Raw genomic sequence first — 288,358 nt, 5'->3', positions numbered from 1 at the left:
ACATACGTTCAGTTGACATCCAAATCATGTCATTCGGATGTGTTTTGAGAAAGTTCGATGTTACCGTTTTTAGTCAAAGCTCGTTAGCGTGGAAGTGAGAAGGGCATATTATTTCGCCGCTACAAAACGCTATTTTTATACCTCTTCTACAGTTCCAAACAACATTGCACTTACGTGGTAGTGAGTAGAGGGTCCCTAAAGCCAAACCGAAGTATCCCGAGGTCTTTATGTGGTCGGATAGAGAGTCCAGAATTAATTCCAATGGGAGTGTCGCCTGTCACTGTTCTCCATCACTCTCTCTGCAGCTAACCTTACTCTTACTCTGTGCATTAACCCAGAGCCGTAGAGAAAAATCTTAATAGCTCTGCACTTACCTATAGACCCAAACATATAAGCATAATGCTTTTGATAATATATGAATGGCTTAATCTTAAAATTATATTCTTAGTCTTAACATGATCATGTTTCATGTTGTGGTCTGGGGGTGACCACTTATCAGAAGTGAGCTAGCTGCTAGGCGAATGCTGAATGGACCATGGCAGACCCTACCACGAAGGTAAAGCTAATGGCTGAATCGGAATTTATAAGCAAAATCACGGTAATCAATAATACAGCCCAGTTGCGATAAAATGAAAATCATGAGACATCTGTCATCACATGAATGATATGGAAAAGAAAACTTAAGTTAGAACCGTTCTAGCCTGTACTTCTGTCCATGCGAACATGAACATAAGCTTTTCCCTCCAAAAATGTAAAACGTATCTAAGTAATATACAGCTTTTTCGTTGTCACCCTGCCTCTCAAAATGCAAAACTGACATTAACAAATATGTAATCATGCAATAACAGCTGAAAAAGTAGTAGGGTGTATGTTTATATATATATTTACCGTTAAATAACGCAATCGCTGCGGTCTGTCCCATAGAAGAACATGACAGCCAGCGTATGTTTTGGAACTATAGTGGTTTACACGAACCACGTGACTGCACTGGCGGTGACATCAAAGAGTGTCACAACTCTTTCTCTCTATGGCTCTGATCCAGGTGGCCTGGCCACCTGGCAGAAGATTCTAATTGCTGTGATGTCATAAAGGGCAATGTTAAGTCAATGGGGAAATTTTGAGTTTTTAATTCATAGTTTAAAAAGTATAAAAGTTACAAAGTTGAAAAGTACAAAGCACCCATGTCCTAAGTAAGACCTACGTGACAATGTTTGAATGAAGTTTCTACGTTAAATGGTTGAAGCTGCATTAAACGCGTTAGAAGAAGAATAATAAGAACTAGAAAAGCATTTCCTGAAGGAAATACAGTGCATGAAAATGCAAAAATATGATGTAAAATATCATACAGAGTAAAAAAACAAACTATATTGGTTGCTAAGTAGATGAGGTTTAATATAGTTGGAATGACTGAACAGTTAAATAGGTGGATAGTTTAAATGGTTAAATTATTTAGGTAGATAGTTGACGATAACTGACAGTTGGAATGGCTCTAATGTTTGCTAGCAGTTATGCTAACTATGTTAACAAAGATAATAATGTTAACAAAGTTACTATGCTAACTAGCATGCTAACATGCTAGCATGCTAACTGCTAACCATGTTACTTAGCTAATCGTTTTTAGTAGTTTTGCTAAAAATGCTAACTAGCATGCTAACTATGCTAACCACGTTACTTAGCTGACTTAGCTAATCGTTTTTAGCAGTTTTGTTAAAAATGCTAACTAACATGCTAACTATGCTAACCATGTTACTTAACTAACTTAGCTAACTAGCTACAGTGGGTAGGAGTCATAGTTGATGACAAGTAACAGTTACAATGGCTGAACAGTTAAAAAGTTAAGTAGTTTAAAGGGTTACATTGTTTAATAGTGAAATATTGTAGTGAGGACTTTTATTTTGAAACAGTTTTTGGCAGAGGAAGCAGTTGAACAGGATGTGTAGTCTTAATAGGGCCAGTTTGTATGCTTAAAGCCTGAGACTGGCAGTTGATCCAGGTGGCCCGAACACCTGCCATAGGATTCTAATTGCTTAACGGCTCTATTGTGATGTCATCAGCCCATGTTAAGTCTATGGGGAAATTTTGACTAGTTTTTAATTAATAGTTTAAAAAGTATAAAAGTTACAAAGCTGAAAAATACATAGCACCCATGTCCTAAGTAAGACCTACGTAACATAGTTTGAATGAAGTTTCTACGTTAAACGGTTGAAGCTGCATTAAACGCGTTAGAAGAAGAACAATAAGAAGAAGCCTAGGAAGAACAGTACAGTGCATTTTCATGCACTGTAACTAGAAAACGCAATTCCAGGGAATTACCAGTGCATGAAAATGCAAAACATATGGTGTGAAATATATTGTTAAAACAGGTGTGCTAATTGGCAACCAACATGATGAGGTTTAATATAGTTCAAATGACTGAACTAGGTAGATGAGGTTTAATATAGTTGGAATGACTGAACTAGGTAGATGAAGTTTAATATAGTTGGACTGACTGAACAGTCAAATAGGTGGATAGTTTAAAAGGTTAGCCTGAGAAACTGATAGGGTGCAGGTGGCCTGGCCACCTGGCCTAGGATTCTAATTGCTAAACGGCAGTCTTAATAGAGCCATATTGTATGCTTAAAGCCTGAGACAGAGTATATAGTTTAAAAGTTAAATGTAGATAGTGTAATGGATGTTGATAGACAGAAAGTTGAATGGATGTTGATAGGCAGATTGTTTAATGGATGTTGATGGATAGTTTAATGGGTGGATGAGTGAATGGTTTGAAGAGGATGAATGGATAGAAAGTTGGATGAAATGTGTCTTATATCCTTGTAGAATGGAGAAACACAGAGAGAGTTGGTCTAGTTCAGTAGAAAGCAGTTGATACAGGTGCAATCAGTTGAACTGATTCTTTGATGGGACCTAGATGAGCAGCTGGAAGATGATACAGGTGCAAATCAAGTAAATTAGTCCATTGTGAGGTCATCAGCCCATGTTAAGTCTATGGGGAAATTGAGTAGTTTTTAATTAATAGTTTAAAAAGTATAAAAGTTACAAAGATGAAAAATACAAAGCCCCCATATCCTAAGTAAGACCTACGCAACGCAGTTTGAATGAAGTTTCTATGTTAACCGGTTAAAGCTGCATTAACTGCGTTAGAAGAAGAAAAATAATAAGAACTAGAAAAGCATTTCCTGAAGGAAATACAGTGCATGAAAATGCAAAAAATATGATGTAAAATATCATACAGAGTAAAAACAAACTATATTGGTTGCTAGGTAGATGAGGTTTAATATAGTTGTTATAGCACATTGTCTTCAGGATCTTCTCCAACACACATCCTCTACATACTTACAGCACACTGCCCCCACCTACACACTACACACACACACACACAGTCACTGCTCCACTCCCCTCCCGCCCACACACACATCTTCACTGTCATCACTCACATACATCATACATACAGTACTCTGCTTGCAATAGTAAGTCCCTGCCCCCCCCCCCCCCCACATAAACAGCACATTATTTCATCAGGAAGCTTCTCCAACACACATATTGCACACTGTGCGTTATCATACATCATAATATAGTTGGAATGACTGAACAGTTAAATAGGTGGATAGTTTATATAGTTAAATGATTTGCTTGGTAGATAAGGTTTAATATAGTTGGAATGATTGAACGGTTAAATAGGTGGATAATTTAAATGGTTAAATTATTTAGGTAGATAGTTGACGATAACTGACAGTTGGAATGGCTCTAATGTTTGCTAGCAGTTATGCTAACTAAGTTATCAAAGATAATAATGTTAACCAAGTTACTTAACTTAGTTAACTTAGCTAATGTTTTCATTTTTAGTAGTTTTGCTAAAAATGTTAACTAGCATGCTAACTATGCTAACCATATTACTTAGCTAACCTAGCTAATCATTTTTAACAGTTATGCTAACTAAGCATGCTAACATGTTAACATGTTAGTTAGCAAACTATACTAACCATGTTACTTAGCAACTTAGCTAATCATTTTTAACAGTTTTGCTAAAAATGCTAACTAGCATGCTAACATGCTAACCATGCTAACTAACTACAGTGGGTAGGAGTCATAGTTGATGACAAGTAACAGTTACAATGGCTGAACAGTTAAAAAGTTCTGTAGTTTAAAGGGTTAAATTGGTTAACAGTGAAATATTGTAGTGAGGACTTATTATATAATAAGTTGTTGTTGTTGTTGTTGCCTAAGAAGAACAGTACAGTGCATTTTCATGCACTGTAATTACACTCTTTTTACATCATAAATATGGTGTGCAACCATACAGAAACAACATTTTTCACATGGTAATATTATACATATTTAAAAAGTGGATAAATGGACTCAAGGTTCAAACAAATTGTATCCTTTGACAAATTCTAGATTGACAAGGGAATGGTAGAGCAATGTATGCTCAGCTTGCATTTAGGAGCACAACTCCTTAAATTTGTAAGGCTTTTGTTTTTAAGTCAGCAAGTTCCATGGCCAGGTCACATCCATAACGTTTTATAGGAAAAGTTTATGCTACACATACAGTGTTGATGCGACAATGTCCATAGTGTCTGTGCAAAGCCGATTTATCAATGTAAAGCGAGATTGGCGTTTTCGCCAGGTATCCACCTATAATCAATTTTTAAAACATCGCGCCTGCCACGCCCAGCAGTCAGCTGGTCCTAAGGCAGCCATTCATCAGTGTTAGCAGAGAATGTCTAATAAGGGGAGAACCGCCACTCTCGGGAAACTTCCGGTTTCTGAACTGGTTGCAGTTCCTGTTCTGGTTCCACATGAGGGCGCTCACGAATAAGTGCAGAATGAATGGAGGTCTATGGTAGCCTGACGAGCCAGACCCACATTAAAATGTAGGGTCTGGGCACTCACCGTTCGCAGTGCTCAGTCCGAGGGGCGGGATAATCAGTTGTATTTCAAAATTCCCTCTGCACGCAATAGGACAGCGGTAGCGCTATGAGTCCCATGCGTAACCAACTGGTACACATTACTTGTTAAAACTATTCCCACAGACATTGTAGGGAATGTGCATTCATGTGAGAATAAATTAAGATGCAACTTATGAGTATGTGGTGTTACGGCAAAAGGCTTAGCTTGCTAAACCGAGCTACACAGTCCGGCCATTGAAAGCAGTTCTACAATGAGTACACTCGAGACAGTTCTGGCCGTTTAACTGGAATTAGCAAAATGAGGAACTTAATGTTACCCTTAACCTCGTTGACACAGAGATAACTCTCAGTTCAAACGGGTTTGTGCCGTTTATTGATGTTTGCTAAAAGATTTAATATTTTTTATAGGTGTTTTCTGTACTCAAGCCGGTGCACCTCCATTAGATTACATGCAATTGAAACTAATATTTTCCCCCTTGGGGGCGTTTCAGCCACGGCAACTGGGGGCGGTAACGATGATTATGACTAGATGCCGACTGTATGAATAGGTGTGACAAAGTACTAATGCAATTTTTTTGCATAAATTGATAGTTTAGGGGGTGTAGATTCAGAATCTGATGGGTGCCGCTCTGGCACCCTTGAGCATTTTTTTTAAATTACATAATTTGCCACGCCCCCTTTTTTTGACCATAAAAAATAACTAGATGCACATTACTGTATAAACCCCATCATGTATGGTATCAAATGAAAGCTCTTAAACAGAAATCAATGATGTCAAATACATTTTTAGCATATTTTTAAGTCCCTCCAGAGAACATAATAACTGTAAAGCCTAGTAAGGTCACACCGCTGAAATGGTAGGCTGAGCAACAACCACAAGAGACATGAATTGTATCAACCCTCAACAATTAATCGAATAGACAAAGTTATAAGGAACAAAGTAGAACTTTCTCAGATTCTGAAAGCAAATATACAGAACATGTTGCCAGGCTGACCTTGTACACATCACAAACATCAAATGTCTCCTCCAAAAAACATTCATTCAATCAGACATTTCTCCCTCGCGGTCATCAGTATCCTCTACTGAAAGTGTAGCCATCTTCGAATTTTTATTTGCACACTGTTCACCACCTTTGCAATGGCAGTTGGTGGTGCATGGTAGTCCATCTGACTGACAGCTGCAAGAGGCCCTGGAGCATGCTGGCACTGCCTTGCATCCACAAGCAACAAGCTGTAGCTGTTTTTAAGCTGTTTTGGGTGCAATGTCAGTGTTGCCTAGCCTAGAAATCTAGACGCACCCCTAGCAGCAGCAAATTACATTTGCTGCCAGGGCTAGTCTAGCAACTCTCCATTGGCTTGTGAGCTCCAGAAATCGAAACTCAATCAGGCCAATGAAATCGTGTATAGAGTCGTTAGGTGGGCTTAACATAATGATTGATGGCAGAGTTGCAACAGTTTGGCTTGAATTCCCTGCTACTTGAAAACAAATAAGATGGATGTTGCTGTTGGCGAACAGTGTGACACGAGTTAAGCTTTTATTAAGTTGGCAAACGTTTGAACTAGCCAACTAGCTCCGCTGGTGGGGAAACGCATGGGACTCATAGCGCTGCCGCTGTCCTATTGCGTGCAGAGGGAATTTGAAAGACAACTGATTATCCTGCCCCTCGGACTGAGCACTGCGAACGGTGAGTGCCCAGACCCTACATTTTAATGTGTGTCTGGCTCGTCAGGTGTTGCCATGAACAGGCACAGGAATTCCATCCTCTATTTTCACACTGGAGGTGTTTTTTTTGTCAGCAGCTCTCCACAGAAGGACTTGCAGCCATGCACGCTTGATGTGTTCCGCTGCATATTCTCTTGTTGGAGGAAGACTCTTTATTTTAGCAGGGTCTCTTTTCTTGGTGAATAGCATGCATCAAATTTCTGAGGCTTTCAACAGTCTTTCCATAGTAGAGGCAAGAAAGGAAATCCATTCCTGCCTTCATGCTCATCAGCTTCTACAGTACATATGTACAATTCTTCAAATCAAGATTCCTCTTGAGCATCAAATTGATTGCTGAGGTTTTCCATTTGCCATATGGATATGACACACTGTCACAACCAAACAATGCATGAACAGCCAACAAATCATAACATTTGTCTAATTTTGCAGCAATAGCATTAATGTCAATTACTTTGGGCATCTATGGCCTACTGGTTAGGGAATCGGACTTGTGACTAAAGGGTGGCCAGTTCGATCCCTGACTGGTAGGAAAAATGTGAGTGGGGGGAGTGACTTTACAGCGCTCTCCCACATCCATGTGAGGTACCCACATCTGGATGAGGTGCCCCTGAGCCCTGCTCCCCGGACGCCGGATCAAGGGCTGCCCACTGCTCCGGGTGTTAATGTATGCTCACTGCTCTAGGGTGTGTGTGTGTGTGTTTGAATGGGTGTACAGTACACTGTTTGTGTGGGTGTGTTGTACACTACCCCCGAATGGGTAAATGTGGGTACATAGGCATGCTCCCGTACTGGTATATGTAAGTATACTTGGGCAGCCATGACCTACTGGTTAGGGCTTCGGGCTGCCGGTTCGATCCTCGACCAGTAGGAGAAATGTGTGTGTGTGTGTGTGTGTGGGGGGGGTATGTGTGCTTGTTGTGTGCTTCATCTCACTGTGTTCACTAATTCACGGATGGAGAGACCAAATTCCTTGTATATGCAAGTATAGACCCTTTCAAGAGAGTTCCATTATCATTTTAATTTATTGTTGAAAGGGTCTATACTTGGGCTATAAACCTGATTTACATTTCTTGTTGTATTTCCAAATGATTCGTGTCATTCCTTGCAATACTGGAAGAAATAATTTTCTTGATTCTGTCCTCTTCTCCTGTAATCAACTTTGCAGTTTTCTCTGTAATTAAGGGGGCAAATTCAAGGACTATTATAGTTAATGTGCTGACTAACTGGCAAGTACCTCATAACTCAGACTAGTTTGTATCAATCCTGGATTGTGTTCTCTGTTTTTAAAGCATTAAAAAAAAAATGTTAGGATGAAAAATATTGTTGTCTGTAATTCTGGGGGGAAATCCAAGGACAGTTATAATTAATGTGCTCACTACCTGGGAAGTACCTCACAACATTGCTGTCTGAAATTCAGCGACTGATTCAAGGGAAATTAAAGCTAACGTGCTAGCTAACCCGCAAGTTGGTGAACTACAGTAGGGTACATCAGACTTGCTATAATTCATATTAAAATTAATTACTATTGAATGATTGTATTCCTGTATGTATTAAGCTACATGGCAGTTCCATCATTTGTTTAATTTAATACCAAACGACACGATTTAGAGGTATAAGCTATTATGCAGCAAAAAGAAACCTAATTTGACCTTAAAGGTCACTTTGCAAAAGGTATTTTGTTCTCTGGAGGGACTTAAAGTAGAAAAAATAGTTTATTGTGGTCAAAGCTGATTTCTGTATGAAAAGAGCTTTAATTTGATACCATACATGATGGGTTTATAGGTTAATGTCTATTTAGATGATTTTCTATGATCAAAAAAGGGGTGTGGCAGGTGATGCCATTTTAAAGAAAATGCTCAAGGGTGCCGGAGCGGCACCCGTCAGATTCTGAAAGGACACCCCCTTACCTATCAATTTATGCAAAAAAATTGCATTAGTACCTTTTGTCACACTTATTCCCAAATTCCACAAAGTGCGTGTGCGTGCGTGCATGTACTTTATGTGTGCAGAAATGAGTAGGTATGGGCTAGGTTGATGCAGGCTCCTGAGACTAACATGCCATAAATATTTTGTCATCTTGGGTGCAGCGGTTCAGGTAGGGCTAATCATTTAACCTAGCGCGGTGGGGGAGCGGCCACCAAGTTCCATGTTCCCTGGGGTTTCAGTAACCCGGGAATCACTGACAAAATTATCACAAAATTGATGATGGTAAAAGAAAAAAAATATTTTTTTTTATATTTTAATTGACTTGTCCTGATTCTTTCTGTGGCTCTTAGTGGGCACTGAGGAAACAATAATTTCATCTCTAGTTTTTCATGATTACTATTTCAATTGTTTCATATCAAAATTCACTACTTAATTATGTGTTTTATGTAGTTTGTTGAGGAGTGGTTCAGACACGTCACATCCATAACGCCAGTTTTCCCTACATAATGCATTACGAAAATGACAGTTTCAAAAACACACTTCTTGTGTTCATTCAAGTCTCCTTCATGCTACATACATCATAGTTTCGGCAGTTTCCTTCAAAATTCACAGTGTTTGTAGAAAACCTGTAATCTCTCACAAAAGTGTGTCTATTTCATGTCACATCCATAACGTTGATAAAATGCCTTGTATTCTTAAGATGAAAATGATATGAAATTTGAGGATTTCTCAGTATTCAGAGGACAGAGGTTACATTAAAAGTTTTGCAAATTAATTCACTAATACTAATTTTGCCCCTACTCTAAGGCATTTTGTTTACCAACATGAGTCCAACGGTCACATCCATAACGCTGGAACTGCCCTTACTTAATGCAATACAACAAGCCAATCAACCACAAACCAGGCACTTTCAATAAATGTGTAAGGAACTAATTCACTCGTTGTCGTTGTCAACTCTTCGTTACGAACTCCCACGTTGCGTCTCTGAGGTATCCAAACAGCGCTCTTCACTCGGTAATCCAGAGCGTACCACGAATCCCCAAACACTAAAAGTCACACGCTTAAAAACACATTCTAGTCCATGGCTGTTAACCAATCACTAAAACCCACACGTTACCGCTGCACACCTGTACACAGTTAACGATAAAAAAAACAGTTAGTGCCAATGACTGCTTTGTTTATGTCCGCCTGGTAATTCTTCCCCCTTATGTCCGCCTGCTAATTCTTCCCCCTTAGGGGGGAAACGAACCCTGGAAGGTTAGTTCCGCCGTGCTACGTGCTGTCACTCGGTGACACTTACCTTCAAGCCGCACAGAATAAAATCCTACGAGGGACCAGCCCTGTTCCAAACTGAACAAATCACCTCGCCCAGTAAACCGCAACTCCTCAGCGCAAAACAGCGATGAGTTGGCCCCACTTGGCTGTACAGCAGCCCATCAGAACGCCAACCAGTCAGCTAACAGTGCATTTCGCCGACAACACCATGATCAGGCAGGAGTGCTCTCACGGGAAGCACCTGTCTGCCAATATATCAGTGAAAGGCTAATACCTGGGCGGGTCTGTCAATCATGGTAATCAGCGAGAGCCAGACAACAGAGAGCAGGACCTGCCTACCCTGCTGCAATGGCTTGCTTGAGAAGTCCTGATATTTTTATGAAGGTATATTTGGTGCAAAAGTGGCGAGCACATTTAGCCTAACTGCAGATTTTACATGCGCACTACAGTCATAAATGTAGGGGCTACGGTTTCACAAATCCTTGTTACAGATACACAAATCCTATCCTGTGAGTCACAACTTTCAAGAGTCATGCACTCGACACTTTTGCTCCAATCGTTGCAGCGCAATTGGTGCGAAACACATTTGCACATCTGTGTTTCATAATCTGAGAACATGCACAACATTCGTGCATTTGTAAACCCATGTGAACTAATGCATCCGAAGTTGTGCATCTGTGAAATAATTTGTCATTAATGAAATTCTACAGATCGCTTTGATTTTCTTGCACGACTACAAGAGCTCGAATCTGCTTCTACGAGTGACGGATACTTTTGCACCTCGCTAGGTGATATAATTGGGGCAAAAAGTGTGCACGTTGAGCGAATCGATCGAGAAAACAAGGCGGCCGGATCTGGATCCTGGATTGCTCTCAGACTACCATTGCCTGCTCATAAGTAAGTAACCTCAGCTTGTTTCGTTATCAATGAAGGACGCACGATTTATAGTTTTTCTTTGCACAAAGTGAGGAAAAAAAAGATTTGTTGCGGTGTTAAGTTTTACGACCTTATTATTCATAATGTCTGCAGATAGATACTGATGTCTGCACAGCAAACAATTGCTAACTTGCCTAACACTATCCAATAGTCTTTGTGCAAGATACAAGTCAGCTGTTCGAAAATTGCAGAACGTTGTGTCAGATTATGCGTCCTAACGATTTTGGACGGGCAGTGTTATATTTCTGTACAGTATGTCTTCTAAAAAAGCATCAAATTAAAACGGTGTCCTAAATCAGAGAAGATGAGTCCGCATCTTCTCACACAGCAAACAAAGGTTTAACCTGGAAGCAGGCTTCACAACAATGGAATTAACCCTAAACAAGCTACCCACAGTGTACACAGTGCCAACTGGAGAATAAGTGAGATGGCGGCCTTCAAGGTGTCCCAATATACAGAATTAATGGACTCGGTGGAGGAAACTCCACTCTACTGGGCGTCATGGAGCTCTGCCTCTGCCTTGTCCATTACTTCTTTAAAGGGGAACTTGGCAACTATTTCAATATAATAAACCCGTTTAGAAATCATTTGGATGGTTAAATGACCTGTTCCGGTGAAAATGGTGATTTTCCCCGCTGCGCCTTGCGTCCCCAGGCGGAAAACCAACCTTGCAACATTGAGACTACCGTCCCGGAAAGAGAAGTGAGAAACAAGAAACTCGTTTTAAATCGTGTTTCTTACCTTGTAACTCCACATAGTTCTGCCAAACTTATGCTAACCGTTCGCTAGCTTGTAAACAAATCCATGTGCTTCATCGTTACCTTTTCCCACAGTTTGAAATAGCATAATGCACAATTTCTCCAGCAGAGGGGGAAATCCGGCCAAGTTTCCATTTAAATTGGGACACATCAATTCGTTTAACAAAATATAAGTCAGAAGAGTAGAAACACTACAACTTCACTGCTTGGCCCCCAGTAAGAGAAGGCAATAACACAATGGGTGCATTCACACCTGCTTGGCCCCCAGACAAAAGGTGATGAAATTAACTAAAGGTAGAAAGACAATGATATCCTGTGCAGTAATCAACTTTGCATAGAGAGTCTGGGACTTGTCCCTATAAACAGTCCTTGTCCCTATACTACATTTAAAAACTGTTTACTATACGGTTCTTGGGCTGCTACAAACTGCAATTATGGCATTTATCTAAGTGAAATAATAACTAAATATAACCACAAGTGGTGATTGTCGGGGTCCAAGCAAAGTGGCAAGAAGTGCGCTTTAGTAGAATGAAGGTGGGGGCTATAGTGCCCCCTATTGACCGAAATTGTTTGAAATTTGGTGTGCATCCAGAAGATGTAGTATTTTATTATGTGTACTAAGTTTGAAAAGGATTGGACCTTTACAAGATACAATATAGGTAATAGAATCATTATAGGCCATGTCCCAAAACTGGATTGATGTGTAACTTTCAGATGTAGTGACGAATCAAAAATCGAAAAACACCAACCTATTCTGCTTGTTCTGAAGATGATGTGTACCGAATTTCGTAGGAATTGGATCAACTGTCAATGAGGAGATAGATTAATTTCAGAAGAGTTTTCGGAAAATGGCGGGAAAATGTGAAGGATAGAAATGAGGGTGAGTTGGGTGCCGGAGATCTGAAGGAACAAATGGAAAGAAGAATTTGTCATAAATTCCATACGGTTCTGAGAGATATGAGCAAAAATGTAAATTTGCTTATTATAGTGCCCCCTATGGAAAGAAATGGGTCATTTTTGGAGAATAAGTGAGAATATGCACCCTAGCGGCAGCAAATGTAATTTGCTGCCCTGGCTAGTCTAGCAACTCTCCGTTGACTTGCGAGCTGAAAAAAATTAAACTTTGATAGGGCCAATCACATCGTGTATAGAGATGTTAGGCGGGCTTAACATAATGATTGATGGCAGAGTTGCAACGGTTCGGCTTGAATTGCCAGCTACTTGAAAACAAAGAAGATGGATGTTGCTGTTGGCGAACAGCGTTACACGAGTTAAGCTTTTTTTAAGTTGGCAAAAGTTTGAACTAGCCAATTAGCTCCGCTGGTGGGAAAATGCATGGGACTCATGAGTTTTAGCGCTGTCCTATTGTGTGCAGAGGGAATTTGAAAGACGACCGATTATCCTGCCCCTCGAACTGAGCACTGCCAACGGTGAGTCCCCAAACCCTACATTTTAGGGCTATGTCGTCAGGCTATGTCGTGTTGATTATGTGTACGAAGTTTGAATATTATTCAACCTTTACAAGATACATTATAGGTAATAGAATCATTATAAGCCATGTCCTATTGATTGACTTTCAAATGGAGCGATGAATCAAAAATCGGAAAAAGCCAATAGGCTTTGTCTGTAGATGACATACACGGAATTCCGTAGGAATCGGAACAACGGTCTAGGAGGAGATAGAATAGTTTCTCACTTGAGATTTTTGAAAATGTGGAGCCAGGTGTGTTTGAACCTGCCGCTATTCTGAATGTAATTAGTGTCTACATGGACCCGGTTGGGTGTGGCACCAACTGAATCAGCACGTTATGATAAAGAAGGACGTGTGAACCATAGATATATATAGAATGGCTAGATGTCTCGTCCGCGCTGCTGGCCAATGGAGGTCGACGTCCGCACCGGGCGGCCATCTTGCCACACTCAGCTCGCTAACTAATAACATTGTGTTTCAATGGTGCACTGTAATGACAGATAGTGACCTGAAGGTGTCATTGTTATAGCCTGGGGGCATTGTTAAAGGGAAACTTGGCAGGATTTCCCCCTCTGATGGAGAAATTGTGCATTATGCTATTTCAAACTGTGGAAAAAGGTCATGATAAAGCACATGGATTTGTTTACAAGCTAGCGAAACGGTTAGCATAAGTGCAGCTGAACAATGTGAATGTTACAAGGTAAGAAACACGATTTAAAACGAGTTTCTTGTTTCTTACTTCTCTTTCCGGGACGGCAGTCTCAATGTTGCAAGGTTGGTTTTCCGCCTGGGGACGCTAGGGGCAGCGGGGAAAGTCACCATTTTCACCGGAACAGGTCATTTAACCATCCAAATGATTTCTAAACGGGTTTATTACCTTGAAATAGTTGCCAAGTCCCCTTTTCTGCCTTTAGTAGAAGAAGAGCCATCAGGTACCACAGAGCCCATCAGATAGCTTGTCTGTGACAAGATGGCCGCCGGTGATGCCGTTGGAGACTCCGCCATAAGACATTTAGCAATTCTATATATATCTATGGTGTGAACAACTAGTCCATTGTCCATTCCATATGGTTCCTGAAATACGAGCAAAAACGTAAATTTGCTTATTATAGCACCCCCTATGGACGGAGTTTGGCCATTTCTTCTTTGTGAGATCATGCACTGATTTTTTATTTTTCAATTTCAGGAATGGGTTAAAAATCAGAACTAAAACAATAGGAGTCCCGCAGCTTCTCTACTTGGAACCCTAAAAAACATGGCATGAGATGGTTTACATGGTGACAATTGTTGACAACTATACACTTACAACTGATAAAACAGATATAATATCACTAGACAGAGATAATATCAGTGATTTATTACATTGGTGGGAAGTTAATGTAATAACTTTTTAAACTTCCCACCTACGTAATAACTTCCTGCAAACGATGGGAAATTTGGTTATCACGTTGGCAGTAGGCAAAAGTTATTACGTTGGTGGGAAATTATTACGTTGGCAAGATTATTACTTTTGAAATGTGCAGATTTTGTGAAGATTTTTATTGCGTTAGTGGTTTATTACGTTGGTGGGTGTTACAGTCCCCCCATTATACCATCTCTACTTGTGACTAAAATATTTTGCATTTAACATTTCTGACATGTTTTTTCTCCCATCATTACAGGTCTCCACAAAGGTCTCACCACATGCCACTCCTGACCCAGTCCCCAGTCACCTTATTCTGTCCCTCACTCCAACCCTCTTTTCTTTATCATCCACATTATGCTCGGCCCTCCTCGGTTTCTTCCTCAACATCTCAGCCAGCCAGAGGCAGATGACCCCCCCCCCCCCCCCCCCCCCCAAGATCTTTGGTATAAACATTGAATTACCCTAAATCAAGAAACAGTATTTACTTTTTACTGTTATATATGTGTACTGTTTAAAGGATGTGTAGCTTAAGGTGAAATACTGCCAGCTGTGGTTGCCAGAACTTCACCGTCAGGTAACAATGTATGAGACATTGAATGGCAACAGTAATACATCATTCCAACACACCATTTGAGATCCCGTGAGTAACCTTTCTTCATGCAAATCCCAAAAGGTTTTGTAGAAATTATGCAGTGTGCATGCAGCGATCATAAACTCAAGATTCTTTATATCTTCTCGGCATATAACCTTAACATGTATACTGCACTTTCAGTATCATCTGCTTGCTCAGTAAGGGTCTGACTTTCACAGATGCTCAAATAGCTGTCTGTGCAGTACATGGTGCAATATGATCACTTGTCATAGAGTAAGCAAAGAACAAGCTGATCTAGTGTTGCCTTACAATGCCAAATAAAGGCTCAGATAATAATCTATCACCTCACACAATCCTTTCAGAGATCCCCCAAGTCTTGGTGAGTCTTGGAAAGTAATATGTCTTAGACATCGTTTAGTCCTCCAGTCAGTCACTACTCTTACACTGAATTGCACTGACGGATTTCGAATGAAAGAGTGGGTTGAAATTGAGAAATTGAGCTCAGGCTACTTCTGTTTACACCACTTGTTCAGCTCATACACCCTCAGACAGTTCCTCTGCTTCCCACATTCTTCAGCCCTTGTGGTCTAGTCATTTATCACAGACAAGGCAGTGAGTAAGTCTGTCATGTGCTGAAGTCCTTAAATAATCTACAATTCAAACAGCAAACACTGCTGCAAACATATTTTTTGACATTTTAAATGTTTCATGCTTAACTCAAACGTAATATTACGTTTTTAGCTTCTTTTTTTTAATTACGAAACTAGACACTCTAACACACCTTATATGTGATTTTGGGAACTCTTGTGATGAATGGAAATGAAATATATGACGATCGAAAACTCATGAAAACGCACAATCTGGACATTTTATCATAACTCGGTTGCCGCTTTCGGTCGAATCAGTGACGCATGCATGTCCGGTCAAAACCAGGCCATTTTCGTAGGTCTATCACTGGGTGGCAGTCTCGCCAGGTCTCGCTGATCACTTCCCGGAATGTTTACACAAGTAAGTAACAGGCAACACTTAATATTTCATGAAAGACGTTATATCTCCATTTCTAGAAAAAAAACAGCGATTTTGATGAAAACTAGTCACTGTTTAGCTTGGGATTTCTCAGGAACAGAGGCGTGTAGAAATATAAATTTTGTATGCTGTGGCTGTACAAAAATCATCATCAATGGTCTAGATTGCTGGCACTCTAGGACAAAGCTCCCGAAAACAGCTTGGCATTCAATGAGTTAATACCACCATCACACAAATTACTTTCCAAATTATTTGTAATCTGCATTGAGCAATTATTATTCTCTTGAAACGTGACAAGTTATGAACAGTGTCATGTCATTATGACGGGGAGTGAAAATTGTGCAAAGACTTGAATCACTCTTTAGCTGTGGTTTCTGAAACACTCCAAAACATAAAACAATCCAGAAGACTTCAGTTATGTCTGACTATATGTAAATAGCAAAGTGCTACTCATTGGACAAGGAAAATAGGCCTACCTTTTAGCTTACCTTTTAGAGAAGCAAAGTCCTTTTAAGTCCCTCCACTTGGTAGCCATATTGCAACGCATTTTGGGCACTTATCAGGCATCTATTTCGGGCAAAGCTGCGTGTGTACAAGGCTTCACGACACTAATCTCGCTCCTGCTGTGAGATCACAACACATCATTGGCATGATGTATTCACAAGGGGTGTAATATTTGTGTAGACAACTGCCATGTTTGCGTTACAAACTAACCCCATTCTATGGGAGATTCTTTGAGTGCTGTGTCTGTTTCTATTAAAAAGTCACTAGAAGTTTGGAATCGGTGAGGGGGTTAATAGTGTCTCTGGTCCAAATAATGCAGCGTTGGCCAAAGGAAAATTTCTCCTCTCAAAAATGTATTTTCTTTGTCTCAGCTCTTATTAAGATCTCACCTATTCCTCCTAAGGGCAACTTAATAGAAATAAGAATACACAGAGAAGAAACATATCACAATATTTTGAGATTTTAAGTTGAATTTAAATTGGACTTTGGTTGAAACAAGAGGGCTTTTTCTCAGCTACAAAATGGCTCTTTTGTCACAGCCCAGTATAACTGCTATATGTAAAAACGACCACTAGTGCTTAAAATGGGCATTGCAGTCCAAAAAAGAGCATTAAGTCAGAGAGGGAGGGCTGAGGGTAGTGCAGCAGGCCAAAACATAAACTCAAAACATAAACAGATATGCAGGCTACAAATTAAAGTTTGAATTGTGAATATCCTGACTGTACTATTGTTGTCAATGAAGCCAGTATTTGAAAATAACATGTTTCTTTAATATCTAATGGCATATTATGGTCATTTTATGATTTATTACAATAAGTGTCTAACATATGGCACCTTTAAGTTAATTTAAGGAGAAACAGGTGAGAGAATCAAATTTGTCTGACTTAGAGTGATGTCTGACTAGACTTTTCACTGAATGGACAGACAGACTAATAACAATACATAATAATACACAACACTACACCACACATTACACAACACACTAGTCTGATTAAAAAAAGGTGTGGACTTTCATCAATCTGGAAATTATGTCTGATGCTGACAAACCGTACACAACGTCATGTTATGAATGACTAGTTTCAAACCAGTCAAGTCTGGAATTCATTCCTGTTCTGTAAACCTAAGGTAAACAATTTTGGGGCCACATTTCCCCTTTAAAAGGTACAAATTGTGTACCCTTGAGGGTACTGCCCAGCGACGAGCCTTTACCTCTAAAAATACAATTCTGTGCTTTCTTTTCTGAGAATGAGGTCTACCATGGATTTCTATACCACCTGACACATCTGGATAAATGACCCATAGCATTATGGATGTGACTGACTGCTGGATTCTTAGCACTCAGTTTCTCAGTATTTACCAGCTCTGAAAACCATACTTTGACATCATGATTCAGTGTTTCCCTGTATAACCATGGCATTTTCCAAGAAATTACTTATTTTGCCACCAATAAATGTGATTCAGAAAGAATGTGTGTAACTGTGTAAATTTTAGTCTAACTAAACCATTACTGTGAGCTGTCCCCTGGGGGGCAAGTTTAAACCCCTGTGGACATGAAGTCTGTCATAACCCAACAAGTCTGAACCTGGTTATGGCCAAGTAGACCAAACACTGTTTGCCTGACTCACACCTCATAGAAGTCCCTACTGGGGAATTTCCCCTTCCCTATTTCCCCTTTCCTCAGCAAGATTTTTGTTTTAGGGAATGCTGGTTAGAGAGAGAGAGAGAGAGAGAGCACTTCTTCCAAAGTAATGGAAGAGTCTGGGGTCTGTAAGCTGACATTGATTTTCTTGGGTACACCATCCATATCTCCATTCCTTGCATTTTTAGCAATTTTTAACAGATCATGTACAAAATTCACACTCTTGCATCATGGGCCTCTGTCTGTCAAATATCCAAGGTTACTTATTCTTCACCTATGTGCTTAAATTTTTTTCTAGTATGTAGATCAGGACAGAGTAGCCAATGTAAATTGAAAAGCTGGACCAAAAATGTTTTTGGCTGCAAAAGAGGCATTCAGATTTCTCTCTCTACCACTGTCCATACTGCTCCTCAAATTTCCTTGATATGATCTTATTCAAACCATATTCCATAGCACTGAATCTTATTTGGATTGTTTCACCCTAAAATTTTTAAAGCTAACCACTTTTCTTTTACTGCGAGGCATCCGTCTTCACCATTAACTGTATGATACCCTAATTGCTCTCAAACCAGCTTGTTAAACAGCGCCTGTTTATGTCTTGCACATTGTTTTTGGCGTGTGGTTAGTCACACACCACAACCTGGCCTGCCTCTGCAGTTTATTTCTCTCTCTCTCTCTCTCTCTCTGGACGGGTGGATAGTGCTTTTGTTGAGCGAGCAGAAATGCATCAGCATGGCTCATCAACTGTAACAGGGAGGAAATTTCTTTTATGTGTCGTCGAGCTGAGTTGACCACAGGAGCCAGGTATTCTCCGCAGCTGGTGCTGAGGCCAACGTTGTGGTTCTTCTGGGAATGCACTGCTGTATGGCACTTCTGCCGCATTTGGTTCTGACACCATGGTTTGGCAGCAGTGCCTGGCTCCTCCTTTCTTTCTGCTTCCTCCAACGCTAATAGGCCTTGTTTTACTGCTATACTCGTAATGAGATTTCTTAGCCTTTGGATAGATGTCACTTGGCACATCTGTTGAGAAACAAAGATGTCTTGCTGAGAGTTTAACCTAAAAACATTATTTGAAATTGTGAGCTTGTGCCTCCTGCTTTCCTCCTGTGCCTCCCGCTTTGCTCCTGCTTTGACTTCAGTGTAAAGTCAAAAATGCTACCTGAGTATTCCGAATTCTAGCTGCGCCCACCTGTCCTGTGTGACTCACTGCAGGGCTGAGCTCAACCAGAGTACTCAAGCGGAACTCATGGCAGACATTACAGTCACCACCAGTGCAATCAACATGAGGGCCACTGACTCATGTATCCCAGGCAGACAGAAATAGTGGGGGTATTTTGGAGATTGTCATTCTCATATTTGTTGCCATTCAGACTAATAATCCAATGTGTCATGTGCTGCCTCGGGATGTAGTACATGGCTCAGAAAAATCTCATCACAATGGGTTCTTCAGGAAGTACAGATTGTATTCTATTCTATTCTATTCTGTATTTCATTCTATTTGTGCAATTCAGTGGAAATGCTAATCTAATCTGCCACTAATGCCCAGATAGATAGATATGTGATCCGTGATACTAAAGGTGTGTGTGTGTGTGTGTGTGTGTTTGTGCGTGCGTGTCCTAGCAAGCAAGATTAAAAATGCTGCTAAGCAACTTTTATCCCTAAGTTTGGAAAATCCAACCCACATCCTGATAGATTTCTTTTGAAGAGTAGTCTAATGACCTTCTGCACTCACTGACAAGGTGAAGAGAAACAGCATGGCCTTGCTTGTTGTTGCACATTCAGCGCTCTCTTACTCATGCACAGGCTCCTTACCACAGTGTGATGATAATATCTTGGGAAAAACGGGGAGTGCGTTGAGCTGTGACCACATATCCCGGAAGACAGAAGTTTAGATGACGAAACTGTGCAGTGGCATATCATCCTTTTCTTGGAGAGGCCATTTATATAACTTGTGCCCACACAACAACACCACAAATATGCCCCTTACCGTTTTTATCTGCGTTTTATCTTTATAAGTGGAAGCAAACAACATCAAAAACACCCAAGGCCATTAATAAAGTTGTGGGAGCAGAGTGTCTGATTCATGCATTTGTATTTATATTGTACTCATCAGAACATAGGTTTAGTGTTCAAAATGATTCCACATCCAATGTCTTTGCGTTGTGCCTGCCTTCATTCCAACTGATTTACATTACATCTGAAGACATGAAATTAAGGTCCATGCTCCAGTTGTCATTACAATATATACACACTCCCCTTTGCATTTTCCAAAACCTATACATAACCCTTGCCTTGACTCCTCCTTTGGGAAGCTCCTCTCTGTGACCCAGGTCTCCCTCTAACCGCATAAAGTCCCAGGGTGCTGACTCAAAGACCGTTGCCATAACTCATTCCTGTGATCAAATCATCAAACACAGCATCAATCATCAAGACCACACCGATTAAGACACATTTTTAGTCACCATTTAAGCTGAAAGGATGATGATGTCTCCAAAAAAGTCCAAAAGTTCCACTGAAGAAGTCAAAATAAATGTACTATTTTGTACTATTATAAACGCACTACATTTATGTAGAGTAACTTAAAAAAAAACTTTGTATACTGCATAACTTAACAAATTACATGAAGTATTATTAGTCTGACACATTTCCCCCTAAAATAGTTTTCCAATCAAAATGCATACTGATTTTAAAACACATGACCATGACAGTTAAAACCATGTATATTGCAGATGTCTTAACAACCAACATTAGAATGTTGTTGACAACATTGCCAACATTAGAAGTCTGGCCTCAAGATGAAATGATGCTGAATATTGTATTCCTTAAAGGCAAACTGTTTTGTGTTAAAGTCAGAGCCATATGTGGGGGCTGAGAGGGTTTGGCTGTTGGTGATGGGCAGGGCTGACTGCGGAGCTGTGGTTGTTTTACAGTCACCCATCTCGGCCTGCGACATTTAAAGGGTAATTATTTTCAGGCATTAAACAATGTCTTGTGAGGAAACAAACAATATGGCAGTTGGCATTTCTTATATGTTTTTCCAAAGCATTTTCATTCTGGAGGCTATGGGGCATGTTATTAAAAAAGCTAGAATGATGTGATGCAGTCCCAATTAAACATTCTAATGCTGTCAGTGAATGACTGTTTCAAACCAAATTGTGCTTATCTAGTTTCACGCTCCAATCCAAATGGGCCACTGAACATTGGAACCTATAATCACCTTCACCTTCCTAAGAGATGAAAGGAATGTTCAACTCTTCGGCTTCTCCTGCCATACTGCATGTTGCTTCCAAATAAGTGGGTGTCATAACATGATGGAAAAAGCAATGTGACGTCTTGTGTTTTCTGTGGTACCAGAGTGCCATGTGCCAGGCTATGTGGATGAGAGGCAGCATAAATAATCCGTGGGCCCTCACAGTCGCTGAGCCACATTCATTAAACGTTCGACGCCGTGCTTAATTAGTGTCAGATGTTTGGAGTGAAAGCATGAGGATTTAGCAAAGTGTTAAATATAAAGAAAAGTAAGCATATGCTCGGGTCAAAAATAGTGACAATGTCTGCATCCAATTTTGTTGCAGCATGAGGTCGCATGGATGAGAAGAACATGACCTTTGAGACCAAATTTAGTCCTTAAATGGCTTCTATTTAGAGAAAAAATGTACTCACTTTCTATAACATATGGGCTGGCAAAGAAGGTCTGGTCCTAGTCAACATTTAGGCCAACAAATGGGTGTGCACACTGTTGCGCAACAAATAAAAATTGTGTTTTTGAGGCCTATGTTTTCTTTAATGTATATTTGTCTTCAAAGAGATTTGTTGCTATAAATGTCCTTGAAATTGCGACAAACTCTTTTCCACTTCAAAGATTGAACGCCTCAAGAAGGCCAAAATCCAAAAACGTAAACAAAAGCTGAGCCCTGATTTGTCTGCATGTTACAGACAATGGGATGTCTCCTCTCCTCTTACTTTCACAAGGGATGTTAATGTTTTACATTTCCGCCAAAACATTAGCAATAAGTTAGAGTCCTTTATGGGAAGCATGCAGGAAGAGTCTGTGGAACTTAAATATCTGTTTGAACATTTAGCCATAAAATGTAAGCCATGAGCAATATACTGAAAAAGTTTAAGAAGAATTATTGTGTTATTATATCAGTATTAGAAGTTATTATAACATGTTAGAACTGAGGGATTTGTGAAAAAGAGCTCTGTGCATTGGCCTATCTATTTTGCCAGTGAAACAAGTAGATAGATAGATAGATAGATAGATAGATAGATACTTTATTGATCCCCAAGGGGAAATTCAGGAAAGGGGAAATTAAGGTGTTGCAAGGGTGTCCGACCATGTTGATGTAATAAGTTTCATAATCAATGAAACAGGAAATCCCTACGGCTTGAAATAGTTGTGATTCGGTCTGGCTGCCGTGCCAATTAAATTGTGCGTAGGTTCACATGAGTTGGCCGACGGCTTGTCTTGGCACCATAAGGATTTGGCATATGTTCCTTAGGCGACAACGAGACATTCCAGCTTCTCAGAAACGGAGTTTGGAATGTTTGGGTTAGGGACTGAAAAGCCCCTGTGATGATGAGGCTTGGTTTTGTGTGCAGTCATCATCCTACACAATGCTGCTTTAGCAGGAAACTGACCACTCACACCACAGTCTCACACAAGGCCCTTGCACAACACACAACTCACAACACAGCCTTTCTTGCCTTACCTGATCATTGATTGAGCTAGTTCCCCATTGTGCTATTACTTGGCATAAGATGTGGTAATGCCCACAAGACATAAATAATGCAGCAACAGGATGTCCGTCACTGACACTGAGGTGAGGTGTTACTGACACTGAGGTTTTTAATATCCTAATCTCCTATGTATTCACAGTTCAGACTAAAATCACAGGCCTCCAAAACCCACACACATATTCTTACACTATAGGAACAATGAAAAAAAAAAAAAAACATTTTGAGATATTGTGTAGGATGCAAAATTTACAGCATTCACATTATATCCTGTGATATTTTGCTTTTATCACCTTTTATGAACAAACTGAGAGATAGAACACATTCAGTGGTAAATAATCTTTAGATAAAACTTTTGCATAATTTAAAATATTCTCAGTTCATCCCAGACTGCAGGTAATTAAACTGTAATTTGTCATTGATCTATTGGGGAAAATCAACACCAGGGGTGAAATGGTAAAGGTGGACTGTGCCGTGCGTTATTGGATTTCATTCAGAGCATGTTTGATGATGGTGGATGTTATTGTCCAATGTTTATAATAATACCAGTGGTGTACCAGGGATTGATAATGACTGACTGACTATTATTGTGTTACATGCTTCAAATGTAAAGCATAATAATATAATAATAATAATTATTATTATTACAGTGGTATTAAATTATTCCTGGAGTGTTCATGGGTGTACATATTGTGAATGTGGTTAATACAGTGTGATCTTTGAATGTGAAAAGTTGCAATTGGTGAATAAACTTTCGAGAGGTGGATAAAATCTAATAAGAGGTGGATAAACTCTATTTCTGAAATTTCAGTGGTGGATAACCTATGTTTACCCGCGTTTAGCCTCCACTACAACCCTGATCTACACCGAGTAACTCTTCAGTGTTGAATGGAACTAGACACATTCTAACTAAGAATATTCAGGTGTTCTATCTGTATTGGGGGGATGCTTCCAACCAACCCATTTTTTAGATTACATATTTTTTCTATGAGGGGGGGGGGGGGGTTGTTTGTTTCACATCTTAATAGTTGTGAAACAAACATTTACTGTTCTCAGAACTTTTAAGATGTAAAAGGAAGATGTAAAAGGAACTATTAACACTTCCTTTTAGCAATTGTTCTTTGTACACAACTACAGTGTGACACATATCCAAAATTACAAAATGCAAGACATAATGTCTATTTGTTTACTCAAGATGAATTGTGTCAGCAGCAGAGACAGAATTGTATTAATCCTGTTAAAAAGTAGGCAAAATCTCAAGACCCCTTTTTACAACTAGTAAACTACAATCTAAAACCACAGCTATGTCTAAGTTGTGAATCCAGTGCATTAGTTTAACTCTTAGATAGTACAGTCACACCTTATAACTTAAGATCATTTTATTCCTTTCCAAAAGATGTTGAATCTCTGTCAATTTGCCCTTGTATGGCCTTAGAAAATTGTGGAAACCCCCCTCTTTCTTAACATACAAAAATAATAACATGACCATATGAGGTACACCTCCGGAGGAGAGAGGGTGGAGTCAAAGGAGTAAGAAACGGCATAAATACAGAGTGCACTACACCAGTAACAAAAAGAGAAGCATCAGTCACCCAGAGACACAAAAACATCTGGTGACATCCCTTCAACTGGTCTACACAGAAATTTTTCATTTGCCTCTGTTTTCAGGGAGGCAGAGGAGAGTCTGAGCTTTTGAATACATTGAAAATCCTAACAATGAAAGTCGGACTATTTGTTGTCCTCTTTGTGGGGACATTCAGTCTGGGTGTATGGTCTGTCCCCCTTAAGTCAGTCTTTGTTGAATTTCCTGGAGACACCATCAGAAATTTGACCAATACAGAGCTTGCAGAGGTAAGTCATACTTTACTGAAACTGTAATATCCTTATTTTAACAGTAAGGTTTATGTAGTAATAGTAATAATAGTATATGTCTTTAAAGTTTATATTCCAGAATTCATATTGACATTGATTAGCAATTTAAAAACACTGTACATCTTGCGGAAGTGAATGTTCTGCTCATGCAATATTACACTATTATGTGTTCATAGAAATACCTGGAGCGTTATGGCTACATGAATGTCCTGCACAAGAGTGGGCTGCAACCCGCGGTGTCTGCCTCGAAAGCTCTAATAAGGATGCAGAGGCAGATGGGTCTTGAGGAGACCGGCAGACTGGATGAGTCCACCATTAACGCCATGAAACAGCCACGATGTGGCGTCGTTGACGTTCGTAACTACCAGACCTTTGAAGGCGACCTCAAATGGAACAACAAGGACGTCACTTACAGGTGTGTGAGTCTGTGCTTTCAGAAGGGGAGAAGACACTGTAAAAGAGATCACCCCTTTTGAAAAACTGGAAAAATAGTATTTTCTTGATGTGGCGTTAACTGTCTACCTTTCCTCTCACAGGGTCCTGAACTACTCCCCTGATATGGATTCTTCTTTGATTGATGATGCATTTGCCCGAGCTTTTAAGGTGTGGAGTGACGTCACACCTCTGACTTTCACACGGCTCTATGATGGCACTGCAGACATCATGGTTTCTTTTGGAAAGCTTGGTACGTTACAGACTTAGAAAGGTCTGATGCATTTCACTGTGTAGATTTATGCTGTCTCCCAATTTGTCTCTCAAATACTGATGAAGTGGTAGGACTCAAACCCATGTGTAACAGAACTAAATATCATTGTTTTCATATTTTAGATCATGGAGATCCCTACCCATTTGATGGAAAAGATGGTCTTTTGGCACATGCCTATCCACCGGGCGAGGGTATGCAGGGTGACGCCCACTTTGATGATGATGAATTCTGGACTCTTGGAGCTGGACCAGGTAAAACATATCTTGTCATTTTAAAACTGTATTTTGAAGTACTAACTATACATTCTCTCAACTGCTTGGTGGGGAAACATCTCCCTCTAGAGCTTTGTTGTGTACTAGTCTTTTCAGCTATACTCAAATCCAACATATTTGTCTCTGTTTCAGCGGTGAAGACCCTATATGGCAACTCAGATGGTGCCATGTGCCATTTCCCCTTCACATTTGAGGGTCAAACCTACACCAGCTGCACCACTGAAGGGCGCACTGATGACCTGCCCTGGTGTTCAACGACAGCTGACTACGACAAAGACAAGAAGTTTGGCTTCTGCCCAAGTGAACGTAAGTTTCTCTACAAGAATGTACAATGGCTTATGGTCAAGTTTATGTCACAACCTTTGAATGAGGTTTTATATTCCCCTCTCTTTTTTCCACAGTGCTCTACACATTTGATGGGAACAGCAATGGAGCAGCGTGTGTTTTCCCCTTCGTGTTTCAGGGAGAGACATACAATGGATGCACCACAGATGGCCGCAGTGATGGGTACCGCTGGTGCGCCACAACAAATGACTTTGACAAAGACAAGAAGTACGGTTTCTGTCCCAGCCGAGGTAAGCCACCAGTGGGTAACCATGTCTCTTTGCCCATGATCTCCTTGGAATACATGACCTCATTGCTTGTGTCCTTGTCATCCCAGATACAGCCGTGATTGGGGGGAACTCCGAGGGAGAGCCCTGCCACTTCCCCTTTACCTTCTTGGAGAAAACATATACTTCTTGCACCAGCGAAGGTCGCTCAGATGGCAAGCTGTGGTGCGCAACTACAAGCAGCTATGACAATGACAAGAAATGGGGATTTTGCCCAGACAGAGGTAGGAGAACTAAGGGATTCTACTTGTGCAACTGCTAAGTGAGGAGTGGAAGCATGCAAGTTCTGCATGCTGCACAGTCATCCAATGCATTAACCTGTTCATTTTCTGTTGCATTTTTAGGATACAGTCTCTTCCTGGTTGCAGCACATGAGTTTGGACATGCCCTTGGACTGGATCACTCCAATATTCAAGATGCCCTGATGTACCCTATGTACAAATACGTTGAGACATTCTCCCTGCATAAGGATGACATTGAAGGCATTCAGTATCTCTATGGTACATCACTGTTCTTGATATTAAAGCTAAAAATACAGCAGAAATCACCAATCACCATCACAATGACTTTGTTTCAATCTCATATTCCTTTCTTTTTGAAGGACCAAATACTGACACCAACCCTACCAAGCCTCCCAAGCCCACAACCACATCCCCACCTAGGCCTACTGAGACAGAACCCACTAGGACAACCACAAGCCCAACCACCCCACACCCTGTAGATCCCTCAGCAGACCCATGCCAAGTGGATATGTTTGATGCCATTACTGACATCCAAGGACAGCTCCACTTCTTTAAGGATGGGTAAGCTGAGCTCTGTCTTTTTACCTGTCATGATGACAATAACCCACAAACATTTGTTGTGAAATGGTTAAATGGTTAACATGTATTCAATTGGTTTGTTTGTACAGGCAATACTGGAAGATGTCAGGCAAAGACCACAAAGACCTCAAGGGACCTTACCCAATGGCTGATATGTGGCCTGCCGTGCCGGCTGTTATTGACACTGTCTTTGAGGATCACCTCACCAAGAAAATCTACTTCTTCTCAGGTACCAGAATTGTACAAAAAGTTTACTTATTTTTCATAAAATGCTTTGGTTTACTTAATTTACAAGTTTGTTTGCTCGCACACAGGCACTAGGTTTTGGGTCTACACCGGACAGAATGTTCTAGGTCCACGCAACATTGAAAAGCTGGGCCTTCCTAGTAGCCTGAGCCGAGTTGAAGGGGCTGTTCAGAGGGGCAAAGGAAAGGTTCTGCTCTTCAGTGGGGAAAACTACTGGAGGTGAGTCTAAAGAGACTGAATAAGCTGAAAATCATAGTTTTGTATGGAGCTGAAAACCTACACAAACCACTGACAGCTAATAATAGATCTGGTGTGTACGTTCTGTACCTGTGCTTGCATTACTCAAAATACATGTTATCTTCTCAGATTGGATGTCAAAGCTCAGATTATTGACAAAGGATACCCCCGTTTCACTGACCAAGTCTTTGGTGGAGTCCCTACAGATGCTCATGACGTATTTATCTACAAAGGTATGAGTAAACAGATTAGACTTTGTTGTTTAGCAATTATTAGAAATGGTGCACAAAATGAAACACCATACCAGATGAATAATCTTTTATAACCTTCCAGAAAATGTTTTGATTTTAAACATAAAATGTTTCATTGCAGGCCATACTTACTTCTGCCGTGGCCGTTTCTACTGGAGGGTGAATTCTCGCCGGCAAGTGGACAGAGTGGGCTATGTGAAGTATGACGTCCTGAAATGCCACACTGAGTACCGCTACTGAGAGACGTGTGCCCCCCTTTACAATTGAGCCACTCAGGTTTCAGTCTTATCTGTGATCTGCTGGTGAAGATTTCCAGCCCTTGGGAACTCTTGTCAACTTTGTCATAGGAAAACATGGCAAGAGCAAAAGCTCCGACCCGTTTGAGTGTCTCTCTGGTTTGAAATTGAGAGATTATTGATCATGACCTTCTGTCTCATGAATGATACAAATCAACAAATAACTGCCTTCCAAGGTCACTATAGCATAGGATATTTGTACAAGTTTGGAAGGCCTACTCATCTTAAGAATATGGAAGAATGCATTGTGGGTATCAGTGTTGTTTTATTTTTAAAGAAGTATTGTTAAGACTAAGGATTTCCCAAGATGTCCTAGCTGAAACCAACTGGATACATTTGAACCTCTGTTGGTTCTCTATTTAAAGTTTGCCTGGTGCAAATTGACCTCTCGAGTTCTGATGTGAAGTTATGTGGACTTAAATTATCTGATTATATTATTGTTTGTGTTGTTTTATTTGATGTTTGCACTTGTGAATCTAATGTTAAGACGCAATATTTATATAAATCATCATGTTTTCATTTTTCTAAGAGATGAACCCAATAAATTAAAACATTTGTTATCATATATTCACCTCGTGTTTTATTACAAATGTCAGCCTATATTATTACAAGCATGAAGCCCACAAATACACGTGCTTTGCGAAAAACACATTAACACCACTGTTATGAATTATGAACCACAGAACTTCACATAGGTTAATTAAGCCTACCAGTCAGCCTGTTGAAGTGACAGGACACTAGATCTAGATCCACTAACGTTAGCATTTACCAACTAGAGTTAACGTAAAGCAGACTTCAAGAATTACGATTATAAACGAGTTAAATTACTTACTAATTACATTTTTCATCAGAGATGTTAAACCATAGACTACTCTCTAATACAGTCTATGAGTTAAACGATTCGGCAATAAAGCTAATCCACACATATTAGTCCGCGCTGCTGAGACAGGAACTGTGGTACGCCCTCCCCTGAAAGTAATAGTTCTCTACATTGATATCAGATGCCTCCATCTATATCTAGATATTGCTTAAATGCTCAATTGTTGTGATATTTCGCTCGGTAATAAGACAGAATATACATCAAAACATGACATTACAAACAAGGTGAGCCTGTTTCATAGTTACGCGCACGAGCCGATAAATGAGATCCGGTTTGAGTCCAACAGGAAACCAGGAGATGTTGATGGCGCCCGACTAGAATGCCGACGAAATAATCGGTTACACAAATACATGTTTATTTCCCCGTGAGTACAACGAAGAAGAGACAGGCGTCCGGAATTCAAGGTAAGAAAAACGAACTGTATTACACTTTAAACTCGATTATCTATTTACATTTTCATCCTGGGCAAACGTTGGGCGCTCTGTCGATTGTAGGCCCTTAAGGTCCCTCGTTCAGATAGTTGTTTTGGAACTGCCTGAGTGGAAAGGAAGGGCCTGGAAAATGGCGGTGCGCAGCAGGCAGAAGGGAGGGCAGCTTGACTCGTTTAAACTATAAAGAGAGGGGCCGTGGTAATACAAGTAGACATACTTAATGTCAGTGTCAATGGGTTTGGTCTCGATAAGTTGTGTAGTTAGATGAAAGTAGGGTTATCGCTTTATGTTGTAAGGCAACTGCGTACACATGAGGCGGCCATGCCAGTTAGCTGGTGATCGTATGTTAGCTTATTGTAGATCCTTTAATAAGCCTTTATAAGTGCGACTTCGCTACCATTTTAGTTGTGGTGGTTTGGCAACCTTGGATAGCTGTTTACGTTAGCATTTGCCGGTAGACATGCGTTCATCCAGTTTCATGTCCGCTAACTTTATTCTGCTTAAATGAACTCTGCTACCTCCATTTGCTGTAACGTTAGACATTCTCGGGTTATTATAACAATCAATCAGTAAATGTTTTGAACGGGCTGTATACACTATTCCAAATAGCAGTACGTACGCTATCTTCCTGCGTCCATGTGTTCAGTTATGCGCTCAGTTAGCCAGCTAACTTAAATTAATAATTGCAATTCGGTAACGTTAATGTTTGGTTGTTTCTGTTACAAGCCAAACGTTTGGTCGTTACAGGCATAGTTTTCATGTATTAACTTTTCACTTGTTTCTCTACGTCTTTTTTGACAGTATGTCAGTGGTCATTAGTTGTCCAAAGTTCATCGAGTATTAAGCAACGAACAGTCCACTTAAGCACACAATAGATCACTTCCCATATTTTGATAGATTATGTCAACATATGATACATGAAAATAAACGAGCTATTTAATTTTCAATTCATTTCATGTTTTCCAAGTAGCCTATTGATTATCTCTGATCAGACATTTAATGTTACCTAAGGTCCTAAGTTACCATGGATAATTTGTGAGGTTCAAATCGCTTGGTGTACAACATGCATCACATTGTGTCTTTAATCTCAATTCGTGAAAATAAATCAATGATTGGCCATTCAAACAAATAAAGTCAAAGTACTGTGGTGGTAAAGAACATATCACCTGATGTCAAGTAATAAACATTAAGGAAACACTGCTACCACACCCTTTCTCTCATGTTACATGAAATGCAAAAAACAAACAAACAAAGAACAGGAACAAGATTTTGTCCCAGGATGTTAATACACCTTTTTTCAACTTCAGCCAATTTCTCACAGTACTACAGCAGTTTTCTGTGAGTGTGCACTGGTGTTTGTGTACTTAAATGGAAAACATACAAAGGGGCTTGGACTGAGACACACTATAGCAAACTATTCAGCAAGTTACGTTAAGAGGAGGAATTAGTATTGTTTGATTGGCTGTTGAGCTCAAATATCAACAACTATACCCCAATAATTGTAGACAATACCTTTTAATAGCTGATCAGTTTCATATGTTCACAATAGTAGTAGACTTAACAGGGTAGAGAAATACTACAAATACAAAAAACAACCCAATGAACAAATTTCCCAATAATGGTGGTGCAAAATGCTTCCTGAATCATGTTGATGCATGCATTCACACTTTCTTTGGGGGTACATTTTCCCCTTGAAGCTCAGATGGATTCCGAGGAGATCGAGGTGGAAAGCAGCAGTGATGTGGGCCCTTCTGGAATGGAAGAGCCGTCCGAGAGTGGCATGGGCGTGGAGTCATCAGAAGCCATGTCTGCTGACAGCAGCGACGCTGCTGCCCCACCGCTCATGGCCCCAGAGTCAGACTGCCACGTGGGACAGAGCTCAGAGGGCATTGTGGTGAGCATATCTGCTGAGCATTAAGGAGCAATACACATGCATTTATAGCACAAGTACAAGGAGTTATCGACTTTTCACAATATGTACCTATAGGAAGAACAGTAGGGTGAATGTTCTTGTTTTGGTCCCACTCTCAAAGGGCGTTTGTGTATTTCAGGTGTTCATTCCAGAGACGAGCTCGAGCACAGATGTGCACGGTGTTCACCTGCCTGACTCGTCCTCTGTTGCCCAGTCCACCAGCGTGTCCAGTGTCTCGACAGTGACGCAGTCTATCATTGTGTCGGAATCGGCCCAGGTGGTGGTGCACTCCAGTGCAGTATCAGAGGGAGGGATGATGGTGTCCGACTCCACTGCCTCCACGTCCTCCGACTTGGGCTCTGCCATTGACAAAATTATCGAGTCCACAATTGGCCCTGATATTATGAATGGTTAGATTTAAATATTGTACTGTGCCGCCAGAGAGGAATACAACTTGCATGTTTTATTTTACTGCAAATACACAGTAAAAAATGCTTGTTTTTTGTTCAGGGTGTATTGCTGTAACAAGTGCAGAGGATGGCAGTGCTGAGACAACACAGTACTTGATCCTACAAGGACCAGATGATGGTAAAAATCACCTGTAGAAACACCCAATCACTGTTATTACCCCTATATGAGCAAGACCCATAAATGACTTCCTGTGTCTTGTTTGGCTTTGCAGGAGCTCCCATGGTGGCTCAGATGTCCTCCTCCGCCCTGTCCAGCCGCATTGCCATCGAAGCTCTGGCAGATGGACCCACTTCCACCTGCCTGGATCAAGTGGACATGGCAGAGGGCATTCAGGGCAGCCTGGAACCGGATCAGCCAGACCAGCCGGGACACTCCGGCTACCCAGAGCATGAGGCTGGCAGCAGCAGCAGTAGTAGTAGCAGTCGCCGCAGCAGCCGACCGGACCAGACAGGGGAGGTGCAGTACATAGAGTGCAGCAGCGAGCAGCCTGATGGCTCAGGCCAGTCGTCTCGCTTCCCCGACTACAGCGCGGATAACTCTGACGGGCCACTGCAGGGCTATGCCGAGTGCAGCGGCACCGATTCCTCCTCGCCCCCGCGCCACACCCGCTACGTGGTCGAGTGCAGCGATGGCGGCTACCTGGAGTGCAGCACCGTAGAGAGTGGGTCCGAGCGGCCGCAGCACTCGCACTACATCGACAGCAGCGTGGTCCCACAACGGAGCTCGCGATACGCCGATTGCGTGACCGCGGGGCCCGAGCAGCCCGGCTGCTCGCACTACCAGGAGCGGGAGAGCACTCAGCCGGATCAGCCCCGGTGCTCCCAGGACGGACCGGAGCACTCCGGCTACATGGAGTGCAGCACGGGCCAGGGTTCGCTGTACGCGGATGAGGGCACGTCGTCGCAGGGCTCCCTGGCCGACACAGCGGGGAGCAGCGGCCTGCCCGTGCAGATGGACTGCAGCGAGAGCCAGTCAGGGACCTACATCAGCAGCAGCGGGACCTACTCCGCGCAGCCCGAGACAGAGGTGGTCCAGGAGTGGTCCCCTGATGCCGAAGCTGGACAGCAGGCTGATGACATGGTGGCCGAGTCGGGTGTGGAGGTGGGACCTGGGGACCGGGCACCCAACCTGGCCGAACTGGAGGAGATGATGGAGGTGGTGATCGTACAGCAGTTCAAGTGCAAAATGTGCCCCTACAAAAGTGTCTCAAAAGACACACTGATTAACCACATGAGGGACAGACATTTCAAGCCTGCTGGTATGAAACCATCTTAAGAGTCTGGATCATAAACATTACGTTTTGAAGGCAAACCCTATCATAAAGTTCTGTATTTAGATTGTGATGATGTTTTGAACAAAGTTCATAGAAATTGGAGTTATCAGAGTCTATACAATTTGGAATTGTATATTGTTACCATTGTATGTGCTGATTCTGATTCTGATTCTGATTTGACACTTTTTGTGATGCATGGTGTGTGTACATGTGCAACATTAAAGATACAGAAAGTTGGGATAAAGGATGACTCATTGGATGATTTCACTAGGCTAGGTTGATTAATTATCATTTAAATTTCAGGTCCTCCACCAAAAAAGCGGGGTCGAGGTAGACCTCGGCGGTCAGACTCAGTGGTTCGCCAGGTGGTGGAGGTGAAGGTGGAGGAGCCAGCGGAGGAAGAAGATGATGACATTGTGGACGCTGGCGCAATAGATGACCCTGAAGGTCAGTGAAATTCTTGGCACTTGGCAGATTCCGTATTCTGTGGCAACCTGACATTATATCACGCATGGTATGTGGCAACTGTTAGGGATCCTGGGTACAACTTTGGGCCTGTTTGCGACTGCCGCTAGTCCACTGTGCATTATCGTTGTAACCTGCGTCATGTTGTGTAGTGTTAAAAATTCTGTAGTGTTAAATAGGCTTGGTTGTTCATTGGCCACTGTGGAATGGAACAAGGAATTTAACACCGCTCCTATATATTTTAAATCATTCATTCATTCATTCATTCATTCATTTCCCCTTCTCAATGATCACCTGTCTGCAGAGGACAGCGACTACAGCCCAGCAGATAAAGAGTACCGCAGCAGACCGTCTGTATCTCAACGCCAGGCCCCCTCCTCCTGCCCATCCTCCTCCCAGGACAGACCTCGACGTAGGGTTGGGAGACCAAAGAAATTCAGCTACTTCTATGGCAATCAGGGTAGGCCTGAAGGTAGGTCAGGGTAGGTCTTTATTATTATAGCTCAACCGGCTGGTAAATACGTATTGATGGTAAATAACATATTAATGACATATCATTGGCATGTGATGTTTCAATATCTCATTATTTCACTCAAACAGAGGCAGAGGGTTCATCTAAAACTAATGGGAGTGTGGACGCTCGGCCATCTGAAGAAGCTAGTTCCTCTGGGCTGGGGAATGGAACCCCCTCATTGGCCAATGGGAGCCAAGCTGAACCAGGGGTCAGCCAATCAGATTCTGAGAACAAAGACCCATCATCAAACACTGGGCCCGATGAGACAGAGTTTTATCCAAGGAAACGTGGCCGGCCCTCCAAGAGGTTTCTGCGGAAGAAATATAAAAAGTATATGAATCGCAAGTAAGTAATCTGCTCTCTTTTTAGTCCAAAGACCAAAGTAACTGAAATGACCATTGCAGTAATCCTGTGTATTTATCGTCCTGTTTCTCATTTCTCAGCAGGTATTATAAATCACTGAAACCCCTCCTGAGACCTCATAACTGCTGGATCTGTGGCTCTCGCTTTCTCTCTCAAGACGACCTCAGATTCCACATTGAATCACATGAAGGCAACGACCCAGAGTGCTTCAAATGCCTTCAGTGCAACTATCGATGCAAGCGCTGGTCTTCACTAAAGGCAAGTATTAATATTGCTCTGTGTCAACGTAAAGAGAGCTGTGACCAGTGAAGTTCTCTTTTTCATTTACATATCCATTGAGGCTGTGTTTATGCATATGCATTTTGCCCTGTCATGGTTGGCAGCCCTTTGTCCTTTGGCCATATGTAGTTATGCAGGGCTTGGGTCTAGTGTGCTGCAGTTATTCAGTGTAGCTCTTCTTGTATGTGAACCTGTGATTTCTTTAAACAGGAGCACATGTTCAACCATGAGGGAACCAAGCCTTATAAATGTGAGGAGTGTGACTACACAAGTGTTTACAAGAAAGATGTGATCCGGCACTCAGCTGTTCATAACAAAGACAAGTAAGAAGACACTTCTCTCAAACAGCAGATTAGAGCTACCGCTTTCAGTCAGCCTATAGAACAATCTATAACAATTATTTTGCTTATTTCAGAAAAAAGAAGCCAGATTTGGTAAGATCACTTTTTCACTTGCTGTTTACTCTTATTTACTATTTAAAATTAAACATGTCTGAAGCATACTCAGATCCTTTTGAAATTGGCTTGTTTTTGTGTCTGCTGTTCATCTTGTGTTGTCTCTGCTCAGGTGCCTAAGATCTCCCAGTTCCCTTGCCCAATATGCCACAGAGTCTACCCCATGCAAAAGCGCCTCACCCAGCACATGAAAACCCACAGCAATGAGAAGCCACACGTCTGTGACAAGGTGAGCAGCAGCCTAGTGTTTTATCCTCTGCCCCTCGTGATGGTCTTATAGGACACTTAGAAATACTCATTTTCCTTGAGTTGTTACTACATTGGAAATATACAATGAAAGTGTAAGTGATTGCCATTCCTTTTCAGTGTGGGAAGTCCTTTAAGAAGCGCTACACTTTTAAAATGCACCTTTTAACTCATATCCAGAGTTGTGGAAACAGCAGGTATGAGAAGACAGGGTGAGGAGTCTTCTCATTTACATCAAATATGTATCTGATTTATATTTTATCAAATGCATACAGTATATATATCTTGTTTTTTTTTACATTTTATTTAATAAGGTTTAAGTGTGAGTTTTGTGAGTACACGTGTGACAACAAGAAGCTCCTGCTGAATCACCAGCTGTCTCATACCAGTGACAAGCCCTTCAAATGTGACTACTGCAAATACTCCACCACCAAAGAGGACTTCCTTGTGTCTCATATGGCCATAAAGCACACGGGTGAGTCTGCTTGGTCAGGAGATATCACTGGAACTAATGAAGGTAAAATGAGGTAACTCTGTTGGTTGAATTTTATTCACTTACTGTATGTAGCGCCATTAACAGTTTGCATCGCCTCAAGGCACTTTACAGTGCCCAAATTTAGATGCCCCAGAGCAAGTATGTACAGTGCCTATAAAAAAAGTATTCACCCCCATCTTAGCTGCTGAAGCTTTTAACCTCTTCAGAGTTGACATAGGTGCTTTAGTGGCCTCCCCCACCATTATTCTTCTTGAATGGTCACTGTGTTTGTGGTGACGGCCTGCTCTAGGCAGATTTGCACATTTGCCATTTTCTTTATATTCCTTGATTAATGATGGAAAAAAAAAAAAAAATCAAGTCACTGAACATCCCCTGGAGTTCGGTGAAATCCATCCCATCGCTTATTCTTTTTGATAACCCTTTCTTTGAGTTGTTTGGAGTGCTCTATTGTCTTCATAGTGGAATTATAGCCAAGAATACTGATTGACCAGTGACGACCTTCCAGACCCAGGTGTCTTTATATTGCTATACTATATACATTCACTGCACTCAGGCAATCTCCCTTTCAGTAATTGTGAGACTATATTAGCACCAATTGGCTGGACTGCTCTTGATTTACGTCAGTCACTTTAAGGGGGGCTGAATATTTATGCAATTGCTTGTGTTGCATTATATATTTTCAATTAATTAACATAAATTACAATCATTGTAAATGATTGTCAATTTAATTTGGCCCTTTTTACAAAGATTCCATTTATTAAAGCAATAAAAGGGGAAACATCCAAGGGGGGTGAATATTTTTTATAGGCACTGTAGGTAATATAGATCAGTGTTTCCCAAACTTTTTTTCTGGGGACCCACTTTTTAAAAATGACAGACCATCGCGACCCATTTCACTTCAGATCTAACATGCAACCACCAATATTGTTTTAGGCCACAGGTTCTCAAACTTTTATATGCCCCCCCCCCCCCAACCATTCTACAGTGCCATATGTACTGTATACGTAATAGCGCCTAGGTCTGGCCTACTACCACTACTATTACAGGGATTGGTGATGCACTGACTCAGTTTCCCACAACTCTGCAATCTCAATTACACATGAAACCATGTTAAATATTTTCAAAGCTATAAAATTCTCGCTCAGTTTTGTACAAACACACAACCTCAGGTTTTCCTCATCCTGCTTTAAACACAGTTGTGTTGCATTTTGAGCACCATCAGCGTGGAAAGTTACCTAAAAGATAAAGTTTTAATGCGCATCCGAGAGTTTGGGGATATTCTTGCATTCTACGCAATCGTCACTCTTCAACATAGTAAGCTGTTCCTGTAAATCTAAAGAGAGATGTTGTAGGCTACGTTGCGTTGCAGACAAATGGATCTCAGTCCTGGTTTCGGCTCATCCAGTGCTCCTTATCTCCCCGCCACAGGAGAGAAGCCTTTCTCATGCGAGCTGTGCCACTTCATGACCAAGCACCGGAAGAACCTGCGGCTGCACGTGCAGTGCCGCCACCCGGAGGCGTTTGAGGAGTGGAGCCAGGCGCACCCAGAGGAGCCAGTGCGCCGCCGGCGCCGGCCCTTCTTCACCCTGCAGCAGATCGAGGACCTCAAGCAGCAGCACGAGGCCCAGGGGCTCCAGAACACCATTGTGAGCAGACCAAGAGAACGTGGGGAGAGAGGGGACACGGCCACCTGCCTGAGTTCCGATGGGAAAGAGATTGGGGGGGGGAGAATGCTGTTTGTTTACTTTACTGATGGCTCTTTTGCTCGGTTTTTGGTTTAGGTGTCGGTGGATCCCGTCACCCTTCAGGCTATGCACGGCATTGACAATGCCTCTGTGGCCCAAGACGCACAGGGAAACACGACCATCATCTATGAGCAAGGTCTGTGATCATCTCCACATAATGTCCACGTAAAAAGAGTATTTTTTTTGTTGTTTTTTTTTACTAGAAAAGTCATGATTATATTGACATAGTTAAAAAAAAAAAAAAAAAAAAAACTTAAATTGCTAATGATGAAAAATATTCATGCTGATGTTCTGTATGTTTCTGAAACAGGCTCCTCAGACCTATCAGCCCAGAATGCCCTTGATCTGCTTCTGAACATGAGCAATGCCCGTGAGCTTGTGGGAAACTCACTACAGGTAACCCCCCACTTATTAAAAAGGTGTATTTCCCATAAACTGCAGTTACAGTTAATAAAGTAACACTTTAGTGCTCAACCTGAACCCCAGGAGTGAAGCGATATAATGATGTACTGTAGTCATTGTGCTACTTTACAACTGGCTATTTTAAGTGCTTTGCCAAAGCAACCCTCTGTCATTGTGGAGGTGGATTTTAGAGCTTCATGTTCTTCTGGGGGTATGTTCCATTCCTCAGGTTGCGGTGCTGAAGTCAGACGGTAAGACGCTGGAGCCTGGCACGTGGGTGGAGGCCGAGGAGGGCACTCAGTCCACCTCACTGCAGTCCCAGAAGGTGGTGACATTTCACGTGGCGGAGAACGGGGAGACACTGGTGCAGGAGGCCTTCGAGTCCAGCATGGGGGAGGCGGGCGGGGAGATCACTCAGATCGCCATCAGCGCCTACGAGGGCTCGGGTGACTTCAGTGTGGTGGAGCAGGCCGCCGAGGAGATCCACAGCACAGACCCATCATACAGGTACCACTGACCAGTCTCCCGGGCACACTCCTCAGTGTATTAATAAATAGTACTAATTCATTTCAGTGTCCTTACCAAACGTTGGTGCCAGATTATAGGTGTTGATTTACTTTTTAGTGCATTGTAGGTCAGCTTTTAGCGAAAATGTCAATCATTTTCAGATTTGGGCTGTAATGGACTGTACATGTGTAAGAGTTCCAAAGCGTTGGTAGTGAAAGCAGTTTTCTCTCTCTCTCTCTCTCTGTCTCCTTTCTTTCTTTCTTTCTTTCTTTCTTTCTTTCTTTCTTTCTTTCTTTCTTTCTTTCTTTGCAGCAGTGCGGAGGATGTCCCCACAGACGCTCAGCCCATGGAGGTGAGCAGTGACGGCGCGTCTGACTCCGGAACGCTCCGCGAGCACAAAGACAAGTTCTACCTGAGCTCCGGCCTGACCGAAGGGGTCATGCAGCAGGTGGAGGTAGGCCAGACCACTCACCACCGCTCACCACTGCCTTTTCTCTCTGGTCTAGGTGCAACACTTTGATGTACCTTATACTGGCTGAATGTTTGTGCCTATTAAAGAGACGCATGTCACTTTGTCCCTTAGCTGAGCAGCGAGGCCTCAGGCTCTCCTTCCTCCCGACAGCAGCTCAACACCAAAAGGTTCTCCTGCCGCATCTGCATGGAGTCTTTCCACGGCCGCTCCGACATGGAGAACCACAAGAGGGCGCACATTGACCCCAGCACCTTCAAGTGCCCTGACTGCGAATTCACCGCCGCCTCCTGGCCTGAAGTTAAGGTAAGGCCCATGCCATGGCAATGAATTGTTCACGCGCAAAACATGAAACCCATCCACTATTGAGCTGACCATCCAGTAACAGAGCTCAACAGAAGCATGTTAAACTATCGTTAGGCTGCAAATGTTCGAAATGTGAAAGTTCAAAAAGGTAGAGTAGTTCCTTCACTCAGATATTAAAATGTATACATTCTTGTACCTTTGCCTTTTTTAAATTATTCTGTTAGTTTTTTGCTGGACGTGAAATGTTGTTTGATTACGAGTCACGTCATAGCTGGTCAGCCTAAGTCGGGGTCTAAAACTCTTTACAGTGTATATATGGATTTTTCCAGACATCAATTGGAGAAATAAATGGGAAACTTACTCCCCAGCTAAACTCTCGGAAGAGGGGCGGGTACTGTTGAGCTCTGTTAACTGCCATCGCTCTCTCTGTTGGGCAGACTCACATGGCGCTGCATTCCTACCTGCGGCCGCACAAATGCACCAGCTGCAGTTTCGCCTCCAAGAACAAGAAGGACCTCCGGCGCCATATGATGACCCACACCAATGAGAAGCCGTTTGCCTGTGAGATCTGTGGGCAGAGGTACGTGTAGTAGGAACACGTAGCATCATTAAGACATCTGCCCGGGCCAAATGATAACCTAGGGGACCAGTTTCCCTTAATATTATTTAATTAAAGTATAGTGTTTTGAAGCCTAATGGCTGCTGTAAAGACATGTTTACTTTCAGAAATGGAAAAGAGTATTAATTCTCTAGAGAATAATAATAGATAATAAAAATGTAAATAGGTTCAATGACTATTTACTTCCATCTTTTGGTTTGTATTTGACTGGAATTTTCTCCATGTTGTGACTCGTCTTTCTCTGTGTCTTTCCAGGTTTAACCGCAACGGTCACCTGAAGTTCCACATGGAGAGGCTGCACAGCCAGGACCCTCCAGTCCGCAAGCCCCGACCGGGCACGTCTCAGCAGACAATCATCGTCAACAGCGACGAGGAGGCCCTGGCCACCCTGCAGTGTGAGTACACGTGTTTTGTCCCTTCCTGGCTACCGTTGCTATTGGCTCACAAAGTATGCACACACACAGACAGACTGTTGCGCAGACGCACACTGTGGGGTGTGCGGGCTTCTACTGTGCCGTGTACGGGTTGTGTAAGTGTGTTTTGTATTGTATGCAGCAGCCCTGCAGGCCGGCCAAACGGTCATCAGCCCCGAGCAGTTGCAGCAGGCCCTGGGCCAGGAGCACATCATTGTCGCTCAGGAGCAAACACTCTCTGACCAGGTACACACACACACACACGCACCTAGAAATGCATGTTTCTGGTTACCTTTTTTACATCTGCTGCTATGTGGATAACCCAAAATAGAAATGGAACACCCAGACTTTTTGGCATGTTTCCACAAGTCATTATAACACAGACGACCTTTTCTTAATATGGTGGGATAATAAGTTATTGACCAGGAGAAATCATTTTCAGGAGGAGGCAACATATATCCAGCAGATCACCACTGTGGACGGGCAGACAGTCCAGCACCTTATGACTGCTGATAACCAGGTGACTGTGCTTGTTATACTTCTCTTTATTTCCTGTGCCAGTGTATGATCTTATACCCTTAGCATCAGCAGTTTGCCCTTTAGTACTCTAGTGCCCTCTAGCTGATCTTTTTAGAGGTTCATCTTTTCAACTGAGCTTCACTGAGGATTGGGAGGACACTTCATTTAGGATGTGGAGGATCATGCAGGGTTATAATAAGTTTAGTGTCCCCCCCTAATGAGCCATTTGTCTCTCATACAGGTTCAGTACATCATCTCCCAGGACGGAGTCCAGCACTTAATCCCCCAGGAGTATGTGGTAGTGTCTGATGGCAACCACATTCAGGTGAGGCAAAGAGACTAAAAGTGGAATTGACCGCTATTGTTGCGTTCAATACTGTTTGATTCATGCCCGACACATGTGAGGACGTCATCACAGTCCAAGTGACTGACATAAGCCATATTAAAAAGTCAAGTAACATACTAATCTGATAACCTTGTGCTGTTCCCTTTTGTGTGCTCATAGATGCCAGATGGCCAGATAGCCCAGATCCAGTATGAGCACGACGGCACATTTCTGCAGGAGCAGCAGGTCAGACACCAAAAATAGGTTACAGGCACACAGACTTTGTGACGCCGCTACTTAAAAAAACACTCATTTGTCTGTGTCTGCATAAACAATAGCCTGCCACATTATCACACCATGCTGAGACTATAACTCACCTGATCACCTGTGTCCAGATTGCACTGACGCACGATGGGCAGATTCAGTATGTGCCTCTCAACTCCGAGCAGCAGATCGTCAGCCACGAGGACCTGGAGGCTGCGGCCCATTCAGCGGTGACGGGTACGCCCCCCCCCCCAATGCTGAAAATTTTTAAATACTCAAATAAACAAACTTGATCAACTTAGTGGCTTACTCATTTACTTTATAAGAATTATAAAACATTGTACTGTAGTGTGTTTGTAGTGTGGAAATATGCAGATCTGAAGGTGCTCTCGTGTGTGTGTGTGTGTGTGTGTGTGTGTCTGTCTGTCTGTGTAGCCGTTGCAGATGCAGCCATGGCGCAAGTACAGACCGTCTACACCACCGAGGCCACGCCTGAACAGCTGGAGCAGATGCAGCAGCAGGGCATCCACTACGATGTCATCACATTCTCTGAAGACTAGAAACACGCACACACGCGCACACACACACACACACACACACACACACACTGCTTACTGATGGACTTTCTGTACATACTGAAGCAATGTGGGCCTGCAGATATATAAGCACTCCACTAGAGTGCTGCAGAGTGGACCAGAAGAGGCTGCCGACATTCATTTGACGGATTGTTTGTAATATAGATAGAGCTTTTTATTCCCTTAAATAATAAATCCACCACTTGCTTTTGGCTCTTATCTGCTGGGTGCTCTGCTATAAGAAGCTGAATACTTTATGGGAGGATGAGTAACTTTGTAATTATTTAAAATTATTAATTTATCGACAAACATGTGCCTGAGCTGCTCTTACTTCATGGACTCAGAGGAAGTTCTATTAGCTGACATACTTTGTGATCAACATTTTTTGTTGTATGTTATTTTAGATGATTGAATGGAATACAGTGGTACTATGTACTATTTTTCTGTGTAACTCCGGAGTCACAGAGGTTCTGAGATGCTTTTGTTGTCTACACCTTTGGGCAGTATGGTTTTGTTTTGTTGTATGTGTTAATCTGTTGCAATCATGTTTCTTACTCGAAGAGGCTTTGCTCATGGGCGCTAGAGATGAAAGAAAACAGAGTGGACTTCAACCTGAAACCAAATAAATCACTTTACATTGTAAGACTGCTCACACTTGAACGCATATGTGTTTGCTTCAAAGGCCCCACGTCAGAGACTGCTCAGTGGCAACTTGAATTATTCTACTTAATGGCTGCTGTATTTGTTCTGCATTAGCTTTATGTCCCGACACTGCACTGTGAGTCTCCACCCAGAGTCACCTTGAGAACAGAAAAGTCAGCACTGGGTTGGCCTGGACCAGTCTGTGAGCTGTCTGACTGATCTTGCAGTCGCAGAGTACAGGGAGGGAGGGAGGTTATTTGCTTGGCTCGTTGTGAGCTGTTCCTGGAATCTTTATGGGAGTTGTTCTCCCACCCTGCTACTGGTACCGAGGCTCTTGAGGAAACCCTTGTCATCCTTGAGTGACTCCACCCAGGTAGTACAGAGAGCTGGAATGAATAATTGGTTGGGTGCTGCCAGCTTAACAATATCTAGTTTTTGGCGGAAAACTAGCCAACACCAACTATCTACATCTAAATATCTACACTGATTAATACATATAAATATTCATAAATCCATAAATGAATGAATCTAAACATTTGACAGAATATAAAACATTAGAAATCATGTATATTTTATCAGAAAAAAATGACTAGAGAAATCAATGACCAGCATGTTCATATTTCAGCAGGCTGGGAAAGAGCCTGTTTGAAAGAAGATATCTGCTGAAGTTTCTTTTCACTAAACAAATGGATTTGTAAATCCATGTGAAGCTCCATACTAAAACATGCATATACAGGTGGGTCTAAAGAAATTAGAATATCTCTCATTTTGCCCTCCTATATAATTTATTTTGAAAAGCAAATCTTTCATATATTCTAGATTCATTAGATATAAAGAACATTTTTATTTTAATCTGGATGATTACAGTTTACAGCTCATGAAAACCAAAAATTAGTATCTGAAAATATTAGGATAAAGAGGTTTTAATACAGAAATGTTGACCTTTTAAAAAAAGAAATGAACTAATCTGACTAATCTGAAATAGTTAAAGCTGCAGTAGGCAAGATTTGTTTGATCATATACACTGAAACCGACACTATGCTCCAACAGAACAACATAAATCAGCCGGTTTTAGAAAAAACCCCACACTTCTACCTCCACCTAGAGCCTGTTATTTGTTTTGCAAAATTCCACAGCTCCCGGTTCTTCTGGTCAATCGCAGTCTGGTGCGCACTGACGAGCCAGACTAGATGGAGGGGATGCTCAGTGGTAGTGGGGTTAGGGTGAAGAGTTTTAACATTCAACATTTTGGCTAAGTCCCCTCAATCTGTCAGACTTGCCTACTGCAGCTTTAATTTATACATTCAATACTTGGTCAGGCTGCTTTTACACAAATTACTGCATCAATGTGGTGCGGTATGGAAGCAATCAGCTGTGGCACTGCTGAGGTGTCATGGAAGCCCAGGTTGCTTTGATAGCGGCCATAAGGTCGCCTGCATTGTTGGGTCTGGGGCCTCATTTATAAAGCGTTCTTACGCACAGATTTGATCTTAGACCGTGCGTACGCTCAAATCCATGCCAACGCTCAGATTTATAAAAGCCGTCTTTGACGTGGAAAAATGCTTATCTCCACGTCAGGTTCAAACTTGACGTAGGCCTACGACCATTTCCTTGTGGTAATGCCGGGGTACTGCAAGTAATCAGGTCTAAGTGCGATCAAAATTCCAAGACCAACGATCTCATGTCTTTCTTTGCCCTATGCATGATCAATATCAGACGATTTTTAAAGACGTTTTTGGATGCAGCTTCATGTTTCATGGTTTGGCATAAAACTGCTAATGAGAACTATAGCACTTAAGAAAGTGAAAAACGTATAGCTTACTTATTTCATAATATCTATTAAACAAAACACCAAGACCTACGATAGAATGATTGAAACATTCTTACAGGTGATCTAGTATATTTAGTGTTCTCACCAATCTAATATTGACCATAAAATATCCAATTGCCCTCGTTTAGGAGAGGAAAAGTACATTCGTGCCAGGGATGTAGTGGGAAAATAAGAGGTGGGTGAACTATGAATTCTGCAATCTCGGTGAGGTGGACTGCGCCATGCGGTATCGGATTTTTAAAAAAGGCATTCGAACATGTTTGATAATGGTGGAGGTTATTATGCAGTATTGGGAATAGGCCTATGGAATAGTAGGCCTATTGGATAATACAGTTTTGAATGTTAAAAGTGAATAAACTCTTGAGTGGTGGATAAACTCTAATAATCGCGTTTAGCCTCCACTACATCCTAATTTGCGCTCATAGCGCTTCGTAACAGAAAGGTAATATTTTAATGTAAGCTATACAATGTAGGCTATAGATATTTTATATCATATATAGCCTACACAACAAAGAAACATAAGTTATCCTCTGAAAGCAGGGCATCTTCATATTTAGTGTTGCGTCGGAGTTGCGTAAGAGGTGCAGCTACGCGCACCTGTTTGCTTTTTTTGACTGGCAGTGCCCAAGATCAGATGACAATACGTGAGTTAAATAATGTAGGCTAAAATATAAAGCTAGGCCTAAAGCAACAATAAAGGACAATGTTTAAGCCATTGGACATTATTGAAAGAAAACGATAGCAAAGATATGCAGAATGAATGAATAATGACCGGCGAACTACTGTTTCAGCAAAACAGCTTATCCTAAAAGAAACGTTAAGCCTACATGACATATCACGCTTATAATTTAGTCCTCTGTTTTGTAGGCTTAATCAGCATATTACCCTGGGTCATATTGGAAACGTACAGTAGCCTACTGTACCATAACGTACATGATTATGTTGTAGGCCTAGAGGTCTTTCCTTCATAAGCTAGGCCTACCCATTTTCTTCTACAAAGTAGGCCTAAACATACTAAATGTTGATTATTCACATTACTGCAAGCAAAAGGAATGAAAGCGAGCAGAATACAATGGACATGGATGACGATCTCTTTCCAGAAAGCTTTGCTGGAAAAAACATAATTAGTTAAGCTATTCTAACTGACGCATATAGGCCTAGGCCTCATTTATAAAAGTGTTGCGTAGAAACCATCCTTCATTTGATCTTAGATCATTTCTGAAATGATCGTACATGTGATTCAGAGAACACGAACGTACGCACTAGTGATGGGGACGAGACCGTCTATGCCGAGTCCGAGTCAAGACCGAGTCTTTGAAGGGTCGAGACCGAGTCGAGACCAAGTCTGTTGGTTTTCAAATACAGTCGAGTCCGAGTCAAGACCGAGTCTTTGAAGAAGCAAGTCCGAGTCGAGACCGAGTCCTTTAGGAGTCGAGACCGAGTCGAGACCAAGACCATAAAAAAATGTCAGTTTTAATATTCATAATTTAATATCACCCCAGTTAATAATCAACAGTTAGGCCTACAGACTAAGCTAGATTGGGAATTTTTTAGAGGAGCAGTCTTAACGTCTTAATATGGACTATGCTGACCTACAGACACTCACCGGCAGCAGAGCCATAGAGATAAATAAACGGCTCTGACGGCAGTATCTTTGCATTGCACCATGGGATGTCATTTTCAAATAATGCCAGTCAACATTGCATTTTATTATTATTGTTGTTATGTGTTTTTTATGAACATAAAAAATGCGTTGGTCTCGAGTCCTTCTCCTCCCACTGTGGTCCGAGACCGAGTCAAGACCGAGTCTTTGAAGGAACGAGTCCAAGACGAGACCGAGAAAGCAGAAATTGGTCTCGAGACCGGACTCGAGTCCGAGACCGGACTCGAGTACTACATCACTAGTACGCACAAAAAAACGTGCGTACACCACCCTTCCAGATGTGCCCATTATAAATCACAAATGAACGTCAACTTGTGCGCAGCCGGATGGTTTTAGTTCTCCGCCTTGTAAACGCCCCCTCATCAATATCATTAGCATATGTTTTAATGAAATCAATGGCCTAAAAGCTGTAGCCTATGTCAAATTATATATTGAAAACATTGTATAGGCCTAGCCTTTGCCATCTGATGTTAACTAGCCTATATGCTTCAGTTCGAATAGCTTAACTAATTATGTTTTTTCCAGCAAAGCTTTCTGGAAAGAGATCGTATGCATCCATGTCCATTGTCCTCTGCTCGCTTTCATTCCTTTTGCTTGCAGTAATGTGAATAATCAACATTTAGTAGCCTATGTTTAGGCCTACTTTGTTGAAAAAAGAAAAAAATTGGGTAGGCCTACCTTATGAAGGAAAGACCTAGGCCTACTGCATAATCTTGTACGTTATGGTACAGTAGGCTACTGTACGTTTCCAATATGACCCAGGGTAATATGCTGATTTAGTCTACAAAACAGAGGACTCAATTAAGCGTGATATGTCTATGTTGTATGGCTATGTTTTTGCTGAAAAAGTAGCCTAGTTCGCCGGTCATTATTCATTCATTCTGCATATCTTTGCTATCATTTTCTTTCAATAATGTCCAATGGCTTAAACATTGTCCTTTATTGTTTGCTTTAAGCCTACCTTTATATTTTAGCCTACATTATCCAACTCACGTATTGTCATCTGATCTTGGGCACTGCCAGTCAAAAAAAGCAAACAGGTGCGCGCTCTGCACCTCTTTACGCAACTCCGACGCAACACTAAATATGAAGATGCCAGAGGATAACTTCCGTCCCTTGGTTGTGTAGGCTATATTGTATATGATATAAAATATCTATAGCCTACATTGTATAGCTTACATTCAAATATTACCTTTCTGTTACGGAGCTGGGAATAGGCGTATGCTATGAGCGCAAATTAGGATGTAGTGCTCAGTCCGCTGCTCAGTGCTCAGTCCGCTGCTCTTCACCCTGCTGACGCATGACTGCACTGCAACCTACAGCAACAATCACATAGTGAAATTTGCTGACGACACAACTCTGGTGGGTCTCATCACCAAGGGCGACGAGACCCAATACAGGTTGGAGGTCGACCATCTGACCACGTGGTGCAGGGACAACAACCTCCTGCTGAACGTCAGCAAGACCAAAGAGATTGTTGTTGACTTCCGGAGAGGTCACACCCAACACCTGCCACTGACCATCGACGGTGCTGTGGTGGAGAGAGCGAGCAGCACCAAATTCCTGGGGGTGCACATCAGCGAAGACCTCTCCTGGACCACCAACACTGCATCACTGGCGAAGAGAGCTCAGCGCCGCCTGTACTTCCTGCGGAAACTCAGGCGAGCAAGTGCTCCACCAGCCATCATGACCACATTCTACCGAGGCACCATTGAGAGCATCCTCTCCAGCTGTATCGCTGTGTGGGGCGGAAGCTGCACTGAATACAACAGGAAAGCCCTGCAGCGCATAGTGAACACAGCTGGAAGGATTATTGGTGCTTCACTCCCCTCCCTGAAGGACATTTACACCACCCACCTCACCCGCAAGGCGACCAAAATTGTGAGTGATGCAAGTCACCCCGCTCACAATCTGTTCGATCTACTGCCCTCTGGGAAGAGGTACAGAAGCCTGCGCTCCCGCACTACCAGACTCACCAACAGCTTCATACACCAAGCTGTAAGGATGCTGAACTCTCTCCCTCCTCTCCCCCCTCCACCCTCAGCTACATAACATCCTGGACATTGGACCCACAATGGCCGCGTGCACTACTCCACTTGCACACTTGCACACTTGTACACTTTACAACTTGTTGTTGTTGTCCTGAAAACACAACACATCTGCTGCTCTTACATAACTTGCACCACTATGTCACTTTCTTTCTTACTTAGGTCAAACAGAACTACACAAGCCTTTTATTGGCCTGACTTTGCACTAGTATTTTATTGACTGTCTATGCACAATTTTCAACCAAATTTTGCTGCTCTTATTTTTTTCATTATTATATGTGCCCTCTTATTTACTTACTTTTTTGTTTACTTGAATGTTATGTTTGTCTGTGGACTTAAATTGGTAAAATATGTCTTGTCTTCACCGTGGGATAGTGAGAAACGTAATTTCGATCTCTTTGTATGTCTGGAACATGTGAAGAAATTGACAATAAAGCTGACTTTGACTTTGACTTTGACTAGTGGAGGCTAAACGCGAGAAAACGCAGTTTATCCACCTCTGCAATTTCAGAAATAGAGTTTAGGTCTACCCACCTCTTATTAGAGTTTATCCACCTCTCAAAAGAGTTTATTCACTTTTAACATTCAAAACTGTATAATCCAATACTGTACATTAACCTCCACCATTATCAAACATGTTCTGAATGCCTTTTTTAAAAATCCGATACCGCATGGCGCAGTCCACCTCACCGAGATCGCAGAATTCATAGTTCACCCACCTCTTATTTTACCACTACATCCCTGGCACAAATGTACTTTTCCTCTCCTAAACGAGGGCAATTGGACATTTTATGGTCAATATTAGATTGGTGAGAACACCAAATATACTAGATCACCTGTAAAAATGTTTCAATCATTCCATCGTAGGTCTTGCTGTTTTTTAGATATTATGAAATAAGTAAGCTATACGTTTTTTCACTTTCTTAAGTGGGCTATAGTTCTCATTAGCAGTTTTATGCCAAACCATGAAACATTAAGCTGCGTCCAAAAACGTCTTTAAAAATCTTCTGATATTGATCATGCATATGGCAAAGAAAGACATGAGATCGTTGGTCTTGGAATTTTGAAAATGCATCGCACTTAGACCTCAGATTACTTGCAGTACCCCGGTATTACCACAAGGAAATGGTCGTACGTCAAGTTTGAACCTGACGTGGAGATAACTTTTCCACGTCAAAGACGGTTTTTATAATCTGAGCGTTGGCATGGATTTGAGCGTACGCACGGTCTAAGATCAAATCTGTGCGTAAGAACGCTTTATAAATGAGGCCCCTGGTGTCTCTTAGTTTCCTCTTGACAAGTTGTCTGGACAATCAATCAAGCACAGAAATACTATGGTAAGCAAACCAGTTACTCATAGTTCTGGCACCGTGGGCAGGTGCCAAGTCCTGCTGGAAAAAGGAAATCGGCATCTCCATTAAGGTTGTCAGCAGATGGAAGCGTGACGTTCTCTAGAATGTCCTGGTAGAAGGCTGCATTGACTCTGACTTTGATAAAACACAGTAGACCAACACCAGCAGATGACATTGCACCCCAAATCAATCACTAACTGTGGAAACATCAAACTGGACTTCAAGCAACTTGGATTCTGTGCCTCTCCACTCTTCCTCCAGACTCTTGGGACTTTGATTGGACCCTGATATCCAAATGAAATGCAAAATTAGTTTTTATGTGAAAAGAGGAGTTTGGACTACTGAGCAATGGTTCAGTTTTGTCTCTCCTTAGCCCAAGTAAGATGCTCTAACCTTTACTCTGATTCAGGAATGGCTTGACAATAGGCACGTGCCACTTGTAGCCCATTTCCTGGACATGTCTGCGTGGTGGCTCTTGATGCAGAATCCAGCCTTAGTCCAGTCATTGTGAAGTTCCCCCAAGGTCTTAAATCAACTTTGCTTGACAATTCTTCCAAAGCTGCTGTCATCCTTGTTGCTTGCACACCTTTTCCTACTACACTTTTCCCTTCCAGTCAACTTTCCATGAATATGCTTTCATATAAAGTAGCACTCTGTGAACACCCTGCCCACTTTCTATGGCTACCCTCTTTGTGGAGGGTGTCAATGAGTGTCTTCTGGACAACTATCAAGTCATGGAGTGCTGAATCAGAAAAACAATTTTTACTCTGTATTACAACCTCTTTATTGTAATATTTTTTGATACTCAATTTTGGTTTTCATGAGCTGTAAGCCATAATCATCAAGACATAAACATCAAACAAAAAATGGCTTGAAATATTTCACTTTATATCTAATGAATCTAGAATATATGAAGGATCCACTTGTTGAAATAAATTAGGGATAGAAATATAACTTTTCCATGATATTCAAATTGTTTGAGGCCCACCTGTAGATGGAGTAAGTATGGAAAGAGTGAAGAGTGTGTGTGTGTGTGTGGGGGGGGGGGGGGGGGGGGGGGCTGTCGTTGTCAACAAATAGACTAGTTCCTCATTTTTGGTGCATTCACTTTGTAAGCACATTGCTTTGGAACAACAGCGCTCTGGACATCTTCTGTTCTGTTCTGAAAGATGAGAGTCCTGCTCACTCTGCTTTTCTGTCTGAAATATGGTAAGATTCCTATTCAGTCCATGACTGGAATTACAAGTCCATTGCTTGTAGGTGATGCTCACTGTTTTACAGGTGTTTACTCAACAAGAGGCCAGCAGAGGACTGATGTGTCTGGACAAGTGCTCCTGCAGCTGCATTTTGATCCTTTCTACAATCAGCTTGGAAAAGCCTGCTGCAAGTCTTACTCGAGTGGATGCCGTGTGTTTTTGAATAACAGAGGATATGTCGATAATTTCTACAAGGATAGAATATCCCTGAGAGAGTTTGATGGGGGGATGGAGGTGAGGATATGGAATTTACAGAGAGGTGATGCTGGTTATTATAGATGCACCGTCCTTGGAGCCACAGGGACCCTCGTCTACAAGGACACTTATGTTGAGATTTTTGGTAAGAATATGTTCTTTAATGCATCAATGCTATACTGCTGTCATTTTATAAAATGCAATGAAACAATTAAAATTCTGAATTGATTAAGTGCTATTCTCTTGAAATGTTACTTGCACTGATGGGCAGGTAAAGACTATGATGTCCTTGTGACCTGAAAGGTTGATATAAAAGAAGGAAAGAGAAATGACTAACTTTTGTCTGACTCACATGGGGTTTCAGATGTCCAACTTGTTTTAATTGCTGCTGTGTTTGCTTGTATGTTGTGATTTACGTATTCCTCTTCAGACACAGTGGCCTGGCTAAGCCCACTTCCGCCTTCTCAACAGCCCCCCAGCCAGCTCACAACTGCCAGAACTTATCTCACCTCTGCTGTAGAGACTTCAGCTGTTCTCTCTAAGATTCATGAAAAGCCTCGGTAATCTTTTACATCACAAATACAACAATGCAATGTGCAATGATCTCAACAAAGTCAATGTCTTGAAAGTTTCATTGAAAATTAAATGCCAGCATTGGATTTTTTTTCAAAGCCTCCGGAATTGTTGTGATTTACATCTACTGATCTGAGAGTACAGCACTATAAGAGGAAATAATGTGACAAAAATGTTTTTGTGTTGTTTCATTTTCTAGACTGACATGGAGAGAGGTTTTGTTAGTTGGTGCAGGATGCAGTTTGGTCCTGATGACTGTTATCTCTGTTGTAGTAGTAATGGCTGTCCTTCACCACAGAAAGAGACTGAAAGGTGACATATTTCACTTTGTGTATAACAGTTCGCAGCATCATAATGATAGTGTTGCTGTTCATCATGAGCATTTGTGTTCCTCCCAGGTCTGGATTAATTTCTTGTTAAATTGCTGTTGTTGTTGCCCATAATATGGCCTGTGTCACTATATAGTGTTCCTTAAATCTAGTTAATAATACAAAGTTTTCAGTGGTGCAATTTCCCTTTTCACAGACAAATATAGCGGAAAGCAAGATGACTCCACCGATCCCATGCTGTCTGTAAGTAACTATATTTGAATCTTCCCTGTCTGACTCATTCACATGTCTAGTGTGGAGTTATCATAAACAATGCAGACTAAATATTCTCATAGTTTCCATAGTTATCGCTTTAGTCAGCTGTCTCTGTATTGTTTAGGTGCAATGGTCAACTGTTTGAGATGGAATGCAGGAATGTAGTGAACCCTGAATGCTTTTCAATAAACCTAATTTGTTCATATTAAGAATCCTTTCTACCCTCACATACAGTACTTATAAAAAAGTAATCACCCCCCTGGGATATTTCCACTTTTACTGCTTTTATAAATCGATTCTTGATCAATTTAATTTGCCCTTTTTCACAATAATTTACAAAACGTCCCTCTTTAATGTCAAAGTGAACGCCGATTTCTACAAAGTAGAATTGTGTGAACAGCCCTTTTTATGTCCAGCCACAGATTGTATAGGATTGAGGTCTGGGCTTTGACTCCGCCACTCCAGAACATTCACTTTGTTGTCTTGAAACCATTTCTGTGTAGTTTTCGCTGTAGCCTCAGCTCATTGTCTTGCTGGAGAGTAAATCTTCTCCTAAGTCGAAGTTTTCTTGCAGACTGAATCAGATTGTCCTCCAGGATTTCCATATATTTTGCTTAATTCATTTTACTTTTAACTTAACAAGCCTTCCAGGGCCTGCTGTTAAGAAGTATCCACACAGCATGATGCTACCCCCACCATGCTTCAAATAAGGGATGGTGCATTTTTGGTGATGTGCAGTGTGCAGTGAAGAACTTGGGTAAAAGTTGCTGTAGTTTCTCCCATCTCAGCTGCTGAAGCTTTTAACTTCTTCAGAGTTTTGCCTTGTGTCTTCTTCATAGGTGCCTTGGTGCCCCCCCACCACCAACACCACCATTCTTCTTCTTGAATGGTCACTCAGTTTGTGGTGACAGCCTGCTATAGGCAGATTTGCACATTTGCCATATTCCTAATGATGGATTTCACTGAACTCAGGGCCGGCAGAAGGCATGGCCAATCCCGGCAATTGCCCAGAGCGCCAAACCACCAGGGGCACCGCAGCGTGGCGAACTATAGGCTACTAACATTGAAAACACATTGATTGTCAAATAATATGTCACAATTAATTTTCAGTGATATTGGTAAAATACCCGTCATGAATGAGACGTTCAAAGCCTAGTGCCTCAGAATAAAGAAAAGTGCACAGTTTGAAAAGTTGGTCCAAAAACTTTTCTCCCACATTTGATGAGGGTGCTGATCTTCAGCCTGAATCGCCAGGGTTGCAAGCAGTGGGAGGCGACCATGTAATTGTAAGGTAAAAACATCTCACGATGTCACCAAATCAGTGGGAGCCCTGAGCTCGTTTCCCCGCAATAAGATGCGGGGGTGATATGAGACAGCGACACCCGAAGTGCGTTCCTATGTCATGTTTAAATGCACACAGACGGCATCATATTCAATAGGTAGCCTGATTTCTGTATAGCCTGCAATAATAATATGTTTATGTAACTAAAAAGCCTAATTGCTTAATTGTAGGCTACAGTTTTTTTTTCTGTGAGCCCAGATGCAATTGTCCCACATTTTATTATTTTCCTGCACGGTCCAGGTAGCGCTGGAAAGTAGCAACATTGAGCGCAGCCCCAATCTGCACGCTGTAGCCAGGGGCTTCTGCGAAGGTAGCACGCAGTCGAAAACTGACACTCAGTGAACATGGGGGCGACATATTCCTATTATGCCTAGGGCGCAGGATTGTCTTGTGCCAGCCCTGCCTGAACGCCAGGGGAAGTTCAGTGACTTGAACATTTTGTTGTATCCATCCCCTCACTTATGCTTTTTAATAACCTTTTCTTTGAGTTGTTTGGAGTGTTCTTTTGTCTCCATGGTGGAATTATAACCAAGAACATTGATTGACCAGTAACTGGACCTTCCAGACGCAGGTGTCTGTATATTACTATACTATACACATTCACTGCACTCAGGCGATCTCCATTTCAGAAACTGTGAGACTATTAGCACCAGTTGGCTAGATGACTGTTGATTTAGGTCAGGGCGGAATATTTATGCAATCGCTTGTTTTGCATTACCGGTATATATATTTTTTTTTATTAATTAACATTACTTTTTAGAATTTTGCTTTCACTTTGACATTAAAGAGGGGATTTTTGTAAATTAATGTAAAAAGGTAAAGCAATAAAAGGGGAAATATTCAAGGCGGGTGAATACTTTTTATAGGCACTGTAGCCTATGTTACATGTATATATGGTATAATGGTGCATTTCTTGAAAAAATGTCCTTTAAAGCACACCAGTGAAGAAGTGACCCCAATCATCTACACTGTGGTTGACTTCAAGCCTTATGAAGAAACCAGTGAGCTCTATGCAAATGTATGTATGCATAGCCCAAGAACAACCAGGACGAAAACACCACTGGAACCCCTGGATATGGTTGAATATTCCACTGTAGCAAGAAGTCTTTGACAGACTCTTCAATTCACTATAGAGATTAATGCTTGGTACCATGCTTCTTTGACAGATGACTGTTGTGACATTGTGAACGGATGGTTCATTTGTGTTGCAACATTGGATTTTACCTGAATATTGTGCTCTAATCTAACTGTATACTGTGTATATTAAACACTGGATCACAGTTTTTTCCCATTGTTGTATTTATTTTTATTTTTTTATTTTGGACATTTCATTATGCTCACAGTTCTTACAAATTCATTATGTTTCATTTTACAGTACGATAGCATTTATGCAACTGAAGCAAAAGCCACCATATTGTTATGTCTGTCAAAGATAGTGTAAAACTGTCTGATGAAAACGTCTCCCAGGATCCAGAGCTGTTGAGTACCACCATTACCAAAGCCAGCAGTACAGCCACTGTTTCTCTGTAAAAACATATCATGGTGCTCATTTAAACATTGAGTGAAAATTTGGGATGACATTTATTCCACCACTAGCTATAATATGCTCATAGCATTGTGTGCACCTACCTGAAACACATAGGCAGAAGCTGGGAGAGTGAAAGCATGTCCGTTGATATTGAAGGTGACCTCAGGCATGTTCTCGATGTTTTCACAGGACACAAGAGCCTGTTGGAAGGACAACACACACAAGTTAGTACTGTTAAGAAATGTTTTTGAAAATGTAGACAAATTTGGGAATGTAATTTGTTTACATTCCACCAAACCTTGTTTTTTCCACCAGTCATTAACACAGTCAAAGTCATATTGCGTAATACTTACATCACCATATTGGTCAGTGGTGGCTCCAACCCAGGCATTCATGTTGCTGATGTCACTGGAAGGTCCAACAATGAGGGAGGTTCCAGTGTCAACAATGGCCTGACATCCATCAGCACAAGCCACATTTCCATTGATGGTGATACTGTAATGGCGCAACAAGATGATGTCATATGGGAAAAGCAGATCAATACATGTCTCAGTGTGTGCATCTGGTTGTGGGTTGGACTTACCTGTCCAGCTCGATCTGCCAGTAGGTCTCTGAGGTCAGAGGAACCCAGGTGAAGCTGCCTGTGTAGAACTGAGAGTCAATCTCACCAAAGAGCACCACGCTACCTGACTCGCTGTCCCTGGAACAACAACAGATAAGGAAAGTTAGTTCAACATACAAGAAATTAAGTTAATTCATTTTGGACTTTTGAGGGTTGTACATGGTCGACTCACCCACTCAGGTAGACAGAGAAGAGGTCCTGGGAGACCAGGCCTTGTCTCATCATGTTGTCGAAGACAGGGGTGGCTCCAGCGGAAGCAATTGAAGGGAAGGCAAGACCCAGGATTCCATCAGGCTCCATGTGTTCCATGAACTGGGCCTCACTTTCACTCAGGCCAAAGATCTGGTTGCTCACAGTGATTCCACCCACCTTGAATATCAATCAAATAGCCATAGTACTGATTTTTCTACCACAATTCTGGCTGCTCAATCAAAACAGTTCAATTGATTCATAATGACCTCCAGAGTGTCGTAACCCAGAATTCCAGTCATGCTGCCAGTCCCATACCGGATCCGAAGACTCTGTTGAGTGCCCTGGTAGGTGCTGGAAATGTCAGGGTTGAACTGGCGATGGTTATCTGAATAAGTGGGGCATTTTTGTGCCAATTAAAAGAGACAGTGATCAAGCCATTTTAATGAAGAGTATGTTGGACATAGTTTAAGGCCTAAACGGGTAGCAGTGGCACAACCCCCCATCAGCCATACTCACTGCAAGCGGCACTGTTGCAGTACACAGAGGGCACCCACAGGTTGGAGGAGCCAGTGTCAAAGACAACACTGAAGGACTGGGGGGGAGTTCCCAGGGAGATGACACCGTAGTAAGACAGCTGAAATTAATAAAAAGACCAGAGTTGTAAATTATAATGAAATTGACCAGAACTTGATGACATTATTGACCGTCTGTTGTGTCGCCATAAACACTAGGTCAGATTCAAGACTCCTATCCTCAGTGGTTCCTCCGTGGTGGAATGAGTGGCCCAGTGCTCTGCGTTCCTGCGATAGTTTTGGGTCTTTCAAGAGGGGTCTAAAGACGTATCTGTTCAGCTTACACTTAATTAATTAAAGGGATATTCCACCATTTGGGGAATTACACTCATTTTCAACCTCCCCTTGAGTTAAACAATTGATTTTTACCTTTCTCGAGTTCATCCAGCCGTTCTCTGAGTCTGGTGATAACACTTTTAGCTCCAGCCTAGCATAGATAATTGAATCGGATTATACCATTAGCATCTTGCCTGCTAGCATCACGTTTAAAAGTGACTAAGATTTCCTATTTAAAACTTGTCTCGTCTCAATTTAGAAAGTGTAATAAGACTAAATAGATTTTCTAGGCTGATTTGACATGGAACTATACTCTCATTCAGGCGTAATAATCCAGTCACTAACCAATTAGTCTGCTGCAGCTCAACCTTGTTGCTGGAATTTAGCTTACGGGACTATTTTCAGGTGCTGCATGATATCATTGTGCTGCTGTGCCCTTGGTGTTTAGTGAGAGTAGTTCCATGTCAAATCAGCCTAGAAAATCGCCACATTTCATTTTCCGTTTGTCTTATTACACTTTCTGACTTGAGAGGAGACAAGTTTTAAATAGGAAAATTGCCGGAAATCTTAGTCACTTTTAAACGTGATGCTAGCAGGTGAGAATCTAATGGTCTAATCAGACTCAAGAACTTCACACAGACAGACTTCAAATCCTTCATTTGTTCCTGTTCTAATAAGAAAAATATGGATCCAACGAGCTAGCTGGACTGGCAGTATATTCGTCTTGTTAGCGCTCTACTACCTAGAGTCCTTCACTTACATCGGCATCATTGGTCATGCTCTGAACACCATCCTGCTGCTGCTGGAACTTGACCATGGGCTGGTATGGGAACTTTTTCCTGTACTCCTCCCATAGACCCTTTTCCTGCAGTTTCTGCCGGGCTGTCTTATGCTTGATCATGGGCACCCTGAAACACACACATCCATACAGACACACACCCACACCCACACATAAACACATACAGTAAACACACACACACACACACACACAGACACACACACACACACACACACACAAACACACACACACACACACACACACACACACACACACACAAACACACACACACACACACACAAAGGAATTAGGTATGACCACACCTATTTGTGGAGTCCAAAGGAGAAGACCCAATAGGGTTCTATGTATGAAACTCACCGAATACACTCGGAGAAAGCCACCAGGGCACACAGAGCCAAAGCCCACTGCATCATGCTCACTCAGGTGACTTGGACCCAGCGAAGAAACTCTAACATGTGTGAAGATACTCCAACTCTGCCATTTATACCCAGGAAGAAAGATTAAGAAAAAAAAGTAAACCTATGAATAACATGCTAATGACTTATGATTATTTGTGTCAATATTGACCATAACCCACTCCTTTGTTTTTTTCAACTTATTGAGACTTTTCAAAATCTTCACTTAGGGGCACTTAGTTATTTTGGATGCACATGTAGTAATGTATCAATAGCTTCTACTTAGAAAATAGAAATAGAATCGTAATCCTACAAAGGGTTTCAACTGGTTTCACACCTTACAACAAGCATTTACCAAATGAAAGAATGAACCTTTGTGTGTCTTCCTGCTTGATCGAATGCTGTTGTTTGCTAATGGTTCAGTCAAATGATTAATTTTTCTGTGACTCACATGGGAGTTCAGACAAACTTCTGCTGATTACAGCTTTGAGTTTGTTTGCTTGCTTGCTAGTTTTCCAGACATAGTGGCCCATACCAGTGACAAAGTGCCCATTGAAGCAGATTTGTAATATCTGCAATATTATTATTTAATAATAATAATAATAATAATAATAATAATAATAATAATAAAATAATAATAAAAAAGATTACTGTACTGTTATCTCTGTATTATGTCATTGTGGTCATTTTAGTCAAACATTGATCTCATAAAGTCACACACCCTCTTCCCTACAATATTGGTTTCTTCCCAATTTTGCAGGGTCACGCTGTCTGATCAAATTTTCTTTGGTCACTGCTAGTCAGAATCCAAATGGCCGTACCATTACACTCATATCTGTGCATATGCACTGTTGATAAATGAGGATTCTGGTGCGTCTGAGGTTTTGGGCGTAGCTGTAATTGGGTATTTTTAAAGTGAAATGGTTAAGCATAAGTATAAGTATATAAGTATAAGTATATATACTTTTTTGATCCTGTGAGGGAAATTTGGTCTCTGCATTTAACCCAATCGGTGAATTAGTGAAACACAAACAGCACACAGTGAACAAACAGTGAGGTGAAGCACACACTAATCCCGGCGCAGTGAGCTGCCTGCTTCAACGGCGGCGCTCGGGGAGCAGTGAGGGGTTAGGTTAGGTGCCTTGCTCAAGGGCACTTCAGCCGCGGCCCACTGGTCGGGGCTCGAACCGGCAACCCTCCGGTTACAAGTCCGGAGTTTAAATACTCAATTGTCAGAAAAATGTCAAACATTACTAGCAGTGCCAGAAACCAAAGAAAATATTGTCAGAGTGTTACGCCGGTGATATATTATTTAGTAAATAACAGTAGGCAAATGCACAGAGAACTCTGTTGATCACCAATGTATGGGGAATTAGCGCCAACAAAGACTTTTCTTGGAACTAAACTCCTGTGTACAGGAATGGATTACTGAATGGGCACACCGGGCCAAGGCTCAGGGGGGCCTGAACTGGACAAATAGTAATTCATAAATTCTGCCAGTTTTTTTTTTTAGTTATGAGAATAACTGTAAATAACTGAGAATCTGTAAATAAGTTTACAGTATAGCTATTTACCCTAATCGAAAGTGAGAGATTACTACTAAAACTGATTATATAAAGTTGAATATTTTCCCCAAAGTCTTTGAATTATGTCAAATTTAAAATAATTGCATGAGTATTAGTATTTATGCCCCCAGACCCCCACCCCTCAGCTCCGTGTCCACCGGCAATGTGGTTTGCACCCTCTCACCAGCCCTTCAACCAGCTTACAATCATCAGAACTTTTCCCACCTCTGCTGTAAGGACTTAGCTGATCTCTCTGACATTGACGTGTGCAGATGTTTTGTGTCATTTTATTTCTTAGACTCACATGAGAAGTAGCTTTGTAGTAGGATCAGGATTCAGTTTGGTCCTGGTTACTGTCATCTCTGTTGTAGTAGTAATGGTTTCACCACAGAAACAAGACTGAAAGGTAACATATTTAATTTTGTGTGCAACAGTTTGCAGCATCATAATGATGCTTGTTGTTCATGAGAATTTGTTGTGTTACATAAGTCTGTTGGGCTTTCTGCCTCTCTTTGCACTGTATTGTATTTATTTTATCTTTTTCATCTAACATAGTCTACATTTCTGCAAGATAATACAAATCCTAAAATCGAAGTCAAGGTTGAGCTTAGTGTACTCTTTAAGGTCATTATGATGGTGATACATCTGGCAGTATAAATTGTTAATTTCTTGTTAAATTGTTGAAAGAATGGCCTGTAATTGTGCCTATGTCACCTTGTGTTCCTTAAAACAAGTTAATAATATGTGTTTAGTGGTGTTGCATTCCTTTTCCTTTTAATAGACAAATGTAGAAGCCAGATGACTCTACTGATCGCATGCTGTCTGTAAGTAACTATATTTGAATCTTCCCTGTCTGACTCAGAGTCACATGTCTTGTGTGGAACAATCATAAAATAATGCAGACTAAATATTCTCATTTTGTTTCCATAGTTGAATCTTTATTCATCCATGTCTATGTTGTTCAGGTGTACTGGTAAAATGTTTTGATATTATACAGAACTAGAAAATGTAATTTCGAGGAAATTACCAGTGCATGAAAATATAAACATACTGTATATTAACATAAAATGCCAAACAAACTTTTATTTGGAAACAGTTGGCAGGAGTCATAGTTGATAACAACTGACAGTTGAAATGGCTGAACAGTTAAATAGTTGAGTAGTTTAAATAGTTAAATTATTTAATAGTGAATTATTGTAGTGAGGACATTTATTTTGAAACAGTTGTGGGCAGAGGAAATAGTAGTCTTAAGAGAGCCAGATTGTATGCTTAAAGCCTGAGACAGAGTATATAGTTTAAAAGTTAAATGTAGATAGTGTAATGGATGTTGATAGACAGAAAGTTGAATGGATGTTGATAGGCAGATTGTTTAATGGATGTTGATGGATAGTTTAATGGGTGGATGAGTGAATGGTTTGAAGAGGATGAATGGATAGAAAGTTGGATGGAATGTGCCTTATATCCTTGTAGAATGGAGAGACACAGAGAGAGTTGGCCTAGTTAAGCAGAAAGCAGTTGATACAGGTGCAATCAGTTTAACTGGCCCTTTGATGGGTCCTAATAGTGAGCAGCTGGAAGTTGATACAGGTGCAAATCAAGTTAATTAGTCCATTGTGATGTCATAGTGCTAATGCAAAGTCTATAGGGAAAAATAAGCTTGTTTTTTATTAATATCTCAAAAAGTATAAAGTTTACAAAAGTGAAAAATACATTCCCCACGTGTCCTTTTCAAGACCTACATTACGAAGTTTGAACGAAGTTTATACGTTAAACGGTTAAAGCTGAATTAGACGCAGAAATTTGGTGGGAAGAAGAAGAAGAAGAAGAAGAAGAAGAAGAAGAAGAAGACTTTGGATAACAGAACAGTGCATTTTCATGCACTGTAATAATAATAAGAAGAATACTTCGGATAACAGAACAGTGCATTTTCATGCACTGTAATAAACTGTGGAAAATCTCTTGCCTACAGCACAAGGAATTTAAACCTCTTCAGTCAGACTCTTAACTTGTAATTGTTTGGTCTCTTTGTCCCCCTCTACCGGAACCGATGTTGTTGGCCTGTTGAGTCTCCACCCTTTCTCTGTCTGAGTCTCCACCCTTCCTCTGTCTGCTCCTGGTCCCTGCCTCTCTCTACCAATTTCCTGGCTCCTCATGTCAGTCACCCCTTCAATTTACTTCAGCTGGAAGTTTTAACACGCAACTGTGGACTTGATTAGTTCTCAACTGTGGACTTGATTAGTTCGTAACTTTCGTTCAGCTGACGCTGGTGCTGCCATCTGACTGGGATCATCCAGAACCGTACAATAATACAATTATTCCACCTATGAGCCTATTAGTAACAAAGTTCAATCTAGTCATAGACACAGTAAAAATGTTTTAATGTAACCTAGGCCTAGTATCCTAGTAATGTTATGTGGGAATTGCAAGAGAATGAGTGAAACGAGGTACTTTAACCACGGAAGTGCGTACATGTCATTTATTAAAATGGTAGGAGCATTCTAAATCAAAGACGGCGCTGTCCATCATAAAAACAGCATGGAGTTAAACCATAATATAGTCCCAGAAATGTAAAGGGACAGCGATCACTCAAGACAGGCCTACACCACAACTGAGTGATGAATGTGCTTTTGAATAGCCTACAAAACACTGCATTTGGATGACAACTGCGTGTAGAACCATGCTAATCTAGTTAATGGTGAATTAAGTATATAACTTTCATATTTAAAGCATTCAATGGCCTAATGAAAGCTTGATCACTCAGTTAAAGTGTTCTCATAAAAGGAACAGCAGGCCTACAGAATATTCCAAATAGGTTAGTTTCCTTTCACAGTGACAGAAATGTCACTTCTACTGCAACATATGAGTTTAAACCATGTTAAATTTGAAAGCATCTAGCTAATGACAGGAGGTTTCAGGGGGGAAAAGAGCACAAACTCTTTAACCTAACTGATTCAAGAGTCAATGTTCAGTATTTGGCCTATAACTAGATGTACCGCAGAGCGGTACAAAATATGACCGCCGCTCAGTCCTGTACATCCATTCCGCGAAAATAAATCATATTAATGAATTTGTCTACATCTTCTACTCCATCCCCCACTCTTGAAACTTTTGTGTATGCTTGTTTGGAATGTGTGTTTGCGGGCCGCACACAAAGTAGCCTACTGGCGCTGCAAAGGTGAATAGATTTGTAGCACTTGCCAAAAAATTTGTAGCATTGTTATAAAACCTTTAAAATGTCTAAACAATCACAAGTAGGGCAGTTCATCACAGTCCATCCATTGCAACTGGACTGATGAAAGGTACACCTGTAGGCTACATTGTATTTGGGAAAAGCAGAAGGTAGCAGCATAATGTATTTATTTATTTATTATTAAACAAAACAATCCCTGTCAGTTCCATGCAGTTTTCAACAGCTATCAAGAAGAGAGGTCATGTCATGGATTTTTGTGAATGTTTCTTCTTCTACATATGCATAAGTTTAGTCATCTAGTTCATATGATATTCAGCTTTATTGTCAATGCACAAATTAAATACCAGTAGTCTAAAACAAAATGCCGTTTTACCCAGTGGTGCAAATAACTGACATGTCCAAAAGGGCCTTCATGAAATGCGTTGCTAGACTGTTCATACCCATTTTAACGGGCCAAATTGAAGAGCTACTGTCCGTCATTGTTTGTGCAAATAATATGCTGATTCATGTTCCCTTGCATTTTGCAACTATGAGGTCCATGGTTAGTCTGGCTTTCGCCAGACCAAGCTCAATCTTTTAAGAAATCGAAAAGGAATTGCCGGCAGATCAGGCTGAATTCACCCAGCCTAGTCCATGGTAGGCGCCCGATAGAAATATTGTTTAATTTTGCGATTGAGATATCCATCCACGTCAGCGTAAGCGTCAGCCCTCGTTTCAGCCGTACTCGTGTAAGACGGACGCGGTCAAGACGAGCAAGTTTACCTGTGCAAGTTCACCGAGCACAGGCGCCGACAAAGGCAAAAATGTGCCATTCCACCATATCTGTTATCACCGGCCATCGCAGAAAACGGCATCATGCCAAAAGGGGCAGAAATCGCCTTAACCTCCAGCAACTTAAACGGTCCTTACCTACAGAAACCTCCTTCTCCATGGGCTTGTGGAACTGTCAATCCGCAGTCAACAAAACGGACTTCATAGCTGGCTATGCCAACCACCTTTCATTGGAACTCCTTGCTCTCACTGAGACTTGGATCAAACCAGAGAACACTGCCACCCCGGCTGCACTCTCCACTAACCTTACACTATCCCACACCCCTCGCCTATCTGGACGAGGAGGCGAGACGGGCCTGCTGATCTCCAACAAATGGAAATTCACCCCGCTACTGCCTTCAAACAAATATGTCTCATTCGAATTCCATGCCATCACAGTGATCGCCCCAGCAAAACTCTACGTGCTGGTCATCTACCGCCCTCCAGGCCAACTAGGTGACTTTATGGACGAACTTGACACTCTGCTGTCCTCTATCCCTGAGCATGACTGTCCGCTTCTTGTTCTCGGTGATATGAACATCCACTTAGATGCCCCAGGCTCAGCTGACTTTTTGGCCCTGATCCACTCCTTTGACCTCAAACTGGTTCAAAGCCCACTGACTCACAAAGCTGGCAAAGAGCTTGACTTGATCTTCACTCGGAACTGCAGCACAGACACCCTCATGGTGACGCCTCTCCATCTTTCTGACCACTTCTTCATCCAGTTCAACGTCAGCCTGACAGAACAGCCTCCGGCTCCTCAGCCGATGGTCACGCAACATCCGGAACCTGTCTCCAACGCACTTCTCCTCTGTAGTTGCCTCTGGTCTACCTCCACTCAACACCTTCTCCTCTCTGGAGGTTAATGAGGCCACAGACTCGCTCTGCTCCACACTGACCTCGTGTCTAGACGAGCTGTGTCCTCTTACCACAAGGCCAGCTCGATCCATGGCTAAATGATACCCTCCGATCGTAGCGCACCAAACTCAGAGCCGCGGAGAGGAAATGGCACAAATCCAAACTAACTGATGACCTCAAAAACTACCAGACACTCCTGACCTCCTTCTCAGCCAGCATCACTGCTGCTAAGACGTCTTTCTGCAATGACAAAATCAACAGCGCTACAGACACTCGAAAACTTTTCTCAACCTTCAAATCGCTACTCAACCCTCAGCTGCCTCCTCCTCCATCCAGCCTTACTGCAGATACCCTCGCCTCAATTTTTACAAACAAAGTGGCGGCAATCAGCAGTCAATTCTCTACATGCCCACTCAACGCATCTGACTCAGATACCGCACTCCTACAACCTCTAGGGACTGCTGGAACATCTTTTTCAGCATTCACGCCTCTCTCCGAGAGTGAAGTATCTAGACTCCTGACATGCAGCCGTCCTACCACATGCTCGCTGGACCCTATACCTACGAGCCTACTTCAGTCCATCAGCCCGACCATCGCTCCAGCTATCACACATGTGATCAATGCCTCGCTAACCTCCGGCACATTTCCAACAGCGTTCAAAATGGCCCGGGTAACACCGTTACTTAAGAAAGCTTCTCTCAACCCTGCTCAAGTCGAGAACTACCGCCCTGTCTCACTCCTGCCTTTCCTATCCAAAGGCATTGAACGAGCAGTCTCCAAACAGGTCTCTGACTTCCTTTCACAGAACAACCTTCTGGATCCAAATCAGTCTGGGTTCAAAAGCGGCCACTCTACCGAAACGGCTCTGCTGTCTGTAACAGAAGCCTTAAAAGAAGCCAGGGCGACCGCTCGGTCATCACTACTCATTCTGCTTGACTTATCAGCTTCCTTTGACACGGTTAATCACCGCATCCTTCTCTCTATACTCGCTAACATGGGAATCTCCGGTTCTGCTCTCTCCTGGTTTGAATCCTACCTCACAGGACGCTTGTTTAACGTATCATGGCTTGGTCAGCTATCTGCACCTCACCATCTCACCACAGGGGTCCCCCAGGGCTCAGTGCTGGGCCCCCTTCTCTTTGCTATCTACACCACCTCCTTGGGACAGATTATCCGTTCGCATGGCTTCTCATACCACTGCTATGCAGACGACACACAGCTCTATCTGTCCTTTCCACCTGATGACCCCTTGGTTTCAGCACGGATCTCGGATTGCCTCTCAGACATAGCTACATGGATGAAGGCACACCACCTCTAGCTGAACCTCTCAAAGACTGAACTGCTCCTCCCAGCTAAACCTACCATACACCACGACATCAACATCAAATTTGACTCCCTGTCTGTTTCACCTACCAGGACTGCAAGAAATCTAGGAGTTGTTCTCGACAACCAACTAAACTTCTCAGATCATGTTGCCTCAGTCGCCCGGTCATGCCGTTTCGCACTCTACAACATACGGAAAATCAGGACTTACTTGACTCAAGATGCTACCCAACTTCTGGTTCAGGCAATAGTCATCTCACGACTCGACTACTGCAATGCCCTCCTGACAGGTCTCCCAGCCTGCGCAGTGAAACCACTTCAGATGATCCAGAACGCGGCGGCGCACCTGGTCTACAACCAACCCAAAAGGGCACATGTTACCCCGCTGCTCATCCAGCTACACTGGCTACCTATGGCGGCCCGCATCAAATTCAAGGCTCTAACGCTTGCCTACAAAGTAGTCCCTCATACAGACATACGCTACCTCCAGACCGCTGCGCTCCTCAGACGAACGACTTCTAGCTCTACCACCGGTACGCTCAAGCCAATCCAAACTTTTCTCATCTGTTGTTACTCGTTGGTGGAACACACTGCCAGTTCCTACAAGGGCAGGGACATCCTTCTCCATTTTCAAAAAACTCCTGAAGACCCAGCTCTTTAGAGAACATCTCCTCTCATAGCAACACTCACAACAAGTCTTACTGATCCTAGCACTCACCAGCCGTCTTAAACTGACAAGTAACTGTTAAAAACAGCACTCACTGATGTCCTAAAATTGTTGAGAATTGCTCTAAAACTTAAACTGTTTACCATGTTGTTAGTCGCTTTGGCTAAAAAAGCGTCAGCCAAATGTAATGTAATCTCCTGCTTTGTTTCGTCCTTTCTCCTTCCCTCCGGTTTAACTTTTTATTTTCGTGCAGTTGTTTAGGGTCCGGTTTACTCGTCGCCAATTCGTTGTGTCTTTTACTCCAACATAGTATATTAAAATAAAGGATTCAACTCGGAGGTAAAATGAACGTGACTTTACTTAGCTTCATCTGTAGACAATGTCACATATCAATGCACTGGCGGATAACCTATAGGTAAACTCAGTAGCTAGGGAAGTGGTTCCGCTGAAGTAAATAGATCCACTTTATATACTACAACATTTACTTCGTAACAGGCTGAACAGGGTAAAAGGCTAATAGCCAAGACTAATTTGGCATGTACTGTAGGAGAGATAGCAAATACAGTAAGCAAATACAGTTAACAAACCATTTAGAAACTGCTTGCAGCATTCGTGAAGGTGTTTCTGCAGGTGGCTCCTCTTCTCATCTTGATCTGGGTCCGACTCTGGGTCGAAAATGTTGGGCTAGAGTGCGCCTCTGTATTCCGCATAGACAGTAAAAGAAATGGACGAACAGACTCCGTCGTTTTCAATGGGAGGGCACAGAGTCAAATAGAACGATTTTTCAGTTGGTCCCCCCAGTACTGCGCAGACTCACACTTATATTCGTGACGTTAGCCATCAAACTGAATCTTGTAACTCATATGATAGATACACAGAAATTCTTCTCACACTTCCTTCGCCTTCAAAGTCATCAAAGTTAAACATTTATTTATGTATTATTATTAATATCATCCTCACAAGTGATACCAAGTCGTGTTAATGTTGAAGCTACCACACATGATCATCTTCAAAAACAGTGATGGTAAAACAAAACAAAAAAGTTATAGCCTTGAAGCTAATCTTCTTTCCACTTTTCCGACCTACAATCAATCCATCGAAAACCTCTGAAATGATTATCGTTAGTGCCGTTTTTCATTAGGTTTACTTGCCTCTATGCAAGGCTTTACTTCAACATACAATGCTATAGGCTACATAGCTTTGTTCACGAGTTTCCGTGCTGGCTGGACTGAGCTTCTTATCCAAACAATACGGTTATCCCCCTACGGTGCGTTAGCTTCACTACAACCGGACATGCTAAACATTCTTCTTACGGGAACCTAACGTTACGTACGAGGTAGTCGAGTCTTGTTTTGCCTTTTATTGTTTATATAGATTACACAGAAGCTACAATATTGGCACAGGATATATGTTATATGAAGTTATGGTATTTCAAAAAAATCCTAAAATGAATGGGCTTCTATGGGGTTAGCAGAGAAGTGGTCCCTCCAGCTTACATTGATTCTTCTACTTCCGGGAATTCGCCTGCCCCCTTGGTATTCCGTCATTTTCACCCAAGCAGTGGAGGTTTTCACGTGAAGAAAACGAACAGCGTAAACATCTGACAGGTGGGGCGTGGCCAGCAGTAGCTTATTTGCATAAAAGTGACAGAGTCCTTAAACGGCTCATTCTGAAAGGGACTGAAGCTGGCAAGAATAGAGGCTGCAGAGATCTCTTTATGTGAGATTGATTTTGTGCAAAAAACTTGTTTTGTATAGCCCATAGACCTATTTTAACTTGTTTAAAAAGAGGTATAATATGTCTCCTTTAAGTCCACTTGATACTGTAAGCCATTGGTTCCCAAAGGAGATTTTATTTGGGTCGCCAGCATAGCCTAGTGCATACCTGTCAACACTCCCGTTTTTCCCGGGTTCTCCCGTATTTCAAGGTCATCTCCCAGCACCCTCCCGTTTTGTTATTTCTCCCGGAAAACTCCCGTAATTTGCATGGCCATCAAACTTCATTTTAAAATCATTGATCCATTCATTTTTTCTATTAGTCTGACATTTCAACCATTTTGTCATAGGCTAAAACCAGGCAACCCAAAACCCAAAAAAGCGGGTGCCGACTGCGCAGCCTGAGTCTCGTCGTGCAAGCGGGCTAGTTGAATGGCCTAGGCCTACTCCAGAACTAGCTGTTGTGAAATTGTTGGGAATTTAATTGATTAACACATCACATAAATTGTTATTGAGTGTTGTTGATACACTGAACTTGTGCCCTCTGAACCAAATCTGACAGCTGCAGCTTTGGAGTTTTGGAAGTAGGCTGTAGCAAAGTCCTTTTAGGCAAGTCCCTCCACTCAGCGGCCATATACCAACGTTTTATGGGCACTCATCGGGCACAGTCTTTGGGTCGAACGGCGCGTGCGCAAGGCTTCACAACACCAATCTTGCTCCAGCGGCGAGATCACAACACATGATTGGCACGATGTCTTCACAACACACCATATGATTGGCTCAATGTATTCACATGTCGACGTTTTGCTGAGGAAGGGGTGGGATATGTGTAGACAACGGCCATATTGGCGTGACAAACTAGCCCCATGCATTTCTATGGAGTGCTGTGTCTCCACATTAGAAAGTCTCTGGCTGTAGGCAGGCAGCAACGACCAAAATGCAGTGTTGAAACACGTGTATGAAACATATTAAATATGCAAACACAGATCCGGTATAAACACTGACCCCCCCCGCCAAAAAAAAAAATCTCCCGTTTTTGGAAAGCTAAATGTTGACAGGTATGGCCTATTGACCATTTATGTTGTGTAATAAGCCTAGCATAGGGCCTACCTTATATAGTTTGTTAACAGTCACGGTTTTGTCATAACTCCTCTATGCATTTTTGCATTTAGAATAGCTCTGAAACCGGGGGGCGAACACGTCGCAGGGGGGGCGCCAGTGCGTGGATATCTCAATCGCAAAATTAAATAATATCTCTATCGGGTGCCTACCATGGACTATAGGCTGGGTGAACTCAGCCTGATCTGCCGGCTATTTCTTTTTCGATTTCTTAAAAGATTGAGCTTGGTCTGGTGAAAGCCAGACTAACCATGGACCTCATAGTTGCAAAATGCAAGGGAACATGAATCAGCCTATTATTTGCACGAACAATAACGGACGGTAGCTCTTCAACTTGGCCCGTTAAAATGGGTATGAACAGTCTAGCAACGCATTTCATGAAGGCCCTTTTTGACATGTCAGTTATTTGCACCACTGGGTAAAACGGCATTTTGTTTTAGACTACTGGTATTTAATTTGTGCATTGACAATAAAGCTGAATATCATATGAACTAGATGACTAAACTTATGCATATGTAGAAGAAAAAACATTCACAAAAATCCATGACATGACCTCTCTTCTTGATAGCTGTTGAAAACTGCATGGAACTGACAGGGATTGTTTTGTTTAATAATAAATAAATAAATACATTATGCTGCTACCGTCTGCTTTTCCCAAATACAATGTAGCCTACAGGTGTACCTTTCATCAGTCCAGTTGCAATGAATGGACTGTGATGAATTGCCCTACTTGTGATTGTTTAGAGATTTTAAAAGTTTTATAACAATGCTACAAATTTTTGGCAAGTGCTACAAATCTATTCACCTTTGCAGCGCCGGTAGGCGACTTTGTGTGCGGCCCGCACACACACATTCCAAACAAGCATACACAAAAGTTTCAAGAGTGGGGGATGGAGTAGAAGATGGAGACAAATTCATTAATATGATTTATTTTCGCGGAATGGATGTACAGGACTGAGCGGCGGTACATCTAGTTTAGCCTATGATATTTGTCATTTTTGAATCCATGAAAATTAACCAAAATCTATAATTTCCTATCGACAACAGGCCCCAGTATCGCAGTGAATCGCATCACTACAAATTTTGAAGCATCAAAAAGAATCAAATTGTTGGCTTAAAGTATCAATATTTGTGATTTACACCCCTAAATGGCATCCTTATATTTACTGTTGTTTTGGGCAAATAATACATAAAAATAACCGTCTCGTTATGAGTGTTGTTATTATAAAAAGTTATTATATATATAAAAAGTGGCTATAACAGTGAAGAGACTGCTTTCATCAAGCAGAAAGCTCCGAATGCAATTTTTACACACTGTATGCTCCATCGCAAAGTGCTTGTGGCTAAACAGATAGACGGAGGATGAGCTTAATTTATTTTTATTATTGTTTATTAAGGGGGGCCTTGCCATGGAAAAGTTTGGGAACCCCTGCTCTAATCCAGCTATATGCTGTGAATGTTAAATACTGGATGACAGTTTGTTTTTTGCATTGGTTTTATTGACAAATTATTTTTCATTGTGCACGTCATGATCACAGTTCTGTCTAAATTGGCCAGATAGATGTTTTTACAGTACGATGGCATTTATGCAATTGGGGCAAAAGCCACCATATTGTACTGCCTGTCAAAGACAGTGTAAAACTGTCTGATGAAAACGTCACCCAGGATCCAGAGCTGGTCAGTACCTCCATTACCAAAGCCAGTGGTACAGCTGCTGGATTCCTGTAAAAATACATATGGTGCTCACATTAGTGAAAGCTTAGGATGACATTTATTCCACCACTAGCTATAATATGCTCATAGCGTTGTGTGCACCTACCTGAGACACATAGGCAGAAGCTGGGAGAGTGAAAGCCTGTCCGTTGATATTGAAGGTGACCTCGGGCATGTTCTCGATGTTTTCACAGGATACTGCTGCCTATAAGGAAGACACACCTGAGGTAAAACAATCTTTTTTTTTATTATTATTATTATTCCGCCAGTCATTGACAAAGTCAGATTTCTTAAATACTTACATCACCAATTTGGTTGGTGGTGGCACCAAACCAGGAATTCATGTTGCTGATGTCACTGGAAGGTCCAACAATGAGGGAGGTTCCGGTGTCAACAATGGCCTGACATCCACCAGCACAAGCGACAATATTTCCATTGATGGTGACACTGTAATGGCGCAACAAGATGATGTCATACATGGGAAAAGCAGATCGATACATGTCTCAGTGTGTGCATCTGGTTGTGGGTTGGACTTGTGCATTACCTGTCCATCTCGATTTGCCAGTAGGTCTCGGAGGACAGAGGAACCCAGCTCAAGCTGCCGGTGTAGTATGAAGAGTCAATCTCACCAAACAGCACCGCGCTGCCTGACTCACTGTCCCTGGAACAACAACAGATAAGAAGGTTAGTTCATCCATAAGTCACTTGCACCTTTACGAAACTGCCATTGGTTAAAAAAGAAAATGTTGGACTTGGGTCCAAGGGTTGACTCACCCAGTCAGATAGACAGAGAAGAGGTCCTGGGAGACCAGACCCTGACTCATCATGTTGTCGAAGACAGGGGTGGCTCCAGAGGCAGAAAGAGAGGGGAAGGCAAGACCCAGGATACCGTCCCACGTCATGTACTCCAAGAACGTGTCCTCGATTTCACTCAGACCAAAGATCTGATTGTTCACAGTGATTCCACCCACCTTGAAGAATAGCAGTCACAAGGTTAGTGAGGAGAACCATACAAACGTGTATGATATTAAGGGAGGGACTGCTGTCTAATGACGGCATCTCATTTAGGTGAAATAACTACTATTTACATGGGTGCTCAGGGTGAAATGCCAAAGAAAAAGACATGTGGGCTATCAGTACTGATTTTTCTACCACAATTCTGAATCTCCATCAGAATAGTTAATTGATCCATTAAGACCTCCAGGGTATCGTAACCCAGAATTCCAGTCATGCTGCCAGTCCCGTACGCGATCTGAACACTCTGTTGAGTGGCTTGGTAGGTGCTGGAACTCTGAGGGTTGAACTTCTGATGGTTATCTGAAAAGAGAAGGCCATTTTAGTGCCATTTCAGACCGAGGGTGATCAAGACATTTTAATGAAGAGAATGTTGGACATACTTTAAAGGTCAGTAATATTGCGCAGACAGTCAGTAATGTTGCGCAGAACGTCACATTATATTTATATTTCAATTTAATATTGAATTGATTGTTGTTTATATTATATTATTAGCAGACACTAATAATATAATAATATAATGTTTTTATATTATATTATTAGCAGACACTTCTGTCCAAAACAATGTACATTATGTTTTAACCAAGGACCAAGTGAAACACACGCTCACCCTTCCCTTCAGTATTCCTAGAGAAACTCCATGCATGGTTTTGCTTTTGTTTGGGGGACAGGCTACCCCCACTTTGTTTGTTTCCAGTTTTCAGCATTCAACATTCACTAGCACTTAAATTATATTTTTATAGACTCTTGAATGATGCACTGACGGGAAAGCGCTTTCAATTTCGTTGTATCTGTCACAATGACAATAAAAACCTATTCTATTCAGAGCCTGGGCTGCCTACTGAGACCATTTGTTTTACAGTGGACTCACAGAATGAGCAGATAGCCGTCATAAGGAGATGGTTGCTGAATGTGACAAAAAATGTTATGGGCTTGAAATTGCATACAATTGCTGACTACACCTGTAACCCCTCCGTCAGCCATACTCACTGCAAGCGGCACTGTTGCAGTACACAGAGGGCACCCACAGGTTGGAGGAGCCAGTGTCAAAGATAACTCCGAAGGACTGGGGGGGAGTTCCCAGGGAGATGACACCGTAGTAAGACAGCTGAAATTAAGAAAAAGACCACAGTTGTAAATTATAATTAAATGATAATGAAATTGACCGGAACTTAATGACATTACAAATGCAAAAAAGCATTGAATTTGCAGGGAGAACTTCATACAGACTTCATTTTCTCCAGTGCTGACAAGAAAAATATGGATCCAACGAGCTAGCTGGACTGGCAGTATATTTGTCTTGTTAGCGCTCTACTACCTAGAGTCCTTCACTTACATCGGCATCATTGGTCATGCTCTCAGCGCCATTCTGCTGCTGCTGGAACTTGACCATGGGCTGGTATGGGAACTTTTTCCTGTACTCCTCCCAAAGACCCTTTTCCTGCAGTTTCTGCCGGGCTGTCTTACCCTTGATCAGGGGCACCCTGAAACACACACACACACACACACACACACACACACACACACACACACACACACATACACACACACACATACAAGGTATCAGGTATAAACACACATTATTTGTGGATTCAAGAGAAGAAGACCCAATAGGGATCTATGTGAGACTCACCGAAAACATTCAGAGAAAGCCACCAGGGCACAAAGAACAAAAGCCCACTTCATCATGCTTACTCAGGTGACTTGGACTCAGTGAAGAAGCATACTCCAACACTGCTTTTTATATTCTGGAAGAAAGCATAGAAAACAACATGATAAGCAATGTGATAAGAAGCTGATGGAATGATAATAATGCATTGGAGCAATGTCAGTGAGCATGCACATGATTTGAACTGATTTGATTTCTTTTGTGTAAATATTGACCATGGGAGAACTTCTTCGGCTCTTACACAGTACCTAATGGAGACGTTTCGAAATGAGGTCTAGTTATTTAGGTGTGCTGTCCCCTACTTAACTAGGCTTAGCCTAGTTATTTAAGCGTATTAAGTTATTTTGAATATACGTGCAATCGTGAATCAATAGAACAGGTTCTTTATGCTATTTATGTGCACATGAAAAGACAAATAACTTAATAAAAATTAAGTCTGAAAAAATATATGGTTATGCATTCACAACTCGGTCGCCAAACTTTAGATCTAGGTCTTATCACTGTTACCATTGACATACAAAAGGGCCAAGACACAATATGATTGCTTGGTAGTTATCATGAAAATTGGTTGACACACAAAGAGAGATTTTCTTATCTAGGTCAATATACAAACCAGCACATAAATTTCATAATTATATAAATAAAATGATCTTAAATAAAATAACCTAATAATAATTTTCAAAGATGGAGATAACATGTGCATATAATAACCTTATCATAATTTTCCAAGATGGTGATAACATGTACAGTAGTTCCCAAGGTTGCCAGCATGAAATACATCAACAGCAAGTAAACATATGATATCAAAATATGCTGACTAAAAGTACCAGCTACAGAACACCTGCTACGGAGAGGTGCTCTGAAGGGTATTGTCAGGTGGGGGTCATTACTAGCCTGGAAGCCAGCCAAACTTAGCCCCGCCCACAATATTTTAGGTCTCGTTTATATAAGATTAAATTAGATTCAACTTCATTGTCATTGTGCAGAGTACGGGGGAGAGGGGTGCTGTTGATGGGAATAAGTCTGCACAATGTTAGCCTCTTTGTTGTCCCTGTCAAGGTTGCCATGGTCGTGGACACCTCAACAGGCAGGGAAGAAGCTTCCTCTGAACCTGCTGTTTATGTGCGGAGAGACCAGTAACGCCTCCCGGAGGGGAGTGGGGTGAACAGTCTGTGGTTGGGGTGAGAACAGTCTTTGATGATGCTGCCTTATGCAAGCATCGCTTGCCCTGGATGGCCTCGATGGAGGGGAGTGGGGAACCGGTGATGCGTTGGGCAGTTATCACCACCCTCTGCAGTGCTTTACGGTCAGAGGCAGATTATTTGCCATACCAAACTGTGACACATTTGGTGAAGATGCTCACGATGGTGCAGCGGTAGCAGTTCACCAGGATCTGAGGAGACAGGTGGACCTTCTTTAGTCTTCTCAGGTAGAAGAGACGCTGGTGAGACAGGGCAGAGTGAGGTGACCTGACACTTTCCAGATGAATTTCGTTCCGCCTAACTCCACTCATCCATCTGGGATCGATCCATTGGAGTGGTGCTTCAGAAGGCACTTTGGGCAGCCGTGGCCTACTGGTTAGCGCTTCGGACTTGCCGGTTCGAACCCCGACCAGTAGGAAGCGGCTGAAGTGCCCTTGAGCAAGGCACCTAACCCCTCACTGCCCCCCGAGCGCCGCTGTTGTTGCAGGCAGCTCACTGCGCCGGGATTAGTGTGTGTTCACTGTGTGCTGAGTGTGTTTCACTAATTCACGGATTGGGATAAATGCAGAGACCAAATTTCCCTCACGGGATCAATAGAGTATATATACTTATACTTATACTTATACTTAGAAGGCTGGTCCTTATTAAAAAATCCTTGCATAAGATCGGATAAGCCACTTGTCCGTTGGAGGTCGACCTTCTGACCATGTGGTGCAGGGACAACAACCTTCTGCTGAACGTCAGCAAGACCAAGGAGATTGTTGTTGACTTCCGGAGAGGTCACACCCAACACCTGCCACTGACCATCGACGGTGCTGTGGTGGAGAGAGTGAGCAGCACCAAATTCCTGGGGGTGCACATCAGTGAAGACCTCTCCTGGACCACTAACACTGCATCACTGGCAAAGAAAGCTCAGCGCCGCCTGTACTTCCTGCGGAAACTCAGGCGAGCAAGTGCTCCACCAGCCATCATGACCACATTCTACCGAGGCACCATTAATAATAATAATAATAATAATAATAAAGCTTTATTTGTATAGCACCTTTCATACACAGAATGCAGCTCAAAGTGCTTTACATTTGAAGCATGTAACACAATAGTAGTCAGTCAGTCATTATCAATCACTTTTCTTTGCTGTTTATGATATGCTCAGCAACATATCAAAAATATAGAAAATGACGTCATAAGACTGGCAGCCTTAACCCTCTTACCCCCCACAAGCACGCCATATGGCAACTGTGGCAAGGAAAAACTCCCATATTCCAGGAAGAAACCTTGAGCAGAACCTGACTTAATAGGGGGAGCCCATCTGCTTCTGGCTGGCTGCGCCCTCCAATAGTAGCAGATGTAGAATAATCTGAAAATGTAGTCTACAGGATAAGATGAGTTAACTAAAAGCTTTCCTGTACAGGTATGTTTTCAGATCTTTTTTAAAAATATTTACTGAACTCGCCTGCTTGATGTACAGAGGCAGGGTGTTCCATAGTTTGGGGGCATAATGGATAAACGCAGCTTCTCCACTTTGTTTGTGGAGCACTTTGGGTACGATTAAAAGATTAGAATTGGATGATCTAAGTTTCCTTTGTGGTTGATAAGATATTAAAAGCTCAGAGATATATGAAGGTGCTATGCAATTCAGAGCTTTGTAAGTAATTAACATAACCTTAAAATCAATTCTATAGGAAATAGGGAGCCAGTGCAGTTCAGCCAACACAGGGGTGATGTGTTCTCTCTTCTTAGTCTTAGTTAAAAGTCTAGCCGCAGAGTTCTGTATGAGTGCCAATTTCTTTAGATGTTTTTTGGGAAGACCAGTGAAAAGTGCATTGCAGTAGTCTAACCTGCTAGTGATAAAGGCGTGAATTAGTTTTTCTGCATCTTGTTGAGTTAAAAAGGGCCGCACTTTGGCAATGTTTCTCAAGTGGAAATAGGCTGTCTGAGTAACTTTACTGATATGGGGCTTAAAACTTAACTCTGCATCTAAGATGACACCGAGGCTTGTTACTTTTGGTTTGACCTGGTGTGCCAAGTTCCCCAGATTACTAAGAATAATATCTCGCTTTAGTTTTGGTCCAACCAGAAGTACCTCTGTTTTGTCATCATTTAGTTTCAAAAAGTTTTTGCTCATCCACTGATTAATGGAGGTTAGGCATGCAGTGAGGGAGCAAAGGCCATCTGGGTTAGTTGGCTCAACAGAAAGATACAATTGGGTATCATCTGCGTAGCTGTGGAAGTTTACATTATGTTGACTTATGACGTTTCCCAATGGAAGCATATATAGAGAAAATAGCAGGGGACCAAGGCAGCTCCCCTGGGCCACACCAAAAGGCAAGTCATGTTTTTCAGATACATGATCTCCTAGACTGATATAAAAATCTCTGCCAGTAATGTAGGTTTGGAACCAGTTTAGAGCATTATCAGAGAGACCCACCCACTTCGCAAGGCGGTGAATTAGGATGCTATGATCAATGGTGTCAAATGCCGCACTCAAATCCAGAAGAATAAGGATTGAGACTTTGTTTGAGTCGGTAGCTAGTCTGAGATCATTGACTATTTTTACTAGAGCCGTTTCTGTGCTGTGATTTGATCTAAAACCTGATTGGAATTTTTCAAGGATACTGTTTTCGTTGAGGAAGGTATTTAACTGATTACAAACAACTTTTTCAAGTACTTTGCTCAAAAACGATAGATTTGATATAGGCCTGTAGTTGCTCAGATTGGTATGGTCAAGATTTGACTTTTTAAGTAAAGGTTTCACAACAGCGGTTTTAAAAGCAGTTGGAAATATACCTGTTTCTAATGAGAGCATCCTAATATACCTGTTTCCATTGAGAGCATCCTCTCCAGCTGCATCGCTGTGTGGGGCGGAAGCTGCACTGAATACAACAGGAAAGCCCTGCAGCGCATAGTGAACACAGCTGGAAGGATTATTGGTGCTTCACTCCCCTCCCTGAAGGACATTTACACCTCCCACCTCACCCGCAAGGCGACCACAATTGTGAGTGATGCAAGTCACCCCGCTCACAATTTGTTTGATCTACTGCCCTCTGGGAAGAGGTACAGAAGCCTGCACTCCCACACCACCAGACTCACCAACAGCTTCATACACCAGGCTGTTAGGATGCTGAACTCTCTCCCCCCTCCACCCTCAGCTACATAACATCCTGGACTTTTTGGACCCACAATGGCTGCCTTGCACTACTTCGATCTCTTTGTATGTCTTGACATGTAAAGAAATTGACAATAAAGCAGACTTTGACTTTGACTTTGATCTATTGACGTGCTACTTCAACCACTCACATCGAAGCCAACCCGTGACGCTGAGAACAGCCTCACAGTCGCTTCTACGCTACGTCACATCTATGAAACTCCCGCCCTGCGTCCTGATTGGCTCTACCATACAGTACAATCTCATGCCGAAATTACTCTCAACGGAACCGATCCCAGATGGATGTGAGTGGAGCTAGGCGGAACGAAATTCATCTGGCGAGAGTCAGATTAAGAGTGAAGTGCCGTAGAGATGGAATCCTGTTCTGATGGTAGGCGAATTGGAAGGGGTCCAGTGAGGGTGGTAAGCAGGTCTTGAGGTGGGCCAGGACCAGCCTCTTGAAGAACCTCATGATGATGGGGGTGAGTGCAACTGGACTGAAGTCATTAAGGCTTGTTGCAGTGGAGTGTTTTGGCACCGGCACGATGGAGGTGGTTTTAAAACACGTGGGGACAGCTGCCTGGGCTAGTGACAAATTAAATATGTCAGTCCAAACCTCCTTTGGGTGGGGTGGAGTTAGTAGTTTTGTAATCTGTGATGGCCTGTATACCTTGCCACATGTGCCGGGGGTCAGAGTTGTTCTTGAAGTGATCCTCAATCCTTAGCTTGTGGTTGTGCTTGGCCTTTTTGATGCCCCTTTTCAGGTTAGCCCTGGATGAGCTATAGGCTTGAACATCACCTGATATTAATGTGATTTCTCGTGCCTTCAGCAGGAGTCTGACCTCACTGTTCATCCATGGCTTCTGATTAGGGAAAGTGGTAATCTGTTTAAGGGTGGTGACACTGTTCCGTTGTGGAGCAACTATGCCCGAACCAGAGCGGTTCGGACCAGAACAACTCCTTAGCGGTTTTGTTTAGAGCTGAAAATGCAACTGTGTTTGACAGAGGACAGAGGTTGCTACTGGCAAAATATTAGCTTTCAGTATGGTACGATGTCTTTGTAAATGACGTTTAACAGGCCCGGAGTGGGTAATCAGGAGAATTTCCGGTGGGCCGCTTCACTTTTGGGCCGGTCGAGGGAAAAATATTGGCATTTGTCACGTTAATCTATCTTCTCTTAAAGTTCGCTACACACGTTCGCATTCTATGCCTAACACCGCAGCCTCTGCATGGGTTGTTCTCCCCTCCCAAGAAAAGTTAAAGGAGAATTCCGGTGTGATATTGACCTAAAGTGTGTTGAAACATGATACCGAGTGTGAACGTATGTCTCATAGCCCATCTCGGCTTGTCCCCTGCACTCCAAAATCTGGCGCTAGTTAGCCGATGCTACCAACAGCTTTTTCAATGGTGGTGCTTCGGCATCGGGCTAGCCATGCAAATAAATCACTGTTTTACACCATTTACGAGGCTCAATGTATCTCCACACTTCATTGGTAGACTTCCGAGGGCCCTGACATTTAAAACAAGACATTGAGAACTTTGAAAAAGCACTGGTACTTTACTTACAAGACGATTTATGCAGACAGTATCAAATCTTCTTCACAAAGTTTAGCGTTTGCAGCCATCTTGAATTTAGTCACGATAAGTCGAGCGACGAGTAAGAATGAACAGGTATGATAAGGGATCAGATTCGAAAAATAATTCTGTGGAAATGCATGGATTCCAGTTGCTGCTACTGGAAGAAACTGGAATCCATGCATTTCCACAGAATTATTTTTCTTTTCCTTTAATTGGTTGGGTCCATATAGCCCGTCTTTCCTAAAAAGTTTTCTCAGATACCAGCCGGGCCGGCCCTACCGTAGTGATAAGCGTCAGGGAGGATGGATGGTAGAAAGATGCCATGAGGGACTGAAAAGGCCAGGTAAAAAAGACGAAAAGTATTGGAGGGAAATGCTGCCAAATGTGCCATGCTTCCAATTTTTTTTGAAGAGGACAGACATAAGTGGCAACTGGTAAAGAGAGATAGCCATGATTATAACGGCGTAATTGGGCTAATAACCTACTGGACGTTGTAGCGTTGTCAACCTATTCGCAAGTAACATATTAAATGAATTAAAATATTAGCATTTTGGTATCATCCAATATGGCTATTCATAGACTTTGCAAATATTATGCAAATATTGATAACAAAACTCAAGCTTGATCTGTGTATAGGCCTAAAAACAAAAGTAGCCTGAGCAGCAGATCAGCCAGTCCCCCGCTGAAAATGATGAGCCCGAAATTAACTATGACTATAGGGACAAGTAGAAAGGATAATAGAGTTAACCATATGAATTAAAGTTATTTTATGGAAGAAAGAACAGTAGGCTATGACAGCAGTAGGCTACATGATCAACCTATATGGCTTGTTTGCTCAGAAGTGGATGTAGTAAAGGAGCAAATAAACAACAACATGATAGCTGACCCATGAAGAAAAAAACATGTAAACAATACAGTAGTTCAATATGCCTCTTAGTGGAATTGTGGGATACATTTCAAATGCTTTATTTCTTCCTTCCTGTTTTTATTAACTTATCAACCTATCCTTGTGGAATAGTGGAATATTAGCCTATAATAAAAACTACAGGATAGTAAGAGCTGAAATGTTGCCTTATTTATCCAATTTCCACCACCACTAAAAAGTGGGCCGGTCTTGGGCCTGAAACTCCCGGGCTGAAAAGTGGCCCCACTCCGGTCCTGACGTTTAACTACAAAGTGTTTCATTCATCCCGGTTTTCCCTAACAAAAACGCTGTTGCTAGAAGGTAAATATTTAGATTTCGCCATCACGTCTGTTGTAGAAGATATTGACAGTGCAATAACTAAAAAAAAAAAACGACCAGAAAGCAATGGCTATTGTGGAGAAGAAGGATGGTTTGGGTTCTTCCAGGACATTATAGGCCTATGCATGGAGGACAGCTATTTTCCTCTATTCACCACCCTGTAAATGCATGTGGTAAATAAAATACTCATGTTCAGACACTCAGGGCCAGATGTACTAACGCTTTTTCGCCCACTTCAGGCGTATTTGTCTCGCAATGAGCGTGTAAAATCATTGCGAGGTATGTACAAACAGGCCGCAATGATGTAAAAGCGCAAACTGCCTGTCGCGGGAGCTGAACATGGCTACAAGTAATTGCGTTTTTCGTGTCATGCATATGCATTCATGGGAGGATCCAGGGGAAAGTGGGAGTTTAGCGTAAAAAGATGGGAGGGGAAGAGTAAAGAGCGCCTATGTATTCCGCGGTATGTACAAAGACTGCTCCTGAAAGCGCACGTCTATTCTGCGCGTAAATACTTCCGCCTTGTAAAAGCAGGTGTTCCAAATTGCAGTTCAATGCGTCAATAAGATAACCTTTCAAAGACAACAGAATCGCTATTTAGAGCACCAGTTTTTGTGGTGAAAGTATTTGTACTACCAAAAGCAACCTTAACTTTTGTTGGCCTTTCGAATGTCTTACTTTCACTTTCACGTCATTCACTTAAACTTTCCTACTTGCTAGATTTGACCAATCTTCCATAGCCTACGTGCATAAGTAGTTTGAGTAGAATACTGATCTTCATTATCTCCCTGCTTGTTTACATCTTATCATGTATGGTATTATTTCATGATCGCTAAACGTTTGATTCTTTTTAATGTTGTCATCAGTTAACTTCATTTAACTGCGCTTGTATGTAGGCGCTGCTATTCAGTTGTGGACGTTCGTAAATTGCGTTTATGGGCGGAGAAAGGCAGAGAAAGGCGCAGTTTACATTAAGGATTGAACGATTGATAAATAGCCTACACGGATACTTGGGTCTGACAGGGTTTGCAATCTGCGGTGTGTCCATGACGCTGATCACGTTCGCAAATGTAAGTCTGACCCTTAATATCCAGGTCAGTCACAGAACATGTCATGTACATTTACTGTATGAACCATTGCCAACTTGCCTTTCGTGAGCAAATACACACGTGAGTCACCTCTAGCATTCATTTCCCCCAGTGTTTATCAACATGCCTGGCTACATTTTTTTTTTTTATAACAGTTTTTTCATGTTATAAAACATTGATCTCTCCAAGGAAAGTTTTGTGGAAAGCAGATTCCGGACTTTGACGCAATTGGATAATACTACGACCAATGGTTACTGACTGATTCCGGACTTCACGTTGCAGGTCGCCTCTGGCCCGCCTATATCAGATACACCGATGTGATTGGTTTCCCAATGATAAGGGACATACTGTAAGCATTATATGACAAACACCTTTAATGAGCATCATTACTCTTTACCAGAGTGACTCGCTGAGCAAATTCAAATTGTGCTCCCACGAGAAGTCTGGATTTACAGGGTACAAAACCATATCATTCAGCATTAATTGTGCTTTTCCCAATGTGCAAGCTGCCCATGCTATAGGCACTAATAAACCATGCCATCATAGATTTGAACTGTGCACTAATTACATGTTGGATGTCCTCTTTAGTCCGGAGGAGTCCATTTTCCAAAAAGAATGACACATTTTTCATGCAGTGGCATCTTAGGCCCTAGAGATGCCCATCCAATATTATGTTTCAGAGATTTCTTTGGATTCTCTGAATATTTTAATGATATGTACTGTACTACAGATGATGAAATGCCCACATTCTTCACAATTTCACATCAAAGAGCATTATTCTTATATTTATTTTCCAACACAGACGTCTGCTGGCTATCAGACAGCAGGGGGACCCACACCCTGTCGTCAGATGGACTGTCGGACAGCAGGAAGGGGGCACCATCTTTCCATCACACAAGTGAAATGACACACACATACAGTAACATATCACACACACAGCAGATATCACTGTAACATCAAGTGACTCTTCTGAAGATGACCGCAGAGTCAGCAGTCGAAACGGTCAAGGACATATGCATTAGTACATCTGGCCCTGAGTGTCTGAACATGAGTATTTTATTTACCACATGCATATCTAAGTAAAATAGTAGGCAAAATTAACTTATAGGAGTTAACGTTTGTGTGTTTTCCTGCTTGATAGAATGCCTGTTGATTGCTAATGGTTTAGTTAAATGACTGTGTGACTGAACGTGGGTGTGTTTGCTTGTATGTTCCCCATTATTGATGTGACTTCCGTATTCCTCCTCAGACACAGTGGCTTGACTAAGCACTTCCTTCTCAACAGCCCTCCAACCAGCTCACAACTGCCAGAACTTATCCCACCTCTGCTGTAGAGACTTCAGCTGTTCTTTCTGACATTCACAAAAAGCCTAGGCAATCTTTCACATCACATATACATTTGAAAAATCAGTCTCATTTCACACATGAAAAAATTATTCCACTGAGGGCCAGATGTACGTACATTTGCGAATGTAGCGTTATCAGCGTCATGGACACACCGCAGATTGCGAACGCTGTCAGACCCAAGTTTCCGTCGTATTTATCAATCGTTCAATCCTTAGTGTAAACTGCGCTTTTCTCTGCCTTTCTACGCAATTTACGAACGTCCACAACTGAATGGCAGCGCCTACATACAAGCGCAGTTGAATGAGGGACCCTCTACTCACTACCACGTAAGTGTAATGTTGTTTGGAACTGTAGAAGAGGTATAAAAATAGCGTTTTGTAGCGGCGAAATAATATGCCCTTCTCACTTCCACGCTAACAAGTTTTGACTAAAAACGGTAAAATCGAACTTTCTCAAAACACATCCGAATTACATGATTTTGATGTCAACTCAACATGTGTACTCCCAATCATCCGTAAATTGATCTAAAGTGCATTTTACTCCGGATAATTCCTTTAACTGATGACAACATTAAAAAGAATCAAACGTTTAGCGATCATGAAATAATACCATACATGATAAGATGTAAACAAGCAGGGAGATAATGAAGATCAGTAGTTCTACTCAAACTACTTGTGCACGTAGGCTATGGAAGATTGGTCAAATCTAGCAAGTAGGAAAGTTTAAGTGAATGACGTGAAAGTGAAAGTAAGACATTCGAAAGGCCAACAAAAGTTAAGGTTGCTTTTGGTAGTACAAATACTTTCACCACAAAAACTGGTGCTCGAAATAGCGATTCTGTTGTCTTTGAAAGGTTCTCTTATTGACGCATTGAACTGCAATTTGGATTAACACCTGCTTTTACAAGGCGGAAGTATTTAGGCGCAGAATAGATTTGCGCTTTTAGGAGCAGTCTTTGTACATACAGCGGAATACATAACTAGGCGCTCTTTACTCTTCCCCTCCCATCTTTTTACGCTAAACTCCCACTTTCCCCTGGATCCTCCCATGAATGCATATGCATGACATGACAATCGCAATCTGCCACTTTCAGCTCCCGCAACAGGCAGTTTGCGCTTTTACATCATTGCGGCCTGTTTGTACATACCTCGCAATGATTTTACATGCACATTGCGAAACAAATACGCCTGAAATGGGCGCAAACGCGTTAGTACATCTGGCCCTGAGTGTAAATGCCAGCCTAGATTTTATTTTGCATTAAGCCTTTGGAACTGTTGTGATTTGCAACTATACTGAATAAGAAGGAAACATTTTAGTAGGTTCATTTTGTGTGTAACAGTTTGCAGCATCATAATGATACTCTTGCTCTTCATCATGAGCATTTGTTGTGATCCCTCCCAAGTCAGGATTAAGCTCAATGAAATCTTGAAGGTCATAAAGGGGTGAACCACATCATGCAATATAAATTGGTATTTTTTATAGGGCTGTCAAAATAACTGATTCATTTTGATTAATTAATTTGAGAAAAAATAACTGATTAAAAAAATAGTGCAGATTAATCGATTCTGTATGACCTTTGACCCCGAGCCGTCAGTAACCATTAGACTGTAAAATTAAGGAGAGAGAAGAAAATGTGCTGCCTAGATCATTGATTGGAACATTTACTTTTAAAAAACGGCCTGATGGTGTTGATAAAAATAAAGTGTTGATTAAAATAAAGTCCTATGCAATGTCTGCAGCAAGTAATTTGCATATTCCCGAGTTCATCAACTCTAATGTTGCACATCAATGCAAAGAAATAGTGTTGACAGGGTTATATCTGAAATGCCTTGTATGTGAAAAAAAAAATTCTTCCCGAAGCACTTTTGAATTTATTTCCTCAGCATATTAGGTCATATCATAGATTATTATGGCCATTATTTGAACAGTGAAAATAATAATAAAAGAGTTTTTGAACTTTAATGTCACTAATGCTGATAATTCACTGATTCATTTGAATTTAAATATTTAAAATACTTTCACAGCAAAAATTATATATGTGATTAATTTAGATTAATTAATCATAGAGTATGTAATTCATTCGATTACATTTTTTAATCGATTGACAGACCTAATTTTTTATTGACAAAACAATGCAGAACCTTTGATTGTGTTTGTGTTACATTATTTTGTCCCCATAAAACAAGTTGATAATACTATACATTTTGAGTGGTAATGTTTTTTTTCATAGACAAAGGAAAGCCAGATGACTCTACTGATTGCATGCTGTCTGTGGCCATGTCTACACAAAAACGATTTTTTCTTACAGTTTTCACAACTTTAATGACACCGGTGAAAAAAAATCTTGGGTCCTTATGAAGAGGTGAAAACTAGTGCATATGCCAGGCAGTAGATTTTGTCGTGGCGGTGCAGATGCTTCACGATTCACTATTTTATAGAGAATTCTCTATTTTATACAGCCTATGCATTCTCCGAAGTGGTCATGTGAGTAGGCCTAAAGCATGAGCACAATTCAGTTTTCAACTGTAAAACTAAAGTTCATTTTTACGGTTTATGAAGGATGCAGTCCAGTCCTTTATTTGGTGAACGCAGGTGGAATTAATCTTCTTTAGGCTACTTTCTTTCATTATAGTCCGCGATTCACACTAGGCCTTTGTTGGCTATCAATGCAAGTGCATAGGCTAAATGCTAGTAGTTTGTTTGCAATGGATGTAAAACAGCCTATTCATGGGTTTCATCAGGTCACTTTCCACAGGTGTATTGATCAAGCACCATACGCTGGATTTTATATGCCTGTGGAAAGGGACCTGATAAAACCCATGAATAGGCCTAATGCTAAATGTCTATGGCGGTACGAATTAAACAGCATTTGCAGTAAACCCCATGTATTCTAAGTAATTGCGCACAGATCTGTGTTTGTGCTATTGTAGGCTATGCGCCGTGTTCGTGTGGAAGCAAGGCCACAACGATAACAAACGTTAACAGTCAATGGTCTTCGTATGGACATGGCCTGTAAGTAACTACCGGTATATTTGAATCTTACCTGTCTAACTCAGAGTCACGTCTTGCATGGAGCAATTCTAAATAATGCAGACTAAATATTCTCATTTTGTTGGTGATTAAATAGTTTCCATAGTTAAATATTTAGTTATGTTTGGATATGTTCAGCAAAATGGCTGTGTGAGATGGAATGCAGGAATGTGGTGAATCCAGACAGCTTATCGATGAATCTAATATGTATATATTGAGACTCCTTTCTCCCCTTACATAGCCTATGTTATAAATGGTGTCATTCACTGCAAATAAAAAATTATTTACAGTTTTTGCCCATTGCTTGAACACTTTTTTGCAAAACTGGGCTCATTGTGTTAAAACTTTACACACAAGCACACAAGACACTGGGAAATAAACCTCTCATCTATGTTGAATTGAAACACTGCTATCAAAACCTAACAATCCTTTGTCAAAATGTCACTCTGATGAAAAAATGATACACACTTGCATCATATGAATACACTTTCAGATTAGCAGCAACACACTAGTGTACTTTATTTAAAACACTGTAGTCTTTAATTTTCACTGCTTTCATTCAGTTTATCATTTAGCATTCTGTGAAGCTCAATGCAACACTTACAGTTTTTGTTATGTTTTTACAACAAAGGTTTTGACAAAAAACAAAAATGAAAGTACTGAAAGGTTACAAATGGCATCAACTCAATAATGTACATGACAGTACTATACTTTACAGTACAGTACAGTAAATGCAGTAACACACACACACACAAAACATACTGTAAAACAGGCTTAGATGTGGTGGACTCTCTGCCCAGCTTCCCTTATTGTCAGGCCATGATTTATCACATGATCCACCAAAGTTTCTCTAATATCATCTGAAATATTGTTCCGTGCATAACCTCTTCGACCACCTCCTACTCCTCTCTCTCGTTGTCTTCCTCTTCCTCTTCATTTTGCTCTCCCTGCCTCCATGCTTGCAATGTTCTCAAAATGGCTCAACTGAGGCCTATTTGTGGCTGGCAGATTGGTGTTCAGTTTTGTAAATAAGTATTTTCAGATGTGTGTCTAAGTGTTTTCAATCACCCGACGTGTTTTGTATTTTGAATAGATGTGTTGTCCCAATGGTACCCATGAGATTTAATTTATGAACGAAGTGTCTTATGTATGAAATAGTGTGTAGTGTGCAGGAGCAAGTGTGTTGCAGAAAGGTGCAAGTGTGTTGCAGAATTGCAACTGAAGTGCAAAGCAGCGCTTTTGTTTAAGGTATGGTTACACTGTGTTTAAGGTATTGTAATAAAAGCTTCAAGTTTTGCTACTTTGGTTTAAGCATGTGTCTATAGTGTTCAAGCAATGGGCAAAAATTGTAAAGCACGTCAGTGGTCTCTTCACTTTTTTCTTCAGGCCTCATGAAGAAACCAGTGAGCTTAATACAAATGTGTACATGCAGAGCCCAAGAAAAACCTGAGTAAAAACACCACTGGAATTCCTTGATACTGTTGAGCATTCTACCGTTGCCAGAAGTGTGTTGACAGACTCTCATTTCACAGAAACTATGAGTTGTTTGCTTTCTAAGGCTGTTTTCTGACGGATGACTGTTATAACACATAAGTGGGTGGCACACTCTTGTAGTAATGTTGGGGTTGGAGATGGGGTTTTGTTGTACTTTCGGTTGAATAATGTTCACTGTGCCATTTCATGTTATTCAAACAGATGTGGGATGGATTGTTTTGTTTCTAAATTTGTCAGTCAAAATAAATATTAAACCAAGCATTGGTTGTGTACAGTATTGTGTATATAGCTTTTAGATGAGAAAGAAGACTGATTTTAAAGATGTATTAGAATCTTCCAAATGTTTATATGGATTCACTGTGCACATTTCATCATGCTCATAATTCTTACTAAAAAAATAAGGTAAAGTATTATAAAATATTTCATTTTACAATAAGATGGTATTTACACAGCTGGAGCAAAACCAACCATTTGTAACTTCCTGTCAAAGACAGTGTAAAACTCTCTGATGAAAACGTCACCCAGGATCCAGGCTGTGCCACCTCCATTATAAAAACCAGTGGTACAGCTGTTGTGTCCCTGTAAAAACAAAAATCATGGTGCTCACATATACATGAGTGAAAGCAATGAAATTTATTCCACCACCAGATATAATCTGCTCATAGCGTTGTGTGCACCCACCTGAGACACATAGGCAGACGCTGGTAGAGTCAAAGCTTGTCCGTTAATATGGAAGACGACCTCGGGCATGCTCAGGATGTTTCCACACGACACAACAGCCTGTTGGAAGGAAGACACACACAAGTTAGTGCGGTTTTTGTTTTCTTCATCATTGAAAAATAGACATATTTTAGATTATAGGGGAAAAAAGCAGACTTACATCCCCATAGTTGTTGGTGTAGGCACCCACCCAACCGTTGATGTTCTGAATGTCATTGTAAGGTCCAATAACGAGGGAGGTTCCGGTGTCAACAATGGCTTGACATCCACCAGCACAACCGACAACATTTCCATTGATGGTGACACTGTAATGGCGCAACAAGATGTTGTCATACGGGGAAAGCAGATCAATATGTATCTCAAGGTGTGCATCTGGTTGTGTGTTGGACTCAGTGATGGGCAAACTAAATAAATGTATATATATAAATGGGCAAGCTAAATAAAAATATATTTCTTTTCGCTGATCTCGACTAAAGTGACGTACTTTTGAAGGTATGGCCACGGTGTAACATGTTCATGCTCTTCAACGGATCTTGGGCTCTCTGCCATTCTGTCTTTGACTCTTTTCCCTTTCCCTCCCAGTGTCTGTATGTGTGTCGCTCAGCCTACTGTCTGTGTGTCATCACCGTGAACATTAGTCAGTAGGCCTACGCATGCGCTTGTACCCGGCGTGTTATCGTCGACACAGAAACATCCTGTTTTCCTAATGTGTTTGATGACTGCAGGGAAACGCTATTATGTGTCTATCTATCTATCTATCTATCTATGTGTGAAATGTCAGAAATGTCCAGGAGATATTAGCTTTCGAGGACGCTACTGCGCTGATCAATAAAAGAGCTTAGCTACTGAAAAGTTAGGCCTACTTGGTTTTGTAAATAGCGATGTTACTGCCAAGCTACTGACAAATGTAGTTAAACTAGTAACTGCCCATCACTTGTGCAATACCTGTCCATCTGGATCTGCCAGTAGGTCGTTGCAGTCAGAGGAATCCAGCTGAAGGTGCCGGTGTAGTACTGAGAGTCAATCTCACCAAATATCACCACGCTGCCCGGTTTAGTTTCCCTGGAACAGCAATAGAAGTTGAGTTCATTCTTAAGTAATGTACAACTTTCAGGTACATAAAAAAAAATGGGAAAATAGAAGTGCAGTACGTGGCAGACTCTCTGCTGAGGTATACAGAGAAGAGGTCCTGGGAGACCAGGCCCTGACTCATCATGTTATCAAATACGGGAGTGGCTCCAGCGGCAGAAATGGAGGGGAAGGCAAGACCCAGGATACCGTCCCACGTCATGTACTGCATGAACTGACCCTCAGTTTCAGTCAGGCCAAAGATCTGGTTGTTCACAGTGATTCCGCCCACCTTGAAGAATATCAATCAAATAATTGTCATTCGGAAGGTGAAGAGAAGCATGCATATTGTGTATTGTAGTACGCGGGGGGGCGTACTGTCTAATGAGGACACCACATTCAGGTGAAATAACTGAGGATATGTTGACATGAGGGCTTTGGCTAAAATACCAAATAGAAATACTTCTAAGATATCAGTTCTGATGTTTCTACCACAATTCTGGCTGCTCAATCAAAACAGAAAAACATTGATCTGTAATGACCTCCAGGGTTTCGTAACCCAGAATTCCAGTCATGCTGCCAGTTCCATACTGAATCTGGACAGGCTCTGTAGTGCTCTTGAAAGTGCTGGAAACATCAGGGTTGAACTTCCGATGGTTTTCTGAAAGAGTGGGGCATTTTAGTACAATTTCAAACAGAGGATGATCAAGCCATTTTAATGAAGAGTATGTTGGACACGGTTTCAGGCCTAAATGGGTAAGACCTCCACCACCAAGCCAAGCCATACTTACTGCAAGCGGAGCTGCTGGTGCAGTACACAGAGGGCACCCACAGGTTGGAGGAGCCAGTGTCAAAGATAACTCTGAAGGACTGGGGGGGAGTTCCCAGGGAGATTATGCCATAGTAATCTATCTAAAATTAAGGAAAAAAAGGAAATTATCCTGTAAATGAACATGCCATTTTTCATTAAAAACCATGGTACAATATGGTAACAGCATATTAACAGAACTAGATGTACCGAAAAGTGGTACAAAATACCTGCACATTCTCTCCACAAAAATAAATCACGCTTGTCAATTTGTCTCCATCTCCTACTTCATCCCCTACTCTAGCAACTTTTGTGTATGTAAATGAGTGTGTGAATGTGTGCGTTTGCTTTTGTGTATGTGTGCTTCTCTGTGTGTGTGTTTTCGCTTGTGAGTGTGTGTGTGTGGGGGTAATGGAGTGTGTGTGTGTGTGTGTGCGTGTGTCTGCTTGACTGTGTGTGTGTTTTATGTGTTTGTTCGCTTGTGAGTGGGTGTGTGGGGGTAATGGTGTGTGTGTGTGTTTATGTGTGTGTGTGTGTGTGTGTGTGTGTGTGTGTGTGTGAGTATGTGTGTGTTTGTGCATGTGTGCGTGTACGTGTTTGTGTTTATGTGTGTGTGTGCGTGCATGTGCTTGTGTGCGTGCCTGTGTTTGTGCGTGCATGTGCGTGTGTACGTATGCCTGCATATGTGCTGTGTGTGTGTGTGTTCATGAGTGCATGTGTGTGTGCATGCGTAGTGTACAGTCACTAAATGTACACATACAGGTGCTGGTCATATAATTAGAATATCATGAAAAAGTTGAGTTATTTCAGTAATTCCCTTCAAAAAGTGAAACTTCCACACAGACTGATATATTTCAAGTGTTTATTTCTTTTAATTTTGATGATTATAACTGACAACTAATGATACCCCAAATTCAGTATCTCAGAAAATTAGAATTAGAATTAGAAAAGGTTCAATATTGAAGACACCTGGTGCCACACTCTAATCAGCTAATTAACTCAAAACACCTGCACAGGCCTTTAAATTGTCTCTCAGTCTAGTTCAGTAGGCTACACAATCATGGGGAAGACTGCTGACTCAACCAAAAGACAACCATGACACCTTGCACAAGGAGGGCAAGACACAAAAGTGCATTGCTAAAGAGGCTGGCTGTTCACAGAGCTCTGTGTTCAAGCACATTAATAGAGAGGCGAAGGAAAGGAAAAGATGTGGTAGAAAAAAGTGTACAAGCAATAGGGATAACCGCACCCTGGAGAGGATTGTGAAACAAAACCCATACAAAAATGTGGGGGAGATTCACAAAGAATGGACTGCAGCTGGAGTCAGTGCTTCAAGAACCACCACGCACAGACATATGCAAGACATGGGTTTCAGCTGTCGCATTCCTTGTGTCAAGTCACTCTTGAACAATAGACAGTGTCAGAAGCATCTCGCCTGGGCTAAAGACAAAAAGGACTGGACTGCTGCTGAGTAGTCCAAAGTTATGTTCTCTGATGAAAGTGAATTTTGCATTTTCTTTGGAAATAAAGGTCCCAGATGGAGGAAGAGAGGAGAGGCACAGAATCCACGTTGCTTGAAGTCCAGTGTAAAGTTTCCACAGTCAGTGATGGTTTGGGGTGCCATGTCATCTGCTGGTGTTGGTCCACTGTGTTTTCTGAGGTCCAGGCTCAACGTAGCCGTCTACCAGGAAGTTGTAGAGCACTTCATGCTTCCTGCTGCTGACCAACTTTATGGAGAAGCAGATTTCATGTTCCAACAGGACTGGTGCCAAAGCTACCAGTACCTGGTTTAAGGACCATGGTATCCCCGTTCTTAATTGGCCAGCAAACTCGCCTGACCTTAACCCCATAGAAAATCTATGGGGTATTGTGAAGAGGAAGATGCGATACGCCAGACCCAACAATGCAGAAAAGCTGAAGGCCTATCAGAGCAACCTGGGGTCTCATAACACCTGAGCAGTGCCACAGACTGATCGACTCCATGCCACGCCGCATTGCTGCAGTAATTCAGGCAAAAGGAGCCCCAACTAATTACAGTGCATGAAAATGTTATCCGAAGTCTTCTCCTTCTTCTTCTTCTAGCCAAATTTTCTGCGTCTAATTTAGCTTCAACCGTTTAACGTAGAAACTTCGTTCAAACGTTGTAACAGGTCTTGAAAATGACCCCTGTGCATTGGCACTATGCCATCACAATGGGCTAATTAAATTGATTTGCACTTGTATCAACTGCCAGCTGCTCAACTAGGCCCCCAAAAAGAGTCAATTAAGCTGACTGCACCTGTATCAACTGCTTTCTGCTCAACTAGGCCTGTCTCTGTGCCTCTCCATTCTACAGGGATATAAAGGCACATTCCATCCAACTTTTTATCCATCCATCTTCTTCAAACCATTCACTCATCCACCCATTAAACTATGTATCAACATCCATTAAACAATCTGCCTATCAACATCCAATAAACTTTCTGTCTACATTTAGAACACAGCTGATCAACCGTCTGCTTTCACTTTTAAATTAAGTTCTAGTCGTTGCGTAGTGATATGAAAGATGTGAATTAGAAGCACAAAACCCATTTTCCTTGACAGCGGTCTGTTATACTTAGCAACGGTCTGTTATCGAGAAATAGCAGACCACCGAATGTTGGGAAGGCCCATTCAAGTGAATGGAGCATTCTTCAGCATTATGAAGAGCCATGTAATAATTTATTTTAGCACCGGGAGAGAAGAAATAGGCTACTATTTTCTGATTTGCTGGTGGGGTGGCTATTAATTCTGAATAACATGACACCTATGAAATAGATCTGGTAAAAAAAAAGTTTAATCACCGTTCCATATTAATTCTTCAATCAACTCTATTGCAACCATAACAACCATAGTAGGACGACGGTTGAGCCTGAAAGCAGACTTCGCAACAATGAAATCAACTGTAAACAAGCTAACTGTCCATGCTATTGCTGTTATAGGGCCAAATAAAGTTGTACAAAAAGTCGGCTTCTTTTTAAACGGAACTGCATGTCTCCTTTGCGTGCTATAAAGGCATGACTATTGCCTATAGTGGCAACTGGGTGATAAGCGGGATAACGGCCTTTGAGGTATCCTGTTATACGGAATTAATGGACTTAGGCGGAGGCAACTCCGCTGCGCATCGGGGAGTTCTTTGCCTTCTGCCCTCGTCCATTAATTCCGTATAACAGGACACCTCGGCGGCCGTTATTCCTTACGTATGATCCCCCATGAACGGAATGTATTTAAAGGGTGTCATAATGATCCTACACTTCAAATTCTGTGCAATTTTGAACCCGTCAGCCAAAGTTACCTGCGATTACAATGCCTCGTTTTTGCTTTTTCCTTTTTAACTAGGTGGCACTATACATCAAATGAGTGGATATGGGATGGGTTGACATGACCCCTTGAGACCAACATACAAAAAAAAATTGGTCCTCCTAGGCCCTACAGTTCTTGAGATATTCAAAGAAAACTGTGTCTGTCCAATGTTTCTGTGTCATATTTGTGGGGCTACATGCCCACCATGTTTCGTGCACCCTGGTCTTTCAGAGTCCCGGGAATTGTTGCCACAAAATTAGTGATTTTTTTTTTTTTAATCCGAAAAAAAAAAACTCTGACTAAACCTATATGACCAGTGTGGGATTGTTACATTACATTACATTACATTACATTACATTTGGCTGACGCTTTTTAACCAAAGCGACTAACAACATGGTAAACAGTAAGTTTTAGAACAATTCTCACAATTTTAGGACAGTTTAAAAAAAAACATTAGAGTACAGTAAGAGTAAGTGCGTCGGTAAGTGCTGTTTTTAACAGTTACTTGTCAGTTTAAAAAGGCTGGTGAGTGCTAGGATCAGTAAGACTTGTTGTAAGTGTTGCTATGAGAGTAGATGTTCTCTAAAGAGCTGGGTCTTCAGGAGTTTTTTGAAAGTGGAAAAGGATGTCCCTGCCCTTGTAGGAACTGGCAGTGTGTTCCACCAACGAGGAACAACAGATGAGAAAAGTTTGGATTGGCTTGAGCGTACCGGTGGTAGAGCTAGGCGTCGTTCGTCAGAGGAGCGCAGCGGTCTGGAGGTAGTGTAAGTCTGTATGAGGGCATTCAAGTAGGTGGGAGCAGAACCGGAGACTACTTTGTAGGCAAGTGTTAGAGACTTGAATTTGATGCGGGCCGCCATAGGTAGCCAGTGTAGCTGGATGAGCAGCGGGGTAACATGTGCCCTTTTGGGTTGGTTGTAGACCAGGCGCGCCGCCGCGTTCTGGATCATCTGAAGTGGTTTCACTGCGCAGGCTGGGAGACCTGTCAGGAGGGCATTGCAGTAGTCGAGTCGTGAGATGACTATTGCCTGAACCAGGAGTTGGGTAGCATCTTGAGTCAAGTAAGTCCTGATTTTCCGTATGTTGTAGAGTGCAAAACGGCATGACCGGGCGACTGAGGCAACATGATCCGAGAAGTTTAGTTGGTTGTCAAGAACAACTCCTAGATTTCTTGCAGTCCTGGTCGGTGAAACAGACAGGGAGTCAAATTTGATGTTGATGTCGTGGTGTATGGTAGGTTTAGCTGGGATGACCAGCAGTTCAGTCTTTGAGAGGTTCAGCTGGAGGTGGTGTGCCTTCATCCATGTAGCTATGTCTGAAAGGCAATCCGAGATCCGTGCTGAAACCAGGGGGTCGTCAGGTGGAAAGGACAGATAGAGCTGTGTGTCGTCTGCATAGCAGTGGTATGAGAAGCCGTGCGAACGGATAATCTGTCCCAAGGAGGTGGTGTAGATAGCAAAGAGGAGGGGGCCCAGCACTGAGCCCTGGGGGACCCCTGTGGTGAGATGGTGAGGTGCGGATAGCTGACCAAGCCATGATACGTTAAATGAGCGTCCTGTGAGGTAGGATTCAAACCAGGAGAGAGCAGAACCGGAGATTCCCATGTCAGCGAGTGTAGAGAGAAGGATACGGTGATTAACCGTGTCAAAGGCAGCCGATAAGTCAAGCAGAATGAGTACTGATGACCGAGCGGTCGCCCTGGCTTCTTTTAAGGCTTCTGTTACAGACAGCAGAGCCGTTTCGGTAGAGTGGCCGCTTTTGAACCCAGACTGATTTGGATCCAGAAGGTTGTTCTGTGAAAGGAAGTCAGAGACCTGTTTGGAGACTGCTCGTTCAATGCCTTTGGATAGGAAAGGCAGTAGTGAGACAGGGCGGTAGTTCTCGACTTGAGCAGGGTTGAGAGAAGCTTTCTTAAGTAACGGTGTTACCCGGGCCATTTTGAACGCTGTTGGAAATGTGCCGGAGGTTAGCGAGGCATTGATCACATGTGTGATAGCTGGAGCGATGGTCGGGCTGATGGACTGAAGTAGGCTCGTAGGTATAGGGTCCAGCGAGCATGTGGTAGGACGGCTGCATGTCAGGAGTCTGGACACTTCACTCTCGGAGAGAGGCGTGAATGCTGAAAAAGTTGTTCCAGCAGTCCCTAGAGGTTGTAGGAGTGCGGTATCTGAGTCAGATGCGTTGAGTGGGCATGTAGAGAATTGACTGCTGATTGCCGCCACTTTGTTTGTAAAAAATGAGGCGAGGGTATCTGCAGTAAGGCTGGATGGAGGAGGAGGCAGCTGAGGGTTGAGTAGCGATTTGAAGGTTGAGAAAAGTTTTCGAGTGTCTGTAGCGCTGTTGATTTTGTCATGGTAGAAAGCAGTCTTAGCAGCAGTGATGCTGGCTGAGAAGGAGGTCAGGAGTGTCTGGTAGTTTTTGAGGTCGTCAGCTAGTTTGGATTTGTGCCATTTCCTCTCCGCGGCTCTGAGTTTGGTGCGCTGCGATCGGAGGGTATCATTTAGCCATGGATGAGAATGTTTGGATCGAGCTGGCCTTGTGGTAAGAGGGCACAGCTCGTCTAGACACGAGGTCAGTGTGGAGCAGAGCGAGTCAGTGGCTTCATTAACCTCCAGAGAGGAGAAGGTGTTGAGTGGAGGTAGACCGGAGGCAACCACAGAGGAGAAGTGCGTTGGAGACAGGTTCCGGATGTTGCGGCGGAACGTGACCATCGGCTGAGGAGCCGGAGGCTGTTCTGACAGGCTGACGTTGAACTGGATGAAGAAGTGGTCAGAAAGATGGAGAGGCGTCACCATGAGGGTGTCTGTGCTGCAGTTCCGAGTGAAGATCAAGTCAAGCTCTTTGCCAGCTTTGTGAGTCGGTGGGCTTTGAACCAGTTTGAGGTCAAAGGAGTGGACCAGGGCCAAAAAGTCCGCTGAGCCTGGGGCATCTAAGTGGATGTTCATATCACCGAGAACAAGAAGCGGACAGTCATGCTCAGGGATGGAGGATAGCAGAGTGTCAAGTTCGTCAATAAAGTCGCCTAGTTGGCCTGGAGGGCGGTAGATGACCAGCACGTAGAGTTTTGCTGGGGCGATCACTGTGATGGCATGGAATTCAACATGGATTGTCACTATTAACTACAGACAATAACTGAAACAGATTTATGATAAAGAATGTCTATAAAAATTTAAATACTTGAAATAGAAAATAGTGTAATAAGCAAATCTAAGCCAGTTGGCATGTTTATCCAGAAATTATCTTTGTGTGCCAGATGTTCAAGTTGTCAGACTAGAGCTGAGCCGAGCATTTTGTGTTATACAAGGACAAAAAAGACATAGATAGAGAAAAAAAACTGAACATTTGCAGAGAGGACCATATCAATTAAAAAATAAACTTCAAACAGCTACTATCTCACTTTCAATTATTCATTTGGCAGACGCGTTTATCCAAAGTGACTTACACCAACAGAATAACATTTAAGCTATTAACATTTAAGGATTTTAACATTTCAGGTACAGACCTACAGTTGCAGCATTAGAATAGCATTTAAGTTATTACTGTAGCTATCTGCATGTGATTATGCCCTGGATTCAATTCCTTCAATAATGCATGCGCTGATAAAAATATCCCCTTTCTCTAAATCTCAACATGGTGAAGCAATGAGACAAATAAGGCCATTAAAGATGAAAAAAATCACATATGAATTCATTAACCAAGCGAGGCAGACATTATATTCTTAAGAAGATCCTTCAACAGTCCTTCACTTACATCGGCATCATTGGTCATGCTCTCAACACCATTCTGCTGCTGCTGGAACTTGACCATGGGCTGGTATGGGAACTTTTTCCTGTACTCCTCCCAAAGACCCTTTTCCAGCAGTGTCTGCCGGGGTGTCTTACCCCTGATCAGGGGCACCCTGAAACACACACACACACACACACACACACACACATACACAAGGAATTAGATATGATCACACCTATCTGTGGAAAATAGAGAAGAAGACCCAATAATGGACTATATGAGACTCACCGTAAACACTCGGAGAAAGCCACCAGGGCCCCAAGAACAAAAATCCACTTCATCATGCTCATTCAGGTGAGGTTGTAGCCTACCCAGCGACTGACGGAATGTGCTTCAACCCGGCAATATATATCCTAGAAGAAAGCGTAAGATAAGAGATTCCAGATAAGCTGTGGGAACAATGTCATTGCGCATGCAAGTGACTATGTGACTTTGAACTGCTTTCATAGCATAATATGTGCTAGTATTGACAATGAGGGAACGCCTTTGACTCAATGTGTTCATGCATGAACTAAAATTATTGTGCAGTGTGTGGAAACATTGATCTGACTCAACGGTGTTTTTGTTCTAAGACTTTTCAGAAATTGCATACCCTGACTGAGATAATCTCTCAAATGGTCATCTTATCAAGATAATAAACAAACATTTTTATATAAGGGTTGGTTTTCAGCAATGATTAATTAGGTTTTTATTTTATTTAAATGCATTATTGCTCTGGAGCGTCATCCCTTGAGTGAAGCCCTCCTTGTGTCAAGACAAGCAAGTCTACCTGCGCAAGTATGCTATACACCGAGCAAGGACAAGAGTAAGGCATTTTTCAGGCAGCAAAAGTCTCATTCTTGTCTTACCTAGTTCTGTGCTTGGCTACTCATTTGAGCTAGCTTTTATTTTGCAGTGATGCACTTTCCCTGTTATGCAGTATGCAACCAAGTGAAATGGTGCCCTTATGTTAAAACGCAGTGCAACCTAATTAATCGGTCCAGCATCTTCAAGGTCTTGTCCTCTCCATTGGGTTGTGGAGTTGTCAATCTGCAGTTAATAAGGAAGAATTCATTCTTGCTCTGGCCTCACAGTTTTAACTTGTCACTCGCTCTTAGTGATATGTGGCTTAGGCCAGGAACACAGCCACACTTGCAGCACTGTCAACTAATTATGCCTTTTGCCATAGCAGTTGATTTTCTGGTAAAGAAGGTGGGACTGGATTTTTTGACTCTAATGACTGAAAGTTCACACATTTGCTGCTTGCACACAGCTATGACTCATTTGGTTGTCATCTATTGTCCTCCAATACAACTTGGTTGCTTTGTACATGAATTGATCATTCGACTGTCTCCAATTCCAATAGATAATTGCTCATTTTAAATTTTGACTTCTTGTCTGTACTTGGCTCATTTAATCTCACACATGTTCACAGTTCTCCTACTTACAAAGTTTGGTAAGGACCTTGATGTCATTATGCTACGTAACTGCACTACAGAGAATATGGTTAATCCATTACAGTACATGTATCTGATGTGCGGCTTCTGGAACGTCCTGGTTTTCTCAGAAACCTCTCAAACAATAATTTTGCCTCCATGGTGGAATTTGCTTTACCTACTTCAAGGTTATTCTTGAGACTAGAGATAAAGGCTGCCACAGACACTCCTTGCAGAACATATGCAGTATAGCTTCCGCGTTTCTTTTAAAAATACAAAATAGCCTTGACAAATATCTAATGACTGCCTGCTCAGGAACATGAAGTTGGTTTATAACACATAGGCACACACAGAGAAAACAAAGAGCTTCTCTTACCTATGTCAAGCACTATAGACCTGCAAACATGTAATTTTTATATATTTTGGGCTTTTGCCTTTAATCAGATAAGACAGTGAAGTAATTGGAAGAGAAAGATGGCATCAAGAAATGACCACAGGTAGTGAGCTTTTGGCTCTAAATGGTGTGGATGCTGCCAGTTGCACCAAAGCTTTCCCGCTCCTCATCATTTTCCAAAATGGAGCTAACATCTCTACTAGTATATTCCAGTATACTCAAATATGTAAAATCCTGAAAAGGAAATCATCAGATAAGGGACATGAGCTAGTTTGGAGGTAAAGTAGTCCCAATTGTGTTCATTTCAGCTTATCTGCATGGCCTTCACAGTTTAACTACAGTATAGAATGACAGGGCCAATTTTCTTCCTTTAGCCTCCACTGTGTGACTGCATCTCCTTACTGTATGCATGCCCACACAGCCAGAGACTGTACATCCAGTTCTCAACATTTCAACATTTACAGGGAAGGACTGAACCCCTTCCTACATTTTCAGTTTCCTGTCTACCCTCCTGGAGATCTGGAGGTATACAGTCAAAAGCAGATTATGGTTCAATAGACTTTCATGAGGAAATAAATACATGGTCACGTCCAGCATTCATTCTCTTGGTATTTATCAACTTGTCTGACAAGTCAACAAAACTTATTGTAGGTTAAGCATTGCATTATCATTCATTTTAATTATCTGGAGTGAATAAAGCAGCTCATATTTAAGTTTCACAAATGTTTATTTACATATTACTTACTGTTTGAACAGTATTGTCCTTTTTGGATTCTGTGACGTAGATGAGAACACTCAGAGGACTGCACATCAAATAAATAACCAAAAAACAAAAAATACTTTTATCCCCTGACCTTACACACTGAAAATATTGGTCATATATATATATATTTGGGAAAATGCATTATAAATTCATAATTAATAGTGCTGAAATTCATTACATTTGTCATTAAATCAGGAATGATTTACAGTGTTGACTTGGATGTTTTATGCTGCAGTGGACTGTTTATGAGATGTACTGTAATGAGAAGACAGGTGGTCATGATGGTTGTCTCTCGTTTTTCCCAGTGTCTCTCCTTCAAGTATTTCCACAGCTGTGTATTGATTTGATTCTTCTGCTTTTGGTCTGAGTCCTTTCTGTCAAAAGTCTAGATTTTTGAAGTCGCTGGTACACCTGTATCTGGTGTCTGTATACCTTGTGCACGCCAGGTGAGGGTGACACGGGCATGTGTGGTGCAGTCTCTTCCCAGCAAAAGGAACCTGTTCAAACAAAGTGTGATTTGAATGTTGAATGAATTGTGCCCCCTTGTGGAAGTAAAGACATCATGTGAGGGAGATGACATTGTCATTTTGAACTGTTGAACTGTTGTTACACACACGTTACACACAAATGTTTTTCACTAGAACAGTCCATCTCATTTTAAACTCATTAAGGCAGAATCCTCTACAGATTATACATTCATATGGAAATAGTCAACGCACAATATGAGTCTGAATTGAGACAAGCAAAAGTTCTTTAGCTTTGGCATGTTTGACATTATGACAGTCTCTGAGGATAAGGATCTTGTCTGAATGTGTCTGAGCGATCTTACGATGTCTGGCTCCAAGAGATACATCACCACAAGTGCTGACCCTTTCTATAGCATCACTGACAGGGAGAATGATATACGATTCAGATCTACTGAGGATCGATATCTCCTAGATCTTGTTCCAGAGAAGCTCCGGCTTGACATAGTATCTAAATTCTGCGTCTCCTGATGCTTTAAGCAGTGAAGTGTGGCTGAGCTGTCACTCTATCAGTGTGTAAAGAGGTGAGATGTTTAGACCACCATAGTCTTCAACTTCATTATTTGATTGATAATACATTGAAAACATTTATTTAGCAATAATTAAAGCCATTTCTAAATTACATGGATTTAATTTAAATCCTCATAATTGTTTTCTGAGGCACGGACATGACCATTATTCCGTGCAATTATACACTCATAAGACCCACATAATCATACCTTATAGCACTGGAGGTAACACTCATAGGTCCCACACGATCATTACCTTATGGCTGTAGGGGTGACACTCATAGGTCCCACATAATCACTACTTTATGACTATAGGGGTGACACTCGTAGGACCCACATAATCACTACCTTATGGCTGTAGGGGTGACACTCGTAGGTTCCACATAATGACTACTTTATGACTATAGGGGTGACACTCGTAGGACCCACATAATCACTACCTTATGGCTGTAAGGGATGACACTCGTAGGTCCAACATAATCACTACCTTATGGCTGTAGGGATGACACTCGTAGGTCCCACCTGTAGGGGTGACACTTGTAGGTCCCACATAATCACTACCTTATGGCTGTAGGGGTGACACTCGTAGGTCCCACATAATCACTACCTTATGGCTATAGGGGTGACACTCGTAGGTCCCACATAATCATACCTTATGGCTGTAGGGGTGACACTCATCGCCCTCATCACCCCGCGGCGTGCACATGCGTAGTCCTCGCAGCCACAGGCTCACAGCGCAGCACAAACCAAGACCACACTGCATATCCTTATCGCACGCCTGACACACACACACACACACAGAGAGAGAGAGAGAGAGAGAATTCGGTCCTAATGTCACAGTTGCATTATTACATCCTACAGAACCCGGGTGGTGTCACTGCAAGATTTTTTGGGTGTCGAGAGAATGTGTGCTCGTTTTACTAAATTGTGTGCTTGTTTGACTAAATCGTGCGCTCATTTTACTAGATTGTGTCCACTCATTTGAGTAAATTGTGTGCTAGTTCTACTAAATGGTGTGCTTTTTTTACTAAATCGTGCACTCATTTTACTAAATTGTGCACTCGTAAACGAGAGAGATGAGGGCACAATTTAGCATAACGAGCCCACGATTTTTAAAAATGAGCACACAATTTACTAAAATAGGCGTCCGATTTTATAAAATGAGCACATCATTTTGTAAAATGAGTGCACATTTTCTCACATACAACAAATAAAACATCTCTCAATGAGACCTCCCGGGCTCTGTAACGTCCCTCTACACTGACCTCCCTGGTTTGATTATGCTAGTATGGACTATCAGTTTCTCTGGCTGCCCAGTGCCTGTGGGAGAAGTACTTCAAATACACGATAATGCCATGACAATACAACACAAATCACTCGCAAAGGACATGCATGGAGTTGCTTCAAAATTATCTTAGCCTCAGGTTGCTGTAGTCCACTCAACTGTGACACATCCCTGAAAACTGAATTATAATGATAAGACTCAAGAACAACAACAAATGAGGAAAATTCCCATTCCCATTTAGGTGGTCAAGCAACAAGTCTGGTCCATCTATGTAATGAGTGCCCATGATAAGCCTTAGCAAACCTAGTCAAATTACAGTGCAAATGCAAAACACCCCCATGACTAAAACAACTCACCCCTGTGATAACAGCCCCTCTAGACCAGTTCAGAGACAGCAGCAGGACCAGCACTACCGATAAAGGCACAAGCTTGGTCATAGCAGCAAACCCAGAAGTTTTGTGCGACAGAAGATTGAAATGTCTGGAAGATGGTCCTCAGTTGTCTCCCCCTACTCTTCTTCTTCTTCTTCTTCTTCTTCAAGGCAAGCCTCTGGAGCAATGATTCCTTCTTTATGTATCACTCTCCTCCCCTCCCTCTCTTTAGTCTGGACTCTCGTCATCTCATTTTGTGTGACGCTGAGCGTGGTGAAAGGAGTCTTCCTTACATGGCTTGAATGGCTGTTTGATGCCAGTCCTATGTTCAGGCACAGTCTATATAAAGTATATATTTGGAAGATGGTCTTTAACAATGACATGTTTGTAAGCATCAGCCCCACATTGTATCTTTGCCAAAGCGAAAGAGTCTATCACTGACAAATTTCGGTCAAGGCATCGCTGCTTTTTTTTTTTTCATCTGCCATAAAGTATGTCACTTGTGGATGTCGGCAGATGATTAGGCCCACATATTAGTGCATACATTTTTAATATCTAGAATGAAAAGTTTGCTTCAAATTCTAAATGACATTTAGGAGGTAAACCACTGATATATACGGATAATTCAATCACATTGTAATACAATACATTTACTATTTCTGAAATTTGAGGGTTTGTTTTTGAGAACATTCTAAAAATGCCTATCCTATCTATCAGAAAGTTTATAGGCAAAAATCATTCTAACATGTCTGACCCAGTGGTGAGAGCAGATAAAAAGTAAAAGATAGTGATGAACTTTACTAATACTTTAGCTGAACATGCATTTCCTATTCTTTAAAAGTTTCTGGTTAAAATCATTTAAATCTGTGACGTTGCCAAAGTCTCTGTTCTATCAATTTATGAATTAGTCATATAATGCTGAGCTCCTCCAGCTCTCTGCGTGCATATGTCCACAGGTCTTCTCCATGATGACGAGCACGGAGGTGTCAGACAAGGCCTGTTAGAATGAGATTTAAAGCCCAGGGAGGGTGTGGAAATGCTATAGGTTAGTCAGCAGAGCATTACTTGGCCTCTGTACAGGTGATTCTTCACTGAAATCCTTGTCTGGCCATGGCACATAATTACATTTCACATTTTGGCCCTGTCAGCACGAATGCCTGGCCAGTCCCCTCTCTGCAGACAGGAGAGAAATCATTCTGACAGTGCCCGAACGATACCAGAGGAGTATAGGCAAATGTTGAGAGCCAGTATCAGTAGACAGCACACTGATACCGGCACATACAGCCATGTACACTTCATGTCAAAACCAACATAACAAATTTATTAGACTACTATATAAAGATGACTAGAGTGATCTGATGCCCAAGTTATATCCAGAGGTGATTTGATCTATGGATTTTCCACAAACTCTGGGCCTATAAATGAACAAAGATACCATATCATTTCAACTAGACCTATTCAAAACTTAGCTAAATGTGTGCATCAGAAATGCCACAAAATAGAAAGAGAAAAGCTAACTGTTCTCTCTCATCAGATATGTTGAGCTCCCTTCATGCATGAATAGTACAGGGACCTCTCTTAGAAGTGTCTCTCCAACTTGGAAAAGAAAATAATACTTCCTCTACTCTCCAATTTGTCTCTGGTCCAAACCCTACTGGTGCTGCTCTTCACACCACAACATTAATGCTAGGCATAATGAAGACAAACTGGACAATATTTTTTTTTATCTCACTTGTCACACTGATTCACTCTATATGGTCGCATATTAAAGCTGCCAAGCGTACCATTGGTTTATTAAACATATATATCAAAATATGTATAGAAGGGAATATGGAGCATAACAACACATAAGCATCCACATAGACCATTGATGTATTTTCATTAAATTACTCTAGAATAGCTTATACCTCAAATCACGGGCAGTGGGGTCATCTATAGCAGGGCTTATGCTGATTGAATGCAAATTCTATATTTAAATTTGCATACATATTGTCTTTCAAAGAAATTACTGCAACACACAGTTCAGGACTGTAGACAGGCAAAACTAATTCACCAGTCATCCTTTCTGTGCTTTGTCAAAAAAAAAAAAAGATTTTAAAAGTTAGCCGCAAGCGGTGATGACGGACCGAGCACCATTGGTTGTGGGTGTTATAACGTACACACTTTTGCTGGAACACGATTCTATCCCCCACACTTTTTGTCAGATTAAAATGAAAGTAAAATATGGAAATAAGCACTACCGTAAAGAGTTGGAACCGTATCTACCATAACGCACACACAGAGAGACACAAATAGGTCTGTTGATTTGATTGAACGGTCATCCAGCCAATCACATCAAGTTAGCCAGTGAAGAACCAGAGCCGCTCTGATAAAATTCAAAGTGTGCGTCTTTCAAGGCTGTGCTGCTGCTTGGGTCTGCATTATAACTTCTGCAGTGAGCAGATTTCAGGTAGAATTGAAATGATAATTGTTACCGCATTAAGCTAATTTAGTAAACCAAAATTCACTGTCTGACTGACAGTTTTTGTCACAATGTGGAAATGCAGGGAGTCAAAGTGAAAGCGGGAGTGCGCGCACCAAGGAACGTGTTGTTTCTGCAGAAAGACCTTTGGCTACTGTTCTCAGAGCATTATGCTTTCTCTGTCATTATGCTTTTCTATGATCTGCAGCTTTTCTCAAACTATGGCCTCCTCAACAATTAACCTACTGGTCCACGTAGCCGCAAAATTAAGTTATGCCAGGTGCTTCACACTTGTTTACGGGGGAGAAACTCCCGGACACCAATATAGTCCGCACCCCTCTTAAAAAATACAACGTCCCTGTAGGGAGTTATTTATAATTTGGCCAGATTGTTTCATTTTCCTATCCCACAACCCCCACACTTTTAAAAAGCTTGATACGCTTCTGCGTTTAGTCATCCAAAAATGCACTCACAGGTGATGTGTGCATTGTACACATTGGGCATTGGAGGCCCTACTTTCTGTGTTCCTGATGGTGGTGCTGTAACATAGAGTTACAGATGGCATTAAGATAGCCTAAGTGTGTAAATAATTCTGTGTGGTTTTAATATCATGCATAACTAAGACTTTTAAATTGTGGACCTTGCTTGCATCATGTAGGCTATGGGATCAAATTGTCATAATCTCTTTCCCGCTTACGACACCAATGTGTCAAAACCAGAACCAGTCGGTTCAACAGCAGCGTAACCCTCCTCTAGAATGGGATAAACGTTTGTAAATAATATATATATATGTGGTGGGTGGATTACTTGTGGCTCACTTCTTGTCACTCTCTCTACTGTCCTGTCCGGCGTAAAAAGCCAAACGTAGCCTACTTAGCTTTTTCTTTGTTTTAATTATTTCCTACATTTCAGGATATGTAAGACACACACACACACACACACAAGCACAGACCCACACACACACAGGTACGCACACACTCACACACACGCACGCACGCACGCACACATAAAACACATACACACGCACATGCACACACACAGCCAGGCATGCACAGACTCACATGCACGCACACACACAGTCACAGTCACGCACACACACACACATTAAAACACAAACATGTACACGCACACACGCGCACACACACACACACACACACACACACACATAAACGCAATGCCCCCCCCACACACACACATGCACACACACACACACACACACATAAAAACACACATGCAGGCAAACAGACACACATACACATAAACACACACGCACACACACACACACACACAAGCACAGACCCACACACACACAGGTACGCACACACTCACACACACGCACGCACGCACGCACACATAAAACACATACACACGCACATGCACACACACAGTCAGGCATGCACAGACTCACATGCACGCACACACACAGTCACAGTCACGCACACACACACACATTAAAACACAAACATGTACACGCACACACGCGCACACACACACACACATAAACACAATCCCCCCCCCACACACACACATGCACACACACACACACACACACACACACACATAAAAACACACATGCAGGCAAACAGACACACATACACATAAACACACACGCACACACACACACACACACACACACACACACACACACACACACACATGTACTGTACACACACATACCATGACACACACCCCATTACCCCCACACACACTCAAACAAGTGTATAAACACACACAGAGAAGCACACATATACACAAAAACTTGAATTTCCCCTTGGGGATCAATAAAGTATCTATCTATCTATCTAAAAGCAAACACACACATGCACACACTCATTTACATACACAAACGTTGCAAGAGTAGGGGATGGAGTAGGAGATGGACACAAATTGACCAGGGTGATTTATTTTTGCAAAGACAATGTGCAGGACTGAGTGGCGGTCGTATTTTGTAGTTTTAGTTCAATTACGAGCATGCAAATGCTGCTGACACTTGATTTTTTTACTGGAAAAAGAGAGAGAACAGTGAGTCACCCATGCCTTTGGACTGGGAGATGTTCCCTTGTCAGACACAATTCAAACCAACACAATAGAGAGCCAGTTACAATATTATCCCTCTGCGTCAAAGCGTTCCTTGCCTCGCCTTGAGCTGATTTCTGATAAGGATTCCCACCTATGGAAGGACAGGATCAGGACCACTCCGCTACACTGAAAAGAATTGTTCTTTTAATAGCACCATTATCAAACCGCGAGGATTGACTCAACTGATATCCACATTCTCACCACCCAGACCTTTAAAATCCCTGTCCTAACAATGGCTGAAAATGTGAATTTAACATCCTGAAAAAAAAAAAGGTTAGTCCTACCAGAGGTGTCAGAGATATTTTTCTGGTGGTATTTTAATTTTCTGTCCATTCGAAAAATAGAAAAGAAAAAGTTTTAGCTTGACAAACTGTGACAGTGCTTCTTCTCCAGCAGGAAATGTAAATAGAAATAGAAAAAAGAATGGATGGAAACATTAGTGAAAAGACAGTAGTGTAGTAGTAGAAAGTGACAGTAGCGTAAAATATTTATTTTAAGGTAGGCCTATTTAAAGTAGGCTAGCCTCATCGTAGTATGGCATAAACAGACAAACATAGGAATATAGGGATCAAATGTAATGATTATTTCCAAATACATCAAAATGTATTTGGAAATAAAATACAAAATACCCGACTCATAAATATATCAAAATAAACTTCAAAATACAGTAGTCATGCCATGTATCAAAATAAAATACTGTATTTTGTATTTTGAAAATACTTGAAAATCTTGAGTATTTAATCTATCTTGAGTATGAAATCAGTACACTGAGTTAGTTGATTAAAGGGGAACTATGCAGTTTTTTAGCTGAATTTACCTTAAAGCGATAGTTCGGAGTAATTTCACCCTAGGGTACTTTGCACCATGACCCCGAGCCAAACACCCTCCCAGAACCTGTTTTCCCTTGGTCGAACCCTGGTCGAGTAGCGCTGTCAGAAACGAATGACTTTCTGCAGGCGCTTATGGAACCTCTAGAGCAGTGGTCTCCAACACGGTGCCTGCGGGCACCAGGTAGCCCGCGGAACGGCTATGAGGCGCCCCCAGCGCACTTTCTAAAAATAGCCATCAGGTCGCCTGCAGATCACGCTCCATTGTGAAGTTTTCAATATATATTTAAGTCTAGACTAGAACCATTTTAAGAATGTATGTAGCCATACATCTGTAACATTAAATTTATATTGGTGATACCTTACAAATTGTAGCTGTGTTAAATTTTAGCCTTTGGCTCCAATCCGTTTCCCATTCAATCTTTTAACAACAACGGAAGTGGAGCGAATACATGCTGCTCGCACGCATACACAGTAAAGGGGAAAAAACTTGCTCGTCTGGTGTAGCCAGTGGAAGCATATCTTTGCAAATGTTCTGTGGCCATTCTATGTTCGTCAAATACGGTTCTTGCATGATTGTTCAAGGACTGAAAAACAATTGCTTTTAGCTCACAGGCCTTTTCTCCTCCGTAGGCTACTGCCGTATAATAGCGCTTTTGTGGCATGCATGACTGAGCAGGACTGTGCATTACCTTTTTTGTCAGATCATGGAGAGATTTCAGGTGTGCAATAACTTTAAAAGGAGTCTTCATATGTTAGGGTGGTGTGGGTGATTACTATTGAAATGTAAAAACCGAATTGTCCACTGAAATCAGAACTTAAACAACCCCTGAATTCATAATGGTGGGTGGGTATAAATTGGGTACACATTGTAACCCAAATTATTAATTGCACAAAAATATTGTTTTTTTGTTAAAAAAATAAGATTAGATTCCCCATGCAAACTTTGAAATGAACAAACTGAACAAATATGTTGGTAGTGTTGCATATTGATATTAAAGTATTTAAGAATCAGATGAACAGTTGCTTAATATATAAAGACTTATAGGCCTACAGAATATTGATAATTTAAAAGTTAAAAAAAAAAAAATCACATAGGCCTATTATTTAGGAGGGCTATCCTCGCAAAAAAGGGGTGAGGGTCTGTTTGTTTCAAATGAGTAGCCCTCCATATGATTTCGGGTCTTCAGGTAGCCCTATTCCCAAAAAGGTTGGAGACCCCTGCTCTAGAGTATCTCGTAAATTACCACTAATAATGCCCTGAATGGTACGAAACTTCTACAGTATTACAACTATGTTCTGTACTCATAAAATGAGGCATTGAAACGTTTGTAAGTACACCAGGAGTTTATTTAAATAACATTTGCCTGATGGATTCTACTCTCTGCTGCTATCTACCGCTGCGCCGACATTACTTCCGTGATTTGGGAAAAGCCCGTAAAAGTCCTGGCAGGAAGCATGCATAAGGATGTAGATCCAGGAATGCACTAATATTTTTTTCGTAGTACCAGTTTGCAACAATTATTAGTTAACACTGAGTTGTAAACACTTCGGAAAAAATATTAAAAACTGGATATACCAAAAAACTTTGATGTAATCGCTTCCTGCCAGGACTTTTACGGGCATTTCACAAATCACGGAAGTAACGTCGACGCAGAGGTACATAGCAGCAGAGTAGAAGCCATCAGGCAAGTGTTATTTAAATAAACTCCTGGTGTACTTACAAAATTTCCCCGTTTGGCTCGGGATCATGGTGCAAAGGACCCAAGGGTGAAATTACTCCGAACCATCATCAGCTTTAACTTAACAGTTTCAGAGTCATTGGAATGGTTATAAGACTTTTTCTGGGGTGAATGGTGGCCATCTCGCTTCTCCCTAGCGTCTGTGAATGGAAAAACCAGCCTTGCAACTTTGAGCCGGCGGGCCGCCGGCCACAGAGTCAGAAAATCTTGTGGTCTCGCGATGTAATGAATTGCTTTACTGCACTACACACATACAAGCCAGGCACGGGCTACAACAAAGTAGCATGGAGTTTCCAATCATTAAACCGTTGTTTCCTAACCTAATTTTAATTGATTTATGGTAAAATATGTAAGTGTATTAGTTGTTAGTTTCTGTTTTCTATCCTTTTCCACCTAATAAAATCCATATTTGTCGGCCCAGGGACCACAAAGGTGTCTACGATTCTAAATCTGATTGGATCCCCTCTATCAAATTTGCTTTTATCATAAGTGGCGTAACTATCGGTAAGCAGGGTATGCAATTGCTTACGGGCCCGGACCAATCAGAGGCCCGCAATACATTGACAGAAATTAATTCGTGGCCCAGTGAAACAGCTGCATCACAGCGAGTTTTGGAGAGGTTTGCGCTGTTTTAATGCTTTTTATTACCATCCCATGAAACTGATAAAGCTACCTGTGGAGCTTAATGGGACAGAGTCATCTCTGTATTTGCCATACTGTCGATTGGTTGGAAAATGTCTGAAAATGCAGCTAGTCGATGATGTAAGTGAGCATATTTTCACCTATTTGGGCCTAGGCCTAGTGTAGTAACAATGAGTTACAGTGTGTTATGGTGCCTCGTATTCAGTGTTTTTTCATGTGGTATGGTGCGCCGTCACAAGTAGTGTTTTTTTTTGCTATGGTGCGTGTAGGCCTACTCCCGATTTTGTCAATCATCTCATCTCTTACATGCGTGCTGTAATATAGGCAGTTTCCTATCCTGTCCTATTTATAGGCTTACTCGTGGACGTTGCATTATCATGTGTTGTAGTAGGGGGGCCCGTCTTGATAATCCTGCATAAGGGCCCGGTGTTGGCTCGTTATGCCACTGACCAATTGTTAGGAACATTTGAGCTTAACCACTCCACTAGTATTGCAACATCAATGTTAAAAGAAGATAACTTATGAAGTCTTAAAATGAAACATGTTGAATGTTGGATTCTTGAATTATGTACAACGTGGTGCCCCTACACATGCCCCCCCAGAATTCACAAAGACAGACATCATCCGGTGAGGTGGGCGCAGTGCTCAGCCAAACTTGCTCTGGCCATCAGGCACTGGGCCGCAGGAACAGGAAGTTCAGGGTTCGTTGACTGTGGAAGCGCGGTAGATGGAGGACGGCCCCGCCGTGGGGGCTGGGCAACCACCACTGGAGAGTCCAAGTCCAAGTGAGCGGGTTTAAGCGGGTCCACTGACACCCGGTCTTGCTTGCCCCGATGTCGAGGACAAAAAATTTGTCCCCCGTTTCCAGCACCCGGAACGGGCCATCATAGGGTGGACGCAAGCGGCTGCGGTGAACATAATGACGAATAAACACATATGCCGCGTCCTGCAATCCTGGCAAGAGCTGTGAACGTGGCATGCCGTGCTGAGAGGTGGGCACTGGCGCAAAAACCTGAGCACCGTGGAGGTGCGCCTGAAGAAATCACCGTGGAGGTGCGCAAGAAATCACCAGGCACCCGCAGAGGCTGTCCATAGACCAACTCCGTGGATGAAGAGAGATCCTCTTTGGGAGCAGCACGCAGACCTAACATCACCCAAGGCAAACGATCCACCCTGTTGACGTCACGCGCGACATCTGCAGTGGAGATGGACTGCAGTGGAATGGCCTCAGGCCAACGAGTGGTGCGGTCAACCACGGTGAGCAGGTAAGTGAAACCGTGGGAGGGCGGCAAAGGTCCCACTAGGTCCACATGCACGTGGTCGAAACGTTTCTCAGAGACGTGAAAAGTTTCCAGAGGGGCTTTGGAGTGACAGTGCATCTTGGCCCGCTGACATTCAAGGCAGGCAGCGGCCCAGTCACCGACATCTTTTTTGAGGCCATGCCAAACAAATTTTGCTGCCACCAGCTTCTGTGACGCTCTCCTGCCGGGGTGTGAAAGGCCATGAACAGCATCAAAGACCTGCTTGCGCCAACTGCTAGGGACAATGGGCCGGCCCTGACCTGTGGAAACATCACACAGCAGAGAGACACCCGCGCCGCTGAAAGGAAAGTCCGCCAAACGCAGTCCACTGAGTCCACGCAGTCCTGTACGCCTGAACGTCAGCGTCATGGACCTGGTCCGCCGCCATACGTGCATAATCCACTCCAAGACGCACTGCCCCCGCAAAACGACGAGAAAGACAGTCTGCCACATGATTGTCCTTTCCTGCCACATGACGAATATCCGTTGTGAACCCGTTGTGAAAGCTGACGCTGCTGCCGGGCAGACCATGGCTCCGAAATCTTGGCCATGGCAAAGGTTAAAGGCTTGTTTTCCACAAAGGCAGTGAATGATCAGCCTTCCAGCAGGAAACGGAAGTGTCTTATGGTCAGGAAAAGGCCTAGCAGCTCTCAGTCAAGCGTGCTGTACTTCCTCTCCGTTGGGCACAACTGCCGGCTGAAAAAGGCCAGCGGCTGCCAAGCACCATCAACCAGCTGCACGTGGACGGCACCTACCGCATAGTCAGAGACGTCAGTTGTGATGGCGATAGGTGCATCTGAAGATGGGTGGGTAAGCATGGTGGCATTGCCCAAGGCCGTTTTGGTGTCCATGAATGCCTCCATGAGTCCTTTCCCCTGTCCAGTCGATGGTGTGTTTAGCAGCCTTACCCTTAAGCGCCTCGTAGAGGGGACGCATGAGGTGAGCTGCACGTGGAACGAAGCGGTGTTAGAAAGTCACCATGCCTAAAAATTCCTGTAGGGCTCTGACCGTGGCTAGTCGCGGGAACTGGCCAATGGCCTCCACCTTAGCTGCTAGCGGAGCCGCCCCCTCGGTCGTGACATGGTGGCCAAGGAAGTCAATGGCAGACAAACCGAAATGGCACTTCGCTGTATTGATGATCAGTCCGTGATCGTCCAGACGCTGAAACAGAACCCTGAGGTGCGCCAGGTGTTCAACTTTGGAAGTACTAGCAACGAGGACGTCGTCCAAGTACACAAAAACGAACAGCAAGTCACGCAGAACACTGTCCATGAGTCGCTGGAATGTCTGGGCGGCGTTTTTTAATCCAAATGGCATGCGGAGGAACTCGAACAAGCCAAAAGGAGTGATGACAGCAGTCTTGTGCACGTCCTGTGGATGCAGCGGCACCTGGTGATAACCGCGGATGAGGTCCACCTTTGAAAAAAGGACCTTACCAGTCAAGCGAGCAGAAAAGTCCTGAATATGGGGAACAGGGTAGTGGTCAGGTGTAGTGGCCTCATTCAAGCGAGGGTAGTCACCGCATGGACGCCAGCCACCGCCAGGCTTCTGAACCATATGTAGTGGTGAAGCCCAAGGGCTGTTAGAACGCTGCACAATGCCGAAGTGCACCAGCGTCTCGAACTCTGCCTTGGCAATGGCGAGCTTTGCAGGATACAAATGCCTAGCGCGTGCATAAACCAGAGGACCCACTGTTGCGATGTGATGCTCCACACCATGTCTGACCACGCCGGATGAGAAAGTGGGTTGGGTGAGGGCAGGGAATTCGGCCAGGAGGGGTGAAAACTCATCAGCCGCAAAAGTGCTACACAGATGGGACGAACTGGAACTGCTGCGCATGCAAGGGAGTGAGGTAAAGGTCTCGGCGTTGACCAGGCGTTGGTTTTTGACAGAGGAAACAACGTCCGGAAACAGCATCGATGACGAACAGCAAACCGCCTGTATGGCCAACACTCATTGCTGTAAATGAGCGCCGGCCCTCCCGTTTCCCGATGCTTTGAAACAGCAGGGCGGGCGGCACTTCGTAGCCTTAGGTCTGAAACGAGCATGGTAGAAACACAGGCCATTCCTTCCTCTGCTGTGCTGCAGCGACGAGAGCTCCCTCTGGTGGCGATGATTCAGCAGTGCAGTGGTGCACTGCTGCCCTGCAGTGCTGCATGACAGAAAAAAACTTATCTGCCTCTTTAGCCAGGTCGCGGGAGTCCTTGATGTTAGAACCAGCAAGAGCAGACCTCCCTGGCAGCTGCTGAAGAAAGAGCTCTCTGAAGATGAAACACGGCCTATGGTCGCCGAGGAGAAACAGCATGTGGTCCATTAATTAGTTCCGATGATTTTGCGTCACCTAAGCCGCTCAATGAAAGCAAACGGCTGATCCTGATCTGATCGCGAATTGAGCCTGATAGTATATTTTTACTACCATATTTCTCTTAAGACTCAGTCAGGACGAAGGAAAATCAGGATCCAGGCTTTATTCTTTTCAATGAGGGTGCCCCTCAAGGGAGAGATGGCATGTTTGTGTCACCCCATCATGGGTTCCACCAGTATTCTCGGACTATACAGAAACAGTCTACTAACTTTATGTTACAAACAAAAGAAGGAGTGACCTCTAGGTCCAACCCAAGTTTGAAATATGCAACAGAAAGGGGATCAGGATTAGGCCTTCATCAGGTCTGGTCAGCTTCTATTGTCTTTTAATTAAAACTACCCCCTTTCCTGGGAAGTTCCTCAGAGGCCTGACCCCTCACTGTGTCTACAAACATTAACATTTCACACCTGGTGATAGGCAAAAGGCCTCTAGACAGGCTTTCATTGAATTCAAGGATAAACAAAGGATGGTTGCATAGGACAAGAACAGGAGAAATACAGTAGACTATAAAGCTTATTCACAATTCTTTCAAGCCTCTGCCTGAGCAAACCACATTGCCGCATGTCCTTCCCAAAACTCCGGTAGCTTAAGTGCAACGGTGTTAGTAGTCATGTTGAAAACTCTCAGGATTACCGTCCAAAGAGTCGTCGGGGTCACCAATGTAAAGGAGTCGACACTATGGGGAGATACAGACGCAGCGAATAGGTTTAAAAGCCCGAACTCGGGGAAACTTAGCTTGCATGTCAGTTTAAAGATACACACAAGTCGCGCCACTGAACGTCATCAGAACACAACACAATAAACAGTACACAACAACTCAACAGATAAAAGCGCAGACTGTTGTGACTGCAACAATACCATACAAGTGAACAGAGCCGGACAGTAACGGAGTACATTTACTTGAGTACAGTAATTTATCAATTTGAAGAACACAGTATCATACCAACTCCAATGTCTTACTTTAAATGGTGGAAAACGTCATTCGACGCCCAACTATTAATATTACGCTTTGAGTTCAACATCTTTATAGGCTACTTCAAACTGTGATCTTAGTTACACAATCTAAAGATGGTTTCATACATCTGTTATGACCAGCAACACTCTTTTGCAATTTCATTTTCAGGTGAGAGATACTTAGGCAACTCAACAAATAAAAGCGCAGACTGTTGTGACTGCAACAATACCATACAAGTGAACAGAGCCGGATAGTAACGGAGTACATTTACTTGAGTACAGTAATTTATCAATTTGAAGAACACAGTATCATACCAACTCCAATGTCTTACTTTAAACGGTGGAAAATGTCATTCGACGCCCAACTATTAATATTACGCTTTCAGTTCAACATCTTTATAGGCTATAATCCAAGAGTGAAAGATCAAGACCTGATCTTTCACTCTTGGATTATACTTACCTGCCTCACCTGCACCTGTTCAACTGAAGGTTTGTGCACAGGGACACCTATGGACTTTGATCTTTATAGGCTACTTCAAACTGTGATCTTAGTTACACAATCTAAAGATGGTTTCATACATCTGTTATGACCAGCAACACTCTTATGCAATTTCATTTTCAGGTGAGAGATACTTAGGCAAACAGTCCCCCCCAAATGTAGCCGTCTAAAGTGCGGAATGGCCAAATCCCCGGCTACCCTGAAAAGCTTAATCCGATAAGCTCCAGATTGTGTCCATAGGACCGAATATGTTTTTGTCTGAAACATACATGGCTATTTATCAATTTGACAGTAACGGAGTACATTTACTTGAGTACAATACTTGAGTACAATTTTGAGGGATCTGTACTTTACTCGAGTATCATTATTGGGGAGTACTCATGACTTTACTCAAGTACATTTGAGAGGCAAATATTGTACTCTTTACTCCACTACATTTCTATCCATAACCGTGAGTACCCAAAAGAAAAATCTCGGAAACCCTCAATTTGTTGTTTCCCTCTCAAACGTGATTGGATTGTGCAGGCGCCACTGATTGGGACAGCCTTTCAGCACCTTCAGCTTTCCGCCAAAGTCAACTCCATGGTCAGATTTAGATAAGAGACGAAACCATGGACGAAATAATGGATGAAGACGCAGCAGGTCCATCCCGGGAATGTGCCAACCTGTGGCCCCACCTCGCCAGACTATTTCAATTTAATGATAGTTTTCGCTTCAAATGTTTCAATTACAAAATAATATTTTGTATTTGAAATACATATTTTAAATACATATATTAGAAATACAGCCCATCCCTGGCAACATGGTAAAAAGATGAAAATGACTTGATTTTAGTTTCAATTCCTTTTACAGAATGTAAAAGGAGGTATTAACATTTTTCATAACTCCATGTAGGACGTTTCTGTACATAAATGTAAGCACTGTGGCAGTAGTAATGCAATATTTAGAAAATGTAGGCTACTCTTGTACTCTTGATAGTCAAGTACTTTTAAAACTCTAGTACTTTTTACTTAAGTAGACATCTGACTGCCCCACCACCACCATATATGCTTACCTTACATGATTAAATTAGAAAAATGGATTGGTCAATTAAAATGACTATTTGAACCAGGGTTTCTGTTGTCCGGTAATTACCGGACATTGGCCGAAAAAAAAAATGAAATGTCCGACAAAATTAAATCTCTCCGGTCAAATTGTCCGATTGAAATGGGCTAATAATCCCGTCCCCTAACGCAATCTGAATTTGAGAATAAGCCTTAATATGTAAGCCTATATTATACGTCCTCTGGCTATGTTTTTTAATGAACAGGCTCTACCGTTTGAAAAGTATGCTATTAAACAACACGCATAGCCTATGCTGCATTTCAAATATGAAGCGCACGCTTAAAATGTCCATGTTAAACAACGAACAAATGAGTGAGGCGGTTCAAACATGGCCAGGCCCAGGCAGACTAGCCTTAAAAGTTTTTTCAGAGGCCAGACGCGATGGATGATGATAAATTGGTAACGTCTGAAGCCTGTCCAGTCAACTCCACCACCCCCAGCTAAAAAGCAGAAGTGTCGGGCGTAGGCCTATCTGTCGGAATCAGTGACGTTGGAAGTGGAGTTCCGGGGGTGCGGCCGCTCCAAGACACTGTCATTCTCCGTGTAGCTACACTGGACATGCAACTGTGTTCTTTACCCAAAGCATACAGTAGGCCTATATGCTTTCTCTGTCTATAATCTGCAGAGTTAGGGCCTCCTCGACGAGGAGATTGCTGGTCCGCTGATAATTTCAGGCACAATTAAACTGTATCATTGAACCGCGGGCCGAAAGAAAAAGAAACTAAACATTTCTCAGAATAAGCAACATTTCTTAATTTATTGTTATCAAATAAAGAGGCATAGCTTAGGGGGTAGTGGTGTGAGCTCTCATTCTTGTGTGCGCGCATCTGTGCAAGTTAAACAGTCACCACTGGAGATAACGTGGGTAGCAGCAACAACGCCTTTTTAAAACAACGAACGAAGCGGACTCTTGCTGTCCATGAAAACATAGATACTGGCTAGATCTTGTTAGGCATGTTTAAGTTAGGCTAATGAACACGTTGCATTCTATACAGCCTGATTATGTCATTCTTTAAGCTACATATCCTGTCTCCAGTTTTCCTCAATTCGACTAATTAAGAAGCGATAATAGGATATTTGACCAGCATATCATCAAAATGTCCGGAAAAAGAAACCTCTGCCGGTCACTTTGACCGGCACCATTTTTTTCTAGCGGAAACTCTGATTTGAACATAAGGGACTGTTCGTTATTTATTCAAGGGGCCACCGGAGGAAAATAGGGGAGGGTCATGTATTTTCATTCTTTGTTTGTTGAGGGGAGGGTCACCCAATTTTTTTTTTGTCTGGGGGGGTCACCCAACTTTTGTATTCATAAAAACAGCAAAAAATCAAAGTGGCTTGTTTGATTGTTGATTTCTGTCGCATATGTAGCCGGGTGAACTTGTCACAGCTGCCAGGCGGATTGTGTGCATATGGGGGCGGGACTGATAATGAGCAACAAATGTCTACCTGTTTAAAACACGTCTTCCGGCGTCATTTGTCTGTAACGTGTTGCCGGCGTCGGAAGGCTGGAACTGTTAAGGCTCTGGCATGCTCCTGCGTCACATTTGCGCGTGTCCAAGACGTGCGTCATTTTTGCCGTGGACGTGAAGCATACTCCAATTTCTGCTGTCCTGAATGCGCGTTAAATTGTTAAGGTTAGCGCCTGCGCACTACGGATTAACTGTGATACTCTGCCCCACCAACTGGGGGCGGTACGTCGAGCCTGAAAGTAGGACACAACCACCAAAGAAGCCTGAAACGCCTGAAGAAAAGAAGAACTTGGGATGTGCGAGCACTAAACGAAGGAAGAGCTGATGAAGGAAAAAGCACCACGAGTACGTTCGCCTGTCTGCTGGGAAGTTTGATAAGCTGGCCCATCGCATCGCTCCATTTATCATCCACCAGAACACACACAGCACACCTGTTGGTATAGCTGAGAGACTAGCTTAGCCTACTTGCTTATTAGGCTACTCATGTAGCTAAGTGACTCGGTGCCTCGAGGGCAGCAATATTGGTGCGATACAAAGTAAAGACATTTTTCTGAACACATGCAGCAGTGTCATGGTAAGAAAGAGTTGTGCGTACAGATGTCCTCAATTAAATTTGTATTGAGTCTTCACACCTGCCTCATACCAAAAAGTATGAACCAAAAACCTGTAAATATGACGTGTCAATAAAAGTTTTGAAGTAACTATTTGTGTTCATAATGTATGTCTCACTGTGATAATGGGTGTATTTAGAGCGAGCGGTAGCCTAGGCTATTCCTTCAATTATTATGATAACATTATCCGGTGTTGACAGGCGAGTTTCGAGATTGAGTTCAGCATTGTTCAGGAGTAGGCTAGGTAATAATGATTGCACCTGGGAGAGGTAGGCTACATTCCCTTTATTATTATAATCACTATTGATAACGCATTATATAAGGAACAGGCGAGAATGCATCTCGATCAGCAAGTGTTACATGGGTTTCGCCTGAGCGTTGTAGATAGATACCTTTAATTGGCTCTGGGTTTTGCGATTTGATTTCAGCATACGCTCATTTTTAAAAGATGCGTTTAATCCGAAGTCATGTCAGCTCTCTATGCAGGGAGTAGGGCTGTCACTTTTATTCGAACATGACGTGAAATATCCGTAGTCGAACTATAAATAAACTATTCGGTTTTTAGTGCTGTGTAGCGCATTTCCCGGTGTTGACAGGCGAGTTTCGAGATTTGAGTTCAGCATTGTTCAGGAGTAGGCTAGGTGATAATGATTGCACCTGGGAGAGGTAGGCTACATTCCCTTTATTATTATAATCACTATTGATAACGCATTATATAAGGAACAGGCGAGAATGCATCTCGATCAGCAACTGTTACATGGGTTTCGCCTGAGCGTTGTAGATAGATACCTTTAATTGGCTCTGGGTTTTGCGATTTGATTTCAGCATACGCTCATTTTTAAAAGATGCATTTAATCCGAAGTCATGTCAGCTCTCCATGCATGGAGTAAAGGCTGTCACTGTCTATGATTAGTTTTATTTTATTGTTTACCATCTCATTCAGTGCTATATGATCCAGGGCTCATGACCAAATCAAGCCAATATAATAGCCAGTAGCCACAATGAGCCCATGCAGCCACCCTGTTTCGACAATCAAAGGTAACGCACAGAACGGCCAGCAGACAGATAATTACGTCCCCAACTCATCTAAAATGTGGTGTCTTGAAATACTTTGGGTTCTACACCATAGATGGTAAAGTGACCATTAAATATAATGTTAAAGAATGTATCTGTGGATTGTGGCTTTACATCGGTCGAAGTTGACTCCATGTCGTGGTGTCTCACGTAACTCAAAGCCAGGCAAGCTGAGGACAGGCGCTCTGTTCCATCGTCGTTATGGTAACCAAACAAGTCTTCTTCTGTCTAGGTTTGTTTCTACGTTTAAGTGTTGTTCTTCTATGTGGTCCACCTACTGGAGGGGAGTGTTTACAGCAGTTCCGTTTCACACATGCGCAGTCTACGCGTCACTTTGACGCGCGGTCTTAAATTTCGGTCGACTCAAAGACGCGACGCATGCTGTAAAAATGACGCAATTCTCGTCACACGCTCACCAGTGCCGCGTGCGCGGGACGCAGACGCGGGACAATACTATACAATGTTAATACTATACTAATAATTAGGCTTTAGCGGTACATCGTTCGTTGAGCGTGAATCACTTCAGACAAACCCTGGGTGGCAGCCAGTAGTGTTACCGTTCATCACCAGCTGTGCAAGGCCTTCGAATTGTGGGCAAGGGGTACTGACCACTGTTTTCTCCGTGTTTTGTTTGAGTTTTAGCATCGTAGCCAGTCATGTTTTTGCTTTAGTTTGGGGTTGTTGATATCGTTTGTCTGTGTGTGTGTGTGCGCGCGTGCGTCTTCGTACGGGCAGGCGCTTTGTCTGTTTGTTGGTTTGTTTTGGTTTTTCTTAATTTCTCATATATTTTGCCCCTTTCTCCTCTCTTTGTCCATCTATAGTGGACAAAGAGAGGAGAATAGTGGCTGCTGCTGAAGCGGCAGCATAAGCGGCAGCCCTCGGTGTAGCCAGCCTCGTTTAAGACGGACACGGTCAAGACAAGCAAGTTTACCTGTGCAAGTTCACCGAGCACAGGCACCGACAAAGGCAAAATGTGCCGTTCTACCATCTCTGTTATCACCGGCCATCGCAGAAAACGGCATCATGCCAAAAGGAGCAGAAATCGCCTTCACCTCCAGGAACTTAAACGGTCCTCACCGACAGAAACCTCCTTCTCCATGGGCTTGTGGAACTGTCAATCCGCAGTCAACAAAACCGACTTCATAGCTGGCTATGCCAACCACCTTTCATTGGAACTCCTTGCTCTCACTGAGACTTGGATCAAACCAGAGAACACTGCCACCCCGGCTGCACTCTCCACTAACCTTACACTATCCCACACCCCTCGCCTATCTGGACGAGGAGGCGGGACGGGCCTGCTGATCTCCAACAAATGGAAATTCACCCCGCTACTGCCTTCAAACAAATATGTCTCATTCGAATTCCATGCCATCACAGTGATCGCCCCAGCAAAACTCTACGTGCTGGTCATCTACCGCCCTCCAGGCCAACTAGGCGACTTTATTGACGAACTTGACACTCTGCTATCCTCCATCCCTGAGCATGACTGTCCGCTTCTTGTTCTCGGTGATATGAACATCCACTTAGATGCCCCAGGCTCAGCGGACTTTTTGGCCCTGGTCCACTCCTTTGACCTCGAACTGGTTCAAAGCCCACCGACTCACAAAGCTGGCAAAGAGCTTGACTTGATCTTCACTCGGAACTGCAGCACAGACACCCTCATGGTGACGCCTCTCCATCTTTCTGACCACTTCTTCATCCAGTTCAACGTCAGCCTGTCAGAACAGCCTCCGGCTCCTCAGCCAATGGTCACGTTCCGCCGCAACATCCGGAACCTGTCTCCAACACACTTCTCCTCTGTGGTTGCCTCCGGTCTACCTCCATTCAACACCTTCTCCTCTCTGGAGGTTAATGAAGCCACTGACTCGCTCTGCTCCACACTGACCTCGTGTCTAGACGAGCTGTGCCCTCTTACCACAAGGCCAGCTCGATCCAAACATTCTCATCCATGGCTAAATGATACCCTCCGATCGCAGCGCACCAAACTCAGAGCCGCGGAGAGGAAATGGCACAAATCCAAACTAGCTGACGACCTCAAAAACGACCAGACACTCCTGACCTCCTTCTCAGCCAGCATCACTGCTGCTAAGACTGCTTTCTACCATGACAAAATCAACAGCGCTACAGACACTCGAAAACTTTTCTCAACCTTCAAATCGCTACTCAACCCTCAGCTGCCTCCTCCATCCAACCTTACTGCAGATACCCTCGCCTCATTTTTTACAAACAAAGTGGCGGCAATCAGCAGTCAATTCTCTACATGCCCACTCAACGCATCTGACTCAGATACCGCACTCCTACAACCTCTAGGGACTGCTGGAACATCTTTTTCAGCATTCACGCCTCTCTCCGAGAGTGAAGTGTCCAGACTCCTGACATGCAGCCGTCCTACCACATGCTCGCTGGACCCTATACCTACGAGCCTACTTCAGTCCATCAGCCCGACCATCGCTCCAGCTATCACACATGTGATCAATGCCTCGCTAACCTCCGGCACATTTCCAACAGCGTTCAAAATGGCCCGGGTAACACCGTTACTTAAGAAAGCTTCTCTCAACCCTGCTCAAGTCGAGAACTACCGCCCTGTCTCACTACTGCCTTTCCTATCCAAAGGCATTGAACGAGCAGTCTCCAAACAGGTCTCTGACTTCCTTTCACAGAACAACCTTCTGGATCCAAATCAGTCTGGGTTCAAAAGCGGCCACTCTACCGAAACGGCTCTGCTGTCTGTAACAGAAGCCTTAAAAGAAGCCAGGGCGACCGCTCGGTCATCAGTACTCATTCTGCTTGACTTATCGGCTGCCTTTGACACGGTTAATCACCGTATCCTTCTCTCTACACTCGCTGACATGGGAATCTCCGGTTCTGCTCTCTCCTGGTTTGAATCCTACCTCACAGGACGCTCGTTTAACGTATCATGGCTTGGTCAGCTATCCGCACCTCACCATCTCACCACAGGGGTCCCCCAGGGCTCAGTGCTGGGCCCCCTCCTCTTTGCTATCTACACCACCTCCTTGGGACAGATTATCCGCTCGCACGGCTTCTCATACCACTGCTATGCAGACGACACACAGCTCTATCTGTCCTTTCCACCTGACGACCCCCTGGTTTCAGCACGGATCTCGGATTGCCTTTCAGACATAGCTACATGGATGAAGGCACACCACCTCCAGCTGAACCTCTCAAAGACTGAACTGCTGGTCATCCCAGCTAAACCTACCATACACCACGACATCAACATCAAATTTGACTCCCTGTCTGTTTCACCGACCAGGACTGCAAGAAATCTAGGAGTTGTTCTTGACAACCAACTAAACTTCTCGGATCATGTTGCCTCAGTCGCCCGGTCATGCCGTTTTGCACTCTACAACATACGGAAAATCAGGACTTACTTGACTCAAGATGCTACCCAACTTCTGGTTCAGGCAATAGTCATCTCACGACTCGACTACTGCAATGCCCTCCTGACAGGTCTCCCAGCCTGCGCAGTGAAACCACTTCAGATGATCCAGAACGCGGCGACACGCCTGGTCTACAACCAACCCAAAAGGGCACATGTTACCCCGCTGCTCATCCAGCTACACTGGCTACCTATGGCGGCCCGCATCAAATTCAAGTCTCTAACGCTTGCCTACAAAGTAGTCTCCGGTTCTGCTCCCACCTACTTGAATGCCCTCATACAGACTTACACTACCTCCAGACCGCTGCGCTCCTCTGACGAACGACGTCTAGCTCTACCACCGGTGCGCTCAAACCAATCCAAACTTTTCTCATCTGTTGTTCCTCGTTGGTGGAACACACTGCCAGTTCCTACAAGGGCAGGGACATCCTTTTCCACTTTCAAAAAACTCCTGAAGACCCAGCTCTTTAGAGAACATCTACTCTCATAGCAACACTTACAACAAGTCTTACTGATCCTAGCACTCACCAGCCGTTTTAAACTGACAAGTAAATGTTAAAAACAGCACTCACCGACGCACTTATTCTTACTGTACTCTAATGTTTTTTTTTTAAACTGTCCTAAAATTGTGAGAATTGTTCTAAAACTTACTGTTTACCATGTTGTTAGTCGCTTTGGTTAAAAAGCGTCAGCCAAATGTAATGTAATGTAATGTAATGTAATCTATGGCCTGCGGCCTACTGAAATTCACCTAGTCAGCCAAACCTGTGTAGTAGCCTGCTTTGTGTGAGCACTTGTTAGTGTGGGTTGACAATTGCTGTGTATCCTCGTGTGATGAAATTACTTCCTTAGGTAGAATGGTGTGTATTTCGAAGTAACTTTGTGTGAATTATAGCTTAGTCCATCTCTTCCCAGTATGATTCTATAGAGGTTGCGGTCTGACTGAGATGTGGTGGGTGTGGGCCCATATTACTTAAGAGTTGGGGGCATTTGTGTCTGTTTATGGTATTTTGTCTTTATTTTGGTTGTGTGTATTTTCCTTTGTTATGTGTATCATGTACCCTTTCCCCTTTTAAAGAAAACTAAGAAACTTTCTAAGAAAATTATAAGACAAGGACTAAAAAACAAATAAACTATTTATTGACTGAGACAGCCTCTATGTTCATTTACTTGAATAGCCTGCTCTGGTAGTTTATATACTGCAACCAAACACTTTGCTACACATATAACGTTCTCTTTTGTTCCATAGCTGTCAACATTGAACAATGAAAATAAGGGAGATTTCCCGGGTTTCTCACCCAAAATATGGGAAAATGTCAACATTCGTCCCCATTGTTGGAAGGGTTGGAGCAACAAAGTAGTCTACTTTATTCACGCCTAACAGCCTATATTCATTTGGTCAACTTTATATAGCCCTAAAAAGGCTAAATTTGCCTTTGGTTTACTTTTAGTTTACCGTGTAGCCTAACTTTAAACCCTGTTTTGACAAACGTTTTGATAAGCATTTCTACCAATTGACCTTGTTCCTGCCCATATCTAGCTTTGCTGTCTCCATCCTTTCTGTTTTTGTAGTTTGCAAAAAAAATATATAGTATTTATTGGTAACCAGCAACAAGTGCAATTTGTTAATCGCTGTCTTTCTCTCTCCTGCGCAAACAAAAATGTGTTACGTTCCGATTAGCAGTGCGTAATTCAGCTTCATAAAGTTGAACAAATTTGGTTATTTCATATACATAGCCAGTTTATGGTCTACAGTGTAGAGTTGGTAAGTTATGGTAGGCCAACTTGGAGTGAATATAGGGGAAATTATTTATATACTCGTAGCTGAGTAGCAATTGGTACAGGCAGGTGCGCACGTAGACATACAGCCGAACACTGCAAGTGCCAATGAATCGTGCTCTCACGACAACCACGCAGTTAACTTAAATAGGTTAACATCACTCTAAGTTCGCATTCAAGCAAGCAAAACGATGATTTGAAGACATCTATTTCGCTGGAAGGGCAAGGGGGTAACAACAGGACAACACAGAGACAGGCCAGATGGCAGGACTAATGTTATATGAGAGTATATGGGATAGCCTATTCTACGGGAAAATATTAAAACGGCAAGGCAGCGGGGGAAAAGTTAAAATACGTGATAAACCTGGAAAAAGTTGGCACGTTAGGTATGTTTCGATTCGGTCCCTGTGATTATTTGTGAAATTGTGCAGACTTTTTTTGAGTCTGAAGTCTTTTGAGAAGGAAGGAGTGGCATGCAAGCTCCCAAATTGACGCTCGTCTGAGAAATTGAGTTTTGGATAATGTTCAGCTTCGGCAGCTTTACAATGACTGAGGAAGCCTAGAGACAGTCGATAGCAACCAGTTCATGTGTTGGATTTGTTATTACCCAGTGTGCTTTGTTGAATGGTCTCAATGTTTTATTGTTTTTTTTCATGTGAATACTATTTACTAGAGGAGTAATTATTTCAAGTAGGCTAATGCAGTTATGCAGGAAGTGTGCATTTAGTTTCCATGCTTATTGTGTTTCCACAACAATGTTAGTGAGTAAATCTACTGAAATGGCACCGTCTTGGTGGAGTGTGATGTGTAACCCAGCTAACATAGTTTTTGGTTCCCAAACATTCCCCGAAGGTTAGGTTTTGAGTAAGTTTTGGTTCCCATGGAAAGTTTGCTGAATGTTCCAGGAACGTTAGTTCTGGGTTATATAACGTAACGTCCCCTAACGTTATCTAAAGGTTGCAACCTTTAGAGAACCTTCCCCTAACGTTTCCTAACCGTTGCAACCTTCATAGACCTTCCCCTAACGTTCCTTGCAACATTTACGGAACGTTCCCTTCCCTAAACGTTGCAACCTTTAGGAAACCTTCCCCTAACATTGCAACCTTTGCATACCAATTTTATTATTACTTTAAACTACTTTAAACTGCATGAGCAGGAATGCATTATATATTTGCAAGAATTAATGAACAGGCAAAATTGATGGGATTTATAACTTTATTATAAAATAATCAAAATACAAAAGGTCTAAAAATATATATAAACATCAGACTCCATGTTACCCAAGTATACTAACACAAGGAATTTGACTTTGGTAGGTGCTCTATACATTCAACAAATAGACAGACATACTGTACAATAGAGACAACAATATACATTGTGGCAGATACCAACACAATATACAAAACAACTATAGAAATAAGACATAATACCAATATAAGTACACATGGAGTGTGATGTTGAGTGCAAAGTAATAGTGCAAATGTAGTGTGCAAGACACATATTGGAATGATAAAGTATGTAATGTGCAGGTGAATGGTCAAAGTGGGGATGACCCCACTTATCTGCAGTTCAGGAGAGTGACGGCAGTGGGAAAAGAGTTGTTCTTGTGTCTGGTTGTTTTTGTATGCAGGGATCTGTAGCGCCTGCCAGAGGGGAGGAAGTTAAAGAGTGTGTGTGCAGGATATGTGGAGTCTTTGGTGATGGTCTCTGCCCGCTTAGGTCCCAGAGTACAAGTCCTGGAGGGAGGGCGTTTTGTTCCTCCTCTCCTGCAGCTCAGTGACTGTCGAGCAGGACGACAGCAATATGTCATCGACTAGAGCAGAGGGAGGTGACTGGGAGCTCCTTAAGAGCATGAGCAGCTCATCCATCTTCTCCTCAAATGCGTCCATTCGCTGTGTCATGCGGTAATGGTTGTCCTTATTGCTATGGAAAAACGGATGGTGTTAGTTTTAGTTGTTAAATACATTATATACTTGCATATGTGAACAAATTAAGCGAGTCTTCTTATCTCCATGGCCAAGCCACCTCCCTCTGTGTGATGAGTCACTTGTGCTGTTTACAACAAAAAAAAAAGTTAGTTACTCTCAAGTTCCTTGTCATGAAATTGTATTTACTTGGAAATGGAAAATTCAAAGACACTGTACCTTCAACTGGGTCCCAAGATGAAGTGGCAGGCATTATAATAGATAGACCCATCCAGCTCTGGGCAATGAGCTGGTTGCCTGTGTGGTGTTGACTCATCTAAAAAGAAAGTAAATATGAATATTGGTCAGTTCATTTATGGTAGGTTTCTTGCACATGACATTTGCAAAAGATAAACTTATGCTGTTACATTAAACAATCGCTAAAAAGAAAAACTCACATGCAGGTGGTGGAGGCAGTGACATCTGCTGACCTAAAAAAAGGCAGGAAGAGACAAATACATCAGAACAGCCACATGATATGCACCAGGTTAATAAACATGAATGTCAGTAGTTCCATGGTAGGAAATATGACTCAACTGGTTTCTTAAATACATTTATAAATGTTAACTTACAGACAGGGCTTCCAGGCACACGCACCATCCTGGAATGCTTTCTTGCTTGCAGAACGGATTCAACTGAAATAAAAGACCATACAATCTGCACTGATTGCAAAAAGAATATTTGAATTGTGTAAATAATGTAGTCTGTATTTAAGAGGTCTTACCATCACGTGACCCTGCACTGCCTTTTGTGGACACTCGCATCTTCTTCCACCTCAATGCTAGAAGTGTCCATCAGCTGCTGACATTTTTCCATAGCTTTGGGTGTATGAATCTACGTTAAGAGAACACAGTTTTTGTGAGCCAGTAGTAGAACAAAGCAGTATTTCCATACAGAGAAAACTATTATTGATAGTATTGCAGCAATCAGTCACCTGTACACAACCAGATTTTCTTGACTGGATATTTGGCCCAGCTTTTGACTTGATTTTTGTATTGTAGCCCAGAGAATTTCTAATGGGGAGACACAGCATCCATAGAAATGCATGGGCTTAGTTTGTAAAGCCAGTATGGCAGCTGTGTATAGCCTACTACCAGAGCCCGTCTACGGAGAGCCTGGCCACTCCGTATTAAGTCCCATTGTACCGATTTTGGTTGCAGTTCCACCAGATTTCCACTGGGGGCGATCGCCATGAGTGCAGAATGAATTGGAGTCAATGGAGCTAGACGGCTAAATTTGTCTCTTTCACCTGATTGTCGTTGACAAATCTCAGATTTGATTGTAGTTTGTATAACTTCAACATGGGTTATAGGTCAAAAGTTGAATGAACGAGTACTTTTGTCCTTTTGATCTCTTACAGGTTGGGTCGTTGTTGCCCCAAACACGCTAGCATTGTGCTAATGAATGACATCATTGACACGTTTGAAAGGCTTTTTAAAACAATTAAGTGACTTTAAAAAATATAATACTCAACCAAGTGTATTTTCTTTGCCTCCCCTTTCGAATACAATTTTCAAATTACTCGAAAAAAAATTATAACCCAAGAAAATTTTTGAGGGGTACAGCTCCATAGACCTCCATGCATTCTGCACTCGTGGACGAGCGCCCTCATGTGGAACCACAGAAGGAACTGCAACCAGTTCAGAAACCGGAAGTTTTCCGAGAGTGGCAGTTCTCCCCTTATTAGACATTTTCTGCTACTACACACATTCCGCCCCCTTCCTGTATGCTTCCCAACAGACCTCTGAAGTTCGCCTAAAAAAAGGAACCAAAACTGTCATCTTTGCCTATAAGGAGATCAGGGTGTTAATTTAACCTAACTACCTCTGACAAGTTACATTGCAAGTTAGGTCTGGGGTAGCAAAAATCTAAGTTGCTGTCTTAACGTAGGCCTACTGAAGATCACAGTTAGCCTACCACTCGAAGGCAGAGGACAAAAGTGTGTTGAGCAAAATGTCTGCATTTCAGACTTCTTCGTCCCCGGGAGAGTGCAATAATTCTCTCCCCATGTTATTTTCCCATAGCAAAAATCGCAAGATAGGCTGCCGGATCTCAGTTTTTGAAGGCAAAATTCAGGTCTATTCACTTGAATCGTCTATCTGATAAACTGTGTTACAAGATGGCCGCCGACAGTGTATACATTATCTATAGCCATCTGGCTCTAGTGTAGCCTACATATGCAGGACTGTTGAGTAGGTTATACCCACTTAAAAAGCATCACCATCTCAGTATACCCACTTAAAATAGACTAGGATACATTTGGGGTTGATCACAGTACAGCCTACCCACTACAGCTAACTACTAGCCTTTCATCACAGTATCACATGATATCACCATCACAGTAGCCTATATCCAGCTACATACAGTATATCCACTAGCCTACAAGACTACACCACTGCTGCCGAGTGACTTGCCTAAAAGGACTGACTGTACACTAAAACTAATTAAAAGAAACGGCAGCCTAGTGCTATTATTTGTAACATCAAGGCGAGCAGGTTAACACGATGACAAAACATACAATGCTGCAAAACATAACACGTTGAGAACAGCAGCAAACAAAGACGAACGAGCAATGTGCTCTGGTAAATTACAAACTTGGCAGAATCGGAATATAACAAAGCCCTACAAGTGAAAAGACTTAAGGTTAAACCTCAAACCTTTGCATTACAACCACTAGGCCTACATCATGAAACTGTAACATATTTCACTTACTTTCGTGAGATCGAATTCAAGACGAGTGTAATCCATTCCAAGACTTCTTCCAGCGGTGTTCAAGAATCACGGAAGTCAGGACAAGACTTCAATCGATCACCTGAAAGCAGAGGCGCTGTCTTCCCCCTACTAGCGTGGGGGTAGGCCTACGTGTAAGGGAGAGCCTGTCTGATTGAACTGAAGTGAAATGTGAAATGAAAGAAGTGAATTTTCTTAGTTGTGAAAAGTGTTCTATTGATAGATTCTTGTTTAAAGTTCATTCACCTAATATGGTAAAAAAAGCACAAAAGTATATATTTTTTATTTAGTAAAATGGATATTAGCCTAAAATAAATATTATCTTGATATGATGTTTACCTTACTTAGATTTTATAAGACCACTCATTTGAGTGGATCTAAATCAAGTGACTGCAAACATTTTGTATGTTACTTCAAAAACTGAAATGGAGCTTGTTTAAATAAACATTTCAAAACCGCACTCAGAACAACCAAAAAAACAACCAAAGACAACCAAACGGGAACGTTGTGTGAAGGTACTGTGCAACCACAGGAGAACGATTTAGTTGGTTGGTTCTCTTAACGTTTAGGGAACGTTACCCTTAGGGAACGTTCCCTAACCGTTAATTTTTGGCTTGGTTCGAACTAACCTTTAGGGAACCATACACTAACGTTCCCAAACGTTCCCTTAACGTTTTGTGTTAGTGGGGAAGATCAGAAAGCAGAGGTTGAATCATGAACGTTATCTTATGTCAGCGTGTTTTCATAGCGCAAAGTGGTGCGGGTGGAAGACTGTTGGAGGGTCTATGAAAAATTTCTTGCAGGCATTGTAGGGTCATGCGACTTTTGACAGAAGCACTGAAAATCCCTCCGGTGGTCCCTTTTATCGTAATGTATTATGTATTACTTATTACTGTCATTTCAAAGTATATTGTTACATTATAATATTACTGTCTCTGAATTATAAGGCATTACACTACTATTGTATTACTTTTAAGTTACTTTTACCAAAATATCTAGAAATATGGATTTGGAATTCTAAATGCAGTTTATTATGCTCAATGCAGCTCATTGCACTTCTAATGGAGGGTGATGTGGTATAACATAATGACTGAGCTAGGCTTAAGGCTAACAACAGTAGAATGCAATAGGCGCAGTGATGGCTCATGATGCAATACAAGGAACAATCATAGCCAGAATTTTGTTAAAAGCAGACAAAAGGTCGAAGTCTGGTCAATTGTGATAGAAATGCTGTAACTTTAGGCTTAGGCCTACTCATTAAAATCAACAGAGCACCCACTACCTGTATATTGTAACCCAAAACTTGTCAAGATAGGCTACACAGTGCCGCTGCTGGCCATTTTGGTGCCCTAACGGGTGAAATACAGTATTAACCTAAGTATGTCATCATATGCCAACTATAAAGATGTAATCTGCCTGTTCCCAGGGATGGGTAGTATTTCTGAAACATGTAATATGTATATGTATTTCAAATACAAAATAGTATTTTGTCATTTGTATTTTATTGGGTTGAAGGAAATGGCTCTGTATTTTGTATCAAAATACTTTATTGGTGTGTATTTTTGTATTTTAGAAATACTGCAAAATACTATGTATTATTATTATTAATAATGATGATATTATTAATAATGTGAAAAACACAAAAAAAGTAGATACTACACACAGGTATAATGAATAATTGGTAATTAGGCAACAATGGTTTATTTTTATCGCAATCAGCTAATGTGAGAACAGCTGTGTTCACAGACACTCACAGCTTTTCAGTGATGGCTATTGTTGAAGCATCAGCTCTGGTCTGAAGCTCTGGTGTGAAGTCGTACGCAAGTAAAGATGAGCAAGTTTACCTGTGCAAGTTCACATAAGTACAAAGGCAACCATGTCCTATTGTCTCCATGCCAATCTTTAACAGAAAAAATGTCAGATATCTCAATGAACCACAATGACATCAATAGATGGTAAGGTGTTGAGTATGTTTGAATTCCCTTCCTTGTAGCATCCATTTCTGCATTCTACAGTAGGGACAAGTTCACCTTGTTTAATTAAATAACAATTCTATTTCCTTATTAGCTGCATACTTGAGGTTGAAGATATTAAGGCATATCAAGTTTCTCACATACTGGAACTTCAAGCCTTATGATTTTCTTATTCAGTTCTGCACTGGACTTGAATTACAAAATTCGGCACAGATACACAACTATGATTTTGGCCTATTGATTGTAATGTGGTTAATTGAAAGCTCTGTCTAGCCTGGCTAGTACCACCACTTCTCAATGAGACATGGTCTGGGAACCAAACGTTCATTTTCTCGTATTTGAAAAAAATGCCCTGATCCGTTTATTGGGTGCCACGGATGTCTATCAAATGCGTCTGCATAGCTCATCATCGTCTTGCTTTCCCCCCTGTTCTGTGATTGGTTCCCTATCTCAGGCGAAAATTTGCTCCATGGTCTCCAGCCTTAGCAGCGTGAATCAAATCGCGCGCAAGGCAGCATGGGAACCCAGGCTAAGCTCTGTCAGTCGTTTTGGATAAACATCAGCTACAGTAGATGACTAAATGTAAATGTAAATTCTTGAATTATTCTTCTGATCACACTACATGAACTTGCATATGGTATAGTATTTGGTATGACGGGCCAAATTGTATTGTTTTTTACTATATAGTTTTAATAGGCTAAATGTTTGGGATATTAAAAAGCTTTTTTTGCAGTGCTTCCATACTTCCTTGAAAAAAGTATTTTGAGTATTTGAGCATTTTCTAAATACAAAAATACAGTATTTTATTTTGATACATAATATACTTACTGTATTTTGTAGTTTATTTTAATACATTAAAAATGAGGGTATTAGGTATTTTATTTTGAAATACATTCACATTCTGATGTATTTTTGCCCATCCCTGCCTGTTCCCAGCATTAGAACAACACTTTGCGATGGTTAGCTTGTCACCTGTGACGATATATGCTAGGCCTAAGTGACTGAGCTATCGGGGTGCGTTTGGAGATGCCTGATGAAATCAGACGTTGTTGAATAGGCATCATTTATCCTGGTGCCACACACCTTGCATGTAGCTGTTCGCTTATTTCCTCTGTGCAGTTTTTGTAACCGAAAGTAATGATAAAAGGCACAACTCCTGGAGGAAGTCTTGTCGCCATGGTCAATGCATTTATATCTGTGAGTGTGCGCACATAGCGCATGCGTTACATTTCACATTATAGTAAAGGGGCCATGTCGCTCGTTATACGTTTCACAAACTATATGTAGCAGTAAAATAAAATAGAAAAACATGAATAAATTTAGATTAAAAAAGCAATAATTGCATGAAATACAGCTTGTATAGGAGTCTCGAAGCTCGAGTCCGAGTCAAGTCTGAAGTCTTTTGAGTGGAGTCGCAAGTCAAGTCTGAAGTCACTGTTTTTGCGACCTAAGTTAAGTCCCCATCTTTTTTACAATTCTATCCCTTCATTCTCTTTAATTCAAGTTCACAGCACGAAGCTGACATGAAGAGCATTTATGCTTTATCAAGAATCAAAAAGATTAGCGTGGCACCGCTAGATGTGTCATTCAATTAATTTTGCTATTTCGCGAGGTAGGCCTATAGGCCTAGAGATCTTTCGGTTTCACACACAAAGTGCACTTAACTGTTCTTAGTTGTCTCTGATAAATTGAAAATAATGAGCGTAGGCTTATGTCCATCGAGTCAGTTGCAGCCAGCCACAGTCATCTTCAACCAGTAACAGGAGATACGTTCTGCTATTTGCGCAGTTGTTTGCGAATATGTAAACATAACACCACTTAATTCCAGGTTAAAATGCATTGTAATGCGCGTTACTGAAGTTTGTACCGAGTAAAATATTACCCAATAGTTTTTTGTAATGCCTTACATTACCGTGTTACAGCAAAAAGCAATATATTACAGTAATTACATTACTTTTGTAACTTGTTACTCCCAACACTGTTTATAAGTAGCCTAACGAACAGTCCCTAATATGGTGTTTCATTAAAAACTTGCCTATTTTATGTAGTAGCCTATAACCAGAGGTGGAAAGTAACTAAATACATTTACTCACGTTACTGTATTGAGTAGTTTTTCTGTGTATTTTGTATTTTTTAAGTAGTTTATAAAATCGGTATTTTAAATTTTACTTGATTACATTTTGAGTGAAGTATTGTACTTTGCTACATCAAAAATCCCATCCGTTAAGAAAAAAAAGTTAAGACTAACGAAAACAGAAAGGGAGAGAAAAAATCGCGCCCTAAACCACTAGCCTGATTATGATCAGCATGTAGCCTACAAAAGGACATGAATCAAGCTGGCGCCATGCAGTCTTGTGATGGAGATGGATCACGAGATGCATTATTACATGTGCCTAACCTATACAAGTATTTCAGTGGGTTGTCTCAGTTCGTTTTAGCACTGATGATTGCGTAGATATTCAAGCGAAATTTTCGTGTTTTGACGTTTGTGCTCACCTTTCTTTGGAAAGAGGTTTATTAGCAGTTGTTTCCCCTCATTTGGATGTCTCTCTTTTTCCTGTTTTGGCCTTTGTTTTTGGTAACCTGACTTGGCTTTCTTGGAGAAAGACAATGCACCAGCAGCACAACAATTAGCGGTCCACAACTAGCGATGCTCAACTAAATAAACAAAAGATAGACTAACTTATGAATTGTGCAGGCGGACTAAACCATTTAGCTCTTTAGCAAGGGAGAGTGAGAGTGACCTTAGACCGTTTTCACTATGTTTTGTACAAAAAATATTCAGGTAAAATATATGGTGGAAATAAGTATTGAATGCTTTTTTTCTTTTTCTTCAGTAATTAGCCTAAACTTCCAGTGAGTCTATTCAACATTTTCACCACACATTATATTAACACACATATAAAAAATCCAAACATAAGAGTTATGTGTAATAAAGTGGAATGACACAGGAAAAAGTATTAAACGTGCATACTGAAATTTCTTCAATACTTTGTGGAAAAGCCTTTGTTTGTAATGACACCTTCAAGACATTTCCTGTATGACAAAACTTATTAGTCGCACTATCAGGTGTGATTTTGGCCCATTGTTCTAAACAGATTCCAGGGGTCCCTCTTGTGAATCCTGATCTTTAGTTACTTCCAGAACTATTGAATTTAATTGGCTGCCTTCAAGTCTTTCTGGAGCTTTCTCCGAGTGGTCCTTGGCTCTTGGAATTGGCTATCCTTCTGACTCCCTGTCAGAAATATTGCGAGGAGATCCTGTGCATGGCCGGTTGATGATGCTGTGATGTTCCTCCCACTTGCAGATGGCTCCCATGCTGCTTACTGGAAGATTCTGAAGTTTTGAAATGCATCTGTAACCAGTTTCATTGATATGTTTTGCAACAATAAGGTTGCAAAGGTCTTGGGAGAGCTTTTTGCTTTTATCCGTCATTAAATGTTTCTTGTGTGACACCTTGGTAATGAAAAACCTTTTTTATAGCCCATCAATATGTAGGCTACTAACCAAGCTTATTGGTTATTATATTAATTTGCACAGATAGAAAGGATAACTACTCTCTAACTACTAGATTCCAGCTCGTTCCTTCCCTTTCCTTGCCTAAGTGCTTTTTTTTAGCATGTTCAATACTTTTCCCCTGTGTTATTCCACTTCATTACAGATGACTCTACTTATGGAGTTGTTTGGATTTTTTATGTGTGGATTACCTTAGTTATTACTAATGCCTGGTGAAAATGTTGTGCCCCCCGTTTCCACTTTTCAAGGGTCCTCTCCTCCATTGGGGCCCTATACTTCCCACTCCCCCCCCCAGTTCTACGCCCTTTAATCTGCTGAACCTTCTGCTCGTTTCAAATATAAAAAAACTCTCTGCAACTCAACATTGGCCTGCCTTCCTCAGCTGCCTGTGAGGGGCTTTTCAGTTGTGCATGATTACTTCACTGCAAAGCGACCAAGGATGAGTGCAACTAACTTTGAAAATCAACTACTGCTCAAACTTAAAGGAGAACTCTGGTGATTTTTCACATAGATCTCCATTTCTCATCGTCACCGAGTACTGTCGGAATGAACAAAACTGAAACAATCGGTTTTACCTAGCTCGAGTTGCTGCAGCTACAGCGCTACACACTGGGAGCATGAACATGGCTGCCTAGCTGCTAGCTGCAGCAACTCGAGCTAGGACCAAAGTCCTTTTAGACAAGTACCTCCACTCGGCGGCCATATTGCAATGCTTTTTGGGCACTTATCGGGCATCTATTTCGGCAGAAATGCGTGTGTGTAAGGCTTCACGACACCAATCTTGCTCCAGCGGCGAGATCACAACAGATGACTGGCACGATGTATTCACAACACACCACGTGTTTGCCGCGGAAGGGTTGTGATATGTGTAGACAACGCCATATGGCGTTACAAACTAACCCCATGCATTACTATGGAGGATTTTTTGAGCGCTGTATCTCCTCATTAGAAAGTGTCTGGTAAAACTGGTTGTTCTGGTACCCCCCCCCCCCCAAAAAAAAGTAACTAAGTAACTTTTACTTAAAGTACATTTTAAATGAACTACTTTTTACTTTAACTTGAGTACATTTTCAGATCGGTATTTTAACATGTACTTGAGTAATATTGGTACTTTTACTTGAGTACAATATTTTCGTACTTTTTCCACCTCTGAGTATAACATGGTTTGATAGCCCTGACTTTTAATTTTTTACAGTATGATTTCATTACGCTATGTCTCGGAAAGTATTTTCCAGTATTTTAAATAGGCCTACATGTTCCCCGCTTTGTATGGGACCGGGGGAACATAGGACCTTTTTTTTTTTTTTTTTTTTTTTTTTTTTTTTAAACCAATCATAACCTTAACCCCTAGCGGGTAACATAGGACCCGGGGAACATAGCGATGATGAGAGTTGCTTTAAAACTTAAACTGTTTACCATGTTGTTAGTCACTTTCTAAAAATGCGTCAGCCAAATCTAATGTAATGTAATGATCCCACAGGCTATAAGAAATTCTGCCCATCCGCACATGTACAGAAAAGTTGGCTACCACTACAGGCCCGTCAAGAAAACAACATTTTGTCGCATATTTTATTTGATAATCTAATCGAATAAACTTGTACGTTACAAGCCAGATCAAAAACGTTTCCCCGCTTACGATCGATCAAATGTTCATCCAAATACGAAATTGCGTTTGGATACTTTTGGGCCTCGTAGGTAGCCGTACAAAACTGAGCACATGATCAACTTCACGTAGCAGCACTGGAAACGTATTCAGATAGCTTACCAGCTGTTTTAATCAAGAACACAACCTTCCAAGCTTTGGCCTTATTATTTTGACATGGAGTCTACACTTGAACAGCATCTTGACGACACGTGAGTTAATAGCGGCACATATTTCTTCTGAAAGACAACAGATCTTGATTAATCTAGCTATCCTATCAGCATTGAGCTGTGCCAGCACCTTGTTGGTTGGGCTAGCTAGTTATTGTTTTCATGTTAATTTGTCCAGCATGAAAAATCCGGCCATTGTTGGCGTTCTCTGCACTGATCAACAAGGACACAATCTAGGGTGTAAGTATGACGCACTTCTACGGTGACATTGCTACACTTTGCCAACATTCACTTTAGCTGTCATTAGTTAGGTTGCTAACTGTGATTAACCAGTTTGCAAGTGTGTCCATTAAGTACCTATGTAATATGTGGTTTTCTGTTCGCTGTCTGATATGTAACGAATATCGTAATGTGTGCAATTCAGGCAGAGGTTCATTATCAGATGAGCATGGCGGCGTGGTTTCTGTGTTGGCACGGCAAGCAGCCACACTCACACGAGACCCAACTGACCTGACCCCCACTGTGTGTCTTGAGTCTGACTCGGGGTAAGACATCCCTCCTAGTTATTATTGGTGATGAAAAATCTGTGTTTTGTGCGTCATAGTTTTTCCCCCACAGAGCTGCCACAGAGAGTCACCGAGAGCTCAGCTGTCAGAATTCAGGGAGATAAGTCGGACAGGGCTGGCCTGTAAAGACCAGCAACTGTAAGACCTTTACTTAGGTTAGTTACAGTAGCTAATATTTTAGACTCAGAGTTGCAGTAGGCTAACTGCAGTTTATTTGACACTTACATTACTTAAATTCAAAGTTGTTAGTTGGTTATCATTAGCGTAGTTAGCAGGCAGACCTTCCCAATTCTAATCGAGAATGGGCCTGGAAACGGTTAATTGACCTACGACTTCCAACAGGGGCGTAACTATCAATGATATTAAATTGGTGCATTAAACTTTGTTTGAGTGATTTGCTATTTCCAAAAAGTTGGTTAATTAAAACCTGCGATGAAGAAAACCGTGATCAATTGAGGATTGGTCTGGACCCTCCTGGTTCACCTTCGATTTACAAGAAGCGTAAAATTGCACTTAAGTTGGTGCATTAAACATCTACATATCCTTTCGGGAGTACAGCAAACTCGCTATTTTCTTGTGGATGAAGGTTTGCCTAAAAAAAACACAGTAGGCAAGCATAGCAAATAGGTATGGTAATTGAGTTTTCATTAAGAATTTTGATAAGAATTTTGAGTGGTGGCAGGTGACCAATTTCTATGGTTAAATAAGTAACCCATAGAAAGGGGGGTTCAAAGTTGTCAGACAAGTACAATAACAATAACACACACACACACACATTTATACACCATCTTGTGAGGAGAAAGTCAGTACAAGTTGATTACAAAATGCTGCACAAGCTACTGTCAATGGATGCGAAAGCAGGAGAGTTCCGTAATCGACTTGTACAGACTTTCTCCAGTCAGATGGCAGCAACCTGAAGAAGAGCAAGGTAGTGCGCAAACTAATTTCTATACCCTTTCTTTGCACTTACAAAGGTAAACACACTTCAATTTGTCTGCAGAAACCCTCTCCAGTCGTTATCATCCAAAAATGGACTAGGCTGTTGTAAGACCAGAGTTTCCCTTCTAATATGGCTACACCTCAACTGACTGTCTCTCCCTCTCTTATCCTTAAATTTATCAGTCTTTGAACAACTCTCCATTTTCTCCTGAACTTTCTTCTCCGTTACCTGCCACTTGAGAATGTTAATATATTTAACAGCAGCATTGCTCAATAAGTTGCCCCATGCATCATCAACAGGGGGGCTACACGGGGCGTGTAACTGAAGCGTTCCATATGTGAAGCGTATGCTGCAGCACTAGCTTCCACTATTATCAAAGGAGGTAGCTACACCAGACTCGATGGTGGCGCATACGTAGAGTTTAGTCTTCTAAAATGTTGTTTATGTGTTGCAAATGGAACGCTTCAGTTGCACGCTCAGTCAGGGGCGCCTGCAGGAATTAATGCTATGGTACGCACACCATTCACTACCAGCCCTATACAGGCTAAAGTTACCTTTAGTTTTGTTCTAGCTTACCGAGACGTCTGGCTTTAAACAGCTGTCTAATGCAGTCTAACGTTCTGACAAGCAATTGCCTACCTTGTTCTTGCCCATCTGGAATAACTCCTCTAGCTTTGCTGCATCCATCCTTTCTGTTTTCGTTGTTTAAACTTGTGATATCCATGATGAGTATTTAGTTAGTGAATTAGCTCACATTGTGTGCTGATAACCATTTAGATAGCCGAGTAAAAGAAAATAAGTAGCCTAGTTGCATGCCTGCGTGCGTATTCTCTCTCTCCTGCTCAAACAAAATGTGTGCGCGTTAATTTTGATAACGTGTTCACTAACTTCAATAGAAAATTGTAAATTGTAGCCTGATGGCATGTAGCTAATGGGATACTGTCCATAGTTAGGAAGTATGGTGGGCCAATTTGGTGTGAAAACACACACACATGGGGAAATTTTCTCTTGTTGTTGAGTAGCCTGATGGTACGCACAGTGCGTACGGACGTACACCTGCAGGCGCGCCTGCACTCAGTGTAACCCCCCTGTTACTATTGGAAGAGGAACAGCACACAGCATTGCACAATACAAGTCATGATTCCATTTCAGTTTGGCTAAGAGAGAGAGACTGTATGTCTTTGACCACGATAAGGAAAATATGCAAGGCCGTAAATATAATACCCCCCCCCCATATTCAACTATGATCAAAATGTCCCTGCGATATAAAGACATAAATTGTTGTGTGCTACAGAAGCCTGTCACTCATTGCAATATGAAGTATTCAAATTAAATAAAAAATATGTTTAGCTATTAGTTATTATGTAGATCATAAATTATTTCAATGATGTGCATCAAGGGAGACACACAAGCTTCACCAGTAGGTATCTCCAATAATAATATTTCTTTAATTGAAAACTCTCCCTTGCCTGGGATGCTTCTCAGAGGTCTGGCCCCATACCGATTCTACAAACGTTAGTGTTTCTCACACCTCACTTTGCTTCCTGGCTCCAGATGGTCTGAGTGCCAGAGCAGGAACAATAAGAAATACACACAGGAATTATTCTGATTCACAACTCTTACAAATGTAAAACTGATGGTAATTTTCCTAGTACCAAAGTTATCTGGAAACTTAGTCAGGATGATGGTCGTGGTTCATTCTTTGAACCCTGGTGCTATCTAGTGAACCAGCCCATATTTCCACCAGTTTGAACCAAACCAAAGGTGCATCATCACAAAGGTGCATGCAAAACAAAAGTTAATGAGATACACAAACGGGAGAATGATATGAACAGTTGTCCTGTAAAAACAGCAGAAATTAGCTGTTTAAAATGCTAGTCAACGTCTGCAGTGTAATGCTAGTTGATTAGTTTTGTTTACCCATAGCAACAGTTCAAGTTGATATGGACATCAAAACTTATGCTTTTAGCCTTCTCCCCTCTGAACGGTCAAGTGACACGCCCACTCCGGTTCGCAGGAAAAAACAACTATTTTCTGGTTCAATCTCCAAGCCAAAGTGCCACGTTCCGAACCGTGGTTTGTTTGGTCGAAATGCTCCGACCGGTTCAAATGTTGGTTTGTGAACGGGAACGGAGCCAGTTTTCTGTCGGTGGAAAAGACCTATCACAGGCCTGGCCGGCCCCATACCGATTCTAGGATTCTACAAACGTTAAGTGTTTCTCACACCTCACTTCCTGGTTCCAGGTGGTCTCACCTAGCGTTCATGGGCTTTGGAAAAACCTTTTTCCGAGTGAAAACATCGTCATTCCGCGTCATTCACGTCACGTAATGTGTTGAGTGAGAGGTCGGAAACTGGGGCTAGATTTTGCTAACAGAGTTGCCCAGTTAGGGGCTCGTCATCACTTTTGTCGTCACATTGTAGTTCGTTTGTAGTCCATGTGGCCTTTCATGTCCAACAGGTTTAATGTGAACTTAGGAATTTGCCGTTTTTGTCACTTGAAAGCTGCATACCTTTCTTTCACAAGCGTCTTAAACTATATTTTAAGCAAATGCAGTTGTTTATTTAGGATTAGTGAGTGTATGTTTTAACCTTTGTTGTGGCATCCGTGTTTGTCACACATTCCGACGGCAAAGCACATGAACACTTGCTGTGGGAAAAACAAAGTAGCCACAGGGGCGGTCCTTGTCATTCCGAAGTGCCATGAATGCACCATCAGTGCCAGAGCAGGAACAATAAGAAATACACACAGGGATTATGCTGATTCACAACTCTTACAGGGTTGAGCAGAGTCTAGGATCGCCACTGGTGTGAATTTTCACAAAATATTCAATAGCCTAAGCCTACTAGGCTACTGATGGCGTCAAGGTGGTGGGGGCTAGCCTGTAAAAATCTCGAGTCTGATAGGGTAACCCATGACTTGGATTCGTTTCCAACACTTGCACTGCGACAAGTAGGCTACTAATTTTGATCAATGTGATTGGTAAGGCTGGACCAATGATTTCAGAGTTTCTTAAAATTACTTCCTACTTCGTCTAAACTTTGCAAACTGACATCAAACAGTAGGCATATCGACAGTCAGGAAACGATGTATGTGGGTCTACCTTTGCTGTAATGGAGGTGTTGGATGTCTGTTGTATGTTTGGAGGTGTTGCTGCTTCTGTTTACCACAATGTTTCAGTTCTTCTTCCCCTCTCATCGCTTGTTCTTCCCCTCTCATTAGCCTGACATTTTTCTTGTCTTAGGTAAACAGTTATGAACTATGATGTTCCAGACTAGATCTCCCTAAAATAAGATGTAGGTGGCTGGGCCAGGCTAGGAGGGTATCCCCTAAATCAAATCAAATTTAAAGGCACACTATGCAGGTTTTTTAGCTTAATTTACCTTCATTTAACAGCTTCAGAGTCATTGGAATGGTTATATGTTTTTCGGGTTGAATGGTGGCCGTGTCGCTTCCCCCTAGCGCCTGTGAGCGGAAAAATCACCCTTGCAACTGTGGGCGGGCGGGTGTCAGGAAGTATACCGAGTGTAACAAATTGCTTTACTGCATTCAAATACACATACACGCCAGGCACCGGCTAGAAAAAGGTAGCGATGGTTGTTTCTCAGACATTCGTCATGACAGAGCCAGCGAAAAAGAAGCAAAAACCAAGAAAACAGTAAGGAAATTGCCAATACTGCATAGTTTACCTTTAAAAAGTATTGAACTTGGAAATTCTTGATTTGGTATTGGTATCGAAAAAATAATTTTGGTATTGTGACAACCAGTGGTGTAGTCTACATCATACGTAGGACTACGCAGTATACCCACTCTTAAAAAGCATCACCATCTCCATTCATAAGGAAAGCCATATTCATTTAAAAAAAAAAAAAAAAAAAAAATTGGTTTATTCCACTTTATGATTCTGGTTACCGGTTCCGGTTTAGTTCTTTCTTATCGATTCTAATATTTTGGTTCCCAACCCTATTGGTGAGTTTTGCTCACACCTCAGTTTGCTTCCCCCTACCCCAGCTGTCTGACTAGAGGACCTTTCTTTGTTACCATAAGATTATTATTTGCAGATTATGGGAACCACATGTTGAGATTGGCTGCTTTTGAATATCATTTTCAAAACCAGAAATTTCTTAAAAATGTCAAAAGTGGTTTTATTACAATGTGACTTTTTTTTTTTTTTTTTTTTTACTTTACTCTACTCTATCAGCACTATGTTTATTTATATGTTTTTGTCTTATTTTCACAGAAATATATTGATACGGCCACATGGAACAATCACAGTAGCTGTACACAAGATTGCATCCTGAAGCAACTGCCTTCGATTCCTTATTTATTGTTTCCCCATCATTTCCAGGCTGCATTGCAAGAGTCATCGTAGTCTAATGGTTTAATGGCATCCTAAAATCCCAGTATGCAATATGAGGATGACATGGGAACACACTGTAGAAAAAGAATGATTGAGAAAAATAAATTTTTTAGCAACTCAACATCAGTATCACAAAGCTGAGAATAATGATTAGCCTAGTGCTACTATTTAACATGGGCTGAAGTTTATTTTAAATGAATATACTAATAATGCTTTAAGGCCTAAACTGCCGTGGAAGACATTTACTTTTATGCTTACTTTTTATTAAACCCTTTTTTCATAATATATTTCCTGGTTGGTCATAACTCTCTGTTGCTATATATTCAAAATTCAAAAATATTCAGCCAATAAAATGGATTTTAACCAACAATTGCAGAGTCACTGAAATGTTTTTGATTGTTTTATAACATTTTGCCATCCATTTTTGGAATTTCCCTAGCCCACTGCAATAACACATCTGTTCCACTAGAGGGACTGCAGTGTGATGATGCTGTGCATAGACTGTATATATAGAACTGCACAGTGTGGTTGCATAGACATTCTCTGGTTGCATTCAGCAGTGTTCTATGGAATTGAAGCCGCCAACGCCATCTTGGAAAATTTGCAACCAATTTGAAGTGCGGCTGCGCAGCAGAAGTTGAAGCATGCGCAGTTAAGAGGAGTCGCGGTCAGGGTCAGGCACGCTAATTTTTTTTTGTAGGGTGGCAGCGGAAGACAGACTCTGTCTGTGATTGGCTGGGGTTATGCATGCAGTTGCTGCCTCTCTGGCTAAATCGGACGAGAACGTTAAAAAATAAAAAGACAAAACTGATGGGCTTCTATCACTAGTATCAGCCATGGGGAATTATAAAATATCCCACCTAAATGTATGACTATGACATGTTTTAAGCCTGCAGCAAATATACAGTCCTAAACTCCTGTTAATAAATTATGTCAGTTCAATTTTATATTACCCTGATAACCTAGTTACCTTAATGCTATCCCTGCTATCTAGCACTACAGGTTGCTATGCTAGTTGTCAGTTAGACCAGAGAATGTCTAATAGAAAGAGAATTGGCACTGTCTGGTTACTTTGGTTTCTGGACTGGTTGCAGTTCCTCCTCAGATTCCACTTGAGGGCGCTCGCAGGCGAGTGCAGAATGCATTGAGGTCTATGGAGCTTTACCCCTCAATATCCACTTTTCTCTGGATATAATTTTTTGAGTAGTAATTTGAATGTTGCATTCGCTAGGAGAGGCAAAGAAAATACACACTGTTGATTGTTATATTTTTTGAAGTCACGTAAGTCTTCTAAAAAGCCTTTCAAATATGTCAATGACGTCATTCATTAGCACAATGCTAGCGTGATGGGGGCAACAACGACCCAACCTGTAAGAAATGAAAAGGACATAAGTACTCGTTCATTCAACTTTAGATCTAAAATCTATATTGAACTTGCATAAACTACAATAAAATCTACGATTCTTCCACGACAAGCAGGTGAAAGATATATTTAGCCATCTAGCTCTATAGACCCCCATTCAACCTGCACTCGCCCGCGATCACGCCCAGTGGAATTCTAATGGAACTGCAACCAATGTCGATACAATGAGGCTTAATAGGAAGTGCCAAGGCTCTCCGTAGACGGGCTCTGGTTAGACTCACGAAGTTTAGATAGCAGTACTACTACCAGTGTTGGGCAAGTTACTTCAAAATCGTAATGTATTATGCATTACTTATTACGGTCATTTCAAAGTAAGTTGTTACATTATAATATTACTGTCTCTGAATTGTAAGGCATTACACTACTATTGCATTACTTTTAAGTTACTTTCACCAAAATATCTAGAAATATGGATTTGCCATTCTAAATGCAGTTTATTACGCTCAATGCAGCTCATTGCTCTTCCAATGGATGGAGATGTGGTATAGAGTGTCCCAGTGACTTCCGTTTTACTTCCGCTACAAGGGACATTGTCTTTAAAAAAAATATGAACGGGAGTTAAAGGTGCGATTTGTAGGATTGTTACCGAACGTTCTGCAGGCCAAAATCAAAACACTGGTGAACGTTCTCAAGACTACCAGACGCGAGCCTCTTCTGGGTTGCCAGATGTAATGAAGACTTAGCTAATGTTAGTTTGACCTGCAGCTGCTTTAACGTTTCTCCAACCATGACCCAGCTACACATTACGGAAACAGTGAAAACAAAACATACCTCTCTAACCAACGTAACATATTTAGATGAAGTTTAGCCTAGGCTACCTGTTGTGGAGAAATATGGCCAGCTCTGCGCGTCAGATTTGATATTCTTTGTTTGGCGAAGACGTCACCATCTCAGAAAGCTCCTCCGATGTCCACTTAATTTGTTTCTTGTTTTAATTTTGGAAATTTGCCTGCCTCTCGTAGGCGTTCCTGACTACAACTGACAGCTGTTGACAGTTGGCCTTTGCTAATTTGACAACCCAAATAGGAGGACGCGCTAGCCCATTATTAATACGCTATTCTAGAATTAATCGTTCAAAACGAAAATTCCAAGAGATTCCACCCCGTAACTCATTTTTTTTTCATGGGTTTTACGGGTTAGAGTAATGTTGTCAAATAAGCCATTACTTCAATTCGTTGTGTTTCCTTACTCTCTGACAACATATGGTGATCATTTTTGGAATGGTTACAGTTGATTTTCTATTATTTCCTACATACTGGACCTTTAATGGAGAGATAACAATTATTTTTTGGTCCAGTTTGAATTGTGCCACGAATTTCACATATGATGTGTGTGAATTTAAAAGATAATTTTTCACGTCAAGAAAGTACTGTTGTTCGATAGACTTCAAAAGTTATGTTGGTTTTGTGCGAATCCCCTCAGTGGACTACATCTCTCGTCACGAACGATGTACGTCACCAACGTAATGAAACGATAAGATTAGCATGCTAGCTGTTATGCTAGTTAACGGATGCATCAGAGAGGGTTCAAGCGGAGCTAGTAATCAAGGATCTTTGGTTGCATCTTGGTCACTGACCGAAGTATAATTCATGTTCACGATTCATATTGAACAATGGGAAAACCCATTTTCGGGGTGTTTCGTTATATCATTGTTCAAATACGTGAAATGAAATTGAGAGCACTTAAGTAGGCTTAATCTCCTTTTATGATCTCATTCAAGAAAGATTTCTTTGACTTGTTATTTTTTTGAACATTTATTTTATCTAATGACATAGCAAACATGATGAATTGAATCCACATATCCTTGCACTATGCGAAACTATTTTCCACTAGCCTAAAACCGTGAGTTTGAAAGCTAATTGCGTTCACATTCTCCTTAAAGTGACAGGCACACAATTAAACTTGCACACCACAAATGTGATGATATTGAAGACAAGTGTAGACTAATAATTTAAACATCATTATGATGTATTCAAATGACCAAATATGTTTAGCTATTAGTAATTATGCAGATCATAAAATGCTATACATAATTAACAATATACAGTATATAAAGTTTATATGAATACCAAAATATGAAATAGAAACCTATGACAACCATCACTTTCTGTGTGTGTGTGTGTGTGTGTGGTGGGGGGGGGGTGTGGAGGGTCAATTAAATTCTATGATTGCCACTGATGTGAATGATCACATCACTGATTACATTACTGATGCCGTCAAGGTGGTGGGGGCCCCCAAACCAAATCAAAATAAAAAAAATCGCAAAGTTATCGAAATCGATGAAACAATAATGTTGGTATCGTGACAGCAGGAGTTGGGGATGTGTCCCCACCAAAGCTGAGACCAAACCTACGCCCTTGGATGAGTGTGTGAGCAACCTACATGTTACTTATCTGCCTGAATCTCAATATTCTGATCACAACTGTGGGCAAATTACAAGTCAGCACCAGTGCTGCATTCATTGTTTTTCACTTTTATAATCACATCACCAAAAGTAGGTTATTGGTTTTACCAAAAGTATTTGGCAGTATTTTTAAACTACAAACCTATAAAGTATTTTGATACAAAATACGATGCCATTTTTTTCCAACTAAATTTGTATTTTAAATATATCAGACATGCCTATCCCTGGCTGTTGGCTGCAGTAACTCAAGCTAAGTAGCACTTATTGTTTTGTGTTTATGTTACCCAAAATTTCTACCAGCCCACCCAAATACAGTAGCCTAGCCTAGGTTAGAACCAGCCCTGCCCTGCATGGAGACATATTTTACGATAATAATGGAGAAAATGTTAGCAAAACTTTAGGTTTTTGTTAACGGAATCTCCCTCCCTCATTCATCTATTTGCGCAACAGCCCACATTCTGCGTTCAATCCAGCGAGACAAGTGAAATAAATGTTTTTGGTTTTTTTTAAGCGCACATCGCCATTGGCACGATATTTAGGCTACCTCTGTTAGGCCTACAAAAAGTTGCGAATTAAGGAGTATTTCCTGATTGGGGAAACCTTTCGGTTGTTTCATTTATCCCTCCTGATCGGGACGAATAAAACAGGTATTGGGGACGAAATAAGCATACAGTTTAGCCTAAGCTATGTAAACTTCCAATAATTTCAATATTTTACAACAAATGCTTGACTGGTTGAATGGTCATACATGTCATCAGAATATCGCTACCTGTAGCCTAGATGCAACGAGTGTTTAGTGAGTAGGCCTAAGCTTGATGAACCATAAATGAAAAGTTTTCTTAACATTAGGACATTATTACCATTAAACACTTTTACAAAAGTATAGGCCTAGCCTACAGTTAACACTTAATGACCTATCAAATGTCGGCGACTTAAGTGTGTGATTAGATAAATAGGCACTGGCAGATGCAATAGGTAAATAGATATCTTTGTGTGTTAGCACAAGCAGTAGCCTGTAGGCCAATAAAGGCAAGCGTGTTTGCCACTTACATTTCTGACATCTGATACTTCAAACTGCTGCAAGTGCATCAAGAAAGGTCCTGCCTTAGACCATGTTAATGGCCAATTGTAGACTAAGATTTGGGGGTGGCACCTGGGGTGGCCAATCGAATCTCAAGGGTGGCCTGTGCCACCCGGAGCCACCCCTCTGACTCCGCCCCTGGGTGGCATTTCGGTGCCCTAAGTGAGTGGCTTTGAGTGAGTGACATTTAAATGATAACTCAAACACCTAAAGTAAAATAAAAGGCCTATTATTTACAGACCATTAGTGTCTGTTTTTAAACATTAATTTCTGAAGAAATGCTGTTTTCTTATAAATGGTGCACTATCACTTTAAGAGCATTGATCTTTACATTCTCATAATGCCCTTTTGCCAGCTCTTGTTTACAAGCCTTGTTTGTTGAGTTACATTGATAGCACAATATTAACAATAATATGCACAAGCAGCCTTCATTGCTTTGGAAAGTATGCAATGAAATGTTAACCTGGCAATAGCCAGATGAATTTCGCTCCGCCTAGCTCCACTCATCCATCTGGAACCGATCCATTGAAGTGTTGCTTCAGAAGGCTGGGCCTAATCAAAAAATGCTTGCATATGATTGAATAAGCCACTTGTCCGTCATCTATTGACGTGCTACTTCAACCACTCACATCGAAGCCAACCCGTGACGCTAATAACAGACTCACAGTCGCTTCTACGCTATGTCACATCTATGAAACTCCCGCCCTGCGTCCTGATTGGCTAAACCATAAAGTTGGTTGGAGAAATCACTCTCAATGGAAAAGGTCCCAGATGGATGTGAGTGAAGCTAGGCGGAGCTAAGCGGAACGACATTCATCTGGCTAGGGTCAGGTTAATGAAATGTTGCTTCACATTTCGTTTTGCAAATAAAAGTGTATCATGAGCCTGGTAGCCTATCCACCTAGCTATCTGAATGGATTTCTTTTGTCGACTCGGCATATCATGTGCTTCATGTAAATGCTTGGAAAACGAATTATCGAAGACCCACCAATTCCATTCTACTAGTACTACGTGGTGGAGATTGAGAGAACCCAAAAAGTATCAAACTTGCATGTACCATGGTGTTAGTGCATTCTGACATTGTAAACCAGTGGTCCCCAAACTTTTTCTTCCGAGGGCCAGCTCACTATGCCTGGCTCTAAGAGAGGGCCAGAGACTCTGAGTATATCAGTAACCATAAATAGCTTAGCGCTGTGAACAAAGGCAGTCTACCTTTTTAAATTCCATTACATTTAATCTTTAGGCTATTGCAATTTAATACCATTGTTATCTGTGTTTATATTGCCATCATGCCATATCAGTGTAAAATGTAGCTCAAATGAAATAATAATAATAATAATAGCATTCTCAAAACTATAAGCAGGGAGTCCCAAAAGTATATTTTGAACTCTGAACTTTGCATAGGCTACACAGCTCAAGTTGTGAACAAGCAATATCCTACAAATAATTTAAAGTTCTCAAACTATGAGTTTTATGAAGTGGTGGCAGAAACATCTGAAATGACCACCATTCTAACTTTCACTCACCTGATGAGAACTTTGTGAACTCTGTATGAACATTTGAACGAGTGAATAAAAAATATAAATAATTATACCAGAAAGATCCAGAATTATGACTTGAATAGAAGTTAGTTAGTTAGTTATTAACAATTAATTGATAATTTTTTTGAATACTTTGAGCACTGATGCAGTCAGCAGAGGCCTCTTACGTTGTTTGCAGGTAGGCCTATACATTTCATTCTGTTTTTGATGGCAAACGCGAAACAGCGCCAAAATAACCACCAGTGGACAAAAAGAGTATTACATGTGTACTGTTAAGACCCGCCATAGAGAATGAATGGGGGAAATTACGGAGGTTATAGTTTGACGATGTCGTACTCCCGTGCGGGCCGGATCCTATATACCACGGACATGTTTTGGGGGGCCACCTAAAATGAGGCCATAGTTTGGGGACCACTGTTGTAAACGTTATTGATGAAGAATGAAACGCAGTTTGCAGTAAAGCTACTATTCATTGGTTACATTTGGGTGCCTCCTCTGTCCTTTGCCCTACGCAAAGTGCGTGATGCACTTTGGGAGCAGTGGCACTGCCAGGCTACACGAGCTTTTTCTGCATTTCTATCCCTTTTTTCTCTTTCATTCAAGTTCACAGCTCAAAGCTGACATGCACTATAAGAGCATAGTTTGTGTTTTATCAAGAATCAAAAAGATTAGCGTGGCGCCACTTTAGATGTTTCATTAAATGACTTGTGCTATTTCGCGAGGCATAGTGAGATCTTTCGGTTTCGCACACAAAGTGCACTAACTATTATGTTCTTCATATCCTTGTCTCTGACAAGCTGAAAATAACTAGATGTACCGCATAGCGGTACAAAATATGACCGCCGCTCAGTCCTGTACATCCATTCCGCGAAAATAAATTACACTTCAATTTGTCTCCATATTTTACTCCATCCCCCACTCTTGAAACTTTTGTGTATGCTTGTTTGGCATGCCTGAGTGTGTGTGTGCGGCTGCACAGAAAGTAGCCTACTAGTGCTGAAAAGGTGAATAGATTGTAGAATAGCCAAAGAAGATGTAGCATTGTTATAAAACCTTTAAAATCTCTAAACAATCTCAAGTAGGGCAGTTCATCACAGTTCATCCATTGCAACTGGATTGATGAAAGGTCACTTACACCTGTAGGCTACATTGTATTTGGGAAAAGCAAAAGGTCTCAGCATAATGTTATTTTTTTTTTATGTATTTATAAACAAAAACATCTCTGTCAGTTCCATGCCGTTTTCAACAGCTATCAAAAACAAAGGTCATTTTTGGATGGATGGATTTTTTGTGAATGTTTCTTCTTCTACATAAGATTTTAGTCATCTTTAGTTCATGTAATACTTTATTGTCAATGCACAAATTAAGTAACAGTAGTCTGAAACGAAATGCTGTTTTACATCTAACCAGTGGTGCAAATAACTGACATGTCCAAATGGGCCTTGATGAAATGCGTCGCTAGACTGTTCATACACATTTTAACGGGCCAAAGTTGAAGAGCTTTTGTCCGTTATTGTTCGTGCAAATATAGGCTGATTCATGTTCCCTTGCATTGTGTAACTGAGGTCCATGGCTAGTCTGGCTTTCATCAGACCAAGCTCAATCTTTTAAGAAATCAAAAAATAAATAGCGGGCAGATCAGGCTAGTCCATAGGCACCCGATATTGTTTAATTTTCAGATTGAGATATACACGCTCTGGCTATTCTAAATGCAAAAATGCATTAGGGAGTTATGACAAAACTGTAACTAACAAACTAGATCCTAATAGAAAGCTGTTAGCTTCCCTAAGCTACAGGTAGGATTATAAGGTAGGCCTATTTACAACATAAATTGTCAATAGGCTATGCTGGCGACACAAATAAAATCTCCTTTGGAAACCAATGGCTTACGACTTACAGTATCAAGCGGACTTAAACTGCCATATCGTGGCGAAAAGTTGTAATAACATTCACGCAGCTCCATGAGTCAAGGAAAGCGCGAATGAAGTAGCCACTTCTAAATGGGACCCACTACACAGTAGCTTAATGTGTGTTGCTAACGCAGCCAAAATGAAATGAAGGTGTCATTGTTTGGATACTTCACACACACGTGCTTTTTAATTTCACAGACTACAACTACCAAGCTGGAATCAAAGCACATCGATTCCCCTCTCACACCCTGCACGCACTTAAAACAAAATAAACAGGCGTCTCAGTCTCACGCATGTATAGGCAAAACTGTATCAGACCGGTGAAACGTTGGTAAATCTTCCATTGCACAGAATGATTTTGTAGCACGTGCAATAAATGAGTCAAAAGATACAAACAGTGCTGCTATAAATTTGCTTGGTATAACCGCATTTATAGTTTTCTACAAATACAATCAATCAAATGGGCCTCCATCACTCAACCAACGCTAACGGTAACATTAGGTCCTTATTGATATTACAAGATTAACGTACCTGCAGTAAAAACCAAGCATGTCCGATAAACATCCTCAGATTTATTTCGGCTTCAAGAAGAAATGGGAATTACACTTCATGTGAACATCATCCTGTCCTTATTAGATGTTCGCTGCGGTAAATTACAGTCCTTGTAGGAAGTGTCCATTGTTTTTCCAACCCACTTTTAACTTCCAACAAAATTACGTATCACTGCAACGATGCGCCATCTAGTGGACAAACGACTACTTTTCGCCAATACTGAAAATGCAGCCATGATGATGATGATGAATATTTATTTTGGCTTTCTTTTGATCCTACTGAATTTGTAATTATGTATCAGCCGTTCTAATACCGATAGTATGTGGGTGCCTGTGTGTGTGCATGTTTATATGTGTGCACCGCCATTTACAGGCCAATGAGTGTACAGTCACTAAATGTACACATAACCTAATTTTTTTAGACCCCCCCATGGATGAAATTCTACGAAACTTGGCATACCCCCAGAGAATGCCAGGTCAATCATACACATAAAATTTGGTGCAGTTCTGAACATCTTAACTGAAGATAGGGGCGATTAAAGCAGAATAATATTGCATTTTCATTTTTTACCGGGGGGGGGAGGGGGGTGCAAATCACAAATGAGTGATTATGAGCCAGGTTGATGTGGGCCCTTGAGACCAACATACCATAAAAGATTCACAGAGAACTGTGTCTGCCCTACCCTCCTTTCGGGGGGGCCAGTCCAGCGGGGGGGCTGCAGATCAAAACGAAAAATGACGGTTCCATGCTATCCATGCCCACCAAGTTTTGTGTACCCCGGTCTTTCAGTGTCCCGGGAATCCTTGTTGGTGTACGTCACTAAATGTACACATAAATTATTTTATTGTAAGGCCCCCCATGACCGAAAGTACACAAAACTTGGCATGCATTCGGAGGGTGTCATAATGATCCTACACTTCCAATTTCGTGCAGTTTTGACTATGTTAGGTCACAGATACCTTCAATTACACCACCTCATTTTTACTTTTTTGTGTTTAACTAGGTGGCGCTATACATGAAATGAGTGGTTATGGAATGGGTTGACATGGCCCCTTGAGATCAACATACAAAAAAAAAAATGGTCCTCCTAAACCCTACGGTTTTCGAGGGGGTCCAATTCAGCGGGGGGGCTACAGATCAAAACGAAAAACGATGGTTCCATGCTATCCATGTGGGGTTCCACCAAGTTTCGTGTACCCCGGTCTTTCAGTGTCCCAGGAATCATTGACGGAAATTTGGGCATGCGAAAAAAAAAAAAAAAAAAATCTGACTAAACCTATATGACCGCCGCTTCGCTGCGCGGCGGTCATAATGAGCGTAGGCTTATGTCCATCCCGCAAATAGAGTCCAACTTCGAGTCTGCTGCAGCCACAGTCTTCTTCAACCAGTATCAGGAGATAACATTCTACTATTTGGCTCGGATTTTTTCTCCTGTTGTTCTCGCGGTGGTGTTTGTGAATATGTATCAAAACAAAACACCGCTTAATTTTGGGTTAAAATGCATTGTAACGCGCGTTACTGAAGTTTGTACCGAGTAAAATATTACCCAATTTTTTTTTGTAATGCCTTACATTACCGCGTTACCGCAAACAGCAATATATTACAGTAATTACATTACTTTTGTAACGCATTACTCCCAACACTGACTACTACCTATATATATATATATATATATATATAGAACACCTATCAGTAGGGAATTTAAAAAAATAAGTTGGGGGGTAACAAACCCCACTAATACAAACAACCTATTTTACAGTCTTTGACAACTTCAACTATCAGTTGCGTTAAAATTGCTTCAACATCCACCACCAGAATGATGATTTGATTACTACCCATCTCCATAGAAACGGACGCGGTAGTAGCCTTCTAGCCTCAGCTGGCCAATCACAGGGCGAGTAGGGCGGGACTCTTCCCCTACCACCAAAGATCCTTGCTTTAACCCTCTCTGCTACCACCATACAAAAAAAAAAATTGCGTCAGACACGCCCACTCAGCAAGTTAAACTCGCCCCTTGTCGAGTGAAACCTGCCCCCTTCTCCTTTCCACAACACAGGTCGATGAAGGCTAGCTGGCTGGATGAATTTAGCGGCTGTGAGTTAGCTAAACAGCACAAACAACAGTCTTCGGTTTGTTCTTGTCTGGTAAGTGTTGTGTATCAACTGAAAAGTTTTTTTGTCTATTGTTGTTCTTAAATACGTCTAAGAGAGCTTATTAATGTTGATTACAGACTGTGAGAAATTAGTATGGTGAATACTAATCAGCTAACAACAGAAATACGGACAGCGAATTACATGCTAACGTTAGCAGCTACATTAACGTTACTGTAAACGGTAGGTTAAGTTAGTCGTTGAGGTGAAGATTAGCAAACAGCTCCCGTAATAGTCGATGCATGTTTAGTCGGTTTTTATTAGTTTTTGCTGTTTTCAAATATCTCAATCTGAATGTATGCCATCTCAACATGGAGTAACCATTGACTGTACATGGAGATTACACAGTCAGTACAGTTTTTGATAAAGCAACGTAAGTTAACGTTATATCAAGCATGGCAGACCTCTCAAGTCTCACGCATTGAGCGTGAGACATACGCATTTCAATGACTTCACACGATCACACGCCACACATGGCATTTCTCACTCCGAGAAATTATTAACTTGCCCGCACAGAAATTTCTTAGGGCTATATTTTACAAACGTGTCACAACGTTGCTGTCTGTGCGCTCATTCAGCTCAGAGAGCTGCTGTTCAGTTACTAACCAATGGGAAATAGGAAATAGTTTTATTTTGATGTGGGTCCGCAACGTGGAGACTGTTGGTCCTCGGAGTCGTGGAGTGAAATTAGGCCCGGTGCTTCGTCTGATCATTTGCTGCGCAGTTGTTCAAGATACCGCGGACCGACAAAAAAAGAAAACAAACGTTTTTGCTATCGATGTCATTAAACATGGAGCCATATAATAAAGTGGTGGTATGAGTGTTCATTCAATGCAGGCGTCTGCGCGAGAGAAACTGAAACTAATCGATAACGTTGGTATCAAAGCTCCGCTTCAACCTGTTGAATGCTATTTAATTGTTTAACGACACTTAATAGAACAATGTTGATTTTTGGAACTTCCATAGAAACAGAGCAGCGACTGTATAATACACTGTATAGCACTGAGTATTGTATAGTCAAATTTAAATTGACGTGGCCAAAAGCTATTGTAGCCTTCTTTCAGATCAGTGATTTACGCCTATCTGCTCGCCAAAAAAGCTGGTATTGTGTTTCCTGAATCCTTACATTCAGACATTCAAATTTTCATTAAAAGTTTTTCATTAAAAAAACATGTATTTTTTTTCTCCTTTTCCTACCAATGTATGATGGTTGCATGAGGGAAACATCCCAAAACAATAGCACCCATATAATTGTTGCTGTTTTGAGAAGTATTATGCAAGCATCATGCAACCATGCAAAAGCAATGAAACTAATTATATCTTACATTAGTAAAGCAGTCCTCTGATGTGCATGTCACAAAACATTTAAGTGAAAGTGCATGTATAACAATATAGGCATAATAATGATTGTGATAATGATAATGACAATTTGATTTGGAGGGAGTGGGGTTGGGTACGTGTAGATGAGCCCTATGACCCCAAAGTCTGCCATGACTGGGCCTCAGGTCAAAGAAGTTTGAGAAAGGCTGGTCTACATAACCTGCATCAGATTGAGGTTGTGATGCGCCTGAAGGCACGGGTTGAGGACCCAGTCAGTTACGTCACAATATGCACATTTGTTTAAATTCATACCTACGTAATCACCCTGACCAAAACTGTACTTTTTTTTACGTTGCGCCACGAGTAGTTCAAGCAGACGTAGGACTTTCATGTACTTCTCCCCACTTTTGATATAATGTATCCATGTGTCATGAAATGTAAATGTATTCATGTTCGGTATCATTGTGATAGTCTCAGTACAAGGATTGTAATGATTTGATTGTGAGAATGTTTGGAACATTCTATAAGTGATATTTCTGATATATAAGATATCTCTCCTCATGCTATTCAGATAGGTGTGAAGTGGGTGTGAGTAGGTGTGTCTGATGCCAAGTGGAGAGCCAACCAAGTGGGCTTGTTTTGGCGACAAAATTCTCCTTTGTTTAACCCTTACAAAAGTAACTAAACTGCAATGTTTGTCAGATTTAGACTTGTACTTAGACTAAGACTAAGGATGTAGAATGGAAGAGAGGAGAAGTTGGCTACAGGCCAACCTAGGCCTTCCAGGCCTGGGCTAGGCCTACATAGACCATAGACCTTTTTTTTGTACCCTCTCTGCTTGTAACAGAATAAACTTTTTTTTTATATATATATATATATTTTTTGGCCTTTTTTATGCCTTTAATGTGACAGGATAGTGGAGAGTGACAGGAAATAAGTGGGAGAGAGAGTCGGGTGGGATCCGGAAGGGACCACAGGGCGGGAATCGAACCCGGGTCGCCGGCGTACCGTGCAGGTGCCCCAGCCAGTTGCGCCACAGCTGGGGCCTAACAGAATAAACTTGATTCCTGAGTTTTTCCTGAAGTTCACCAGTCTAAGATTAATATAAGTAATTATTCACCACAATTACTTTCATGGAGGTTCCAACCGTGAGATTAAAATTTTGGATTTAATTGGATTCAAATTTTGCTAAGATCTTCATCATCCTGGTTGACAGCACTCTTTAAACGTCCCACATACTCGACACGCCCGACCAGTAGCGCAACAATGTGACGTCACAGAAGCGCCGTAACCATTTATACTCGCGCGTGGTGGTCGCAACACTAGTTGCAATATTCTCCTGAACAGAGGTGTCGCTGTTGTGAAAAGACTAACATCAACTACTTACACAGCAGAAGAAGCTGCAGTAAGAAACACCAGTAGCTAGCCTCTGTGATGGTACTTCAGACTTTGGTTGCTACTATTCACAACTACCATCATCATTATCATGTAGTTTCCAAGGTGTGTGCACAGGTAGATAGATAGATGGATATATAGATAGGTACTTTAGTCATCCCGAGGGAAATTTTAATAATTTAAACAGTTTAGTTAGCTGGCTAGCTAGCTAGCAGCTGGCTGAGTTTGTGTAACTTCCTGAAGTGGAAAGAGATTTTGTTCAGGCCTTAATAGATATCCTTTGTTTGAAAAGAAATCGTTTCTATTCTTTCCTCTTAATTCCATGTGTTGCAACTCTCACTGGTAACTTTGTTAACTTATTCAGCAAACTATTAAAAATTCACGACTGTAACAAAACACTGCAACTCGCTTGCCCTCGAACTAGTCCATCTTCCTGTTTCCGCCTTGTCGCGCTCGTCTGAAAAAAAATGATTGGTGCACTACCTCGCGCTACACGGCCAAAACCCTGGCGCGCCAGAGAGATATACGTCATTTTCACGTCACATTGTCGCGCTACCGGTCGGGTGCGTCAGGTATGTAGAAGCCATTAAGGTGAGCATTTGTGTTTTCTGGTGGTGAGATTCTGGTAAGTAAGTCCCATAGTCATCCTGACAAGTGGTCTCAGTGAGATCTAGTTGGGCTTCTCTGAAGCCATATTTTGTGTAGTTGGAGAAAAGGGCCACTCTCCTGTAAATGCTACTATATTGGGGACTGCTTGCCTGGGGTCTCTCACCTGAAACAATAGGATAAGAATGTGTTGCTGGTCATAATGGATGTATGAAAAGGATCTTAAGATTACAAATTTATATATATATATATATATATATATATATATATATATATATATATATATATATATATATATATATAATTTTTTTTTAATTTTTTTTTTAAAGATCACAGTTTGAAGTAGCCTATAAAGATGTTGAACTTAAAGCGTAATATTAATAGTTGGGCATCGAATGACGTTTTCCACCGTTTAAAGTAAAGACATTGGCGTGGATATGATACTTCTTCAAATTGATAAATTACAACTAGTTTGAAATTGGATTGACAATTTTTTTTAAATTATGGAGAATTATGATGGATAATGAAACCAGGATTCATGTTGTAATAACCTTTTTCAAGTGTGCAAACAGCATAAGCTCAAACAGCATAAGCTCAGAAGAGCATGGTTAGGCCTCTTTTAAGTACGCCTGAGCTAACTAGCTGCCGCTAGGGGCGTCTAGATGTCTTTGTCTATGAGCTAACATGAGTACATGATGAAAAGGCTTGACTAAACTTCTTTTGTTTTTTAAGCAGGAAAATCTTCCTGCTGCCCGTTTAAGTTGTCCTCCAGCTCCATGGAGCTGTGTGTGTCCAGTATGAATGAATGCGCGTGTGGGCCGGCCCTGTGTGTGTGAATTTTTTTTTTTTTTAATCTTTTTTTTTTTATATATGTGTCTTTCCATTTTTTGTTTCAAGTCCTTCTGTTTTGAAATGTATGGGTGAGGAATTGTTGCAAGTTTATAATTTTATCAGGATCAAGGACTTCAATACCTTTATTTTATGTCCCATAGTATCAAGTAGTTTTTTTCTTTTCCTGTAACTTTTATTTCCCAGCTGAAATGAATCGCTGTTTAAGATGTTTTAGGCCTACTTGATGAGATACAATTTATTTTAAGTCTGATCTACTGATTCTTATTTTTTTTTCTTTTCTCTCTCTTCAGAAACAACATTTATTTTGTCTTTCATTCTTTTAAATCTTTTATTTTATGCTTTTCTTGCCTTTAAGTTTCACCCAACTATGAAACAGGATTATCTGAACTGTTGAATGTTGAAATGATGTTGTCTTTGTTTTCTTGGGTCAAAAGTTTTCAAACCTTTTGCTATCTTATCTCACTGCCTTTGTTTTTATCATCACTGTATTCTATAACCAACCCCCCCAGCCTCTCCCCCATGGACACAAAAGAGCTTCACTGGGGAGAGATATGAACCTATGAGGAGTGTTAATGGCAGACCATTGTTGATTTCAACCATTTTTCTTTCTTTTATTTATTTTATCTTTTGAGGGACACCTTTTGGGGTTTAACATGTTAAGACATATTTTTATTTTTGCTTGTATGCCAATGGGAAATGTTTGCTACATGTTTACGCCTTGTTTGATGTGGGCAAATGTTCAATTGAGTGGATTCATACCCAAAACTTCAGTTCTTTATGTTTGAAATTACCTCTTATTTGTTTTGTATTTTCTTTTTCTTCATTCATATTGGGATAAGAATTTGTTATAGTTAAGAAACTATAAAAAGGGGGAGATAGATGGTATTGACTTGAAATACTTTCTTCTCTAAGTTTACTGGTTTTATTGCTCAAATGGTCATTTTTGAATGCTTTTTCTTTTAAACATCTAAACTTAACCAAAAGTTTATTTATTTTCTTTATATTGGCCTTTGCCAATAGATGCAAACCTATTCACTAATTTGTTTTATTTGCTGTTGATCCGATGCAAATGTATCTGTTTGGAGATAAATAGCCCTGCTATGTTAGAAGACCCATAGTCTCCAATTGAGAAACTGAATACATTAGCATACTTTTGTTGACTTTTGTTGACTGCATTCACAAGACACTGCTCGACTCTGTTTACACTCATGCTAATGTCTCTCCAAGTTGTCCAACCACTCTCCAGTCTCTCCAGGGGCCTGTACTACGAAGCGGGGTTACTGGCTTATCTGGGTAACTTTGAGAGTAACTTGATCACGTGTGGCATAACTTCCCGATTAACCCGTACTACGAAAGGTGGATAGGTTTTAACCGAGGTATGCTGCCATGGCAATTTACGCTGCATCTCAAACCTGCTCCGACCAGGTTATGTTCTTGGTTAACCCGAGGTTTCCGTTAACCACACCCTTTATAAGTACCACCCCTCCACTAACAATTTCTCCCGAGACATGTCGGCGTACCTGGATGATCCATACGACATTGGAGCGCAAATCGTGAGGGACTCTCTTCACAGGGCGAGGGGTTTTAGAGACCGCCAGAAAATATATATAGCTTACCCGGACAATATTCTCTATGAAGATATATATTGTCAGTCAAGGGAATTCGTTATCTTTGTCAGATGATCTAGGAAGACGTCTAATAGCAATGCCCGTACGTGAACGTTCATGTATTCCATCGGTGATGCAAGAATACTGTATGTCCGAAAATAAATCGGACATAGGCCTACAGTATGCTGAAAATCTGAGCAAGAATAGCCTAAAATAAATCGGACATAGCCTACAGTAGGCCTAATAAATTAAAATCACAATTTTAACAAACTTGTTGAATTGAATGTCATACTGTACCCTGCACATAAAGGCTACACATTTCCACAGCACCAGAATCCGACCGAATGCCTCCCTCAACCCCCTCCATAATCGGCCTTCCACTATTATTTGCGATGGCCAACTCTTCTGCTACTGTAAAACACGCCTTTCCTGGTGCCTTTCCTCCTACAGTAGTGTTCAAAGGCACCTTTTTCTTGTTAGCTGTAAAACAGAGGCCAAGTGAAGGCTATAAGCTAGGCCTACATGTTTTCATAATTAAGAAATATTAATGCAAGCTATAACTATATAAACCTACTATTCTGAATAATGTTTTTGTGTTTCATTTTCACCTGCTGCCATGTGCGTTTGGCAATGGTGTTGCTTCTGAAATGTTCACAGGATTAGGCATACACTAAACCAGTCAATGGGGGCTACTTAAACATTCAATTATCCTTATTACTGTAATCTATATGCCCACTTCTGAATTGGGTTGCATCTGTAGGCCTTTCTATGAACTCAAAATAGGCTATTTAATTATTTCAACTCATTTCAGACATTCCGCAAGCTACTAATCTTCCGTAACACATATTTGAAGAACATGTGGGAATAAAACTTTACTTTTAGGCATTTAGGCTACCCGATCTGCAATACGTTGCCAACAGCCTTGCTTTGTTCACTGCCGACGTATTTGATTTTTGTCGTAGAGTGGGTTTTAATTCCTCATAACTTGTCATAATAATTCATCCGTAAAATAAGGTGATCGCGTCATCATTGAAAGTGGTGACTTGCGCTGCAACCCGCCCCTTTTATGTGAACGCGCACAAACTCCAATTAGGTTAACCCTGGCTCAACAAATCAACTTCATAATCAGCGTCGTAGCACCGATTAACACCACTTAAGATAACCAGGTTTTGTCAACCCTGGTTTAACAAAGTAACCCTGGGTTACATCTGGGTAGGTTAAGCTCCCTTCGTAGTACAGGCCCCAGGTCTCTTTCATGCCAGAAGGGACAAAGGGAGGTGCGACATGCCTTTGTCCTCGACAGACCACTAAGCAAACATCTCAGAAGATCCTTTCAAGGTGGCGGATGGCTCCACCAACCAGGCTCAGCTTCCACGCCAGGTACAGCCCAGAGCAGCAGCAGTGGGGACCAGGCCATGCCATTGGACGAGACTGGACGATACTCAGGAACCACAGGTCCGACGGAACCTGTGGCAGAACCAACTGCCCTGACTCTGGAAGTAACAAAACTGGACTGACTGAAAGCAACGAAAGGGGGTGCCGAAAGCAGCCTTGCACTCCCGCATCATCAAAGACACTAGTGGCACATTGTTCACTGCCCGCAATACATGTGGACATATTAGGACTGACACAAGGGTGCACGCCGAATGCGGCCTGCCATGCACACCCTTTGCACTCGCATACACTTACACTGAAACAATGCAGACACATTCAAGTTTTATAAGAGGACCCTTCTTCAACGGAAGAGAAACACAAGAAGGGGTGTATGCTGAACGCTGCATTTTTTTTTCTCTTGTCACGCTATTCTTGCTCACGCACACACTTACATTGATTATGGACTATATAAAAACAAAAATGTAAAATTGTTCAAGAATGCTCATGTTTATGGAATCTTATGTTAAAATTCAAGTCATTCAGACTTGAAAAGGGGGAATTGATAGCAATAATTTTACGGTTAAAATTAATAATAATTTAATTTCTAGACTTTCCGTTATCCATGTGGCCCTTCTTGGTTTAAAACAAACACCCTCCCCTCCCCCAATGGAATGCTAATGTAGTGGTTCAAGGGCTATCAGGTACACAGGACAAAGGATGTTACCTTGATATAATGTATCCATGTGTCATGAAATGTAAATGTATTCACGTTCAGTATCATTGTGATAGTCTCAGTACAAGGATTGTAATGATTTGATTGTGAGAATGTTTGGAACATTCTATAAGTGATATTTCTGATATATAAGATATCTCTCCTCATGCTATTCAGATAGGTGTGAAGTGGGTGTGAGTAGGTGTGTCTGATGCCAAGTGGAGAGCCAACCAAGTGGGCTTGTTTTGGCGACAAAATTCTCCTTTGTTTAACCCTTACAAAAGTAACTACACTGCAATGTTTGTCAGATTTATACTTGGACTTAGACTAAGGATGTAGAATGGAAGAGAGGAGAAGTTGGCTACAAGCCAATCTAGGCCTTCCGGGCCTGGGCTAGGCCTACATAGAACATAGACCTTTTTTTGTACCCTCTCTGCTTGTAACAGAATAAACTTGATTCCTGAGTTTTTCCTGAAGTTCGCCAGTCTAAGATTAATATTAAGTAATTATTCACCACAATTACTTTCAGTAGGCAGTGAAATTTATTGCACACATATATTTAATTAATTGGTATTACTAGTGGTGTTGAGTGCCTCATTATATGCTTTGTAATGTTGTAAAATTGTCTGACTAACTTAATTGTAACTTTACTTTTTGCAGACAAGGTATGGTGATGGCTGAATGTACTGGAGGTGGCGGCAAGGTGGTCTCCGTTAGTCTGCATGGGAATGCCTACGTGAAGTGGTTTGGCTGGGGTGGTCTGAGGTGGCATGTCCTCCCCCTTTCTCCAAGTTCCCAGACATTCATCTCCCTGACACCACCCACTGTCACTGGATCAACCTGAAGCCCCTTATACATGGGACATGGCACAGCACCACTACGTTCTGAAACACATGACTTTCAATAACTTGCGTGGCACCAAGATAGGTCTGCCGCTGCTCTGAACCTTCTGTTAACGTGACATCATTCATACTTGAGGCTGTACACATCACTTTGTTTCTATTTTCTTTATTGATGACACCAAAACTTCAACTTTCTGTATGCCCCTGAACTCACACACATTGTAAATTGCAATGCGCCATTTACCAGTGGTGTAGTCTAGTTAGCTGTAGTGGTGGGTATACTGTGAGCAATCCTTGCCTATTTTAAATGGGTATACTGAGATTGTGATGCTTTTTTAAGTGGGTTTACTGTGTAGTCCTGTGTATCACATAGACTACCACTGCATTTAACTGCCTTTTTTGGGTATAGAGGTTAAGGAGTTGACCGAGACGTCAACTCCTTAACCTATTTCCTCAAGCTATCCACCTCAGACGTCACCGGAGTCAAAGACACTTGGGGGACAGCAACAGCAGCAGTCACAGGGACCCGGGGAACAACAGCAGTGGCAGTCACAGGAACCTTTGCACTCTCTCTCACACCTACCCAGTGCTCCTCCTCTCTCACTGCTCGCATCAGCTGAGAAAAGGAAGGTGGATCTCTCAAACTGTACGTCACTCGCATGCGCAGAGCCATATCATTTGTGAGTGCACCTTTGAATAGCTGCTCAATGCGTGCATGATTCAAGTCCGCAGCATCAATGCCTCCCCTTGAAAGAGCACGATGGAGAAGCTTGTCCAAGCGATACAAGAACGCAGAAAGTTTCTCCCCATCTTTCTGAAAAGTATGGCGAAACGAGGCTATGAGATCTACCCCACTCTCTGTGGACCCATAAGCAGTGTCAAGAGCGGCTAAATACTCAGTAGCTGTGGCAAAAGGATTACTGACCTTCAAGAACCGTATAATGTCTGCAGCAGGCCCACGCAAACTCTCAACAATGCGTTGCCTCTTTGCGGTATCACCGCACTGCCATTCAGTAATCATCTGCGTAGCTTGCTCCATCCAGATATCATACTCTTCCTCGCCAGGGGGTACAGGTCTAAATCCTGAGAACAGCCTCAATGTCCTATAGCCAGGCGCATCAGCAGAGGTATGGTTACAGCGGTCAACTAGCTTGCCTATGGCGTTCACCAAATCAAGACTGACATCAGGTTTACAGGGCTCTACAGTGCGCCCATTACCGTGGTAAAGTTGGTTTTATATTGGACGTTGGATATTCGACACAAAATCTATTTAGCACTGACTATGAGGGTCGAGTTTGTGTCAAACCAACTTTAATGTGTTTGAACAATGCCTGCCTATAATACACAAAGCTTCTTTTGTCCAAAAACCCATGTTTTGATTTTATAAATTTTTTATGCTGATAAAAAATTTCAATCTATTATGCGGCTTCACCTTTTGACTTACCCATAGTAAAACACATCTCCTGAACTCGGCTTACTGCCCTTTCTAGTACACAAAGCTTCTTTTTCCTTAAAACCTACCCTTTGATTTTATACAATTTTTAATGTTAAATGTTTCAAATCTATTATGCGGCTTGCCCTTTTGACCTACCCATGTCAAAACACATCTGTTGTGCTCAGCTAACTGCCCTTCATAGTGCACAAAGCTTCTTTTTCCCAAAAACTCACTCTTTGATTTTATATTAATATTTTACTATTCAAAAATGCTATAAATCTATTATGCGGCTTGACCTTTTGACCTACCCAAGTCAAAACACATCTATTGCACTCAGGTAACTGCCCTACATAGTACACAAAGCTTTTTTTTTTATAAAAAAAACCTCATTCTTTGATTTTATATAATTTTTTTACTATTAAAAATGCTATAAATCTATTATGCGACTTCACCTTTTGACCTACTCATGTCAAAAAACATCTGCTGCACTCAGCTAACTGCCCTTCATAGTACACAAAGCTTCTTTTTTCCAAAAACTCCCTCTTTGATTTTTTGGGATGGCACATAATAGATTTATAGCATTTTTGAATAGTAAAAAATATATATAAAATCAAAGAGTGATTTTTTGGAAAAAAGAAGCTTTGTGTACTAGTGCAGTTAGATGAGTGCAGCAGATGTGTTTTGAGATGGGTGGGTCAAAAGGGGATGGCACATAATAGATTTATAAAAATGTTTACAGTAAAAAAATAATATAAAATCAAAGAGGGAGTTTTTGGAAAAAAGAAGATTTGTGTACTATGAAGGGCGGTTAGCTGAGTGTAACAGATATGTTTTAACATGGGTAGGTCGAAAGTGGAAGTCACATAATAGATTTATAGCATTTTTGAATAGTAAAAAATGAATATAAAATCAAAGAATGAGTTTTTGAAGAAAAAAAGCTTTGTGTACTATGTAGGGCAGTTAGATGTGTGAAGCAGATGCGTTTTGACATGGGTAGGTCAAAAGGTCAAGCCACATAATAGATTTATAGCATTTTTAAATAGTAAAATATTCATATAAAATGAATATCCAACGTCCAATATAAAGCCAACTTTACCACGGTGCGCCCATTTCACTCGCACATGCGAGTAAAAATGATGCCGTGCGAGTGCAAAAAAATATTTAGGCGCACTGGTGCGAATGACTTCTAACCATGTCAATGTTTGTCTACAAAATACACCGCAACATCGACAAACATTACTGGTGCAAACCATAGAATCACGTCGCGAATGCAGCATAAAAACTACACCTCCCATCAACGTTAGCAGTTTCGCGTTGTGACTCGCTAGTAGTCGCTTCTATCAAATCCAAGAGCGCGCAGAAAAAGTGGAAAGTTAGACTAGCCAACCAAGATGCAAAGATTGAAGAAATTAGTTCTTCTATCCACCGAATTCATTGGATATAGGAGGAACAGGATGAGATTCTGAGAATGCAGTGAGAGAAGGAAAGGTAACCTAACATGCCTTTCAGCCCAGTTGACGTATTGGCTGCAATATGCAAAATATAGCTGTAGCGAACCGGCACAAAAGTAGCCTCCCGTAATACTCCCATTTTATTCAAAGGTAGAACGCTACTGACAACTCGGGCTTCCACGCATGCTTGTTTGTTTACACCGAATACGAGCTGAAGTGCAAAACGAAAGTAGACCTAACGTTTGCCTACTGCCCCTATCAATGCAGATATTTCAAATAAAAACTAAAAGTATAAAACATATCCTTGATTAGCCTATGTTGGTAGCCCTGGCAGCAAATGTAATTTGCTTCCGCTAGGGGCGCGTCTAGATTTCTAGGCTATGTTGGGTTTTGTGGAAGAGAAAATGGACTGTTTTAGTTGTAATATTAGGCAGTATGCAGTCAGATAGGTCACCATGGGCATATTTGGTTTAGCTATAGATGGATTCACAAATAAATAAATTAGCCTACATTTGGTAGGATACTTGATATACAGGCTAAATGCAAATATGGCAATGTATTATATTATTTTACATAACAAAATGTAGGAAAATAGAACAGACTGAAAATAAAGTAGGCACTGATCTTTAAAATCCTGTTTCCTGTAGCCTAAATGTTGTCAGTCATTCTTAATGTGACTTAACTGACTGTGCGCCCAAATTTTTGTCTGTGCTCCTACATTTTTTAACTTGGGCGCTCCTGAAAGTGCCTCCTGAAAAAAAATGTTAGTGTAGAGCCCTGGGTTTAGAAGGCTGAGGGCCCATAAGAACAGCCTTCATGTCACCCATTGACTTACCCTCCTGCTGTAACAACGCCAACAGTTTGGCCTCAAAATTATCCCCTTCAGGCACAGGGTTAGTATGCTAGTCATCGCTTGAACAGCCCACGGCCCTGCCTCACCTAGAATGTACATGAGCCTACCGGTCTATACACTAAAATGTACATGAGCCTACCGGTCTCGTCGCCACGGCGACCACGTATCCGTGTGGGACCCAGGACCTTGACTGTATCAAAGATCCTTAATATACAGCTTTATCAACCGTCTCTGACTGTATCAAGCACATGACTCACAAGATCGTCGGTGACATCCAATGGCACTCTGCTAAGTAAAATAGCATGAGACAACTCCACATTCTGCTCACAGCTCCACTCAACAGCCTGGCTAAGGTCCATGTTGAGTGCCTCAGGTAGGATAACAATAGCTAAAACAAAAACTACTAATAATTTACAAACAACCTACTTGTTTAGGTAAAACAGGAAAATCCCAGCGGTGCCTCCAAAATGTAACCCCTCCTTAACGGGTGTGTGCACAGGCACTAGTTACAATACATAAAACAATTAATTAAATGGCGCAAACAGGATCCTGAAGGTCTCAGCGGTGGAATGGTGAGCTGGCTGAGATTCCTATACCAGAGTAGGCTAATAATTAAAGACAATCAAAGAATTAAATAGCGCGGTGCCTCCACTGTAAAAATACTACACTTACCGTATAGCTCGTGTATAGTGTATTCCTACAGAATTTAAATAATCGATGTGAAAATAATAAGACTTGTGGTGAATGCATACAAATGAATTGCCAATACACCCAGAAGTATAGTGAAATATAACAATACAACATTTATTCACTAATAATAATAAAAGGAATGACCTTTATAAGAAACTTCAATGAGAAGCAACAAGGAATCAACACCCTGACAAATAGACAAACGTTAGCGAGTGAACAATTCACTCTGAGTGGAACAGGGTGAAACCCGAACGTTAACGTTCAAAGGCTAAATACACTGTTAGCTTAAGCTAAACAGTTCCCAGTGTGAAAGACAGACAACAATACAATATACCTATCATTCAATCACAACAATATACAAATCACAAAATAGTATCATATATCATATGATGCAATAACCCAACCCAAGCGCTGGCCCGTTGGAGCTCGTTGGTGCACCGAAGCGAAGTCAGCTCTATGAGCTGAAGGCAGGGTAGCGACCGCTACAATGCCCGTCCGACTCGCCGGTCGCTCGTGGCGAAGACCAGTGTGTGTGTGTCAGTGTAAAGGCTTCTACATACCTGACGCACCCGACCGGTAGCGCGACAATGTGACGTCAAAATGACGTAGATCTCTCTGGCGCGCCAGGGTTTTGGCCGTGTAGCGCGAGGTAGCGCACCACTCATTTTTTTTCAGACGAGCGCGACAAGGCGGAAACAGGAAGATGGACTAGTTCGAGGGCAAGCGAGTTGCAGTGTTTTGTTACAGTCGTGAATTTTTAATAGTTTGCTGGATAAGTTGACAAAGTTACCAGTGAGAGTTGCAACACATGGAATTAAGAGGAAAGAATAGAAACTATTTATTTTCAAACAAAGGATATCTATTAAGGCCTGAACAAAATCTCTTTCCACTTCAGGAAATTACACAAACTCAGCCAGCTGCTAGCTAGCTAGCTAGCTAACTAAACTGTTTAAATTATTAAAATTTCCCTCGGGATGACTAAAGTACCTATCTATATATCCATCTATCTATCTATCTATCTATCTATCTATCTATCTATCTACCTGTGCACACACCTTGGAAACTACATGATAATGATGATGGTAGTTGTGAATAGTAGCAACCAAAGTCTGAAGTACCATCACAGAGGCTAGCTACTGGTGTTTCTTACTGCAGCTTCTTCTGCTGTGTAAGTAGTTAATGTTAAGTCTTTTCACAACAGCGACACCTCTGTTCAGGAGAATATTGCAACTAGTGTTGCGACCACCACGCGCGAGTATAAATGGTTACGGCGCTTCTGTGACGTCACATTGTCGCGCTACTGGTCGGGTGCGTCGAGTATGTGGGACGTTTAAGTGTACTCACGAACGAACAGTTTCACTACACTCAGCCAAACCGACGACCGTTGTCCAGGCGCTGTGGCTTTTCGCGATTTGACTGATTCTTGAGGTTTCAGCGCAGTGTTGACTTGCATATGCGAGTCTTTTTAAGATGGTGAGCGTAAACGAAGGAAAGCCCTCTAATCGGACGGGCAAGACTGACAAGTAGACCGTGCCGTCCGTGGCTACGCGTAGGTCTATGTCAAACAGATGCTTTCTCTTCGATCTCCACAAATTAAGCTACAGTTAATTCCTTAGCCGTTTGAATAAATTTGCGTTTGCGATTAACAACGCGACAGACAACGTTGTATTAAATAGGGTAATACTAACTTTGTTCAAAATTGATACATTCAAGTTGACTTTGCAAAGTTGTGTAGGCTACCGCGCCAGTTGAAGTCTGCATGAACAGTTATTGCACAAGCCACCGTTTTGATTTGCTTATGGGAGATGCAGGCTGAACCCGTTTGAGGGAGAGATGCGCAGGGAGAGAATGCGTGCTGTAGCCTACACTACGCACATCTCTATGAAATAATGTAGCCTGTCAAGGCTAATCCATATTTTAAATAAGCAATCATGGAGACAAAAATAGGCTATATGAATAGGCCTAGGCCTAATGCAGGAATGGACGTTACAGTTATTCAGTAGGCTAACAGTAACGAATTAATGAAATTTAAATGTAGGCTAGGCTACCTTTAGACTACTTCGTTTCCCAACAAAGTAACGAAATTACATACGACGCTATATCCCAAACATAGGCATATTGAACTTAGTTTTGGTGGATGATGGACAGATGTCAGTGCCTTAGCCTAATTTACCCTCGGAAATAATTCCTACTGTATTGATAAAACAATTAGGATAATTGGACTCATAACCTTACTGACTGAGAAAGCCATGGTCTTTTATCTAAAATCTTTCGTTGTGATTTAGCAAGAGGACTTAGGTTGCAGTGTGTGGAATTTGAACGAATGTGCCGTTATTGAGGTGCAAAATGGCATCATATAATTCCAACGTATGATTGACATTTTAAATTCTATTGTGATAAATGTACTAGGCCTGAAGCAATAGAGAAAATTAAGTTGCCAAATCATAATATTTTTAGCTTAACAGTATTAATTAGGTCTCTGGAGAAATAATTTAAATGAACATTTAATGTGATAAACTTAATCAGCTGTTTTAGTTAAACATGGCCAATAGATGCATATTGATAATAATTTTGCCCTCTTTTTCTTTTTGCAGTTGGAAAACTGAAAATGCAGAGCAATGAACTGGACATGTAAGTTGTGCTTGTTTGGATGTGAAGTCAGAGGTCAGTTGCTCAAACACTACTGATTGAAACATGGAGGTTACACCAGAATACGACTAAAAAAAACTGCAGAGGGTGGTGAAAACTGGCCAACGCATCACCGGTTCCTCACTCCCCACCATCAAGGCCATCCAGGGCAAGTGATGCTTGCGTAAGGCGCGCAGCATCATCAAAGACTGTTCTCACCTCAACCACAGACTGTTCACCCCACTCCCCTCTGGGAGGCGTTACAGGTCTCTCTGCACCCAAACCAGCAGGTTCAGAGGAAGCTCCTTCCCTGCGGCTGTCACCCTACTGAACTCTAGCTGTGCATCCCGGTGACAACCAACCAACTAAGCCCCCGCCCGATGCCTCCTTGCCTGTGCCTGTTGAGGTGTCCACCATGACCACGGAAACCTTGACGGGGGACACCCACCCCCCGTGGACAATTGCACTACCCTATCCCACCCATAGTGTTCTATTTATTTACAAATGTACATACTGTAATTACACATATAGCCATTCCATTTTCTACTGCTCTTCATACTATTCATCCTGCACATACACGTATTCTTACTACTGTTATAATGTTACTGTTTCTGCACTACAGTACTGTTACCACACTGCACATAGCTGTATACTGTACATATATGTCTATATGGTTCATACCAAATATATCCATATTTATTCTGCTAATACACTGCACATATTTAAACCTAATTTATATTACTCTAAACCACCTTCTGTAAACCAACTGTATACTACTGTTTACACCGCATATTTCCTATCCTGTCTATGCACCACCTGTCTTTGTATATCACATTGCATTTTTCTGCTTTTTTTGCACTTCTAGTTAGATGCAAACTGCATTTTGTTGTCTTTGTACTTGTACTCTGCAAAATGACAATAAAGTTATCTAATCTAATAGTGCCAACTATTTGTGTATATTCTGCAAGTAAACTTTACTATCCAACATAAAGTACCCTTTACAACTCAAAGTAAGAGTAACTCATTTAACAGTAGTAAATACAACTTTGTTTCAAGTAAGCTTTACTTGAGGGCATGAAGTAAACTTTACTAGTTGGAAGTAAGTAACCAGAACTTTAAAGCAAAGATCCTTGATTACTAGCAAGATAGAGCAACGTAATTCGTTACTATGGGTGCAAAACGGGACAGTTCCGGTCTGCATAAGTGGGAGTGTCACCCTACGTCACTAAATAAACGTTCTCTCTTAATAAGCAATAAGAACAGATAAACATAATTGTGTTCACAGTATTATTGTCTATAATCATGTATGATACCAATGAATCATTCTTTAGGACATGATATGAATAATTGAATTAGTCATGTGAACCGAGCTAGCTAGCTAGCTAACGCTAGCTTAAAATGCTATACAAGTGGATGGGAGTAGCTATGGCAATACAGCTATGCGCTAACAAGTGACTAGTAGTTGAAGGACTTCGCTTAAACTTAATATACTGTTGCAAATTCACTTGAGTATAAACTATCGTAATGTTATTCAGCTAGTTGTCATTTCAAAGAAATTACACTTCTCCGTTTAAAATTTTACCTTAGCTAAGAGGATAGCTAGCATGCTAACAACCAGACAGTAACTGGCAGCAGCATGGTCTGATATTAAGTTATTTTATTACAAATCCGAACGCTAAAAAATTACACTTTTAGGCTTGAAATGATCCCAAACACTTACAGATTATGACAAAATTTTCCAAAAAACCCTCAACAAATCCAGAAAGGCATAATGACCAATTTATTGGTAAAATTCCACAAGTCTCCATTGACATTAGTGCAGCGAGGGTTTACTCTGGTCTGCATAAAGGGGGATTTCCCCCCTCCCCCTTCCAATAATCGAACAGGGAAATTGTCGAACGTTTGCGCCTCTCGCTCCGCTTTAACCCTCTCTGTTTAAAGTCTTAAGTAAGGATAACTTCTTCTAAGTAAGCATTACTTGTAGACATCAAGTAAACATAACTTGAAAGAGAAAAGTTTTGTTTACTTAACTTATTTAAGGCAACGAGTTTCCACCCTTTTTTCAAGTAACCATTACTTATTATTTTTTACAGTGTACAGCTTTAAAGAACAAATATTGATAACATTTTAGGATCAGCGCCATAGGATTCCCACGGTAGCCAGCATCTGTGACGACACCTGAGCTTATTAAAATGGCGCCCATAGAGTCATAGAATGTACTTCAACATATCCAACGTTTTTAAAAAAAAAAAAAAATTATTGCAAAAATACCCGTTACATGTTATAGCAAACCATCACTTCATATACTGTTCAACATGTATATTCAATAACATACCATTCATACACGAAACATACAAAACACACAGTAAAACCTATTGCCAGGGGGTAAATATCTAATTAAAAACATCACAAACAGTAATAGTTTTAAAAGCTTTTGCTTTCGTAGAAAATCTAATTGAACATATGTATTGTTTAAACTCGTTTCTGAAAGCAATGAAGCATGGTGTTTTCCCTAGGAATTTATGTTTGTGAATATAAAACTTTGCCATAATAATTAGCAAATCAATTAAAAAAAGGCTGTTCGAGTTACGTTCATCAACTGCAAGTCCAAATAGCAAATTTTTCCAGAATAATTCAAAGTTTTTGTCAATGTTATTCACTATAAAAAGGCACAGATCACGCCAGAACTCTTTAACAATGGGGCATTCCCAGAACAAGTGTACCATAGTTTCAGGACATCTTCCACAGAAGCTGCAATTCACATCTATATATTTTTTGAATCTCTAAACTCCATGAATAATCTTAAAGGACACTTCTTTAACCTTGTTTGTTATTAGATAGCGATTAGGTAGGAGCCAGACTTTCTTCCATGCAACATCATCTACAAAATTACACCAGAAAGCAATTACATATGGTATTGAGGTAACCTCTCTCTGAAGAAGAGCTCTTATACATCTGTTGTTACCAGAGAAACATATTTTACCTACAGACATACGTGATGGAGATAACAAGGACATTCGTACAGGATCTACTCTTGGTTGTGCTTTAAAAAGCATACAGACTCCGGAAGGTATGGCACCAAATACTTTGGCATAGTCTCCTGGCGTCACAGGGATACCATATTCTGAAAGAAATTCTTTATAGGAAAAGAGGATACCTTCTCTATTAAATAACTGATCTATACCCATATTATATTATTATCAAACCAATGTTTTAGGAAGAGAGATTTATGCTTGTATAGAATGTCCTTGTTATTCCATAAGTAATAGCTGTGAGGAGAAAAATTGTGTTTGTAGATGAGAGACCATGCTAGGAAAGCCTGGCGATGGAAAGCAGATAATTTCACAGGGACTTTATTAATGTTATAGTTACAAACCAGGAAAAATCTTAAACCACCCATTTGAGATAGCAAATGTTGCGGAATGATATTCCATATAGAGGAGGGATTTCTAAAAAAATGTTTCAGCCAATTCAGCTTAAACGTATTATTCAGGGTATAAAAATCCAAAAAATTAAGTCCTCCGTTTTCATATGAATTCATAACAACCGTTTTCTTTAAATAATGAGTCCTATTTTTCCATAAAAAATTGAAGAGCATATTGTCAATCTCTTTTAAAAGTTTGTCGTCAAGATGTAAAGCTAAGGCTGCATAAGTCAGTCTGGAGAGCCCTTCTGCCTTAGTAAGCAGTACCCTACCTCTTAATGAGAGGTCTCTTAGGAACCAAAAATTAAAACGTTTTTGAGCTTTAAATAGGATAGGCTTGAAGTTCAAAGATGACCTCCTTTGCTGGTTCTTTGTTATTACTATTCCTAAATAAGATACTTCGCTTTTTATCGGAATGCCGTGTAGGGTAGATTCGGAACACTCCTTGATTGCCATAAGCTCACACTTATTTATGTTCAAGTATAGGCCTGATGCTTTAGAAAATAGTTTGATTGCCTCAAGCGCAACAGAGATTTGGGCATCATCCTGTAGGAAAAGTGTAGTGTCATCTGCTAGTTGGGTGATAACCAGTTCCCTATTAATCAAAGATATTCCCTTTACTGGGCTAGTTTTAATGTGGTCTGCAAGAAGCTGAGCCACGATCAAGAAGAGATTTGTACTGGCCGGGCAACCCTGTCGCAAGCCTCTGGATATATTAAACCTCGGAGAGGTACCACTCGCCAATTTAATGGAGCTGTTACTGTTTTTATAGAGGGTTTTTATTGCAGTGGTAAAATAGTTGCCAAAACCAAATTTCTGAAGAGACTGAAAAATAAACGGGTGCTCTATCGTATCAAACGCCTTACGAAAGTCTAGAAAGAGTATAAATCCATTATCATCAATCAGCTCGGGGTAATCAATAATGTCTAGGACTAATCTAATGTTATTTGTTATGTGCCTATTTGGCATGTACCCAGATTGTGTTTCCTCAATAATTGAATTCAAAACACTCTAGCAAGTCTTCTAGCAAGTAAAAGAGCAAATATCTTGTAATCATTATTGAGTAAGCAAATCGGTCACCAATTTTCAATACACAAACAATCTTTGTTGGGCTTTAGAATTAGGGTGATTAGACCTTGAGTCATAGTAGTTGGGAGATGTTCTTTTTTAATACACTCTACCAGAACCTCGTACAAAAAGGGAGCTAGGTCGTCGCTAAATTCTTTGTAGAATTCAGAAACAAGCCCATCCGTTCCTGGCGATTTATTATTCTTCAGTAGAGTGATCATTGTTTTAATCTCCTCTAAGGTGATTGGTGCGTCACAAAATTCCATATTACTATGATCAATAGGATTGACTGTTAAGGAGTTCAAAAAAGTATCAGCTGACTCTTGACAAAAGTCAGATGTATATAGCTTTTTATAAAAATTGCTGCAGTAACTGGCGATCATGTTATGGTCATCAGTAGTAGTCCCATTAATTTTAAGTTTATTAATTGTGTTATTATTTGAACAATGTTTTTCTAGATTAAAAAAATAGTGTGAATTCTGTTCCCCTTCTTCGAGCCACTTTGTTCTAGATCTAATGAATGCACCTTTTGCTTTTCTGCTGTATAACTCATCTAGTTTTGTTTGCAAGTTATTTAAGTTCAATTTGTCCTGTTCTGTCAGTTCACTCGGGCTTTTCTGCAATAACTGAGTGATTCCTGATATTATATCAGTTTCTTCAGCTCTCCTAGATTTGGCTTGTAGTGCACCAAACTTTCTGAAATATTTGCCTAATAATTCCCAGTTATTTCCAAATGATTTTTCATCTTTTGCTTTGGCCCATGAGTGTGATATTAATCTAGAGACTTCATTTCTCACATCTTCATTTTCTAGCAGTGAACTATTTAGTTTCCAATATGTTGACTTTTCATGAGGCCCATTGTTTGATGATGACAACTTGAACTTAATAAGTATGGCTTTATGATCTGTAAGTGGAGTAGGTAGAATGTCTACATCAATATCATCTTTATCAATACTACTTGAGATCAGCCAGAAGTCTATCCTTGACTGACTTGAACCAGTTTTATTGCTTCAAGTGAAAGACCTACTATTAGGGTGTTTCGCTCTCCAGATATCAATTAGACCAAATCTATCCATAAAGGCTTGGAAATTAGCATTGGGCCTATATGACTGACTAGGAGGCCATTTATCTATACTACCATCTAAAATATTATTAAAATCTCCACCAAGACACAGGCTGGCATTTGGAAATTGCATTAGCCATCCTGACAATATGCTCTCAATAGTTAAAAAAAGATTATCATTTTCCATTTTAGTATTATAACCATAAATGTTACCTATAATGATAATTGCATCGTTATATCTAATAATTTGGCAAATAAAGTGTCCATCTTCATCACATTCCGTAAGTAATATATCTCCATTAAACCTATTCTTCAAAGTAGCTACCCCAGCTCATCGTTCTGTACCATGAGCGAGCCATATAGTGTCTCCCCATTGAGCTTTCCAAAAGTTAGTGTTGTTAGTAATCGAGTGAGATTCTTGTGCAAAAAAAAAATCGGACCTAAACTGCTTGGCAAAAAGAAATAGAGCTTTACGTTTTACATTGTTACGTAACCCCCTGGCATTAAGAGAAACAAAAGATAAATCTGACAGATTAAGGAACAAATAATATTAAACGAGTAACCGTTAAGGTTGGTTTGTACACAAAACTGAGATTAACTTAAGTGCAAACACATCAGCGAGATCAGCACAAACTTGAAATGTCAATTCTGCATATATGACTGAACCTTTTAAGACATTAACGCTAGTCAGCATGACTAATTTGACATAAAAACGATGTTTAACCAAATATGAACAAATACATTATAACCGAGACTGGGGTCTCTTCTACTCGGGTGTGTCGTGTTCCACACTCCCGCATGTAGGCTAAGCTAGTACCTGTAGCGAAATGAGCGCCAAAATTGGTCTTCTATTCTCTGGGGCAGTGGATCGTCTGATGAAAAATTAAGAAAAAGTTAAAAGTCAACCTGAGAGAAAATAATAACTCATTAACGTTAATCCCCTCCCGAGCAGTCACTCCGGAGCGATTTCCACCCCATTGATGAATCCTCTTCCACCTACAAAGTAGGCTATTTTGTTCTCCTCGCGCGCCTTCTTGATTCTTGGCCATAGCTTGTCTCTGTTTTCACGGTCTTCCTTTGACAAGTCCTCCGTGAAGCGCAGACTCTTGCTCTGAAGATAAGCGTTGTTCTTTGCAGCCTTCCAAACCGCCTCTCTGTGTCGCCGATTGACAAATCTGAAGATGATACCACGGGGGTTCTGGTCGTTATTGCGCCGTTTGCCCAGACGATGAGTGACATCAATGACAGCGGGGAACACATCCTTCTCGGTCGGCAGTACCTCCTGGCACACAGCAATCACCACTGCACGTACATCCTCGTTCACATCTTCTGGCACTCCATGAAGCTTTAAATTCCATCGTCGCCTGTAGGTCTCCAGGTCAGACACACTTCGGCTGCAGATCGCCACACTCTCCTCACTTTTGTCTATTCTTTTCTCAATGCAGTTCATCTTTAGCTTCATGCCTTTCACCTCAGTCTGGATATCCTTCACCATACTCTCCAGTGCATCACTTCTGGTGTTGATTAGGTTGGCCAGTATTTGGACAGCACCATCAGTCGGCAGAGCTGCAGCTGCACTAACTTCGTGGTCCATAGAAACGTTTGTTTTTTTAGACAGCGGAGGCTTGGATGGCGACATACCGTTAACAGGCAGACTGGGAAACTCCTCATTGCTAACGAACGTTCTAGTTAGCGTGTAGTTAGCATGGTCGCTAGCTTTACCGTCGTGGTTATTATCGTTCTTTCTTTTTGGTTTTACGTCTGTCATTCTTCACAAATGGAGTTAGTTTGTTTTTTTCCAACACTTCACCGACTAATTACTGACTAAACATCTCAATTTAAGTCGTCAATATGCGTTCTGTGGTAATTAGTGCTGAGAGCTCGATGACTTTCCAACTTATCACGCCGCCATCTTGCCGGCTTCCTATCCAACGTATTTTCCAGCCAGTAATCCATCTTGCGTGTAGCGCTCTAGAATCTTTGCTCACGAACGAACAGTTTCACTCCACTCAGCCAAACCGACGACCGTTGTCCAGGCGCAGACGGGAGGCAAGCAGCTGCCTTGAGCTAGCCAACGTAGCAGCAACACCAGCAGTAACGTTAGCAGGGCGGTTGGTCCTCCGGTGGGCTCAGCACCGGAGGTACCAGTCGTCCTTCAGAGGGTCGGGTAGCTCCGGTGGGTCCAGCACCGGAGGTATAAACGAGTTCGTCTCTGAAGGAAAACTGTAACAAGAGCTAGAGTAGCTAGTAGCTAAACAGTAAGCTCTGAGGCAAGTTGAAGTTGAAAACCCGACGAGAGACACGAAGCCGGTCCACACCAAACCGATCACCATAAACGTGACCCACTAGTTCAGTTCACCGTTCGTGGGCCGGGGTACATAAAAGCACCGTTAAGTCGCCAACAGCACTGAGGCGGAGCAGATGAAAACAGTGACCTCTCTCTTCTCAGGGCCAACTCGGACTCACAAGCCTTCTCCTCACTGAGGTGATGGAACCTTCAGTTTCACCGCAATTTCGCGGGCATAAACAAATAACAGATAATGATTGGCTGCTTAAACAATTCAAATAAAAGCAAAACAAACAAAGACATTTGATTGGTGCACATGTATAGAATGTCGTAAATCACAGAAGCAAGTAAATTACAAAGCATTCTGGTACATGGAGTAAATTCATACAGTAACAAAAGGGTAGTACAAGGTTATTAAGCATACTGAAAAACGTCAATTTTACAGGTGCTTACACTGAGATGGTGATGCTTTTTAAGTGGGTTTACTGTGTAGTCCTGTGTATCACATAGACTATACCACTGCATTTAACTGCCTTGGTATTTAACAGTAGCCTACACACAGATGTAGAAGTTAGAAGAACATTAATATCAGAATAATTATTGGTTGATACTAAATCAATTTTGAATGTTTTTATTTCTTTTGTTTGAAGTATCATTCAGAATGCCGCAGCACGCCTGATCTTCAATCAGCCTAAGGACACATGTAAGCCCTCTCCTAGTTACTCTCTGTTGGCTCCCTATAGTAGCCAGAATTAAATTTAAATCTCTCACTTTGGCCTATAGGACACTGACTGGATCTGCTACTTGTTATTTTGATTCAACGATCAAGATGTACATCCCCAACCGCCCACTGCAGTCTTGAACGTCTGTTGTGTCGACCAGTCTTGAACGCTAGGTCAAATTCAAGACTCTTTCCCTCAGTGATTCCATGAATGAGTTGCCCAGTGCTCTCCATTCCTGGGTTTTTGGTCTTTTAAGAGGGGTCTAAAGGCATATCTGTTCAACATGCACTTAGTTCATTAAGCGCTTCTTAAGTGTTATGGTTTGTATAGTACTGTGTTATTTTCATTAGGCTGTTGATTAATTTGACATTGTTTTTTTTATTGATATTCTCCTTAATGTAGTGTTACCATGTTATTGTTATTATATTATTGATTGAATGGGCATTGTTATTTATTATTGCCCCCCCCCCCCCCATTTTCATTGTTTATTTCATTAGACTATTGAAGTATACAAAAGTGTAACCTAGCCATCATCATAATGTGGTATTTTCTTATGCACTTGAAGCAAAAAAAAAAAATATGTTTCTTTAAATGTAGTACCACTTTAAACACATGACTCACTGAACAGCAAAGTAGCTTCCTGATTATGTGTAAAATGTCTACAGAGTATCCTGATGTAGTAGGTCCATGTTCTCATATTTTTACAGCTGACATGAAGGCTGCAATATTAAATTTTTGATTTATAATGGAGCACCCTCTCTGGTGAAAGATTAGCAAGCCTGTGGTAGAGGCATACGATTACAGACATATTGAGAGAGCCTATCAATGAGTTGTCACAGTTTTCAATGTAGACATATTAGTAGTATTACGACCTAGAAGGCTAGGTGACGTTTGTTGCCATTCGTGCAAAACTAAGCAAGAGTTAACTTTAACAGAGAATGTCTGTAGACGGGCTCTGACTTTAATACAACTTAAAGGGAAACTTGGCAGGATTTCCCCCTCTGCTGGAGAAATTGTGCATTATGCTATTTCAAACTGTGGGAAAAGGTAATGATAAAGCACATGGATTTGTTTACAAGCTAGCGAATGGTTAGCATAAGTTTGGCAGAACTATGTGGATGTTACAAGGTAAGAAACACGATTTAAAACGAGTTTCTTGTTTCTCACTTCTCTTTCCGGGACGGTAAGTCTCAATGTTGCAAGGTTGGTTTTCCGCCTGGGGACGCTAGGCGCAGCGGGGGAAAGTCACCATTTTCACCGGAACAGGTCATTTAACCATCCGAATGATTTCTAAACGGGTTTATTACGTTGAAATAGTTGCCAAGTTCTCCTTTAACATCGCCTTCTCCCAATGACTTAAGTGTATTCAAATGAAGTTGCAACGATGATGGCGGCAATCACTGGTTACGTTAAACCATTTGAAACAAGTAGCCCAGATAGCAAGGTGACATTGATATGATGTTGATTTTCCATCCAAATCATCATTTTGGTTGAGATTGAAATCTCAATGGTAAATAGACATTGAATCAGCATTACAATCCTGACAAAACCCCGACAGTGCATGAGCATAGATAGAGAGACATCGAAACAACATTGGTTTATAGTTTATATTGCCATAATCGATAGAGCATCGATACATAGTTCAGTAAAAGATATTGAAAAGTCATGGATGTATGGTTTACTGGGAAATTTTGACGTGGTGATTGAAAAGTAGTGGATTTTTAGTTGACAGCGCGACGACGTTTGAACTGTCCGGCGGGAGATCATTTTGAGCAACGGTTCAGTCAGACCAACCGTACGTGTTCAGCTCTCTGTCAAGTTCGCCGCTCCACCTTAATGGTAAGCAAGCATTTATTTATCTAACGATAATGTTTCAATGTGAAATTGTACTACATTAAATTCGGGCATGTTTACAGTCTATGTACATCGTAGCCTACTGTCTAACTTACAAACTCATTCATGCTTGAGTCAACTTAGGCTAGCTACGTTATCGTTGCTGGTCAAATTAATGTTTTACGTTAACGTTAGCAGTTCATCATATTGTTATGTTAACGTTAACGTTACTCGGCAGTGATTTATAATTAGGCCTTCCTTAACGTTAGTTGTTGTAAGTTAGAGTTTATTATATTCATATGATTTACATAAAATGTTTGTTGAGTTTAAACTTTTACTGTCAAAATGATAGTCTGAAGATGATGTGCTGCTGGCTAACGTGAACCATTACTTACCAGCTAGCTAGCCTAAGTTGACTCAACCACAGGCTCGGACTGGTAATCTGTACAACCGGGCAAATGCCCGGTGGGCCGGTCCATATGTGGGCCGGTGACCTCCGGGAATTTTTTTTTTTTTTTTTTTTTTTTTTCAAAGTTATTTAGCCTATTTGCGGCCCGTCATGTAGACGTAGGCTTAGCCTATAAATGCAGTTGCATCCATTTGGATTGGGGGGGTGACAGGTCAATCATTTTGGCCTCTTCATGACAGGTTCAGTGTGTGTTACGATCGCGCCCCCCTGCCCCACCCCTCAAGTGGATTTGTCCAAGCAGCCGCTTGGTTTGTGGGGAAATATAGCCTACGAGTCCATGCATGGTAGCCTAGGCTATATAAGTGCCCTCCGCTGGCTGGTGTTCACATCATCGCAGTTTAACTCTTTAACTGCCACGGAATTCTAGAATACTGCACCCCCTCACTGCCAGAACAACATTCTAAATCCCCCAAAAATCTGCTGGATATTGTCAAACTGTGTATAAAGCATAGACTGTAAAAAATGGTATAAAGTATCTGTTTTCTGGTTTTACACTACTTTTTGATAGCTACAGTCAAATAACAAAGGATGTTACACCATTGCCTCTATTTAGGGCTCCAAAAAACATTGTGTATGTCATTGTGGTCATTACAAACAGCAGTTGCACAATACAATTTGTAATATGTACTAATGAATTATCACCTCAAAAACACACACAATAGATAATATTCATAGGAAGATATGTAATTGAATCAATTAATAATATATTATTACATACTCTAAATATTCACACATCTCATTACATCATTACAAAATGATTGAAAATGATTTAGTAGCAAACTTATAACATACAACGTGACAAACGGTAGGCGGTTTCAATTCAGATAAATCAGGTAGTCTAACAAACAGTGACATGTTAATCATGTAGTACCATGCATGTCATTATTTATGCTGTTCTTTTGCAATTAAATTCAGGTCCAGAAAGGTTTAGAATGACTAAACATAAACACCCCTGTAGTAAAATTGAACAATAAATATAAATAATAAGTTCTTTTTGGTAATTGAGGGGCAGCCGTGGCCTACTGGTTAGCGCTTTGAACTAACGGGAGGGTTGCCCGTTCGAATCCCGACCAGTAGGAACGGCTGAAGTGCCCTTGAGCAAGGTGTGTGCTTCACCTCACTGTATGTTCACTGTGTGCTGAGTGTGTTTCACTAATTCACGGATTGGGATAAATGCAGAGACCAAATTTCCCTCACGGGATCAAAAGAGTATATATACTATTGTATTGGTGACAAACCAAGATACTTTGCACATGACAATTTGCAGATCATAAAAGAAAAAATGTCCACCTGCTGGGGTGTTTTTTTAACATCTGCAAACAGTAAAGGACTGACATAGGTTAAGTTCTTGTGAGCACACTAACAGCAGAGACCAGTGTTGTGCCCGGGGAGCAACCTATATGTGGCCACAATACTCATGTTCTCTGTGATTCATTTCCTATTTTGCCTTTGAAAACACATGTTTCATTTGAGTATACAGCTACATGTAATAACTGTTGAAGTGAACAAAAAAGAACTCTGAACATCTTTTGGAAACTAGTGTACTACTAGCCAGCTCCTTGCTAGCCAGCTACTATAGCCAGTTCAAGTTTTGTATAGATTTCTAAAAATGAACAGTAAAACCTCTACACTGGTAGAGATTTGAACAAACAATAAATATCAGTTCAAGTTTTGTATGAATTTCTGAAAATGAACAGTAAAACCTCTACACTGGTAGAGATTTGAACAAATAAACAATATCAGTTCAAGTTTTGTATAGATTTCTAAAAATGAACAGTAAAACCTCTGCACTGGTAGAGATTTAAACAAACAATATCAGTTCAAGTTTTGTATAGATTTCTAAAAACGAACAGCAAGACCTCTACACTGGTAGAGATTTGAACAAACAAACAATAAATATCAGTTCAAGTTTTGTATAGATTTCTAAAAACGAACAGTAAAACCTCCACACTGGTAGAGATTTGAACAAACAAACAGTAAATATCAGTTCAAGTTTTGTATAGATTTCTAAAAATGAACAGTAAAACCTCCACACTGGTAGAGATTTGAACAAACTAACAGTAAATATCAGTTCAAGTTTTGTATAGATTTCTAAAAATGAACAGTAACTGATTGGAAGAACTAATCATTTGAACTGATTGAAAGAACTGATCATTTGAACTGATTGAAAGAACTGATAATTTGAACTGATTGAAATAACTGATCCTTTGAACTGATTGAAAGAAGGCTGATTTAACTGATTGAAAGTGCTCCTAGACAACCTAGGCTGGTAGTGGTGGATGCCTGAGATGGAAGATTCTGGAAAAAAAAGGAAAAAAAAAAATATTATATTCTATATTTAGAGAAGAAAATTCAAACAAAATGGAATATTTTGGCAAATGTCTACATTTATAGTTATTAGCAGTGTAATTTAACGTGCATAAATAACTTTTATATAATCAATAGTAGTAATTATTACATTGTATGAAACAAGGAAAATGCATATCAACATGTGCATATTAAAATTAATGTAATTTACCAGATACTAGCAGATACGCATACTAGATAGCCTACTATAATAAGCAAACAACATCTCACCAGTGTTTGTACACAAGCTTTGTATGGTACATCTCAAAGCAGTCAGTGGGGCACAGTGCAGGGTGGTCTGGACAGGTCTTGCAGAAGAAAGGTGTCTGCTTCCTCCCTCTATGTGCGTCATCTGGACTGCGCTTCCGCGTGGAACAGACTTTGCAGTCCGGACGCGATTTCTCGTGTTGTCCGAGAAAGTGTCGACCAGTGAGACGCACGGGCACTAACGGTGTGCTGATTGGCCTGGGAGGAGGAGTGAGCTCAATTTGCCTCCGTCTCAGTAGCCCCTTCACCACAAGCTCGCGGAATCCAGCCGACTGCATTGTATTGCCACTTTCTTTGTGCAAGATGTAGGCATTCACAAGTGCGACCTCTCGGATATGATGGAACAACCGATGGTACCACTTCATTGCACGGTGTTGGTAGCTGGTCTCCGCGATCTACCCCTCCCATGAAGCGGTTGTAGTCCTCCACGCTCTTTGGCTTGCGCAAAGTTCTGTAGCCATCAGGCCCCTTGCTACGCACTCGTTTGGTGATAACGAGATTGTCGTGCACTGTGGAGAGGACGGTGACTGTGCCAGCATCACGAAAAGACGCAGTTAAAAGTGGACGTTTTTCAAAAAACACAGGGGGATCTGAAGGCCGCCGTTTCAGACCATGGAGTTGAGGGGGCATGCCTTTCCTGTTCACACGAACAGTTCCACACGCGCCGGTGTTTTGCCGGTGGAGCTCTTGGAAAAGAGCGGGTGAGGTGTAGTAGCTGTCAGTATAGAGACTGTGTCCCTTCCCCAAAAGCTTGGCTTCCCTTAGCAAGCCAACAACTGAACTATGGCCAATACCCAGACAGCGATCATAGTTGAAGGCCCCTCCAGTGTATACGTGCCACAGGTACGTGTAATTACTTGTCGCGTCTGATAGGACAAAATTCTTCAGACCAAACCGGTGTCTTTTATTTGGCACGTACTGACGAAAAAACACCCTTCCACGAAATGAAACCATGGATTCATCAATGGAGAGGTGTTCGTGGGGGTAGTACTCGCTCTGAAAACTCTTCAGGACTAGATCCATAAGTGGGCGGATTTTAAAAAGTGGATCATAACCCGGCTGACCTCTCTCCAACCTCAGAGAGTTGTCATTGAAGTGGATGCAGGAGGACAAGAGCTGAAAGCGGTTGCGTGTCATTACACGGGCGAAATTTGGTGTCAAGCCCAGTGAACTTTGGGTGCTCCAGTAATCAGCGATTTGAGGCTTTCTAGTCAGACCCATGCTGATCTGAATGGCCAAAAACGCCTCCATCTCAGAGCGATCAGTGGGTTTATAGTCACGTAAACGAGAGTGACTCGCTAGCTCGGTGGAAGCTAACGCCTCAGCATAGCGGTTTGTCTCAGCCACCATGAGATCAATGACACAATCGCTAAAAAAGGCTTTAAAAAAAGGTATGGATCACTACAATCCCAAACTCTCTGCGGACCAGGTCGTGGGTTGGTGTGTACAAAAGGGATCCTCCCATCAGATCGCTTCCTCTCCCCCTCAGTGGCCACCGTCTTGCCTGTCACATCTAGCCACTCCCGCGGGGCGTCTCCCTCACCACAGCCAGTGAAGTCGCCGGCCTCGGTGAAGTTGCCGGCCGCTCCTCCTTCTTCGACTCCCTCCTCGTCCTCCCCTGGACCACACAGGACCCCCTCCAAGTCCTCCTCTCCAAATCCGAAAAACTCCTCATCGCTGTCACTGTCCCAGTTGAAATTAAAACTCTCCTCCATGGTCGTAAATTCACGGTACCGCAATCGCAAACTCTCTCTGTGTGCTAGCTAGATAGCTTGATATTTAGCTGATGCTAATTTGTTTTTTGAAGTTTGTGAATGACGTAATTAGCATATTTGTGAAATATTAACCAATCGTGATCTGTCTAGAACATGTTTACTATCATATCAACATAGCAACAGCACAGTAACGATGTTTTAATTGGCTACATGTTAGCGCGGCAATGATGATGCTCCTTGGGCGCACATATGCACCCTTGGCATTCTAGAACACACTCATTGTGGGCGCATATATGCACCGTTGGCAGTAAACGGGTTAACCGTAAACAGCAATCAGAGGTGTCTAATTTTATTCCATAAATATATTGTTTTCATAGACGTAAGTTGCACGCGCTACGAAGAGCTTCCATTTACTGCACCATGTAGGCTACTGTAGTGCGGTTTGTCTGTCAACATAAAAAAATCTCCGGGTACCTACAATTTTCGCACAACTTGGTGGAAAAGTGTAGCACAGGTTAAAGAAAACCTATTCATGTTTGGACTCAAAAGGAACTTCAAAGTATTTCCCATATAGTAGCCTTTTAGCTCACAACGACAATGAAAGTGGAACTTGGAAAGTGGAAGTCTCTCCACCGAGTGTTACATTAGATGCACAATCAATCTCGATGCACGTAAAAAGTATCAACTGATAGGTTAGTAACGAAGGTAGCCTAATTTTGCAAAATGTGATGACGGAACACAAACTTGGGCAAAAACGTTTAGTATACACTTGTGGTGATAGCCTACAGTTAATGTGAATCGCTGACTATAACCAATGTAGAAGATTTGCACCAAATAGACCTAAAGGCTGTGGTTGTGTTTCTACAACATGTTGGCACAAATCGTAATTTCTGTCAACTATGACGATCTCCATGCATGTTCAGTAGCCTATATTTTTCATTTAGTCAAACAGTGACATGTGGTTTAATCAGTGTTGGGCAAGTTACTTCAAAATCGTAATATATTATGTATTACTTATTCAAAGTAATTCATTACATTATAATATTACTGTCTCTGAATTGTAAGGCATTACACTATTGTATTACTTTTAAGTTACTTTTACCAAAATATCTGGAAATATGGATTTGGAATTCTAAATGCAGTTTATTATGCTCAATGCAGCTCATTGCACTTCTAATGGAGGGTGATGTGGTACAACATAATGACTGAGCTAGGCTTAAGGCTACAGTAGAATGCAATAGGTGCAGTGATGGCTCATGATGCAATACAAGGAACAATCATAGCCAGAATTTTGTTTAAAGAAGACAAAAGGTCAAAGTCTGGTCAATTGTGATAGAAATGCTGTAACTTTAGGCTTAGGCCTACTCATTAAAATCAACAGAGAGCCCTAACCCAAAACTTAAATACATGTCAAGATAGGCTACACAGTGCAGCTACTGGCCATTTTTGTGCCCTAACTGGTGAAATACAGTATTAACCTAAGTATGTCATCATATGCCCAGAGGAAACTTTTGCTTCTCATTTGTATCCCTTCTGTTGCTAAGGAGGCAAAATGGTGATTCTCTTTTAAGGATCATTTAAGTATTACTTTTGTCACAATTATTTCTCCTAATTTTGCCTTAGAAGAAATAAAACAAGCAAAAGATGAGACACATAGCAATAAGACAAGTAGGAGTCACATAAGAGATATTAGTTTGAGAAGCAGGAGAAATACAGGAGATCTCTTATATGTTTGAGTGTAGTCTCACTTACAACTTGTTTCTCCTTAGGAGAAATAATAGAGCAGATGGAGTCACATAAGAGATATTAGTTTGAGAAGCAGGAGAAATACGAGAGATCTCTTATATGTTTGAGTGTAGTCTCATTTACAACTTGTTTCTCCTTAGGAGAAATAATAGAGCAAATGAGGAGACATTGCAATGAGAAACTGTTGAGAAGTAGGAGTTACAATTGAGATATCAGTTTGAGGGTCAAAAAATAGGGCACTCCATAGCATTTCAAACTTTTATTTTATAAAACAAAGCAAAACAGTTGTACTTTAAAAATGGACTTTAAGCAATGGAAGCATGTTAATGCCTTGATATGTTCTTTTTATAATGTGTATTCTTATTTTTTATTTTTTTGTGTGTGTGAGTGTGTATGTGAGTATTATTTTTAAAAGCTGCACAAGCAAATTGCATTGTACGGACCAACTGCACAATGGCAATTTAAGTCTATCTATAAATCATACAACATGGAGAAATGAACTAATAAACAATAACATAAACAAACTGAACTTGTGCCAAAGCGTGCCATATTGTGTACAATGGTGGATGAAAGCGTGGGCTGGTCAATCTGCGTCTTTTATCCTGGTGGTGGAACCAACCAAAGGGAGGAGGGAGAGAAGAGCAGAAAATAGAACATTGTTAGTTTGTGAGCCACTCAAAAATACAAAGTAAGACATTTGTTTGACCGTCTGCTTTCATAACTGTGGGAATTTTGATACAGCACAAAGATCAGACACACCTTATTAATCACTTAAACAAAGAATGGGGGATGTGATAGCTACCACTCACATTTGCTATATGTTGCCCAATTGAAAAACAGATTGTATTGATATATTTGTCAAGCTTAAACAAGTTTGTTGAATTCCCTCACCTCATCTAGTGAGTAAACTGTATTGTCAGGCTAGGATTAACCCCTATCCAGTTTACCACTAGGCAAAACCTTGTTTTGGTTGGACTAAGCCTATTCATTGTAAAAAAAGAAATGGGCATCTGAAAATAGTTTAGTTCAGAGTCCTGATGTCAAAAAAGTAATTTGGGCAATTTTTTTTGTCATCTGGGAGCTGGCTCCATAGTCAGAACGCATAACAACTAAATGCAGCGTTGCCTTGTTTAGTTCTGATAGTGGGTTTCAACAGGAACATTTCTCCTGTGATCAGTGAGGTTTAACCCTTAGAACCCTAAGCTGTTTTTAGGGCATTTTCATTACCTTTATTCATAAGGATTTATTCTAAGTGCCACACACACATATTATATATTGTTTCTTTCAGCAGAGTCTAGGCTATCCAGATCTGTCATTAGGCTATCCCCATTTCATGTATTAGTACTAGCATTGATTTTATTTTGATTTTTAAAGAATTAAAATATAAAAATCATATTATAAAAATTCTTACTATTTTGACCTGTATCTCACCACAGCAAGCTCATAGCTCTACATGCATTTCATGTGTGTGTAGGGCAGACTGTCCTGAATCGGGCAATATAATTCCCATGTTGGAGGGATACTCTGGGGCTGAGCAATTTACAGAAATATGTAGTGTGTGATTTACGGAAATAAATGACATTTTTTTTATTTAGCGATGAAAAATGACCTTTCTGCGCTCCATATCTGTGACATGAACTGATCTGACCTGACTTGACCCAAGTTTGCGTGTTAGTATGTGTTACTATGGTGTATGCACTCATGATGATTCTCAACTTTTTACTGCATTGCCATGAACAAAGTAAAGGCAAAAAAGGTGTTTCTTTGTTGAACAAATTGGGATGCAATGTGAGCCTTGAATTGGATGCCATGCAGGAATTTGCTAGGATCTCAAAACCGGATTATGAACATGCTTTGCCATAGAGAAACACACGATAGCGTTGGATTATAAACATGCTTTGCCACAAAAACAGGGGTAAATCCAGCTATATGAAGTTATTATTTTGCCGTCACTTCGTCTGTTTTATAACCCAGAAGGATGTACTTGGTATCAAATGATAGCTCTGTGTCTCCTCTTTCATCTGACATACGTGGCATATCTATCCGATCACGGGTCCGCGAGTAATCCAAACGAGAGTAATGGGTGTGCAGCGTTGGTTTGTGTACAAAACTTTAATATTTTGCAGTCACTTCGTCTGTTTTTATAAGCAAGAAGGATCGATATCCATGGTACCAATGGATAGCCCTGTGTCTCCTCTTTCATCTGATATGCTTGCCATATCTATGCGATCACGGGTTCGCGAGTAATTCAAACGAGAGTAATGGGTGCGCAGATGAACGCAGAGAAGTATAGACTGTAAATATGATGCAATTTGATTTAATTTCATGATTTTTTTTTTTATTTTCATACTTGATCGTACAGACAAGTGCGTAGTCTCTTTGGAAAGCTCCACTTCTTCTCTGTCATGCAATAAAGGTTTCATCTCGCTGCGATGAACAGTCGCGGAGCAATGTAACAGAGAAGAAAGGGTGTGTTAGATAGATAGATAGATACTTTATTGATCCCCAAGGGGAAATTCAAGAAGATTGTAGGCCTAAGCCTAATGTTTAATGTGAAATAAAATAAGTAGCCTAAAAGGCAACATTCGAAATGAGGAGAAATAAAGCAAGATAAGAGTGATTGGGGAGAAAAACTGAGTAGCCTTGGCTATTTTAAAGATCTTAATGTGAACTTAAAATAAAATTCGAGCTGAGACAAGGCTGGTTCCTTGAACCCATTAATCAGCAAGTTTAATTTCATTTTTTTTATGTTGACCCGAAATCCTGGAAACCCAGGAACATCACGTTGTTGGGCAGTGAATGCATGTCGGCTTAACTAGATTGTGGTGGATCAATCATATTGCCTTCTTAAATCGTAAAATATTCTGTGGTCTCAGTTCACTGTTGAATGGGCCTAGCCTACCCTATGCTTGCTCAATATGCTTTGTCTAGTAGAGGTGCTTCAAATTGGCGCTTTTAAAATCGCCTGTCTCAGAATAGAAGAGGTCCAGGGCAATTCTGCGCAAAACTGTCACATCCATATTTAGCCTAGTTGGCGTTACGGACGTGACAGTTTTGCGTGGTATTCCCCCCGTATCGTTATATAAAGCTCTGTTCTCGCTGTCTAGCTTCCTCCTCTTTGAGCAATCGATGATTTGAAAATAACTTACTTATCGTTAACTTAGAAATCCATCTGATTGTTTCTCGTCCCGTCTCCTCTCCTCGCTCGTTTCAGGCTATCAGTCTCTTCCCCATAGTAGGCTACTTTACTCACTGACTCGACTTTATCAGAATTCACATATTTCACTGGCTGAGTAGCAGCAAGCGAAATGATGGTTCCTGAAGCTCCTGAAGTAAATGCTGTTATCCTAACCAACGAAACATTTAGTGCAGCTTTGAAATCTTACATGAAAATCTAAATTAGGCTATTATGGTCTGGGTCCAGATAGGATCACTTCACGGTCCGGACTCGGACCGCCATTTGGTGATCCCTGGTATACACCATACAACAAATATTGTTGGTGAGTTAATCATTTTGGCCATGTCATTTTTTTTACTTTTGATGTATGTTCAGCCCATCTGTAAAATATCTTTCGCCTCCATCATTTCTATGACAATGTGATTTTGTAGCTTTCGTAACTACACAGTTTGATGTTAACTGTATAAAGGTTGAATAATTTTAGTGCAATAGAGGCCAACCCTTTATAAAAAGCCCACCAATAATGCTCACCACAATTGGAAATAATTTAAAATAAGAGAAAATTACCCCAGCTTCATGGATGTTTTGGAACCTCCAGCCCTCGTAACAAAAGCCTTCTTGACCTTTGCGGATTCCACAGCTGTCCATCCGCAGAGCGTTCCACAGTGCATAACGTAGGCTGCAAATAAAAAGCAAAATCAATCTATCAGTGTGGTAATAATAGCTCTGAAACTGACAGTTCCAGTCAAGAAATTCCAGTTTCTTCCAGTAGCAGCAACTGGAATCCATGTATTTCCACTGAATTATTTTTGGAATCTGATCCCTTATCATACCTGTTCATTCTTACTCGTCGCTCGACTTATCGTGACTAAATTCAAGATGGCTGCAAACGCTAAACTTCGTAAAGATACTGTCTGTATAAATCGTCTTGTAAGTAAACTACCAGTGCTTTTTCAAAGTTCTCAATGTCTCGTTTTAAATGTCAGGGCCCTCGGAAGTCTACCAATGAAGTGTGGAGATACATTGAGCCTCGTAAATGGGTGTAAAACAGTGATTTATTTGCATGGCTAGCCCGATGCCGAAGCACCACTATTGAAAAAGCTGTTGGTAGCATCGGCTAACTAGCGCCAGATTTTGGAGTGCAGGGGACAAGCCCAGATGGGCTATGAGACATACGTTCACACTCGGTATCATGTTTCAATACACTTTAGGTCAATATCACACCGGAATTCTCCTTTAACACCATTCAAAACATACAGACTAAAGCTGTATAAGGCAAAGTAAGCTAGCAACGTTAAATTGTCTAACGTTAGCTTTATATACAAGCGGCACAGCCAGTGATGTAACTTACAAGTAGCTAACATTAACTAGCTAGCTAACTTTATGTGCTGCTTCGTCAGGTTGTTCAATGACATATTGAGTCTAAAAATATGCAAGAACGTTAGCAAATTACCAAAATGTTAATGTACCTTCTCTGAGTTTTCGTGGTGGCAAGTTCTGCACAATCCTTCATACCCACACACCGTTTCACTTGGTTTCACTGGGCGCCAAATCTAGACTGCATTGTCTGGTAGGAGTCTTCTGCACGCGAGTTTGTCACGTCCAACCATCATAGACCTCTGAAGTCTAACTTGATTTCTCTAACTTGCTAACAAGTCGCAAGTTAGCTCTGGGGTAGCAAAAATCAAATTGTGCCGCCTTCACGTACCATTGATTATAATATCTACTCGAAGGTTGAAGACAAAAGTGCGTTCAGGAAAGCGTCTGCGTCTCCGATTTCGTCGTCTCCCTGCGCGAGAATTTAACAGGTGATCTCCTTATATGGGCATAGATGGTAGCTTTTTTGTAGGCGAACTTCAGAGGTCTGTCAGAGCATCATCATGTGTGGTGGTCACATCACATGGTTAGGCCTACTGTTTGCAAATGTGAACTTATGTGCAATTAAAACAAATAAGCCAATGAAAATCATTTGAGAATTGTTGTACAACAGCTTATAAAACAAATAGGTCTGGATGAGCATTACATTAGTTCACTTAGAGAGCTCTCTGATGGATAAGCCTGAGTAAAATATGAGATATATAAATTGAGCAAGTCTGAGTATTGTATAAGCCTTTGCTGAGATCTCTTTTGTAAATCAAAAAAGGACTAAACTGAGATGACTAGAATGAGAACGGTTCAAGCTTGTGAAGAGATCTCTTTTACAGAACTGATGGAGCCTAATCTGAGATTTACCAAAAAGATCTGAAATGAGAATTGCATGAGTTTACAGAGAGAGCTCTCTGGTGGATCAGCCTGAGTAAAATATGTCAAAGTCTGGTCAATTGTGATAGAAATGCTGTAACTTTAGGCTTAGGCCTACTCATTAAAATCAACAGAGAGCCCACTACCTGTATATTGTAACCCAAAACTTAAAGACATGTCAAGATAGGCTACACAGTGCAGCTACTGGCCATTTTTGTGCCCTAACTGGTGAAATACAGTATTAACCTAAGTATATCATAAATTAGACAACACTGAGCATTTAAAATATTGATGAGATCTCATTAGTAGATTAAAGGGAGTCTACACTGAGAACTTAACTCTTTTGCTCCAGAGACAAACCTGAGAAGCGGGAGACAAAAGCAATAATCTCATTTTTATATCACTGTGATCTCATTATTGTCTAGGAGAAACAATTGAGAAAGAGAGGAGCTCTCATTTTAACATTTTCTTTCCTCTGGGTGGCCAACTATAAAGGTGTAATCTGCCTGTTCCCAGGGATGGGTAGTATTTCTGAAACATGTAATATGTGTTTCAAATGCAAAATAGTATTTTGTCATTTGTATTTTATTGGGTTGAAGGAAATGGCTCTGTATTTTGTATCAAAATACTTTATTGGTGTGTATTTTTTTATTTTAAAAATACTGCAAAATACTAAATGTGAAAAACACAAAAAAAGTAGATACTACACACAGGTGTAATGAATAATTGGTAATTAGGCAACAATGGTTTATGTTTATCGCAATCAGCTAATGTGAGAACAGCTGTGTTCAACAACACTTACAGCTTTTCAGTGACGGCTATTGCTGAAGCATCAGCACTGGTGTGAAGTGGTACGCAAGTAAAGATGAGCAAGTTGACCTGTGCAAGTTCACATAAGGACACTCACAAAGGCAACCATGTCCCATCTTGAACAGAAAAATGTCAGATATCTCAACCACAATGACATCAATAGATGGTAAGGTGTTGAGTATGTTTGAATTCCCTTCCTTGTAGCATCCTTTTCTGCATTCCACAGTGGGGAGAAGTTCACCTTGTTTAATTAAATAACAATTCTATTTCCTTATTAGCTGCATACTTGAGGTTGGAGATATTAAGGCACGTCAAGTCTCTCACATACTGGAACTTCAAGATACATAGCCGTATGATTTTCTTATTCAGTTCTGCACTGGACTTGAATTACGAATTTTGGCACAGATACACAATTATGATTTTGGCCTATTGATTATAATGTGGTTAATTGAAAGCTCTGTCAGTCATTTGGATAAGCATCAGCTAGATGACTAAATGTAAATGTAAATTCTTGAATTATTCTTATTGTATTGTATTGTTTTTTACTATATAGTTTTAATAGGCTAAATGTTTGGGATAAAGAAAAAGCTTTTTTGCAGTGCTTCCATACTTCCTTGAAAAAAGTATTTTGAGTATTTTCTAAATACAAAAATACAATATTTTATTTTGATACATACGTAATATGGTTAGGCCTACTGTATTTTGTAGTTTATTTTGATACATTAAAAATGAGGGTATTAGGTATTTTATTTAGAAATACATTCTGATGTATTTTTGCCCATCCCTGCCTGTTCCCAGCATTAGCACAACACTTTGCGATGATTAGCTTGTCACCTGTGACGATATATGGTAGGCCTAAGTGACTGACCTATCTGGGTACACTCAACACCTTACCATCTATTGATGTCATTGTGGTTGAGATATCTGACATTTTTCTGTTAAAGATTGGCATGGAGACAATGGGACATGGTTGCCTTTGTCAGTGTCCTTATGTGAACTTGCACAGGTCAACTTGCTCATCTTTACTTGCGTACCACTTCACACCAGTGCTTCAGACCAGAGCTGATGCTTCAGCAATAGCCGTCACTGAAAAGTTGTAAGTGTTGTTGAACACAGCTGTTCTCACATTAGCTTATTGCGATAAACATAAACCATTGTTGCCTAATTACCAATTATTCATTACACCTGTCTGTAGTATCTACTTTTTTTGTGTTTTTCACATATAGTAATTTGCAGTATTTTTAAAATTACTATTTTGCATTTGAAACACATATTACATGTTTCAGAAATACTACCCATCCCTGGGAACAGGCAGATTACACCTTTATAGTTGGCCACCCAGAGGAAAGAAAATGTTAAAATGAGAGCTCCTCTCTTTCTCAATTGTTTCTCCTAGACAATAATGAGATCACAGTGATATAAAAATGAGATTATTGCTTTTGTCTCCCGCTTCTCAGGTTTGTCTCTGGAGCAAAAGAGTTAAGTTCTCAGTGTAGACTCCCTTTAATCTACAAATGAGATCTCATCAATATTTTAAATGCTCAGTGTTGTCTAATTTATGACATACTTAGGTTAATACTGTATTTCACCAGTTAGGGCACAAAAATGGCCAGTAGCTGCACTGTGTAGCCTATCTTGACATGTCTTTAAGTTTTGGGTTACAATATACAGGTAGTGGGCTCTCTGTTGATTTTAATGAGTAGGCCTAAGCCTAAAGTTACAGCATTTCTATCACAATTGACCAGACTTTGACCTTTTGTCTTCTTTTAACAAAATTCTGGCTATGATTGTTCCTTGTATTGCATCATGAGCCATCACTGCACCTATTGCATTCTACTGTAGCCTTAAGCCTAGCTCAGTCATTATGTTGTACCACATCACCCTCCATTAGAAGTGCAATGAGCTGCATTGAGCATAATAAACTGCATTTAGAATTCCAAATCCATATTTCCAGATATTTTGGTAAAAGTAACTTAAAAGTAATACAATAGTAGTGTAATGCCTTACAATTCAGAGACAGTAATATTATAATGTAATGAATTACTTTGAATAAGTAATACATAATATATTACGATTTTGAAGTAACTTGCCCAACACTAATTAAACCACATGTCACTGCTTGACTAAATGAAAAATATAGGCTACTGAACATGCATGGAGATCGTCATAGTTGACAGAAATTACGATACTGATTATATAATAACCTATAGGTCCAAATCTAAATGTTTGGGTTCAGTTTATGAAGTGTTGCTACAGCATGATACTGTGTGTTTTGTTATTTATGGGGGGGAATCAGGGGGGGATTTTGGTATCGGTGGGCTTGTGTGTGTGTGTGTGGGGGGGGGGGGGGGGGGTCGTCGGTCCAGTAGTGGGCCGGTCCAGGAGAAAATTGCCAGGGCCGAATTTTGTTCCCAGTCCGACCCTGCTCAAGCATGAATGAGTTTGTAAGTTAGGCTACGATGTACATAGACGGAATATGATTATTCTAAAGTTTCACTTGTAAGTAGCCTTCAGTTTAACATATTTATCTAACACTGTATATCTTTCTTCTATTTCTGTTAGGTGCCGCTTCACTCAACTGGATGGTCAGGCTGACTGCAACCGTAGGCCTACTGAATAGATGGCAGGGAAGATGCCCGATGCCGAAGCACCACTATTGAAAAAGCTGTTGGTAGCATCGGCTAACTAGCGCCAGATTTTGGAGTGCAGGGGACAAGCCCAGATGGGCTATGAGACATACGTTCACACTCGGTATCATGTTTCAATACACTTTAGGTCAATATCACACCGGAATTCTCCTTTAACACCATTCAAAACATACAGACTAAAGCTGTATAAGGCAAAGTAAGCTAGCAACGTTAAATTGTCTAACGTTAGCTTTATATACAAGCGGCACAGCCAGTGATGTAACTTACAAGTAGCTAACATTAACTAGCTAGCTAACTTTATGTGCTGCTTCGTCAGGTTGTTCAATGACATATTGAGTCTAAAAATATGCAAGAACGTTAGCAAATTACCAAAATGTTAATGTACCTTCTCTGAGTTTTCGTGGTGGCAAGTTCTGCACAATCCTTCATACCCACACACCGTTTCACTTGGTTTCACTGGGCGCCAAATCTAGACTGCATTGTCTGGTAGGAGTCTTCTGCACGCGAGTTTGTCACGTCCAACCATCATAGACCTCTGAAGTCTAACTTGATTTCTCTAACTTGCTAACAAGTCGCAAGTTAGCTCTGGGGTAGCAAAAATCAAATTGTGCCGCCTTCACGTACCATTGATTATAATATCTACTCGAAGGTTGAAGACAAAAGTGCGTTCAGGAAAGCGTCTGCGTCTCCGATTTCGTCGTCTCCCTGCGCGAGAATTTAACAGGTGATCTCCTTATATGGGCATAGATGGTAGCTTTTTTGTAGGCGAACTTCAGAGGTCTGTCAGAGCATCGTCATGTGTGGTGGTCACATCACATGGTTAGGCCTACTGTTTGCAAATGTGAACTTATGTGCAATTAAAACAAATAAGCCAATGAAAATCATTTGAGAATTGTTGTACAACAGCTAGAGCTCTTACAGATCAGACTAATTTATAAAACAAATAGGTCTGGATGAGCATTACATTAGTTCACTTAGAGAGCTCTCTGATGGATAAGCCTGAGTAAAATATGAGATATATAAATTGAGCAAGTCTGAGTATTGTATAAGCCTTTGCTGAGATCTCTTTTGTAAATCAAAAAAGGACTAAACTGAGATGACTAGAATGAGAACGGTTCAAGCTTGTGAAGAGATCTCTTTTACAGAACTGATGGAGCCTAATCTGAGATTTACCAAAAAGATCTGAAATGAGAATTGCATGAGTTTACAGAGAGAGCTCTCTGGTGGATCAGCCTGAGTAAAATATGTCAAAGTCCGGTCAATTGTGATAGAAATGCTGTAACTTTAGGCTTAGGCCTACTCATTAAAATCAACAGAGAGCCCACTACCTGTATATTGTAACCCAAAACTTAAAGACATGTCAAGATAGGCTACACAGTGCAGCTACTGGCCATTTTTGTGCCCTAACTGGTGAAATACAGTATTAACCTAAGTATATCATAAATTAGACAACACTGAGCATTTAAAATATTGATGAGATCTCATTAGTAGATTAAAGGGAGTCTACACTGAGAACTTAACTCTTTTGCTCCAGAGACAAACCTGAGAAGCGGGAGACAAAAGCAATAATCTCATTTTTATATCACTGTGATCTCATTATTGTCTAGGAGAAACAATTGAGAAAGAGAGGAGCTCTCATTTTAACATTTTCTTTCCTCTGGGTGGCCAACTATAAAGGTGTAATCTGCCTGTTCCCAGGGATGGGTAGTATTTCTGAAACATGTAATATGTGTTTCAAATGCAAAATAGTATTTTGTCATTTGTATTTTATTGGGTTGAAGGAAATGGCTCTGTATTTTGTATCAAAATACTTTATTGGTGTGTATTTTTTTATTTTAAAAATACTGCAAAATACTAAATGTGAAAAACACAAAAAAAGTAGATACTACACACAGGTGTAATGAATAATTGGTAATTAGGCAACAATGGTTTATGTTTATCGCAATCAGCTAATGTGAGAACAGCTGTGTTCAACAACACTTACAGCTTTTCAGTGACGGCTATTGCTGAAGCATCAGCCCTGGTCTGAAGCACTGGTGTGAAGTGGTACGCAAGTAAAGATGAGCAAGTTGACCTGTGCAAGTTCACATAAGGACACTCACAAAGGCAACCATGTCCCATCTTGAACAGAAAAATGTCAGATATCTCAACCACAATGACATCAATAGATGGTAAGGTGTTGAGTATGTTTGAATTCCCTTCCTTGTAGCATCCTTTTCTGCATTCCACAGTGGGGAGAAGTTCACCTTGTTTAATTACATAACACTTCTATTTCCTTATTAGCTGCATACTTGAGGTTGGAGATATTAAGGCACGTCAAGTCTCTCACATACTGGAACTTCAAGATACATAGCCGTATGATTTTCTTATTCAGTTCTGCACTGGACTTGAATTACGAATTTTGGCACAGATACACAATTATGATTTTGGCCTATTGATTATAATGTGGTTAATTGAAAGCTCTGTCAGTCATTTGGATAAGCATCAGCTAGATGACTAAATGTAAATGTAAATTCTTGAATTATTCTTATTGTATTGTATTGTTTTTTACTATATAGTTTTAATAGGCTAAATGTTTGGGATAAAGAAAAAGCTTTTTTTGCAGTGCTTCCATACTTCCTTGAAAAAAGTATTTTGAGTATTTTCTAAATACAAAAATACAATATTTTATTTTGATACATACGTAATATGGTTAGGCCTACTGTATTTTGTAGTTTATTTTGATATATTAAAAATGAGGGTATTAGGTATTTTATTTAGAAATACATTCTGATGTATTTTTGCCCATCCCTGCCTGTTCCCAGCATTAGCACAACACTTTGCGATGATTAGCTTGTCACCTGTGACGATATATGGTAGGCCTAAGTGACTGACCTATCTGGGTACACTCAACACCTTACCATCTATTGATGTCATTGTGGTTGAGATATCTGACATTTTTCTGTTAAAGATTGGCATGGAGACAATGGGACATGGTTGCCTTTGTCAGTGTCCTTATGTGAACTTGCACAGGTCAACTTGCTCATCTTTACTTGCGTACCACTTCACACCAGTGCTTCAGACCAGAGCTGATGCTTCAGCAATAGCCGTCACTGAAAAGCTGTAAGTGTTGTTGAACACAGCTGTTCTCACATTAGCTTATTGCGATAAACATAAACCATTGTTGCCTAATTACCAATTATTCATTACACCTGTCTGTAGTATCTACTTTTTTTGTGTTTTTCACATATAGTAATTTGCAGTATTTTTAAAATTACTATTTTGCATTTGAAACACATATTACATGTTTCAGAAATACTACCCATCCCTGGGAACAGGCAGATTACACCTTTATAGTTGGCCACCCAGAGGAAAGAAAATGTTAAAATGAGAGCTCCTCTCTTTCTCAATTGTTTCTCCTAGACAATAATGAGATCACAGTGATATAAAAATGAGATTATTGCTTTTGTCTCCCGCTTCTCAGGTTTGTCTCTGGAGCAAAAGAGTTAAGTTCTCAGTGTAGACTCCCTTTAATCTACAAATGAGATCTCATCAATATTTTAAATGCTCAGTGTTGTCTAATTTATGACATACTTAGGTTAATACTGTATTTCACCAGTTAGGGCACAAAAATGGCCAGTAGCTGCACTGTGTAGCCTATCTTGACATGTCTTTAAGTTTTGGGTTACAATATACAGGTAGTGGGCTCTCTGTTGATTTTAATGAGTAGGCCTAAGCCTAAAGTTACAGCATTTCTATCACAATTGACCAGACTTTGACCTTTTGTCTTCTTTTAACAAAATTCTGGCTATGATTGTTCCTTGTATTGCATCATGAGCCATCACTGCACCTATTGCATTCTACTGTAGCCTTAAGCCTAGCTCAGTCATTATGTTGTACCACATCACCCTCCCTTAGAAGTGCAATGAGCTGCATTGAGCATAATAAACTGCATTTAGAATTCCAAATCCATATTTCCAGATATTTTGGTAAAAGTAACTTAAAAGTAATACAATAGTAGTGTAATGCCTTACAATTCAGAGACAGTAATATTATAATGTAATGAATTACTTTGAATAAGTAATACATAATATATTATGATTTTGAAGTAACTTGCCCAACACTAATTAAACCACATGTCACTGCTTGACTAAATGAAAAATATAGGCTACTGAACATGCATGGAGATCGTCATAGTTGACAGAAATTACGATACTGATTATATAATAACCTATAGGTCCAAATCTAAATGTTTGGGTTCAGTTTATGAAGTGTTGCTACAGCATGATACTGTGTGTTTTGTTATTTATGGGGGGGAATCAGGGGGGGATTTTGGTATCGGTGGGCTTGTGTGTGTGTGTGTGGGGGGGGGTTGGGGGTCGTCGGTCCAGTAGTGGGCCGGTCCAGGAGAAAATTGCCAGGGCCGAATTTTGTTCCCAGTCCGACCCTGCTCAAGCATGAATGAGTTTGTAAGTTAGGCTACGATGTACATAGACGGAATATGATTATTCTAAAGTTTCACTTGTAAGTAGCCTTCAGTTTAACATATTTATCTAACACTGTATATCTTTCTTCTATTTCTGTTAGGTGCCGCTTCACTCAACTGGATGGTCAGGCTGACTGCAACCGTAGGCCTACTGAATAGATGGCAGGGAAGCACAGCACACGGGAATTTATAAATGAAGAAGAGTGAATAAATGCACTTGCTTTTCAAACTGATAACAAATTGTCAATGGTTATTTATGCAAGCTTGTGTAGCCTAAACCAGACATACCTAGGCCTAGCCAAATGTATCCTGGCTGTAGATAAAGCAGGGTATGAATTTCCCAATATTTTGCCAGATTTATAGTGGTTTACTGTGGTTTAATATGAATTGAAATACCATTGAAACCGCATTGATCTTTAGTTTGGTTGTAATTTCAACATTGTTTCAATATTTATTTTAATTGAAATACAATTGAAATTCCGCTGGTCTATAGTTAATAAATCAACATTGTTTCAATATTAACTGAGGGTGCAAACTGATGTTAAATCAACATCGAAATCCGACATTGATTCAATGATTTATGGTTGACAATGTAATGTTGATTCTACAGTACATAGTTTCAATGCCCGTCTGCTATCTGGGAGGACTGTGAATGATGGTGACTATGGCTAACGAAACTTCGGATCAGAGCCCTTTTACTTTACCTATCAACTGGCTAATGCTAGCATGATTTAGCATGCTATCATAGATATACTGACAGTATATATATCTATGGCATGCTATGAGCTGATATACTTAGCATCTACGAAAGTACAGCACATATCTTTTTTTCACAAAGAATCGGTCACAACTAACAACGATGTCTTACAAACAACTACACAATGTATGACTATCAATATGTATTTAGTCAGACTGATAAGATATAGCCTAATGATAATAACAGCAACACTTATTTAGGTTAGATTATATGTCGAAATCTGGTGTCGTTAAAATAAGGGAGCGATGACGTGGTCGTGTCTGCATAATGGACAAAGCGTTGTGTCTGCAGTCAGCCAGCTGTCAATCATAGGTGTAAACACGCCCTTTTTAGATTTGCTAATATAACATTTAAAAAAATAATTTCAGCGAGAAAAGAAAAATTGTATGTATTGAAGCATCTTGAAAACTATTTTTTCGAATAAAAAGTTGTAGATACAAAAATAGTTTTAGGTGAGAAAAGTGACACGGAAAGTTGGCTACTTGGCCATTGAAATACATGAGGATGGGCGGAGTTACACATTGTACTGCAGCCAGCCACCAGGGGGCTCTGGACTAACGCTCGCATCACTCTTAACAGACGGCACACTGTCCAGTTCTATATACAGTCTATGATGCTGTGCACTGATCCAATCCCTAAACATACCACTGTTGGTTCTGTGGGACAGGTTTGCTTTTCATGAAAGAAAAAAAAATAACAGAGAGATACGAGCATTATTCCAAAATGATATTGTTTCAACACCATATGTCATTTCCTACTGGGCCGGGTTATTTGGGGAAATTCCTTCCCAAAAATTCCCAAAAAGTTTGGACATTACCTCTAAAATATCTTCTCACAAATAAAGTGCGTGAAATCTCATACAAACTTATTCATCGATATTATCCCTCTAAGAGTTTTATTGTGAGAATGAAAAAGGACTTGGATGATGCATGTACTTTCTGTGAAGGATCCCCAGAAACAAATGCACATTTATTTTGGTTATGTAATTTTTCTGCTAAATTCTGGAAAGACCTGTTGTCATTATTACGTGCAAATATCTGTACAAACCTTGAATTTTCTTTTAAACATGTTTTATTTGGTTTCCATGAGAGGGCAGTAGGACAGAGGACAGTAGCATGTTTTACATCATAAATCTTATTTTTCTACTTGCTAAATACTTTATACACAAATGTAAATACAGCTCTTCTATCCGTTTTTCTGAATGAGTTAAGAATATACAACAACTCCTTAGTTTTTTCAACCAACCCCAAAGCCATAAAGACTGCACTCCTCCTGGGCTCTTTCCACCTTTTAGATTAAGTTTTGTTTAATTTATTTTCATTTTCATTTTATTATTATTCCTTTTATTATCTTTTTTACTTTTTACATTTTTACATTGTTGACTATTCTTTTGTATTGTCTTACTCGTCACTGTGTTTATGTGTCTTTATCTGATTGTACCCTGGATATACTTCTAATAAAAAAAAAAATAAAAAAAAAAAATACCACTGTTGGTTTTTAAAGTGAGAATGTCAACAGCATGCAAAAAGTATGATTGTTATGAATACTAACAACAAGTGTAGGCATTTATTTATATCTTCAGTAGCCTATATTAGGCTTATAATGTGAATTTCACAACACTGGGTATAATAGGGGGAAACGGGTTAATATGCAGCCATGGTTCATTCGGGGAAAAAAAGTCCTCCAAAAAAATCTCCAGACATGCACATGGGAAGTGGCCGTTCATTATATGCTTGAAATTTGAACAGTCACATGACTTGTGCATCTTTTCACAGGGTGTTCATTTAGGTACGAGGTCTGGAGAAACTTTAACTGGAATTGAGATGATTAAGTTGACCCCTGTGGTCTCAATGATTCATTATTTTCTCCTTTCTTTTGTCACCCTTCACTGTAATGCTAAACCGTTACAGTTGGTTAGTAACTGTCTCCACTGAAGGGTTGATATTCAGGCACATGACATGATTGGCACTTGTAAACATTATATTTCCATAATGATCACCATAATCTAGAGCATGATCACCGTAATCTTGAGCAAGCAGATGTACCTATAATAGAATTACGAAAAGCATACAAAATCTGAAATATAGCTGCAAGCAGCAATGTGGGGGCCTATCAGTACACTAGCAGGATTGGCATTGCCATGGCATGAGCAACCACTCACAGCAACTTTCATGGCAATTGGGTTAAAAAAATGGCTGAGATATCAGCTCATTTACTTTGTTAAGGTGCCCCTATAGGCCAAATTACACCAATGTCCTTATGCAATGCGATCTCACAATCAGCTACTGTATCATTAAGTAGACGTAAGAAACCTGGGGAGTTTTGCTGCACCCACTGTGAATTTGCAGCTTGTTAAACCTATGCTACATTTGCAGGCCGACGAAATGAAGCCAACGCAAATTAAACTTACTGATAGAAGCGCACATCTCTCGGGTATTGTGGTTCGAGCAGGCATTTCGAGAGTCTGCAACTGTTGTTGGATATTTGGCTTTTGCCTCGACTGGCAGCCTGACCATTTAAATCAAATGTATATCCTAATCATGTCAATGTTGCAAGAAAGCAAACTAAATAAGTCATTGACATTTGTTTTGTTTTAAATAGCCTACTTGGGGAGACATAGGTTACATGATCCTAACGTTGCGTTGTCATGGACTACAGGTAGGAACTACAGCCTGTGCGTTTTAAAATAGTTTTCATACACAATGCAATGAGTAGGCTAATAATTGGATATAGGTCATTGCTATGCATCTGCTAAAATGTATTGACATAGTCAGTTAACTTGTCAACCCACAAATAAGGCAAATAATATTAGCCTAATATCACAACATTTCGTTTTTTCTTTTATTTATTTATTTATTTATTTAAGTGTCAGTAGCTTAATCCAAGTAGGCAGTTGTTTTATTTGTCATCTTCCAGAAATATGCTTAATCAACATGGATGCGCGAGGACGCTCGTGCCCTACACTACACTCGTGCATGAGCTGTCATCTACCAATCAGCACATAAAAACTGGTGCCGAAAGTTGCAACCATGTAACGCCATTTTTTCAAAAATGTCGGCAGCCAAATGCCATGCTAATTGGATGAAGCTAACACTTATACATCAAAGCGTTGCTGAGATACAATCTGACTTCCTATTGCAGCGCCCCCTATAGAGGCCAAATGATGGCAATTTCCTAGTGCATCATCACAATCAGGTAACCTTCCTACATCAAAGCTTTGCTGAGATATGAGCGGCTCTGCCACCAAATTTGATTGGCTGTATTGCTTTCGAATATTGAAACGCCTATAGGTATCTTTTGTGAGACTTCGTCTGAAGATCATCTGTGCCAAGCTTCGTGAAAATCGGACCAAGTTTATGACCTGTGAAAACTTTTTAGTGTTTTGATCAAATCCAATATGGCGGCCGAATCAATTATGTTGATGTCACAAATTGGCATGTGTCGGCCTTAGGACCTCCCACAGTATTAACAGACACCAATAGTAAGTTTTAATTCCGAACACATCAACTGTTATAGACCAAAACGTAATTTTGCTAATTACAGCGCCCCCTTTAGGTCTAAGGTCACCAAATGAGCCTCTTCTTGAGCCTCTTCCTAACTATGTACTGCTTGGTGTTGATAGGTGGAAAAGTTGCTGAGATATGAGCTCACTTCCTGTTTGGCGACTTCGCCGTCAAATTTGATTGGCTGTATTCAGTGAACGCTTTCCAATATCGGAACACCTATAGGTAACTTTTGTGACTGAGGCTTGGTCTGAATGTGCCAATTTTCGTGAAAATCGGAGAAAAGTTGCGACCTCTGAAAATTTAGTTTCACTTTCAATAAAATCCAATATGGCGGATGGTCCAATATGGCGGAAAATGATGTCACGGGGTGCGTTGGACTCGGCATCATCCAAGGATTCCAAATATACCTCGATTTTAAAATGTTGGTATACGGTTCAAAGGTTAAGTGCATGGATGTAATGCCAACTTTGACCCATTGGTGGCGCTAGAGCACTTGAGGTGCAGACATGAAACTTGCTGAAATGAATCATGGGACTGTCCCCAATCAGTGTGCAAAATGTCACAACTTTTTACCAGACGGTTCTATGGGCTGCAATAGACTCCCATGGCTGAAGAAAAATAAAAAAACATAGAAACACCAGCTTCACTGCACCGAGGTGAAGTTAGTTTGATATTTGATATTCGGATATTGGACAGATATTCATTTTTTTTTAATGCGGCCGGTTTCACCCCGTGTTTGCAGACAATGTACAAACAGATGACCTGTCTACTTGCTCCCAGCCGACCTACTTAGGGACCGTCTATAAAGTACCTTCTGAATTGCCTTCATAGTCTTTTTTGTCAATAGCTTTGACATCATGTGACCTAGTGACTCCAATGCAGACAAACCCATGCAGAATAGTAATCCTATATGGGACTCATCAGACACACCTCTTTTCATAGTCACTGTATGCACACTGTATTTTATATGAATATTTTAAAGAAAATACATTATTTCCCATAAGGAATGGTCTCCTTTTTTTCAATACCTCCCAAGTCATGTGACCTAGGGACTCCAAACCAATGCAGAATAGTTATCCTATATGGGACTCATCAGACACACCTCTTTTTATAGCGACTATGTGCACGCTGTATTTTATATGATTTTTTTAAAGAAAATGCATTATTTCATATAAGAAACAGACTCCTTTTTTTCAATACCTCCACATGGTGCAACTTCTTGCAGGGCAACCACATAACCGGTTCCATGTGTTTGAATTGGATGACTAAAGTTCTCAAGAAACTTATCTGCCTGAATAAAATAAAAATGACAACATACTATTTTGTATTTTACATACATGTATCAGACATACTGCCTATCCCTGGCTGTTGGCTGCAGCAACTCAAGCTAGCCCTTTCGTGCCCGTGCTGAACATTCCATTTTTGGTGCTGGATGACCTCCTCACACAAAAAAACTTATTTCTTGAGTATAATACATACCATCAATGGGATATACATACCATTTTAATCAGAAGGATCAGTTCTATGAAATGATGTAAAATACATATGGTAATGTTGATATAGTAATGAACAGTATTTGAAAATCCTCTCCAAATGTATATCTGAAATTTGTCAAAATTTAATTTCATTCACATAAAAATGAATTTTCATCATATTTCTCTACAAGATAGAGAAAAATATAGAGTGTATGAAATGTTCAGCAAGTTATGGGCTATTTAACAAAAAAGACTGTATTGGAATATCATCAACCTTTCAAAAGTTATGATCATTTTAGTGATGCAGGAAACGGGATTTAGAATGTTGACAGAATTCACATTCACTTTCTCACCAACAACATAAAAGTATGCATAAAAAATGATAATCAAGTCAGAAACAATGGTTTAAATTTATTTGGTCCATTTATTTGTAGATAAGCAAATGCTACAGTCAATAAGAATGACATAAAAAACATACTGTACCTTACCACTAATACAGGAAGTAAGTATACTGTATTCATTGAAGACCATTTCGCAAAAAAGACATAAAATACATTTGATATATTTTATATATAAAATGTATATTATTTATGAAAAGCTAGGAATACAATCAACATCACTCAAAACTCAATGTGTTCTAAACATTTGAAAGTGGATTACATACTTAGAACAAGCTTGTGGAGAATAAACACATACACACAAACTCATACCCACACACACACACTTACAGAGTAGGATAGGGAAAGGTGGGGTGGGGAACCTGAAGGTTGAACACAGAAGAGCTATGACATTACTAAACGCATCCCCTTTTGCAGAATGCCAAATCTGACAGCAATTTGTTTATCAATAAAACAAATTTGCCTGCCGTTACACTCCAGGGCCATACAAGCTACTTTAGTTTTATTATGTACGTTTTTTATAACAAGCTCCTGCTGTACAGGAATATGTACTTGATGGAAAGACGACAGAGTAGTAGTTGGAGCAGCTGAAGGTGAGGCTGAAATTTCAACGGAAATGCCTGCCGGCTGTGACAGATTTCCTCTAAAGTCTTTCTGGCTGTAGCTACCAAACCTAGGTTCAACACCAGATTCTGCATTGCATTGTCAAACTTGAAATAACAAGAAGCTACTGACAACGGCAATGTCAATGGAGACCTTCCGGTTGGTAAAACCACATATGCCTGGGACAACAATGTGAGTAAAAAAGAACATAACTAGTCTATTTCATACAGTGTTTTAGTGGAAGCCTGCACCATCCTACGCACAGCACATAAATCTATACCTTCTTCCTCCATCCCCTCATTGTCTTCAGTATTGTGAGCACAAACTCATGAGCAGTCAGCTACCTCTTCAGGCTTGCGAGAAGGTCTGTGTAGGTCTTGTCATCCTCTATCTGAAACAACAGCAAAATCATACAAATACCTTTATTACTGTAATGTAAAAAATAAAATCACAAAACTACAGATTTGTGCATGTATGCACACAAAAGAAGAGGTAGCCTAAACCAAAGTCCTTTTAGGCAAGTCCCTCCACTCGGCGGCCATTTGACAACGCTTTTTGGGCACTCGTCGGGCATCCATTTCGGCAGAAATGCACGTGCGCAAGGCTTCACGACACCAATCTTGCTCCAGCGGCGAGATCACAACACATGATTGGCACGATGTCTTCACAACACACCATATTATTGGCTCAATGTATTCACATCACACCACATGATTGGCTCAACGTATTCACATGTCGACGTTTTGCCGAGGAAGGGGTGGGATATGTGTAGACAACGGCCATATTGGCGTGACAAACTAGCCCTATGCATTTCTATGGAGTATTTTTTGAGTGCTGTGTCTCCACATTAGAAAGTCTCTGCCTAAACTATTGAAGTATAATCGAAATATTTCTAAGTATGACGTCATTTTATTACACATGGGTTTAGCTACCCTAAATCTGATTGCCTGGCTGGCATCAAGATAAAGACAGATTACATTTCACCTAATAACAAACTGCTGAAATGCAATAATGACATTTCTGACAGAATATGTGATTGCACATCATGTTTTCTATAACTACATATTGAGGAGTTGTGCTTCATCTATTTCAAGTCATGCCATCTTAGAAAATGTCGAGACAAGCACGTCTGATGTTTGTCATTTAGAAGTTAGCAAGCTAAAATAGTTCACGCTACAGACTGCACTACAGGTAACAACCTTAGGAAAGTCAATAAGTTAATTACATTTCTGACAGAATATGTAATTTCACATCTTATTTTCTACAACTACATATTGAGAGGAGTAAAAATATTGCTCAACTTATTTCATGTCAGAACATAGCTAAAGCAACTTGAAACGCAGCGCCCATTGATTTATTCAGCTTTGGTTTGCTATACGGTCTTGCCAATATAATGCTTACCTAACAAGCAAATTGGTACTAGAAAACAAACTTACCCACAGGTTATATACAGGTTTTTAAATGAAACTCAAATGAAAATAACTGACATCAAAAGCTAACGAGAATATTGCAAGCAGTTCAGAATTATACAGCTAGCTAAAGTTACGTGACGATGCACTAGCCCCCCGCTAAGCCATAATGTTGATGCTGATGAGAAAGCATATTACATGTGAAATAACATGATTTAAGGACTGTAAATTAAGATAAACCATAACTAGAACTGATGTAAAAACAATATTACCTCAGTTTATCCAGCTGTGTGGTTTCCAGTCGAGGTAAGCTCCAACTTAAGTGCAGGTGGCATCCGGCTGTCCACGTCAAATGCACCGACTCAAGTGAAAATATTTTTTCAAGACTCATCTTCAAGTATCCAAAACATTTCGCGCCATAAACCCCTTAACCAATCATATCAAATTGAAGCTTAGCTTTGTTTTGTGTTTATGTTAGTTTTGATCCAATTTGACAGCTTTGCTATGTTGCCCACCCACAATTTCTAACAGCCCACCCAAATATAGTAGCCTAGCCTAGGTTAGAACCAGCCCTGCATGGAGACATATTTTACGATAATAATGGAGAAAATGTTGGCAAAACTTTAGGTTTTTGTTAACGGAATCTCCCGATCCTCATTCATCTATTTGCGCAACAGCCCACATTCTGCCTTCAATCCAGAGAGACAAGTGAAATATATATATATTTTTTTTTAAAGCTGTCATCGTCATAGGCACGATATTTAGGCTACCTCTGTTAAGCCTACACAAAGTTGCGTATTAAGGAGTATTTCCTGATCGGGGAAACCTTTTCGTTCCGCAGTTCAATTGTGCCGCAGGCCCATAAAGGCAAGCGTGTTTGCCACTTACATTTCTGACGTCTGACACTTCACACTGCTGCAAGTGCATCAAGAAAGGTCCCGCCTTACACCATGTTAATGGCCAATCGTAGACTAGGATTTGGGGTGGCACCTGGGGTGGCCAATCGAATCTCAAGGGTGGCCTGTGCCACCCGGAGCCACCCCTCTGGCTCCGCCCCTGCGTATTTTCATTAAAATATTCAGATAAAATATAGTGTGCATACAGTCGCTATAAAAAGAGGTGTGTCTGATGAGTCCCATATAGGATAACTATTCTGCATTGGTTTGGAGTCACTATGACATATGGCTTGGGAGGTATTGAAAAAAAGGAATCTGTTTCTTATATGAAATAATGTATTTTCTTTAAAAAAATCATATAAAATACAGCGTGCATACAGTTGCTATAAAAAGAGGTGTGTCTGATGAGTCCCATATAGGATAACCATTCTGCATTGGTTTGGAGTCACTAGGTCATATGGCTTGGGAGGTATTGAAAAAAGGAGTCTGTTTCTTTCAATGAAATAATGTATTTTCTTTAAAAAATTCATATAAAATACAGCGTGCATACAGTCGCTATAAAAAGAGGTGTGTCTGATGAGTCCCATATAGCATAACTATTCTGCATTGGTTTGGAGTCACTAGGTCACATGATGTCAAAGCTATTGACAAAAAAGACTATGAAGGTAATTCACAAGGTACTTTATAGACAGTCCCTAAGGTCGGCTGGGAGCAAGTAGACAGGTCATCTGTTTGTAGGCATTGTCTGCAAACACGGGGTGAAACCGGCTGCATTAAAAAAAACTGAATATCTGTCGAATATCAGAATATCAAATATCAAACTAACTTCACCTCGGTCTTCGCTGCTAGGCCCCCAACTAGTTATACAGTACCAATAGTTCTCATGTCTTGAAACGTTCATGCATATAACACGTGGGCTTACGTTTACATCACGTGGCTGTGAAATTTCACTGTCGTTGCTCCTTTTCGCTAGTAGGCAAACTTTGTCTTGAACACTTAAATACCTGAGGACCGTCGACTTGTTTCCATTTGTCTGAAAACGTCCACTCGAACCTGACTATCGGAAAGGGGTTTTCCTGCTCCCGTGCGTTCTTTGGTTTTGATGGTGCGCTCATCAGGCGCACCAGCCCTAATGATAGGCTGTAAGCTGCAAAGTGGACTTCAGCTCTGATGGACAGGAAAATCGCAAAATATGGTAAGGAGACTGTATCAATGCCATGCTTTTTGGTCAAAATATTTATCTCATGTCATAGTAGAAACATTATATGGACCATATTGTTCTTCCAGACTTATATTACAAGCATTTTTGTGCAATGAATCATGTAACTTCGTTCTAGCCTACGATACACAAATTCCCCGTGACCATTAACAGCTTGCTTTGTTGCAGTTAGAAATTGCAGACCCCATTCAGTGACATACTAAATTAATTAAGTAGCATATATTTTTAATGTTCTTGCCTCTAAATTAAATAAAAACAAAAACGCACCGTGTAAAAAAAACGAGTCCACTTGACTCACGTTTTTACTCACGAGTTCAACATAAATATAGCCTACTGTTCTGTTCTGTTTTTGTCCAACTGATTTGAAACTAACTGGGACTGAATGACACTGACAATATTCACTTTGGCGTAACAATGTTAGGCGGGGATCGCACTGGAAATAACGCAGCGGTAAGCGTATCGCAACGCCCAGACCATAATAAGTTCCATCTCATAACACAAACGGTTTGCCTAAACTGACAATTGCATACTCTTGGATTGCGCTTTAAAAGTTGAACAAGTTCAACGCTCAGCCGAACCATAGAGAACAATAGGAAAACTGCCGCTTGTAGCTGGCCAGTGTGATGATCCCTGCCTTATGGTTAACAATTGCTAATCTATCTTCTCCGTGCAGAGCTGTCGCACGAGAATCATTATGATACCGGGGACCAAACACACGTGCAGCGATTGTACTTGTATAGTTGGTAAGTGCAACTTCCACTTCCACTAACTGTAGGCTGTTTGGTGCATTGCCGTTCGTTACACACAAGGTCTAATAAATTAAGCCATGCTTTAGACTTCAACTTCATTACACAATTGTAGTGCTACTGTGGCCTTGTATGTGTGGTTGTAGCCTATTATAAAAGATGTAATGATCAGATGTGTAAGCTCCTAGTTAGAAACTACAGCCTATATAATGCATAGACAGGTGTCATATTTCTATTCCCTTTTTATCTGCAGTCAGTCTTTTCTTCTGGCAGCTCTTTGATTAGATCAAGCATGAGTTTCAAAGCACTTCAGACATGGTATGTACTGGCTTGTAGGTAGAACTGTAAGGTGTCAAAGAATCATGATCATCACATTTGTTATTTTTTAAATCTTAAATAGTTGGATAAATTCCTTGTTCATCGGCACAAGCAAAATGCACTTCTGCAGATGTACATTACATATGTCTAACAAACATTAGACTTTGAGCATGAAAGCCTTCACTCAGTGGATCAACAGGGGCATGTCAGTGATTAATTCATTGTTTTTCCCCTTTAACGAATAGCATATACAACAAACTTTTGCTTTAGGTGTTTACTGTAGCAATGATACCAGAACTAGTCAGAGAGAGACATTTTATCTTAGCCTACAGAATTGACTTAAACTGGGTTTAGTTTCATTCACAGCAAGTATCACATCTCAGTGTCTGACTCATCCGGAAAGGGCAATTTCTTTCTTTTTGTAGTCAATACAGCAGCCTCTCAATTTCAGCCAGAAATAGCCTTAGTACACTGAAACAGACATACTGTATGATGCTGTGGCGCTGAGCCAATGGACCACCTTTGCCCTGGGATGACTTGACAGACACAAGGAGGCAGAACCTCCTAGGCCGCTGTTAGTCACACGACTCCGGCCCCACCCCCTCTCCACTTCTTTTGCCTTCACTCCTCTCAGCTAGACTCTTCCCTCTCCTAGGCCTGATGGCTGCAGAATGAATGACTGTGAGCAGTTCTCTACAAGAGATGACACACAGCTGGTCAGGTTCAAACTCATCCTCTTTTTACCTCAAAGGCCTGAAGTGGAACTAGACACCAGTTATAACTGACGTTAATTGGCTTACCTACCTCATACCATACTCTACCTTAGCCAATGTACTGTTGTACAGTTCAGGGTTTCCCGCAGGAAATGTGTTAGTTAAGGTGGTAGGTCGTAGGTCCGACCGGGGTGGGTGCTGGCGTCTTGTTTGTGCGATACACTACAAACTCTGTAATTTAACAATTATTTATTAAACACTACATATTAAATAAATAACCAGCTTCTCAAAATAACAGTTAACAAAGTAATAACACCTAACAAACTATACAACAGTATTTAAATATTTCAAAATATTTGTGTAACCTGTGCAATTTTAACAAAGACTATTACAAACTATAGAACAAGTGCAAAAGAAAGTGCAAAACAACAAAATGTGCAAATGTGATCAGTCACTACTTATGGCAGAGCTGACAACTATAGCATCGTTACAAGTAGGGATGTAACGGTATTAGCTAGGATGCAATTCATGAACTTCTGGCACTTCTGGATAAGTTTTTGATTTTTGGCAGGGTGTTAGGTATAGGCCTAAGGTTTTCAAAAATCCATGGATACAAGTTGGGGTGGCCCCCCTAGTGGCAGTTATCCATAAAATCCAAAATGGCCCCCACCGAAAAGAGAAAAGGTTATATCTCAGCTTCCTTTAGTCTTAAATTGTTGTATAATGTATTTTCTCTACTTTGTTTGATACAAGGAATCCAATTTTGATATGTTCTTCTTATTTTAAGTCCATTTCCATGTAGTATCAGTCATATTTAGCTCATAAACTGTCAATATCTCTGAAAAAGTCACATTGAAATACTCAGGTCCCTAGACCCATATTTTTACCTCCAAGGTACAGTATGCTTTTCTTTGTTGATTGGACAGGTCACTATCACTATAGTGTCAAAAATCACATGTTGTAACCAAAAGGACCATTGTTGAGGCCTTAAATAAACACAACTTCCGAACTATGCCACAGTGAAACGTTATATTAGGCTTTTCACCATGTTAAGGATCAATGTTACATTTTAGTAGCCTAGAAATCTAGACGCAACCAAGCGGCTAGTCTAACAACTCTCCGTTGGCTTGTGAGCTCAAAAAATTAAACTTCTATCAGGCCAATTAAATCGTGTATAGAGTCGTTAGGCGGGCTTAACATAATGATTGATGGCAGAGTTGCAACGGTTTGGCTTGAATTCCCTGCTACTTGAAAACAAATAAGATGGATGTTGCTGTTGGCGGACAGTGTGACACGAGTTAAGCTTTTTTTAATTTGGCAAAAGTTTGAACTAGCCAACTAGCTCCGCTAGTGGGAAAACGCATGGGACTCAGCGCTGTCCTATTGCGTGCAGAGGGAATTTGAAAGACAACCAATTATCCCGCCCCTCGGACTGAGCACTGCGAACGGTGAGTGCCCAGACCCTACATTTTAATGTGGGTCTGGCTCGTTAGGCTAACATTTTAGTAACACAAAAAAACAATTCATACTTAAACATCATGTATTATTCAAAGATTTTTGGTTTCACTCTTCATCATTACAGCCTCCCTCACACTTGCACAATGTGGTACAGCAAAGTCCAGCTCAGTGGCACTTACAGTTGCCCATACAGGCAACCACACAGCCACAGTTGAGGAGGAGTGAGCATCCCTTGCTGGCATCTTCCAGATCTGTCCAATATGGCACCCAGACTTTGATTCTGTCATTCCATTCCCAGCCTCACTCGCTGGGGTCTGGAAACTGATCACCAATACCCAACCAGCCATACACTGGAGTCAGTGCACATGCAAGTTCTCAAACGCTGGATTGTACTCATGTATAGTAAGAACTGCAGTGTCGAGTCAGTCAATGAAACCCGGAAGCTTCTTTTCACTCATGGCCTCAAGTCCCTGGATTCAATCCCCCTGACCCATCATGCCTTATTCCAGCATGGAAAGCGTGCCCTGCACACTGCAGCTTTTGTCTGGAAGCAGTCCCTCTCCAAAACTCCAGAGATTCCAGACCCCAGTGAGCGGGGCTGGGAATGGAATGACAGAACAAAAGTCTGGGTGCCATATTGGACAGATCTGGAAGATGCCAGCAAGGGATGCTCACTCCTCCTCAACTGTGGCTGTGTGGTTGCCTGTATGGGCAACTGTAAGTGCCACCGAGCTGGACTTTGCTGTACCACATTGTGCAAGTGTGAGGGAGGCTGTACTAATAATGATGAAGAGTGAAACCAAAAATCTTTGAATAAATACATAATGTTTAAGTTCTTGAATTAAGTTAAATTCTTGAATTTCCTCTGGGGATCAATAAAGTATCTATCTATCTATCTATCTATCTAAGCAAAGTCCTTTTAGGCAAGTCCCTCCACTCGGCGGCCATATTGCAACGCTTTTTGGGCACTCATCGGGCATCCATTTCGGCAGAAATGTGCGCGCGCAAGGCTTCACAACACCAATCTTGCTCCAGCGGTGAGATCACAACACATGATTGGCACGATGTCTTCACAACACACCACATTATTGGCTAATGTATTCACAACACAGCACATGATTAGCTCAATGCATTCACATGTCAACATTTTGCCGCGGAAGGGGTGTGATTTGCGTAGACAACAACCATATTGCCGTTACAAACTAAGCTCATGCATTTCTATGGAGGATTTTTTGAGTGCTGTGTCTCCTCATTAGAAAGTCTCTGGTTTAAGTATGAATTGTTTTTTTGTGTTATTTGACTAAAATATAATATTGATCCTTAACATGGTGAAAAGCCTAATATACTGTAACTTTTCACTGTGGCATAGTTCTGAATTTGTGTTTATTTAAGGCCTCAACAATGGTCCTTTTGGTCACAATATGTTATTTTTGACACTATAGTGATAGTGGCCTGTCCAATCAACAAAGAAAAGCATACCTTGGAGGTAAAATATGGGTCTAGGGGCCTGAGTAATATTTCAATGTGACTTTTTCAGAGATATTAACAGTTTATGAGCTAAATATGACTATGATACTAGATTTAACATGGAAATGGACTTACAATAAGAAGAACATATCAAAATTGGATTCCTTGTATCAAACAAAGTAGAGAAAATACATTATACAACAATTTAAGACTCTTTTCGGCGGGGGCCATTTTGGTTTTTATGGATAACTGCCACTAGGGGGGCCACCCCAACTTGTATCCATGGATTTTTGAAAACCTTAGGCCTATACCTAACACCCTGCCAAAAATCAAAAACTTATCCAGAAATACCCCATCTTCATGATTTTTCACATATTTCTTCCCAGCTATATGAAAATTTAACCTCATGGTTATAGTGACCAAAATTATCACGGTTTTCGGTATTATCACGGTATTTCTAAAAGTGTGTTCAATATGTTCAGAAAGCACTGATAGGCCTACACAAGCTGAAATAGTTTCAAAAAGTGTCTTGTAACTACTATCTTCATGCAGGCTGTCAGACTGTTGCCCTGCAGCCTGTTCCGCAAGTCTGTCCTGTCCTATACAACGAGAGTGAATGAAGTTTAGATTATTTTATAGTTTTGTGTACTATGGATGGAATTTGAGAGCGGAGCGTTTTTTAATTTAGAGGCCGCGCTGTTCCGCTCCGATACCGCTCACACCACGAGACTGAGGCATGCCCAACTGTCTTCCTAATAAAACCAAGACCGTTAAATTTCAAAGATATTGGCCATATAGCCTAAGTTCGTTGATGGGGATGGAGTTAGCTAAATAATTTAGAAAGCATACGCGTAGGCACGGATGGGCCTGGACGGGCCTAGGCCCGTCTATTGTCAGTCTTGCCCGTCCGATTAGAGGGCTTTCCTTTACGTTTACGCTCACCATCTTAAAAAGACACGCAAGTCAACACTGTGCTGAGAGCAGGTGGCTGTTTACTCGGCCGCTCCTCCGGTCAAATTCGCGTCAGGTCAATTTCGCTCCCCGGTCCCAAAGAACTAAGAGCAATGGCAATATATTTCACTCAGAACATTTATTTTAAAAGACTGTAACACTGATAGTGCAACAACAAACAAGCTTGGCAACGTTAATACATAAGCCTAAAACTAAAGGGATCAGTCTGGATTAATTGCCAAAAGAATACAGGCTTAGCATCCAAGTTTTACTTTAGCCTTCTACTTGATATGAAGCATATTCAAATTGCTCATGTTTTTCTTTGCTCTCCGTAGCACACCCTCATGTTTCCGCGAAATGTGTCCTCTTAGATTCCAAAATGAATCTTTACTCACTGGAACAGTGTCACCACCAAATGGTTATTTTTGCTCTACATTGTTAGTATCTAGTTATTTTGTAGGAATAGTACACTGACTTATCAGTTTCCTTTCTAACAGTAGCGTAGCCAGAAATGTTCAAATGGGTGGGCACAGAAAAAACGGGTGGGCAAAGCGAATTTGATTGAACATAAGAGAGGCCTAGATTAGATACACCATAGAAGAATTAATCATAGGCATGTTATATTTATAACATAAAACAGGAATTTATTGAACGCATTTGATCACAGCTGACAAATTACGCAGAAACATTTTCAACTGGAGCAAAACAATGCATGAATGTAGCTTCTGCGTGTCATATGAAACACAATTGAGACAATATATTGACCATATTGGACAACTGCAAAGCCTTATCATAGGCATGTTACATTCATGACATGAAAAGTGGAACTTATAGAACGAAAATGACAAATTACGCAGTCGGCTAAACATTTTAAACTTACATTTCATAACACCAAAGACATCACGACACAAAGGCTGATATGTGACATGTATAGTCTGCCTTCGGTTGTGCCCCATGTGTTTATTCCCTTGTTGATGTATGTGATATGTATGTGTATATGTACCCTTATTGTGTGTTGTGTGTGCTAGTGACACTATCTTGTGTTGCCCTACATCGTTGGATGTGTGTAAGCCTTCATTGCTACTCCAAATAATGGCCATACTGATTTGACTAAGTCATTGTAGTAGGCTGACAATTGCATTGGTAGACCTAGGTCAGTTCATTGTCAAATTTCTGCGGAGAACAAGTGTTTGCCGTGAAAGAAGTGATATTTCCAGCCGAGGCTACTTGTGATTGCACACGAAGGGCCCCATTTTGGCGATCAGAAACGAACAGGGGCGGATCTAGAGATTTTTTCCTGGGGTGGCGAAGGGGTGGCATGAGGTTCCAGGAGGGGGGCCATGGACATTATTCAAAACTTAAAATTCAACGGATTTCATTGCATATGTTTTGTTCTCTACACCACATTACACGAGGTGGGAGGCAAATCGGAGATGTAGCTGGCGTTTTGGATGGTGTGGGTCTTAATATGTGATTTTCTTTCTCGATTGTTAGATTTTAGTGGTTTTCTGTATGTCATTCTTTTGGTTCTTTGTTTAATACTGCAGAAATTGCAGGCACAGGACGTTTATTGTAAGCAGACAGAATGTTGTTACCTTACAATAGCAAATGGTGTACCTAACTAATTGTTCCCCCACAAGAGACGTCTGAATTGCATAAGGCTATATCACTGCCTGTTTCCCCCCCCTCCAATTTGACCCCAGACGTGAATGTATATTCTGCTATTATAATTAGCCAGAAGTTTCCCAGATCTTGGCTTCAGTTCATTACATTGGCTTCACCTTGCAACACTGTGCTGTGCTGTGCATACAACAGGGTTACCAGAACTCTGTTGTTACATCCAGAATAAAGAACTATTCTTTCGCAAGCCAGCCTCAAGTTTTTACCTGCTCTTAACTACACTGGAATCTACTCGGTCAACTGTGTCTCCATTTAGAATTAAGGAGCCAATTTTAATAGCATTCTTCACTGTGTAATCAATATAGTCTGTGTAGTCTGTACTTAGATTTGTTTACAAGCTAGCGAACAGTTAGCATAAGTTTGGTGGCAGCTGCCACCCTTTGCCACCCCGTAGAACCGCGCATGGAAACGGATAATCAGAGGCGCAAAGTTTATAGGCATTAAAGGGGGACTTGGCAACTATTTCAACGTAATAAACCGTTTAGAAATCATTTGGAGGTTTAAATGACCTGTTCCGGTGAAAATGGTGACTTTCCCCGCTGCGCCTAGCGTCCCCAGGCGGAAAACCAACCTTGCAACATTGAGACTACCGTCCCGGAAAGAGTGAGAAACAAGAAACTTGTTTTAAATCGTGTTTCTTACCTTGTAACATCCACATAGTTCTGCCAAACTTATGCTAACTGTTCGCTAGCTTGTAAACAAATCCATGTGCTTTATCGTTACCTTTTCCCACAGTTTGAAACAGCATAATGCACAATTTCTCCAGCAGAGGGGGAAATCCTTAAAGTTTCCCTTTAAAGGCGTGGCCAGTCCACAATCACTTATTTAATGACGTGATTTTGTGATCGAATGCTGGGGGCTGGGCGCAAAAGGGTTGTTCTTATGTCATGGGTGTGTTTTGGGCGTAACATCCTTTAAACCAGTGAGAATGACATCTGTCATTACCTTTAACAGAAAGCAACACAACTTCAAACAGGGCATGTGTTGGCTACTACTGTCATCCCCTGTCATTGCTGATGTGCCTGCCAGACTAGCCAGAGAACCCTGGCAGGTTGTGCTGGTAGAGAGGAAACACTTCTTTACTGGAAGGCAGTGACATTATCTGTGTCTGCAATGAAGTTGTTTTCAGGAGATATTGACTATTGTTGCCTTTCTGTCTGTCTGTTTCAGATATAAGTGTGACTTCAATGAGTCCATAGAGACCGTCCACAAACTGCTTGTGCACAGGATGACACAGGGAGATTAAAAGATTCTTGCTGTCTAGTTTCTTCAAGGCTTCCCTCACCCCACATTGCATCAGCTATGCTACCAAAAGAACACAACAGGTAAAATAAAATAATGAAAAAAAACTGCCTTAAAAAACAGGAGAATTTTTTTCAGTGTTGTGCGTGCGACAAGCAGGACGAGCTTGAAGATCAGGGAGCATGTGTGTCTCTACTGTCAATAACCACATTCAGTCATTTCATATAGCCTAGCTCACATCTTAAATAAACTGAATAATTTAAATAAAATGACTGTAGTCATGAAGTTTGAATAGTCAGTTTGAGAAGAGTGGGAAGTTAACTTGGCTATAGGCTACCAGCGAGAGTTGCAGTTCGGAGGACTGATTTGTTACAGTCGTGAATTTTTAATAGTTTGTTGGATAAGTTAACAAAGTTACCAGTGAGAGTTGCAACACGGGGAAGAGGGAAGAACTAGGAACCAGGGACATAATAATCCAGCAAAAGGTAACAAAGAGATTTATTTTCAACCAAAAAATATCTGCTAAGACTAGCCAGCTACCTGCACACACCTTGGAAACTAGATGGTAATGTCCCCTAGTTGTGAAGAGCAGCAACCGAAGTCTGAAGTAGCCTATCATTACAGAGGCTAGTCACTACTGCCATTGACGCCAATATTTACATTTCTTCTTCTACAGTCTAAGCGATAGCCTTTTCACAACAGCGACACCTCAGGAGAATACTGCAACTAGTGTCACGACCACCACGCGCGAGTATAAATAGTTATGCCGTTCCTGTGACGGCACATTGTCGCATGACAGGTCGGGAACGGCGAGTATACTGAAGCCTTTACTCTCCATGTATTATAAATAGGACAGGCTCCTTACTACTCTAATCACCAGCACCGTGTGGGGCCGTTTTAATTAACTTTGAATTTTGCTGTGGTGACCTACATATTTCACTACGTGTTATATTGCATTTTTTATATTGATAACACAGAATGTTAATAACCAAAGGCAAATACACTTGCAGTATATGCAAATGTCTTGAGAGAACTGACAGTTTACTAACTGATAGTATATTTTTACTACCATATTTCTCTTAAGACTCAATCAGGACGATGCAAGATCAGGATCCAGGCATTTATTCTTTTCAATGAGGGGCCAGTGGCCCTCAAGGGAGAGAAGTACATGTTTGTTTCACCCCATCATGGATTTCACCAGATTCTCAGTATTCTCTGACTTCTCTGACTATACAGAAAGGTGCAAACCATCAACCATCCCCCTTCGGATCGGTGGCACATCAGATCCGCCTCCGAAACTGATAACAAAACAAACTACATTGTATGAAATAACATGGTACGGTTCTGCTTGTAGACATCAAATATCATCCGGTGATTGGTGGCTAGGAGCAAAGCTTGTAAATGTATGAAATAAATCATTACAAAACAAACAAACAAACAACATAAAAAATGAAACTTCAACCCGCTTTCTAATGAAATTAAAATATATCAGCAGTTAAAGCAAGCAAACAGACCATCAGAAATTAAACCAATGAGAACAAGGAAAAAATAAAATAAAAATAAAATAGCAACACAGCCAGAAAAGGCTCAGATGGGGATTATATAAAAAATATCCTCCTGTTATCTTGGCACCTATAATGGAATTGGGAAATCTGTAACCATATCATCTGAGCAACAAGTATTCCTAGTCAGGACAAACTGAGAAGGAAATCAAATGAAATAAACCGTAATATAAAGAAATAAAGGTGCAACAGAATAACAAATATAAAATTAAAAGTCAAAGAAAATCAAATCAAAGAACTAGAAATGTTGTTACTACCAGCATCTGTATAGCCTAGGTGCTTTAAAGCAACAAAAAAACTTACAGAGTCTATGCTCTTAGACCGGAGCATACAACAAAAAACAGTACATAACTTATTATCTTCAGCTTTAAGTGACTAGAGTAAAAATAAACTAAGTAATCATGAGTCAAACTTAGTATTACAGAGGGGAAAAGGAAGTGTGTAAAGGAACAGACAATAACACTAGATACATGCTCATTGCAAATGTTTACCATTGTGTTCCCCATATAAACCATAGAAATAAAATACAGTAAGATAAGGAAAGTAACAGTAATCTGGCCTTGCCCTGGTCAGAATGCCAGACATGAAAGGAAAGAAATAAAAATAAAACAAAACAACAACAACAAAAATAGAACAACAAAAATAACAACAATTGTCAGTCTTGATTGCATTAAACATTGGCTCACCATTAAATGAATCACCAGCCAACCTGGAAATCAATTTGTCTTATAAGCATATTATAAGAAATCAAAGAGTAAGAGACTTGCAATCATGTAGTATGGAAGACAAATGTAAAAAAAAAAAGCAAACAACAAAGCCACTCATGCTTGAAATTCATAAAACAATATTCAAAACATTATAAAAACAGGACCGTGATTGTAGATCACCAAAGAAATTAAATCTGTGTTATATTTATAAGAAGTTCCCTTTGGTACAAAGCTATTACCATTGGAATTAAGTTTCCACATTCACACATGCTGGCCAGCACATACACTCACACATTCATTCATTCATTCAGGGCCCATGTTGACAATAGCAGTGACAAGACAGACAAGACAAGACAAGACAAACTCATCATGTTAGTTACACTGAACATAGAAAACTCCATCTTTGCAGATGGGGCAAATATTACTTGGATCCTGATCATCCATCATAAGTCTCCATCATCAGTTGCATTATCAATCCAATTTCTAACTAGTTGTACTTTTATCAATTTGAAGAACACAGTATCATATACCAACTCCAATGTCTTTACTTTAAACGGTGGAAAACGTCATTCGACGCCCAACTATTAATATTACGCTTTCAGTTCAACATCTTTATAAGCTACTTCAAACTGTGATCTTAGTTACGCACATACACCACTAAATAGACCACTATATATGTTAGTTCAAGCACTCGATCTTTTTAGCTAGCTGACAGGCGAAATGCTAGTATTTTAGGACATTGGATTGCATTGTAAACCTAGCTAGACAGCTAGGCTACGTGCTGCAACACAGGTATGAAATATATTATGACCTTGTTGTTTCTATGAACATGAATTGTTGTTTATAGGCAACATCAACTTAGTCGAGGCATAAAGACCCCTGGATATCTTCATTAAGTACTTAAACGTTTGAATTAGCTGATTAGCCTAATTAGCTCGCTTGCCACTACTGGCTAGACACTGCAGTCAAAAAGTTAGCGGTTTCGCCGTCACGCCCCCAAGGCGAAATTTCACTGGCCGAAAATCGCGAGGTGTTTCGCTGTGTGGAAACCCACCGTTATGCAATTTCATTTTCAGGTGAGAGATTCTTAGGCAAGCAGTCCCCCCAAATGTAGCCGTAAAGCTTAATCCGATAAGCTCCAGATTGTGTCCATAGGACCGAATATGTTTCTGTCTAAAACATACATGGCTATTTCCAGAACTATTGTTCTAACGCCAGTCTCATAGAGACGAAAGTATTTTCAATAATACTTACGGGCCATTTACAGGAACAAAACAAGCTTGTTACTAACGCCCAACAGAGCTCCCTGCTGGAGCCCGATAGTCTGACAAGGACTATTTAGGACAACTCCCTAATATCTCTAACCTGACCCTAGCCAGATGAATGTCGTTCCGCTTAGCTCCGCCTAGCTTCACTTACATCCATCTGGGACCTCTTCCATTGAGAGTGATTTCTCCAACCAACTTTATGGTTTAGCCAATCAGGACGCAGGGCGGGAGTTTCATAGATGTGACATAGCGTAGAAGCGACTGTGAGTCTGTTATTAGCGTCACGGGTTGGCTTCGATGTGAGTGGTTGAAGTAGCACGTCAATAGATGACGGACAAGTGGCTTATTCAATCATATGCAAGCATTTTTTGATTAGGCCCAGCCTTCTGAAGCAACACTTCAATGGATCGGTTCCAGATGGATGAGTGGAGCTAGGCGGAGCGAAATTCATCTGGCTATTGCCAGGTTATAATATCTCACCACCAGAAAATATCAATTACCTTACCTTAAGAGTGTGCCGTCAAACACGATGTTGAAGATCTCTCAGCAATATCTGAATCCAATTTAAATCCAAAATTTTAATCTCGGTGGAACCTCCATAACTGATAGTATATTTTTACTACCATATTTCTCTTAAGACTCAATCAGGACGATGCAAGATCAGGATCCAGGCATTTATTCTCTTCAATGAGGGGCCAGTGGCCCTCAAGGGAGAGAAGTACATGTTTGTTTCACCCCATCATGGATTTCACCAGATTCACAGTCTACCATATTTAAAGTTACACACAAAAGAAGGAGTGACCTACTAGTATGAATATGCAAGGTAAAGGTGTGGTGTGTGGGGGATGTGGCCTTTGGCCAGCTTCTATTGTCTTTTAATTAAAACTACCCCCTTTCCTGGGAAGTTCCTCAGAGGCCTGGACACATGCTGTTCTACAAACATTAACATTTCACACCTGGTGATAGGCAAAAGGCCTCTCAGGCTTTCATTGACTTCAAGGATAAACAAAGGATGCTTGCATACAGACCAAAGACACACACAGGGTACACACTGGTACAAAAATCACAGATGACCATAAGAAGTATGCAGTATGTACATTAACAGAAATGAGGCTGATTCACAACACTTTCACATCCCAGTTTGCCAATACTGGTTAGTCAGATTGACAGTAGTGTTTTTAATGGTACCACAATGATACCACAAACACTATAGTGCCTGAAAGGGACTTGTCTCTCTTTTGTTATGTTATTGTTGTTCCTAGTCCCTAGGCATATCATTAAGACCAGCTGGTTTTGTTGGAGTTCCCTTATTGCTTTGAATTAAGTTTGTCCCCTTAAGAGGGGCCGTGAGACGCACTTACTGTTTGGAATGAAGGCAATGCCATCTTTCTGGTATGAGCACGTAATTATTAGCATAGTTTGGCTGACAAAGAGTTCAAACAAAAGGAGGTCAGGATATAATTGAAACCAAGGTGTCATAGGCTCTATAATTGAAAAGAGTAACGTACACCTTGTGAAGTATGTTTGTTAAGACACCATCACCCCAATTAGCTCAGAAGAGGTATTTGGTGGTGGTGGTATGGTGAGGTATCAGGCAGGCCCAAGATTGCAATATAACCATTCCACACAACAACTTAACCAGCCTCTCCCCTTAATCCACGCGGGCACGCGTGCGCACACATACACACACACACAGGAACAGTCTGTGAAAAGCACGCAGAAAATGCTTTCCTGCAGTACACTGGCCCGATTCATTCACGTTTAATCTGTTAAGCAGTTTCTGCCTAATTTGGGCATGTCTCTTTCATCTGAATTGGAAGACCTGCATCAGAGAACTAAGTAAAAGATGCAGTTTATCTGTAGTTCTGCATCTGTACAATTCATTTAACAAATACATTACTTCAGCCCATAACCTTAACATTCAGACGATATATGTCTTGACTGGTGTGGCTGATTAGATTAGATATGAAGTCTGTTCTTTTGCTTAAAGGTAGAACTGGTTGAAACCAGATTACATACAAGATTCACCTGGAATATGTAATGTATGCAAATGTAGTCTATTCATACCAAGTAGTGGTGATTGATCTAAAACTTTAGAGGACACCTGTTGTATGCTAAAATTCAAAACATATCGAACTCAAGCACAGACTCTAGTGACTAGTAAATGGTTTAACCACCTAGGATGTGGTCAGTGCTTGGTTATCCCCAGGCCGGGTGTTAATTTGAATGGACTCACTGGCCTTGGAATGCCTTCCATTGATGTCTGTAGAGGCTCCAGACGCTCCAGTTGTGCAGGAACGCTGTGTTTACCATAGAGCCCTGTTGCTCGAGGTCACCGAGTACTGTCGTTAGGAAAAAAATGCAGTCAGGGGGCATCACTTAAACTGTGCCTTTGTGCCTCATAACCCTTGTAAGGTGTTCATATTTTTGTTCCCGAGTCTGGTCTACCCACCACATTATTAGGCTTTACAGACATAACAATTGATGTAAAATTACTTATCAGATGTTTACTTCGTTTTTGTGACAAACAATTATAAACAAGGTATTATTAATTATTATTAAGGTATAAACAAGATAATTTAACAATTTTGTAACTTTTTGTGGGAATAGTAGGTGCAGAAAAACAACATTCCCGCACACAAACACCTACACGTACACACACACACACACACACACACACACAAGCAGGCCCGGTTAGGAAGAGGACACAGTTAAGGTATACATAGCACCTACAATTATTACACTCGGATCCAGTAGACCCGAACACCACATATGTAATAGTTATGTGTAGGGGGGTGTACCGTGTGCAATCATTGAAAATAAGGTTTTTTATGTTCTTCACAGAAAATGAGCCAAGGCCACTGAGTCTGAGTTTGAAGAAATAATAAATAGGATATTTTTCCTTTAAGCAAACTTTGAAAAAGAGCCCCACAGACCCGAACACCTTACAAGGGTTAAAAGACTCAAAATGTAATTGCAAGTGCTGTGCAACATGAACATGGTCTTTATGAGACATCATTATGCATGTTTAAGTCAGTTATTATGAAGAATCAGTATAAATCCAGTTTACAGGTAGTCACATATCTCTGTTTCCATCAGTCACTTCCTGTAAAGTCTGTACAAAAGTCAAACTCAGGCCTTTTCCCATTTCCACAGAGACTAAAGCATTTAAATGTTTATTTCCAAAAAAATGACGATTGAGCATTGCAATGGTTAATATTAATGACTATGTAACAACATGGGAATGGTCCATATGACAGCTGAATTGGTGCACATCACTAACACTACTGAAAGCTATATAGGACCAAAAATTACTTTAGGATTAATTAATAAATGCAGAAATAGATTATGAAATGTATTCATAAATAAATGGATCTTTACAGTTTGGTCATGAAAACTGGTCATTATTATTAATTTATCTCTGTATTTCTTCATTTATCTTTCTACTTTTTTTCATTCATTTATTTATGTATTTACACATTGTTTCATTTATTTACTTGTATTTTCTTAACTGTACGTAAATGAGATAGCAATTAGCTAATTGCATAAATGAACTACCAGATTGACTAACTGTATTCCTGTATCTGTACGTACAGCACTTTATTAGCACCCTATTCTTTGAATGTTCAGTAATCTCCTTTACACTTGATGAAGGTACACATCACTAAAATGTGTAAGAAACACAGCTGATGTTTAACCATCATAAAATAATGGAAAACAACACTGTCCAAAGCTCAGTCACGAAGCTAGCAGAAACATACACAGGATTCTAAGAAATGACTCTTAGCTGGACTTAAGGCTGCAGAGCAGAGAGGTCATTTCCGAGGGAAACATACTGTCCTCTAGACGCATAATCAATTTGAACTCCTCAATAATTCAAGATTTCCCCTGGACAAGATGGCACATGGTACATGCAGATTTACAAGGCTATAATTGTATGTCTTTAAGGTGCAGTCATCCATCTACCTTTGCCTTGAATTTCCCCTGGGGATCAATAAAGTATCTATCTATCTATCTATCTATCTATCTGTTTTCTATGAAAAAAAGTTGGTAGTAAATTGTATGTCATTACTTGCTTACGCATGCTGGAGGAGCAGTACAGACTTGAACATTGAATGTTATTGCGGTAACGCAGTGAACTGTTCTCTTTTGTGGGTATATCATCCAGTTTTTTTTTTTAATTATTATTTCGTTTTTAGTCTGATCAAAATTTAACCATGTTCTCTGAAAAAATATCCAATTTGCTGACAGTGTTATGGTTCAATGCCTCTTGAGACTTGAATCATTAAAAATTTACAAATACTGCAGCTTGCTGACAGGTTCAGGCACACTCTGGTGGTCAAGCGATTCCGCAACAATTGTAATAAGTTCAAAACATCTAGAAGACTAGCCAGAAGTGATTAACTTGTAACAAATATGTTACCTGGTTGACAGGAAGAAAGTGTTCCATTTTGGCTATTGGTTGTTTGTTTGGGTAACAGAACAATTGTTATAATTTCAGTGATGGCAAGTTAGCCAAAATGTTCCAGTATGAAAAGAATGTGAACCATGAAGCCACCAAGAAAGAGAAAGAAGTTCAATATGTGGACCCACCAGATGGAGGATGGGGCTGGATGGTGGTTCTGCACTGTTTTTTGGTATTTTATTTTTACCCTAAGCTAAAATGCTTTTAAACATTTATTTCAAACTCACTGAATAGTAAAAGTTAATTTAAGTTCAAATTGAATACTGCTTGTTCCAGGCAACTAGGCAGCTTGTTAATGATTCCGTTTCAGTACAAACCTTGTTTTCATTTGTTGGGACAGGTGAATGTTTTGGTCATGGGAACCCTGAAGAGCTTCGGCATCTTTTTTGTGGCATTCCAAGACGAGTTTGGAGGCTCGGCTGAAAGCATCAGTTGGATTGGCTCAATCATGTCGAGCCTCAGACTATCTGGAGGTCAGCCATTTTTCCTATTGTCATACCTCACACATCACATCTGGCCTCGGCTGATTTCTGAACCAATATCGCTGAACCTGCTTCTCTAGGTCCCATTGCCTCGGTGGCATGTGCCAAGCTGGGAAACCGCATCACCTCCATCATGGGAGCACTGTTCGTTACTGTAGGCTTCCTCATCAGCATATTTGCTACAAATGTTGTCTTCTTATATATCAGCATGGGATTGATTGTGGGTAAGTGCCCAATCTGAAACTATATAGCATAAAACAGTGCAACTCAGCATGTCTGAATGTTGTGTCTATTAAAACAAACATTCATGTTCCATGTAGGTATAGGTTTTGCTTTCCTGTACCAAGCCAGCTCTGTTGTTACGGCAACATATTTCCGGAAGAGGCTGGCCACTGCATATTCCATTGGCCGCTCAGGAATGGGCTTGACTTTTGCTCTCGCTCCTTTCACACAGCTTCTTCTGGACCACTATGCTTGGCAAGGTAAATATTACATCACTCAAACATTCTGCTATAACACGGACATCGAAGACACTGTTTCTTAGAACTAACATGTCTAAATGATTAGCATTCATCACAGAACAGAGAGCAACCATCTTAAACTTCATAATTAAGAAATGCTGATATTAACTTCCAATTTACAAAGTATCTATTTTCAATGAATGAATTTAAATTTATCATCCCAATTATCTGACATGAAATGACCTTGGTGAACAGTATGTGAACCCCTTTTTCAGCAACTGGTGTGAACCCAATGCCTTTAAAGAAATATTTCTGTTCCTGTCCAAACCATGATCTTATCATCACCCTGTTGCAATATTTGAGATGACTTATTATGTTTGAAGGTCATTTTTAATACCTCTCATCTAAGCCAAGTTTTTGACTCATCTGTCCACAAAACCATTAGTTCTCTGGGCCATTGAACCATTAGCCCAAAACTTTAAATCGGCATAGGTGAAACCAAACACCCACCTTCCCCAAGGCTTGTGACTGATCCACAGGTACCAGGCACCAGGTCATCAGTTATTGGAAGGTTCACAATTTCACTTACATTTTTTGACCAGAGAATATTGTATCAGATTCTCTTCTGAAATAGTATAGCTTGATGATCTGTTTAGATTTGTTAAAATTTTCATTTAGAACGTTATAGGTGATGGGACATGGGACAACTTTTCTTGCAATGTTGCAGGGCAACCTCACAACCAGTTCCATGGGATTTGATTGGATGATTATGAAAATGTGCTTACTGATAATTGTAACTGTCCACCAGTATGATCTTCTTAGCATCCTTTATATTCAGAAACATGTTTGACGGCACAGCTGATCTGGGGCAAATCTCTTCCTGCACAGGAGCTCTGCTGATCCTGGGGGGTCTCATGCTGAACCTGGTGGCTTCAGGAATGCTTCTGAGACCGATCAACGTCAGGCCCTCCTCCTCTCCATCTCCCCCCACCTCTTCGTCTCCCTCCTCGCCTTCAATCCAAAAAGGCCAGCATGGTGTTCTCAATAGACAAGAAAAGGAGCCACTTAAGAACGGCGTAAATGGGTCTACACCGGTGGCCAATGGAATTGCCAAAGCAGACTCTTCTCCATCCACAACATGGGCCGCGTCTAGCCCAGAGATAATAGGCAAGGGGCAGAATGATCTCACAAGTGTGGAAGTCACACAGCTAGTCCATAATGGAGTGAATGGGCTAGAGAGCAATTGCACCATGACAGGGGATCCTCCTCTGGAACGCAACGGAGCCTCTTCTCTAGCAAATGCTTCATTGCATGAGAAGGCCTCTTGTGAAAACCAAAAAAACAAAGCTCTGGACTTCTCTCTCCTGAAGAACCCTTTCTTCTGCATTTACACCTGGTCTCTTGTCTTCAGCCAACTAGCTTACTTCATCCCCTACTTCCACCTGTCTGCACGAGCTCGGAATCTTGGTATCGATGCCATGGACGCCTCGTTCATCATCTCCTTGGCTGGTGAGTTTTTCCATTTCTGCTTTTCAGTTTTCTAGCACATGTTGCAGACATTAAAAAATAAAAATAAAAATCAACCATTTAATATCCACTAACCAGATCTCATTTGGAGTATTGCGCTTACCTCAAGGATTATCAGATCATGAGGCAGCTGCGGTAGTGTTTAATTTGAGGATTACTAGCCTGTGGAGCATGTGGTGTTTTCAGGGTGTCAAATAAGCATTTTAAGCACGTAAATACAGGAAACAGTGCATGGTGCTTGTCTAAAAGTTGAATTTCAGAGAAAAAAATAGTTGTTGAGTCAGCAAAAATCTTACAGTCCTATAGTCTTAATCCAAACCAGCCATTTCGCTACTGATGACTGTGGATATTAATATTATGGTATCAATTATTAAGGGCAATTAAGGTTCATTATTTTCTATTGTAGCTGAAAATACCATAGCATGCATTTCACTGAGCTTTTGAGGGTGATACAAAAAGTCCCCAGTCAACTTTTGTGCATTAATTATTTGTGAGCTGCTCAGAATCTGCAGTCTTATGTAATGAACGTTCTTACATAAAAGCTGAACTTTAGCCCACTGGCCGAGGCAGTTGAGTTCAGAAGTATCCCATTGATGAAACCACATTATATGAAAACAAGAGAAGAAGAAAAAAACTTGACAACATGCATGAGGTCCGTGCTGGCAGAGGAAATGAGACTGCTCCATGGATGGAGGGGTTAAATGTGATTGAGGTTAAATCTATGAAGCATGGCACAGTGATGAGTGTTACACTACTCTGACAAACAGAATAAGGAGGTTGGACGTGTATCACTCTATACTTGTTGTCAGTCTGCTCCTAAATTCTGGGAAATGTGTTTATCCATCCCATAAAAGTACTTGGATAAAGAAGTGAAGCTTGAGTACTAACCTTGCGCTTTACATCGACAGTGACACATAATGCACAGCGCAGTTATGCAGACATATTACTTTTACTCCTACCCCCACAGAGAGGGATTACTGTCCCATGTCATATTGATATGTCGACTAAGTCCAACCAACCCCAACTCATTTCTAGCCCCCTTTGCCAACCCCCCAATTCAAAAGACTCTTTTCAGTTGAAACAGAGAGACTGGCCCCCAGAGTCCCAGGCCTCTACAAATGTGTTCCCGTGACAGACCAGTGCTGGCGAGCCAGGGAGTCGCTAAGCAACGGCTTACAGAGTAGAGTCGCTGCTGTGGTGACAGGGGGGCTTCCCAATTTTGCCCAAAGTTTGAAGTGGCTGAGATTGTGCCGAGACTCAATGAGGCAGCAAAGCCACACAAAGGGGTGGCCAGGCAGGCCAAACACGCTTGTATTTTAATGAGTGGGCAGGAAAATTGGACGTGGACTTAATATTGTGAGAGCATTGTTTTGCACTGACGCAGTGGACATTGCATGTCCTTCCAACCTTTTTGAGTCTTTGGTCAGACACGTCTGTCAAGATGCAATTAAAGGAAGCTTGAGGATACTGGTTATTCTCTGTGTGACTGACGGGAGAGGTCCATGCTACAGAACGTCAAAGAGCTTACCTTTCAAAGCCCAACTAGCTTTCTGCAGAGAGACTGCCTTAGGCACAGTATGGAGTGCTCAATGGGACCAGCTGCAAACGTTGACTAACCTGCTGAGATTAAAACACACAAACAAGCTCCCAGTGTCTCTGTGCTCAAGAGGGAGCACACCAGGAGATACCCTCTGGTTGTCAGCAGAGGATACATAAACAATAGACAGCTGTTTCAATTCATTCTGCACCACCACTAAGCATCCTGTGGCACATACTTTTGAAGGGGTGTCACATCGGAGGATTCACTCGGTTCAATTTCTCTGCAGATTGCATTCAATTAGAAAATGAAAGGAGTGCACTGCAGTTTTGGGGCAACTAACGTTCTCCAAACATCTCTGCAACAGCTGTTGGTTGTTAGCACTAGCTCGCACAGAAAGGTGATTGGAAACACATGGCTCTCGTGTCACTGCAGTGGGCTATAGCCATGTGGCAAGTCCACTGCAAACTCAAGGAGTTGAGGTTGAAATGCCTCATCACCAGCATTCTCTATAATGCGGCTGCAGCTGAAATGGGACCCATTGATCGGTCCTCGTTTGGGAGCTGTTTTTTTTCCATTGATCTGCTGGATAGTGCTGCCAGCAGCTTTTTCCTGAAGTGATCAATATCCAACTTCTTTCCAAACAGTTGGACTGCAGTGATATAGAATTACCATATCTTATGAGAGACTCCAGGCACTGAAAGACTTGCAAGGGCATGCTAAAAGAATTCCTTTTTTCTGTAGTAGCCATTTTTTTGTTTATGTCGTTTTGGGGTTTATGCCAGGGAGCAATTTTGACTAGTGCAAGAAGAATGTGCTACTATCTCTAGTAGCCTATGTCTGGGTTTGTAATGGTGGGCTATTTGTCTTCACAGCCTGTCTTCAACATTAAACTACACACTTTAGGCAAGGTGCAGAGCACAGAGCATGTGAGGTTCCTCAGTGCCATGATATGGAGTTTGTAAGGTGCTGAACATCATCTAATGCATAGTTTAACCTGCCACTAGAGAGTAACACCACTTTAAGTCAGATTAATCAAGGGGACTAGTAGTGGATTAGTTTTTTAGTATTTCATATAGTGCTGAATAGAGAAAACATAATCAGACCTGACAAAATATGACTATTACAGAGTTTGGTCTCTCTCTTCAGGCATCACAGAGACTATGGCCCAGCTGGGATCAGGCTGGTTGGCAGACCGTAACTTTCTCCATAAGTATCACTACCACAAGGCCTACTTGATCCTGTGTGGTGTGGTCAACCTGCTGTCGCCGTTGGCTACATCCTACATGCACCTTATGGTGTACGCGGTCTTCTTCGCCATCTTCTGCGGGGGCTACATGGCACTGTTGCTGCCTGTCCTGGTGAGTGCTGATTAATGCGAACTATGCAAAAGCTGATAATGCATAGGGCAACTTTTTGAGCAATGTTCCTCATTATAGTGGTTCTGTTCCCATTGATATTGCGCAACAGTTTATTTTCTCGAGAACTTTAATCATCTGTAGGCAAATTGTCATGATCGTCCAATTCAGAATGAATGGAACTGGTTAAGTAAATGCCCAGCAATATTGCTCAAAATGTTGCCCCATGTATGATCAGCTAAAGAGAATAAGGAAACACTAGGAAACAAGCCCTGCTGGATGACATACAGACATACAGCATATACAACAGAAATGAACTCATAAAGTACTTGAATGTCTTATGATTCTAAATTGTTTCACTTTACACTACAATCATGGCATGACTTCTAAGTTGAACAGAAGGGTATTTGTTCTTATATCAAATAAAAAAAATCAGTTTTGATTTACTGTATTATCTACTATCCACTACAGAGCCGGCCTGAGGCATAAGCAAACTAAGCGGCTGCTTGAGGCCCCCACGATGAGGTGGTCATAGTATTCGTACACAAAACTAAGACAAGATAATTCTGATTTCATGATCAATATTATACTACAACTGATGTGTCTGCCAGCGTTTGGATCATGTGCACAGACAGACAGTGAACTAGCGTTAACACAGCGACATTAAACCCACAGTCGACAGTTTGGATAAAAGTGAGTTTGCTCACTGTAGCTAGTTACTGTAACTAATTACCGGTACTAATTATTATTCAATAAATTTTTCAATTTAAGGTCAGTAAACCACACATAGTGCTTCACTTTAAATATATATATATAATGTTACTATAGTTACTATAGTGTTTCTCTGCCTTTGTTTTTAAAGTGGGCATATTATGCAAAACTCACTTTTCTGGTTCTGGTTCCACTTGGGTCACCGATGCTTCTACAAACACTTAGTGGGTTAGTTGAGAGAGGTTGATGTCAGAAACTATGTGCTTCTTTGAGCTATTCAGAAATCTCCCTTATAGAGTACAGAAGTGTGACGTTCCGTTTCCATGATGGCAGAATCACTGGATTTAAACAAACTTTCGAAGTGGCTTAAATAGCATTGAATGTAGACATGTGGCTTCATTTCTAGCTAATAAATTGTTTTAAATGTAAGCTATAGCCATTTAAATGTGTTTTACCTGCTAGGCAGTAGCTTAGCCACATAACACAGATTCCCTGGCAGGTGTAATAGAAAGAAACAAAATTCCAGTGGATATTTCACATCTTCTCAAAGACTGGCGGCTGTTAAGAGTGACGTTTTTTTGCCAAAAAAATAAAGCCAAAACACGTCCGTGAAATTAAGTATTATCCGCATGCTGTGAAGTTACATGCAGGTCTCTTTTACGGAGGAAACCCATGCTAAAATAAAACTCTGTAGTCACGAATTTGATCGACATGCAGGTGTCTGAATTGATTCAGCTATGGATATTTAAGGCAACAGGCCCCAGAAACAGCCTATTCTTAAAGGGACAAGAATGGAGCTGTGTAATCTGAGAGGAATTTTGGAATTCGCTTCAGCTTCAGTGACAAGTTTTGTGCAACCCATAGGTCTATTTTAACTTGTTGAAACAGAAGTACCTTTAAAATAACCGAAAGGTGTTCTACTGGGTTCAAGGCAAGTCACATACCATGTCTTAATTCTCAATGCCTCTCCAGAAATACTATGGAAAAACTGCTCATCTAATGTTTGTTGTTATTAATCGTATGTTAAGATCAAAACTCTAGTTAGTATTGTTTTAAGTATAAAAGATAAAGAATTTTATAGCAGCCCGTCTTATTAAAACAAATTTAGCTGCCAGTGCATTAAGCAAATGTCTCTTGATAAGATGTTTTGAATTAATACAGGCTGCTATTAAAGGGGAACTATGCAGTTTGTTTAGCTTAATTTACCTTAACTTAACAGCTTCGGAGTCATTAGAATAGTTATATGAGTTTTTCTGGGGTGAATGGTGGCCGTCTCACTTCACTGTAGCTTCTGTGAGCGGAAAAACCAGCCCAAACTTCTCAGAGACAGAAAGTCTCGCAGCCTCTTGATGTAACGGATTGCTTTACTGCACACACACATACACACCAGGAAGCGGCTAGAACAAGCTAGCGATGGAAGTTTCTCAGACATTTGTCATGGCAAAGCCAGCGAAAAGAAGCAGAAAGCGAGTAAACTGTTGTCGGAGGAACAGGGAAAGAGGAAACGGCAGACTGACTAATTGAGGAGTATCGTAAAATATATAATCTGAAGCTGTAGGGGGAGAGAAACCTGCGAACAAAAAGAGAGAGAACAGCGAATAAATGACCAAAACGGCATAGTTTCCCTTTAAATTAAGTGAAAATGATCTTACGAGAAAGTGCTAGGTACTTTTCTTTATACTAAAAACAATACCAACTAGATGTTTGATCTTAAAGGGGTGGTTCAGGATTTTGGACATAGGACCTCATTTCCAAGTTAGCAAGTGTGATATTTATCAGTGGAGACCGTTTTCAACACAGTCCTTCTAGTTGCAGAGTTCGCAGTTGCTAGGCTAGCACAAGTCATCAGTATGTGCTAGCCTGCCACTAAAAACATTCTTACCCATTCCAAAGCACACCTGAGGCAAATAAATTATAATGCCAGACAATCAATGTAAATGTCTGTGTTGACAGAATAGTGTTACAAATAAAACTACCTTTGCATCGCATTGCAATAGTTATACTTTTTTCTCTGAAGTTGGTAGTAGGGATATAAGCAACGACAGCGGCGGACTGATATTACCTAGGATTCTACTAGGTATCCCTGTTGGAGTGTGATTCTCTGTTTACTTTTCGGCGCAGTACTACTAACCGGAGCAAGTATAATTCCGCTGCTAAGAAACTAGTCCCTCAAAATGTTATGCGATCATTGAAATGCAAGCATAGAATAATGTTAGAAATAAAACTATCAACACAGACATTTACATCGATCGTCTGCCGTTACAGTTTATTTGCCTCGTGTGTACTGTGGAGTGGGTAAGACTATTTTTAGTGGCAGGCTAACACATACTGATGACTTGCGCTAGCCTAGCACCAGCAAACTCTGCAACTAGAAGGACTGGATGAAACATGTTAAAAATGGTCTCCACTGATAAATATCACACTTGCTAGCATGGAAGTGAGGTCCTATGTCCAAAATCCTGAACCACCCCTTTAATAAAAGATTGATAACACTTGGTTAGATAAGCAGTTTTTGCAGTGCTTCCTTCTTAACAAGCAAATTGTTGTCCCTCAATGCTCCATCTGTCCCAAAGTCAAAGAGTCAATCCGTTCAAATGCAAATCCAGTCCCAAACAAAAACAAAATCTCCCCAGAAAAAAAGTAGCCTACAGCATGATGAGAGGCATAAGGAATGTGCAATCTTGCCAGTTGTCGCGTTTATAAAAAATGGTTCCTGTATTTGCAGTAGCCTAAATCTAATGCCTTCAGAGTATAATCAAGTCAAGTTTATTTAAATAGCACATTTCATACACAGAGGTCATTCAATGTGCTTTACATAAACAAAACCAAACAATAATATACTCCTCCAGTGTTCAAATCCACAGCAAAACAACACAGGGTAAATCCTGCTATGAGCCCTCTAAACATGCCTGCTCATCTACCGGCTACACGCAGGTTAAAAGACAGGTAACTGTCATCTCCCCTTCCTCATTAAAACAAAGTGCATTAAAAGTACACACCTCCCTCAAAACTGGAGTTTAATGCAAGCAACAGACAGACTATTTATATATTACATTATTAAGTAATAAGAAAAGGAAATGATAACATCAAATTTGTGGATTTAGGCAACCATTAAAGTGAAGGTGATACAATATGGAATGTTTTATAGTTTTTATAGTTGGAGTGTACTGCATAGGCATTTCTGTTGTATTCTGTAGATGACAGTCATTGCTCTGCCACTGCCTGAACTGACCATCATTGATTTATTCCTCAATGTCACATTGAGGTCACATGTCACAAATATACCAGTTTAGGTTTTCCACCTGGATTGCTCGTTTGAGGAAACAAATGACGTAATTTATTTTGTAGAGATGAGCAGAAATTTCAAGTAAATGTCTTTGTCTCATGAGGAAGCTTCTCCAATACACATATTGCACACTGCCCTCTCCCCACATACACAGCACACTATCCCATCTCCCCTGTCATCCCCCCAACACACACACCAAGACCCCTGGCAGTTGGGTTAGCTCCTTGAGCCGTGGATCTGCCCAAGGTTTCTTCCTTGGTAAGGGAGTTTTTCCTTGCCCCTGTTGCTCTTGGGTGCTCCTTGTTGGTGCCCCCCACCCAATCCCAATCCTCCCCCACCTTTTTATGCAGCCCTTGCCACTTAATCTACTAAACCCCTCTTCTACTGCACTTTTTACCCCCCCCCCCCCCCCCCCCCCCCCATTAATGCACAAATAGGCTGACACCAGACATAATTTCACTGCATTTCTTACTTCCAGTAACTATATGCATGTGACAATAAACTTCCTTGTATCCTTGTATCCTTGTATCCTTGTCCTGGTTGTTACCCCCCAGCATTGGGACCTGTCTTCCGCCTAAAGCTGGTTTATGAAAGATGATGTAGTGTCAGAGGTGGGGTGCTCTTTTTGCATTCCAGTCAGAGGTGTGCCCACTGAAAAACAATCTTTGTTCCTGCTTCATTTAAGGCCAACGCACCTGACACACGTCAAGTGACGCCAAAGTTTACATCATTACTTTTAACGGAGCAAAGCCCAATGGTGGCGTCTAATGCGTGTCAACGCCAAAGCTTCGGAAATTGTTCTATCTCTTGAGCGTCAAATCCAATGTCATCGGCAGTGGGTATTGGCCTTTATTGGCCTTTGGGGCAGTCATGGCCTACTGGTTAGGGCTTCGGGCTTGGAACCGGAGGGTTGCCGGTTCGATCCCTGGCCAGTGGGAACGGCTGAAGTGCCCTTGAGCAAGGCATCTAACCCCTCACTGCTCCCCGAGTGCCACTGTAGCAAGGCAGCTCACTGCTCTGGTTTAGTGTGTTCTTCACCTCACTCTGTGTGCTCTGTGTGTTCACTAATTCACGGATGGGATAAATGCAGACACCAATTTCCTTGAGTACGCAGGTATACTTGGCCTAGAAAACCTGATTTACTTAAGAGACAACAGAACTAGTATTATGTCACAGAAATCTGTTGGGGTGTTCCAGTCAATCAATACTGATTTGCAATGATTAGTCTTGTGCTAATATCCAGAGTAAAAATTGAAGAACTGACATTTACTGTACATAAGTAAATATAAGCAGCAGTATACAGTTGACAGCTTTCTGAAGAATGTGTAATAGGCACCTAGTTTTGGTATACAGTAATCCTAAAATTCATAGAATTTTAATAAAGAATAGATGACACCTGTCATTTGATGGTCTGTGCTGGACCGCTCTGCAAAGTTTCAAGAGAAGCTTGAAGAGAAGAACACAACGTTGTCAACATTATCGCCAAAAGACACCAGTTAGCATGCTATCAGCTTTGATCGGTGGCAGCTGTGCTTTTGTGAGTGTTTGCAAGATGTTGTATGCCACGTAGGACGTTCTCTCCCTACATGCTGTGTTGATAGGTAGATAGAGCCGTTTCTCTCAAAGGCCTATTGAAATGAAGTCATGCTTTGCACCTCCCATACCAGTGTGCTCAGCTGAGAGGGGCCCCTGAGGTCTGTAAATCAATCAGGTAGCAGTCCACATGCTCTGTACAGCTTCAGTTCTAACTTCTCCCTCCCCCCACAACAAAGTGGATGGCAAAGAAAAACAAACACCCACATCATTCACCTTCAATGGCAATAAAACCCTCCAAATGTCACTCAACCTCTTTTGAGAGGCTACAGTTTAACTCTTTGTCTGATTTACATTCACAGGTAGATCTGGTGGGATCTGAGAAAGTAAACAACTCGATGGGCTTCTCCATGTTTTTTGTGGGGCTTGGTTGCCTGACGGGCCCTCCGCTTGCAGGTATGTGTGCACAAGTATCAGATGGTGATGAAATGACGTCAGGTGAGAGGTGGAGTGCACATGCTTGCTGCGTGGGGTGGGGGGGCTGAGAGGGTGTGCTGCACTGTTAGGCTGCCAGAACATGTTCACCATTATCTTCAAATGTCAGTGTTCTCTCAGGCTCACCCTGTGTAGGTTGATCCTACCTGAGTTTGGCCATTAAAACCGGGGGAGCATTAAAAACTGAAAAATGTACAACAAACTTTCTTCTGGTAGTTGTGACCTACTTGTTTTTCTGGAGTGTCCTTTAAAGTAAGGGGAAGGTTAACCCAGAACCTGAGAATGTCACGGTTCTTGGAAACACTATTCCACACTCTCTCACTATCTTGTGAAGGGGGGCCTCTTTGGGTGGGGTTGTTGTTGAACCTGGTGTCACAGTTCCCAGATGGGCTAACGCAAACCAGCTTGTCAGACTTGCTCGAGAAGTCAAGATGTGATTAGGGAGTTGGGAGGGACAGGGGGTCCAGAAATAGTGTGGTGTGTGCTGTTTGGCTGACTCTCTGGGGGCTTTGAGTTTACAGGGCTCCATGATGACCCCAGTGTCTTGAGTTATGACTGATACAACCACCCAGCTGGTTAAAAATGGCAAAAGCCCAAACTTATATAGAAGTGATTTGTCTTCATGGAAGCAGTATTCTCTTAAAAGCTTTTTAAGCTTTCCAAAATTATTCCTAAAATGCCTATTTTCAGACCAGCTTGCTACATTTTCCACTGACCAATGTATCCATTTACAATTTTGTATTACAGATCCATTCAAAATAAGTTTCAAGAGAGATATATGGTCTTCTAACTGAAAGTTCGTCACATGTTTTTTTTTTTTTTTTTTTTTTTGTGAACTTAACCCTCCAAAAATAGATATGTGTGAATGCCTGACTGAGCTTCTCACCTTTCAGGTTTTCTGTATGACTACACCCAGACGTACGATTGCTCTTTCTACCTAGCGGGAGTGTGCTACCTGCTCTCCTCTGTCTCACTCTTCCTGGAGCCCCTGGCACGGAGATGGCAGTCGAGGAGTAATGGCAAAGACCTGGGGAGGGAACCTGGAGGAAAAGTCAATGGCTGCTTCTGCCCAGAGCCTCTCAGGAATGGTGTTGTCTAGCAGATGGAAGCTGGCACAGGAACAACTCCCCTTTTCTGTACGTTCCCTTTCCTTGAACTTCCACATGTGTATCGGCCCAAGGTGGAGAAAATATCACTGTCTTCAGTCAAGTTCCTTGGCAGAGGAAAAGAGTTGAATGCATTCTAACCAACACACATCCAGTGCTTGAAGATGAAACGGAGACTATACCTGTAGTTCACAGATGCAAAGGCTTAATCCTGTTTTGTAACTTTTTATATATGCCAAATAGACATTTATATTATGACATATTGTTATTTCCTCCCTTTGTTTCCACTGGCATCATCGGCTTTTGAAAACATGATGAATAGACTTGCATTGGTCACTTGTGATTGTATTCTCGATTTTGCATTGCATACTGTAGCTGTTAACAGAAAGGCATATCAGATGCATTGTGTAATACACTCAATAGATTATTGATCTTGATATCTGTTGTCCTGTGTAACTATAGTCACAAACACGCACTTTCTTGCCAAAAGTAGGTCAGATTCTATGCAACAGCCAATTATTTTCTGGTGTAGTAGGAAGATTGCTTTTGTTTGGACAGACTGTTGCATAAACTTTAAACTCAAACGAGTTTATCACTGCAAAGAAACATGCTTTCTCCTATTGCACATCCCAGATGGTTTCATGAAGCATGAAGCTATTCAACTGCATTAGTGATAGTTGGAAGAGTGTTGGGAGAAGCTTAAAACTTGGTAAAACTTAGAGGCAAACTGCCATTTGGATTTCATTTTTGCCAATTCCTTCCTACACTGATCTACCTCTCTAGTAATCCCATGTAAGCTCTGTCATGTATAATTAATGGTCACAGGCTTACTCATTTTGAATAGAGACTATGTGGGAAGCACTGGAGTTTGTATATTTTGTATTGAAATGCTAGTTTCACTTTGTTTGTCCCACCATTTGCCTTTATATACTTAACTTTACTAATTATTCTATAATGTAAGCCAAAGATGCAGAGATATTCTATGCATTCACACCCATCACAATATGAAATGCAGTACCATTGACTGTACTTGGTAGCACCTAGAGATGTTTGTTCATGTGTGTTCTGTTGTGATTTTGAAATGTGCGTGAACACAATGTGTTCTGTTGTGTGCTGCCCCCTAGTGGCAATGGGAAGTTTTGGCAAAAAGAATGTCATTTCAATTAGTCTAAATCCTCACTGCACCTCTGTTCAGCTTACTGAAATCCACTCCAAGCTCATACGCACTGGACTCACAAATTTAACTCTAACCTTATGTAACCCATATCCCATTGTCTTCTCTATAAAAAAAAAAAATCAGAATGTTATTAGGTAGCCTTCTTGGCAAACACTGAATGTCTGAAATGGCTTTGTGACTTCTGGGTTTATATCCAGTCACTTAAGGGGTACCATGTTTATCTTCTTAAATTGGTCACACCACTATGTAATACTTCAATGGAAAACATAATTTCCATTTTAATCTCCTCAGCTTTCTTGAGGAGTTTGGTGCCCCATGGTGGTCTTGTATATTGAGACATACACATTGACATAGCCTGAGCTGGGCACAGACGTCTAAATGTAAATAGAATGTATGATTACAAACATGTTGAGCAGATTTTGTTGTGGACTGAGCAGAATTACTGGTACTTGTCTTAATCCATCAGCATTTTGTATGCGTCTGTGGGATCGTGGTTGTTGGGAAACTGATTACAAGGTGTTAACAACTGATTTTAATAGTGGTCACAACTTTCATCCCATCTGCAATAAAGACTTTAGTGACCACTAATCAAATATTTATTGGTCCATTGTTTGTCTAAAAGCTAAAACCACAATCTCTTGGATAACAGATATTTTGTCATATTTTTCAACTCTGGTGAAATCACCTCTATTAATAAAATATGCAGACCATTGCATATGGATAGGGATAATTGTTTTCAAATATATTTTACCTGCAAGATCTGAAAGGTTTATGGACACATTTAGCAAAAATACAACAAGAAGAAGAAGAAGACACATGTTCATTCTTAAGATACTAAAAATTACCACTGGTACTGCAGTAATTACTACAATTATTAAGAGGTGGTGATAACGTAGTGGTTAAAGAGCTGGGCCATGTAATAATTTACATAATAATTCACTTTGGATAAGTGTCAGCCAAATATATATATATATATATATATATATATAAAGATACCACAGGTGGCGGAGGGTACAAACGCAACCACAAATCTCCACAAAGTGTGGTAGGCTTTGCATACAATCCTATTTGACTAGTAAATTGAATGGGAGACCAATCATATATTCATATAATAATTTAGAGATCTGTACAGGGAAGCAGGAGGATTGGAGCAGATGGAAGGAAATGTGAAGAATCTTGCTTAAATTCAGGTTTCACACAACATCTAGGACCCATATTCAATAGTTGGTTCCATTACTTCAATAACCCATATTGTTCTAAGTGCTGGGTTATTATTTTAACTAAAGCACTGGGTTAATGACATTTTTACTTTTCATTGGGTTATCATAATGTGTGTATTTGTGTGTATGTGTGAGTGTGTATGTCTGTGTGTATGTGTGTGTGTGTATCTGTGTGTGTGAGTGTGTATATTTGTGTGTGTGTGAGTGTGTATGTGAGTGTGTGTGTATGTCTGTGTGTGTAAATATGTGTGTGTGTGTGTGTGCATGTGTGTGTGTGTGAGAATATGTGTGTGTGTGTATGTCTGTGAGTGTGTGTGTCTGTGTGTGTGAGAATATGTGTATATGTGTGAGTGTATGTCTGTGTGTGTGTGAGTGTGTATATCTGTGTGTATGTGTGTGTGAGTATGTATGTGTGTGTGTGTATCTGTGTGTGAGTGTGTGTATGTGTGTGTGTATTTCTCTGTATGTGTGTATGTATGAGTATGTGTATGTGTGTGTGTTTGTAGGTGTAGAAGTATGTGTGCATCTAGATACAACATTCTATCCCACCGGTCACTATTGTGACCGTTAACATGTTTACTCATTCTGCAAACACACCAAAGACATTTGAATAATTATAAATGTATATATCATAACTAGACACCTTAAAGACCATGTGTACAAAAAATATTTGTCCTATGTTTATTTTAACATACTTTAAAAACCTTTTATTTGGGAGCTGCGAGGCCGTCACCCTCTTCTCAAGGTGCAACCAGGAAGTAAACAGCTCTGGTCATGTGACAATTTACTCAAAACATTTGACACTGCACACATTTCATTGAAACACTCTATTGTTTCAATATTTACTGAAAGAGTATTGGGATATTCCCCAGTTACAGTTTTAGAGGCTTATAAGTACATTTTGATGGGGTGAAATGGGTTAAGACCCAGATGCTGGGTTAGTGGCTGAGAGCACAAAAAGTAATGTAATACACCCAGTGCCTGGGTAATTTTAACCCAGTCATTGGTTATTATAATTTATACAACAATTGGGTTCTATGGAACTATTTATTTGTTTCTGATTGGCCGAGAGACGTTCCATGAGTTGGAATATCCCTGGACATTTCAACTCAGACTTTGCACAGCTAATAATAAATCACTCCGCGATACAATTCGAAGATTTGACACAATGTTCTCATCCCAGCTCTCCACTATTTTAAGCAGTGGGTTACTCCTTAGCAAACCATAACGAAACAGTGCTTCACCACATCTGTGGATTAAGCTACACAGCCAACTCAATGTAAGTAAGATAAACGAGGATGCTAATTGTTCTCAGCATTGCCAGCATTGTGTAGGGCTTATAATATGATTGTCACTTGGAGGAGACTTGTAGATAACTTAGCATAGTTAAGCTAACCGCTGCTAACGTGCTAGCATCGTGTCAGAAAAACATATGGGGCTGTGCACAGCAGTGTAAAATTTATTCACCATAAATTAATAAAGTCGAGTGGTTCTGCAATGTGCTATGTTTCCGTTTTTTTGCAGTACCATGTCCCTTACATAACATGGCCCAGTGTCCTTGTAACATGCATGCAGCAAAGCTAGATATGAATGTGATTTCAGCCCGACTTTCAACATTTCTTTCAAGAAGACACGTAAACCACAAAGACCCGTAAAGAGGGATCTGGAATGTTGGTTACCTAGCAACCAAGACACTGTCTATTGAAAAGGGAACTGTTTTTTGATGCGTAAGAACGATGTCGATGTTGGGGTGTTTTCAGATTATTTAGTTTGTGGTAGAATTGTTGTATAAAAGCAATATAGCACGAGTGAGAGTGGGGTTGGTCATGGATATTCCCACGGGTGTTGTTCGGCCGTAGCCACGAGGCCGGAGGCCGAGTGGCGCAGGCAACAACAGCCTAAAGTGTCGTGCTATATTGCTTAAATAGTCTACCAGTTGGATTGACACGCAAAGACATGTGAAGACAACAGTCTTGATACCCGTGCCATTGTGGAACAGTGTTCTAGAATCTTTGATTGCAACCGTTGGTCCTCCACATCAAGCGACAAGCCGGCAGTGTAAGCGTGAAGGTATGTTGAACTTGTGTAAAATCCGTATGCCACAATTGATATGATATATATATATATATGATATTTGGTAGAATGCATAGACTAATCCGGTGAAGGCTTACTTTTTGGAGATAGTAACGTTATATTAAGGTTAACATTAACGGTAACGTTAACGTTGCTACACAAGGTGTTATTCAAGCTATTTGGTTATGTTAGCTGTTAGCTGCTAACTTACTACATACTGTAGGCCTATAGGATAACACATAAGTAAACTAATTGTAGAAGTGTTTTTAATCAGATACTGTATTCTATGACGTCTGTTGTGGTTAGAAAGTGCTTTAACGTGATGTGTTTTCAGCAAACGTTAGGTAGGTAGATAGCTAGTTAGTTAGCTTGCCACTTCGCTGGCCATAGCAGGGAGTCATAGCAGAGGTGAAGTTAGGCACTTCTTTTGAATCTGAGGGACCAGAGGTTACATGTTTGGCATTTACGTTCAACTTAAACTAAAGCAGAACTTCAAGCGTAACTCTGCCAAAATGCATCCTAGGATGTTTTTGGGAATGTACCTGAATCAAACTTTTGTTTAAAACCATAATTACGTCCGAAGCGCCATTTTTAAGCTTCTATGAGTTGTCCTTTTCGGGTGGGGCGGCCTTTTGAATGCACTACTATTTTGTTACATGATGGTGTCAAAATCGCTATTTTTAAAACACTAAGAAGGCTCGACACAACTTGAAACTTTGATCGAAGTATTATCAGTGTCTTTACACATGAACTCGAGCATTGAGAACATTGTTCGTGTACACATAGTTTACTAAAATGAAAGGGTTTTGACTTGGTGTTTTTAAAATAGCGCTAGCGATTTGATGCGATCATGTATACAAGTAGTAGTGCCCCTAGCATCAAAAGGCCATTTCACCTGATAACGACAACGCAAGCTTAAAAGTGGTGCTTCGGACGTAATTTTGCTTTTTTGACTCGGTACATTCACAAAAACATCCTCTACATTCACATTGCACAGTAGCCTAGATCAACCTGGTCTACATATTTGTCATATAATGTATTGATTGTAAGGTCCTCAAATTGTCTATAAACTAATGCTCCCTACATGATTATCTGTTCCATAGGCAATGTTCAGCCCCACTCATATTCCAGATCCTGCCCAGTTTACAGCTGCAACACAGGTACACAGTAAAACCTTGACCATCATCACCCTAGCATCTAAAATTTGGTTCTTAGCTGAAGTTCACTTTGGTCTCAGTCATGTGAAGTTTGTCATCAGGAACACAATATATGAGCAGATAGATCTAACTAGCCTACTACTCAAACATTGCCTTACATACTGAAATCCACTGCTTCATCAATCCCTTATTTAATCAAATTGTATATCCCTGTTTGTTCCCTACATTTACTATGTGTGTCTGTTTCATAGCCATGTACAGTTACTCCCAACAGCAATTGTTTTTTACTGGATGTATTGTACAGCTCAGCTGTGCTGTTGCCGTTTTCGTTGCTGTGCTGCTCAATAATGGAATAATAACCATAATTTAGGTCAAAATTGAAATCACAATTATTTAGCCAAAACCAGGAGTTCTCAACATTTATCCCATGGCCCACCTAGACATACTTGTAACAAAACAGGGCCCGGTAAATAGCCTATTGTTAACATACTGTATGTAAATGTTAGCCTCTTATATTGACCTGGGTTAAGATGAGTTGCACGTGTGGCAATTACTCAGCCCACTGACGTTAGTTTATCTAATTGTGATAAACTTGATGTACTGTTCACTCCAATAATTTAGTTTTTCTTTATTTTCTAGTGACACCGGATCATAACGAAGGACTGTTACAGCGGCCTCCACACCACCCTCTTCCAGAGCTCCTTCAGAACACTATAGATAGTAAGATATTTTTACATGTAATGTATGTTATCATTTCATAGTGACAACTGTTAATTGGCAGAAGGAAGCCAAATATGAAGGGCTGGGCTCTCTTGAACGTAAGCTATTTAACATGCAGATGGAGAACACTGACACAGGCACACACACACACACACACACACACACTGGTGTGGGGTCACTCGTTTAGCTCTGTTAGTTGGACCTGGGTGATGCTGTTATTTGTGTAACGGGCCCTTTTTCTGTATTTCTTAGTGGCACAAGATGATTGGCAACAAGAGACACCCAGTGATGAGCTCTCCTGAATGTAAGTTAATTAACATGCAGACACAGAACAGAGTCTGTAAAGCAACTTTGTAAGCAATTAAAGCTGTGTCACTCACAGACACTCATTTCAGTTACATGACCTGTACAGTCTAGTCCAGGGGTCTCCAACCTTTTTGGGAATGAGGGCTACCTGAAGACCCAAAATCATATGGAGGGCTACTCATTTGAAACAGACAGACCCTCACCCCTTTTTTGCGAGGGTAGTCCTCCTAAATAATAGGCCTATGTGATTTTTACTTTTAAATTATCAATATTGTGTAGGCCTATAAGTTTTATACATTAAGCAACTGTATTTTTCATCTGTATTTTTCATTCTTCAATACTTTAATATCATATATGATATGCAACACTACCAACATTTTTGTTCAGTTCGTTCATTTCAAAGTTTGCATGGGGAATCAAATGTAATTTTTTAACAAAAAAGAAAACAAAAAAATCTTTTGTGCGATTAATAATTTTGTTTACAATTTGTACCCAATCTATACCCACCCACTATTATGAATTCAGAGGTTGTTTAAGTTCTGATTTCAGTGGACAATTCGGTTTTAACATTTCAATAGTAATCGCCCACAGCACCCTAATATATGAAGACTCCTTTTTAAGAGTTTGCGCACCTGAAATCTCTCCATGATCTGACAAAAAAGATAATGCACCGTCCTGCTCAGTCATGCATGCCACAAAATTTTCAGTGCTATTATACGGCAGTAGCCTACGGAGGAGAAAAGGCCTGTGAGCTAAAGCAATTTTTTTTCAGTCCTTGAACAATCATGCAAGAACTATATTTGACAAACATGGAATGGCCACAGAACTTTTGCAAAGATATGCTTCCATTGGCTACACCAGACGAGCAAGTTTTTTCCCCCTTTACTGTCTATGCGTGCAAGCAGCGTGTATGCGCTCCGCTTCCGTTGTTGTTTAAAGATTGAATGGGAAACGGATTTGGAGCCAAAGGCTAACATTTTTACGCAGCTACAATTTGTAAGGTATCACCAATATCAATTTAATGTTACGGATGTATGGCTACATACATTCTTAAAATGGTTCTGGTCTAGACTTAAATATCTATTGAAAACTTCACAATGGAGTGTTTTTAGAGCGTGATCTGCAGGCGACCTGTTGGCTATTTTTAGGAGGTGCGCTGGGGGCGCCTCATAGCCTTCCCATGGGCTACCTGTTGGAGACCACTGGTCTAGTCTGTTCTCCTGCAATCAAACTAGCTGTCTTAGTCTAAAACTACATACAGTCAAGTTAGTTTGACCCGAGAGCATGGTGGCTAGCTAGCAGGTATCTTTATATTAAAGACAATGTTTCTACTACTAGGCTGATAGATTCCACTTGGTAGTCACTAGAGTAGCTGGCTGCCTGTTTCGGTTTTAATTTGGGTAGGAAGAAAAGTCTCTCTCTCTCTCTCTCTCTCTCTCTCTCTCTCTCTCTCTCTCTCTCTCTCTCTCTCAGAGACATATTTTAGTGTATGATGTGTTTTATGTGTCTACTTTTTACTCTGTGTTATGGTAGGCTAGAGGCTGAGAGAGAGTAGTCACTAGAGTGGCTGGCTGCCTGTTTGGATAAGACACATTTCACAAGACACATTTCATCCATTGTATTCAAGGTCAAAGATTTCCCAGATCAGCTCCTGCAGGATGCACAGGTATTTTGGACAAGTTCTCTCTACTGTTGTCAGTACACTACTGTTTTATGAGCATTGCTAGTTAATTGTTTTTTTGTTTTTTGTATATTTTTTTTGAGTTTTTTTGTAAAATGTTTTTTAGATTTTAGTAAAATTGTTGTTCAAAATTAAATGAAACAGTGTTTGAATGAAATGAAACAGTGTGTTTTACTTTTGTACTGTCCATTTGTGGCAATCAATAAAAAATATCAAAATTAATATAATGTATTCTCCTATGTCTATTTCAGCCCTTTTTCACCTTGTACATAAGTAAAATAAAGTATACAAATATGTTTTTGGAAATCCATAAGCCATAAACACCCAATAGTGGGTCAAATATATAACCCAACAGAGAGGTAAATATGAACCAGTAATGGGCTGGTAGGTCATATCCATTTTTCTGGCTTATTTTGACCCATCATGTTAGTAAGAATGACCCATAGTTGATTTGATAAAAGTAACCCAATTTAGAGTTAAAGTCACCAACCCAATGGATTATGTTATTTTAACCCAACCCGAGGTCGGTCCAATAGTGACCCAGGTACCTGGGCTAGGAATAACCCAATTTGGGTTGTTTCCAACCCAGCATTTTTAAGCATTTTTATATGATGCGTTTTAATGAGACACTGTTAAAGATGAGAGTCTGGGTAGGAGTCAGGCCTAGCCAGACTGATTTCTACCAGAGCTTATGGATGTCATGTGCCTGGCTTAAAAAGAGCTAAGCTACAACTAAGAACCTTGGATCAAATGTTTTCTGGCTAAGGACTTTAATATATTATTTCAATAAAGGCTTGTTTTATGGATGGACAGGGCATTGTTTCTTTGACAAAGGAAGCATGAAAAATGAGAGCAATAGAAGGTATCACATGCTTGGCCCTAAGGATCAGAAAGGAAACATGACAAAGAGCCTTAAGTTCTTAAATGGCATCCCACAGAATGCCTTAAAACAAAGCAAAGAATATAATCTTCCAGTCATAATGCACCATCAGTTAGCTGAGGGGTTCCTCCATTTTTTGAGGCCAGGGACGAGTCATCTTTCCTTATAATCTTAAGATTAAGCATGTGCTTACTTACCATATTTCTTCTTAGCAGAGGTGGTACACACTTTCCATACTCAAGTAGAAGTACAGATACTTCTGTAAAAAAAAAGACTAATACAAGTATAATAGTGATTTAACTTCTTTGCTCAAGTAAAAGTAACAAAGTACATGTTCTGAAATGTGAATGTAAAGCATAAAAGTATCCTAGCCATTTTGAAGGACTATTTTACCAGTTGTTTGTGTTAAAAGAAGCGGACTGTAACCTACAATGGTATATTCCAATTTAACAACTGTAATTCCTTATAGCAGTTAAACACAAAAATGTAACACTTTGTAGAAAAATATGTAAAACTTTTTGATAGAAAAACTCACAAAGTTGACCAGATTTAGAATCGTAGGCGCCTCGGTTTTAGCACCTGGGACCATGGCGGCCATTTTTAGAATGTCTGACAAATATGGATTTCTTAAGGTGAAAAGGGATTGACAGCAGAAACTATCAACTAATAGTTACATATTTTACCATAAATCTATGTAATTCTTCACACATACTCATGGACAAGGCCCTTTAAATTTGGCCCCTGATACCAACTAGTACCATATGCAAGTTCATGTAGTGTGATCAGAATTTGTGTAGTCAGAATTAAGAATCATTCAAGAATTTACATTTAGTCATTTATCTGACGCGACTTACAAAAAGAGGGAACAATCAAGGTGCGGTGCGACTAGGACATGTTAGTGCAGCAATAAGTACTATTCACATAGAATAGGATTACAGTTCACGCAAAGTTAAGTCAAGGGAAGGAGAAGAGGGATAGTCTAGTGCTAGATTAAGCATGGCCAGTTGTTTGTAGTCCTAGGAGAGGAGGTACTCTGAAGGGTTGGGTCTTCAAGAGGTTTTTGAAGACAGAGAACTCCTGCTCTGGTAGGAACTGGTAATGCATTCCACCAATGTGTAACTACAGATGAGAAAAGTTTGGATTGCCATTCAGCATACGGGTGACAGTGTTCATTGGAGGAATGCAGCAGTCTGGAGGTAGCATATTCTGGATCAACTGGAAGGGTTTTAGTGCAGGCTGGGAGGCCCGTCAGGAGAATGTTACAGTAGTCGAGTCGCGAGATAACGATGCCTGTATCAGGCAGTGGTGGATAGAGTACTGACAATCTATACTCAAGTACAAGTACAATTACTTCCTTTAAAATCTAAGCTTACTTGAGTAAAAGTAAATATTCCAAATGGACAAACCTACTTGAGTAAAAGTAAAAAAGTACTTTGTTATTAAGTTACTCAAATTACAAGTTACTTTTCATTTTTGTACTGATGTGCTTGGATCAGTGAAAAAGACATAACAGGCCCTATTTTGGCAATCTAAAACACATGGTCACTAGCGAATAGCTTAAATACATTTAGGGGTTTGTCCAGTCCACACTCAGGGTGGTTTTGTTATCAAACGTCAGGCGCCTGGTGCAAAAAGGTGGCTCTTATGTTTTTTTAATCAGTCATGGGTGTGTTTTCGGCATAACATCCTTTAAACCAATCAGAATGACACCTGGCATTACCTTTAGAAGCAAGCACTGCAACTTCAAACATCGCATTGGTATTTTGATAGTTAGTGGCGCATTTGAAGGAATCAAATTGAAACACAACTACCTAAGAAAAACCAAACAGGCTGACAGGGAGAGAGAGAGGGAAAGAAAGGGAGGGAGAGAGAAACAATAACAATATAGGCCATCAAACAAATTTACACTAAACATGTAATTTAACTTCAGCTCTGTGCATATGGCAAAATCCCATGCAACAATTACTGCATTTATTCAGCAAGTTACATTCTGTTGTTAACCCTTCCTGAAGCATACATTCTACTAGTTATACCAGGGTCTCCAACCTTTTTGGGAATGAGGACTATCATCAGGAGTTGGATAGCATATTGAGTCAGGTAGGCCTATGGCCTGATTTTTCTTATGTAAAGTGCAAAGCAACATGAGCACCATGGCGGTACTATTTACGTACGTTCTGGAGCCCAATGCCATGGCCTCTGTTGGATCATCCTCTCTCTCTCTCTTCTTCAGTTCTCCATCTAGTTCTAGTTCTTCTAACTAACAATGCAAGTTAGTCACTTTTGTATGGGTTAAACAAAGAAAGATGTTTGGCGGCAAAACAAGCCCACGTGGTTGGTTCTCCAGATGGCATCAGACACACCTACTCACACCTACTTTACACCTACCAATTCTTATCTGATCAGCATGAGGAGAGATATCCTATACATCAGAAAAATCACTTATAGCACGTTCCAAACATTATTACAATTAAATCATTACAATCCCTGTACTGAGACTATTACAATGATACCAAACATGAATATATTTACATTTCATGACACATGGATACATTATAGCAAGGTAACATCCTTTGTCTTGTGGATCTGATAGCCCTTGGAACCAGTACATTAGCATTTCATTGGGGGAAGGGAGGGTGTCGTTGTTTGATGCCAAGAGGGGCCACATGGCTAACCAAAACTAGTCTTGAAACCCTAAAATGATTGCTATCAATACCCCCTTTTCAAGTCTGAATGACTTGAATTTTAACATAAGATTCCATAAACATGAGCATTCTTGAACAATTTCACATTTTTTAAAACAATTTTTCCATAATCATCCATAAAAAGTCCATAATCAGTCCATAATCAATGTAAGTGTGTGCGTGAGCAAGGAAATGCAGCCTTCAGCATACACCCCTTGTTGCATTTCTCCTCCGTTGGAGAAGGGTCCTCTTCATGTAGGGCAAATCAGTGAGACGTGAATGTGTCTGCATTGTTTCAGTGTAAGTGTATGCGAGTGCAAAAGGTTTGCATGGCCTGCCGCATTCGGCGTGCACCCTTGTGTCTGTCCAAATATGTCCACATGTATTGCGGGCAGTGAACAATGTGCCATGAGTGTCTTTGATGATGCGGGAGTGCGAGGCTGCTTTCGGCACCCCCTTTCGTTGCTTCCAGTCAGTCCAGTTTTGTTGCTTCCAGAGTCAGGTTCCGTTGGACCTGTGGTTGCTGAGCGTCGTCCAGTCTCGTCTCATCCAATGACATGGCCTGGTCACTGCTGCTGCTCTGGGCTGTACCTAAGCCCAGGGCGGAGTTGTCTGGTCCATCAACCTCGTCCAGTGGCATGGCCTGGTTGGTGGAGCCGTCCGTCACCTTGAAAGGATCTTCTGAGATGTTTGCTTAGTGGTCTGTAGTCGAAGACAAAGGCGTGTCACACCTCCCTTTGTCCCTTCTGGCATGAAAGAGATCTGGAGAGACTGAAGAGTTTCACAACAACTTGGAGAGACATTGGCATGAATGTAAACAGAGTCAAGCAGTGTCTTGTGAATGCAGTTTCACAAGTCAACAAAAGTATGCTAATGTTTTCAGTTTCTCAATTGGAGACAGTCACACCTATGGGTCTTCTAACATTTTACACTTCAGGGCTATTTACCTCCAAACAGAGACTAAACATTTGCATCGGATCAACAGCAAATAAAACAAATTAATGAATAGGTTTGCATCTATTGGCAAAGGCCAATATAGAGAAAATAAATAAACTTTTGGTTAAGTTTAGATGTGTTTTTTTTTTTTTTAAATCCACAGACTCACGTGGGTAGGGTATCCCTGTATCCCTAAATAGATTTTGCATTAGCAGTGAGGGTCAGTAAAACAAAACATTAAGCATTTAAAAATGACAATTTGAGCAATAAAACCAGTAAACTTAGAGAAGAAAGTATTTCAAGTCAATACCATCTATCTCCCCCTTTTTATAGTTTCTTAACTATAACAAATTCTGATCCCAATATGAATGAAGAAAAAAGAAAATACAAAACTAAAAACAAATAAAAGGTCATTGCAAACATAAAGAACTCAAGTTGTGGGTATGAATCCACTCAATTGAACATTTGCCCACATCAAACAAGGCGTAAACATGTAGCAAACATTTCCCATTGGCTTATAAGCAAAAATAAAAATATGTCTTAACATGTTAAACCCCAAAAATGTCCCTCAAAAGACAAAATAAATAAAAGAAAGACAAATGGTTGAAATGAAAACAATGGCAATGGTCTCCCATTAACACTCCTCTCATAGATTCCTATCTCCCCAGTGAAGCTCCTTCTTGTCCATGGGGGAGAGGCTGGGGGTTGGGTACAGAATACAGTGGTGATGAAAAAACAAAGGCGGTTAGATAACAGATAAATGTTTGAAAACTTTTGACCCAAGAAAGACAAAGAGATTGTAATGGTTATAAGCAGGTAATAGAGGACCCTTGAATCACACAACAACTGAAGAGCCAAATTTATTAAAATACAAGTTTATTAAAGATTTTCTAAAAAAAACAATCATGCAACACTTTGTCGTTTCTAAAATCAATAAGCTACCAGGAAATATCAGAGCGTGGCCGCTAAATGTGCAAAAGGGCAGAAAGTGCAAAAAGGCAAAGGTCAGTGTGACACCCTTAATACAGTGGGTAGGGGGGTCTTAATTTCTACGTCAGGGAGCAGTAGGGAATACATGGCAAATGCTAGATTTAAGGTCAATTGACAACTTCTAATCACGCCACTAGGCTACGGCACAAAAAGCACACAATTTAGTGACTTACTGAACACCAGGCACGTCGTTAGACCTGGGCATTCGGGGCTATAGCCCCGGATCTATGGGCCGTCAACAACAACAACAACAAAAAAAACAAAAACTCTAATCGTGAATGAAATAAATAGCCCCGTAGAAGAGACTTTTGTGTTTTAGAATCATTTGTTGCAAAATGTTGCAATTTCAAGTACCTTCTCCTCTACGCTATTATGCATTGCTGTTTCGTGCTTCTACTAACTAGCCTTAGCGAAATAAGTGTACAGAAGGACAAATGGATATTAGAAGTTTCTTTAGAAAAAAAAGGGCAGAGCAGGGACAAGAAGTGGAAACTCGCAGTGTGTCATCATCTCCTGCAACCCAGGAGGACATTTCGATCAGCTCAGGTTCGTGAAACGCAGCCCTCAAAGACAACGTTGATCAATGCTGGTCTGCCTAGGAAAAAATTAACTGTAAAATTTCACAGTAAAACAATGAAATTTACAGTTCAACTTAAATTTGTTATAGTTCTACCATTGCCTTTACAGTTCGACCATGAATATATCATAACTTGACTATGAACTCTCCCATTACTATGAACTTCATGGTTGCATGTCTGATGCAGACTTTAAAGTTTACAGTTAATAAGTAAAGATGATGATTGACTGCAATTTGTTTTATAGTCAGACTGAGGTCTTCATAATTATGAGGTTTACTATGAAGTTTACAGTTCAACTAAAGATTTTCAACTTCAAAAGTAAATCACATTTCTGGGATAATACCAGGCTGTATGAAATAAAACATGAATTCCCTCTTTTTATATCCTTTACCTTCCTGTGCTACCTCTACTTTTAAGCCTACGTCATGTTTGATGTGGTCATCAAATAGACTATGTTGGGGCAGCCGTGGACTACTGGTTAGTGCTTCGGACTTGTAACCGGAGTGTTGCCAGTTCGAACCCCGACCAGTAGGCACGGCTGAAGTGCCCTTGAGCAAGGCACCTAACCCTTCACTGCTCCCCGAGCGCTGCTGTTGTTGCAGGCAGCTCATGTGCCGGGATTAGTGTGTGCTTCACCTCACTGTGTGCTGAGTGTATTTCACTAATTCACAGATTGGGATAAATGCAGAGACCAAATTTCCCCTCACGGGATCAAAAGAGTATATATACTTATACTTATGTTTACTTACTCATATGTTAGGCTACTTGTATCGTCTAAAGTTTAACAACATGACAGAAAAACAAACTTTTGATTAAATTACACAGTGTCATCCATTATCACTTATCATGAACACATCAAAAGCGGTCATGGTAGAACTGTTAATAAATACTTCATGGTTGAACTGTAAAAGATCCATAAGTTGACAGTGTTATGAATTATCATAGTGAATTTTACAGTAAAACCATCAAATTACCACAAATAAATGAATGAGAATGCAGCACTCTTTTTATGGAAGCCTTAGCTATGTAGCTATGACACCATGTGTGCAGGAAGACCATCTTACTCAATTTCGCTCTAATATTCTCAGGGTCCTTGACTCTATATAGTATAATAGCACCTGCCAAGGTTAGAAAGACTTCAGTAAACCTAAAACACTATGGAGGAATATCACAACAGTAGCAAATCAGAAGAGAGAATGTAGGAAAGCTGAACGTAAATGGAGAAACACTAAGCTTCAGGTTAACTATATGACATCTTCAAAAAGAGACTCCACATTTATAACTCTTGAGTTATGTATAGGGCCAGGCATTCTTCATTAATTGTAACATTATTAACTAATTAATAACTCCCGTGCTCTTTTTGCCATTGTTGATAAGTTAACAAATTCCCCAACAGAGCTACCTCAAGATTTCAAGTCAACAAAAATGTTTAATGACTTTGGTTCTTTTTTTCATCACAAAATTGAAAATATTAGAGTTCACCACAGGCCTAGGCAAAATGTAGCCTCCTTATCTGAATTTACTGCTATGATGGCCAAACCCTTGAAAAAACTGTGCTGCAACTTAGTTCATCTACAGTACCTGCTGTCTTGACGCTCTGCCTACAAACTTCTTTAAAAGTGTTTTCAGCTGTTCCCTGCTGGCATTAGAGCTTGGAAATTGTGAACCATTCTTAGCTCAGGCATTTTCCCAGCAGCACTTAAGACTGCAGTTATAAAACCTCTCCTGTTGTGTTTGCGGTCAAATGTGATATCTATCAAATCTATAGAACACACGTTCATACAAAGGTCTATCACAACATTAGATGATAATATATGTGCTGCTATGGATTTATAACCCCAACCGGTCCTTGACAATTCAAGAACTTGTTGAACCCATGTTGCTGGATGCATTGTAAGCAGTGTTGTATAAAGTACTAGAAAGCAATACTTGAGTAAAAGTATGAGTATCGCACTAGAAAAAGACTTTGGTAGAAGTGAAAGTTACCTTTTAGAATATTACTTAAGTAAAAGTCTTAAAGTATCTAATATATACTGTACTTAAGTATCAAAAGTAATTTTCTGATATTTAATGTACTTAAGTATTTGAAGTAAAAGTAAAAAGTAAAAAGCAAGCGGTTTTATTTTGAACTTTTATTGTGAACTTTATTTTGGCTTTCTTATAGTAAAGCATAAAGCATATTCAGGGTTCCCATATCTTCTTAATCTCACTCATCAATTCAAAATCACATTCTTTTCTAGGACTTTTCAGGCACAATTCTCTTAAGTTCAAAGAACAAACAGCATATTTTTAGAGCTGACATCAAAGAAAAAAACAGAAACAGAAATGTCACTTTTGTATGAACTTCAGGTAAAAATGAAAAATAAATCACTTATTTCTTTAAAAAAAAAAATGACCTGCTTGTAGGGAAAAAATGTTGGTCATGTGGTATGAGCATTTCTAGGGCTTACTCCCCAGGTCACCATCTCACTCTCACACACACACACACAGGCCACCTATGTCCAGCTACTAATATGCCAGTCATTAGTTGAAACTGAAAAGGTGTCTGTTCATCTTCAATAGAATCTGGTTTTCAAAGTTGCCAGAATTCAGTACTTAGGAGTTTCAGGCCCAAGACTGGCCCACGTTTTCCATAGTGGTGGAAATTGGATAAATGAAGCAACATTTCAGCTCTTACTATCCTGTAGTTTTTATTAGTACCATGGTTCAACAAATGTGTAAAGGTTATATAATAATTCACTTCAACTAAGAAGTTAACAAAAAATATTCCACTATTCCACAAGTTAACAAAAACAGAAAGAAAGAAAGAAAGCCTTTGAAATTTAGCCTATCCCACGCTTCCACAAAGAGGCATATTGAACTAACGTTTAGGCTACATGTTTTTTGCATGGGTAGGCTATATTGTTGTTTGGTGATTTAGCCTACTCCTTTACTACACCCTCTTCTGAGCAAACAAGACATATAGGTTTATCAAGGGTAATTGCTCTTTCTTACATTAAATAACTTTAATTTATCCTCTCTACTTGTCCCTGTAGTCATGGCCTCCTCATCACTAATTTCGGGCTCATCATTTTCAGTGGTCGACTGGTTGATCTCCTGCTCAGTCTCTCCTGGCCTCTTTCTACCATCCATCCTTCCTGGCGCTTGTGTCTACTGTAGGGCCGGCTCGGCTATCCGTATCTGAGAAAACTTTTTGGAAAAGACGGGCTATATGGACCCAACCAAATATTTTTGGGAGGGGAGTACTCCCTCACGTAGGCTACAACCCATGCAGAGGTATTGCATTGGTGTCATGCACAGAATGCGGAACGTGTCCTACTTTAAGAAAAGATACGCTAACGTGACAAATGTCAATGTTTTTCCTCAACCGGCCCAAAAGTGAAGCGGCCCACCGGGAATTCTCCTGATTTTCCACCCTGGGCCTGATTCAGTCTTACTCTTCTTGGACTGAAAACAAGTCCTGCAATGCTAAATAGCCTTTCACAGGCCGCTGAGGCAGGTAGCGGAGTGTTCAGCTTCACAGAAAGCTGCCAATGTACAGAAACATTTCTTGCAAATACGGCCACGGGTGTATGACGTTATCTTCACCACTATCCTGTTCACCGAGTTCACCACTATCGTCGGGGTGGTCGTCCATGATAACGGGAGGTCCTCCAGTAGGTGCTCGTGCTTCCATGGCGGTTTCAGTTGTGCGTCCTCCTCCTTTAGCAACAAACAAGCGCTGAAATAGAGCGTGCAGCGTGCGTAATGCAATCTAGGAGCAGTGATTCGCCAAACCTCCCTTATTGCAGTCTCACACATTTCTTCTAATTTTATGTTTTAGTAACGAGTAAAGAAGATGCTTAGTGGAAATATAACGGAGTAAAAGTATACATTTTATCTAGGAAATGTAGTGGAGTAAAAGTGAAAGTTGACATAAATTTAAATAGCGAAGTAAAGTACAGATACGTGAAATTTCTACTTAAGTACAGTAACAAAGTATTTGTAATCCGTTACATTACAACACTGATTGTAAGCCATTCCAAGCTGTTACACACGCCAAATCTGTTTTGTCATTCAAAATAGGGTATTGGTCTTCACAACTGAACGTAAATGCCCCCCCCCTTTTACAATATATAAAAATGTCCAGTCATGTGTTACCAATATAATAACTGTAATTAAACAAAATGCACGCATGTGAATGAATACACAGTGCTAGTGACTAACCAAAGGATTTACATATTATTATTGTGTATGAAAAATATTACATTAAAAAGGAAAAATGGTTGTACTTTTGATTTTTGAATACTTATGTTTAAAAAGCAAGTAGTTCTCTACTTCAACTCAATTAACATTTTGTTTTACCTTCATCTTTCACTTGTATTGGAGTAATATTTGACAAGGTCTGTACTTTCACTTAAGTAAATGAATTGCGGGCTACTTCGTTCACCTCTGCTTGTCATGAGCTCTCTCTCTGCCTGGTAACACGTGCTGATTGAAGTCTGATGACCTCCACCTGTTCCTGCTCTGCTCTGCCTCACCCTCGTTACCTACCAGCTGCACTGCATTCACCACTCATCATGCCCTCTATATAAAGCCTTGCTTTTCAGTCCACACTTGTCAGATCGTCTGCAACCAGCACCAGTTACCTGCCTGTTTATTGAAAACGCCTCTGACTCTTTGCCTGTGATCCCGGACCCGCTCGACTACTTCTGTGTTCTCCAGCCCCGGTAATCTTGACCTGCCTTCCGTCCCTCGTCTACGAATACCGCCTAGTCCTTGACTGTACTGCTGCTTCGTTTCAATTGCTGTTGTGTGTGTGTTTCCCCCAGGACTTCCCGGATCATCCAGCTCCTGCCTTCGCTGTTCGGCTACTGGGGGAACACACACACGCAGACTCTTGGAACTCCTGTACCCCCCCCGGAACCCCTGAAACCCCCAACCCTTAAATAAACTTTTGAACGTGACGCAATTGTGGTCCTCGTCCTGTTTGGTGTCTGACAGTACGATCTGACCAAACATGGACCCAGCGCACGGTCGAACCAGCATGGAAACCGACGAACCAGAACCACCCACCGCCATGCAACGCCTGGAAGAGACAGAGAGAGAGGTAAACCGCAACACTGCTGACATTGCCTCCCTACTTCAAGCCGGCTTGAGCCAGCGTCAGCAGTTCCAGCAGCAACAGCAACAACTTGCAATGATCATTCAACTTCTCACCAACCTTTCTCCTCTGCCTGCTCCCACCGGCCCAGCCCCAGCCAGCCTGCTCACCGGCCCAGCACCCGAGTCTCCTGCCCAGTCCACTGCTACCGTGGCTGCCGGAGCCCCAGAACCCAGGATCGGCAATCCAGAGCGGTTCAGCGGCGACCCAACCCAGGTACGGGCGTTCCTGACGAGCTGCCGTGTCCAGTTTACCCTGCAACCCAGGACTTTTGCCACTGAAGGGGCGAGGGTCGGTTACGTGATCACTCACCTGACGGGCCGAGCTCGACTCTGGGGAACGGCGGAGTTCGAGCGCCAGACCCCAGCATGTGCAACCTTCAACCTATTCGCAGAGGAGATGCTCAAGGTATTCGATTTGGAATCCACAATAGCCGAGGCATCTCGGATCCTGATGAGTATTCGCCAAGGCAGAAGGACTGTTGCGGATTACTCCATCGACTTTCGAACCGTGGCAAGTCGGAGCTCCTGGAACATGGAAGCATTGGTGGATGCTTTCCTCCACAGCCTGGCGGACTACATAAAGGACGAGCTGGTTTCCCATGATCAACCCCCCACTCTTGATGAAGCCATTGCTCTGGCTGTCCGCATCGACCGCAGGATCCAGGCCCGCCGTCATGAGAGAGGGCGCCAGAGTCCATCCACCAGCACACGGAGTGTCCCAACTGCCCTTCTGTCCGCACCTGCCACACCATCTAGCCAGCCGGACCAGTCTGAACCGATGGAGATCGGCCGCACCTCCCTAACCCCTGCAGAGCGCCAGCGACGCATCACCTCCAACTTGTGCCTGTACTGTGGTGGTGATGGTCATCGAGTCGCCACCTGTCCAGCAAAAGCCGGAGCTCACCAGATGTAGGAGGAATCCGGATGAGCTCAATGAACATTCAGCCCTCCATCAGCCGTAAACCCCTCATCCAAGTCTGTCTTCACCTGTCTGATTCCACCCACACCCTGGCAGCCCTGGTGGACTCTGGCGCAGAAGCAAACATTATTGACACAGGACTTGCTCGTCAGCTGGGCTTGGAAAGCCATCGCTTGTCCACTCCTGTTCCAGCCCGGGCCCTGGACGGTCACGCAATTGGCACAGTTACCAGCATCACAGCCCCCATCTCAATGATGGTGTCAGGAAACCACCGAGAGACCATCCGCTTCCACCTGCTCAGCTCTCCAGGCCAACCCCTAATCCTGGGCTACCCTTGGCTCCGTCTCCACAATCCTCACCTCGATTGGGCCTCCGGAACTGTGAAAGAGTGGGGAAATGCCTGCCACCTGACCTGTTTGCGTGCTGTCTCGCTGCCCCCCGGCTCAGTACCCCCCAGCATTGCCCACGACATTTCTAATGTTCCTGAATGTTACCATGGCCTCCGAGAGGTGTTCAACAAGACCAAAGCCACATCTCTGCCCCCACACCGTCCGTACGACTGTGCCATTGATCTCCTCCCTGGGACTGCTCCACCCAAAGGTCACCTCTACTCACTATCCCCTCCTGAAAGAAAAACTATGGAGGATTACATCAGGGACTCCCTGGCAGCTGGACTCATCCGCCCGTCTTCCTCTCCTGCTGGTGCCGGGTTCTTCTTTGTGGGAAAGAAAGATGGTTCTCTTCGCCCCTGCATTGATTATCGAGGTCTGAATGATGTCACAGTGAAGAACCGGTACCCTCTGCCTTTACTCACCTCTGCTTTTGAATTGCTCCAGGGATCCACTATTTTCACCAAACTGGACCTTAGAAATGCTTACCACCTAGTGCGAGTAAGGGAGGGTGACGAGTGGAAGACAGCATTCAACACCCACACCGGCCATTATGAGTACCTGGTAATGCCATTTGGCCTCACCAACGCCCCAGCGGTATTCCAGGCGCTGGTGAATGATGTGCTGCGGGACATGCTGAATAAATTCGTCTTCGTGTACCTGGACGACATCTTAATTTTCTCCAGAACTCTGTCCGAACACACCCGTCATGTCCAGCTGGTTCTTCGACGGCTCCTGGAGAACTCTCTCTATGTCAAGGCGGAGAAATGCGAGTTCCATGCTCAGACTGTGTCATTCCTGGGATACATCGTCGCTGAAGGCAATATCCAGATGGACCCCGCAAAGGTCTCGGCAGTTACCTCCTGGCCAGTTCCGGGGAATAGGAAGAAGCTGCAGCAATTCCTCGGTTTTGCCAATTTCTACCGGAAATTCATCCGGAACTACAGCTCCGTCGCCGCTCCCCTCACAGCTCTGACCAGCATCAAACACCCCTTTTCCTGGACCCCAGAGGCCAACACAGCCTTTCATACCCTCAAGGCCCGGTTCACCACTGCCCCCATCCTCCAGATGCCGGATTCAGACCGGCAGTTCGTTGTCGAGGTGGATGCCTCAGACGTGGGAGTCGGGGCCATACTCTCTCAACGGGCAGAGGAGGACAACAAGTTGCACCCCTGTGCATTTTTCTCTCGCCGGCTTTCACCTGCAGAGCGCAATTATGATGTTGGAAACCGTGAGCTGTTGGCTGTCAAGCTTGCCCTGGAGGAGTGGCGTCACTGGCTGGAGGGGTCCACAGTTCCGTTCCTGGTCTGGACCGATCACAAAAACCTCGAATACATCCGCAATGCCAAACGTCTTAACCCCAGACAGTCCCGCTGGGCCTTGTTTTTCACCAGATTCAACTTCACCCTGTCATACCGCCCAGGTTCTCGGAACACCAAGCCGGACGCTCTCTCCCGTCAGTTTCATAAGAATGACGCCCCTTCCCAGGAACCTGCATCAATTCTGCCCGATCCCTGCGTCGTAGCTGCCCTGACCTGGGATATTGAGGAGGAAATTCAAGAGGCCCTCCGTGACCATCCCAGTCCCAGTGCATGCCCAGACGGTCGTCTCTTCGTCCCAGATAATTTGAGGTCCCGGGTCATACAGTGGGGACACAACTCCCGCCTTGCCTGCCACCCGGGCTCCGCCCGCACCTGCCATCTCCTTGCCCAGCGCTTTTGGTGGTCGTCTTTGAGAAGGGATGTCCGAGAATTCGTCCGTGCCTGCCCCACCTGCAATCAGAACAAGTCCTCCACTCGGCCCCCCGCTGGTTTACTCCAGCCCTTGCCTGTGCCCACACGACCCTGGTCCCACGTCTCCTTGGACTTTGTAACTGGCCTCCCACCATCAGGTGGGATGACTGTCATTCTCACTGTGGTTGACCGGTTTAGCAAGATGGCACACTTCATTCCCCTCCCTAAACTGCCATCTGCCAGAGAGACTGCCCAGGCTGTTCTTGATCATGTCTTCCGTCTACACGGGCTGCCCAGGGATGTTGTCTCTGACCGAGGCCCGCAATTTACCTCTACATTCTGGAAGGAGTTCTGCCGTCTTCTAGGGGCCACAGTGAGTCTCACCTCTGGGTTCCACCCCCAGTCCAATGGTCAATCCGAGCGGGCAAACCAGGAGCTGGAGAAGGCGCTGCGGTGCATGGTTTCTCGCAAACCCCAGGCTTGGGCACAACAACTGATGTGGATAGAGTATGCTCACAACTCCCTCACCTGCTCTGCCACTGGTATGTCACCTTTCCAGTGTGTGTATGGCTACCAGCCCCCCCTGTTCCCCAGCCAGGAAGGAGATGTGTCCTGCCCGTCTGCCCTCGCCTATGCCCGCCGTTGCCGTCGTACCTGGTCACAAGCTCGTGCCACGCTACTCAAGTCAGCTGTCAGCTATGCCACTGGGGCTAACCGCCGAAGATCGCCGGCACCCGCCTACCGTGTTGGCCAGAAGGTGTGGCTGTCAGCCAAGGATCTCCCACTGCGGGTGGAATCGCGTAAACTGGCACCTCGATTCCTCGGCCCGTTCCCTATCCAGAGGGTCATCAGCCCAACCGCAGTCCGGCTCCAGTTGCCAACCTCCATGAGGGTGCACCCTACTTTCCATGTTTCGAAAGTCAAGCCAACGCATGAAAGCCCGCTGGTCCCCGTGCCGCTTCCTCCTCCTCCTCCTCGCCTCGTTGACGGTGGGCTGGTGTACACCGTTCGACGCCTGCTTCGGTCCAGACGGCGAGGTAGGGGCCTCCAGTATCTCGTCGACTGGGAGGGCTATGGACCTGAGGAGAGAACCTGGGTGCCAGCCAGTCGGATTGTGGACCGGACACTCATCGCCGACTTCCACCGTCTGCATCCTGATCAACCTGCAATCCGTAGGGGCCGCCCCAGAGGGGTCCCTAACCGTCCTGCCCGCCCGGCTTCCTGTCATGTGCCTGACCCTGACCCTGTCTCGGTACCTGTCCCGTCTTCTGTCCACGACCCTCCAGCTCCCTCCGAGGATGAGGATGTTCACTCGGACCGCTCGGAGGAATTCTAGCCCTCCACCGGCTCCCCTCCGCCCTCCCGACGTGGTGTCACTCTTGGGGACTTCTGGGGCCGTCCCTTAGGGGGGGGGTTCTGTCATGAGCTCTCTCTCTGCCTGGTAACACGTGCTGATTGAAGTCTGATGACCTCCACCTGTTCCTGCTCTGCTCTGCCTCACCCTCGTTACCTACCAGCTGCACTGCATTCACCACTCATCATGCCCTCTATATAAAGCCTTGCTTTTCAGTCCACACTTGTCAGATCGTCTGCAACCAGCACCAGTTACCTGCCTGTTTATTGAAAACGCCTCTGACTCTTTGCCTGTGATCCCGGACCCGCTCGACTACTTCTGTGTTCTCCAGCCCCGGTAATCTTGACCTGCCTTCCGTCCCTCGTCTACGAATACCGCCTAGTCCTTGACTGTACTGCTGCTTCGTTTCAATTGCTGTTGTGTGTGTGTTTCCCCCAGGACTTCCCGGATCATCCAGCTCCTGCCTTCGCTGTTCGGCTACTGGGGGAACACACACACGCAGACTCTTGGAACTCCTGTACCCCCCCCGGAACCCCTGAAACCCCCAACCCTTAAATAAACTTTTGAACGTGACGCAATTGTGGTCCTCGTCCTGTTTGGTGTCTGACACTGCTATTGGTTTTACCAAAAATATTTGGCAGTATTTTTAAACTACAAAAATATACACCTTTAAAGTATTTTGACACAAAATACAAAGCCATTTTCTTCAACAAAAATAAAATACAAATGACAAAATACTATTTTGTATTTGAAATAATTATTTTGAATCAGAAATACTGGCTGCAGCAAGTCGACCTAGGAAGCACAATTTTTTTGTGTTTTGTTATGTCAATTTTGATCCAATTTGACCGCTTTGCTATGTTGCCCACCCAAATGTAGTAGCCTAGGCTAAAACCAGCCCTGGGCCCAGTTCCCTGAAAGCATCTTAAGCCTAAGAGCGTCGTAAAGTCCCTCTTACGAACGTCTTAAGATTTGCCGACTGTTTCCCGAAACCATCGTAGCTTAAGAGCGTCGTGAAAACACTCGTAGATCTACGAGTGCTCCAGAGTACTCGTTACCGGCTAAGAGCGTCTTAACAGTACTTCTCACTGAGGTCACCAACAGGACCTACAGAGGAATTACAATTTAGAATACATAATCCAACGTTCCCATTCTTTATTGTGTTTACCTGTGATGAATTAGATTTTAGCGTGCAAAACAGCATAGCCTACATTTAATGGTCATAATAATGTCATGAAAAGCGGACAAAAATGCAATCAAGTTATGAAACGAGACGTTGCCAGAATAGTTTGCCATTATCTTTGCTAAGTGAGGGCTATATTTTATTAGGCCTATAAGGGTACAAGCAGAGAAAGGAACATGCGGTTTAGTCTGTAGGCCTACTGCATCAAAATCTAAGCCTACACAATTCCTCACTTTATTCGACTTCTTTCTTATCTTCAAACGTGTTCTTAAGTGACACAGCAAAAAAGTAGCCTATTGCATGGTGCAACAATCTAATCTTAAATAATTACAATTATTTATGTCTGTGTGTGGTATATAACCTACTTGGGATGCTTACATGCAGATGTCAAAGTGTTTCTATTTTCGTATTGATGTGAATTAATGTGTAGGTCTAGATCCGAAGTTTAAACGGTAGGCCTATAGCTGTGACGTGCAGTCACCTGACATCACCATCAAATCAGAGGATATTTCAGAACTATTAACGTGGACAGCTCCCCTTAAGAGCATCTTAAGAGCAGTGCACGCGCGTTCACACTACGAGCATGTTCGGGAAACAGTCGGAAAAACCTGAAAATACCTGAAAAATCCTCTAATTTGATGGTGATGTCAGGTGACTGCACGTCACAGCTAGGCCTACCGTTTCAACTTCGGATCTACACATTAATTCACACCAATACGAAAATAGAAAAACTTTGACAAGCATCCCAAGTAGACTATATATCACACATAGACATATATAGTAATTATTTAAGATTAGATTGTTGCACCTTTTATGTCTGTGTCACTTAAGAAGACGTTTGAAGATAAGAAAGAGGTAGAGTAAGAAAGTAAGGAAATGTGTAGGCAGTGTTGCCAGATTGGCAGAGGTGGAAAAAGTACTAAAATATTGTACTCACGTAAAAGTACCAATACTTTGATGAAATATTAGGCTACTCAAGTAAGTTAAAATACCGATCTGAACCGATCTGTACTCAAGTAAAAGTAAAAAGTAGTTCATTTAAATACCGATCTGAACCGATCTGTACTCAAGTAAAAGTAAAAAGTAGTTCATTTAAAATGTACTTTAAGTAAGAGTTACTTCGTTTTTGTTGGGGGGGGGGGGGGGGTAGCTCGAGTTGCTGCAGCCATAGATATATATAATAAACACTAGATGTCTTATGGCGGAGTCTCTGAAAGCATCACCGGTGGCCATCTTGTCACAGGCAAGCTTTCTGTGGGGCTCTGTCAAAGATAATGAATGCGTAGCAAGATGGGTCGTCCTAGTTCATGTCTATGAGGGCAAAGTGGAGTCAAAGATCCTTGTTACTAGCAAGATAGAGCAACGTAATTCGTTACTATGGGAGCAAAACGGGACAGTTCCGGTCTGCATAAGTGGGAGTGTCACCCTACGTCAACTTAAATAAACTTTCTCTCTTAATAAGCAATAAGAACAACATTGCACTTACAGTACGTGGTAGTGAGTAGAGGGTCCCTAAAGCCAAACCGAAGTATCCCGAGGTCTTTATGTGGTCGGATAGAGAGTCCAGAATGAATTTCATCAAGCCAGTACCTTTCCGGAAATGTTATAATAATAATAATAATAATAAAGCTTTATTTGTATAGCACCTTTCATACACAGAATGCAGCTCAAAGTGCTTTACATTTGAAGCATGTAACACAATAATAGTCAGTCATTATCAATCACTTTTCTTTGCTGTTTATGATATACTCAGCAACATATCAAAAATATAGAAAATGACGTCATAAGACTGGCAGCCTTAACCCTCTTACCCCCCACAAGCACGCCATATGGCAACTGTGGCAAGGAAAAACTCCCATATTCCAGGAAGAAACCTTGAGCCATCTTGCCATGTTGCCATCTTTGCTGCCATCTTTAGGGGAAAGTCCGTAGGAGTCGATTGCCAAGTGTGCTCTGGAAATTCACAATTTCGTCACCGTTTAAAAAAAAAAAAAAAAAAACATAGTCCCAGTCCATACAACTTCATTTCAATTTCAAAAGAAATACTGGATGTTTTTTTTGTTTTTTTTAAACGGCGACGAAATTGTGAATTTCCAGATTTTCCATTTCCACGGTTTTAGGCTAGTGGAAAATAGTTTCGCATAGTGCAAGGATATGTGGATTCAATTCATCATGTTTGCTATGTCATTAGATAAAATAAATGTTAAACTAACAAGTCAAAGAAAATCTTTCTTGAATGAGATCATAAAAGGAGCCTACTTAAGTGTCTCGCAATGTTCATTTTTATGAGTATGGAAATGCACCATAGTTTGTCTTTTATTTCTTTGCATTGTGCAGGCTACATTCACAAATACATTAGCCTACATGAACAGAATATAGGAACAGGAAAATGTCTCGGATCCATTGTTTACTGTGACTGCAAGATTGGTAGCCCAATTAACAGTCAGTGATGGTGACTTCTAATCTGTGCTATATGCCACTGTCTGTGCGGCACACCCCTATTCAACATGACTCCTAACCTTAAAGAAAGATTACAGAAGCTAGGTTAACTGTAACAATATCCTGGGTAATATATTTTTTACAGTCTATGGTAATATCCTAACAGTTAATGCTATTTTCTTTGGTAAAATCCGCATTTGAAAACCTTGTCACCAGTTGCCACAGTCTGTAGTTACTTTGCCTACTTAGACTCTGCATAATGAAAACGCTTCGAATGTTCCTTTTCTGCTTTGGCGGCATAGCTGATCTACAAAGCGCAAAGAGGCAAAATGTGCATGCTGAAGGGCAAAGGGAATATTACAATGTTTTACACTGGCCTCTTCTGGGTTATGTATTGGTAGACATCCCTGATAATTTAGCATACACACTCACTCATTCGATAACTTAGCATACACACTCGCTCGCTTTTCTGACAGTGTCACTACAAAGTAGGCCTAGGCTATGCTTTGACTCTGTTGTGTATGTCAGATAAACCCCCTTCGGTTTCAGCCAATGAAATGACAGTGCTTCTTTTACTGTCGTCCTTGCCGTTGGAATAGTCCAAATAGTACAAAGGAGTTCGCTAAAATATTGGTGGGGACAATTTTGTCATCTCAAAATTTTGATTGGGACTAGTCACTCACTAGCGTCCCACCCTAAACCTACGCCCATGGATGTAGGCCTATACCAACAATAGTAAACTATTACTGGCCTATAACCACAAGGCCTACAATAAACCTGGTCAAATCAGTTCCTATCGAGGGTGACTTTGTAATTCTTCAGAGCCCTATTTCTACTAGCCCTGCTGTTTGTACCCCATCCATTACGGACACTATCATCACCAGGGTGCGATTTGTGTAAAAACCAGAGGGAGGGATGATTTTGAATAAGTTTGTAAACCCCCCCCCCAAAAAAACTAAAATAAAAAATGACGATTCATAGCCTAGTAATGTCATGGCTAATAATACCATATATTATTTTTGTAACATTTTAGTTTTAGTTTACCGTGGTGTATGACTTTAAACAGTGAGTGTGCTTGGTATGATGATCAGCTCCTCTAATGCAGGGTAGGACTACGTTTTGACAAGCATACAAATTCACTTTGTTCTTGCCCCATCTGAAATGACTTCTCTACTTTTGCTGCCTCCATCCTTTCTGTATTTGTTGTGTAAAAAAACGTTGTATATGATGGCACTGTCTTAAGTTAGTGAATTGGCTAACAGTGTTAGTTGGTAACCAAATAGCCTACACATTGCGCTACACGCTGCGTAGGCTACGTGCATTCTCTCTCCTGCTGATTTGCGTTCAGTAGCCAAGTGCGTAATATTGCAAAAGTTGAACTCACATCCATCTGGGACCTCTTCCATTGAGAGTGATTTCTGCAACCGACTTTATGGTTCAGCCAATCAGGACGCAGGGCGGGAGTTTCATAGATGTGACATAGCGTAGAAGCGACTGTGACACTGTTATTAGCGTCACGGGTTGGCTTCGATGTGAGTGGTTGAAGTAGCACGTCAATAGATGACGGACAAGTGGCTTATCCAATCATATGCAAGCATTTTTTGATTAGGCCCAGCCTTCTGAAGCAACACTTCAATGGATCGGTTCCAGATGGATGAGTGGGGCTAGGCAGAGCGAAATTCATCTGGCTAGGGTCAGGTTAATTGAATAAGCGATGCCAAGCAATTTCTGTGACACTTTTTGTGACATTCAGCAAATATCTCCTCATTTAATGTGAGTGCAGTTGTCCTCCATCTCAGTTGCATCAGTTTTCTAATTTTGAAGGTTCTAAAACATTATTATGCTTTACTGAATCCTTCTCGTTTTCTTTCATTTGTCCAGCTAACTTTTCCATTGAACCTAGCCATTTATGATGGATTACACACTCGACATTCTGAAATGTCCTGCACGATCAAGGCCAAATTATCACGCAGCCACTGTGTCAGCAGCATCAGTGCTGACGGTGACGGTGCGTTTCTGATGTCAGATTATTATGTAGGCTAGCCTACTAGACTGTTCTCACGTTGCAGCGCTTTCCTAATATGAAGTAGCATTAATCAATATGAGGGACAGAGGGGGATAAATGTTGTCCCCCCCGACGATAAAAATAATTTAGCAGAGGTATGGATAGGAAAACCAGAGGGGGGGAAATCCTCACCATCTACAAATCGCACCCTGATCATCACGATTACCACTGCAACCTCCGAGCTATGTTGGGCAGAGGGTCGAAATAAGCATGGTATGCTTAGTGGACACCGTCATATAGCCTACACGCAAAGACGCACCTCCATTTACAGACGCACCGTGACTATCACTGTCAATAGACGATCGATCATAATCTCCAACAGGATATTCTCCTTCAGAATCAGAATAGGTGAATAACATAGCCTACCTAAGACTTCATCACACGTGAACGTTTTTCAACATTTGGTGTAGGCCTATTTCTGCTTCAATTTGTGCAAAACTGCCTGCATCGCATCATTACAAATGCACGTCTTCGTGTTTCGCGCGTGTAATACAAGTATTTCCTGAAAACTTTGTGCAGCGATTTTGGGTTTGAATCAAGCTCTGCATGTCTAGCAAATAGAGTAGCCTACAAATGAGATTTGTCACCGTACTTGGATCTATCGTCTATTTTAATCAGTATCGTTGTTTGTCGCAATTAAAAATACCCTCAAGGGCCGGATTACAATATTATTTTGACATACGTCACGGGCCAGAATTGGGCCGGACGTGGGCCGGATTTGGCCCGCGGGCCGGGGGTTTGAGACCCCTGGCTTATATAGTTTGTTAACAGTCACGGTTTTGTCATAACTCCCTCTATTTTTGCATTTAGCTCTGAAACAGGGGGGCGAACACGTCGCAGGGGGGGCGCCAGTGGATATCTCAATCGCAAAATTAAACAATATTTCTATCGGGCGCCTACCATGGAATAGGCTGGGTGAACTCAGCCTGATCTGCCGGCGATTTCTTTTTCGATTTCTTAAAAGATTGAGCTTGGTCTGGCGAAAGCCAGACTAACCATGGACCTTATAGTTGCAAAATGCAAGGGAACATGAATCAGCCTATTTGCACGAACAATAACGGACAGTAGCTCTTCAACTTGGCCCGTTAAAATGTGTATGAACAGTCTAGCAACACATTTCATGAAGGCCCTTTTGGACATGTCAGTTATTTGCACCACTGGGTAAAACTGCATTTTGTTTTAGACTACTGGTATTTAATTTGTGCATTGACAATAAAGCTGATCATATGAACTAGATGACTAAACTTATGCATATGTAGAAGAAGAAACATTCACAAAAATCCATGACATGACCTCTCTTCTTGATAGCTGTTGAAAACTGCATGGAACTGACAGGGATTGTTTTGTTGGTAACACTTTACTTGACGGGTGAGTTCATAACACATTCATAGCAGCTGTCATAAACTGCACATAAAGCATTCATGACTGTTTCATGAGACATGACTCAACATTCATACCAAACCTTTCATGAATGTGGAAGACAGAACGACGACAACTTGTCAAAATAAAAGTCCAACAATTGCAAGGCAGCATTACCATTTTTGTTCCAAACCTTTTACCTGATCACGTCACATCTGAGTCAATGTATTTGTGTAACCTGGATACCATTAATTTAATCACTCCAGCCTTTGTAAATATTTCATGAATATCTTATGAAGTCTACATCAAATGTCACTTTACTATTAGGGGTTTGCACGGCGTGTCATCAGATCTGGACGTTGCCATATTGGAGATACTCGCCTCATTAGAAAGCATTAGGCACTGAAGTAAATCCCTAAGATCGTCAAGGAAAATGGTTAATTATTGCCATGTTTTAGGTTGTACCAATAGGTCAGACTGAGAAAAACATCTGGTGTAGGTATCTACTTTAATTAAAAAAACAGTGGGAAAGGAGAATAATGACAGAAGTTATCAGAGGAAGGGGGGCGCTTGTGGTTGAACTTGGTACTTCGTCTCCCTCACCCAACTCATATGGATCTGCGCTGCCAATAAACCATAATTTCTCGAAAATTTTGATGAGCTTTTCTGTTGTTTAGACACGGCTACAATCACGTAAGATATCCAAAGTGCATAATACTCCATTGTACTTCATTCACTGAGTATCGCCAATATGGCCGCGCATGCTGGGTTACCATGGTTACCGGTCAGAATGTGACGTCCGTGCAAATCCCTAATACAAGTTGTGAAGTATTCGTAATCACAGAGTTTAACACTGGGAGGTAAACTAGCCTACATTCAGCTGGCCCGTATTTGTGTAACCTGGAGCGGTTGGACATTCCCAGTAGCAAAAAATGAGAAATCATCTGCAAAGGTTAGGCTACATCATAAAACAAATACATTTTTATAAAACAAAAATTATTTGCTTGACCATGTTCTGACTTTTTGGCACTGGAGTAGCCTGTTGACTCAGATGTGATGTGATCAGGTAAGAGGTTTGGAACAAAAACGGCAATGCTGCTTTGTGATGGACTTGTTGGACTTTTATTTTGACAAGCTGTTGTCATTCTGTCTTCCACATTCATGAAAGGTTTGGTATGAATGTTGAGTCATGTCTCATGAAACAGTCATGAATGCTTTATGTGCAGTTTATGACAGCTGCTATGAATGTGTTATGAACTCACCCATCAAGTAAAGTGTTACCGTTTTGTTTAATAATACATAAATAAATACATTATGCCGCTACCTTCTGGTTTTCCCAAATACAATGTAGCCTACAGGTGTATCTTTCATCAGTCCAGTTGCAATGGATGGACTGTGATGAACTGCCCTACTTGTGATTGTTTAGAGATTTTAAAGGTTTTATAACAATGCTACAATTTTTTTGGCAAGTGCTACAAATCTATTCACCTTTGCAGCGCCAGTAGGCTACTTTGTGTGCGGCCCGCAAACACACATTTCCAAACAAGCATATACAAAAGTTTCAAGAGCGGGGGATGGAATAGAAGATGGAGACAAATTCATTAATATAATTTATTTTTCGCGGAATGGATGTACAGGACTGAGCGGCGGTAATATTTTGTACCGCTATCCGGTACTAGTTTTTTATTTATTTTTCCTTTATTTAACCAGGGGGGTCATATTGAGACTATAGTCTCATTTTCAAATGACCCCTGGCCAAGAAAGGCAAAACTGTAAGTAAAAATAGAGAAACCCCATCTACAAAAGACAAACAATGAACCAACAACAAACAGAAACCATGCACACATTATTAATATTCTCCTTAATGTAGTCTTACCATGTCATTGTTTTTATATTATTGATTGAATGGACATGTTTTATTATTGCTTTTCCCCTCATTTTCATTGCTTATTTTATTAGGCTATTGATTGAATTGATATTTTTGTTTATAATTACTATTCTCCTTATTATATTTGACCAACATTCTAATCTGTTCCCTGTTCAATTTTAAATATTATTTTGTTTTGTATTTGTGTGTCGCTTTGGACAAAGGCGTCTGCCATAACCATACAACCATAACCATATAACCATAAAACACAGGTGTGACGGGAATGTTGGGAAATGACGTTCTAAAGAATATCTGGGATCTAATCTAGAATTCAAAATAGAATTTTAGAACCTTCAATTGTTGCGGAACTTAGAATGTTCAAAAACCTACACCAAAGACAAAGATCCTTGATTACTAGCTCCGCTTTAACCCTCTCTGCCAAAGATCCTTAATATACACTTCCCTCTGTATGGAAAAAAGTATATTATTCAACATTAGTTAACACACTGAGAATGATTTCTGCACTATATGTATTGTTCTCTAGCAACCTGAAGGTCCAAGACTCAAAATACTGAAGGCTCTCTCTCGTAAGATGGTGGATCTGATGTCTGCTTTGTGGTCCTATAGGACGACGCCATGGATTGGGGTCAGAGATGCGCCTAAGAAGGAAGTGTTTCTGTTCATGGCCTCAAAGAAGTCAGTCGTAGTATTTGCCTCACTTGGCTGCCTCTCCAGCTATATCATAGTCTTCAGTCCTATTGTGTTATCACAGCATTTATAGTAGGAAGGATCATATTAGGCAAAGAAATGTGCAGGTGTAATAACTCAGTGTTTCTCAAACTTTTACAGACCAAGGACCACTTAACCATTAGAAAAAACCTCACGGACCACATAGCTAATAGACACAATAGGCCTACTCACTGAACCACCTTGCTTATTGTCTTTGCACCTTGCTTATTGTGTCAGAGGATTCATATGATTTAAATTGGCATAGCTTACATAGGCAGTATTGCAGAACTTTGGATTTACATACAAGTTGGTTCAATATTACAAACAACTCATCTATATTATTTTTTACAACATCTGCTCGCGGACCACTTGGGATAGCTTGCGGACCACCAGTGGTCCCCGGACCACACTTTGAGAAACACTGTAATAACTTAATTCCAAGAACATAAGAACATCATTGTAATTCATGATGTATTTTTTTTTTTACTTTGCGGTGTTGTCTCTGTTTTAGGTGCTGTAAATGCTGGCCATATGACTTCAACCTTCATCCAACCAAACGAAGAGATCCAGCTTTCCTGCACTCACACTAATCCATTGAGGATGTTAGTTAATTCAAAGACAAGAACAGTATTTAGTTTTGTAAATGCTTAACTACCACTCAATGCAATGCCATGTCTCTGCAGGACACATCTACTGGCAGTTGATGGAGGGGGTTTAGGGCAGTTGATTATTGTGGGAACAGCATAATCTTTAAGACACTTTCTTTTTTGCTGTAAAATACATTATCCACATTGTGCTATTCTTTTCCTTGTGGGGAGACTGCAGAATATGGCTATGTATGCAGGTATTAAATTGTGGGATTTGTTGAAAATGTGGATTTCAAATAAAACCATACCATTCAAAGTTAGCCTCAAACACTCCATACCCTCCTTTCCTCAGGTTTACTTGTTTGGATCGGATGGACAAGTCGGCACTCCTTATATTAACAAGCCACCTCTTTCTTCTACCAGTTCAGTAATATAGTATAGGAAAGAGAAATGCCAGTGTTCATCATATTATTAGCCTTATGTCAATGAAAAAATAAGTGATGTAGGCCTATTGTATTTCCATTGTAATTTGCATGCACTGTAAAACAATTACCGTAAAATTCACAGTAACTTACTGGCAACAATTGGCCAGTAAGTTACTGTGAATACGTTTTACAGTAAAGATACTGTACTTCTATTTACAGTATTTTATGTATTTACTGTAAATGGAAGTACAGTACATTTACTGTAAAACGTATTCACAGTAACTTACTGGCCAATTGTTGCCAGTAAGTTACTGTGAATTAATTTTACCTTAAAGGTACTGTACTTTTTGAACTGTGTTTTTTTAGCTATTAATTATCATTAATAGAATCACCCATATTCTAAAATATTACAATTACATTACATTACATTTGGCTGGCGCATTTTTAACCAAAGCGACTAACAACATGGTAACAGTTAAGTTTCAAATGTTACTCCAGTAAAAGTCCTCCTTTTACATTTCCACTTGAGTGGAAGTACAAAAGTACTTGCCTTCAAATGTACTTAAGTATCAAAAGTAAAAGTCCTGAAATGTATTTTGACGAATACAGTTGCATTTACTTTTGTTGAAATTATTCGGCACAGACATAGGCATTCATTGAGCCTTTCTCCTCCATTCAAGGACAAAATCAGCTAATAATTATTGTAAAACAAACTAATGTGATATCTTATCTTAGATTCTTCAAAGTAACCACATTTTTCTTTGTTGAATGCTTTACACTTTCAGACCAAATCAAGATTTTCCCTTTTGTGTTTGATAATGTCAGATTGTCCATCATTGTCTATCATTTGCTCTTCAGGTTGATCCAGTGACAGTGGGTGGTGTCAGGGAGATGAATGTCTGGGAACTTGGAGAAAGGGGGAGGACATGCCACCTCAGACCACCCCAGCCAAACCACTTCACGTAGGCATTCCCTTGCAGACTAATGGAGACCTCCTTGCCGCCACCACCAGTACATTCAGCCATCACCCATACCTTATCTGCAAAAAGGAAAGTTACAATAAAGTTAGTCAGACAATTTTACAATATTACAAAGCATATAGGGAGGGAAAGTGAAAACCAGCGCCCCAAGTGGTTGCGTTCCTATCGAAGAGCAGCTCCAATGTTAAGTCCCATAGACCTATTTTAAAAAAAATATTGTGAAGCCAAATCAGCGATGTTATCCACCAAAAATATTTTTCAGTGTCTATACAGTAATAATATTCTAACTGTGAAAATATCAGACCCTATTTTGCCTTATTTAAGAAAATCGAAATTGCTCCTTTTGTTTCATAAACGAACTACAAAAGAAGTCACGTGACTTTACCCTTCAACGTTACTCACGGTAGCATGGTTTGTTTATTAGCCTGGTTAGCATTGACACTTAACACTTACAGCTAGCTCTTCATGTGAGTAGAAGCACAACACCAGTTATCCTGACATAAAGGTTATCACCACGTGGTTTACATCACGTTCCGTTATTACAAAAATATGTTAAGCCAGTTAAGCAAATTGCGTATTGATCAGTTAGAGATTAAGCGCCCAAGCATGTGACGTCACATGCAGCTGTAGTTCCTTATCACCGTGTTACGACAAAAACTCAAAACAATTCAACTGATCCTAAAAATAAGGTATGACCACTTGAAGCAATATAGGTGACCCCAGTGCCTAACATATGGAAGCCATTAAATTAAGATCCCAATGTGCACCGAGATATATTTTTTCTAAAAAAAAAATCCCATCCACTCCGCTAAACTCTAGGAACGCAACCACTAGATGGCGATGAGATTACTTTCCCTCCCTATAATGAGGCACTCAACAACACTAGTAATACCAATTAATTAAATATATGTGTGCAATAAATGTCACTACCTACCTAATGTTAACTACACGTTTAAACATGCGATTTTAATATTAAATTCTATATTTAAATATGTGAATTATCAACTTGCGTCAGCTTGAAAAATAACGTTATCAGTATGACTGATCATGGACGTTAGATGACAAATTGAGCTGTTACTTTCACCGATATCCCTGGGAATTTGTGACTGGTTCTTGGCGTAGTGTTTAATGCAGGCGTTTCATTTATCGATCATTCACTTATGCGGTCTACAACTACCGACCTACCGTCACAGGTGTAGCTCTAACGGAGGTGTCTTTGTCGTTAACGTTAGAAAAAATGCAACGTTGGTAAACTGGCTAGTAGTTACATTAATATGACAAGTTGATGAGGTCCATGCTTCATATAACGTTAACTTACGTTGCTTTATCACATCATAAACTGTACTGACTGTGTAATCTCCATGTACAGTCAATGGTTACTCCATGTTGAGATGGCATACATTCAGATTGAGATATTTGAAAACAGCAAAAACTAATAAAACCGACTAAACATGCATCGACTCTTACGGGAGCTGTTTGCTAATCTTCACCTCAATGACCAACTTAGCCTACCGTTTACAGTAACGTTAATGTAGCTGCTAACGTTAGCATGTAATTCGATGTCCGTATTTCTGTTGTTAGCTGATTAGTATTCACCATACTAATTTCTCACAGTCTGTAATCAACATAATAAGCTCTCTTAGACGTATTTAAGAACAACAATAGACAAAAAAACTTTTCAGTTGATACACAAAACTTACCAGACAAGAACAAACCGAAGACCGTTGTTTGTGCTGTTTAGCTAACTCACAGCCGCTAAATTCATTCAGCCAGCTAGCCTTCGGCGCCGAGTCGACCTTATTATCGACCTGTGTTGTGGAAAGGAGAAGGGGGCGGGTTTCACTCGACAAGGGGCGTGTTTAACTCACTGAGTGGGCGTGCCTGACCGCGACTCCTCTTCACTGCGCATGCTTCAACTTCTGCTGAGCAGCCGCACTTCAAATTGGTTGCAAATTTTCCAAGATGGCGTCGCCTCGGCGGCTTCAATTCCATAGAACACTGCTGAATGCAACCACACTGTCCAGTTCTATATAGTCTATGGTTTTGTGCTACATGTAGCCTCTAGCTAAACGGCTGGAAAACAAATTGATACATTGTATTGCAGGCACAGCAAGACCGTGCAATGCATGAATTGGTGACCGGATTGAAGCAGCAATGTAATCTAGTGTGTAAGAGCATTACATCAACTATGGGCGCAGCCATGTTTGTTGTAAGGTCGTACGTCCACCTCGGGGTACCCTCAAGTACTCCGAGGTAAAGTGGGCGTGCCTGCCCAAAATGCCGCAAGAAAGCTGGGTAATTTACACTTTCCAACTCGGGCGGCGGATTTACGAAACATTTACGAGACATCTCGAAAGCACGGTTATTCCAGAGAACCTTCGGCTACCTAGTAGATCGCGTGCCAGTGGGTTACAAAAACAGACAGACAAGTGGCAAACAAAGTTGTTTTTCTCCTTAACTGTTAATTTGAAAAACGCCATGTTGGTCTCAGAATGTAAGGAACACATGTGAATTACAGAAAATGCATTAAAATGTCCAATCTCGAACTATATGATTAAGGGCTGGGGCATAATCCGAGAAAAAATTATTTCTTCCATAGGGCCACAGTGTAAAGAATCTCTCGCTAGTCTCCTAAAAAGGCGTGGCGCTAGTGAACCCTACGTCATAGGGGAACAGGAAGAACCCTTCTGTGAATCGTCTCGCTTTATCAACCGTCTCTGCCTACACCTTTAAACAGCAGCAAACACAGTAGTACAGACAAAGAACACAAAGAGCAACAAACAGAGCTCACTACAATTACATAGCATTATTCCAATGCTTGGTTGAATTTCCCATTGCCCTACGTAATTTAGAACGACCATTAACCGTATGTTATTTGCACACCTATGAAGTAGATCCATTTTGTTGGCCGTATCACACTTGTATATTAATTCGCCGAACTCGTTGTGAAGTTTAAATGAATGGTCACGTTGCATCCGAGCTCCGCTTCGCGTCGGGCCGTTTTACAACCTCGACCGTGCATTAACTTCTGTGAACAGACCACCGTGTCGTCCATTATCCCTTACTTATGAAACCACCACACAAATCACACCACATTATACAGCAACATAACAAAGCACAACACAACACCTAACAAGAACAACAATTTAACAGTGACAAAAAAATATATAACACAAGAATGTAACATATTACAAGACATCACAACAAAGCAAAAGCCACAAACAGTAAAAACAACAGATAAGAACAGTAGCCTACATGCAATTACACTTATAGCTAAAGGTCTCTGAGACATACAATTTAAACTCATTTAGTGAGATAAAAGTGCTTTGCTTCAACTGTTTCTGCAAAGCATTCCAGGTTGAAGGGGCATAACGAAAGGCAACTTTACCAAATTCAGACCTTACGGCAGGTGTAATAAAAAGAATGCTATTGTTAGACCTAAGATTGTTTTTTATTGTTTTCTGCTGAAGATAAAACTGATAAATAAGAGGGCAACAATCCTATCACTGCCTTATAAATAAAGACAAGCCGGTGATGCTGTCTACGAACTGAGAGAGGAGGCCAAACTGATAAACTTTATAAGCTGTAGTGATGTGTGGAGTACTCAGCCTTAGTGACAAAGCGCAAGGCAGAATGAAAGAGTCCAGTGAACATAATACAGACTTTGCTGCATGCATATAGAATGTCTCCAGGAGATCTGGCAGTACTGTATATGATGGTATCATCTGCATCTACATTTGTACAAATTTCATTTATGTAAATTGTAAACAACAGAGGCCCTAGTATGGAGCCTTGAGGAACTCCAACTATTAGTTCTGCCTCTCCTGACATAATGCCTTCACATGTGACACACTGGTATCTGTTAGATAGATAGATTTTAAACCATTCAATAACATTAACAGACATCCCACATTTTGACAGACATTGTAACAAAATAGTGTGATCAACTGTATCAAATGCTTTTGAGAGATCAACAAATAATGCGGCACATGACTCTTTATTGTCAATTGCACTGACAATATCATCAACTATCTTTGTGGTCGCTGTGATGGATACCTTTTCCTAAAGCCTGATTGAAAAGGACTAAGAATATTATTCACTGTTAAGAAGTCTTTTAACTGATCACTAACTATGAATCAAAAATTTTAGCTAATACTGAAAGTTTTGCGATAGGATGATAGTTGTCCATCATAGCTGGGTCCCCATTTTTAAAAAGTGGTGTTACATGAGCTGTCTTCCAAGATTGGGGTATAATGTTTTGTTCCAATGAGATATTAAAAATATAAGTTAATGGTTCAGCAATAATATAAGCCACACGTTTTAGAAGGGAAGGGTCAAGCCCATCAGGACCTGCTGACTTTTTACAATTTATGTTTTGCAGCGCAAACAAAACTTTCTCCCTTGAGATTGACTCAAAAGTAAAGAGGTCCGAGCCCCAAACATTGGGGTGAGATAACCCTGGAGATGAAAGATGTTCTAGCTCCTGCTTGAAGAGGAGTCCAGCAGAGGCAAAGTGGTTCATATGGCTGTTTTGTTTGTTGTTGGTACACAAAGGAACACAACACCACTTCTAGCTTCTCGCCTGCGCCATTCTCGTTCACTTTTAATGGCAGCCCGGAAGTAAAGATACGCCTAGTAGACTCGAAACCGGAAAGACGCATTTTAACGTGAGATAGGCCCATGAACTCAAATAAATGACAACTCGCCTCAAATGCATCAACACAAAAGTAACAAGACATTTGAAGAGAGTTTTGAAAATGTACGGAGTAGAAAGTACAGATATTTATGTGAAAATGTAGTAAAGTAAAGTACAGCAGATACCTTAAAATGCTACTTACAGTAAGTATTTGTACTTTGTTACTTCCCAGCTCTTAGATGCCATTGAACCATTTGTAATGCTCAGTGTGAGATGTGGCAATGGAAACAGAAGCTGTCTTGACTACAAAGTATTTTGTAGCTCATTCAGTTTGCTAATTTTGCCCCCTGGAAGTGGCATCTTGCTGCATGTATGAATCTAGTACGCTCCAGGACATCTACACGCTCCAGGACATCTACACTTACAAAGCAGTTTGGATTTTGACTTAGTGGCACATATTGCCAACTGAATTGTCTACTAGAAGTGACATATTCAGCTTGGAATTCAGGCCCAAAGAACCACCACCATTTGTGACTGTCCATTTTGTGGTGGTCTGTTATTTGGTTGTGTGTGTGTGTGTGTGTGTGTGCGCGTGTGTGTGCGTGCGCGCATGTGCGTGTGTGTGCATGTGTGTGTGTGTGTGTGTGTACACGTGTGCGTGCGTGTGTGTGTGCCGGAATATCTCTGCATGCTGCGTCACCGCGTTTTCTCCTACACTTCAGATTTCATGCCTAATCTTGATTGACACATGTCAACCTTAGAGCCCCCACCCACTAAACATGAGGATAACTGAAAACCTCCTGAACTGAGTCTCAGTCTTCGGGACAAATGGAATATAAGCCACTGCATGGTAATGTCTGGATCCAACTCAGTTATACAGAATGTACTGAAGGTTTGCTGCACAAATATCCTCCCCATACCCAATGACAATGTTACCTCAACAGAATCTTTCATGAGTAGAATTGACTTCTTCTGTTTACTGGTCTCTGTGCTTTCTTTTAAAATAGTGAAATGAGAAAGGGAGAACTAAAGGCAAGCTCTTCATGAGAATGCTCAGTCTGTCACCAAGAAAGCAAAACAGGAAATGAGTCCTCTCTATGGTAACACTTATCTATCAGCCAAAAAGTTTTTACTTCCCGGCATGTGCAAACATTCTGTTTGGATTAAATGTATGTTCATTTAAAAGGACATTTTGTATGGATTGTGGCGTTCAGGATGTATGTATAAACAACATAATCTGGGGCTGGATTGAATTAAATCACATTGGCAAAAAATCTTTGCCTGTGAACATAGCCCGTCACTCGCTTTGTCCATGTTTCAATGAATATGGATGCCTACCAAGCAGTATATTTCCATTACACTGATGAACGTGACAAACTGGTCCACAAATCTTTAGACCAGGTTCTTGTCCTCAAAATCTGATCCACTTAAATGTCCTGTTACAAGTAGAGCATCTTCTGCGTGTTGTCAGGCTTTTCATATGCAGGGTGAGCCACTGTGGGCATCCATGATCACTGTGAAGGCCAATTCTGCCCTGCCATATGCTCAGGAGACATACAATCTGTCTGCTGTCTCTTCCTATTCCACATGACCACTGTAAAGACTGATGTTCTCCTGCATTGTTTACAGTGATAGGTAAATGGCTAATAGGCTAACTTCCTTATCAGACACATCTGGCAACATCAACAACACACTTGGTTTGAGCGCACCATTTAGGCTTTTATTTTCAGAGAAATCTTTTGTCTCAACAGGATGACTATTTTGTATATTTGAAATACATAATCCATGGAGGGTTCACATTATGGAGCATATTAAATGTGCAGTCAGCGATTGTACTCGATTTCAAGCCCCTCACGATCCGCTAGCTGCTCATCCCGTGAGTACACTGTATAAAAACCCAGTCTCTGTAGGCAGCCCAAGCTCCCCCAAACAAAATCAAAACCCTGTGTGGAATTTCACTGGGAATACTGGAGGGAGGAATGAGCTACCTCCCTGGTGTGCTTTGTTTGGTCATTGGTTAAAATATAATGTACATTGCTTTGTACAAAATCATCTGCTAAGAAATTTAAATATAAACATACACATAAACAAATGTGCTTTCCTGTGCAACCGCTGACTACGCCTTTAAACTGAGGACAAAAGGGGAGGTCCTCTTGGAATGCATAGGCACACTTTTAGTGTCTGTCCACCAGATGTCACTAGCTTCATATTCCATCAGGCATCTTCAGGACACAACACCTTAAAAAAGCTTGGTCCACCCGTATTATAGACATAATATATATATATATATATTATTTATAGGCAAAAAAAAGACTAAACCCAGAGCCACTGTAGCTCCAGCAAGAAGAGGTTTCTCCCTGTCACTTGAAGTAGCACATTATCTCACTAGTCTCAGTCAAATCACTGAGACAAACTTGTCTGAGTCGCAGGTTTAGAGGAAAATGGGGAGCACATAAGGCCAGTGATGATCGGAGGTTTGACGATGAGTCAAAAGATAAGTGAACTCTAATGATAACATAGCTTGAGTGCATGTGGATTTTATCACTAAGTGCCATGATCTGTGCGCATTTTACTGTAGTTCACAGTCACACCCCAAGAAACTCTGCAATCTGTATTTCCAGTCATTTTGCAGTAGATGGCGACATTTGATGAAAGTTGTGATAGTGTCATAGTTTGACTGAAATAGCTTTGTTGAATTTGAGTATTTGTAGTTCATCTGTAATTATGTAAAGAAAAAATCACATTTCCTTGAAAGTATGTGCCTTTCATGCGTAATACATGTGCATTAAATTGTATTGATTTTGTATTATTGTGGAGTCATTATATAACAATTATGTACTTATTTGCATGTTTTTGTTGGTATTTTAAAATTCTTGTGCTTAAAGCAATTTACCAGTTTTTTTTTTTCAGTGTTATCTTTAACCAATGATAGCATAAGTCTGAGGACTGAGTATTTCTGTTTTCTTCGCAGATTGTCCTATAGTCTTTACATTTTGACTTAATGTGGAAATGTCAGGAAAAAAACATGACCAATAACTAATAACTAATAAATTAGAGAATATGATATTAGTACTATGGGTCACCTAGCAGTAATTCTCAAAATGACTTTTGGTCAATTCTTTGTCTAAGAGGCCAGTTGAGTAGTCCATTTGCATTTTTGCTCTGCATTTTCAAATCTATGCACACATCTCTGGGAGACAAGCCGTAGACCATGTCTGAACAACGAACCTGTACCTCTTCCTGTTTGCCTCCTGTGGTTTCCACCAGTCAACCCCTCCCACCTTCCACCCACCCACACACACACACACACACACACACACCAAATTCGCTCCATACTAGTTCACCATTTTATCTCGTCCACTTTATCTGGTGTATAATCAGTGTGCCTGTATAGCCGGAGTGAGTCCCTCTGTCTCCAAGGGCCTGGCTGGAATTCGAAGCTGTGGGTGTGGAAAGTGTTTCTGACGGGCCAGCTCTCTCGTCTATTGGAACCACATGTTGGCTCACACAAAAACACGGTACAGTCTCGAGACTGGCAGCTAATGTGTTCCAGAGTTGCTGTCATGCTGAACATACGAAGGAGAGGAGCAGTAACGAATACTTGCCGAGAGCACCGCGCTGGCTGCTCTGTTTGTCTGAGAAATAAAAGCAGCCTTTTAGTTCCAGATGGAGCCATCCCCATGCAACAGTCCATATCGGGGGCTGTCTGTGCTGTGTTCCTCCAGTACTCGAGATGCTGGGGAAATGCTTTGAACAGATTGGATTTCCTTTCGCTTTTAAAGCCACACAGGGTCTAACTCACATTGATATGTGAGATAAAAGCTTACATGTTTGACAACAGACATTTGACATATATTCTGTGCACATAAAGGCACGTGCAACATTAAAATTATTTAAGAAAGCTCTTATTGCTTATTCATTTTTGTCAGATATATTTTTAAGTGTTTGTCCAACTAATATATATATATATATATAATTCTAATGTTACATTTAGCCTAGGATCTAGAAAGGTATCTCATCACTCATTACTTGGTCTTGTGGTTTATCCCTTGCTGCCACATGGGGAGGTATGTCTTTGGGTAGAATTGAGGTAGCTGACCTGCTTTGTCAACCCTCTGTGGTAGACTGGTCACAGTTAGTTTTCCATCAATAGCCCTGCCACTTGCTATTGATGCATGAGGTGCTATGGGGGGAGAAGTGGTGATATGGGTTTCAGAAATAGACTCACTGCTCTTATGCCAGTGGAGGTTATTGTCTGTACAAACCTTAAGCTCAAGACTTCAAGATACGCAAAATATTTCCAGGTGTTTAGTCTGAAGAGATAGGTAAAATTGCATTATTATTGTTTTAGTATAATCCATAATTATGATCTAAATAAATTGTGTGCAATAAAAATGAATGCTACCGTGTGATAAAAGCAATTTATTCTCCTAAATCAATTTTAATTTTGAAGTGAAGAATTAAATGTGAGTCATAATTTAGTTACACTCTGAGAAGGTGATTCATCAAGCTGCAACCAAAGAATTAATTTTAGCCAATTTTGATCACACTGCATTAATTCTGGTGACAACATGGGGGCAGCACAGAGCACAACTAAGGATCAAGCTCTGTTGAGTGCAGGGACTGAGTTTTTATGTGTATCTGAGCAACACTAAACATCCTGCAAAGCTTCATAATTTTTTTCTCTGATAGAGATGGAATTGAAACACAAAGACATTTATTAATGGTCATACTAAAGCCCAATCTACATTGACAATATGCAGTTAACATTTATATCATTAAATAGCAAATGTTTTTAATACTTTGGTCTTAACAATGCTTGCAAAGAATTTCAATATTGAAGGAATCAGCATCATTTTAGACAATAAGGCATGTTTTGTGCAAGATTTACAATGGCTCACTTGATCGCAGAAAACTGAAGCTTTTCAGATGTTCAAACCAGAAAACTAGACACTGTTGGGAAGTGATAACAAATCTTTACACCTAGTAGCTCCATAATGCAGACCAACATATAAGAATTGTAAAAACTAGAAAAGACTGCAAAATTATACATTTTTTCTATTCTGGGGTAGTTCTGTGGTCCAAAAATCACTCCTGTGTGTGTGTGTGTGTGTGTGTGTGTGCGTGTGTGCATGTGTGTGTGTGTGTGTGTGTGTGTGTGTATGTGTGTGTGTGTGTGAGAGGGAGTGAGTCTGTGCATGCGCGCACACGTACTGAGAGTGTCCTATGTGTAGGAGGGATGAGCATAGATTGCGTCTAAGGGGCACACACTTGTGTGTGCTCTATGTGCGCTGGAATGTTGGTATGCATGGGTCCACGGCGGCTCAGTCCGAACGGAGACGAGGATCAGCCCTGCGGTCATGTTGGCCAGGACAGAATGCTGCCGGGCTCCTTGGCTTTCATACGCAGCGCCACCAGGCCTGAAGGCTTGTATTCAGACTCGGGACTGGCCTCGAAGGAGTGGGCCCCCAGGCCCCCTGGAAAGCCGTGCAGTGAGTAGAGGCCATTGATACCCGGGTGGTGCGGGTGGTGGTGGTGGCTGGGAGACGCAGACATGCCCATGAAGCCCGGGAGGTTGCCGTGAGGATGGGAGTAGGGCGTCATGCAGGACGACGACATGTTGTCCGGCCCCAGGACGCACCCTGCGCCGGGCGCACCGGCCCCTCCTGTACCTGCTCCCCCCGGCCACAGGTTGCCCTGCATCTAAGCACAGAGAGACTAGGGTAAAGGGGTTGAAGACACATCATGGGGCTGCCCACTTTGGACATTGGGAATGCAATGACTGAGTCTTTCAAAGTGGATAATTAAGGTCAGCCTATTCATGTAGTTATTGTTTAGACAAAAAGGTCTAACAAAGGATAGCATGTAGTCAGAATAGTTTTAAATTCAGTTGACTGTCGTCCAAAATAATATGGTCCTGTAGGCTACTGCGTACCTCTAGAATTCAATAGCGGTAGGCTACTGGAAAGAGAGAACAGCTGCCTGGCAAAACCAGGGCTCCCAACTCAAGCAATTGACATATCTCACTGTTACTGTTTGAGATTTCTACATTGAACTGACAACGAGATCCATGATGATGATTTCAGATTTAAAATATTATGGAAGCTAAGGCAGGTACTGTCTGTGAATGTATCTGACTATCTCAAAACTTATCAACCAATAAGTGAACAACTAAACTAATTAAGGAAAGCATTACAGCGTTACGCTATCTTCTATCTGATTGTAGCATATTGGTAAGCTATCTTCATTCACATAGCGAAATAACAGTGACAGACTGAAATAAACTAACTTTTATTTAGAAAGTTAACATGAATCCATGATAATGAAAGAGGGGTGAGTTAAGCCTGTAGTCTACGATTCAAGAATTTAAGGTTAGAAGTTAGGGAATACCACATTTACTTTTTTGCTAAATGTATACTGTGTATTATATATATTGCTAATCCATGAACCCAGCATAAGCTTTCAAATAATACTAACTCATGGACTTGTTATTTAGAAAGAGAGAGAGTAGAGCAACAAGGAAAAAGAACAGTTATGAGGAGTTAGAAAAGGAGAGGCAGCAATATGGGTTGAGGTATAGAATTTAGAACTAACCCTAACAACAATCTGCCCTTTATCTCAAACAATCCTAAACTCTTGCTCATATCAATTTACCCTAATCCAAGTCCAATACTTTGTATCTATCTATCTTGCTTGTAAATATCACTGCCAACTGCAGGTATGGAGACAGACAAATATGTGACCATAGATTAAGTGAGACCAAAGGCTCAGATGGTGAAGATTTCAAATTACAGACGCTGTGATGCTCAACTGAGAAGAATTGTAAGTTACTTAAAATTATTTACACTTAACTTTCATTCTGAAAATTGCTAAAGCTAACACAATGAACAATAATAATGAAAACAAATTTGACTGTTGCAAATAATTGAAATATTTTCTAACTACAGCTAATGCAAGCCTTACAGTGGTGTAAACCATCATCACCAATTCAATTTCATTGATTCGGTAGCAGGGGCGTAGCACAAGATCCTGGGTCCTATGCATAAGCCGTCCTGGGCACCCATGCCCCCCCCCCCCCCCCCCCCCCCCCATGCATATATTCATATATTCCAGACTTTTCAAGGGCCCTCCCTCCCCCTTGGGGCCCTATAAGTACTGGTTTTACCCCCAGTTCGACGCGCCTGTTCGCGAGGCTTGAGTAATAATAACTGCCAAAGCATGTGAGTGTAGGTATGTGATAATGGTGATAATGATGAATACAGTGATTAGTGTTACTATCTTCAGAACAATATGTAATTAAACAAACACTGAGGACCAATGTGGACATAATGTATAATACCAGGTTAGACTCTGTTACAGTGCTTTGGGAAGGATCATGTAGTGCTATGTCACATGGCTGAAGTAAATGAATATTAATCTTTTTTATATTTAGGCTATAAACAAAAATCCATCCAGCTAACATTGGTATTCCACTGCCACATGTTTACAGTTACAGTTACAGATTATTGACCAAAGATGAAATTGTGTGTGTGTGTGTGTGTGTGTGTGTGTGTGTGTGTGTGTGTGTGTGTGTGTGTGAGTGTGTGTGTGTGTTTTAGGATTTAGCAGTGGTGTGCTGGCAGTGGTATATTGCTCAGACACACCATGGGTCTATACGTCAGTGTGTACCTGATATGTACCGGAACGAGGTAGGAGGGAGATATCAAAAGTGTGTACCTGGTATGTATCGAAGCAAGGTGGGGGGGGGGGGGGGGGGGGGGGGGTATCATAAGTGTGTACCTGGTATGTATCGGAACGAGGTAAGAGGGAGATATCATAAGTGGCAGCAAAATGATTCCGCACCTCCTGGATCTTCCCGTAGCGCTCCCGCTTTCTCCACTTGGCTCGCCGGTTCTGGAACCAAACCTGCAGAGAAAGAGAACTCTGTGAGCAAGAGAGCGCCTGAAGCAGAATCATACAAGGCTGCCAGAACTGGCTGGCACACCACACATCAGGTGAGTCACTGATGATACTGCGCTTTCTCTACAGTTCCCCAAATTAAACTACAGTCAAATTCATCATTGTACAAAATGCCATTGTTAAACTTTAAGTAATGGCTATTTTCCTATACAGTGCTGGATACATTACATATTTTTTTAGAACATGACCCATGAAGAGACACCCTTGACCCTCAACATGGGATGGGTCATAGTGTTGGTGTCCTATGTAGATGTGGGTGAATGTAAATGAGTATGAATGCTTGTGAGTAACAGAATGTGAATACCTATAGCCTGAGTTAGTAGGACTGTACATTTTAAGGTTCTGTACTGGTATAAGCAATTTCTGTTACATGTATAAAATCAAATTAATATTATTATAAAAAATTAAAAAAACATGTGATGTGTCAGTAAGGCCTCACCTGCACTCTCGCCTCGGTGAGTTCGGTTCGCAGAGCGAGTTGCTCGCGGGCATACACGTCTGGGTAGTGGGTCTTCTGGAAGACCTTCTCCAGCTCCTCCAGCTGGAAGGTGCTGAAGGTGGTGCGGTTGCGCCGCTTCTTGTTCTTGCTCGACAGGTCGATGGAGTCAGCGATGGAGTCCCCCGGATGGAGTCCCCCGTTGGGCTGCTCTTTGAGTTTTCCACAGCAGTCTGAGTCCAGTGCAGGGTAACCCAGTGGCTTGGCCAGAGATTTCTCTCCTAAGGGAGATCATGAGAGGAGTGTCAGAGAAATCACAGGTAATGGTGTAGTCTGTGTAAATGTTTGAGGGGTAGTGCAATCTCAAAACGAATGTGTTGTCCCTATCTCGACAGA

General features: G+C 41.1%; 10 protein-coding genes and 1 long non-coding RNA gene across 23 annotated transcripts in view; 5 read left to right on the top strand and 6 right to left on the bottom strand.

Annotated features, from left to right (window-relative positions):
* The first annotated feature begins 24,486 nt into the window (after nt 1-24,486).
* On the top strand, nt 24,487-28,776 carry mmp9 (matrix metallopeptidase 9). Its single transcript, XM_042097549.1, has 13 exons — nt 24,487-24,750; nt 24,948-25,186; nt 25,308-25,456; nt 25,600-25,728; nt 25,882-26,055; nt 26,151-26,324; nt 26,411-26,584; nt 26,705-26,860; nt 26,962-27,163; nt 27,271-27,410; nt 27,496-27,646; nt 27,794-27,897; nt 28,037-28,776. Exons 1-13 carry the CDS (start codon nt 24,616-24,618, stop codon nt 28,153-28,155), a joined length of 2,046 nt encoding a protein of 681 aa, XP_041953483.1. The 5' UTR covers nt 24,487-24,615; the 3' UTR covers nt 28,156-28,776.
* A 306-nt stretch (nt 28,777-29,082) lies between these two features.
* Nucleotides 29,083-42,790, top strand: LOC121713155 (zinc finger protein 335-like). Of its 10 annotated transcripts, none has more exons than XM_042097547.1 (28): nt 29,083-29,495; nt 31,220-31,416; nt 31,574-31,844; nt 31,945-32,022; nt 32,117-33,163; nt 33,482-33,625; nt 33,948-34,115; nt 34,244-34,502; nt 34,601-34,778; nt 35,010-35,122; nt 35,215-35,233; nt 35,367-35,483; nt 35,621-35,697; nt 35,815-35,975; nt 37,425-37,642; nt 37,778-37,877; nt 38,052-38,137; nt 38,373-38,650; nt 38,966-39,104; nt 39,234-39,425; nt 39,863-40,005; nt 40,300-40,439; nt 40,600-40,703; nt 40,900-40,977; nt 41,218-41,301; nt 41,482-41,547; nt 41,697-41,802; nt 42,001-42,790. In XM_042097547.1, exons 2-28 carry the CDS (start codon nt 31,225-31,227, stop codon nt 42,123-42,125), a joined length of 4,683 nt encoding a protein of 1,560 aa, XP_041953481.1. In that variant the 5' UTR covers nt 29,083-29,495; nt 31,220-31,224; the 3' UTR covers nt 42,126-42,790. The 10 variants fall into 10 exon arrangements, with proteins under 10 accessions (XP_041953481.1, XP_041953482.1, XP_041953480.1 ...); XM_042097548.1 differs by having other exon boundaries at nt 38,963-39,104; nt 40,603-40,703; nt 42,010-42,790; XM_042097546.1 differs by having other exon boundaries at nt 38,963-39,104; nt 40,603-40,703.
* Nucleotides 42,791-54,919: 12,129 nt separating this feature from the next.
* LOC121714319 (pepsin A-like) lies at nt 54,920-180,603 on the bottom strand. 2 transcript variants are annotated; one of them, XM_042099633.1, is made up of 10 exons: nt 180,533-180,603; nt 57,973-58,089; nt 57,577-57,724; nt 56,485-56,602; nt 56,235-56,353; nt 55,949-56,145; nt 55,738-55,854; nt 55,508-55,649; nt 55,256-55,354; nt 54,920-55,150 (listed from the first exon to the last, which is right to left on the bottom strand). In XM_042099633.1, exons 2-10 carry the CDS (start codon nt 58,026-58,028, stop codon nt 55,013-55,015), a joined length of 1,134 nt encoding a protein of 377 aa, XP_041955567.1. In that variant the 5' UTR covers nt 58,029-58,089; nt 180,533-180,603; the 3' UTR covers nt 54,920-55,012. The 2 variants fall into 2 exon arrangements, with proteins under 2 accessions (XP_041955567.1, XP_041955568.1); XM_042099634.1 differs by lacking the exon at nt 180,533-180,603 and adding an exon at nt 59,880-60,131.
* On the bottom strand, nt 70,785-74,441 carry LOC121714318 (pepsin A-like). The gene is made up of 10 exons (XM_042099632.1): nt 74,365-74,441; nt 73,618-73,732; nt 73,321-73,468; nt 72,975-73,092; nt 72,169-72,287; nt 71,745-71,941; nt 71,515-71,631; nt 71,273-71,417; nt 71,077-71,175; nt 70,785-70,979 (listed from the first exon to the last, which is right to left on the bottom strand). The coding sequence occupies exons 2-10, from the start codon at nt 73,671-73,673 to the stop codon at nt 70,842-70,844; spliced, it is 1,137 nt and encodes a 378-aa protein (XP_041955566.1). The 5' UTR covers nt 73,674-73,732; nt 74,365-74,441; the 3' UTR covers nt 70,785-70,841.
* On the bottom strand, nt 86,823-97,797 carry LOC121714317 (pepsin A-like). The gene is made up of 9 exons (XM_042099631.1): nt 97,712-97,797; nt 97,448-97,595; nt 90,360-90,480; nt 90,111-90,229; nt 89,652-89,860; nt 89,446-89,562; nt 88,661-88,805; nt 88,462-88,560; nt 86,823-88,359 (listed from the first exon to the last, which is right to left on the bottom strand). Exons 1-9 carry the CDS (start codon nt 97,771-97,773, stop codon nt 88,225-88,227), a joined length of 1,155 nt encoding a protein of 384 aa, XP_041955565.1. The 5' UTR covers nt 97,774-97,797; the 3' UTR covers nt 86,823-88,224.
* Nucleotides 100,147-102,853, bottom strand: prok1 (prokineticin 1). The gene is made up of 3 exons (XM_042099638.1): nt 102,730-102,853; nt 101,741-101,866; nt 100,147-100,552 (listed from the first exon to the last, which is right to left on the bottom strand). The coding sequence occupies exons 1-3, from the start codon at nt 102,808-102,810 to the stop codon at nt 100,433-100,435; spliced, it is 327 nt and encodes a 108-aa protein (XP_041955572.1). The 5' UTR covers nt 102,811-102,853; the 3' UTR covers nt 100,147-100,432.
* Nucleotides 136,935-143,284, top strand: lamtor5 (late endosomal/lysosomal adaptor, MAPK and MTOR activator 5). The gene is made up of 4 exons (XM_042099639.1): nt 136,935-137,091; nt 137,228-137,289; nt 137,474-137,594; nt 142,795-143,284. The coding sequence occupies exons 1-4, from the start codon at nt 137,057-137,059 to the stop codon at nt 142,853-142,855; spliced, it is 279 nt and encodes a 92-aa protein (XP_041955573.1). The 5' UTR covers nt 136,935-137,056; the 3' UTR covers nt 142,856-143,284.
* Nucleotides 180,604-182,799: 2,196 nt separating the features above from the next.
* LOC121714321 (piggyBac transposable element-derived protein 4) lies at nt 182,800-183,597 on the bottom strand. The gene is made up of 2 exons (XM_042099636.1): nt 183,184-183,597; nt 182,800-182,904 (listed from the first exon to the last, which is right to left on the bottom strand). Coding segments are annotated over exons 1-2 (402 nt in total). The 5' UTR covers nt 183,585-183,597; the 3' UTR covers nt 182,800-182,903.
* Nucleotides 183,598-195,286: 11,689 nt separating this feature from the next.
* On the top strand, nt 195,287-200,258 carry LOC121714324. Its single transcript, XR_006033078.1, has 2 exons — nt 195,287-195,660; nt 200,124-200,258. It is a non-coding gene; the product is annotated as an uncharacterized LOC121714324 (long non-coding RNA).
* Nucleotides 200,259-210,031: 9,773 nt separating this feature from the next.
* slc16a4 (solute carrier family 16 member 4) lies at nt 210,032-241,134 on the top strand. 3 transcript variants are annotated; one of them, XM_042099630.1, is made up of 11 exons: nt 210,032-210,261; nt 210,959-211,028; nt 218,789-218,943; nt 226,899-227,034; nt 227,203-227,335; nt 227,425-227,568; nt 227,665-227,826; nt 228,694-229,314; nt 232,019-232,230; nt 238,120-238,213; nt 239,194-241,134. In XM_042099630.1, the coding sequence occupies exons 3-11, from the start codon at nt 218,921-218,923 to the stop codon at nt 239,349-239,351; spliced, it is 1,683 nt and encodes a 560-aa protein (XP_041955564.1). In that variant the 5' UTR covers nt 210,032-210,261; nt 210,959-211,028; nt 218,789-218,920; the 3' UTR covers nt 239,352-241,134. The 3 variants fall into 3 exon arrangements, with proteins under 3 accessions (XP_041955564.1, XP_041955561.1, XP_041955563.1); XM_042099627.1 differs by having other exon boundaries at nt 210,033-210,261; nt 239,146-241,134; XM_042099629.1 differs by lacking the exon at nt 210,959-211,028 and having other exon boundaries at nt 210,033-210,261; nt 239,146-241,134.
* A 43,004-nt stretch (nt 241,135-284,138) lies between these two features.
* The window catches only part of alx3 (ALX homeobox 3), a 9,101-nt gene continuing 4,881 nt past the window's right edge, over nt 284,139-288,358 (bottom strand). The window contains exons 2-4 of the mRNA XM_042099635.1: nt 287,966-288,243; nt 287,347-287,472; nt 284,139-285,270 (exon numbers count right to left, since the gene is read on the bottom strand). Of these exons, the coding sequence (XP_041955569.1) occupies nt 284,926-285,270; nt 287,347-287,472; nt 287,966-288,243 (749 nt within the window). The 3' untranslated portion in view covers nt 284,139-284,925. The remainder of the gene's footprint in view (nt 285,271-287,346; nt 287,473-287,965; nt 288,244-288,358) is intronic.

This window comes from Alosa sapidissima, chromosome 7 (assembly GCF_018492685.1).
Source record: "Alosa sapidissima isolate fAloSap1 chromosome 7, fAloSap1.pri, whole genome shotgun sequence".
In the NCBI taxonomy this organism is placed as follows: Eukaryota; Metazoa; Chordata; class Actinopteri; order Clupeiformes; family Clupeidae; genus Alosa; species Alosa sapidissima.
Note: the sequence above shows the minus strand (reverse complement) of the source record. Positions and strands in the feature narration are given on the sequence as shown.

Coding starts and splice junctions, on each gene's coding strand:
- mmp9 (XM_042097549.1), top strand. CDS start 24,616: ATGAAAGTCGGACTATTTGTTGTCCTCTTTGTGGGGACATTCAGTCTG. Junction 24,751..24,947: donor CCAATACAGAGCTTGCAGAG/GTAAGTCATACT, acceptor ATGTGTTCATAG/AAATACCTGGAGCGTTATGG. Junction 27,898..28,036: donor TGACGTATTTATCTACAAAG/GTATGAGTAAAC, acceptor GTTTCATTGCAG/GCCATACTTACTTCTGCCGT.
- LOC121713155 (XM_042097538.1), top strand. CDS start 31,225: ATGGATTCCGAGGAGATCGAGGTGGAAAGCAGCAGTGATGTGGGCCCT. Junction 37,643..37,777: donor AGGGGCTCCAGAACACCATT/GTGAGCAGACCA, acceptor TTTTTGGTTTAG/GTGTCGGTGGATCCCGTCAC. Junction 37,878..38,051: donor GACCATCATCTATGAGCAAG/GTCTGTGATCAT, acceptor TTTCTGAAACAG/GCTCCTCAGACCTATCAGCC.
- LOC121714319 (XM_042099633.1), bottom strand. CDS start 58,028: ATGATGCAGTGGGCTTTGGCTCTGTGTGCCCTGGTGGCTTTCTCCGAG. Junction 56,603..57,576: donor GCATGACCAATGATGCCGAT/GTAAGTGAAGGA, acceptor TATTAATTTCAG/CTGTCTTACTACGGTGTCAT. Junction 55,650..55,737: donor TGGCAGATCGAGCTGGACAG/GTAAGTCCAACC, acceptor GCGCCATTACAG/TATCACCATCAATGGAAATG.
- LOC121714318 (XM_042099632.1), bottom strand. CDS start 73,673: ATGATGAAGTGGGCTTTTGTTCTTTGTGCCCTGGTGGCTTTCTCTGAA. Junction 73,093..73,320: donor GCATGACCAATGATGCCGAT/GTAAGTGAAGGA, acceptor TCTTAATTTCAG/CTGTCTTACTACGGTGTCAT. Junction 72,288..72,974: donor CTGCAACAGTGCCGCTTGCA/GTGAGTATGGCT, acceptor TTCTCTTTTCAG/ATAACCATCAGAAGTTCAAC.
- LOC121714317 (XM_042099631.1), bottom strand. CDS start 97,773: ATGAGCATGATGAAGTGGATTTTTGTTCTTGGGGCCCTGGTGGCTTTC. Junction 90,230..90,359: donor CACCAGCAGCTCCGCTTGCA/GTAAGTATGGCT, acceptor CCACTCTTTCAG/AAAACCATCGGAAGTTCAAC. Junction 89,563..89,651: donor CTCAGCAGAGAGTCTGCCAC/GTACTGCACTTC, acceptor TTGCTGTTCCAG/GGAAACTAAACCGGGCAGCG.
- prok1 (XM_042099638.1), bottom strand. CDS start 102,810: ATGACCAAGCTTGTGCCTTTATCGGTAGTGCTGGTCCTGCTGCTGTCT. Junction 101,867..102,729: donor GAGGGGCTGTTATCACAGGG/GTGAGTTGTTTT, acceptor TGTGTGTGTCAG/GCGTGCGATAAGGATATGCA. Junction 100,553..101,740: donor GTCACCCCTACAGCCATAAG/GTATGATTATGT, acceptor TTGTTTGAACAG/GTTCCTTTTGCTGGGAAGAG.
- lamtor5 (XM_042099639.1), top strand. CDS start 137,057: ATGGAGTCTACACTTGAACAGCATCTTGACGACAC. Junction 137,290..137,473: donor ACAAGGACACAATCTAGGGT/GTAAGTATGACG, acceptor TGTGCAATTCAG/GCAGAGGTTCATTATCAGAT. Junction 137,595..142,794: donor TGTCTTGAGTCTGACTCGGG/GTAAGACATCCC, acceptor TTATTTTCACAG/AAATATATTGATACGGCCAC.
- LOC121714321 (XM_042099636.1), bottom strand. CDS start 183,584: ATGAAGTGGTACCATCGGTTGTTCCATCATATCCGAGAGGTCGCACTT.
- slc16a4 (XM_042099629.1), top strand. CDS start 218,921: ATGCTACCAAAAGAACACAACAG. Junction 227,035..227,202: donor TGGTTCTGCACTGTTTTTTG/GTATTTTATTTT, acceptor TTGTTGGGACAG/GTGAATGTTTTGGTCATGGG. Junction 229,315..232,018: donor GTTCATCATCTCCTTGGCTG/GTGAGTTTTTCC, acceptor CTCTCTCTTCAG/GCATCACAGAGACTATGGCC.